General features: G+C 47.7%; 2 protein-coding genes across 3 annotated transcripts; one reads left to right on the top strand and one right to left on the bottom strand.

Annotated features, from left to right (window-relative positions):
- The first annotated feature begins 45251 nt into the window (after window positions 1-45251).
- Window positions 45252-239123, top strand: HIPK2 (homeodomain interacting protein kinase 2). The gene is made up of 15 exons (XM_068973409.1): window positions 45252-45405; window positions 109598-110681; window positions 183362-183485; window positions 183875-183994; window positions 186075-186161; window positions 188109-188293; window positions 194061-194223; window positions 197669-197876; window positions 198953-199074; window positions 208231-208373; window positions 211749-211928; window positions 216044-216325; window positions 231313-231557; window positions 237185-237345; window positions 238653-239123. Exons 1-15 carry the CDS (start codon window positions 45387-45389, stop codon window positions 239121-239123), a joined length of 3594 nt encoding a protein of 1197 aa, XP_068829510.1. The 5' UTR covers window positions 45252-45386.
- Window positions 239124-264538: 25415 nt separating this feature from the next.
- CLEC2L (C-type lectin domain family 2 member L) lies at window positions 264539-280534 on the bottom strand. Of its 2 annotated transcripts, XM_068973342.1 has the most exons (5): window positions 280345-280534; window positions 269744-269818; window positions 267273-267439; window positions 266223-266323; window positions 264539-264650 (listed from the first exon to the last, which is right to left on the bottom strand). In XM_068973342.1, exons 1-5 carry the CDS (start codon window positions 280532-280534, stop codon window positions 264539-264541), a joined length of 645 nt encoding a protein of 214 aa, XP_068829443.1. The 2 variants fall into 2 exon arrangements, with proteins under 2 accessions (XP_068829443.1, XP_068829444.1); XM_068973343.1 differs by lacking the exon at window positions 269744-269818.
- Window positions 280535-288199: the final 7665 nt, after the last annotated feature.

The raw sequence follows: 288199 nt of genomic DNA, 5'->3' as shown, positions 1-288199 counted from the left end.
AGGGGACTCTTTAGTCAAGGCTTTAAACAAATGACACCTGAGCTTAGACTGGACCAACGGAGTCAGCAAGCGGCACACAGCTAAGGCTTACCTGTGGGCATCAGATGCTGGGGGTGAGTGGAGGGGATCAGGTGAGGCAAAGCAGTTGGGCCACACCAGAGTTTATCTTAGGATCAGCGAGAAGCCAAATTGAGCACCAACATTATTATTATTATTTCTAAACGGAAATACTTCTCGGAAGGCAGATCGGGTTACAGCTGAGATGGGAGACCAGTGAAGAGACACTGGTCAGCTAAGTAAGAGAGGATGGTCTGAATGGAGCAGTAGATGTGGAAATGGGGAGGAGGGGGCTGGGTTTTGAGATTACGGGGAGGGCAGAACCAACAGTTCTTGGTCTTTGAGTGTGGTGGTGAAGCGTTGCTGAAGATAACCCTCCAATTTCTGGCTCCACTGATGGAGCCCGTGTGGTCCCATGTAACACGATAAGGACTTGGGGAAGGAATAAGTGGAGGGGATTTATTGCGGCTTCCACGGTGAGCAAGCTGAGCACAAGGTCCCTGGTGGGCAGACAGGTAAGGATGCTCAGGAGGCCCCAGACCCTGGAGAGATCGGGAGAGAAATCTGAAGTAGAGAAGGAGTTTTTGAGAGCCAATTGTATAGAGATGGGGCAAAGCCATAAGGACAAAATTGGCCACAGAGAACAGGTAGAGTGCTGAGAAGTGGGCCATGGGAAGGACACTAACAAGAGCAGCCTTGCCGGGGAAGGGGCAGAGAGAGGCCTGAAAAGAAGCAAAGGTCGGTCGGGAGAGCAAGCAATGGAAGTGCCCGAGGGACACTTTCTCTCTAGTGCTTAAAACATTGCTTTTTGCTTTCAAGTCCTGGATTCAATCAAACCCAACCCCTTCAGCTCTCTAGCTTGGATGTTCTAGGGAGGCTACTTAATATCTTAGATACTTTTTCTCATCTGGAAAGTGGGGATACCCATACATACTGCGCAGGGCTCTCGTGAGGAAGACGAGGTGCCCGTGGAGCACACTCAGCGGAGCCCTGACGCGTGGGAAGCGCTTGTGCACATGGTCTGCGATCGTCCCACCAAAGCCACAGGGGGGCAGTTTTAAGAAGCCGGAAAAGGCCAAGGGTGTGAACGTTACTGAAAAATCAGGTGAGGCGGTTCCTGAAGCATCCTCATTTGGATTCAGCAATTTGATCATTGCTGCCACCCCCAGAATGGCTTTGGTGGAACGGTGGGTATAGAGAAAGAGAGGGAGAGAAAAGGCATTTTGGAAAGGACTGATTCAGACTTCTCCATCCATCTCTCTGGCCCCGTGGCTGATATGTGGGGGAACGCACAGGTCTGGATCAGCTAGCGTAGAATTTCCAGGTGCCTCTCTTTGAGGAACCCACGTGAAACCAGAACGTCTCCTGCGTTAAGACACGGCCGCCATCTGTGTGTCTTTCCCTCCTGAGATAAGGACAGAACTATCTCTTCTCCTCCAGGTTGCTATGGAGACAGGAATGAGTTTGTAAACAGTTTAAAGGTCGGTGTCACATCTTGATTTTGTATTGGTTATGAGGGCAGGGACCATATTTTATGTATCATCATGCTGCCACGCTGCCTGTCACATCGCAGTCTTAAACACTGGCTTGGCTTTAATTAACACCCACAGGCTGATCACTCTGCAGTCTGCTCTCTCCCCCCAGTTCTCATTCCTGAGTTCAGATTAATATATCCAGCTTCCCACTGGACCTCTTCTCAGATCCCCTACAGAGGTTACAGACTCCAAATGTCTAAAAACTAGACCCATCAGGGCAGCCTCCTTCCTCCACTAACCTCTCCCTCATCCCACGTCCCTCACCTCCGTGAATCATACCTCCCTCCCCTCGGCTCCCAAGTCAAGAGTTTGGGCTCAGCCTTGCCTCCTCCTTCTCTCATAGCCTGCCACCTCCGCACCTAGCTCATCACCGAAACCTATTGCTTCTGCCGACCAAGTCTCTCCCATTTCTGGCCACTGCTCCCTTTAGCCATTCATTCTTTCATTCATTCCACTTCATCTCACTTGCTCAATAAATGTATCGGCCTCTACTCCATGTTAGCTACTGTTCTAGGCAACAGGAATCCACTGGGGCAGCAAACGTGTGAAGTTTCTGATCTCAGAGAGCTTGTATCTAGGGTGGTCTAGCTTGTACCTTGGTGGTCTAGTGGTTAAGAATCTGCCTTCCAGTGCAGAGGATGTGGGTTCGATCCCTAGTCAGGGAACTAAGATCCCACATGCATCAGGGCAACTAAACCCACATGGCACGAAGAAGACCCCCAGTACAGTCAATATGAAAAAAGAGAAAGAGAGTGCTTGTATAATACCTAGACCGAGACCCAAATCGCGGCACTGCGGTCCCCGCCTCCTAACAGCCTCCCTGTTTCTCATCCATTCATCAACATTTATTTGCTGGGTTTGTGCTCGGTACCTGGGACAACACTGGCACACTGGCCTGGGAAACACTGAGTGAGGGAAACATGAGATTGGATGGTGGAGAAGGAAAAGTGAGCGTCAGAACACCCAAGACCTGGTTTGTGGTGTGTAAAATGTACTCTTTCCTTCCCAGAGAAAAGGGGAACCACTGAAGAAAGGCCTGTAAGCAGGAGAGTAATGTGATTCCACGTAGGTCAACAGTTTCTCCTCTGGCTTCATTATTAAAACGAGTATGGAGCTCATCAGATTATAGTCTGACCTCTGCATGTCAGCATCGCTCAAGTCCCCAGTCACACAGTGGGGATGCTGAAGCAGTACCACCGTCCAGACCTTGACTGTATCATCACTGGAAGTTGTTGACTGCAAGCTGCTCTTTTTAAAAAATATGTATTTATTTGGCTGAGCCGAGTCTTAGTTGTGGCTTGTGGGATCCAGTTCCCCCACCAGGGATTGAACCGAGTCCCCCTGCATTGGGAGCATAGAGTCTCAGCCACAGGACCACCAGGAAAGTCACAAGCTGCTCTTGATATTGCTAATCACACATCCTGGTGGGTTAGTCACTAAGTCATGTTGAACTCTTGTGACCCCATGGACTGTCACCCACCAGGCTCCTCTGTTCATGGGATTTGTCAGGCAGGAATGGCATGGCCCATCCCATTTCCTTCACATCTCAGCCTGTCAATGTACGTCACCCACGATCTCAGCTTGTTAGAGGTTCATGCTTCCTAAACTGTCATCGAATCTCTCTTGGCACTTCTCATGGCGGAGTGTGGTCATGTGTGGACAATCGAGCATCCTTCTGCTTGCAAATGGAAGGTCAGCAGACAGCTTGACTGCCTTAAAGCAAATCTTGGAGGTTTCTAGCAAGTGAATGTCTGGAACAGCCATTTTTCACCTCTTAGCCACAGAAAGTAAAGCAGGCATGGTGGAAACACACCCAGAAAGTAGAATCCAGCATGTATAGAGTTTGATAGCAGATCTCAATGCTATTCCAGGCAACGAGTTGACACCACCAACTCCCGGCATAGAGGAAAGAGGGCACTACAAACAGGCCCCCAAATGAGGAGTCCCCCAAACAGAAGATAATTAGAAATTTCAGCAGGAGCTGCCTTCAAGGAAATACGCCCATCAGCAGATAGTAGGACCCCCTCAGACCCCAGAACAGCAATATAGAAAGAAGAATTGGTTCCTGGAGGGGAGGAATGGATAGAATAAGTATTGAATGAGGAGATCTCATGGAGAAGGACATGGCAACCCCCTCCAGTACTCTTGCCTGGGAAATTCCATGGATGGAGGAGCCTGGTAGGCTACAGTCCATGGGGACACAAACAGTCGGACTCGACTGAGCGATTTCACTTTCTTTCTTTCTATAGTTCCTTTTGGAGAAGGAAATGGCAACCCACTCCTGTGTTCTTACCTGGAGAATCCCATGGAAGGAGGGGCCTGGTGGGCTACAGTCTCTGGGGTTGCAGAGAGTCAGACACGACTGAGCAACTAACACACACACAGACACAAGGAGATCTCAAGGGCTTGACCTGTGGAAGTCTACTTCTTGCTCACCTCGAGCAATCTGAAAGTGGGCATTTGGTAGCCAGCCTTCCAGGCAGGGACTCTGGAACGCAGGCTCTTCTGATCTTGTGACCCTACCCCACCCCCACCTATTGACCCTCAGATGCTGGATCATCTACACCAGCTGACAGATGGGAAAAAGGAAAAAGATGGGAGGAAGGTCTTCACAGGTCAGACTCCGAAGTGGCACCGACACACCCACCTTTATTTCCTTGGACAGAATCCAGACATGGGCCATACCTGCCTGTGAAAAAGGCTGAGACAAGCAGCGGACCTTGGAAGAGAAAGAAACAAGGCTGGCAGACACACAGCGTTCCTGCCACAGATAGATCCCATCCGGGCATGCTCTCTACCCGACGACCGCTACGTAGGAAACAGGCTGCCAGAACAGGGTGAGAAATGGTAACTGAGGCCCCCCTAAAAGCAAAGGGCCTCCCTGGTGGCTCAGATGGTAAAGAATCTGTCTGGAATGCAGGAAACGTGAGTTCAGTCCCTGGGTTGGGAAGATCCCCTGGAGAAGAGGATGGCAACCTACTCCAGTATCCTTGCCTGGAGAATCCCATGGACAGAGGAGCCTGACAGGCTATAGTGTAGTCCATGGGGTCTCAAGAGTTGGACACAACTTAGAGACTAACACTCACACTCCGAGTCAAAGCTTGTAGTCAGTTCAGGGTTCAGAGAGAAAGTGGTTTGGCCTCCACAGTGATGGAGTGCTGACATCTGACCAAGTTTCTGCACTTCTCTCCAGGAGACTGAGCCTACCACCCAAGCCCCAGCTGCTAGCTAGGTTTCTATGCTAATTCACTGCCGGGAGCCTGCCTGCAGCTCCATGAGGCCACTGATGCCATCCCCCTACATGTGATGCTCATCTAGACCCAACTAGACAAGACTAATCTGCCCAACTCGACCCTCCCAGACTCTAGTGCTGCTTGAGTCAAGCCTCAGTTCTCCACGCCCCAGTGGACGCTGTGAATCAAAACCATTTGGTCTGCCTGAAGAAGTCAACCTTGTACCTTGAACTCTTTGTCCAGTTCCTGCCTGTACTGGTCCCAACTACACTGGTCTGTGTACTGAAGTCCCAGCCAGCCTTGTACCTGTGCCCAGCTGAGTTACGGCAAGCCCTGTGTCATCTTATATCCTCACCCTCCTCTAACAGGCCAAACTCCTTCCTGTGCATTTTCAAGACACTTGGGCTGGACTCCACCTCATCAAGGAAGTCCTCCAGGATCACCCATGATGACGAGTTCCCTGTCCTACCACAGGTGCCCAAGCTTTCTCCACTGAAGTTGCCTGACTAATTGCATGTCTACCCTGTAGATGTAAATGTTTGGGGAACAGAGACCTTTTCTGATTCAACAGTGTATTCTCAGAGGCCAGGAGAAAGCCTGTCTGTCACTCAATAGGTACTCACGGAATGTTTGTCGAATGAATGAATGCACTTCTGCCTGTGTTTCAGGTAGCAACCACCAGATGGCGATAGTGCTCTTTGGGTCATGAAGATAGGCGGTCACGTTCTCTCTGCAGGAACACTGAAATCAACTGAGATTTGCTCCCATAATCCAAGTACTTGATTAATTTTCTACAAAATATATTGCTTGTTGAAAAACAGCCACAAAACCGTTTCTCAAGCTAGACTTTCTAAGAAAGATATAACAAAAGAAAGAAAGAGGTACAGAGAAAGCACCATGGAGTGAGTCCCTTTCCACTCAAGTGAGTACCATTCTCCACTTGATCTAAGTGTGGGACTGTTTATCAAAGAGCGTCCACCTGGACTCCTAAGTACTTCAAGTTTCTGCAGCTGTACCACCGAGACACCCTCGTGGCTGCCTGTACCTGTCCCGGGTTCACTGGCTCTAATTTGACTAGCTTATCTTATCAGGGTTTACCAGTAGACCAGTTTGGCTGGCTCAGAGGGTTCATGAAGAAGGCTAGGAGATAACATGGGAGCAGTCAGGAGTGGCTGGCAGGAGGAGACCTCTGGATACCAGGATGAGCATGAACTTTACCCCACAGGCAAGAGTTACTGGCAGAGATTCCTGTTTTGTGCATGTATGTGAAGGCGGGCATGCACATGTGTGTGCCTGCATGAAAGGGCAGTGGAATGGGGAGAGAGGGACAGGTATCAGATGGTGTTGAGAAGGATGGTGGTGGTGGGCGGATTCAGGAGATGCTCCATAGGTAGAACCCCTGGAGGATTCGATGACGGATTGGGAAGAAGAGAGTAAAGAGAGCCTGGGATGGAACCCCACCATGAGACTAAACTCTGACTTTGTACAACTTAGCATTAAGGCATGCCTTCCCCAGGACACTTCCGCCTGCTGGATAATTTGTCTTGTCTAGCAAGTTCCCGGGTGGCCAGCACCCCTCGACTCAGTTATTCCGTGCTGCCCCCCTCCACAGCAGCCCTGTGGGACACACACCAAGGTCCCCAGCCTGGATGAGAGAGATGGGGTGGTGGTTCTAGAGAGATGAGGAAGATAGAGGGAGAGCCATTTTTGAGTGCAGGAGCATCCCCAGGTGTCCATGTCACTAGCGCAGTGCTTTTCAAACAATATGGGACATCAGATACACGTGGGAGGGATTTTAAAACACAGACTTCTGGGCACCCCCCACCCCACCCCCTTCAGTTTCTGATTCTGTAGGCCTGGGGCCTGAGAATCTGCATGTCTATCAAATTCCCAGGTGACTCTGATGCTGGAGGTCTGGCCTGCCCCTAGAGAACAGAGCTTCCTTCTGGCCCCTGAAAGTGAAAGTCAATCAGTCGTGTCTGACTCTGCCACCCCATGGGCTATACAATCCATGGAATTCTCCAGGCCAGAATACTGAAGGTATTCAGTAGCCTTTCCTTTCTCCAGGAGATCTTCCCAAGCCAGGGGATCGAACCTGGGTCTCCCAAATTGTAGGCAGACGCTTTACCATCTGAGCCACCAGGGAAGTCCTACTCAAACCACCAGAATCTGATCTGGCTGAAAAGACTCTCTCAGAGGGATTTCCTCCACCTACACAGTGGCTTCGAAGACAGCACCTCTGGGTGCTGAAGCTCTGAAGATGCTGCGGGGTTTGAGCAGCAGTGCCTCAGCAATTCTTTGATTTCTGTTTACGAGTTATCCCCTATTTTGTCTCTCACGCCCTCCTCTTTGCCTCAGGAAAGATCTCAGCTTCCCCTCTTCCCCTGACAGTTGTACTCAACTGGCCAGAATTCTCTAGTCCTCCCTAATGATCAACATGAACTATTTCAAACTAGGTTGTTTCACAATAGGCACTTGTCGCTTTGCTTTTCTAGCTCTTGTTCCCAGTATCTATTTGGCATTTCCTGTAGGTGGATCCTGCCTGCTCCGGGCAGGCCAGCTCACCTGCTGAGCAGGTGTGCGCCGCTATCCCCCATTCCAGTCACCACTTCCTGCCACAGCCCTGGTTTCACCTCACTCTTTGGATGACATCTGTCTTCTCTCCCAATAGGACTATTTGAGGTTCTGCAGGAGCTGAGACAAGATGTGTGTCCTTTCTCTCAATATGGTGGCAGGAAGATGAAGGAACAGAAGGTGTGTGGGGGATAGAAGTAAATATGGGTCTGAAATTCCACATAATTACATAATCGAGAGGTATTGCCAAAGTAAATTAATAAGAAAACAGTTGGATGATGTTTACCAACAAAATCAGCTGGGGTGTGTCAGTCGCTGCTTTTGCTTTGTTGAGTGAGCCACGGATTACCCACGTACGTAGGGAAAGAGGTACCCTCTTCATGGAAGTGGCCACATTATTCTGTCTGCTTGGTCAAGCTACCTGGAAGCTAGGAAAATTGCCAGAAGCAGCCTGGGAGCTGCAGGGTAAGCCCTATGCCCATGGATTGCTTCACTGAACATCTTCCCATCTGTCTGTCTCTTTTTCATATCTTCCCTGTCCTCCGATTTGCCCTGCTCCCTACGCCACTTCCACAGCAATAGTACAGCAAGGCCGGTACAGTACAGACCAGCCAGGCTAAGGTCTGCCTCAAATTCACATTCCCTTACATAAAACACTTGGATGGCAACACTGAGATTCAAATTATGCTCACTGTCGATATCATGCAAGCCGTCCTTCTCCCAACAAGTTTTGTAAACTGGCCAAGCCAGTTTGAATTTGAAACAGGACTTGGGCTCCAAGCTGAGGTCAGAGGAGCCAAGCATGGTATCGTCCTTTAGCGAACACTCTGGACCACCCACGAGGTGAGAGACTTAGGGTGAGGGTCTGGGAGAGGAAGAAGGATGAGAAAGGTCCCAAGGAAGGAGCTCACCACTGGGTGACCCAGGACATCAGACCCCAGTCAAGACCACAGGAGGCGGCGTCTATATGAGGACTCCGGGTCAGTCCTCTTTCAGTCACATATCACCATCTTTGGGAAAGTTTGGACAATCACAATCTTTGGAAAACCAGGCAGAGACTCCAGGCACCTCCTCTAGCCTTCCACCTTCAGAGCATCCCTGGAAGCTAGTCTGCGGGGTCTCTGCTTGAATTCCCCTAATTCTGGGGAGCACAGTTCGGTAAAGCTGCCCTTCTCTTGTTATACAGTGTCAGAACTTGCGTCTAATTCCCCACCTGTGCTCAGATTCCTAGGGCCTCCCTGGTGGCTCAGACAGTAAAGAATTTGCCTGCAATACAGGAGACCGGAGTTCAGTCCCTAGGTTGGGACGATCCCCTGGAGAAGGGAAAGGCTACCCACTTCAGTATTCTTGCCTGGAGGATCCCATGGGCCTGGCAGGCTACATACAGTCCATGGGGTTGCAAAGCGTCAGACACGACTGAAACGACTGAGCATGCAGTGACAAGCGCCCTCAGGTTTAGGCAGGGCCAGAGGGTGCCTGCTTGACCAAGCAGTTACACTCCAGCTCGGTCAGGTTCAGTGAACTTTGACAAAGACAAGACTAGAACTCGGGCTGCTCGCCCGCTGACCCGGCAGCACTTTCATCATGTGTTGCACTGAGCAGAGAGCGGTCAGAGTCCAGCTTCCTGAATCTGACATGGACCCACCAGCCAACCTCCCCAGTGAGCCTGCGTGCCAGGGTGAGGACTGAAACCCTGGGCTCCAGGGTTTCCTCTTCATGGAGAACAAGAGTGGTTGCCCAGGTGGTGGCCTGAGCAGATGGAGAAGTAAGCTGAGGGTCGGAGGGAAGCCTGCTCCTCACAGTGCTATGCAGAGAGGTGGACTCAGGCTACTTCGCTCTCTGATGATTTGTCTGTACTGAGGGGATGATACACCCTCACATTTCAGTGTTCCATTCAGGACAGACAAGGGGGACAGTGATGCCAGGGGAGGCACATAAGCCACATGAATAGTCCAATAGAAATACCATCCATGGAGAAGGAAATGGCAACCCACTCCAGTACTCTTGCCTGGAAAATCCCATGGACTGAGAAGCCTGGTAGGCTACAGTCCATGGGGTCGCAAAGAGTTGGACACGACTGAGCGACTTTCCCTTCAATAAAATTGTAATCCTAGATTTCTAAAAAAAAAAAAGAAAAGAAATACCATCCAGGGACTTCCCTGGGGGTTCCAGTGGCTGAGACTCGGCGCTCCCCACGCAGGGGGGCCTGGATTCGGTCCCTGGTCAGGGAACTAGATCCCACCTGCTGCAGCTAAGAGTTTCCATGCCCCAACTCAAGATCCTGCCTGTGGCCACGAAGACTGAAGATCCCGTGTGCAGAACGTATAAACAAGTATTAAACAAATATGTGTCCAACTCTTTGTGACCCCATGGACTGTAGCCTACCAGGCTCCTCTGTCCATGGGATTTTCCAGGCAAGAATACTGGAGTGGGTCACCATTTCCTTCTCCAGGAGATCTTCCCGACCTAGGGATTGAACCTGGGTCTCCTGCATTGTAGGCAGACGCTTTACCATCTGAGCCACCAGAGAAGTCTCATTAAACAAATAAGCAAATATTAAAAAGAAAAAATATTAATAACCATAAATAAATATTAAAAAGAAAGAAAGATGCACCGACAGACAGGCAGTGAAGACTTCGCTCCTGAAGAGTAGAGAGAGTGAGCCTAGGACTTGGAAGCTCCCGTTAGACCCTCCCCTCATGCGTCCCAGCTACTTTGGAGATGGGGTTCCAAAGGTCATAACTCCAATTTACACCTGCTTTTGGCAGAAAAAAGAAGTACATTCTGTGTCTATCATCAATGAGCCTAGCATTTGCTAACATTTAGCACAATTATTCCCTCGGTCAGGAAGATGCTTCTGGAGAAGGAAATGGCAACTCACTCTAGTATTCTTGCCTGGAAAATCCCATGGACAGAGGAGCCTGGTGGGCTACAGTCTATGGGGTCAGAAAAGAGTCAGACATGACTTAGCAACTAAACAACACAGCTATAAGATCTGTAAAAATCCAGAGTTTGAGTTCTAGGGTTCCTGACACAGGTAAGATGGATTTGGCTTCAATTTACACAATTAGAAGGAGTTATGATGGGATTTGGGTACCCAATCCAGGGTCTGAGGACATAGTTCATTAGTCATGGGTGTTATTATTCAAAAGAAGAAGATGCAAAATAGCTAAACATTTGGACAAACCTAAGGAACCCTGACATTCTTTTTTCTCGAACACTTTTTCGGAAGCTATAAACAGCCCGGTGGGTAGTAAGTTTTCCTCAGCCCCTTCACTAGCAGTGTTTTTTCTTGGCAGACAGTCCTGTGGTGGCATGAAATGACTTAGGCAAGAGGGGAAAGATAAGATACCTCCAAGGTGGGCAAAAGGACATCATTGGCCCAATGTTGGGAGACGTCTGAACACCACATCCTGGCCTTCGATTTTACCCAGGAAGCTGATCGAGTGCCACGTTATTCATGCAGGAACATTGAGGATCTCCATTCCTTCTTCCCAAAAAGGAAACAGAAATGTGGAGAAATGTTATATTCTACCTCCGCTCCTCCTTTCCTGCCCCTCCTACTCATTTTGAGACCCGTCTCTGGGAAAAGTGCTGTCTTTCTTAAGACCTAATCCACAAAATGCAAGACAGGGCAAAAGTCATGTTTTGGTAAAGAGAAAGCAAGGGAAATTTTCTTCCTTAGGTTTGTCTGGAGTTCTTAAAAAAATCTAGCTGGAGTATGTATTATTTTGTAATGGAAAAGAAAAACTTCTGGGAAAACTTTTGATTTGGGCTGCATAAGTTCATGGGAGAAGGTGTTAGTTCCGTCTGAGTCTCTCTGAGAAGTTCACCCCAACAATGCGGGGTCAACATCACCTCTGTGTGCTCATCACCTCCGTATTATTTGCTCAGTAGGAATTCAGCCTTGGCCACAGAGTGTAGAACATTTCAACCTACTTATCTTTGCTTTGGAAAGAGGTTCCATCTAACCTTTTATGGTGTAATGGAAAAAGAGAGGTCTTTTAACATTCCTATACACTGCAGCTTTTCAAGAATGATGATCAGAAATACACATAAGATACTGAACTTCCACCTTCCATAAGACTGTCCTATGGCAGGAATTCAGTTGTGCCAAAGCCAGCACTTGAGAGCCTTGATCTGGGGGGCTAGAAGCCCTTGAACCCCAGATTTATGACCATTTCCGTGTCTCAACCACCTTCTGCAGGCACATTCCTTTTAATTTATGAAACACAATTGCTCTAAAGGGTACAGGCCTGGGAATGCAGGATTGAAATATTCCACCTGGCCAGACACTGTTGTATGGAGTAATTTAAGGCTTTGCTCATTTTAAAGGGGATATTTCTCATCCATGATAAGGGAACTTTCCATGCCTTGTGAAGTATTATAAAGCAGTCAATCCTGCTTGAAAAGCTCAGAGAATATCCCTCACCAAAGGTCATTTGCTATTTCCATCTTCAGGGTTAACTACTCCTGAGGTTCTTGTCAGAGTGTAAAGGTCCTTTTCCTTTTTTCTTCCTTCCCTTATTTTTTCTTTTAACGGTTAATTCTTGAGTCTGCAGACCATGTCTAGATCTTTCTTCTAGAAATGAGTGCCACAGAGTCCCTTTTCCAGAGCCCCAGTCATGCCAGGGAATCATTTCTAGTTCAGAATCATCTGAAACAGAGATATTCAATCCTCCAAAGATATCGCTTTCCAAAGGCAAGCAAAACAGCCCACCCATGCCATTCTGTCTGCTTCCAGTGAACTCCCTTGGCTGCCAGATGAACTGTGGGCACAGCTCTCTTTTGCCACATCCAGCTAGAAGAGGCACCGCTGTCACCCACAACATGCCTTTGCTCGTGAGCCTTAGACTCTTGGGTACTATCTGTCCAGCACAGAGGGGGCCCGTTATCCAAGGTGACAAAGAGTGACTTCATGTGCAGAGTATATATAGATTTGTGCCCCTCATAGGTAAGATATAATATCCCCTGTAAAAGGAGATATTGTTGTTCAGTCCCTAAGTTGTGTTCAACTCTTTTTGACTCCATGCACTGCAGCATGCCAGGCTTCCCCGTCCTTCACTATCTCCTGGAGCTTGCTCAAATTCACGTCCATTGAGTCAATGATGCCATTTAACCATCTCATCCTCTGTCACCCCCTTCTCCTCCTGCCCTCAATCTTTTCCAATGAGTAGGCTCCTCGAATCAGGTGGCCAAAGTACTGGAGCTTCAGCATCAGTCCTTCCAATGAATATTCAGGGTTGATAAAAGGAGATATCAAGAAATATCAGTTGTTTAGGCTGAATCAAATCAAAAAAGCAAGTTCTTTCAAATTCTACTTACTTGAATGAGTTAAAGCAGAGTAACCTCAGCCTTCTGATTTTGCTTTTCAGACGTGTGTGTGTGTGTGTGTGTGTGTGTGTGTGTGTGTAGACAGAGCCATAAAGACACATAGACTTTTCTTTCAGCTGACAGTGAAATCGGCATAGGTTTCAAAAACACCTAATTCCTAGGAGAAGGGGACCCAGACTAACTGGCGTAGTTTGGGTATGTGTGGTAATGTTGGTTGTCAGTCTGTTATGATTTGCTTTTAAATATTTATTTGTGAAATATAAATCTTGCTGAGATTGAAATCTGTGAGAGAGACGTGACTCTTGCTTTTGCTGCTGCTTAATGGAACAGTTGAATCTTCTTGGAAAACAGAAAGATGCCTTGTATAAACACATCATCCTAGGGAAGTATGAAATAACAGTTCTAGAAAATGCACTCCTACCCCTTCACATCTACAGATATATCACTCTAGACCATAGTCTATGTGGTCCATCAGCTACAAAAAAAAGTGAGTGACTCTGCAAATGCTGAGAAATTAGAGTCTATGTCATTAAGACGACAAGCATTCAGTTGAAAACCTGAAAAAACCTCATCAGGACATTTCCCGATTCCTTTTCCATTGATCCATCCCCGTGGCTAATACAGTATTTGTTATGCAGAAATGCTCAGTCACTGTTCCGTCTTCCTGGTGGACTGGTCTGATTTCTCTTTTTTTAAATTTTTATTTATTTATCTTTTGGCTGTGCCGGAGCTTCACTGCCGCAAGAGCTTTTCTCCCACTGCAGCAAGTGGGGGCTACTCTCCGATTGCGGCGCTCAGGCTTCTCATTTCAGGGGCTTCTCTTGCTGCAAAGCACAGGCTCCAGGGTGTGTGGGCTTCAATAGCTGCGGGACATGGGCTCCATGGCTGTGGCTGCCAGGCTCTGGAGCATAGGCTCAACAGTTGTGGCAAATGGGCTTAATTGCTCCACAGCTTGTGAGATCTTCCCCAGTCAGGGACTGAACCCATGTCTCCTGAATCGGCAGGCAGATTCTTTACCACTGAGCCACCAGGGAAGCCCTGTGGTCTGATTTTGTTTATCAGTCAGAATGATGCTTTAGCATGTTAATTTTCATTCTATAAAAAAGACTAAGTCTGAGCTTCAAAGGCTGCAGGACATCAAATGTGTACAAGTGCTTTCTTTGAATGGCCACTTTCCCATGAGTGATGAATTTGCATCCTATAGACATGAGCTGTGATAGGCATGGGAGCCCCATGTCTGGAGACTTGTTGGGAGAGTACACCCTTTCCTACCTCTAATGTATGTGGGTAAACTGTTCTCACCTGCAAATGGTCTAGTTCACTTGGTCAGTTAATCCAATCAGCAAGCATTGTTTTCATTGAGACCCAGAACACTGTTTCATCATGCAGCCAAAGGCCCTTCCTGTAGTGGATGGGAAGGGATATGGATGAGGAAAGGATGGTACCAACCAGGAAGGCATCATCCATTCTTTGAACTATGGTTTACTGAGTGTCCACTTTGTACCAGGCACCACTGTACTGGGATCACAAAGACACAGCCTCTGCCCTCAAGAAGCTCATGGAATAGGAGGAGAGACAGGTGTATAAATAGACTCAATGTGGTAAGAACAATGGTTGAGACAAATGAGACTCAGGTTTCCCTGCCTAAGCAGTGCTAACCCCTAAAAGGACATGCATTGAGTGGATGTCAGTGGGGAGGAGGGAGCTCTGGGAAAGGGGTCAGTGGTGCCCTGGAGCTGGTTCGAACCAGTTCGCTAGAACTGATCATTAAATATTTAGGAATCTTGCAAGCTGGTTGTAAAACATGGTCATTATTAACAATTGAATTATATTCATTTACAATTAGATAATATGAAAAGCAAAGATAACAAATACTGAAAATGTATTACTTCCTAATTACTGTATTACATTTTACTATTATCTATGCCTCGAGGGTTTTTAGGGCTAATGTATTAATATGTGTATGATGGAAATACTGTCTAATGGAGGCTACTCTTCCCAGCTCCACATTAGCTCACATCAGGTTAGACCGAAATTGACTGTGATGGCCAGAAAAGACACAAGGGCTACAGATCAGGGGTTATTTCCTCCCCAGAAGGTCATTTAACAGCGGGCAAGGACAAGACCATAAAAAATAAAGGTGGGAGGTGGGCCCTCCAAGCTGAGTGGAGAGCTGGGGAGAGAACCCAGCAGGAGGAAGGTATAGGAGGCCAGACCCCACATGAACTTGCAGCCACCTTGAGGAGCTGCGGCTGGAGACGTCAAGGAAGTTTAAGAGGGGTGATCATCCTCACAGAAGCGGGGAGCATCACCCGCCTGGAGAGTGGCTGAACTAGAGGTCAGGGACACCTGCTGGGCTAGATGGACTCGCTCACCGTGGGGGAGGTGTATTCTGTGAGCCCAGGGTACAGAATTTTCGGTGTCTGGTCCATGCGTACTGGGAAAGAATATCCTGCAGACAACTGGTGGCTTAAAGGAAGCTGCAAAGGCAGCTGGGCTGGGGCCCTGGACTGGACACCGTCGGTGTAGGGATGGCAGTGAAAACGTTAGGGCACGTGAGGCTGCCAAGGAGGGTGTCTAGAGTGGAAAGAATAACAGACGGAGGATGGAGTGAAGGGGAGAAGCAAGGCGCTGAGGGAAAAGGGGTGGACGGAGAGGCCCATTCAGAGACTCACTTTTGAGAACGAAGCAAGAGAGAAAGCCAAGAAGAGGGTTTCAAGAGGAAGGAGAGAGAGAGAAAAAAGGAAGAAGGAGGGAGAGACCTGGAGCGAATGTTTAGTCAAGACAGATCTTTCTTCACTCTAAAATAAATGAAGAGGAGAAAAAAACAAACAAACAAACACGTGACCTATGAAATAATTCTGTAACTTGAATGAAGATAAACACAACACTCAAGAAATGTTAAAATTACATATTGAAAGAAAAAAACTACCATAGAAAATAGAAGTAAATTTAAGTGTCATTTGCTAGAAAGCAAAATAAAAAGTATAGGCTCCATGAAATAAAAGGTAAAAAATGAGATGGGTCAACTTTGCCATATAAGGGAGCTGTCAGAATTAAGAGAATAATGAAAGCAAGCATTTAATGCCAGTGGAATTTTGAAGGAATTTAGCATAAACTGTGGTTAGAACTGACACAAAATAAAAGTCAAGCCATGAAAAGAAAGACTAGCTTGGGGCCTTATTTCCCAATAGAGAAAAGGACAAATAGGTCAAAATTATCTGAAACCAGGTCTGGAATTAGAGGATAAACAACAGAAATCTAGTTTTTAAATAATATTATAAGGATAATATATGATAATATAAGGCTATTAGAAAAGAAAATCTTTTTAAGTTGAAGCAAGACCTACAATCATGGATCAAAGCTCATTATGTGTCAGGCAAAATTAATAAAGAAGAGTCCAAGATTAGACATATTCTTTTGAAACTGTTGAATATTGAGGGGAAACTAAACAATAATATGAAAGGACCAACACAAAGAAAACATCATTTAATTTAAAAATACATGAATGGAAAAATGTATTGGGTCCTTGATTAGAAGGAATCCATATTACAAAGATATTAATTCCCCTCAAACTAACAAAGCTAACCAAAGTTAATGTGATCCTAAGTAAAATACCAGTGGGATTATTTTCCAAGTTTTCTAAAAAGTGCTTCTGAAATTAATTGGAAGTAATTAAAAACACTTGATAGGAAGACGTTGAATACAGGGAAGAAATAGATGAGAGTGAGGAAATAAATGAGAGTCTATAGTTGGGTATAGGCTATTCCTGGGCTTCTCAGGTGATGCTAGTGGTAAAGACCTGGCCTGCTAACACAGGAGATGGAGAGACATGGGTTTGCTCCCTGAGGCACTAAGATCCCCTGGAAGAGGGCATGGCTACCCACTCCAGTATTCTTGCCTGGAGAATCCCATGGGCATAGAAGCCTGGTGGGCTATAGTCCATAGGGTTGCAAAGAGTTGGACACGACTGAAGCGACTTAGCACGTATGCCTTAGACTATTCCTATGGCAGGTTTGTATAAAAAGAAGAAGAAAGGTGTGATTGAGTCCTATGAGAGTTTTTTAAGGTGAAAGAAAAAGTTAAACAGTCGATGGGAAAAGACTGTAAATTTAGGAGAGTGAGAATGCCCATGGGAGAACGCGCCAGAGGAGACAAGGGGAAGTAGGAAAAGGCACAGACATCTCTAACAAGAAGAGAGGATGTTCCTATCCACAAAGTCTGGAATCATGAAGAAACATAAATAAAAATTTAATAATAATAATATACAAATTCATAATAACATAAACAGTAAAATAGTATTATAACAGCTAGTGTATTCAATTGATGCAAACCTAGTAGGTTGAGCATTGCGCTGAAGCTGGAGAAATGATGGTCAACAAGACAGACGTGGTCTAGAGCCTCTTGGAACTTAGAGTCCAGAGGGCAGACAGACAAAACGCAAATAAACAAAATAACTGCAGATTAGGATGAAACGTTTGGAGGAAATGAACATGGCAACAGGAATAATGGTGGAAAGGAGCAATGACAGTGCTTAGGGAGGCCCAGAAGGTCTTCCCTGAAGATACGATATTGAAGCCAAGAGCCCAGAGGTGAGAAGGCACCTGCCGTTCAAGCAGAGAGAAGGGTGGTCCAAACGGGCAGTGGGCGGAGACCCTGGGTGAGGTGAGACAGCGCGGTGAGGCCAGTGTGATCAGGTGACGTGAGGTCTGGGGGAAGGAGGCAGGGAGGCAGTCATGTAAGACCTTGGAGGTGACAGCAGGGGTTTGAATTTTTATCTGAAGTGCAGTTGAGAAGGCACGGGTGAGCTGGTACCACCAGACTGGCGCATTTGTCTCCAGGCAAGAATACTGGAGTGGGTTACCATTTCCTTCTCCAGGGGATCTTCCCCATCCAGGGATGGAACCCATGTCTCCTGCATTGCAGGCATGTTCTTTGCCGCTGAGCCTCCAGGGAAGCCCACAGAGCCCAGTGGTGGATACAAGAAAGGGAGGAGTACAGGGTGATCCACAAGTTTCCGGTGTGAAAACTTGCTCCCCACAGGAAGAGATGTGGCTGGAGGGTGCCCAGAAATGAACAGATAAGACCTGATAATAAGTCAGGCAGGGCAGGCTAAGGCTGGCTGCCAGGGTAACGCAAAGACCTTCTGGGCTCTGAGATTGGATCCGGATGAAAGCGAGGTTGAGAAAGTTGTTCTAGGATGAGTGCGCCATGAATAAAAAGAGTGGAGAGGCAGGCCAGTAAGTAAGGAAAATGAAAGGGAAAGTCACTCGGTCGTGTCCCACTCTTTGCAACCTCGTATCACCTGGAGAAGGAAATGGCAACCCACTCCAATATTCTTACCTGGAGAATCCCATGGACAGAGGAGCCAGGTGGGCTACAGTCCAAGAGTCGGACACAGCTGAGTGACTAACACTTTCACCTTCCCCTCTATACAGCGGAATTCTTCAGGCCAGAAATACTGGAGTGGGTAGCCTCCCTCCTCCAGGGGATCTTCCCAACCCAGGGATCTAATCCAGGTCTCCCAGGTTGCAAGCAGATTCTTTACCAGCTGAGCTACCAGGGAAGTCCACGAATACTGGAGTGGGTAGCCTATCCCTTCTTCAGGGGATCTTTCTGACCCAGGAGTTGAACCAGGGTCTCCTCCATGAGGGCAGATCTTTACCAGCTGAGCTACCACGGAAGCCCACCAGGGCAAAATTTAGGGCAGTGAGGATGTTGAGGAGCGACTGAAAAATTTGGAAGAAATAGTTAGCAGCCCTTGGAGATAAAGAAAAGAGAATCAAAGGTGAAATGAAAGATGAATGATACCAATGTTCCAGAAAAGGACAGGTGGAGAGATGAGGCAATTTCCGATAATGTTTTAAAATGATGACAGGACTCCCAGATGGAAATGTCCATCAGCCAATAAACACAGTTAATGGCATCAGATCTGATGTCTAAACTGGTTGTCAAATGAACTGCATGGTGATTTTCTCTTTCACACGTGGATTCACAATCTTCCAAAAATGTGAAGATAACATTCACTTAACATTCAATCTGCATTTGCTAGTCAAACCATACTCAACATAACTAATCTCTGAAAATTCAGAAGTTTCCTTTAGGTTCTTACCATGCTTCAGGGTCACCATTAAGAACATGAGTTATGGTTGGTTTGAAACTTTGAGACAGAACTAACGTGGTTTGGGAAAACGTCCTCTTTGAACCTTGATAGATGAAATGTACAAAGACACTGATCTCTACCTTAGAGGGCTCCTGTTCTCTCCCTTCTCAAAATTTACACGTTCTTTTTCAGTGTTAGCACAGCTGACTAACCTTTTATTTTCTGTCTTTGCTTTCCCCACCTATCTCAGAAGCCATATGGTAGGCAGCTAATAATGTGGTTTGCAGAACAATATACCTGGCTGCCTCTGTTCATAGCACAGCAAAAACTTGCTCCACCCACTCAGTCTCCCCAATCCCCCCCTGCTGACAAGCCCCTTCTTCCCTCCTAGCTTCCATGTTTTATCTTCCTTCCCTTAAATGCCTTTTTCTCTTCCTGCTTCAACAACTTCTTTCTTTCCCTCTGGCTCACTTGTCGTCTGTCTCAGTTTGCCTGCTCACCCAACTTCTCCCCTACAGAGCTCAGAGATTCAGAACAACACTTGTCTGAGCAGTGACTGTCCTCCCTGACTTCTGTCTGTTAAAAAAGAAAGAACGAAAGAAAGAAAAATCCTTGTCATCCAAGCTTCATGACTGCCTGGATTCCAGATAAACTAAGATTTATTATGTGTATACAATGGTGACCCCAGGCTATGTACCTTGAATGAATATCACGAATCATCAAGGAGAAGAGTCGAAGCAAGCAGTGTCTTTTTTTAATCTGGAAAACATTATTTTTGTAATTATTGAAGAAGATAATAAACAGAATCAAATTAATACTTTGCATGGCCAGAACAGCGGTTGAGGTCAAAAGTCACTGAGAGGGCAGCATGGCTCTCCTTGGGAAGCTGGAATATTGCATCCTCTGTGTCCTGTGTGAGTGGACCCAGGGGACAGCAGAGCGACCCAGGGACACCTGGGAACCTTCATTTGCTAACCCTTGACTTAACACTTCTCTCTTTCCCTCTCTTCCCCTCAAAGCCAAAAAGCAAACAGGAAGGTAAAAGAGTTGGGACATCTGTTTGGGATTGAAAAGGATGGTTGAGTAGAGGGAAAGCTTTCCTTTTTTCTCATCTCATAATGGATCACTTTCCACCCAACCAGCTGAATCACTGCACGATTAGCTTTACTTGTTAAGAGGAACCAAATACTAGGACTTTGGAATGGTCACTCTATCAATTCAGGATTTTAAAAAACCAAACAAGATGATATTATGTAAGAATCAATGTGGGGCAAATGGCTAATACTGTGGCCAAAATCCTTGGTTGACCTCAGAGTAATCAATTCAGGCAAAAATAACCTCGGGGGAGAAGTTTCCTGGGTCAGTCACCTCTAACTATGTTCCTTCAAAGTTGAGAACAAGACTCCGTATTGGCCCTTTACTCACTAAACTGATATTATGTGGCCCCATATACTCATTTTGTTCCAGAGAGATGAGGCTTTTCCTCCAAGCTTATGTTAGGAGTATAGACAGAAACCAAGAAAGAATTCTTTTAAGCAACCACCATGTCTTGGTAGGCCTTCTTTCCGTTTATGTCTGACTCACTAATTACATGCTAATGGGATTTTTCACGTTGAAATGTGTATTAAATGTTGAATCATTGCACTTCCCTGGCAATCCAGTGGTTAAGATTCTCCACTTTCACTGCAGGGGCCCAGGTTGGATCTCTGGTCCTGGAACTAAGATTCCACCTGCTGCATGATACGGATAAAATAATAGTAATGATAATAATCATGTCAAATCTTTCATTGACATTAGGATTGGACTGAGCCTATATCATGAGAACTGGAGAAGGTAATGGCACCCCACTCCAGTACTCTTGCCTGGAAAATCCCATGGATAGCGGAGCCTGGTGGGCTACAGTCCCTGGGGTCGCAAAGAGTCGGACACGACTGAGCGACTTCACTTTCACTTTTCACTTTCATGCATTGGAGAAGGAAATGGCAACCCACTCCAGTATTCTTGCCTGGAGAATCCCAGGGACAGAGGAGTCTGGTGGGCTGCTGTCTATAGGGTCGCACAGGGTCGGATGCGACTGAAGCGACTTAGCAGCCACAGCATATCATGAGAACATATCTTAATATTAATAATTCAGTTAGTTCATTTAAAAATCCTGGATATTATGTCACCATGATGTCCAACAGCAAGTTTAATTGACGTTAACACCAATAGATACAGCCTCTGAAAAGCTAAAACACTTGCATTGCAGCTAGGAGTTGTATATTCTCTATCCCAATAGTCATAGACTCATAGTCAAACACTCATAGACTGTATTTTTAGGACAGTTTTAGAAGTTCAGAAATTTTATAGAAAAAGGAAGCAGAAAATACAGAATTCCCATTATTACCCCTCCCCAGTTTCCTCTGTTATTAACATCTTAACTTAGTTGACTTCCCTCAGTGGCTCAGTGGTAAAGAATCCACCTGCCATTGCAGGAGACATGGGAGACACGGGTTCGATACCCGAGTGGGGAAGATTCCCTGGAGGAGGGCATGGCAACCCTCTCCAGTGTTCTTGCCTGGGATATTGCAGGGACAGAGGAACCTGGCAGGCTATAGTTCACGGAGGTCACAAAAGAGTTGGGCACAACTTAGTGACTAAAGAACAACTACAAACCTTAGGATAGTACATTTGTACAGTTAATAAGCCAGTATTGATATATTATTGACTGAAGTCCACAGTGCACACTAGGGTTCACTCTTGGTGTTATAAGTTCTGTGGTTTTGACAAATGTGCAGTGACATGTATCTACCATTACAGGATCAGAGAGAATGGTTTCACTGCCCCCCAGATCCCCTGAGATCTTCTTTGTTATCCTGCCCTCCCCCCCGGGATCTCTGGAAACCAATGAGCTTTTTAACGTCTCCACAGGCTTGCCTACTCAAGAATGTTGCAGTTAGAATTACATAGCATCAGGCCTTTTCAGACTGGCTTCTTTCATTTGGCACGATGCATTTAAGGTTTTCGCACATCTTTCTGTGGTTTCATAGCTCATTTGTTTTCATCACTGAATGATATTCCATTGTACAGATATACCACAGTTTGTTTATCCATTCTTTTTTTCTATTATTATATACCCCCCATGTACTCTGTATTCTACCTAATTCTATGAGGGCTACCAAGTATTCTGAAATAGCTTTATTTTCAAGGTTACTTCTAATTGTGACATTAAAATATATGTTAGACAAAATAATAGAAAAGTATATTTGAAAGCATTGAAGTATATGGTTTGCACCAGAGAAATGTGTGCTATGAGAGTGAAGTTCTCAAGGAAACATAAGTCTCTTGAAATCAGACACTTTTTTTTTTTGCCTATATGTGTCCAGTGTCCAAAGCATTCATTGGATTTTCAAAAGGATATGTTACACCTCCACCTCATAGTAAGAACCATTACAGAGATGAGGAGGGTGCAAACAATCACTATGGCACAAACAGATGGAGAGGAGTTAGTGATGGGTTAGGGCTTGACCTGAAAACTGAAGGGTGATGGTAAGACCTGTTTTGGTGGAGCAAGCAGTACATTGCAAGAGCACAAGGGGAAAAGCCGGGGGCGGGGGCGTGGGCTGTGCAATGCGGAGGAAGAACAGAACCAGGAAGCGATGAGAGGTAAGGCTGGCTAAGAAAGAGAAATCCTTCAAAGTCCAGCAGTTACTTAATTTGAAATTATTAGCTGCAAAAGGTTGCTACTGCTGTTGCTAAGTTGCCTCAGTCGTATCCAACTCTGTGGGACCCCATAGATGGCAGCCCACCAGGCTCCCCCATCCCTGGGATTCTCCAGGCAAGAACACTGGAGTGGGCTGCCAGTTCCTCTCCAATGCATGAAAGTGAAAAGTGAAAGTGAAGTTGCTCAGTTGTGTCTGACTCTTAGCGACCCCATGGACTGCAGCCCACCAGGCTCCTCCATCCGTGGGATTTTCCAGGCAAGAGTACTGGAGTGGGGTGCCATTGCCTTCTCCGGCAAAATGTCTTATTCACCCCAAATACAGTGCCCCATGCCAACTGTCAGTTTGCACGCACACACACACGCGTGCGTGCACACACACACACACACACACACACATTCGTGAGTGATACCCAGAAGAATATAGCTTCCTGGTTCCCTTTGCCACATCTGTGGGGAGAAATTCCCCTGTAGAAGAGCTCTAGATTAGCAAGTCCATGTGAAACCATGAACCCTGACCTGGAAGAAAGCGTGGAGGCGAAAGGAGGGATGGGTTCCCTTCTGTTAAGCCAGCTTCATCTCCGCTCTTGGCTCTGAAACACTTTGCTCATTTTCCACTCTATAGCATGGATGAGAAAACGCCCTGCAAACCATAGAGCACTTTGTAAATGTTCCTGCTATTATGCTGCCCCAACTCATGTGAAATATGTTTCCTTTTCTTCTCTGCCTTTCTAAATCAAATCCATCCCTAAATGTCTGGCTCAAAATTTAAGCTTTTCTTGACTATTTCAGCAGACTGTGATCTCCCCATCCCCTAAAAGTCAATAGAATTTATAATATGAATCTTTCATTTGGCCAGTATCACATGCTGCCTGGATATTATTTGTTTGTTCATTTCTTCTGGGTTTCTCTTCTGCCTAGCACTACAAGATTGTAAGAGGTGTTCACTGATTGATGCCATGTGCTAAAACAATGTCTGACACATTGTAGATGTTCAACAAATACTTTTAAAATGTACCAGTGACAAATAGGATACATACAGAGATGTTTTATGCTATTTTTCCTCCTCATGAAGTTTTAATTTATGCCATTCAACTGATAGATAACCCCTCAGTTGCATGTGTAGAACTGGTGATCCTAGTTAGCCTTGAATCTGGCAGGCTATAGACAAATAGCCCACATTGCCCTTCTTGGTGTAGGTCAGATGACGTCATATCAAACACACACTGCTCCTCTCTTCCGTTACCATTTCGCCAGTTTCCTACTAATGGCCTCTTTTCTGCACCTCATGCGTGTGTGCTAAGTCGCTCCAGTCGCGTCCGACTCGATGACCCCGTGGACTGTAGCCCGCCAGCCTCCTCTGTCCATGGGACTCTCCAGGCAAGAACACTAGAGGAGGTTGCCTTGCCCTCCTCCAGGGGAGCTACCTGACCCAGGGATTGAAATTGCGTCTCTTATATCTCCTGAACTGGCAGGCAGGTTCTTTACCACTAGCACCACCTGGGAAGCCCCTGTCTGAACCTCAGATAATACCAAGTGGTGCTTATGACTTAAAAAGTGCATTTTTTGAGACATTTCTTTTGGAGGAGAGGAGTGAGAGTAAGCCTTTCTCTCCTCCCTCATTCATCCTTCGCAGCAGACTTGACCTTAGTAGACAAAGGCCTGGCTCAGAGCAAGCTCAGCTCCTATGACTGTCTAAGCAGACAAGGTGCCTGACCCTTCTCACTGTTCCACATCCCAGCTAACCAAATTTGCTTCGTGGAATTCATGAAGCATAACCACCTGCATGGCTATGAATGTTTTAATTCGAATACTGGAGTGAGTTGCTATGCCCTCCTCCAGGGGATCTTCCCAACCCAGGGATCAAACCCGTATCTCTCAAGTCCTTTACATCGGCAGGTGGGTTCTTCACCACTAGTGCCGCCTGGGGAGCCCAAAGTTCTCTAGTAAACTGACCTGAAAGACAGCATCTTCAACCTCTGGGAACTGCAGAGAGAATAAAGACAGGAGAGGTGATAATACAGGCCAGAAGCCAACCACCAAACAGATCATGAGTCAGGCTGCTTGGCTCTTTGCCTGAGAGGGATTGCGTCTTCACCAAATCTTGCAGAGCTGGGGTCCAGGTCTCAGCCTTGTGGTTTTGATAACTCTATTTTTTTGTTTGTTTGTTTGTTTGTTTTCATTTTAGCCAAGAGTCATCAGGATCTGATGAGTTGATTCACTCTAACCAAACCACAGACTGGCTTTGTTTTTTCCCCCACATCACAGCACCAGTGTATGAGAGCGAGAGATCTACAGTCCAAGTATTAGTCCTGTTCCCTTCTGTTGTATGGGCTTCCCAGATAGCTCAGTTGGTAAAGAATCCACCTGCAATTCAGGAGAACTGGGTTCAACCCCTGGGTTGGGAAGATCCCCTGGAGAAGAGAAAGGCCACCCACTCCAGTATTCTGGCCTGGAGAATTCCATGGACTGTATGTGGTCACATGGGGTCACAGAGAGTTGGACATGATTGAGCGGCTTTCACTCTCACTTCTGATATACACAAAACTGATAAATTATATTTCTAAAGGGGAGAGAGCTTGCCAGGCGTGAAGGCAGAGTCTCCAGGGCACTTGCTGTGGGGAACAGCATAACCTGATACACACACAAGTCCTGCTTTGGAAAGTGCTTTCCCAGGGGATAGAATGTTATGGTGTGGAGACACAGAGATGCACTCTTCCGCATCACTTTTTTCTAAATTTCATGAAAACTACCACCCGTTTACATGTCATCATAAAATGCATCTTTGGTTGCTTCCCTGGTGGTCTAGTGGTTGAGAATTCGCCTGCCAGCGCAGGGGACATGGGTTCTATCCTGGGTCCAGGAAGATCCCACATGCCGAGAAACAACTAAGCCCCCATGTCATGAATACTGAGCCCGCACTCTAGAGCCCAGCTTCTGAGCCCATGTGTCGCAAAGACTGAAACCTTCACACCTAGAACCTGTGCTTTGCAACAAGAGAGACCACTGCAACTACAAGCCTTGCAACGAAGAGAAGCCCTGGCTCAATGCAACTAGAGAAAGCGGGTGTGCAGCAACAAAGACCCAGCGCAGCCAAAAACAAATATTTTTTAGAAAAGAAAAGAAAATGCATCTTTGTTTATGTTTAATATCTTTATCCCCCTCACACTTTAAAGGGGCTTCCCTGGTGTCTCAGATGATAAAAAAATTTGCCTGCAAGGCAGGAGACTGGGGTTCCATCCCTGGGTTGGGAAGATTCCCTATAGAAGGGAATGGCAACCCACTCCAGTCTTCTTGCCTGGAGAATTCCATGGACAGAGGAGCCTGGCAGGCTCCAGTCTATGGGGTGCCAAAGAGTCAGACAAGTCTGAGCAACTAACACTTTCACTTTTATTTGCCCCTTTAAAATCGGAGTATATGTGCCTTGCAATGTTGTGTCAGTTTCTGCTGTACAATGAAGCCAACCAGCTATATGCATACATATACCCCATCTCTCTTGAGCCTCCCTCCCACCCCAACCCCACCCCACCCGTCCAGGTCATCACAGAGCGCTAGGCCAAGCTCCCTGCACTGTACGGCAGGTTCCCACTAGCTGCTGTTTCACACACGGTGGTGCGTCCGTGTCAGTCTCGGTCTCCGGATTCATCCTTCCCTCCCTTCCCCCACTGTGTCCGCATGGCCATTCTTGACTGCCGCATCTCTATCCTGCCCTGCAAATAGGTTCATTCTTCTAGTATCTTTAAATCACACTTAAAATTCTTTTAATTCCAAAGTATGCAATCATTGGCTCAGTGGTAAAGAATCTGCCTGCCAATGCAGGAGACACAAGAGACACGGGTACAATTCCTGGCTTGAGGACGATCTCCTGGAGGAGGAAATGGCAACCCATTCCAGTGTTCTTGCCTGAAGAATTCCATGGACAGAGGAGCCTGGCAGGCTACTGTCCACGGTATCAAAAAGAGTCAGACAGAACCAAGAAACTGAGCATGCACACATGCATGCAATCATTGCCAGAAAAGGAAAAAAAAAAGAAAAACACAAAACTCCAAAGATGTGCAAAGAAAGTTAATCGCCTCGCATCTCCATTCCTGACCCTTGTCCTGACCGAAGTGGAAATGACTGGGGTAAGCAGCTTTTTGCACCTTTTGCCAGGATCTCACAAAGACACATGCAGCACACTTAGGAGTTTTCAAATTCTTTTTACAAATGTGGGCTTACCTGAGGCACCTGACTCTGAAATACTAAAGTCATCAATGAATATAATTCAAATCCATTATTTTTTAGTAGCCATGTCATGTCCCCTGCTTTGGGTAGATATGCCTAGGGTCCTTCTTCCGATCAAAGTCTAGTCTTTGACCGTGACAAGAACAATAAAGTATTAAACAGTAAGGTGGCAAACACTCCCAGGCCTACATTGTTACAAATTGATCTTCTCTCTTCTAGAAACTGGATTCCCCAAAGAGGATGCCTTTTTTAAAGAAATGGTAGTTTCAGTTGTATAAGCTGTTTTTCATAAATTGCAGTGAATTTTGCTGACCATTTCTTAATGACACAAAGATAAGGACCTTATTTTTATCAGAAAAATCTGTCTCCTTATTACACGAAAGGGCTGTTAAAACCTATGGGGTGTGAATTCTTGTAAGAGTCTCTGTTACCATGGGAGAAAGTCCCTGATTTAAGCATTTTGCCCTTTTCGTAGTGTCTGAGAATGTTTGAGCTGGTCTAGCCCAGTGGGCACTTAAATAAATATTCGTTGAGTGTTGAATACATGAAGGTCATCTTGTTCAAGTTTCTCATTTCACACATGGGGAAATTGAAGCTCAGAGGGTTAAGTGAGGCACAGCTAGGGTGAAAGGGAGGGAAAAAGTCCAAGCGATCTAAGCTCCAAAGAGATTTAGGAGCTTGGAGTAGGAAGGAGAGGACTTTGGGGGGTTGCCATGAGTCCTTGACACACAAAGGCTGAGAGAAGACTTACAGAGTTTGTGCACTAAGAATACGATTCTTTTTTGATGTTTTCTTGAATGGCAGCAACCAGGGTTTAAATTTAACTTCCTTGTGATGATTTCTTGTGACCTCTATTTCTTTGAACATGACCTGGTGCAGAACCAGACCTTTGGTGGTTCCAGGACTGTGAGGTTTCCTATAATCTGCATTCCTTCTCCTGAACCCTCCCATAGACCTGTTTCCTAGTCCCCCTGTGGTTAGATGAAGCCACAAGACTGAGTTACACCCTTGGAATGAGGACAGAAGAGAGGAACACCACGCCTAGGCCTCACCCATGAAAACCTCCCACTGGGAATCCCCATTCTCTCTTGTTTCTCAGCTGGAAGCCAAGGACCCCAAGGTCCCACACACCAATGGAGGAAGCCTGAGTCCCTGCATCACTGCTCGGAAGGCCACCTGCTAAACACCGACTCTGGACTGTTATGAGAAGTCAACTTCCACTGTGTCAGGCTGATGTAGCTTTTGATCCGTTACATCAGCTGTGTTACATAACTGGGGCCATGGCTTCCACTGTGCCTATTAGGGTTTCTTTTTGTTTGGTTGGTTTATGAATAAGCAGACATAAAATCCAGAACCTGTATCAATCAATGGTGCCATCATGATTACACCCACTAAGTCATACAAAGTTCATGTGGAGACCTAAACCTCCCACCTTAATTACCATGAGACTGAATACATAGGAGCAAGGGAGAAAATGGTCTGACATTAACATTTTTCCTTACTACCACATAACTTAATTTAGTTTGATCCCAGTGCAAACTTGATTTCTTTCCTCCAAGAGTTTAAGGAATCATTTCTCTTTTTGAGCATTGTTTTTTTGCCAATTGCTCTTGCCCAGTCACTCATGCTATATTGGTTATCTTGACAGGAGGGGAGATTTACCAAATAATTGTTTCAGTTTTTCTTGCTTTAAAGGTAGGACAAAAGGTGAATAGAAAACAGTTGTGGAGGAAAAAGAAAAGAGGATGAAAGGAAGCTAGCGGGACTTGAGATGTTCCTGGGCTTCCCGGGTGGCGGGTGTGGTAAAGAACCCACCTGCCAATGCAGGAGATACAAGAGACGCAGGTTTGATCCCTGGGTCAGGTAACTCTCCCAGAGGTGGGCATGGCAACCCACTCCAGTGTTCTTGCCTGGAGAATCCTGTGGACAGAGGAGGCTGGTGGATTACAGTCCATAGGGTCACAAAGAGTTGAACATGACTGAAACAACTTAGCACACACACAGGCACAAGCTGTTCCCATTGTCAAAAAATTATACTGTTTAAAGGTAGTGGTTGAAATAGGGGACATTTGAATATTTCTTTCAAGCATGAAACCCAAAGGATGCTCCTGGCCCTACCTGCACTTTAAACTAGAGCTCCACTGGCCCTATAGCTAAGACAAATTATTTAGAAAGCCTGAGATCCTGATGCAGCCTTTCGGGCTAGAATGATTGCCACATGATCACAGGTACGTGGGATAAAGGGACATTACTGAAGAGAGGTAGGTACACTTGATGACGAGGAAGAAATGATGGAACATATAAACAGATGCCTTGGCATTTCACCCATGGGCCTAACTAGCCGTATTGTCCAGATGACAAAGTCAAAGTTGCTCAGTCACATCCGACTCTTTGCAACCCCATGGACTATACAGTCCATGGGATTCTCCATACTGGAGTGGATAGCCTTTCTCTTCTTCAGGGGATCTTCCCAACCCAGGGATTGAACCCAGGGCTTCCACATTGAGGGCAGATTCTTTACTGGCTGAGCCACCAGGGAAGCCCAAGAACACTGGAGTGGGTAGCCTATCCCTTCTTCAGTGGATCTTCCCAACCCAGGAATTGAACCAGGGTCACCTGCATTGCAGGTGGATTCTTTAGCAACTGAGCTATCAGGGAAGCCCTCAGATGACAAAGCAGCAATTAAAGTTCAGTGGGGGTTGAAGGAAGAATTGACCTAGAACTAGACCTCAAAATACTCTAGAAGAAAATTCTCTTTCAGGATACAATGATCTGAGACCACAGTAAAAAGATCATCAAATCCTAGTCACCAGGTTGGAAATGTTATTAATCAAGAGATATTAAATGTATAGCTATAGCCTCCATGGTGGCTCAGTGGTGAAGAATCAGCCTGCCAAGCAGGAGACGAGGGTTCAATCCCTGGGCCGGGAAGATCCTCTGTAGAAGGAAATGACAACCCACTCCTGTATTCTTGCCTGGGAAATCCCATGAATAGAGGAGCCTGGCAGGCTACAGTCCGTGGGGTCACCAAGAGTCAGACCCGACTTAGTGACTAAACAGCAACAGCAGGGACGGGGGAGCCTGGTGGGCTGTCGTCTCTGGGGTCGCACAGAGTCAGACACGACTGAAGTGACTTAGCAGCAGCAGCAGCAACAGAAAATGTATAGGCATTTTCTGTAACTTCTCCAATTATTACAAAACAGACCAAAAAGTGAACAGGTATATCTTGGGGTGAGGGTGTGTGCTAAACTGGTTGGAATGATACACTATCACACCAAGGATGTGATTCTGCAAATAAGTAGGTGTCAGGCATACAGAACTGGGAGAGGGATTGTGTCTTCTTTTGGTTATAGTTTACAAAGTGGGATTGATCCAAACTCAAAACCTTATAGCTTTTGTTTCCAACGCCCCTTTCCATTTTTTCACTCCCTACCAGCTTGGACTCTTGCTCCAAAATATTTAGTGCTTCTCCCTTGCTGATAGAAAGATAGAGTTGAACATCCTTGCTTGGTACTAAAGGCCGCCCGCAGTATAGTTCCAATCTAACTGTCTACATGCATTTTGCATTCATTCTAGCTGAGCCTCTGTCCTCTGTTGAGCAGGGCAGTCTCCGTTCAATGCGTGACATTCATCCCTCCATTCCCAGCCCTGAGCCTTTCCTCCCTGCCTCCCCTCGTCCCTCCAGTCGGATCCTGTGATGCTCTGGGCACAGCTCAGCATTCTAATGCCTCCCTGTTGGTCTAACTCCCCACTCCCAAGGGCAGTACACAGGATCATGCGCTTGACCTGATGCTCTGCTGACACTGTCCAGAAATTCTCAATAATTTCTGAACGAGAGGCTCACATTTTCAACTTGCACTGGGCTCCACAAATTATGTCACCAGGCCTGTGGGTGGGAACTATTTATGTGGACAACTCCAACACACTGCTTTGTGTTTTTATTTAATTAAAAATGAAGGCAAAGTTTTTAACACACCCAGAGCACTTTCTGTGTACAAAGCAATTTTACACACACCACTGCATCTAAGGACTTCCCTGGTGGGTCAGCGGTAAAGAATCCCCTTGCAATGCAGGAGACTTGGGTTCGATCCCTGGGTCAGGAAGATCCTCTGGAGAAGGAAATGGCAACCCTCTCCAGTATTCTTGCCTGGGGAATCCCATGGACAGAGGAGCCTGGCAGGCTACAGTCCACAGGGTCACAAAGAGTTAGACATGACTGAGCAACTAACACCACACCTAAACCACCAGACAAGCCCATGGAGTGAGGAGCCTGAGTTCCAGCAGGAGCTGTGGGTCTCCAGGCATTTCTGAATCCATTCGGAAGCCTTTCGGCCTTTCCCTTTTAGCCTGTGTTCACATTTCCCAGCACCTCTTGCTCTGTAATTGTTATGAAATCAAAGTTCAGAGTAGCTTATGCTCAGCACTCTGGCCTCCAGTACTCGTTTCCTTTAGCTGGTACAATCAAGTACCACAGACTCAGTGGCTTAAACACCAGAAATGTATTGTCTCACAGTTCTCGAGGCACAAAGTCTGACCTCAGTGTCTACAGGCCATGCTCCCTCTGAAACCTGGAGGGAGATCCACCCTTGCCTCTTCCTAGGATGCTGTGGCAGCCCTTGGCACTCCTTGGTTTGTGGGTACATCCCTCCAATTTGCCATTTTCACAGGGCCTCCTCCCAGTGTCTCTGCCTTCACATGGCCATCTTCTCATAAACAAGAACATCGGCTCTCTTGGAGTAGCTCTCACACTACTCCACCACCACCTCATCTTGATTTAACTAATTACATCTGTAATGGCCCGGTTTCCGAGAAAGGTCCCATTCTGAGGTGTTGAGGGCTAGGACTTCAACAGGTCTTTTTTTGGGCGGGAGACACAATTTAACAGGTAATACTCCTCCCACCCCCACCCCTACCCCATATACTGCTAGTCATTAAGATCTATAGATTCCAACTCTAGAATGTCTCTTTTTCTTAAAAAAAAAAAAAAAAAAGAAAGAAAGAAAATGTATTTGACTGTGCTGGGTCTTAGTTGAGGCTTGTGGGATCTTCAGTTGCAGCCAGTGGAATCTAGCTTCCCGACCAGGGATCAAACCCAGGCCCCTGCATTGGGAGTGCAGGATCTTAGCCATTGGACTACCAGGGAAATCCCTGGAATGTCTCTTGAAGCCAGTCATTTCTGCCGTCACACCACCATGGCCCAGGTCTCACTCATCCTCTGCCTCCTAATCTCCTGGCCTCTGATCTATTCCCACTTTGCAGTCAATAAGGACTTTTAAAACCCTGATCTTGCACCCTCTAACTTTCCGTTATCACTTTCTGTTATCTCTTGATACATCCCAATGTTTTGATGAGGTTTATAAGGCCATGCGTGACTTGGCCCACTGCCCCCTCCCATCTCCCTCCATTCCACCTTCCCCATCACTCTCCCTCTTGCCAGCCTCTTACTCATCCTCTATGCTCCAGGCAGACTGAATTCCCCCAGTCAAGGGCCATGACCTCTCATTCCCTAGACCCCCACACTACCAGGAACTCTGACCCGCTCTCTTTATCCTTCAGTGTTTGGCTTACATATCACTTTCCTGGGATGTCAGGGCAAAATTAGCCCTAAGGGGGGCATCCACAACCCCCTCTTTTTTTGTTATCTATCAAAGAGACTGCAAGAAGACCAAACCAGTCCATCCTAAAGGAAATCAGTCCTGAATATTCATTGGAAGGAGTGATGCTGAAGCTGAAACTCCATTACTTTGGCCACCTCATGTGAAGAACTGACTCATTAGAAAAGACCTTGATGCTGGGAAAGATGGAAGGCAGGAGGAGAAGGGGATGACAGAGGATGAGATGGTTGGATGGCATCACCGATGCAATGGACATGAGTTTGAGTAGGCTCCAGGAGTTGGTGATGGACAGGGAGGCTTGGTGTGCTGCAGTCCACGGAAGTCGTAAACAGTTGGACATGACTGAGTGACTGAACTGAACTGAATCAAAGACAATCCTGAAATGGACAGCCATGTAATTTCTGCCTGCTTCTTCCTTCAACCCCAAAAGGAAGGCAAAGGTTTAAGTCCATCCACACAGCAAAATCCCGAGGTGCTTGGGAGAAGAAAAATCTGAGGGTAAAATGAAAGGAGACTTAATTATTCTTGTCAAGCACTATGAGTTCGAATCCACATTAGTGATTTTCCGGAAATGCAATACGTGTGTGTATATATCTATATATCTATCTATCTATATATATATATATATATAAACTACTTGGAGCCAATGGATTTTCCTTGATTATGGCTTTAAGACGGAATTTCATGGGCCTCAGAATTTCATGAGTTACTCTCCTATGCGTGTGCCCTTTGTCCATCAGAGCATTAATCACATTATACTCTTATGTGTATACTTGTCTCTCTCCCCACTAGACTGCAAATACCCAGCACAGGACCAGGTGCATGGTGGATAAGCTCTCTACAGATTGCCTGAAGAATGAATAAATGACAGAAAAGAAATGAAGTCACGAGAGATGAAGAGATTTGCCCAAGGTTGGACCACAAGTAGGATGTAGAGGCAGACATTGAACTTGGACTAGCCTAAAAGCCACATCCCTGGGCTTCCCCGGTAGCTCAGTGTTAAAGAATCTGCCTAAAATGCAGGAGATGCCCGTTCATTCCCTGGGTTGAGAAGGTCCCCTGGAGGAGGGAATGGCAACCCACTCTAGTATTTTGGCCTGGAGAATCCCATGGCCGGAGGAGCCTGGTGGGCTACAGTCCATGATGGGGTCTCAGAGTCAGACACAACTGAACACGCACACACAAGGCCATGTCCCTAGCCAGGGGGCGATGAGCTCTAGGAGCCCGACGCCTAGGTCTGCCTAGTCACAGTTGCATTGTCAGTATGATCATCCTTCAGTTTCCATGGGAGGGGTGGGATTCAGGATCCTCCATGGATATGAAAGTCTGGGGAGCCTCAAGTGATAGACCGATAGTAGAGTCTTCTCCTTGGAAATTACTCACTGAGGTTGGTCGAATCTGAAGGTGAAGAACCCTGGATATGGAGGGCAACCGTACATATTTGTTGAATGAGAGAGAAATAAAAAGAGGCTAATAAAAGAGAAAGGAAAGGAGAGAGAGAGAGATTGTAAAGATAAAGAAAGAGGATATAAAATGGAGAAGGAGAGGAGAAAGGGAAGTCAGAGAGAAGACAAGAGAAGTCCATGCCTCCTACCTAGACTCAGAGCTAGTATCTTCTGGCCTCTCTCACTCCTCTAGTATTTACGGTTTTCTAGGGTGTGCCAGTGGAGAAGGCAATGGCACCCCACTCCAGTATTCTTGCCTGGAAAATCCCACGGACAGAGGAGCCTGGTAGGCTGCAGTCCATGGGGTCGAGAAGAGTCAGACACGACTGAGCGACTTCACTTTCACTTTTCACTATCGTGCATTGGAGAAGGAAATGGCAACCCACTCCAGTGTTCTTGCCTGGAGAATCCCAGGGACGGGGGAGCCTGGCGGGCTGCTGTCTATGGGGTCGCACAGAGTCGGACACGACTGAAGCGACTTAGCAGTAGGATGTGCCAGACACTGTTCTAGATTTTCACGACACATCAGCAAACAAAAGACACAAAGACTCCAGACTTTGTGGCATTTACATTTTAATAAGGAGAATCATATGATTAAAAATGAACTTAAAAATAAGAAAATAATATATTCAGTTCAGTTCAGTCGCTCAGTCATGTCCGACTGTTTGCAACCCCATGAATCGCAGCACGCCAGGCCTCCCTGTTCAACACCATCTCCCGGAATTCTCTCAGACTCACGTCCATCGAGTCAGTGATGCCATCCAGCCATCTCATCCTCAGTCGTCCCCTTCTCCTCCTGCCCCCAATCCCTCCCAGCATCAGAGTCTTTTCCAATGAGTCAACACTTCGCATGAGGTGGCCAAAGTACTGGAGTTTCAGCTTTAGCATCAGTCCTTCCAAAGAAATCCCAGAGCTGATCTCCTTCAGAATGGACTGGTTGGATCTCCTTGCAGTCCAAGGGACTCTCAAGAGTCTTCTCCAACACCACAGTTCAAAATCATCAATTCTTCAGCGCTCAGCCTTCTTCACAGTCCAACTCTCACTTCCATACATGACCACTGGAAAAACCATAGCCTTGACTAGACGGACCTTAGTCGGCAAAGTAATGTCTCTGTTAGTAAATAATAAATACTATGTAGAAAGATAGCAGAATAGAATAAGGGCAGGGATTCTTATCCTGGAGTTCGGTATCCATGAGGGGTTCGTGGATAGAATTCAGGAGATCTGTGAACTTACATGGGGTAAAGAAATGACTTCTTTATTTTTATGAACCTTAAATTCTCAAATCTGACTAAAGGCAGCTAACCACAGGAGAAACTGCAGAACCTGTGACGTGTTACCAGTGGAAGTCACAGGTATTTTCATATTGTATTGACAGTTGCTATGGGTGTCTGGAATTATTTTTCATATCCATTAAATTTTGTAACTATTGGGCCTGCAGTTAGATTTTGTTATTTAATGTCTTTAATCAATAAAGAAACATACATTTGGTAAGTATCTCAATATGATTAGGTTTTTTTGTAACCTTATGTATCTTTCTAAATGCATCTTAAAGCATTTCTCTAAGAAGCCTGTCCCTAGGCTCCACCAGACTGTCCAGGGAGTTCATGGAAGAAAAAAGGTTAAGAACATAGGGGAGGGGAAATGGGGTGCAGCAGAGGACGACAGGGGTGAGTAGACAGGGCGGGCAGTCAGTCCCACGCCTACAGTCTCACTGCCCACAGGGCGGGCAGTCAGTCCCACGCCTACAGTCTCACTGCCCACAGGGCGGGCAGAGTCAGTCCCACGCCTACAGTCTCACTGCCCACAGGGCGGGCAGAGTCAGTCCCACGCCTACAGTCTCACTGCCCACAGGGTGGGCAGAGTCAGTCTCACGCTTAATGTCCCCTGAGCTGATGTAGTCCATGCTCTCCTGGGCCGTCCCCAGGCACGGCCTTGTCTTTGCGCGAAGTTCAGACTCAGGTGCCCCATGATGTATTCCTGTTATTCACCAATGTGTTTTCCCAATGAAAGAACTCTGACCTCTCCCTGCCGCTCACCACCTTCCCCTCTCAGTGGTTATTTACCACAGGATATAACACCTGGGCTTCCCAGGTGGCCTAGTGGTAAAGAACCTGCCTGCCAAAGCAGGAGGCATAAGAGATGCAGGTTCGATCCCTGGGTCGGGAAGATCCCCTGGAGGAAGACATGGCAACCCACTCCAGTACCCTTGCCTGAGAAATCCCGTGGACAGAGGAGCCTGGTGGACTAGGGCTACAGAGTCAGACAACACTGAAGTGACTTAGCACGCATAACATTCAGGAGTTTAGAATCAACAAAACAGGGTCGAAAGAACACAAGGAAATTCAAGAAGAGTAAAAAGAAATCTTACTTTTTGTTATTGTTCTGCCTTCTATTGAAACATCTAACTCAACCAGACAAATTAATCAGGCAGTATATGTCTCCTCAAGAAAAGATAAGCAAATCGGCAGTTTCTGAGTGTTGATGAAGTGTATCACCTATAGTGAATGCAATGTGAGCTGAAGATACTGCCATGTTTCAAAACAAATTCTTTAAAAATTCAAATTTATCTCACATGTACAGTGAAAGCCCTCAGGCTTTTGTGACAAAAGATCCTTTTTTAAAAACAAAAAATTACACTTTGAGGCTGCTGAAGAGTTTTTAAAAATCTACAAATAGACTAAAAAATAAAACTATCTGGAAATCACAAAATTAAATTTTTCCTTATACAAATGAAGATGCTGTGAGCTATAAGTTGGGGGCTTCCCTGGTGGCTCAGCAGTGAAAAAAAAAAAAAACTCCGCCTGCAATGTAGGAGATAAGAGTTTGATCTCTGGGTCAGGAAGATCCCCTGGAGGAGGAAATGGCAACCCACTCCAGTATTCTCACTGAGGAAATCCCATGGACAGAGGAGTCTGATGGGCTGTAGTCCGTAGGGTCACAAGAGTTAGACACGATTGAATGACTGAGCATACACACACACGAGCTGTAAGTTATGAGAGCCCCGGCTGAAGGAGACTTATGACCTCACTCCTCTGATTTAACAAGAAGCTTGAAAATTAGTGGTTCATGCCTAAGATGTCAAGGCTCTGGGTTGACACCTAACACAGACTTTTCTCATACCAGTGGCTGCCCCAGGCCAGTGGCTGTTGAACTTCCCTTCTGTAACTGTATTCCTTAGGGAGTGAATTTAAAATGCAGATTCCCAGGCACTACCCCAGAGATTCCTGAGTCAGTAGGCTTGGGGTTCCCCCTGAGGAATCTGCATCTTTAGAAAACCCCTCTGGAGTTTTGAAGCAGGTGACCCAAGGACCTCACTTTGAGAAACACCATGTATCACCTCTCCCTGTGTGATCTCCCCATTCCTAGGGATTAGTCACCCATTTTATACTGATGACTCAAAATTCTATCGCCCAGCTCCCTACACCCACTTGGCAACTGAGCATCCCTATCTGCATATTTCATAGGAACCTTAAACTCAGCAGTTCAAAATTGAACTCATTTTTTCCCCACACCTGGCATATATAGAATAAAGCCCAAATTCCTTGACTTGGCATCCAAGACCCTGCCTCTGTCTTCAGCCCATTCCCTGACCACTGCTTGGGCCTTCTTCTCCACGTTTAGCAACATTCTGACTTCTTACAGATCCTGGACACACGTGTCTTTCTATACATTGTCCCCTGGGCAGAATTCATGCTGCTGGACTCAGGCACCAATCTTCCCCTGCCTATAAACACACTCTTTGCTATTTGTCCTTCTGTGCCATCTTTTGACCACATGCATCCTTTAATTGCTGTGCTCACCATCCTATATTACACTCTTTACCTGGCAGTTTTGAACTTGAGCTCCTTGAAAGTGGGGGAGGGGGCTCTGCGCCTTATTCTTTTTTTACTCTCACCTATTGTGCAGAGTCTAACACAGAGTAAGCAATCACCGAACATTTGATGAACTGAATTTCTGGGTGAAAAAGAAAGGAAGGAAGGAAGAGAGAAAGAAAGACAGGAAGAGAGAAGCTTGATTTGGAAAGTTGAAAGGAAATTCTAGAAGTGCTTTGTTATGAAAAGGGAGGGGATTGATTCAAGTAGGATGAAGGGATTAACAGCGTCTAACTAATGTTTGTCTAGAGATCAGCCAGGGGAGGGGTTGAAGAAGGGCACTCGATTGGCATCCAGAAATTCACAGCAGAGTCGGCCCTGCCAGCCCTCGGCCATTACGGTCAGTCTCCCTCCGGGGGTTGCTACCGAGGGGCAGTCTTACTTTCATGCCGGTGGGAGGAGACTTCATGACACAGTTTTTGCACAGCACAAAAATGCTCAATCCCACTGATTAATCACAGAGCTAGCTTTAACTTGGCTTAACAGGACCCTCGGGCTTTTTCAAAGCGCTCTCCTGTGCCCACCCTCTTTTCCACACCCGCTCCTGAGCTGGTGGCTTCTCTCTGTACCCCTGTCTTCCTAGTATGTCGAAGTTCAGCCTGGACTGCATGTCAGGCAAGCCAAGCTGTTATCCATCTCCTCTCATCACAAACGTTTCGCTGCGGGGCTGGATTGCTTTTCTCCTCAGATCTGCCCTAACCTACCATTCCTGAAACCCCCAACACAAACACCCTGTCTTCTGTGTGTCTACATCACACCTTCTTTTACATTCATAGGCTGATTATGGTTTGGGGTGTTTTTTGTTTGTTTTCTTCTCTTTTCTGCTGAATGTTGTTCCCTCTCTCTGCCTTTTCTGAATCCCTGTTCAGGTGTCTGATCATTTTTCTTCTATGAGCAGAAGTGGAAAATGAATGCTGTTTCCCTATTCCCCTGATCTTGTAATTCCTCCAAGGCTGCCATTTCCACAATCAGATTCCCTTCACCCTGCCAAGCCTCGCTCTACCCTTTGCCCTTAAAGCCACAGCTCCTGTTTTTCCTGGTTTGAGGGCAGTGTCCAGCCTTTCACATCCTCTGTGGCATAATACCGTGCCTCGGAAGGTTTTGTTTCAGGAGTGTCTTGTAGTTATTAAACATCAGTTCTGTGCAAAATGTCTCATTTAAGACAATCAAAGGTTTAAAGCAGAAATATGAAGTAATTTCTTTTTTAAAAAGTTATTTATTCAATTTTTGGCTGTGCTGGGTCTTCGCTGCTGCCTGGGGCTCTTCTCTAGTTTCGGTGCTCAGGTCTCTCCCTGCAGTGGCTTCTCTTGTTGAGGAGCGCAGGCGCTAGGGCCCTGGCTTCAGTGGTTGCAGCACATCGGATCAGCAGTCGTGACTCCCGGGCTCTAGAGCAGAGACTCAGCAGTCATGGCACAGGGGCTGAGTTGCTCCTTGGCAATGACATCTCCCCAGATCAGGGATCGGATGCATGGTTCCCTCCATCGGCAGGTAGATTCTTGACCACTGAGTCAGCAGGGAAGCCCAGTAATGTCTTAAGAGTAACTAAAGCAAATTCAGGCTTGTACTGGGACTTGTTAAGAAACATACTCATAAAAAGGAGGAAAGGAGAGAAGAAATCATGTGTGGAAGAGGGAGAAAGACGCAGAGAAAAAGAAGATGAGACAGATACACCGTTAAAGGGGCAGAGGGAAACAAAGAGAGGCGTGATCTGAAAAGTAAAAAGTGAATCACCTCCCTGCCATGCACAGCCACATCCTCAAAGACAAAGCCACAGGCTCCCACCCAGAAATAAGGACCAGGAAGGAAAACGGGGGTAGCACACAGCAAGTCTGAGTGAGGGACAGCCGGCTCAAGCATCGGACGGACGGTGAACACCCTGAGAGGAAGAAGACAGGCACACCTGAATACACACACCTCACAGAGAAATGTCTCCATCTTGTGGCCTCAAGAATAGTGTGATGCCGTGCATTTTCACAACTACAGGCACAAACAAAGAAAAGACCTTTCGTCACCAGTTCTGTGAACAACATGAACTTGAAATGAGGTCCAAGCTCCCCCAGGTTTGCTCTACTAACCCCTGAGAAAGATTGTGCTGTTTTGTAGAAAGGCAGAGAGAACTGCTATAGAGGATTACCATATCATTTCCAGTTCTCTTGCCTTTGCTTATGCTTCTCAAGTGTACCGAAGTTAAATGGTCTTTCGGCAAACCAGAGTTCTCTGTAGTGTAAAATATTGGATTTGTTAAATGAGCTAATATGTGTTAACTTCTTAGGTGGCTCAAATGGTAAAGAATTTGCCTGCAATGCAGGAGACCTGGGTTGGATCCCTAGGTCAGGAAGATCCCCTGGAGAAAGGAATGGTTATCCACTCCAGTATGCTTGCCTGGGAAATCCCATGGATGGAGGAGCCTGGAGGGCTACAGTCCATGGGGTCACAAAGAGTCAGACAGGACTGCGCAGCTAACAAAGGAACACTGTCTAGGAACTCATGTGTTTATTAAATAAGCAAAATCCAATGCCCACAGTCTCTGAACCGATCATGCTAGCTCCTGGCCCTATCTCAGGTCTTAGTGCCCTCTGCTGGTATCTCCCTGACCCTTCACCCCTCCTCCCGTCTCCATCTATCAAACCCTGCACATTCTTTACAGCTGAATTAAGAACCCTACATTTGCCCCATAATTAGTCTCACAAAAGGCACTAATGTCACTCTTGTTGCTCAGTCCTTTGGATGCCCCCCCACCTGCGTCTCGTGTGACCTCCGATTAGCACGGCTGACCTCACCCCCCCTTTGCAGTGGTTTCTGCCCTGGGATGTCGAGGGGCTGTGCATCGAAGCTGTCCTGCTTCTTCCCTGCTCTCTCCTGCTCTTTTCTCTCTTCCCGTCTTTCCAACGCTAGTGCCCTGCGGGCCTCCGTCTCAGACTCTCTCCCTTCCAGCTCTCAGGCTGCCCCTCAGTGGCATTTCACTGTGTGGTTTATATCCCACTCTCACCTGATTGCAATCACTGGAGAGAAGAGAAACAGGTAAGTGGACTCAACCTGCCAGTTCATGAAAACATACCTAAATCCATTCAAAGAACATCTCCCCACCTATGCGATGCCAAGTGTGCTGGCTCAGCTGACCGTCTTCTGCTGAAGTTGTGTATCACGTGGTTCAGCTTTGGCCACAGTGACTGAAGAGGAGGTGGGGGTGGGAGGGGGCCTTGTCTGTTTGGCTCCATCATCTTCTCCTTTTATGGGACTCCAGTTCCAGCCTCATTTCCTCTTTCCTGTGGAAAGGAAGCTGTCTTCAAGATGTTTCTACTGGACACAAGTGATCTTTCTCCACTTTAATTCACCTCCTAGGGGGTGTATATTAGTTTGCTTGGACTGCTACACTGCTGGCAGCTTTAACCATGGAAATTAATTTTCTCACAGTTCTGGAGGCTCTGAGATCAAAGCGTTGACAGGGTTGGGTTCTTCTTAGACCCCTCTCTTTGGCTTGCAGAGGGCCTCCTTTTCCGTGTCTTCACGTGATCTTTCCTCTTTATGTTTCTGTCCTAATTCTCTTTTTAGAAGGACCCCAGTTGTACTGGATTAGGGCCCACCCAAATGACCTTCCTTTAACTCAGTTACCCCTTTAAAGCCCTCCCCCCATCTCCAAATATAGTCACCATCTGAGACACTCGGGTGTTAGGGTTTTAACATATGAATTTTGGGAGGACAGAGGAGACATTCCAGAGAGTGAAACTGCCTAGAGTCACTCATGGCTAGACAGCAGCTAGGACGAAGTTAGAAGCAACTACTAAACATGGGTGAGTGCAAGCTCTGAGCCGAGGGACATGCAAACAAGTGTGTCATGGACCTTGCCCCAGGATGCTGCCAACCCAGTTGTGGGATCAGGGTGCTGATACAGAAAAGAAGAGTCAGCCATGTAGACTGGAGTGTGCAGAGCACAGCAGAGTGTGTATAACAGGCAGGAACTGTGCTTCCTAGAAGAAGAAGAGATAAACATCAGCCGGATTGGTCACAGGGAGGTTTTCATGATAAAAATAACCACCTTTTATGGAACTCTACTATCTGTCAGCCCTTTGTACGCATTTTATCTCTAATCTAATCCCACCCCAGGGGCTGTGGGGAGGACTGTACAAAATAAGTTACACCAAGTTCTTGGTGTTGTGCTTGGCATAAGGGAGCAAATGACAGCTAATTATTCATCAAACAAATATTTGTGCAGTACCTGCCATGTGTCGGGCAATGTGCTCATTGCTGGGGATAGAACGTCAGCCAAGATCGTCTCTGCCCCCATTGAGCTTACAGTTTACGTGCATTATCCAGTATGGCTGCCACTAGCCATATGTTGGCTATTAAAATGAACTAAAATGAAAAATTCAGTTCTTCAGTCACACCAGCCACACTTCATGCACTCCACAGCCAACCAAGGGTTACATTTCCATTCTTGCAGAAAGCTCTATTTGGTAATACTGGAAAGGGATGAGAGATAAAATCTGCATGGTAAAGGTCATGATAAGAGACTTACAGGGAGCATGGAGGAACAATTACTATTCATGTTATAATCAAGATGTGGAAACTGAAGCTCCGAGAGGATAAACTATTTTATCAAATTCACACAGCTACTAAGTGGAAGAGCTGGGATTGGAACCCAGGCCTGTCTTAATCTCATGCTCCCTCAGGCTGTTTTGTGGAGGAAATGAGTCAGGCACAGGTAGAGTCTGTTTAAAGACAGAAGATGGAGAAGCCATCCTTGGTGGGGAAGTAGCAGCTTGGACAAAGGCACAGATGGGCAAGGCTGGCAGAGGACCATGAGGGAACCAGTCCGGCTGGAGAGGCAGTGACTTGCTGAACTCAACTCATGTGCTTAAAAAGGTAAGTCAGAGCCTGCCTGCCTTGATTAAGGGCCAAGAAACAAGGAAATTCAGCTCTGAGCACAGAGGTTGACTCTTTGAAGGATGTTAGCAGGAGCATGGGATGGACAGAGCTGTGTGTTTTGAAGGTGGAAGTGCTTAGGGTAAACTGGGCTGTGACCTGTAGACGACAGGGGGATAGAAGGAAGGGATGAATGATGGTGTGAAGCAAAAAACACCAGAGTGGGAGCCAAGAGCTTAACCCCAATGTTGATTGATTGACTGATTAATTGATTGGTTTTACTCTCTCCCTTTTTTTAAATTTTAATTTTATTGGAGTATAGTTGATTTACAATGTGGTAGTTTCAGGTGTACAGCAAAATAATTTCAGTTATATATTTATATTCATTCTTTTTCAGATTCTTTTCTCATATAGGTTATCACAGAATATTAAGTAGAGTTCCCTGTGTTATACAGTAGGTCCTTGTTGGTTATCTTATGTATAGTTGTGTGTATATGTCCAAAAGTTTGTTTTCAATATCTGTAAGTCTGTTTCTTTTTTTGTAAATAAGTTCATCTATATCATTTAAAAAATTAGATTCTACATATGAGTGACATCATGTGATATTTGTCCTTCTCTCTGACTTACTTCACTCTGTATGATAATGTCTAGATCCATCCACATTGCTGCCACTGGCATTATTTCATTCTTTTTTTTGGCTGAGTAATATTCCATTGTATATATGTGCCACATTTTTATCCATTCTTCTGTTGACGGACATTTAGGTTGATTCAGTGTCTTGGCTATTATGAATAGCGCTGCAATGAACACTGTGGTGCATGTATTTTTTCCGATTATGGTTTATCTCCAGATATACCCCCATGAGTGGGATTGTTGGATCATACGGTAGTTCTAATTTTTAGTTTTAAAAGGAATCTCCATACTGAACCCCAAGATTTAACACTGTGTATCACTGGACAATATACTTCATTTCCCTGGGCCTCATCCTTTCAGTTCTAAAAGGGCATGGCTGGCCCAGATGATTTCTAGAGCCCCTTCAGCAGTGGTAGTCAAGGATTCTGCAAATCAGAATGACATTAGGCTCAGAGAAGCAGTGCAAAGTGTAGCATTAAATATGGGGACAAGGAAGACAGCAGAGTCAAAGGTCATCCGTGGCAAAGAGGGAATGATGTGCTACTAACAAAACAAGGTGAGTGTATAAAAGGGCTTGTCTTTGGAGGTTTTTTGGGGGGGGGTTTGTCACAGGGCATGGAGATGGGGAAGGATAAGTAAGAGGTGGCAGGAAAATAATGGTTTGTTCATTATTTTACATCCCCCAAATACAGACTTTAAACTTTTTTTTTTTGGACCCATGACCCACGGCAGGAAATACAACTTGTATCCTGGTCCAGTACAGTTGTCCAGTATATATAACTGAAACAAAGGGTTTATGAAACAAATAATTATTCTAAGGGCAGTGGCATCTAATACTTTCTATTCTAGTACATTTCATTATTTTAAAAAGTTGGTTGCCGTCCACTGAATGTCTGTTATGATCAATTACTGCGTCACGACCCACAGTTTTAAAAACACTGCCTAAGAGGAAGATCAGGTCTTAAGTTGGGGGCGATGGCAGGCATCCCATCAAAGAACCCAAGACTAGCTGCAGGAGGGGACTGGCAAGCCTGGGGCTGGGGAGTCTGGAGCGCGTCTGCAGCTCTGTGAGGCATGAGCGTTGAGGAAGGCAGAGGCCTGGGAAACAATCGGTGGCAACCACTCGTCTCGGTGATAGGGGCTGGGGATTAACCCTCCAGACCTCGTAGACCTGAGGATGGGGGCGGAAACCAGATTCCCGCAGGAATCCAGCGAACATCCGAAGGCTGCATCTCATAAGCGTGCGCCGAATGGCTCCCGCATCTCTGACCTCATTTGGGTTTCCAAAGCTCCTCCACTCACTAGAGAGTCCGGGCAGGACCGCGTGCGCCCACTCCTCCATTCATTCATTCATTCCAAACCCATCTCGGGGAGCGCCAACCAGGTGCGAGAAAGGGCGAGCCGTCGGCGGCCGAGGCTTCCCTTCCAGTCGGTTCCCCTCCCGCCCAGCTCGCGCGCACACAAAGTTCTGGCTGCCACCCCCGCGGACCGGCTCCCCCTTGCCAATCAGAACCAAAGCGCGTGCACCGCCGCCCGGCGGAGCCGCCTAACCTCCCCGGCTTCCCGGGATCCGCCCCCCACCCACCGCCTCCCCGCACCAGCCCGGCCGCTCCTGCCCTGCGCTCGGCCTTCCCCGCCTCGCATCCGTGCCATCGGCGCTCGATTGCGCGCGGACTCCAGGCTCCGGGCTCGCTCGTCGCTCGCGCTCGGCCGCCGCTCCCGCCCCCGGCCCCCGCCCCCCGCCCCTCCCCCGCCTCCTCCCGCCCCTCCCCCGCCTCCCGTGCAACTTTTGCCGGAGCGCCCCCCTCCCCAACACACACAGCCATGCTGAGCTGAGCCCCGGCCGGGGACTGGCCGCGCGCTGCCCGCCCCGGCTCCCGCCCCACCGCGGACCCGCTCGGGGGCCGCGGCCGCTCGGCCCTCGGCCTCGGCCGCTGCGCCCGCCCGGCCGCCCCCCGGAGCCCCCGGGAGCCCCGCGCAGGGCCCGGGCCGCGGCGGCGGCGGCGGCGGCGGCGCCCGGCCCCCTCCCCCGGCGCCGGCCAAGTGAGGCGGTGATGCGGGCGCTGGCGGCCCCGGCTGCGCCGAGAGCGGAGACACAGGCTCAAGATGGCAGATTCCGACTGAGGCTGGGGGGGCCGAGCTCGCGCGCCGCGATCCCTTCTCCGTTGCCATGAATCGCGGACACCCCGGCCCCGATGGCCCCCGTGTACGAAGGTAAGCGGCGCCCGCCCGCCGACTCCGCCGACCCCCGCCCGCCCGGCCGCCCGGCCCCCGGAGCTTTGTTCTGCCCGCGGCCCCGCGCCGGGCAGCACCCCCCCTACCCCCGGCCCGCAGCCCCCCGGCGCCGGGTCCCCGCGCCCCACCCCCGGGGCTCGAACCGGTCGCCCGCCCCCCTCCCCGCCACCCCCTCGGTCGCCCGGCGATCGGCCGGGATCCGGAATCAAACAGATCTTATTTCCAGGATGGAGAAAGAGGCGGGGGGTGGGGTGGGGGGTGTGCGAGGGTGGGCTACTGGCCGAAGAAAAGAAATTGGGTGGGAGGGGGCGCCAGGAAAAAAGACAGACCCGTGACGGTGCTTTTTATTTATTTGTAAGAAATAAAGGTGATGCGGTGTAGCTTTCCATCTCCACCCCCCCCCCCCACCCTAAAGAAAATTACCTTTAGGGTGATCTGTTTCCACTCTCCCAGCTCCCTTCCCGTTTCCCTCCACTCCCCCCACCCCCCACCCCCCGCAACACACACACACACACACACACACACACTCCTTTATTCTTCGCGAGCCTCAGATTTTGGGGGGCTGTCGGATCGGAATGTGCGGGGCTAGGTAATGAGAGGGGGGCAGAGAGGAAAAGTCCATTTCAGAGCCAGGCAGAACAATGAAATAGGCGAAAATCTCCCCGCATTAGCGTGTGTAAGGGAAAATGTAGTTTGGGTTTGCCAGTCGGGGAGGCGGCCAAGACACTGGTCTCCGCCGGTCTGGGTAAACCTGCGCGGTGCACCTTCACCTGGCGTTGGGTCCTTTTTCTCGTCTGTGTTTAGGAAGAAAGACAAGAACGGAAGGCACAAATACTCCGTTTCCCCTGCAGTCCCTCTTTCGTTTCTCTTCAGTCAGTTCTGTCAGTTTCCAGCCAGAAATCAAACCGGAATCAACTAAGTTTTTACACTTCGATGTGTGTTTTTGTGTGTGTGTGTGTGCTTGTAGTAGGAGGGATTTTGAACCAAAGGGTGTCTGATTTTTTTTTTTCAGTCATTTTCCTCGTGAAAATGTCTTTCTCATGAAATCATTGAAGTAGCAGCCTTTACATACTTTGAGCGTCAGTCCATCTGGCTTTCTTTCGGTTTTGTTCAGATACCCTGTGGATGAAATAGCAAATGAGAGGAGGCAAGGGTTTGTGCAGAATGGAGAGGAGGGGCGAGGTTTTAATCCTCTATAAATCCGGAGAACAGTCATGGCCAGTGAGACAGGGAACGCATTAATAGTTTTATCTCTGTTATAAAGGCAGATTAGAAAAAAGAAAAACTTATCTGAAAAGAAAATCTGTTATTAGTTCCAGAGCTCCAAATGAATTAGGTTTCTGGATGGAATAAAGTTACCAGTCAGGCCCTGGGTAACGAGGCTGTAAATAACCTATGGACTGTAAATATTTTTTTTCAGACTCTCTTAGAAACAAAGGGGCCTGTTTAGAAGGCAACAGAGAGATGTTATTCCAGGGGCTTTCCTCTTTGATTCTGAAGAACACAAGGTCCATTTAACCATTCAACAAAACAAAACAAAATTTCTGATCACTCCACCACACAGAATGGAGCGAGCCCGGTGGCTCTGTGAACATACTAGGAGGACCCAGTTGGGCATTCATTGTTCCTCTGAGTCTCTGGGAGGGGGCTACAGTCAATGCTCCCACTGTCTATGGAGTGTTAAAATGAAACAATTTTCTCTTTATTAAGTACCTCTTTGAGACTCCCTCTGCTGGACACTCCGGGTGAGCATTGGAGAAGGAACTTGGCATTGAATTCAGAACTATAGTAAAACAGGCTGCTTTCCCTTTCTCAAGGGGCTGGGTATGTGGGTTGGGAGGTATTTTGTCAACTTTGTAGAAAGCCGTCCTGGGAACCGTGCTGTTCCCCTCCTGTTCTTCTCATCTAAATCCATACGGAATGTAGGCCATCCCCCTGCGGCTAAGCCTTGGCACTCAGGCTCTTCCTACCCTGCTCTTTTAGCGCATGACACCAGATAAAGACCTGTGGGTGTGTAAGACGTTGTGGTTTAAGCATAATCTCAGATCTCAAAGGTCTCAAGCTCACCTTTTTTATTTGCAAGCCTGCCTTCTGTGTCCCAGCTGACCTATGTGGTCACTTCTGCCACCCCTGGGCCCCTCAGTCTTGTGTGTGTGCTCTCTTGATCATTCCTGTGCATTGTGCCCTTTGATTCTGCGAGAGTTTCTTCGAATCTTTGTAATTCTTCTCTTCCTCCTTACCCATTTTGAACCAGTCCAGCATCACTGCCCGAGCTCAGGCCTGGGTCTTTTTCGAAAGCAACTGTTGGTCATGCTCTAAAGCAGACAGGTGACCCCTCTAATCAGGCATTGCACTGCGGAACCCACATTTACTTCCTGCGATGAGTGCCTCTAAGACTTCAGTGACCTCCTTTTTCCCTCCTTTGGCAACGCCCCCTGCATTTAGGGAACCTGATTTTTTACCACATCCCAGTCGGAGCACATGGACTCCTTGTGTGTATCCCAGAGGAGCAGGGCTTTTCCTGTGGAATTCTCCAAGAGCGATTTCTGATATTTTCACCCTACTGAAAGATTTGAACCCTGGATTCTTCTCAGGAGAAGGATAATGACAGGTGAGGCATTTAAGCCAGAATTCAGGGGTATATTCATTTATTTAAATAGAGTCCAATTGCCCGAGGCTAGGATTTGATGTAAAGGCCTGAGTGTATTAGTGGAGCATCCTGAACTGCCAGGTATTTAGAGAGAAGTGATCTGTTTGAAACAGGGTATGTTTGATAATACAAATCAACGGGTAGGAAAGTGCGATCAGCCTTCCACAGCCTGCTTTTAAGGATAGGTTTCTAAATAGCATAGTAGTTTTCAATGGCTTGGTACTGATCAAGTTAAACTTCTTTAAAAAGGTTTATTTTCTTTAGAAGGTTAAACATTGTCCTTGCAGTTATGTTTACTCCATCAACTTGCTTTGCAAGGCTTTTTCCAACATGTAGTGCAGAGGCCAACTACAAAGGTTTCTAGTGCCACAGGTGCTAAATTAGAGGACCCTAAATTGTATTCTGTTCTCCCTGGGCTGTGCCTTGTCCACTATTGCTGGCTCATACAGTCAGACTTCCCCAAACTGTAGCATCAAAGTCTGTCATCAGATGGGCCTGAAGACACCTACCAAGAAATGGATTCTGAATCATCTTCCATTAAAAGAATTTGATGACACATGTTCAGAAATATCTTTTCCTGTGTTTATGTTTTATATTTTTAAAAATGAGTGAGTATAAATATTGTTTTCCTTCTTACCACATTTGAGAAGTGAATCAAGGCTCATTAATTAATTTTAACCCCTGATCCTGGACAGTGTGGTACAATACTCGAATCAGAGAAACCTGGGCTTGGACCCTAGCTGTATGGCTTTGGGCATGTTACTTAACTTCTCTGAGCTTTTTTTTTTTTTTTTTTTCCTCCTTTTCAAAGCCTTATTTGATTGTTCCAGGGCTCCATTAGAAATAAGTATATGTAAAGCATCGGGCTGTAGTAGGCATTTTCTCAGTACATGTTAAATCCCTCTATCTTTTGAGCTGCTTACAGGCATGATGACTCCAGGGAAAGAATAAGCCACAAATAGTTTAGAAAACCAATAATAGCAACATTTCAATTATTAATCTCCTGCCATTCCTTTTCCAGTTTGGACACCAGCAACAATAAGCCCCCTATGGCCAGGGAAGAAAGAGCCTCTTTTGACCCTCTCTGTGACCTTTCCAGAGTCTTTATTCCCACTGAGCTTCTGCTGGTTTCAGGTAGAGGATCTCTCTTCTCCCATGGCACATTCTCTGCAACTCTAAAAATGAAGCAACAAACCATTCAAACTGAGTTTCAGGGGCTGCAGCTGTGCCTCTGGGGAAATATCCCAAGGTGTGAAAGACAATCTTTGCCCTTTTTCGGGATCCATTGGTAACCCAGACTGCCAGCCAGGAAAGGGAGCGCCCGGAGGTGGCTTACTTACCAATGGCCTCCTCAGGGGAGACATCCACCCGATCACAAGCCAGGGACTAGATCCATGCATCTAACGTGATTTTCCTACAAAGAAAAATTTGGTGCTCTTTGCAAGTTGCAGCTGCTCATATTCTTCATATTTTATTTTTTGTTTCTTTATTTCTTGCTTCCTTGTGTAGAGACCGATCTTGAAGGAACCACCTTTGAGTGGAACAAAGTAGCGACGCTCAAAAGGGTATGATACGTGAACTTTTTTTTATTGTTCTCCGAACATGTCATTTGCCAGTGCTTTCTGGTGGTCTCACGATGACAATTCAAGCTCTTCAGGTTGCTGTCAAAGGCGAGTTTCAGAATAATGCCAGCAGACGTTATATAACATCCGATGAAGCATGAACTTGAAAGGCCCCAAATCGTAATAGTTCCATTTCGTGTGGCAGTACTGCATTGGGAGGGGTGAGGATTGGAGGCAGAGAAAGAAAATGGAAAACCTGGAATATAGGAAGGTCTTTATTTTTCGTCTAAAAGAAGCCAAGATGCCTGAAGTTCATGGTAATAATTGTAGCTTAGTTTCTGGCACACCCTCTCCCTACACTGACCCACTTGTCCTCCTTACAGACCCACAAAGTAGATACCTTCACCCCCACTTTATAGACAGGGCACTTCTTTAGAACATCCATTCCACAGACGTTTGTGTGGGGTCCCTGTCCTTGAGTTCAGGGGGGATGGGAAGTGAAAATCAAAACTAAACAAGAGATGAACTGTGGTCTGACTCAAGATAGAATGCCTTTATGTTTGTGCCTTTAAGAACTTTAACCAGTTCTTAAGTCTTACATGCTCATGTTTCTTTTCTTTTTTTTAATATAAATTTATTTATTTTAATTGGAGGTCATGCTCATGTTTCTTGAGGTATAAAGGGAAGACCTCCATTTCTTTATTTTCTCTAGAAAGATTTTCTTTCTTTGGGATCAAAAAAGTATTTATGAATGCAGAAAATACCTATTACAAATCTCCTTAGAAATTTCCTTGGAAATTAGCATCTCTAATTTGCAGAAGATTCCGTCTCCCTCTTTCATTACTTACATTTTATACCTTTGTAAAGGCACCACGCTTCTGATTTGCACATGCTGCTTGGAGACTTTCTGTTTTTGGCATTTGGCGTCCTCAGCTTTATCACCAGTGGACCTATTCATCTTACATGGCTGTCAGAGAATGAATTCCTGACTTTGCTGCCTGGCTGAGATCCTTGATTCCGGGTAGCTTTGGGATATAGATCAGGTGGTCACTCTGTAGATCCCTCAGGGGAGGAAGTTGTGGAAGAAGATCAAACTCCGCCTCGCGAGAGCACGGAGCTCAGAACAGGAGAGGACCTCGGGAGAAATGAGTTCACCCTGTTGCATTCAGGAAGGTGAATGGTCGTGGCTTGGAATAGTCTGTTCACCCACAACATTTTTTTCCAGGAAAAGGCCACCCTAGGAACTCCCTCAGTGACCAGTTCCAGCATTCTGTGAATCTGATGGTCAAGAAGCTCTGGGGTCGGCCTGAGATCTTGTCTGTTGTCATTCCAACCTTTTCTCTTTCACGTCTCAGTTTCTTTTCCTGAAACCTTTCATATACTTGAAGGCAGTAACTGAGTCACTGTTGCTTTTTCCTCACAGAGCCTGTTTTGGGTCCTCTGCTCTCAAAAAAGAAAAGAGCTCTCATTTCTCCACAAAACCAGAAAAAATGGTGGTGATCAAAGCTGGACAGAGTTCTGTAATAATGGTCCCCTTACTTCAGGGTTCTTGCCTCATGGAGAGCCCCTGGAGGGCAAGAATCAGGTCTGAGTCATCATTGTGTCCCCTGTAGTAGCCACGCAGTTCCTAAACCTAGTAGGTGCTTCATAAATACTTGTTGAACTGATACTTCCTTTTAATATATCTAAGTAATAACTTATGTCATACCGGCCCTGGACTGGCTAGTTAGCTTGCTCTCTCCTCAGTTCTGATCTTTATTTTTCTTGTATGTACTTGTGTCTAACCATCCCTCACCCTAACAAGGCCATCTTCTGTTTGACCCTTTGAATTTCACCCTTCTGTTTGTAGCTCTCTAGAACCTTACTTATCAGATCCTACATACAGAATGCAGCTGACATAAGTCATTAAAAAAAACAAACATAAAGTTGAACTACTCTCGAAGGAAGAGGAGAGAGGGCTCAGAAGAATCTTGACAACTTGATGCAGTATTGGTTCATTCAGGTTTAGAAAGGACACTTGTCAGATTCTTTAGAGGTTCTGAGTCAGTCAAAGCCATACCTGTTTTTCCAGGTTCTCTACAACGAGTCAGTGAGGTGTTCATGACACTGGCTACAAGTCAGACTTGTAGCCCGTATCCCTCCATCTTTGGTCTAGGGCCAATGGAAAAGACAGAAGATGTGATGGGCAACATCACTCAGTTGGCAATTTTCTGATGGGTGACTTTACCATTAGAAAGTAAGCTACTGAAATAGTTGCCAATTTTTAAAAAAGTAGCAGACTTCTAAAACTGCAAAATATTTGTGTGGTTTTCCAGCCACTTATTTCTAAACATAGCATTGAAGAGATTTGTAGTGTTTTTGAAAGTGGTCTGTTTTAGCAATTCTTGCCTAACTTCTTTTACTCTAGTAGGTTCTGATTAATTAAATGCCACTGTGTTTAAGCAGAATTAAGATTGATTGACTCTTGCCTGTGCTAATGCTGTAAACTTCATAAAACCTTGTCACAGAAAGAATGCGGTTTAATATGTGAGTGGACGAGCGATTTTCTCCCCAGGTTGTGCTGTCTGTCCTCAGTGAAAGATCGGTTTGAAACCTGCCATAACATTGGGTTATGGCACTTTGGGTTTATGTAGTTACAGACTGCATCCTGATAGTGCAATAAGTTTTGTTTTCTCCCCTATATTTGTACCATTTTCCTCTATATCAATATTACCCTTTGATTCAACCTATGGAGTTGCATATAACTGGCTGATTTTCCAAGGACTTACATAATAATAGTGATCCATCATGTCAGTTCTATTGAGAACTTCTCGTTTCATAGCATCAAGGAAGCAGATTTAATGATAGATGTGTCTGGAGTCCTTTCAAAAGTCACATGGTAAAGCACTTGGGAAAACTCTGGTTTGTTGGTAGTTGTGGAATTTTGATTTTTTTTTTCCTCTGATGAAGAATGAATAGAGCTCTGACCAAAAAAAAAAAAAAAAAAAGGCAGTGTATAAGTTCTTGAAATTTTGCAGAAATTGTAGAAAGGCAGCAAGTTATACCCTCCAGAGTTCTGTGTCTACTACACACTAGAATCCAGGCTGATAGGAGTTTCTGCAGGAAAGTGAATTTCAAGGAAATTTGTAATGGTGGGTGGGGCTGGTGGAAACATACACTGCTGAAGCAGGTACAGTTTCAGCTCCAGCACACCTGTGATCACCATTACTCATTAACGAGTGTGACCTGCACCGTCAGGAAGAGGTTAATCGATGGTCAGTCGATGGTTGTTATATTCTGTTAAGTGAGACTGGGAATGTCTCTAATGTGTTACAGAAATGTTTCCATTAGAAAATGGTTATAAATAAAGAAACTCTTTGATTTAATTGTTCATGACTTATTCCCCAGAAAAGATTTAAGGTCTCTTAAAGAGTTAAGTTCCTGGAAGAGGGGAAATTAATTCATATAGATCAGTTCTGTGGCTCGACCTTACTTCCAAAGATGTCAGATAAGTGAGGTTGTCCTACCCGGAGCGACAGCAGAAGCCGTCAGATCGCTTATGCTGGCGTAACCAGGTGAACAAGCAGAGGGCCTAATGGAATTCATTTGCAAAGTCATTTTTGCTTGGCTAGAGTGGTAAGCACAAAATAAAACAGCAGACGAGATCGGTAAGTGTTTGGGATCAGTTGTCCAAAGGCTTTTTAAAATGGGTGCTAATTTGAGAGGCATTTTATGGTGCAGAGAAGGGGACTAATATAATTGAAATGATTCTTGAACAAGGTAATTTTTCCCGGCCTGGGCATAACAGGAGTGAGGCAGCCAGAGTGTGAGCCATGTGGTGCAGGGAAAGGTGTGTGCACAGTGGTGATGGACCTGCACTGCTGTCGGGGTCACACAGGAGAACGTGGTAGGGCACCAGGCAGCGTGCCTGACCCGAGGCTTCAGCGAATATTTACTCCTGTCCACGTTCCTCCCCAGCCCATATGGCGGTGGTCTGGGACCAGGGAAGCTTGCTGGTGTTAGCAGTACCATGATATTTACAGTCTGCCCTCTATATCCATAGCTTGCACATCTGTGGAGTCAACCAACCACAGATTGGACATATTTGAGGAAAAAATTGCAGAAAGTTTCGAAAACCAAAGCTTGAGTTTGTTGTGCTCCTGGCCTCTGTCTCCATAACATTTACATTGTATTAGGTGTTGTAAGTATCTAGAGCTGATTTATAGCACACAAGCAGATGAATGTAGGTTATGTACAAATGCTACATATTTTTACGTAAAGGACTGGCGTGTACAAGGAGATTGGGCTCCTGGAACCAACATTCCTCAGATACCACAGGGTGACTTATTCTGTATTTCTAAAGAATCTCTTCTTTTTTAGGCTCTCTCACAGTCTACACTGGCATCACAGTATTTCAGGATCTTACTGGGTTACAGTATAACCCCAGGGAAGGCTTCGCACACTTGTATTCACCTTAGACACTTGAGGAAACTGAGGCCAGAGCAGTGAGAAGAGGCTGCCTCGGCATCGTCTTGAGAGTAGGAGGGGGGCAGAGTGAGGCACCCCTGCACTGTGCTCCCCCAGCCGTGGGCACAGAAACTCCAGGATGTTGGCCACTGAGTGAGCTTTGATGGGCTGCACAGCCCATGGGAGCTCCACCAGGATGGCTCCCACAGGGCTGTCAGAACCACAGACCTTCTCCCCAAGTCCAGAGGGAGGTCCCGGGCTCCAGTCCCCCTGGGTGCCTTGCCTGAGCCTATCCCAGAGGGCTTCTTCCCACTATCCCAGGAAAGCAAGGCCATGTGCCTTCAGCACCAGTGTGTAAAGGGCCTTCTGTCAGGAAGGCATTCCTTCTGTTTCCCTGAGCGAGTTCTCAGCTTGTCACCACGAGCTACTTTTAACAAAAACACATGCACACAAAATCGCAGAAACCAATACAATTGTGACAGGTTTCACAGAACCTCAGAGCACTTTACAGTCATTAAGTGGCTTAAAAAAAAATTGTTGGGGATTCCCTGGCGGTCCAGTGGTTTGGACTGTGGACTTTTGCTGCTGAGGGCCTGGGTCTGATCCCTGGTTGAGGAACTAAGATCCCACAAGCTGCGCCATATGCAGAATTAAATTTTTAAAAAATTAAGTGATTTTAAAAAAGACTGATTTTCTAAGGTAGAGCTTCAAGTCATCCTTTCCCTTTGACCTGACCAAAGCTTGACCCTATCCCTATTGTCAGGCATGCCATTGTAACCCCAGACCGAATCCCGCTGGGGTGGTCTTCCGTCTTGCACTGCTCCGCACCTCCCTTGGAGCTCCTCCATCTTGACGAGTAACCCTGCATAGTGCTTGAACACAGACTTTCACGCGAAGGGCTGGCCTGACGTGACATTGGTGAATCCTGGGACGACGGTGCAGGGCGGCCTGCAGCCCACTAGTTCCTGGGGTGCGTGTCCAGCCTACGACCACCTCCACCTCCCCTTGGACCTTGGGGTGCCTCCTGGCCACCTGCTCAGTCCCCTGCCTGGGGAAGGGACCTGCCCTGGGAAGGTCTGCAAGTAGGCAGGAGACCTTTTGGACAGGGATTACCAGGGACCCAGAGCATGGTCTAGGAGAGCACCCTGTCCTTGGGGAGGGGTGTGGCTGAGACCTGCAAAGTATGGGGTTCAGGGCTGGAGCCCCGGGTGCCCTGTTGTGAGAGCCATGCTGATAAAAGCTTGGGCAACAAAGGCGACCCGGCAGTATTTCCTGTTTATACAAAGTCCTGGCTGCCGATTGCTTCACTGGATGCCCTGCTCCTTTCTTTCCCTCCTCCACCTTTATCTTCTACTTAGGGTTGCTCCATAAAGCAGGGTTGATGAAACTGCCCCATTTCCTGTTCCTGGCTGCGGAAAGTCTGTTCCTCTCACAGTGAAACTCACCAGAGAGCCCAGTGCATCCCGCAGCTCCTGTGTCTTGTCCGTCTCTGCCCCTGACACAGGCAGCCGCTCCTCCTCCTGTCCTCCCGTTTGATGTCACCTCACCTCTCTGCTTCCACCTGCTTATTATTTCCCACTCACCTGCCCACAGCCAGCCGGGCTCCTCCCGTCCCCGACTCACCTGCCCACAGCCAGCCGGGCTCCTCCCGTCCCCGACTCACCTGCCCACAGCCAGCCGGGCTCCTCCCGTCCCTGACTCTGTGTATCTTGGCCGTGTGTCCACCTCGGTACACTCCTGTAAGTGTCAGGGTCCGAGAGCAGGACACTGGGCCTCTCTCTCTGGGAAGCATTTGTGTTGGGGAGCTGTTTGGGAAAAGTGCTCCTCTGGCTTTGGAAACTGTCAGTCACCCGGAGGGCCTGTTAAAACAGATCACCAGGCCCCACCCTCACAGTTTCTGTTTCAGTAGGTCTTGGGTGGGGCTCGGGAATTTGCATTTCTAATTGAGAACCCCGGTTTTAGAGGAATGCACTCAGAATGAGAAATCAGTGCATATTTAGAGTCTGATGGTAGTTGCTTTGATGGAGATTTGCCTTGGGTGGGTGGGAGTCAGAGAGGCCTGACAGGGCCTTACTGCAGCTCTGGCACCCTTCCTAGCTGAGACAGCCTCCAGCCTCCAGCCTGCCTGCCTCAACTCCGGGAGGGATGAGGCGCCATCTTTTCCAGGCCCATCTGTACTCGCAGGGGCTACTTTCTCTTCTCTCCCCAGAGCTGGTCAGTCTGTAGTTCATCCAGTTTAGTGCTGGGAGCCCAGAACTGAATGGGCAGGAATGTCTCCCACTAACAATATATGATTATTATTAATTGACATAACGCTATGATTTTCTCCATTTACAGAAGAGGAAATCGTGGCTTACAGAGACTAACTAACCTGTCCAGGATCTCATAAGGCAGGGCTGGAGCCCTCCTGACACTGGAGTGTGTTCTTGGCTTGACCAGCCAGCCACCCAGCTCCACATGGAGCATTGGGAGGGGTGCAGCATTCAGCGGAGAGGATGCCCAATAGGAAGGATCTGGGATCCTTCTTGGAGAGGGGGCGGCCACGGTGGGGGCTGATGGTGCTAGAGCATTGAAGTCACAAATGCCCGTTCCCCCACCCTACCCCCGCTCTGCGGTCCCGTTTGCCTCCTCTCCATCCATTCGGAAGAAATGAGACGGTGAGTGTCAAGCAGATGAGATGGTGTCAAGGTCTTAGTCCGGTGGCTGGTGCAGAGGAGGGTATAGTTCGGGGCAGCCAAGCCGTGAGCCCATTTGAGCAGCTAAAACAGAGATCTGAGAATAACCTTACTGAGACCTCTAAGAAGAAAAGTTAGGGAAAGATGATGACAGCTAACACTTACAGAGCCCTTGGCAGTCCCAGTCTTGCTCTCAGGCTTCAGTCCTGTTAGATCATTGTCGCCTTGTAGTAATGCAGCAGGGTAGGTTATGTCCCCGCTGTGTTGCACTCCAGAGGCAGTGGAAGGTTCAGCTGCTCCCAGGTGGCTGAGCTGAGGTTACCCCCATCCCCGGCTCCTCCTGCCCCCCACTAGCCTGGACCCAGAGCCCCTGCCCCTGTCCACTAGGCTCTAGCTGCAAAGCAGAACGTCCTTCCAGTCCCTTCCTTGATAAGAGAAATTTGTAAATATGTTTGTTCTGCCCCCGAATATAAATGTTGTTTGTTTCAGTCAGAACCTGAATAAATGTTTTAAAATTTGAAACGCTGATTCCTTTTGGTCTTCTTGAAAGAGAAGGTGTTGGGCGCATAGAACAGTCAGGTCTGAAAGATAAGAGCAGTGGAAGGACCAGCTCTGCCATGTGTTAAGCCAAACCATAAAGCTTCAGATTTGGCACAAAACTTGACAGCCCCATCAGCGGGCAGAATAGGTGCTCCAGATTTAAGGCCCCGTTGTCTGTGAGCATTTAATAGATGACGAAGAAGTTTCCACGAAGCAGTCGGGAAAAGGAAGCCTGATTTAGCAAATGGGGACGGGACCACGTGATAGCAATTTGAAAAGTCTCAACGGATGTTATCACCTCACATCATTATACCAACATAAATTCTGTGTGATTAAAATGTTAAATTCAACAAAAGTCTGTCGAGCGCATTCAGGAAGCCAGCGATTGCTCTAGGTGCTAGGGGTGCAGCAGTGAGTGAAACAGATGAGCGCCCCTACCCTGAAGCAGCCTGCATTTTCATGGAGAAAGGTAAAATATATCAATGGTTTTTTTTTTTTTTTAATCCATTTTTAAAGAAAGCTGGGAGGAAACAGAAGTGGTATTTATTAAACCTCCAGAGGGGTTGACATTTCTAAGTTTAGAATCTGTCAAAGAAATCACAGAGGAAAATATTGCTAGTTTTGTTAGTGTGACATTCCCCAGATGTTAAAGTTGTTTCTGGTTCTTCTATCCTGAATCATTTCTCAGTGTCACTCGGGGTAACATTAAGGGGTGTCTGGGTTTTAGGATCAGTTTTTCAAAGAAGCATTATTAGATCAAGGAGTATGACCATTAATCTGGTTCTAGATACAGATACTGGTTCTAGATACTTCCCTGGTGGCTCAGTGGTAAAGAATTTGCCTGCAGTGCAGGAGACGCAGGTTCGATTCCTGGGTGGGGAATATCCCCCTGGAGGGTGAAATGGCAACCCACTCCAGTATTCTTGCCTGGAAAAGCCCATGGACAGAGAAGCCTGGCAGGCTACAGTCCATGAGGTCACAAAGAGTGGAACACAACTTAGCAACTAAACAAAGATACAGGCCACCAGGTTAACCTAACTTCCTCCTCTAAGTGTTTTTATATTAAACAAATCAAAGCACCTTGATAAAGATTTAAGTTCACCTGCCCACAAATTCAGGAAGGCGCAGAGTTCCTCCTGCTCTTGGGGGACCATAACCATCCCTGAGGGCTTTCCCACACCACCTCTGTGTGTCAGTGACTCCCAAAGTTGTGTCTTTACCTAGACTCCTTTTTTTTTGTGCTCCAAAGTCACAAAGCCCACAATCTACACGACATCTCTATTTGGATGTCTCACAAGCATCTCAGACTTATCGTGTAAAAGAGAAAAATTTCTTGTTCAGCCACCCGAAGTGTGTACTTCTCCCAGAAATCTTTATTTCCATAAACAACATCTTCTTCCACCCAGTAGTTCATATCAGAAACCGGAGAGTCATCCTCAACTTCATTTTACTTTATATTTAATCCATCACTGAATTGTATTGATTTTTGCCTCCCCAGTACAGCCACTCTTGTTTTTCACTGTGGTTACATTCTGTGAAGTCACTGCGGGTGCCACGTTAGGGGACGATGAACCACTGCCCCTAGGATTGGCTTTCTGTGAGTCTCTGGTCATATTTTCATCAGCCGATCACTGCAGAACCTTGTGTTTTATGTGTGTTTTTGTTGAATGACACCTTCTTTAATACACACTGTTGATTGATTAGCGTTGAACTTGCAGCCCACAGCACTGTAACCCATGCTGGAATGAAGCTTAGCGAACACATGTATTTTTCTGTAAGACCCGTCTCAGCCTGCTCACACTTAGAAACACTAGACACCCATTCATCATGATGCTTGGGGGTCATTTAAAAATCCCAAACAAAAAACACCCCCAAATGTGAAAAACGTGGTCCTAAATAGACCATGGAAAGTAAGCTCGCTTATAGTATTGATATAAGAGCTGAAGCAAGAAGTCAGAGCCCGACCTCGTTTGACCTCAGCTGGGAACACAGGCATCAGGCATCACGCAGCCCAGATTTTTCCTGGCAGTGTGTGCGTGCCCGGGGTGACTGTGAAAGCACCTGCCGAGGATTGATTTTGAAGTTACAAATAAATATTAGCGAGATTATGGAATCTGCAAATAGCGACAATCAGTTTTACACAGTGATCTTTGTCTCTCCACTGCCACCCTGCTAGTCCATCGGTCAGCACACTTTCTCGAAAGGGCCACATAGCAGATATTTTAGGCCAAACGGCCTCTGTCACAACTACTCGGCTCTGCCCTGATAGTGAAAGCCATTGTAGACCATACGTAAATGAGCAGGCGGGGTGGTGTTCCAATAAAGCTCTGTTTACCCAAACCGGCTTTGGGCTGAATTCTGCCTTCAGGGTATAGTTTGGACCCCTGTAGCATCAACCAGCTTCCCAGGTGGCTCAGAGGGTAAAGAATCCGCCTGCATAGCAGGAGACATGGGTTCCATCCCTGGGTCAGGAAGATCCCCTGGAGGAGGGCATGGTGACCCACTCCACTAATCTTGCCTGGAGAATCCCATGGACAGAGGAGATGGGTGGGCTACAGTCCTTGGCATCACAGAGTCCAGCACGACTGAAGTGACTGACACACACGCAGCCTCGTCTAATCCAGCTTCACATCTTCTCTGCACTGCCTCTCGAGCTGTCCCGCCCACCCAGCCCCGCCATTCATTCTTGAGCTTCCAGCCAATCTCCACGTTGATTCTCAGTGTAGCTCAGATGTGACCGCTGTCCCGTTTGGGATGGCCAGCGGCTTCCCCTGACACTTGGGGTAAAATCCCAAATCCTGAGTCACATGGCTACCGTAAAGCCCTTGTGGATTTCTGCAGCCTCACTTTAGGTCAGTCTTCCCTTTGCCCCTGGGTGACCATCCTCTGCTCCTTCCTGCTTCAGCACCTTTGCTCACAGTCTAATGTGGAAGGCTCGCCCACTCTCTGCCTGGCCAGCTCCCACTTACTCTGTAGTCACAACCGAAATGTCACTTCCTCCTGTAAAGTAAATGCCCCCTTTCTGATCTCAGGACACCCTGCTCTTTTTCTTCGTGGCGCTTGGCATGTTCAGGCATCCATGTGTCTGGGTGTGTGTGTTTTCCATCTGCCCGCCCCATCAGACCACACAGTCTAGGAAGATAGAGCCTCAGCTGTCGTTTCTGTCTTCTCTGCTCGAGTCGCCTTCACATGCATTGTAGACACTTCCCAAGACTTGTTAAAGCAGCACACATGACTTTTGTTTGTACAGATCTTTGTATGAAGATCTTTCTTTGTATAGAAACCTGCAGAAGTCACCCTTCTAGAGCTTCTAGTGTATCTTCTCAATTTGAGAGTGATGATTAAAGAAAGTCGTTCTGATAGCGAGTCTGTCAGTGGGTGTGAATGTGTCTCTATTGTCAGAGGGTGACTCTGCCATCAGGCACACCTAATCCATGGCTTTCTCCATGGGGCTCAAGTGCTGTGTTCAGTCCTGCTGGTCTCCTTTTTCTCCGAAAGATATTTTGAACTCTGCTGGTAACGTTTTCACACGACGGAAGTGAAAGTGAAATGTGCTTGACAAGGCATTTGTGGTACCCCTTTAGAACACTGACTTTAATTCCTTCTCTAAAAGCATCACCCCACCCCTCTCAGACCTTAAGTGGTGTTAGTTTTTTCCCTGCTGCTGCTGCTAAGTTGCTTCAGTCATGTCCGACTCTGTGCGGCCTTATAGACAGCAGCCCACCAGGCTCCCCTGTCCCTGGGATTCTCCAGGCAAGAACACTGGAGTGGGTTGCCATTTCCTTCTCCAATGCATGAAGTGAAAAGTGAAAGTGAAGTCACTCAGTCGTGTCCAGCTCTTCTCAACCCCATGGACTGCAGGCTCCTCCATCCATGGGATGTTCCAGGCAAGAGTACTGGAGTGGGGTGCCATTGCCTTCTACAGCATTGCTATATAGTCTGGGGAAGAAATCTTTGATTTCTCGGAGAATCGTCTAAGCAGCAAAGTTCCAAATTGAGGAGCATCCCAAGAACTCTGCCTGCTCTCGATGGACAGACCACTTAGCATATTTTAGGAATATCGTACATCGTCTTAGATGGTCTTTCATAGATTAGCAGTGATGAAATTTAAAACCTTATTTAAAGTCTTCAAGAGATGTACTATAGAAACATCACTTAGGCGTCGCAAAAAGTTAGAAAATAAAAAGGCAAGCAAAGGGCTTCCCTGGTGGTCCAGTGGTTAAGACTCCTTGCTGCCCGTGCAGGAAGTGTAGGTTCAAACCCTGCTCAGGGAACTAGAATCCCACATGCCGTGTAGTATGGCCAAGAGATGCAAAAAAGTGAAGGAAGGCAAGCAAACACACCCCGCCCCCTTCTCTTTCCTTTCTCCAGAGATTATCACTGCTCTCCTTGTAGGTCTTTTTCTGTGCAGGTGTATGTACATATATGTATGTACATATACTCTTTTCTTTTCTACCAAAATGCTGCAGTAAAAGAGTTGCTTTTGTAACTGGCTTCTTTTTTTTTCAATGAACAGTTTCCAACCTTTATTTCAGCACATTTTTTTCCTTTTGTTCCTTGTCCATATTCCCAAATGTCCTCTGAAGCCAGTTTGTTGAAATCAGTATCTAATCAAGGACCATGCACTACATCTGGTCGTAACTTTCTTTTCATTTCCCTGCCTGGCACACATTCTCTCTCTCTCTCTCTCTCTAAAGAAATGGGCCAGTTGCCCATAGAAGCTGTGGTCTTCTAGATGAGCAGGGTTTCTTCCTTGGGTGGTGCTGAGTTTGATTCTTCATCTCCTGTATCCTGTATGTAGGGGCTTGATGAATTCAGGTTCATCATTTGGGACTAGAATACCCCAGTGTTGATTCTGGGCACCAGCTTCAGTGTCCAGGGACCCACTCTTAGTGATGCTCAGATTAACCTCTGGATGAGGGTTACGACAGCCTGGACCCTCCCCTGTCCATTCCTGTTTGCACCCGTGAGACCAAAAAGTGCTCTGTGAGGTATAACTTTGGCATATAGACCATTTACTGAGGGGTTTAAACACCAAATAATAATTCTTGGCCTGCTGAACTCATACATTTCATCAAGTTTTGTAAAATGGTGTTTTCCTAATTCTTTTCATATCCTATGTAAAGTAAAGCTTTTCTTCTTGCATTGGGGCCATCTGGTTACCCTGAACCCTAGTTCCTACTAGGAAGAGAGGGTCTTTGCTAATACTCACCCTTTCATCAGGCTTCCCAGGTGGTGTCAGTGGTAAAGAACCCACCTGCCAATGCAGGAGACATACGAGAGGGCATGGCAGCCCAGTATTCCTGCCTGGAGAATCCCATGGACAGAGGAGCCTGGCGGGCTGTGGTCCACAGGGTCGCAAAGATTCGCAAACGATCGAAGTGACTGAGCGCACACATGCAGGCACCCTTTAATCCTTCATTGTCATTCATAATAGCCATTTAAAGGAGCGAGAAATGAGGGGTTTTTCTGCCTTTTTCAATCATGTAGTCACGGATTTTTATTGATTTGTCATGTTTTAATCATTAGTCTTGTTACAATTCTAGGCAGTGAGACCCCTTCAGCTAGCTCACGTGACCTCTTAACAGGCCCTCTGCAGTCTTGAAAAGCTTTCCTGCTCAGTGGCACAGATGCCCCAGACTCGTCTTGGACTTTGCAGTGGCCTTGGACAGTGGTGGTAGACACCCCAGGTTGGACGTTAGGAGTGACTATTGCTACAGAGATGACTTTTTTCTAGAGAATTTAAGTGGACAGAACTGGAAAGTACATGTTGTTAAAAATTAAGAGTTTAGATACATAATTAGTTTAGTTTTAATTACCCTGTGCTTTGACTTACTTTCCTCAATGTTATCATTGTAACTCCTTTCTCTTCTCTAAGAAAATCTTTATTCTAGAAAATCTGTATTTCTTCTTCTAAAACATAAGAATTAAGTTTCAGAATACTAATATTTATATTATTACAAATGCTAAAACTACGAAAGAAAGTTCAATACATCTTTGTATTTTTGTCTTTCCCTTAGCATGCATCCATCTATGGATATACAGTTGACCCTTGAACAACACAGGGGTTGGGGCACCAAGCCCCACCCCTACCTCCCTCAAAGTCAGGATTTCGTGTATAACTTTTGTCTTCCTCAGAACTTACTACTGATAGCCGGCTGTTGACTGGAAGCCTTACCACCAACTTTAACAGTGGATTAACTCACATTTTGTATATTGCCTGTGTATGTTAGTCACTCAGTCGTTTCTGACTCTTTACGACCCCGTGGACTGTAGCCTGCCACGCTCATCTGCCCATGGAATTCTCCAGGCAAGAATACAGGAGTGGGTTGCCATGCCTTCTTCATGTTACATGTATACCTATATATATTTTATGCATTCATGACATAATCTAACTTTTTCTTGATTTTTGTTTTGATATTTCTAGGGCTACACAGTTCATCTGTAAGGTTTTTCAAATTGTTGCAAATCTACAAAAAAAAAAATGTCAACATGTTTACTGAAAAATAGCAGTGTATAAGTGGACCCATGCAGGTCAAACCTGTGTTGTTCCAGGGTCAATTGTGTAATTAAAACTGTGTTCTGAAATCTCTAAAAGTAAATTTTTTGTCAAGGTGACTGTGTCACAGTTTAGCATATAATTAGGTTGGTAGCTTTCAGCTTTGAAATTTTAATTAAGAAATTTTATAATTTAACTTTTTTGAAAGAGGTAATGCATTTTCTTTGAGCTCTTTGGGGGCTCAAAGAAAACACATTACATCTCTCAAAAAAGTTAAATTATAAAATTTTTTAATTAAAATTTCAAAGCTGAAAGCTACCAACCTAATTATATACTAAACATCACTGACTCGATGGACGTGAGTCTGAGTGAACTCTGGGAGTTGGTGATGGACAGGGAGGCCTGGTGTGCTGCGATTCGTGGGATCGCAAAGAGTCAGTCACGACTGAGTGACTGAACTGAATGCGTTTTCGTGACCAAAAGGTCAAAAGTATACCAATATTAAATGTAGATGACAGGTCTATGGGAATTTAATAAGTTATTCTTTCTACATTTTTTGTTTGAAAATTAAAATAATTATATTTAAACTATATAGAAAGAATCAACTATATATGCACAATGAAGTTTTTACTTTGTTCTCTCAGGATAGCCATTTTTATTAGTGTCTTGCTTGACCCTTTGAGTCTTTTGTTTGGCAAATTCAAATTGTGTGAGAGTGTGAGTGTTTGTGTACAGGCTTATTTATACAAAAGATAACGTATATATTGTTCTACATCTTAACTTTTCTCTTAAGAATATCTTCTGGAACTCTCTCTATATTAGTATGTAGAGATTATCCTCAGTCATTTTTATGGCTACAAAGTACCTATTTTGTTGACATATCAGGTTAATGGAATATTAACATAATCTTGAATTGTATCCAGTCCTCTGCTGTTAGCAAACCATCTGTAGTGTGTCATCTTATAAACATGTCGTTGCATACTCATGCAGGTGCGTCTGTAGGACAGAATCCTGTAAGTGGGATTGTATGGTCAGAGGGTAAGTGCATCTGTAACTTTTAAAAGACATTGACAAATTCCTTCAGTTAGGATTTGTATCGTGTTTCACTAGAACAAGCCATAAATGAATGTGCCTGATTCCCCAGAATGTTGCCCTTAGACTCTGTTGTCACACTTTTGGATTTTTGCTTGTGGGTGAGAAATGGTATTTCAATGTAGTTTTTAAATTTGTATTTCTTTTATTATAAGTGAGGTTCCCATTTGTTTAAATGCCATTTGGTATCTATTTTTATACCAATTGTTTTCCTACTGTTGTTGATCTTTTTCTCCTTTATTTCTAAGAGCTCTTTACATATTGTTTGTGATACGAGTTGCAGATTTTTTTTTAGGTTGGTCATGTATGTTTTGATTCACTGATGGTGGTGTTTTTTGCCCTTTAAAAATCTTTTTAATTTTATGTAATCACTTTTACCTTTTTGTTTATAGCCTCTGCATTTTGAGTCAGAGTTAAAAAGACATTACCTATTTCAGGTTTTAAGTTCCCTCTGGTACTTCTGTGATTGTGTTTTTCCATTTATATCTTTGTTTGTTTGGTGTTTATACAGGCTAAGCTCTGAGACTTGGTGCCAGCCTTATAGTTTTCCAATATACAGTTGTCCAAACATCATTTATTTAAAAGTTTATATTTTTTCCACAGTATCATAATGTCTACTTTATCGTATAGTTAATTCCTGTAGTGTAGGCTCAGGGATCTGTTTCCAGACTTTCTTTTTTTCTGTTGGTCTGTCTGTTGCTAATCATTGAGATACATATTCTCTTTTAATATATAAAAGGACTAGTTCTCCCTCATTGCTGTTTTCAGAGTTTTCCTGGCTGTTCCCCTTGTTTGTTTTTCCATATGAACTTTGGAATCAACATGTCTTGATTTTAGAAGAAATGTGTTGGTATTTCCATTGGGATCACATTAAATTTATAACTTGCTCAGAGGGAATTAACATCTTTACGAGACGTTGAGTCTTATCTGAGTTCATGTGTGCTTTCCATGTGTTCTCTTTTGTGTACTTTAGTAATGTTCAAAGTTTACTTTAGGCTCACTTAGTTTACATCTTAACTTTATGCTTGTAAGTAGTCTTTCATTGTATTCTAATTGGTTGCTATTTGTATGTTGAAGACTGTTGATTTCCATCTGTATTTTTAGCAGCTTAACTGAGCTGTAGTTCACCATTTAAAGCGTGCAGTTCAGTGGATTTTAAGATACATGCAGAATTTTGCAGTCATTAGCCCTATGTAATTTTATGTTTCCTTCACCCCCAAATAAACTCTGTGCCCCTAGTAGTTTTTCCCTGGTCCGATTCCCCCCCTCATTCCCTGGAGACCACTAATCTGCCTGCTGTTACACAGTTTCATATAAATGAAGTCATGCAACACATGATCTTTTTTGTACCTGGTTTCTTTCATTTAGTGTGATGTTTTCAAGTTCTTCCCATGTTGTACCTCCTGTCTTTTTTTTATTTTAATCATAGCCATCCTTATGGGTGTGAAGCAGTGTCTCATTGTGGCTTTGATTTGCGAATTTCTGTGTGTATTTAGTTTCTTTTTGTCACTCACTCTAGTGAGACTTCATGAGGACAGGAGTGGGCTTTCAGTTCTAAATCCCCAATGCCTAAATAGTCCCCAGCAGCCTGGCAAATATTTGGTGTTACTAGATGATTCCTGAATGAATGATTGGATCTATTTTATTTCTAGACCACCTCTACTTTTAAAAATTACTGTGTGGTTTAGCAAACATAAATTAATTATTTTACCCTAGGCAGAATGTAATTAGAGGATGGATTTTTTTTTTTTCCCTAGGAAGGAAAGTCGTGTGTTATATCCAACAGCCCTGTAAAAACAATTTTGTGTGATATATGGCTTGTGATGGCTAATGCTACATTAGCATGAATGACTGAGAGTTGCTGAAACTTATGTCTAGGAGACTCATTATCTTTGCAGGAGGATGATTTTATGCCCTAGATGCTATTGTTGGAGACGTCTTTGTAAGATACATAAGATAAACATGAGAAATTAGGTAAAGGTGTTCTGGTCCTGGGAAGGGAATTTTGAATGAGACAGATCAGCTCAGGAACATTTCAGAAGTTGTACGTTTACTAGGGGCTGTGTTCCAGAATTTCTTTTAGAAAGTGGTTGTGTGGATACACAATAGAAAAAAGTGGTACATTTAAGATCGAGGTCTCAAGCCAGCCTGAAAGAACATTGAAGAGCACATGGCTGATGAATGAGTGTGGGTAGGGGGCACGGTGCATGGGAAATCTCTGTGCTTTCTGCCCAGTTTTGCTGTGAACCTAGAAGTGCTGTAAAAAAAAAAAAAATCAAAGTATAATAAAAATTTTGAAAAAATAGCATAACTTAAAAATATATTTTATAGGAAAAGAGAAATAATTTAATGTCAGAAAAATAAGACTGAATACAAATTACTTCTCTTCAATATCAGCATATGAAGAAAGATACTTTATAAAAATAGGTAAGATTGTGTGTGTGTGTGTGTGTGTGTTTACAGGAGACTTTTGATCATTGTCCAAGGGTTTCGAGATTGGCAATACTGGGTTTTTATTTTGCCTCAATTTTGTTCAAAAGATGTGACTTTCTACAAGGTTACCCTTATGTTATTAGGCATTTATGGGTTGAGGGTGGGAGAAAGAGACAGATTGATTAATTCACCGATTCCTTCATTTAGATAGATTTCCTTAAAGCACCTGAGAAACGGGAGCAGTAGGATAGAATGTGGTCCTGAAGCATCTGAATCGGCTACAAGAAAACATTCATCTGAAAGGCACTAATTGAGAATTGAACGGTGCGAGACAGAAGCAGTATCTGAGGGGCAGGTGGGTCAGATGGAGAAGGCGATGGCACCCCACTCCAGTACTCTTGCCTGGAACATCCCATGGAGGGAGGAGCCTGGTAGGCTGTAGTCCATAGGGTTGCGAAGAGTCAGACACGACTGAGCGACTTCACTTTCACTTTTCACTTTCATGCATTGGAGAAGGAAATGGCAACCCACTCCAGTGTTCTTGCCTGGAGAATCCCAGAGACGAGGAGCCTGGTGGGCTGCCGGCTATGGGGTCACACAGAGTCGGACATGACTGAAGTGACTTAGCAGCAGCAGGTGGGTCAGAACAGTAGCTGTGGACCCACCTGGAGCCAGTGAGCTGAGGAGCCACAGGGGGCACATTTAATCAGACCCTCAGGAAGAACGTTTTCATGCTGAACTCTCTACACGTGGACAGCCCTCCTACTGGAGGTGTTGGAAACGAGCACCTTCTGGTGGGACCGCTGGAGAAGTTGAGCTTGGTGACTTTCAGAATTCCTCCTGAGAAAGAAGGTACCAGTCCTGGTGTGTCTGATGAGTGAGGGTCCAGCTCTGCTCATGACCTCCACTCAGAGGTGCTGATACATTGGTTCTCTTCTCCACCAGTGCCAATGAAGCTTCAGCTGGGCTTTTCCTTGACCCCCAAACTAGGTGACGGCATGGAGTAGCCTCCCATTCCTGCTCCTTCTGTTATTGAGAGAGACTTGGATAAAGTCACTGTCGCTCTTCACATGGTTCTGAAATGAAAGGACAGGGTGCCCAGTGTGCTGTGTCCTCTCCCCAGCCCTGCAGTTCAGGCCTGACCCGCACCTTCCGCCCACTTTTTAAGGATGTAGATGCAGGAATCACCTGGATACAGCCCTGGGCCGGAGCAGGGAGCCGGCTCCTAGCAGTCCCCGCTGCCCTCCACACTGCTGCAAAGCCAGGTTGAGCAGCCCGGCTGCTGCCCTCCTGCTCCTCGGTTATTCAGTGCAACCTTTAGTCTAGGAAAGGTGCCAGTCTTCGCTTCCAAGAATCATATCTCCCTAAATGGGGCAATCTGCTTCAAATGCCTTCTCGCCTGGCGCCTTCCCCGTCCCATGATTGGCACAATTAAAGCAATGGTTTTACCTTTTTAACTGCATGTGTGTATGCATGCGTGTGTTTTCATGCCTCTCTGTGCGTGCATGGCCATAGGACCAGCACACGGTGCTTCCACCCTCAAAGTGTCATTTTCAGAAGTGTGAAGTCAGAGATTAACATCTACTTCTGTGTTTCTCTTACTGGGCTCAACCTAAAACAATGTTTCAAGCAGTCTGGCTATTATGATACACTAGGTTTTTTGCACGCATGCTGGACTGAGAGATACCTGTCTCTGGGTGGTCCCAAGTTGGGATTTTGCTCCATCGCTCATGACACTGCGTATCTTTCTCCAGTTATCTCTCCCTTTTCGCTTCCTGCACTCACCATTCTCCATCTGAGAGAGAGAGAGTTGGGGCTGGCCTCAGCAGGATGTGGAGAAGCCTCCCGTGGTTGCTCATCCTCTCTGATTTCAGTTCAGCCGATAAGCCAGCCCCTTCAGCTGAGCTCCTTTGGACTCTGAGTTTTCATTACCTGCCCCTCGTCTTAAATCAGAGGCTTCTCTTCAGGGCGTGCAGGTGACAGCTTGCTGCCCCCTCCTATGATCAGATAGCCGGTTACTGCAAGCACTTTACTCTCTGCAGTCAACCTTGCAGCAGCAGTGGGGGCCCACTGGGTGTAGAGCCTTGCATTAAGTGGTTCAGCCGGAAACAGAAGACGCCTAAAGACACCAAAGAACCTTGGGGCAGACGGCCACCCACGCTCTCCCAGCTTAGAGGACACGGAACTGGCGTTGACTTCCTGGCCTCAGGGACAAACCTGTACTCACTTCTGCCTTGTCTGTCACCTGGGTCCCCTTGCAATTAAATCACATGTGCAGACATTCAGGCCATAGCAGTGGTGTTGGGCTGACATTGTAACTTAAGGAATTTTCGACCTGACAAGTAGAGCCCCTCACCTTTCAGCCAAGCAGGTGTGGCCAGTACCCCACATGCTGGGCAGAGTTTTATGGTTGTTTCATTTCTACTGTGAGGAAGTACAGACTAGTGAGAAGTAGGGTTTGCTTTACAGAAGATGACTTTGGAGAATCATTCCCTCCTAAGCAAAAGCCTAAAGGCATGAGAGGCTATTGGGTGTCGTGGTCCTGACCCCAGGGAGTTAGCTTTGGGTGCCTTCAGGAAGATGTTCGGCTTCCTAGTGGTCTGGAAGGAAGATGGCTGTGGCTCAGTGCAGAAGGGAGAGGGTGAGTGTGGAAGTGAGACAGTCACAGGGCAGGGAGGTCTGGCGGTGGGGTTCCTGGGTGGCACAGGAGCCTGACTTCATTTTGCTGTGCACAAGTCCACGTGGCAGCGGGAAGAGCGCTGTGATGCGCTGTCTCTCAGGCGTCTCCAGGACAACAGTACAGTGTCATGGGGACAACAGTACAGTGTCATGGGGACCACAAGAGGTGCAAAGACTCAGAGTGGGAGCGACTGACCCCTGAGGTCAGAGGACGGGGGCGGTGGAGAGGAAGGAGACATAGCCCCCGTCTGGCCGAAAGGAAGACAGATCACTGTGTAGGAAGGAGCGGAGGTGTGGGTGGAGTGGAGTACATTGAAAAGATTATGCTTGTTTCTGAGCTTGCGTGTTGGTGTGGAAAAGATACAAAGACAGCGTTGTCAATGACCTGAAGAGCAGTGCATTTAAACCTGGGGGACAGTCGTACCTGGTCCAGAGAATGCAGAGTGTGCTGCCTGGTGGAGTACGAAGCTCCCCGGCCTCCCGGATCCCTGTCCTCTGCATTCTTTCGTAGAAGGGCAAGAGCTGTTCATCTGTTAGTGAGCGGCAGGGTAGAGGGGAATTTGGTGCTTGTGTAGAGTTTCTGAAAGCGTTAATCAGACGACCCTGGAGGCCTCCCGATGTTCCAGGGGGAATCTGGAGAGCCACATTTGGAGCAGTGTTCTCAGAGGAGAGTGCAGTTCTTAGGGTATCTGCCTCCTCCAGCTCTTCGTCATTTCTCACTTATCTCTGTGTCTCCTAACGGATGCGTTTAGTGTCCGGCACTTAATGATGATAAAAATTATTGTGTGTGGTTGGCCCAGCAGAAAAGCACGTGTGTTCATCCATCTGCTGGTCCAGCCATCCGTCTGTGGTTCCATCCATCCACGTAAACGCGCACCAAACAAGGAGCCTTCCTCATGACCCTCAGCCGTTCTCCTCTGCCTTCTTACAGGTGGAACCAGGTACATGCCCTGCCCAGATCAGGGGCTCCCAGGCTCAGGAAGCTGTCAGCTTAGACTCATCAGGATTGGACTCTGAGTCCTCAGGGGAAGGTGGGAGGTGGTGATGGAAGTGAGGGAGGGTGATGTGAGAACCAGATTCAGGCTCTGCCAGAAGGAAAGTAGAGATGGCTATAAGGAAGGCACCTTAAAGTGTCTGCTGCAATGTGTTAGTTTCTTTAATGTTTTGTTCTGATTGTGTCTTTTTGTTTTTTAACTGAAGCAGTTTTTAAATTTGGCTGTTTTTTATGATAATTAGTTCAATTGGATTCTATTCAATTAATTATTTATACCTCACGTTCTTCTACAAATTATGACCGGCTTTATAGTATAAACACATAGACTATAATAAGCCATACAATACAAAAAGGAGTTTAAGAGCAGAACTGGAAGAAACACAAATTGATATAGAAGTTCAAAGCCAGGAGGAAAAAGGAATCTCAGATATGCCTACAGTGAGACCCCTGCGTTGGCTTCAGCTGGGCCTCACATCGTCTCTGAGCTTCAGAGGATCAAAGAGCAGTAGTTACTTCAGTAATTCTTGCTGCCAGAGAAGGAAGACGTCCCACATCCTCAAGAGAAGCAAAGAGTTTTTTTGTTCTTTGAAACTCAATTTTGCGTGTGGACTTTTATCTAGGAAGAACTGAGTGGTATCACGACTGGGGTGTTCAGCATCCCCACGGCAAACGAACAGCTGGGCTCTTATAGCGGTTTCTCACATCAGCCCTCATCGCAAGCGCCAGGCATTTCATCAGAACGCAGCTCAGTCAGTGGAATTCAGGCCGCCTGCTGGTGTGGTGTGATGCGATGCCCAAAATACCAGTGGAAATGCTGGTCTCTGTGTCCATCAGTCTTTACTGCCATCATTGCCTTTAACAGAGATGTGTGTGTGTGTGTGTGTGAGAGAGAGAGAGTAGGTATGTGTGTATATGTGTGAAAAGTGAAGTGAAGGTCGCTCAGTCGTGTCCAACTCTTTGCAACCCCACGGACCATACAGTCCATGGAATTCTCCAGGCCAGGATACTGGAGTGGGTAGCCGTTTCTTTCTCCAGGGGATCTTCCCAACCCAGGGATCGAACATGGGTCTCTCCCACATTGCCGGAGGATTCTTTACCACCTGAGGCACCAGGGAAGCCCATATATGTGTGTTAACATATGTTAATATGAGATACTGTGTGTGTATACATACGTTAACATGAGATACTGTTTGTGTGTATACATATGTTAACATGAGATACTGTATGTGTGTACATATGTTAACATGAGATACTGTGTGTATACATATGTTAACATGAGATACTGTGTGTATACATATGTTAACATGAGATACTGTGTGTATACATATGTTAACATGAGATACTGTGTGTATACATATGTTAACATGAGATACTGTGTATGTATACATATGTTAATATGAGATGCTGTGTGTGTGTATACATATGTTAATACGAGATACTCTGTGTGTGTGTGTGTGTACACATACATGTATATATTATGGGGCTTCCCCAGTGGCTCAGCAGTAAAGAATCCACCTGCAGTGCAGGAGCCACAGGAGATGTGGGTTTGATCCCTGGGTCAGGAAGATCCCCTGGAGGAGGGCATGGAGAATCCCATGGACAGAGGAGCCTGGTGGGCTACAGTCCATAGGGTTGCAAAGAGTTGGACATGACTGAAGCAACTTAGCATTCATGCATGTGTGTGTGTATATATATATAGAGAGAGAGTTCACACACACACACACATATACACACACATATGAAGAGATGGTTTGAGGTTATATTCCATTGCCTACCATGTTGTTTTCTAGCTCACTGAGGCTTTGGAAATCGACCTGGTAAAGTTGACATCTTCTGTAGAAATTAAGGACTCTATTTGAAACACTCACAGAGGAGAGTTCTATTTTTGTAAATAGGATAATTGGGTGGAAAACTGTGCTAATATCTATCTTTATTTAACCACTCCCAAGGACGAAGCCTAACAGTTAAAACCATGAGGTTATAACCAAGAAACCACCATTCACCCAAGGACAGTGTCATCTGTATGATGTGGGGACCTCAAAAAGAGTGGGGACCTCAAAAGCCGGACCATCCAGTGCCATCCCGTCATCTCAAGTGTGTGAATGCAGGGTGGGAATGAACAGGGAGAGCAGGGCAGGACCTGCAGAGGAGGGACAAGTGGGCAGAGATGCCACCCCTAACCGCCAGGAATGTTCTGCAGTGAGTAAGAGTTTATTGGGGAGGAATGGTTGGGGAGGGGCTTCCGAGGTGGCCCTAGTGATCAAGAACCCACCTGCCAACGCAGGAGACCTTAGAGTTGAGGATTCAATCCCTGGGTCGGGAAGATGCCCTGGAGGAGGGCATGGCAGCTCACTCCAGTATTCTTAGCTGGAGAATCCCATGGACAGAGGAGCCTAGCGGGCTACAGTCCATGGGGTCGCAAAGAGTCAGACACTACCGAAGCAACTTAGCACACTCTCACAGGGTTTGGGGAAGTGTCAAACGAGGCAGTGATTGTGTCCTGACAGAGGTGATGTTTATTCTACATGACGTCCCATGGCCTTTTCACCCTTGTGTGCAGATGTGAGCAGTGATGGGTGGCAGCATGGCACGGGTTGTTATCTAGTGTGTTCAATACCGCAGAAGAGAGTGGGGGTGGGATACAGAGGGAACGGTCATTTATAGAGCTCAGGCCTATCACGAAATGGTTAGGGGTGTGGCTTTGCCATCAGAGGGACCTAGCTCTCAGCTCTAAGCCTAAGTGTGCGCGTTCAAAAATGGGCATAATGGTGGCACCCTACCCCATGAATACATCATCAGTGCTCAGTAAACATCATTATAAGATAGATGACCATTAGCAGGTCTTTCTCAACATAATGTGAGTTGAGTCTCATGTTCCCCATATTGTGTGTGCTAAGTTGCTTCAGTCGTGTGCAATTCTTTGTGATCCTGCAGACCATAGCCCACCAAGCTCCTCTGTCCGGATTCTCCAGTCAAGAATACTGGAATGGGTTGCCATTGCCCTCCTCCAGGGGATCTTCCAAATCCAGAAATCGAACCTGTGTCTCTTTCATCTCCTGCATTGGCAGGCAGGCTCTTTACCACTAGTGCCACCTGGGAAGCCCGCTCCCCATTTTACAGATAGGTAAACCAAGGCTTGAGAGGGTTAATCACTTTGTCCAAGATCTTTCATCAGTGTTGAAGCTGGGAGTCAACCCAGGTTTTCTAGCACTGAAGCCTATTGTTTTTCTCTGCTCCATGCTGCCTGGATTTATAGATAACTCTCTTGTATCTTGCAACTCAGATGTGTAGGCTGTGAACCAAAGCACCTTTCTGGGTCCCCAGGCTGGTGGATGACTTTCTGTCCTTGATGACCGCAGTTGATAAGCCTGGACAGTGACCTGTGCTGACTGGAAAGCAGCACTGTGATGAGGAGTCTGGGTGAGGAGAGATTTTTTTTCCCATCTGTTTGTCGTGTTACCTGGTGATCATACCTATACAGTGAGATGGTTTGATTGGATGAATGTGGAGGAACTTCCCAGCACTGATTTGGGGACCGTGACAACTATGACAGTTTTCCTTTGGCACTTCTGCCAAAGTCCAGGTTTTGGTTTTTGGTTTTGGACCTTATTAAATCTAGTATCGTGAGCTTGAATTGCCCGGATGGATAATGGAAACAGCATTATGTGGAGTAAGCTTCCACCTGGGTCACCACCTGCTCCCACAAACCTCAGTAGCTTCTTACGAATCTTCTCGTATTAATAGGAGAATGGAAAACAGATGGTGTGCCAGGAGGGGTGCTTTTTCTTGGAGGCTTGAGGGCCCATTGTGGGTTGAATTGTGTCCCCCTCCAGATTCCAGCAGTGAAGTCTGAGTCCCCAGAACATGACTTCATTTGGATATAGGATTACAGCAGATGTAATTAGTTAAGATGAGTTCGTACTGAAATGGGGGGACCCTAATCCTGTATGACTGGTGGTGGTGGTTGTTTAGTCGCTAGGTCATGTCCAACTCTTTGCAACCCCATGGACTCTAGCCCATCAGACTCCTCTCTCCATGGGGATTCTCCAGGCAATAATACTAGAGTGGGTTGCCATGCCCTCCTCCATGGGATCTTCCCAGACCAGGGATTGAACCCAGGTCTCCTTCATTGGCAAGCAGATTCTTTACCGCTAAGCCGCTAGGGAAGCCCCTAATATGACTGGTATCCTTGTTCAAAGGGGGAAGTGTGGACACAGGCATGCACCTTGATTGAACATATGTGAACAGAAAGGCAGACGAAATCACTGAAAGACTTCAGGTGATGCATTTTCAATCCAGGGAGCATGAAAGGTTTCCAGAAGCCAGCAGAAGCTCGGAGAGGGGCGTGGAACACATCGTTCCTCAGAGCCTCAGAAGGAGGTCAGAGCCTCAGAAGGAGCCAGCCTGCTGACCCCTGGACCTTGAACCTGTCCTCTAGATGATCAGTCAGTTTCTGCTGTTGTAAGTCCCCCAGTTTCTGGCCGTGGGTCCCGGTAGCTCTGGCAAGCTCCAACAGAGCCTGTGGAGAAACAGCAATGTGTAAACCCGGGAGAGGGCTGAGAGCCAGTCACACGCTCGGGCTACTGTTTGCTCTGGCGCAGGAGCTGGATGCAGGGCTGAGGGCTCAGGACATAGAAAGAGGAGAAGCACCGGCAATCAGACTGCCTTCTGGACACAAGTGCTTGCTGTGTAAGGGCCACTTCTCTGAGGTGGCCTTTTGCCTTGCTGGAAATTTTTTAAGGAAAGCAATTTGTCCGTTAGGGTTGGAAATATATTTTCTTCAGGACATGGTGGTGGTTTAGTCACTAAGTCGTGTCCGACTCTTGGGACCCCATAGACTGTAGCCTCCCAGGCTCCTCTACCCGTGGGATTCTCCAGGCAAGAATACTAGAGTGGTTGCCATTTCCTTCTCCAGGGGATCTTCCCTACCCAGGGATGAAACCCAGGTCTCCTCAATTGCAGGCAGATTCTTTACCCACTGAACTACAAGGGTAGCCCTTCAAGACTTAAAGTGATGTTTAAAAAAAAACATGGCCCCCTCTAAGTTTAAATTTCTCTGTGCAGAAATGCTTTGTCCAATATCTCTTTCTTACTGATTATAGTGTTCCAGATCCACGCCCTCCAGCCTGTTAGCCAAAGCTGCCTGTATAGCTGTGTGGTACTTGAAATATGCCCAGTGTGGCTGAGGAACTAGATGTTTAAAATTTCAGTTTCTACCTGTGGCTAATGGCACCATGTTAGGCATTGTGGATCCAAAACATAAGAGTAATAGTGGGAAAGGACCCAGAGGAGAAGACTGAAGTGTTGAGTCTTTACTGAGGTTTCAGGGGAGGGTTGGATTAAATGGTCACCCTGGGTTTGCCAGTCCCCCCGTGTGTGGCCCTGTCCTCACCTACTGGGGCTCTGAAAGTGTGAAAGTGTTAGCCTCTCAGTCATATCCGACTCCTTGCTACCCCGTGGACTGTCGCTTCTGTCCATGGGATTCTCCAATCAAGAATACCAGAGGTGGGTTGCTATCCCCTTCTCCAGGGGATTTTCCCAACCCAGAGATTGAACCCGAGTCTCCCGAATTGCAGGCAGATTCTTTACCATCTGAGCCACCAGGGAAGCCAGTGGGGCTCTGGTGGGAGTCAAAGAGAGGTAAACACAAGCAGACGTCTCTAGATGCTTTGCTAAAAAGATGCTTGATACAGGGCTTCTTCTCGGAGTCCAGATCATCTTAGACGGTGCCAACTCGGTAGAGAGATGGGGCAGCTGAACGAGTGGGAGCGGAGCGGGTAGGGAAGCTGGGTCTGTGGGTCCAGAGACCTCGAAGTCTCTCTTCAGGTTGTGTGTACTTGCCCCGACCTGCCCGGAGGGACGCAGAGACCGAGCATTAGGACGTTGATGATGTCTAGGTTAGAACACCTTCTCTGAAGGCAGGAGGGTCATGCCTGGAGTGTTTTGCACTGGATTTGCTGTTTGCAGATGCCCAGTAAAAGTTCCCAGAGCTCAGCACCCCCACCCACCCCACTGCATTGACGGCTGCTGGGTGGAACATGTGGCCGGGGTATACTAGTTTGGAGAGACTGCACATGGGAGGTTTCAGACCCTAAAATGGAACCACAGACAGGCGCTCTCAGATGCAGTTTTGTATGGAACAAAAACGGTTCCCCTTGACCGTGCAACCAGCCCTGGACAAATGACTGTTGTTATTGTCTCGCCACTGGCTCTGGCTCAGGGCCCCATACCATTTAAAAATTGCTCCTTTTTCCAACTCTAACTTAGCTATGATTTTGATTTCACAGAGAAGCAAACGGTTCACCAAGTCTTGTGATTTTTCTAAACCCCAAATCAAAGGAGGGGTGTCACGCGGAGACGCTTTATGTGAGGATGCTGTCTGTCTCTGCCCTGCCCTGCTCCGCTCCAGCAGACTGGACTTAAGTGTGTGTGGGCCGGGGTGGGGGGTGTCCCAGAAGGAAGGGGCCAATTCTCCTGACCAAGCTGGGGGGGCGAATTCTCCTGACCAAGCTGGGAGCTGAAATTGTCTAGGCCTTAGAGGGCTGCTGCTGCTGCTGCTGCTAAGTTGCTTCAGCCGTGTCCGACTCTGTGACCCCATAGATGACAGCCCACCAGGCTCCTCTGTCCACAGGATTCTCCAGGCAAGAATACTGGAGTGGGTTGCCATTTCCTCCTCCGGCCTTAGAGGGCAGGGGTTTTCATTTGAGAGAGGTTAGGGAGAGAAACAGGGTTGAAGGAAAACTGCTTGTCAGCACTCAGTAGCTTGTTCTCATGCCTGGGGGCTTCGAGACCTCAGTAAGTAAGGATCCTTCATCGTGGCTCACACTCATACAGACAACGTGATGGTGTCTTAGCCCACCGAAGCAGGGTCTCCCTCTTCTCCAAGAACTCATGAACTCACTGCAGACAATATTAAACAAACAGCAAGAGACCAAGGGATGTGAGGTAAGGTGTCACAAGCACCGTCAGAGTGACACCAAGAAAAAACTCTGAGGTCCCAGACAGCCGGGGATGTTTGATTTGATCTGGTCTTTGAAGGATGGGCTTAATTCGGATGGACGTCCCGGGAGCCCGAGGGTCCTCCAGGTGACGGTCCCCGAGTCTCAGCTGGCGACAGTGGGTGACTAACTTGGTCTGACCAGTGCAAGTTACAAATCACGGGGTTTTCCGTTTGAATGCAGTGATTTGACTGTAGTACTGTCAGCAGATGGAGAGTTCAGAGGGACTACGCTGAAATAATTAGTAATTTGCAGGTGCAGCCAGTGGCCCCGGCGTCTCCGTGTGCCGTTCCGTTCCAGCAGCATCCACGCTCCCGGCCCCGTCTGCTCTGCTCTTCCTGGCTCTGTCTTTTATTTAATAACCTCTCTGTGACCTATTCACCTGAGGTCACCCACTTCCTGTTCTTCTCTTTTCCTTGGCCGCCACTTGCTGTGTAGGATTTTACTGGTTGTTGGGTGGCAGTGACCTCTTGAGTCAGTGAACATGTATTGAGTCTGGGACGGGGCTTGCGGGGAGCCTGCGCAGGAGGAGGGTGCGTGCTGGGGCCCAGTGAATGGGGGTTAAGAGTCGTGGATTCCAGGCGCCGCCCCAGGGACGTGTGGAAGGCAAGCCTGGAGAATGGTGATGATGGCATAGTCATGGGAGAAAGGGAAGACAGGAGGAGGAGGCTTGTGGGATCGAGGTTATGAGATTGAGACTTTTTGAAAACCTTATTGATTTATTTTTGGCCCTGCTTGGTCTTTGTTGCTGCACACGCTTTCTCTAGTTGCATGGAGCGGGTCTACTCTCTAACGGTATTGTGCCGGCTTCTCGCTGCGATGGCTTCTCTTGCTGCGGAGCAGAAGTTCTAGGGCAAGGGCTCAGGAGTTGTGGCACACGGGCTTAGTTGCTCTGAGGCGTGTAGGATCTTCCCTGACCAGAGATTGAACCCTTGTCCCCTGCATTGGCAGGTGGATTCTTAACCACTGGACCGCCGGGAAAGTTCCTGATCTGTGACATTTTAAGTCTGAGACAGAACATCTCTGTGGAGCCAGTGAGCAGGTATTAAAGTATTCAAGACCCCATGGCTGTAGCGGGAATGCCTTCGATTTCAGCCTCCTGGTGACCCAGGCGGTAAAGAATATGCCTGCAATGCAGGAGACCTGGGTTTAATTCCTGGGTCGGGAAGATCCCGAGGAGAAGGGAATGGCAACCCACTCCAGTATCCTTGCCTGGAGAATTCTGTGGACAGAGAGGAGCCTGGCTGACTGCAGTCCATGGGGTCACAGAAGAGTTGGACACAGTTGAGCGAGTAGCACTTTCACTTTTCTTTCCCTGCCCTTCTCAAGTGGTTCCTGGAAGAGTCACTTCAGATTACGGGGGAGGATGTTCCTTAAGTCCCCCAGGGCTTTATCCTCATACCCAAATGCTAACTCCTGAACTCCCCGCTCCTGCTAAGTAGTTCAAAAGCTCTGAGGGATCCTTGGAACAGTCGCACCCTGGTGGGACTTTTCAGAGCCCTCCCAGGGTCGGGAGAGAAATTGCAGGGTAACTGCAAAATAGCGTGAGCTCTAACCGGCTTGAGTGATCTCCTGGCTGGATTGCGGGGGTCAGCCAGCACGTTTGAAGGTTGCTGAATACCTGTTGACCTGCGTGCCCCAACTGGGTGAACTCCGTCTGCCTTTTCATTCCTGACTAATTGCAGCAAACAATACACCCGCTCCTCTTCTGTAGAAGGAGAGGGGTGAACGTTCCCACCAGCCTTGCCGCCTTGGTGGGGCAGGTCAGTTGACTGCCTTGAAGCTCTACTTATTCATCTGGAAAATGAAGGGACTTGGCAAGATGCCCTGCAATGTGACTTCCAACACTAGCATTTTTATGTCGGGCAGTGATCCTTTGTCTGGGGCATGCTATTTTTTTCCATAGGAGCCATTCTGCTGTTGCCAGGTAGCTTGTCATCTTGGCAAGAAGCAGCACGATGAGGTGACCAGAATATAACCTTTGGAGTCAGTGGTCAAAACCGTCACCCCAACCCACGGCCAGCGGGGTACCTCTTGCCAGTTTAGCTGTTCCCCGACAGCCCTCAAGTCTCCTCACCTGCAGAAAGGGAATGATGGCACACACAGTAGCTTCACTGGGTGTTAATATGTATCAAGCACCTACTCTTGTGGCTCTTTTTCAAGCAGTTTTATTGAGATACAATTCATATAACAGAAGATTTATCCTTTTTGAGTACAGCTTAAGTTTTAGTACATTCACAGAGTTGTGCATCGGTTACTACACATCTGACTCCAGAATATTTTTCTCACTCCTGCAAAGAAATCCCAGACCTGTTAGCAGTCACTCCCCGTCCTCCCCTCCCCCTCGTCCTTAGAACTTCTCATCTGCTTTCTATCTCAGTGGGTTTGCCTGGCCTGGACATTTCATATAAATGGAATTCTAGAACATGTGGGCTGTTGCGTCTGGCCTCTTGCGGAGTGTAACGTTTTCGCATTTCGTTCGCGTTGTAGTGTGTATCAGCGCTTCAGTCCTTTTCATCGCCAGGCAATGTTCATCGTATGGTTGCAGCATATATACAGCCCCTGGTGGGCACTGGGTTGTTTCCACTTCCTGGCTGTTATGAGTAATGCTGTGAACACTGGTGTACGGGTTTTCGTGTGGACGTGTTTCCTCCCTTCTCTTGGTGTCTCGTGATTTTGATTTGCATTTCTCTATTGACTAGTGTTGATGAGCATTGTTCGTGAGCTTATTAGCCATTTGTGCATCTCCTTTGGAAAAATGTCTACTCAGATTCTTTGGTCATTAAAAAAATTGGGTTGTCTTTTTTTTATTGTTGAGTTGTAAGACTTCTTAATTTATTCTAGATACTGTGCCTGCCTTTAAAATCGACGTGCAGTCGATGTTAATTGTTCCTACCAGGTTCCTCAGAAATCTGTAACCTTTTAGGTGACATCTAGAACGAACTGCTCAGACATTGAATGCCCAGTATCCTGAGTCTTTTTTTATATATATATTTATTTATTGGGTCTTAGTTGCATCATACGGGATCTTCATTGTGCATACGAGACCTTTAGGTTTCAATGTATGGGTTCAGTTGCTCTGCAGCATGTGGGATCTAGTTCCCCGACCAAGGATCGAACTCATATCCCCTGCATTGGAAGGCAGACTCCTAACCACTGGACCGTCAGGGCAGTCCCTGAGGTTTTCTTTTCTCTTTTGGTCTTCAATGCTGGGCAAAGCTTTCTCTCATTGCGGTGAGTGGGGATTACTCTTCCTTGTGGTGAACAGTCTTCTCATTCTGGTGGCTTCTCCTGTTGTGGAGCACAGGCTCCGTAGTTTGTAGCACATGGGCTTTAGTTGCCCATGGCATGTGAAATCTTCCTGGACCAGGGATTGAATCCTATCCCCTGCATTGGCAGGCAGATTCTCATCCACTGTACCACTGCAGAAATCCAATATCCTGAGTCTTAAATGCTTCTGTCTCTTGTAAAGCTCTTAGCACAGAGCCCTCAGCCTTTTTGATCCTAGAGCCCAAATTTGGAACCTAGAACATCAGGGGTAGTGATTGAGGGGCTAGAAAGGAGCTCTGGTGGGACCTGTGGAGCAGTGGCTATTTCTAAGTCTTATTTCTTTTTCTGGATGGAGAATGTAGCAGGGGGTGATTGTACAGCTTTCTTAGCTGTGGCTGCTCTAGGGTATCCTTCATCCTGTGCTGTGGGCACCTGGGTGTTGGGGCTGAAGATCACGTGGAGGTGCATCTGAGAACATCATCTTCTTTCCATAGTGCCACTGCCACGGTGAGTCACGTCTTTCCCAAGAGCTATTTGGCAGTTTCAAGTCATATATAGAAATATCCCAAGGGACGTCACGGGTCTGTTTTAAAGAGAAGGGAGCTTTATGGGAAACCCTTGAACCTACTGAGAGGACCTGGAAATGATTCTGTGTCCTGAGACCCATACTCAGCATCTGAGACATGTCCTGTCCCTCCTGCCTCTGTGTCTTTGCAGCCCTTGTCCTCTCTCTCCGTTCCCCCCGCCTGGCGTGGATAACTACCCCCTTTCTGCCGATTCAAATCAGATCACCCCTCAAGGCCCAGCAAGGTCTCCCGCCCCTCCCAGAAGCCTCTTGGGGCCTCTAAAGTTAGGGTTCCCTTCTCCCCACACACCAGGGGAAGGGAGCCTCCCAGAGAAGCAGAGGTCTTTGGCAGTCCAGCCTGGACCAACCCCTTGGGAGCAAGCACCACCAGTTTTTGAAACTGCCAAGTCATACATCTGCCCTGAAGACATGGCCTTACCTGGGATGTGGATTTCAAGGGTTTTGGACAGATATCATTGATTCCTCCCCTTAAGTCAGTTAGGACAGTTTCCGATCACTTTAATGCCCAGGAAATTCCCTCTAGAGGACAAAGCCAGTCCAGGTGCGTTTGGATGATGGCTCCTTACTTTTAAAGGGCAGGAGCTCCCTCCAGATATGCAAGTCCACTCTCAGGCAGCTTGTCTCTGTCTCCTTCCTGCTTCCCTGCACATGTGGACCTGCCACCACCTGGCTGCCACCTTCTTGATTTCTCAGAAAAGCCCACCCTACCCTCAGAAAGTGTGTCATCTCCTTGGAAGGGTGAGATAAGTCAGAAACTTGCCCATTGTTAGAGCCAACACATTCCTTGGAGATTATCCAGTCTAATATTTTCCAGTCTACCATGTTGACCGAAAACCATTAAATGCTTTATGCTTTATTTATCAAAGGAATGCTTTATATTCCTTTGATAAATAACTCTGGGCTATGGGGCATGTTTGTGTGGCCCTCTTGGAGATTTGCAGTGTGCACTGGTGTGTTGAAGGCTCTGAGAAGTCCTGCAACAAAAACAACAGCTTAATGTGATTTAACCCAGCCTTCCTTAAACCATTTTGATCTCAGGTTTTGTTCTTCTTTTTTCCATAACAGATATTTATAGCTCCCAGGTCACTAGGCACATTTTGGGACCCGTTACCTCGTTCACTGACGAGGAAACCTGTGTTCAGAAATACTAAGTGACATGCTCAGCGTGAACACAAAGCCAGACTTGAAACCAAAATTTCCAACTCTCAATCCATAGTTCTTTTTACAAATAATAACCATATCATGCTTGAAAGAAAGTGTATGATGTTTAAAACGTTGTCGTTCACATTATTAATGAAAAACACACAGACTTTAGCATAATAGTGACCTGTGTGTGAACCCTGGTCCTGTCATTTTACTAGACTGTGACCTTCAGCAGTTAAGCCTTTTGGTCTCTCTGTGTCTCTTTCTTCTTTTGTAAGGAGAGGGTGACAGTTAACAGCCTCACAGGGTTGGTGTGAGGAGGAGGTGAGATGGTACATGTACAGCTCAAGTTTGTGTTCATATCTTTGATTCCTCAGACTTTTCTCTTTAGACCAGGTGCTGGCCCCCCCTTCTCTATGATTTTAAAAGGCTTAAGCATATTACAGACACCGAGAAATCAATAACAGTGATCATAGTGGATGATGCTGATTTACAGGATGAAGTCACGTGGGATAGCAGCAATTACCTATGGAAATGCAGAGCTGCATTGAGCTGCTAAATATTCATGGAATTAAGGGGGCACCGATGGAAGGATGGGCTTGAACATGTAGATTGCGAGGGGCCCGGTGGTCAGCCTCTGTTCAAGGTAGGAGCCCTTCAGATCTCAAGCCCCCCGCCTTCCCTTTCTCCATCCCCGCAACAAGGAAATGTGGTGGAGGTTCCTTATAAAACACATAGCAGTTTGCCTGGGTAATACAATTTATTTTAAAACATTTGGCAACAAAGTTTGTCCCGGGCGGGAGACGTAAACCTGCACGTGACAGGTTGAGGTTGCGGAAGAATGGGGCACTGCAGGGCGCAGAGTTCAGGATGGCGGAAGGGGCTCCCAGGGCTGTGATAGGGCCCAGGTTTCCCCAGGGCGGAAATCATCCTCACCTCCCCAGCCCATCACCCCAACCACAAAACTTGCCCATGTGACTTTTGCAGAGGAATTTAGTATCTGTGGTTTTCGGTCAAGATGGGAGATTGGAAAAGATTAGATCGAATAATCTCCAAGGAAACTTTTAGCTCTAACAGTGGACAACTTTCTGATTTATTTCACCCTTCCAAGTAGATGACACACTTTCTGAGAGTAGAGTGGGCTTTCCTGCGAAATCAAGAAGGTGGCAGCCAGGTAGCGGCAGGTCCGCATGTGCAGAGAAGCGGGAAGGAGACAGAAACAAGCTGTGTGAGGGTGGACTTGCGTATCTGTCTAACGGGAAGCTCAGACATTTGTTTGCCACCAGCATGGAGGGACCACAAAGGAGCCTGATACCGGGTCGCCAATTGCATCGATGAGGGCAGCTTTCCTGGGATCAGTCCCAGCCCTCGGCCTGGAGTGTATTAGGACTAACAGGCGACAGGCCCCGAAGGCCCTCTCTCTTTGACACCGCCCTCACATCCCCACCCCCTGCCACCGTCAGATGGCTCCCTGGATCCCCCGTGGTCCTCGCCTCATTCTCTCTGCCAGTTTCTTGGCAGGTGGTTTTGGGAGCAGTCTGCGGTCGGTAGTAAATCACCCTCCCCGGGCTTTGCCGTGGCGAGGGGGCCAGTGGAGAGGGTGCTGGCTTGTGTCGTTCTACAGCTGCCCTGGGCACACAGAGCCCTTTGCCTGACACCAGTGCACAACGTGCCAGCCTGGCCTGCCCTGCCAGGTGCTGGGACGGTGCGGGGCTGGGCGTGCGGCTGGCACCCAGCACATCACAGCTTCCCTAATTTATTTACCTCAAGTCAAACAAACCCCAGCTCCCCGGCTTTGAATGGTGACTGTGCAGTTTCACAGAATGACAGAAGGGCAGCCGTGTCTATGGAACTGCCTCCTGTGGGCTTTACCCAAGACCGCTGTCTGTCATGGCCCCTGGGGACTTCAGAGGCCACTCTGGAAAAGAGCGTGGCAGCTCCTTGAAAGGTTAAACCCGGAGTTACCACACGACTCAGCAGGTCCGCTCCAGAGTCTCTACCCAGGAGACCTGCAAACGTCTGTCCACACGGACTCCTGAACACGAGTTCTCGGCAGCGTTGTCCAGAAATATGGCCAGGAACTAGAAACGACCCAGATGTCCATCAGCTGACGAATGCGTCAGTGAATGTGCTGTATCCAGTCCGTGGCACATTTGGTAGCAAAAAGGAATGAAATGCTGATACGTGCTACGACATGGACGAACTTTTAAAAATGAGGTTAAGTGGAAGAAACCAGACACAAAAGGCCACATTATCTGATGTAATTTTTATGAATTGTCCAGAATAGGTAAATCCATGGAGACAGAAAGCAGATTAGCTGTTGCCAGGGGCTGGGGGAGAGGGAACAGGACTGCTAATGGGTGTGGCATTTCTGTTGAGGGGAGTCAGAATATTTGGAATTATTTAATACATGGTGACGATGATCGCCCAACTCTGAATAGACTACCAGCCACTGAACTGTGTTTTAAAAGAAAGACTTTTATGGTACGTGATTGTAGATCAATAAAGCTTTACTTAGAAAATTGCTCTGAACTTGCTGTTGCAGTACAGTCCTCTGTGGACATAGATGTATAGGCTAGGAAACAAATGAAAAGAAGGGAGACGAGAAGCACTGGGTGGCGGGTTCGGGTGAGACATGCTTGAGGGGACATTGAGTGTCCTCTGAAATCCATGACATCTGTTCAAATTTGGGGGATACCCTGAGCTTCCTAGTTTCAACCCCCCATCTGCAAATAAGTTCCAGTTGGACCCAGAGTTCAGATGAGAGTTCACCTTCATCCACTGAAAACACATTTTATTTGGAAACAATTTTAAACTTAACAAAAGTAAGAATAATGCGAAGAATAGCCCCCTTCCTTCACCAAGTTCACTGGTCATCATTTGGCACCATTTGCTCTTATCGTTTGCATTCATTCACACGCTCCCTCTTTCTCACTTCTACTCTGTTGTCACACGTGTGTGTGTGCATACATATTTATATATATGTAAATGCTACTTGCCCTGAATGATTTGAGGGTGAGTTATAAATATCATGGCCCCTGATTTCTGCACCATCTAATACAGTAGCCACTAGCCACAGATGGCTATTTAAATTAAAAGTAAATAAAATGTGGGACTGCCCTGGTGGCTCAGTGATTAAGAATCCACCTTGCAATGCACAGGACTCGGGTTCCGTCCCTGGTTGGGGAAATAAGATCCCACATGCCACAACTAAGACCTGACACAGCCAAATAAATAAGTATTTTTAAAATATTTTTTAAGAAAGTAAAATGTGAAAAAGTTCCTAGGTCACACCAGCCGCACTTTCAAGTGTTCATTCGGTAGCCACGTTGTGGTTGGTGGTGACTGTGTGGGTCAGAGAGGTTTCAGGCGGTTCCAGCTCTGCGCAGTGCTCCAGTGGACGGCCCCGCCTCCCCCACTGCCTCGTGTGTGTCCTGGGTCCTGAGGACAGGGTGCCGTGCAGTTCCCAACTCAGGAGAACTTAGCCGGGATTCAGAGCTCCTGTCTCAGCCACAGTTCGTAGTCCAGTTTCGTCAGTAGATCCAGTGATGTTCTCATTCCTTTTGGAATGAGGTCTGCAGTCTTGCCTGTGGCCCAGATCGGCCTGGTCTGTGCTCTGGGGAAGCGTGTGAACCACATAGAGACAGTTCAGCTTTCTGTTGGGGGTTCCTTCCCTGTGGCTCTACTTTTCACCAACTTGAATCCTTTCTCTAAGTCATGTGCTGGGGCCAGCTTGCATTTCCTTAGCTCAAAAGTGACATTGCAGGAAACTTCCCTGGCAGTCCAGTGGTTAAGACTTCACCTTCTCATGCAGGGGTTGCCAGTTCGATCCCTTGCCAGGGAGTTAGGATCCCACGTGCCTTGGGGCCAGACAACCAAAACATAAAACAGAAGCAACATTGTAACAAATTCAGTGAAGACTTTAAAAATGGCCCGTATTAAAAATCACTTGACATCTCTGTCATGGGCTGGAGAACCCCCTTCCCTGTTCTACACTGATGTGGGGTGTCTGAGCAGGTGAAGAAGCTCTGCTCTGAAAGTGGCAGGAAAGATTTCCTGTGGGAAGAAGACAACTGACATCCCAGCAGCTGCGTGCTTTTGCTTTACTCTGACAACTTTCCACACTTCAGCCTGCAGTCAAAAGAAAGCCTCGTCTTGTTGCCCGTTGGTTTTTTGTTTTTGTGGCTGTGTCGTGATTCCGGGGCTCTACATCGCTTCGCAGGGCGGCTGGGGCTCCAGGGAGCCTCCTGCCGGAACCCATCCTGGAGTAGAGGCCAGGGGAGTCCCTGCCTGGGGTTGCCCTGCCCACTTGCCCAGGTGCTTCCAACCCTGGCCCATCTTCAGGCTACTTCACCCCCATCCAGGGAAAAGTGGACTCTGGTGATCTTTCAACCATACTTTGGATGAGATGTGGGGAAAACAAGCAAATTACAGAGCTGTTTCCACTGGTGTCGGCTCACCCTCCAAGGGGTTCCTGGTGACTTCATGGAATTTTACGGCAGGAGTAAGAATAGAAAACAGATTCCTGGGTTGCTGACTTCACTTCCACAGGACACCATCCCCATGACTCTTTCCGTGTGGAGAGCGTGAAAGCTGGGAAACAAGAAATCTGCAGGCTTATGCCGTCGCCTTTCTTATATTTCCATTCTGCCCTTTAGAACGTTCGCTCATACCTTCTCCCACCTTGTATTTTGATTCAGCATTTCTTAGAAAAATGTTCAGAAAGAAGATAAGAATCACTGAAGAACTCAGTGGGGATCTTATATGAGCCATATAGCTTGAGCCAAGAAAGAAAGGAGAAATGGAGTCATGCAGAGAAAGTGGAAATGGAGCTGATAGCTTCATTTTCCAACTGAAAAAAGAATGCAAAGGGCTTGGCTGGCAGGGTCAAGACCTTGAGGCGGGGCAACAGGCGCAGTGGAGTTTCTGCCCTTCCTCGCCTTCTTGAAAATTGACACGGGAAGGACTTGCAGTACCAGGTCCCCTCCCCATTTGGAGGAGTAAGCTGAGTGCATTTGATGCTGGTGAAAGAATCAGAGCACTGGCAGGCACTTCCTCCAGCCGTCAGAGAAGAACGTAAGTTCGGATGCTCTGCATTCATATCTTCTGTATGACAAGAGGTAGCCTAGGGACTTCCCTGGTGGTCCAGAGGTTACGACTCTGTGCGTCCAACACAGGGATTGCAAGTTCAGTCCCTGGTCAGGGACGATCCCACATGCCTTGTGGGGCAGCAAAAAAATTTTTTTAAAGAAGTACCTAATTGGCCAAATTGTTCTGAGTGATCCGTGTGTTTCTGTAAGGGTTTCTGTGTGTCATCCCTCAGGGTTATAGGTCTAAGTTTAAGGGCTAAGGTTCTGTATTCTCTGAGAGCGTCCCAGCTTCCGCCGAGGCCAGCATCACAGGACAGGGACGCATAGGCCCAGCCTGAGCACTGCTTCGTTTCAGGCCTTGGAGATAACATGCACTGAGTATTGGGCAGGCTCGGGACTGGGCAGGAGGGGGCGGGGTTCTTTGCCAACGAGTACCCCCTGCTGTCTGCTGTCTGGGTTTCCTCAGGGAAACACTGCAGCCACCCTATCCCTGGTGTGTCCGAGCTCTTTCTGGCAGCAGAGTCCCCATTCCCTGGGAGCCCCTGTGTTCCCAGGGCCCACTGCCTAGCCGGCCTGGCCATGCCCACCAGGCCATGCCTCCCGTGGCCACGCCAAGAAAGGGACCAGCCTTTCCCTTGGCTTTCACCGTGACACAACATCATTGTGGACGCCTCTCCTGGCTTCTGCCTTCCCCGCCGGTTGCCAAGGTCTTTAACTGCCCCTTGGTCTCTTGTCTGTGACCTTGCTTTAGTTCCAAACGATGCCACGGTTCCTCCAGGATCTTACCTCCCAGAGGAGCCTCCAAGGTGAGCAGATTGCCTCCAGACTTCTGCCGCAAGTCCAGTTTTCTATCCCACAGCCCTGCTAGTCCTTTCCTCCCCACCTCTCTCCACAAGCACCTCTGCAACCCCTCACCCTCTCCTGGATACAGGCGAAGTCTGGCACGAAGGCCCTCCACATCTAACTCACTCCAGTCTCTCCAGGTTAATTTGCACTCTCCCTGCAGGAGCCCTCCCTGCAGTCAGACCCTTCTTCCTTGTGTTCCCGCTAGATGGCTTCTGCCCTGCTTTTGTCTTAAGTGATCTTATTTTTACATTGTACCTGCAGAAACTACCCCAGGTCCTGTGGGCTTATAACACACCAGCTCTCATCTTAGTCCCTAAGCCCAGTGTGTGTCCCCTGGCCTCTGTGTTCCATTGGCCCCCTTCTTCGTCTTGGGGTGTTCTCCTGTGCCTCCACCCTCCCTGTGACCCCTCTAGCAGTCGGTCAGTAACGGTTATGCCTGCCTTCTGTAGTCAGTTATCTTGTCTCATTATCACTCATCTCGTCAGTCTCTTGAAAAAACAGTCGTGTTGTTCTGCATGCTGCCTGTAGCCTTGCTTCAGCACTCCAGGCGGTGCCTGGACACAGCAGGCGCTTAGTCGCTATTTCTGGATGCCCACCGCGGCCTCTAGAATCCTCAGCTTGGCAGATCTGGAAATCTGACTTTGTAAACTCATCAAGCATTCTGAGGTTCAGCAGGACCGATTACTGCTAACCAATCTTAGAGAAGACTGATTCATCTGAATCATTTTAAGAGAGACCTACTCCTTGGCATGCATCTACAGGGGCATTCCCTGAGTCACAAGGTCCTTTCCGGAGTTCCAGTTGGAAATCAGAGACTACTTACCGGGCACAGGATTTGAGCAGTAGGCATTCTGTGCTTTTCGAGATCCCTATAAATTATGAAAACATTCTCTGCTCCAGGGATATTTCTCTCTCAAGAACCAGTATCCGGCATCTAGATGCAAATGCCTTCTTTCCCCCCCTCCCCCAAACAATGAAAAATCTCAGACTCTTATTTATAGACTTCCCTGGGACAATGTGGCTTATTGTCACATCAGCCCTCTTTATTTTGGGATGTTTTGCACATTATAATTCTATAGGTATTCTGGTTACTTATATTTTAGGCGTATCATTTTTGAGTCACAAATAAGATGACATCTTACCTCCTGGTGTGTAATTGTTGGGGGTTCTTTTAGGATATGCAGATCTCTGTTTATGAAATAGTGCAGCGTAACCCGCCTCCTAGGGGAGTCACAGATGCTGTGGCCCACGTCTAGGCGTCTCAGTCCCAAATCCCATACAAGTCAGGAATCCAGAATAGTGTTTTGGGCATTAATGAATCAGTGGTACCCTGAACATGTGAGCAGTGCTATTTTTAAACCCACTGCTGACCTCAGTGATATAGAGGGTACAGACTGTGCCTTGCCAGGCTTGCGAGCTCACCGTGAGTAATACCCATGGTTATTAGGATGTCAGAACTTGAATATTCTTTACCAAGAACAGAACCATTGCATCGTACAGCTGGGGGCAGGTTGTGAAAAGTCCATTTTCCCCAGAGAACGCAATAGCATAAGCTGGTTCTCCCACAAGGACGAGGAAGCCTGAATTCTGCAGTGCCAGACTCCTGCTTGGATTTGGAGAACAGCTTCCTGTTTTTGTCACCAGGAAGTTATTTGCCTCAGAGTTTCCAAACGAGAGGCATTTGTGATGGGTGATCCTCTACCTCCTGCTTGCTCAGGAAAGTACCAGGTGGGGATGAGTGGGTGCACACCTGAAGTCACTGATCGCTGTGAGGGTCAGAGCTGTCCCATCATTGGACACATTGATCTCAGGAAGCATTTTCTTTCCTTTTTTTTAAACTAATTTTTATTTTCACTTGTAAATTCTTGGTGTTTTTTTTTTTAATTGGAGGAAAATTGCTTTGCAGTATGATGTTGGTTTCTGCTGTACAACAATGCGAGTCAGTCGTAATTACATGTATATTCCCTCCCTGGGGAGCCTCCCTCTCCTCCCTGCCTCCCACCCCTCTAGATCATCCCAGAACACCAGGCGGGGCTGCCTGTGTTATACGGGTTCTCACTGACTATCTGTTTTACACGTGAAAGTGTATACATATCAACGCTCCTTTCTCCATTCGTCCCACTCTCTCCTTCCTCCTTTCAGGAAGCATTTTCACAAAGCACAGAAGCGATGCTAAACTATGAAAGCTAAGGATTGAACGATTTAGAATTTTTTAAGCTGTCTCTAGAAATGTGCGCTCTGACATTGATGGGTGAGGATGCTGAGCATCCAAACGTAATTACATTCAACCTCGTTAATCCAGACTCGTTAGGGAGCACAGCATTAAGGAAAAGCACAGTGCTAGTTAGGACAGACTAAGTTTTACCACGGCAGCAGACACCTTCCAGCGTCTCAGGGTCTTAAAATGACAAAGGTTTGCTCCATCATCTTGCTGCGGGTCCCCCTTGGGTCAGCTGGGATCTCAGCCTCTTCTCGTCCTCATTTACTTCCTACTCCCACCCCTGAATCATCACTGGTTCCCTTAGCAAGGGATAGAGGGATCAAATAGGCCAGTGGCACACTGGCTGTGAAAAGCTTCTGCCCAGAAGGGGCACTTCTCACCTGGCCACTTTCTACTAGCCAAGTTTAATCATATGGCCAAGACTAATTGTAAGTTACTTGGCTTTAGCTGCTGCTGCTACTGCTGCTAAGTCACTTCAGTCGTGTCCGACTCTGTGCAACCCCATAGATGGCAGCCCACCAGGCTCCCCGGTCCCTGGGATTCTCCCGGCAAGAACACTGGAGTGGGTTGCCATTTCCTTCTCCAATGCATGAAAGTGAAAAGTGAAAGGGAAGTCGCTCAGTCGTGTCCGACTCTTCGCGACCCCATGGACCGCAGCCTACCAGGCTCCTCTGTCCATGGGATTTTCCAGGCAAGAGTACTGGAGTGGGGTGCCATCGCCTTCTCCTGGCTTTAGCTACTTGAGGTATAACAGGATTTTCAAAGTGAAGACCTCAGGACAGTTTATTGGGATAGAGAAGAAAATATTGGGGCTTCCCAGGTGGCGCTGGTGGTAAAGAACCCGCTTGCCAGTGCAGGAGACATAAGGGACACAGATTTGATCCCCAGGTCAGGAAGATCCCCTGGAGGAGGGCATGGGAGCCCACTCCAGTATTCCTGCCTGGAGAATCCCATGGACAGAGGAGCCTGGTGGGCTACAGTTCATGGGGTCGCAAAGAGTTGGACACAACTGAAGTGACTTAGCGTGCCCGCACAGAAGAAAGCATTAGACTATGTATATTCTATTTCATCCTTTTAAATATTCTGCTTTTGTGTTTTTAATAAACAATAGTAAAATAGAAATACATGATTTATTAAAAATATAAATATCACCTGTTAGGAGTGTTCAGTTTTTTTTTTTTAACGGATTGTCAATCAGAAATGCTCAGGTCATAGTTTATATGGTGGATACAAATGTGCAATGAGTATGTTGTACATAGAAACTGAGTTCCATGTATGACCTGGAGTAGTGCTTTATTAAAAAATTTTTTTTCAAAATGAAGTAGAGTTGGTTTACAGTGTTTCAGGTATACAGCAAAGTGGTTCAGTTATACATATATATTCTTTCTCAGATTCTTTTCCATTATAGGTTATTATAAGATATTGAATATAGTTCCCTGTGCTATACAGTAGGTTCTTGTTGATTATTTTATATATAGTAGTGTGTGGGAATAGTGCCTTTCATTCAAATGTTGCATGGAAAAGAAATGCAATACATTTTTAAGGTTCAGTTCAGTTCAGTCGCTCAGTCGTGTCCGACTCTTTGCGACCCCACGAATCGCAGCACTCCAAGCCTCCCTGTCCATCACCAACTCCTGGAGTTCACTCAGATTCGCGTTCATCGAGTCAGTGATGCCATCCAGCCATCTCATCCTCTGTCATCCCCTTCTCCTCCTGCCCTCAATCCCTCCCAGCATCAGGGTCTTTTCCAGTGAGTCAACTCTTCACATGAGGTGGCCAAAGTAGTGGAGTTTCAGCTTTAGCATCATTCCTTCCAAAGAAATCCCAGGGCTGATCTCCTTCAGAATGGACTGGTTGGATCTCCTTGCAGTCCAAGGGACTCTCAAGAGTCTTCTCCAACACCACAGTTCAAAAGCATCAATTCTTCGGCGCTCAGCCTTCTTCACAGTCCAACTCTCACATCTATACATGACTACTGGAAAAACCATAGCCTTGACTAGACAGACCTTAGTCGGCAAAGTAATATCTCTGCTTTTGAATATGCTGTCTAGGTTGGTCATAACTTTCCTTCCAAGGAGTAAGCGTCTTTTAATTTCATGGCTCCAATCACCATCTGCAGTGATTTTGGAGCCCAAAAAAATAAAGTCTGACCCTGTTTCCACTGTTTCCCCATCTATTTCCCATGGAGTGATGGGACCGGATGCTATGATCTTCGTTTTCTGAATGTTGAGCTTTAAGCCAACTTTTTCACTCTCCTCTTTCACTTTCATCAAGAGGCTTTTTAGTTCCTCTTCACTTAAGTAAAACTATGTCCTTCCCAGGTGGCGCTAGTGACAAAGAACCCACGTGCCAGTGCAGGAGATGTAACAGATACAGGTTCGATCCCTGGGTCATGAAGAAGCTCTGGAGGAGGGCATGGCAACCCACTCCAGGATTCTTGCCTGGAGAATCCTATGGACAGAGGAGCCTGGCGGGCTACAGTCCATAGGGTCACAGAGTCAGGCATGACTGAAGTGACTTAGGATGCATTGCACAGGTAAAAATATAGAGTTTTTATCTGAATCTTTTGAATCCACCCAGTTTCCTCTGTGTCTTCCTCAGAATCCTTGGAAGTTGCTTTTTTCCTAACCAGACCTCCCTTTCCATGGGGAACAGCATTTGAGACAAGTGACAAATGAGCTCTTGTCCCATTTCATGTTTGCCTTGTCCAGTCATTCAGAAATAGCGTACTGAGTCCTTATCCAGCCAGGCCTGGTGCTGAGGGGCCCCTGGTACCATGGAGCTCCGTCCATCACAGCCAGCCATGCATTATCCGGGCTGCATGTTCCTGGGCCTCAGCGGACCAGCTGACCTCTCTCTTCTCCTCTGTCACCAACACAGAGCTCCCCCTGGGCCAGACTGTGCTGTGAGAGCATGACCCTGATGCCTCCCCTTCACACCAGGACCATAAGCGGCTCCCATTTCAGAGATGAGAAAACTGAGGCTCAGAGAGGCTTCATCACTTGCTGAGACCTTGCAGCCAGCAAGCAGCAGAGCCCGCATCAGACACAGTGGCCAGGAACTCAGAGATGACCTGAAATGAGCCTTCAGAACACAAATCTTGTTGAGTTGGGACCAGCTATGTCACTAGCTGCCATCCTCTGTGCCCCAGAGCAGGACACATGAGAGCTTTTTGACGTCTTCTTCGCTGTGCTCTGGGAGGGACAGAGCAAGACCTGGTATCACCGGAGTGGGCACCTCCCCTCAGGCCGTGTGCCAATGGCCAGCACTGTGGGGTTGCTGGGTCATAGCAACACCAGGACTGGTTTGATGGCAGTGACTCACAGCATAAAAATGTCCTTGCAGCAGCCCAAAGAACCGCTGCCATCTACACAGTGTAGAACAGGCTATTGGTTGCCTGGCCAAGGGATCCCTGTACCAGCTGATTTTTATATCTGCATCATCTGGCCACAAATATTGTAAATAATATTGTGCTGCATTTTTATTATGCTTTATAGTTAGTTGACAAAGCACATCTCAGTGTTGCTTTCTTATCCACCTGTGCTCACAATACCATTTCACTGCAGTCTGTTTTCTCACTTTTTCCCTATCTTTCATTTCTTTTTCCTTTTCCTCTTCCCCAACCTTTCTCCCTTCCAGCATCCCAGCCTGCTTTCCCCGACATTCCTCTGGTTTTTATTCCCTTTGCACTGTCAGGAAATGCTTCTTCTATCTTTCCCAAATTGATCGCTAGTTGAGTTTCATCAGATGTCACTTTTAAAGGCAACTAAGAGTAATGAAAAAATTCTCTAAGGAGCAAGGGAGCTGTAACATAGAGTTACTGTTGTAAACAGCGGTCACCATTTAAATCAAGTGAGAAGGATTATATTACTGGGCTTTTAAAAGGAGGAAGGAAGGAATTTGGTCTCTGAAGAGAACCCAGGGGAAAGAGTTCTATGCACTTGGCCTTATGGGCATGGCTGGGACTGGATGTGGTGGTTGATGGTGGTAGTCGCTAAGTCACGTCCAACTCTTGCAACCCCATGGACTGCCACCTGCCAGGCTCCTCTGTCCATGGGATTTTCCAAGCAAGAATACTAAAGTGGGTTACCATTTCCTTCACCAGGATCTTCCCGACCCAGGGATCAAACCCTGGTCTCTTGCACTTCAGGTGGATTCTTTACACACTGGGCTACCAGGGGGTCTGAATGACATCTTCACAAAGTTTTCTTTGCAGGTGGATAGCAGTCTTATGAGGGAAGTGTTCAAAGAAATGCAGAAACTCGAGTACAAGAGGCAGTGAGCAACAGGTGTTGCACTGAACACGGGATGTCCTGGTTTCTCTGAATGACAGCAAGAAGCTGAGGTTTCTTGAACTGGCAGGTGTGAGGAAGTGCGGCGGGGACTCCTTAACTGTCACTTAGCTGGTGAGGACAGACTGAATTTTTCTCTGCCTTCCGGAGAAGTAATGTGGTTGTAAAGTCACACGTTCAACACGAAGAACAAGTGTATTTGTACAGAGGGGGTGTTTAGTACCACCCCCCGGCCTAGGACCTCAGTTCCAAAACTGAGATGAGAGTTTAGACTGAGGATGCTTCTACTGTCTTTCAACCAGGAGGTGGCAAAGACAGGCTCTCAGGGCAAACTGCCATTCGGCCAGCGTGACTCTGCAACTGTTGCAAGTACTTTATCACAGCTTGAGCACAAACATGTTTTTTTCAATGAAATGCATCTTGAATTATATTCCAGAGGGTATACATTTCTGAGGACTGCTACAACAAAGTGCCACAAACTGGGTGACCTAAATCAACAGATACTTATTCTCTTAGTTTTGGAGCCTGCAGGTTGGAAGCCAAAATGTCAGCAGGACCAGGCTTCCGCCGAGAATCTGGGCAGAAGCCTTCCTTGCCTCTTCCCAGCTTCCAGTGCACCCCCCAGCCAGCCTCAGCATCCCTTGGCTGGCAGCTGCATCCATCCAGGCTCTGCCTCTGTCTTCATAGGGCATTCTGTGTGTGTGTGTGTGTGTGTGTGTGTCTTTTCTCCTTTTTGTATAAGGACACCAGTCATATTGGATGAGAACTCACCTTAACACCTTAACTTGATTGTACCTGCAAAGAGCCTGTTTCTAGATAAGGTCATGTTCACAGGTACTGGGGATTAGAACTCCAACATATCTTCTGAGGGGACACTTACAAATATAATATACCTAGAGTAACAGAATAGTGTAGAATAATGTGTGTGTGTGCACATACTCAGTCATGTCTGACCCTTTGCGATCCCATGGACTATAGCCCACCAGTCTCCTCTGTCCATGGAATTTCCCAAGGCAAGAATACTGGAGTGGGCTGCCATTTTCTTCTCCAAATATAGAGTAACAGATTTACTCTATATTTGTTGGGTACAAAAGAGTTGGCAGCAGTGCTGTAATAAGAACAGCAAAATGAAAAAGAGTAAAGTAGATTTTCAGTTTTGATCCTGAGTGCGCCAAACATTTCTGAAGTGGAAGCTGGGTTCACAAGACAAGTTTGTTGTGGGCTGGTCATGGGATAGGTAAGGTTAAGTAAAATGCATAATTGGGTAAGAGGTGTTTAAGAATAACTACTCTTTTTGGCCTGAAAGAGGGAAAAAAATCAAAAGCCTACTAGATTTTTAGTCTTGATTTGGTCTTGCTAAACCATTTCTGAAGGAAAAGCAAATTGAATTGAAGGCTTCCCTGAGCATCCCAGACATAGGGGTGGCCCTGAAGAACAGAAGTGCCTCATCCTCACCTAGCCTGCAACTGATTTATCTCTTGAGTGTACTCAGGTCTCCTTCAGAAATGTATGCGCACCCAGAACCAGAGCTAGAGGGACTGCCCTGGTGGTCCAGTGGCTAACACTCCACACTCCCAGTGCAGCGGGCCCAGGTTCAATCCCTGGTTGTGGAACTACATCCCACATCACAGCTAAGAGTTCTCATGCCGCAGCTAAAGGTCCTGCATGCCACAATGAAAACTGAAGATGCTCTGAGCCAGCTAGCCAAATAAATAAATAAAAATAAATGCTTTTTTTTTTTTTAAAGAAACTAGAAACTTAGTTTACTCTCCCATTTTGGTGTTATTAATATGTGATGTTCAGTTCTCTTTTATACCAGAATGACTGCCATTATTCCTTGATATACATTGCAGAGATATTCCTGCATGACTTTTTTGGGAAGCACTGCATAAGTCACCTAAACTTATGCAGAATTTAATTTAAAGTAATCACTTAGCTTTTGCTTGTATAATATTTAACTAAGTGACATCTCCTCCAGGGTCCTTTGAGGCAAGACATAGGGAAGTCACAGCGTGGACTGTCTTGTCTCCAAGGAGGGAGAAACAAAGAGAGTTCTTAGAAAATAATGACAATATGTCCTGAGAAAGTTATGCTGTAGCAAAATGCTTTTGGTTTCCTTAAACCTACCATTAAGTGTTGAATTGTCTCCCTACCTGTAAAAACTCATGTGTTTAATTCCTAACCCCAGGACCTCAGAAGGTGACTTCAGTTAAGGGAGGGTCTTCACAGAGGCGGTCAAGTTACAGATTGTTGAACCTGGGCCCTCGGCAATGAGAACACCGAGTCCTAACCACTGGATCTCCAGGGAGTTCCCTTGAAAACAGTTTTTGAGTTTTGAGTGTATATATATGTATGTGTGTGTGTATAAAACTTGTTTTCCTCTCGTTGATTCTCCAGTTTCCTAAAACAAGCATGCATGTTTTATCATATCTTTCTTTCCTTCACCAGAATCCTCTTGGATTGGCAATTTTCAGATTGCTTTTGAACTCTTGGTAACATGGCCTCTAGCTAATCAATCTGTAGGCTGCGTGTACCTACCCACGGCCGTGAAAGGCTGGTACATCCACAGTGACTTATGGCCTAGTCCCAGGCAATGAGGCAGAGACATAGAAAGGGGAATTTGGGAGGCAGAAAGAGAAAGTCAGTCGGAACATGGAGAAGGGCTGATTTGGATGAATAATGAGCCAGTAGGTAGATAGGTATGTGGAGAATTTGTAAATGGTAGGAAGAGGATATTTTGTCAACTGAAGAAACACAGCTTATGGTAGAATTTGCAGATTCAAAGCAGATGACGTAAAGGATTTTGAAAGTCGAAGAGAATCCCATTTCTTGGGAAAGAAAGGAGCATAACATGGTGCTTTTGGTTCTTTTCCCAGGGGAGCACCCCTTCTTTCTCTCCTCCTGACCCTGTGGGGGAAAAAAAATGGGTTGGTGGCTTATTCTCAGCCAGGCCCTGTAGCCCTTTTTCTGTTCCCTTAATTGTTTTTTTTTTTTTTTTTTTCCGTCCTTTTATCCTTGACATCTCCATGTGGCTCATAGTGTTTGACAACGTCTGTGCCCCCAAGGATTACTTTATTTGCCATCTGCCCTACTTTACACCATTTCTCCTGGGGAGCAGCTTTTCCCACATGGATTCCATGTTCATAGAGGTGTTGGGGACAGCCCTCAGGTCAGCGACCCCTTGCCCATTCTCCTCTCCTCCTTTTTCTCCTGGTACCTATAGAATGTCTCCACTCTGTCATTACTAATCCTACAGTGAAATCTCTCCCAAAGCAATATCTCCCTACTGGACTCTGCTCTCATCTTTGGCAACACCAGTTCCAGTCATAGAACATGAACCTTTGATTTCAGTCTTTTTCCCTTTCCATATTTTTGTCACTCTGACCTGCTCATCTTTGTTGGGCCACATTTGGGGCTCCACCCCTTTGCCCTTGGGCTTGTGCATGGACTGGTTCAGGGTCACCTTGCCCTCTTCCCCCTCTGATTCATGCTGTACAGGCTGAGCCCATCTTATTGATTTCCATTCTCTTTCCAAATGGTTTATCTTCATTTGAGATTCAACTCAGCAAATGGGAAGTAGATGCTTGATCGTCAGTGACCAGCAGCTCCAGACACTGTGACTTTGGTAAATTCAGCACTTCCTTGTCTCAGAGTTTCAGTATGAAGGGTTGAACGCTGTATATTTCAACTTGGATCTCCTCTCAGTGTTTGTCATTCACCTTGTTTGAAAACGCATTTCATTATCCCATCCCGTAAGAGAAACAACACTTTCAGACCACCTCCCGTCTTCAGTGTCACCATCCGTGGAACCCCACTCCTTTCGGCCCCCAGACATTACTATTTGATTGCTCCCTTGCCTCTGCCCTTTCGCCCCGCCCGTCAGTGTGTCTTGCCTCTCTTCTCTGCACAGTCTTAGGTTTCTGCTGCTTCCTTTCTGTTCTTTCAGGCAGTTCTTTAGTCCAGGTCCTCCCTGCTGGGAAAGCCCAGGTCAGCTCACCCAAGACCAGTGTTCTGTCCACTATGCCACTATGCATCAGAGAAGTGAATTTACCTCTTTCAGGAGGTAAATTTATGTGAATAGTTTTGAATGGTTGTATTTCTCCAGTGTCATCCTAGCCAGAGGACAGAGAAATGCCAGTGACTTGGGAGCACTGTTGTGGAGTGCATTGATTTCCCAGGTGGTGTGCAGTCAGCCTACCCCCTACTTTAGATCAGTCTGCTCTCACACGTCAGGTTTCATTTTTTTCTTGGCTGTTATGGTACTTCTCCCCTTAGTTGATGCTTTGACTCCAAGACCCTAAAGCATGAAGAAGAAAGGGTTAACAGCACGGATTTGTGAGTCAGGCAGACCCAGCCCTGCTGGTAGTGGTAGAGTGAGCTTGGACAAGCTAAATCATCTCCCTAAACTCAACTTGGACTACTGTGGTGGCTCAAATGGCAAAGAATCTGCCTGTAATGCAGGAGGCCTGGGTTCAATCCCTGGGTCAGAAAGATCCCCTGGAGAAGGGAATGGTAACCCACTCCAGTATTCTTGCCTGAAGAATCCCCATGGACAGGGGAGCCTGGTGGGCTACATACCATGGGGTCACAAAGAGTCAGACGTGACCGAGCAACTCACACACTTTCACACTCGGCTTACCTGTCTTTAAAATGGGAAATGCAGGAGAAGGAAATGGCAACCCACTCCAGTACTCTTGCCTGGAAAAGTCCATGGATAGAGGAGCCTGGCAGGCTGCAGTCCATGGGGTCACATGACTGAGCATGTATGTATGAGGGTGGAGGGAAATGGGTTGGTAGCAACAAACTGGTAGAACTAAAAAATAAAAATAAAAAATAAAATGGGAAATGCACTTGACCTTACAGTTAGTTGTGAGGTGTGCACACCTAGAGTCTGACGCAGAGCAAACCCAGTCACAACAGCTGCTCTCCACCTTGTTAATTGCATGTTAGATGACAGTAAAGTGAGTATCTAGTGGTAGGGCTTCACACCAGCTTCTTCAGTATTCAAAAATTACTTCTAGAAGGTTGAAGTTATCAGAAGAGGACAATTCTGGATAAGTAGACTGTTGGGGCACCAGTGTAGACTAGTAGTTATGTTGGGAATGAGCGTTTGTTAATGTATGACTACTAGTAAAAACTCCCAAGTTGCTGTTTCCAAGCAAAGCCTCATCTTCCTGAGGGCAGGGGCCGTAGTGCTGGCTGCAAGCTCCCAATGCCCAGTCAGCAGGAGCTGGAACACTGCCCTTCAAAAGACAGAACATCTTTCTAACTGCAGCTCAACTCTTACTTTGCCTCCCCTGTAAACCTTTGCCTAACTGTAGCCTATGGTGATTCCCGCCTCTGAACTCCTGTTGCGTTTATTTTGGCAAGTTGTTTATGTTGCTCAGAATTGCCAGATGTCCTTTTTACTTTGCATTGACCTTGGCAACCCCATGGGATTTTAAGCTCCTTTAGCACAGAGCCAGTGTCTTAGATATCTTAGGCTTCCTTTTGTACCCAATTCTAGCCTTTTTATAGAGAGAACCCTGAATGGAATCAGTAGTATTGTGATTGTGCTTATTGATAAAGAATTCTGTAGAGCTTGTGGTTGATTCTAAACTGAGTTCTGGTGGGACAGACTATACATTTAACGTTAAACAACTAGCAGATAATTAGACTTTGATGGAAAACGATATACAAGTTTCACGGACAAATTTAGTATACACTGTTTTGGAAACGTATCATTTAGAAATGGGCTAACCTGAAATTATCTTGTACTTGTGAAATAGGAACTTGACAAGCAGGATTACTGTCATTAAAATTTTATGAATATTGTTATATATGTCAATGAAAAAGTTTTTTCTGTTATCTTTCAACCCCCAGAGGCATCAAATTATGGTAATCAAGGATTATACTGATAACTCTTTTCTAAGTGTTTCTAAATGTCCATTCAGATGCATTTTTCTAACATTCATATATTTTTTATATTTTTTGAAATATTCTGTGACTTTATTATGTCTTATGTGCATAATATGATTCGTAAGGGAGATATAGCAGTCAGCTAGGTGTGGGAATTAATCCATCCTTTGAGTTCTGGATTCCAAAAAAAAGAAGAAAAAGTCTGTAGCTTCTATCAAATGCTATTTGGTAGAAGTGTGTGTCCGAAGGACTATAAAAGTGGTGAAGCTGGCACCTTTTAAACTAAGGTGATCTCTTTTTTTCCCTAAGTTTTTGTTTTCGTTGTTGTTGTTACGTCATGTGGCTTGCAGGGTCTACCTTTGCCCCTTGGAATGAAAGTGTGGACTCTTAACCACTGGACCGCCAGGAAATCCCCAAACTAAGATGTTTGTGATTCCATTCTCTTTAATAATGTAACTGGATTCTGGTGGTGATCTGCAACACCAAAATTAAACTTTACATCCTGATAAAAATGGTGCCACTATTTGGCTTGTAATTCCTTCCCTTGAGCTTTGAGAGATTCCAGTGCAATTGAATTCAGTTTAATTTTTTTTTTTTAAATCATAATCGAGCCCTCACTCATCCCTGTAGTTTCACCAGAGTCTGATCTTCCAGTAGATAATTCTGGGGTGGTGAAATGAAAAGGAAATGTACTCAGATGTGAAGCAACTCTTCAGTTCATCTAATTGTGAAATATAAAATTATGAAGAAACTAAGCAAATAAGTGGGAAAAAATGAACTAAATAAGCCAATCCTTTGACAAATGACCTTTTAAAAATGCTTGTGACTTAAGAGCTCAGAAAGATCATGAAAACTTTTTAAACTAACCTTTTTTTTTTTAAGGTGGAAAAAAATTATTCTTAACCCTAGAAAAATAAATTTCTCATTGAACTATTAAGACAAAGAAGGCACATAGAATTACCCAGGTTTGAACTTCTGGGGCCAGGGTCTGTTTTTTCCACTTTATTACAGGTACCTAAACCCATCACTTCACTGCCTAGTTTTCAAACTAGGACCTTTGTAAGAATGAAAGTAGGGTGGGTGCCCTCATTAATTGAATTGTTGTGACGGGTAATTCCAGATTGTCCCAAAGTCAGACGTTTGTTTACTCTGTTCATGAAACATCTGGCCTGGAGCCTGGTACAGACTAGGTGCTCAAGATTTTAACTTCTGGAGAATCACGAGACTCCTAAGTAATAGGGTTTGAAATGAAGTGTGATCACATCTATGGACATAAATGGCCTCCAACTTCCCTGGTGGCTTAGGTGGTAAAGATCCACTTGCAATGTGGGAAACCTGGGTTCGATCCCTGGCACAGTGTAAAGAACCTGCCAATTCAGGAAACACAAGAGACGGGTTCAATCCTTGGGTCAGGAAGATCCCCTAGAGTAGGAAATGGCAACACACTCCAGTATCCTTGCCTGGAAAATTCCACGGAGGAACCTGGTGGTTTCTATTCCATGGGATTGCCAAGAGTTGGACATGACTGAGCGACTGAGCACACACTTTTAAAAATAGTATTTTGAGGTACAGACTTATATGCATGCTTTTTTAAAAACATTTTATTTATTTATTTGACTGTGCTGTGTCTTAGTTACAGCATGTGAAATCTAGTTTCCCAACCAGAGAACGAACCTGGGCCCCCTGCATTGGAAACAGAGTTTAGCTACTGGACCACAAGGGAAGTTCCACATGATTTTTTAAAAATGCAAACTGAGGATGTGAATAATGTGACCAAAAGAGAGCTGAGGGCTTTTCTTTGCCTTTAACACACAGGCTGTCAGAAATGCGCCCTAAGTATCAGGAGCCTGGATTTGTTTGGGGTGTGTGAGAGAGAGGTCTTTTGTCTTTGTTGGTAAGAAGAAATACCTTCTTACAAATCATGGCCTTTAATTCTGCTGACTGTAGGGTGTATCTTAATGCCCATTTTATTGGGGCTGTATTTCATTTGCCCTATGCAAGGAAGAATATATTACATACATACAGTTGTATTAGTTGACTTAAACTTTAATAAATTTAAGTGCCTCTTACTGATCACTTTTATAACACCCACATAAACTTGTATCGGTAACATTAAAAAGCACACAAGGCCCTGATGAATATCTAATAGTCAGTGTTGATGATTCTGACCTCGTTATGAGACAGATGGTAACAGGGCTATGCCTTTTAGAAGCCAGAGTTCTAAATTATGGTGCCTGGCTGTGCGTTCATTTGAGTGACAGTGCGACCATCGTGTCAGGAGTTACCTTGGGAGGCTGCTCAGGCTTTCGTGAATTGGGCTGGCTCTCGTGGCCCCTCTAGGGAGCAGGTGTTGAGTTTTGCAGATTTATCCTACAGTGATTTCCCAGGTCCCTCCTCATGAGCTCAGAACCCCCCTCACACCCGAGTCTCCCACGAAAGGAGGAGAAAAATTCTTTCTCTTCCAAGAGCCGAATAGGAACGACAGAGATGACTTTAAAAGCAATTGAGATTGTTCGTAAGATCAAACCGAAAATGTCCATTAAACCCCCTGCCTTTTCTGAAAAGAAAATCGACCAATAAGGAGGGTGGCAGGCCTTCCAGAGTACAATACAAGAGTTCAACACAGAGAGAAATGAAAGGAAACAGGACTTGCCTGTGGTACAGTGGGTCAGAATGCTCCTGCCAACCAGAGGGACGTGGGTTCGATCCCTGGTCCAGGAAGAGCCCACAACTTTGTTGCGTCCCTCAGAGCAGCTAAGCCCATTCCCTGCAGCTCCTGAAGCCCGCATGCCCTAGAGCCCGTGCTCCTCAGCAAGAGAAGCTTCCGCAGTGAGAAGCCCGGGCCCCTCGAGTAGAGAGCAGGCCCTCCTCACCGCAACTAGAGAAAGCCTGTGCAGAGCACCAAAGACCCAGGGCAGCCAAAAAGAAAAAGAGAAAGGAAAGAGATGAGAGGAAATAGCTCTTCCTAGACTGGGAACCATAAACACTGTTGCCTTCTTCCTCCCCAGCCTTGGGGAGTTGAATAAATCGAATGCAAAAGGTGTGGATTGGGCTTTCCGGGACTCCATTCATCAGGAGGTTTTGTTCCAGAAAAATACTCTCAAAAAGAAGTGTTTGGATAAGTTTGTTTATTCCTGTAGGATTAAGAGTAAGTTACACAGCTACCAGCAGTCTTTTATCTCTTATAGGCTGGAGATTTAAAAATAAATTATTGTTGTTATTATTATTGGAGACTTTCTTTCGCTATATTTTCTTTGAGCAGTTTGCTTCACAGAGCAAAATGACCTCTGCTAAAGAATAAGGGTAATAAGACTGTATTGGCAAACCTCCAGGTCCAAGATAAGTAAGCTTGGGGATGTAATGTACAATCTGATGACTGTAGTTAACAAGCTGTATTGTATCCTTGAAAGTTGCTAAGAGAGTAAATCTTAAATGTTCTCACCACACACACACAAAAGGTAAGGTGTGAGGTGATGGAGGTGGTAGCTAACCTTATGATTATCATTTTGTAGTATCAACGCATACCAAATCATCATGTTGTACACATCAAACTTCCACAATTTCGTATGTCAGTTACATCTCGTAAAGCCAGGGGGTTGGGAAATAAGACTGTATCAGGACCTGTGACTGTTTCTTAGAACAGTGGCTGCTGATCTTATGAAGGGGCAGCAGTGGCTATACCAGGCCAGGCTGGTGTGGCAAAGGGCATCTCTAGCCATGCAGATCTCCTCTCTGATCCTGGGACTCTGTCACCAGAGATAGTGAATGACAGTTTCCACAATTTTATGACCCTTGGCTGTCATCCCAGTAGCAAACAAGTCATAAGCCATTCTCTTCCCCTTTGTAAAATTCCACTTCTATACCCTGGCCTTTCCACCAAGATTTTTTGAAACAGTGAAAACAGAGAATAGAATTGCATCTCCTTTATGTAACTTGAGCGTGCTTTTTCTGCCACCTCTAACCTCTTCACTGCACAGCCCGTCCCCCTCCCCCCACAGTTCCTTGGCCTTAGTCCTCCTGCCTCGAAATACCAAGGATGAAGAAGTTAGGGACAAGCTTCATACCAGAGAATAAAGGAAATGCTTACTGCTTTGCCTTTTCAGGGATAAAGTTACCAAAAGCCAAGGAATTGGTTGTTTATATATTGTATAAAATATCTGGAACAGTTGTTCATTCGCTCAGTCATGTCTGACTCTTTGCGATCCCATGGGCTGCAGCATGTCAGGTTTCCCTGTCCTTCACCTTCCCTGTCGTTCACCATCTCCCACAGTTTGCTCAAACTCGTGTCCATTGAGTCAGTGATGCCATCAACATCTCATCCTCTGTCCTCCCCTTCTCCTCCTGCCTTCAGTCTTTCCCAGCGTCAAGATCTTTTCCAATGAGTTGGCTCTTTGCATCAGGTGGCCAAAGTTGCAGTTCAGCTTCAGTTTGCATCAGGTGGCCAAAATTGGAGTTCAGCTTCAACATGAATCCTTCCAATGAATATTCAGGGTTGATTTCCTTTAGGATTGACTGGTTTGATCTAGAACAGTATGGTTATTTAATACTGGTGTATATAGAATAGTCATTTTCTGTGCTATTATAGAATTGAGGGGAAATTGACAAAAAATGGGCTCAGTGTGAATTCTGAATGAGCAAGCCGGAATAATCTTGTCAGGCAGAAGGCTGTCTACAGAAGTGTAGTCATGTCACACAAGTAGATACTGGAGTTCAGGAACCAAACAAGACAGGAAGCCTCTGTCAGATCTGTGAGGTCAGGGTCAAGGTGGGGTTCAGAGCAGCTGTTGGGTGTTGGGCTGAGGTTGACCCTGGAAGTCAGAGCACATCGAGGATGAAGTATAGATAGAACATGATTGCTGACACCAGAACAGGAGCTACCTAGGCTCTGCCCTGGTTTGGGTGGAAAAATATAAGCAGGTTTTTCTTTATTCTCCAGAGAGAGGCCAGGTTCCATAGGTACTTGTGACTGGTGATTACTCTATGGCTAGAGAACTAAGCTCTCCTGGAGGCCTGGTCAGATAGAGTGCTTCATTCCATCAACCGAGTGCCTCCTATATATAACAATCGTGGCTTAATGCTGGGAGAAAAAAGAAGTGTGGGGTGTAAACTGTAGCACGTGCCCTCTGAATGTAGCCTGTTTATGGAAACATGACTTAAACATGGGAAAAGTTACATAGCACAAAAGCTAAGTCATTCAACTCAAAACAAGATATTCTGCAAGGTAGAAATGAATTTGTGAGCAAATGGGCAGTGCATGTGGTAAGTTGGCTTAGAAACGGAGAATTGGGAATATCACTGTGCATTGGCGGTACCTGGGGAGAAGAGGCATATGAATTGTTTTATCTTTGAATAACTTGAGAGAAGCGGTGAAGGCATGCCAGATGGGGGTCGGGGGCACTGCATAAGAGCATGGTGGTGGGAAACGAAAGAGACAGTCTAGCAACAGGGAGTAGAACAGTTTAATTAAAACTGAGGGTTCAGGAAGGTTAATAGTTGGAGGTGAAGCCAGCAAAGCAGTTCAAATCAAAATGTGAAGGTGCTAAGAGTCCTCAAATTTATCTTCTAGACACTAAGGAATCATTGAAAGTTTTGGGGCAGAGGCGTGACATGCTTAGAAATGTTCTAGGAAGATAATCTGGTGGCTGAATATGGGCAGATTGGGGGAAGAAAGAGCGCTCAGGTAGGCCAGATGTCTGTGCTTGCTTTTCTCTACTGGAGAGTGATAAATGTTTTCACTGTGGAAGAGGCAGCAAGAACAGAAACAAAGAGGTGGTTACAAGAGACATTTTGGAGGATGGAGAAATAAGAGTCCACACCTTCTTGTCCATGGAGGCAAAGAAGAATCATCAAAGACAAATCCACAGTTTTGGAACCAAGTGACTAAAAGAATATTTTATGAACAGACATGGGGATGTGATCACGGAGGTGAAATGGCTAGATTTTTAGGAAAAGACAGGGAGTTCATCTTTGGAACATCATCTATGATATTGTAGCAGGAGGCAGAAATAACCTTCCTGGAAGGCACAGCAGAGCAGTTGGCCTGTGATGAACGTGTGGGGGTCGCGAGAGCTGAACTCCAGAGAGAGCAAAGTCCAAACATTGGCAATGCCCGAATTTTAAAGGAGGAAGAGGAAGCGGCCAGCACAGTGTGCAGTCAGATGCAGGATGGGGAGTTTACAGATTCACAGGGCACACAGATAAGAGCATCAAGAAGGAAGTCGTGGTCGGCAGTATCAGATCGGTCAGTTGCCAAGAGGGCAAAGAGAGTAGTGGCTGAAAAAAGGCCACTTATTGGGCAATTAGGAAGTTGTTTACCTTTAAGAGGGCATTCCTGTCCAGTGTGTATGTGTGCATGGGTGGAGCGCGATTAAGGAGTGAGCCTTGAAGACAAGGGAGCATCAACCACTTGCTTACAGGTGAGAAGAAGGGAAGGATCAAAAGGGAAGGATTCAGCTGGTACTCCCCCTCCAAGCTGAGAGTGTCCGTGTGCACAGTGTGAAAGCAGAAGAAGAAGACTGTCATTGATTCTTTTGGCAAAACTGTATTAAGTACCTGCTAAGAACTTGGATCCGGTTAACATAGAGAAATTGAAAACCGAAAGAGAACAGATCATGGAGGGAGTTCAAAAGGAAATGGGAGAGGCTGAATCCTGAGAATTGGGGGAACTTTTAGCGTCAGAACAGGGAGACCCTTCTTTCCTGAACCGGAGAGATGGAAGAGAGGATGGAGGATGGGGACAAATTCAGGGATGTTTTGAAATGAAGAGAATAGAGGTGGAAAGCAAGGCTGCTGGCCTCAGGCTGCTGGACAATGTGGAAAGTGTGTTGTTGCTGAGAGAAAAGGTAGATGAGGTCAAAGGGAAAATGTTAAATAACCACCCACAGGCAATGCTAGGGGGTCAGAAAGACACACACGCTAGGATCATTAAACACCAATGGTGCTTGAGAGAAGCCCCACTCTCTGTGTGCTTTTATAGGAAATGTTTCTTAACTACACTTTAGAAGATGGGCAGTGTTTATTTCTGCTTTTACCTGCAAGGATTTACCCTTCCACATCGCCTCGTTACTTTTCCTTAATTCATTGTCTATGAATTTTTGTTTGTGTCCAGCATCACCATGGTTACAAATTGCACAGCTATTCCATAGTTGTGGTCTTCTAGATTACTGAGGCCTCTTAAATTGTGGGTGAGGTTTTGATATGAAATAATAGTACTTTCTAGATAAATTGATTGATACATGACTTTAGCAGGAAAAGTGAGTGAATAGAGCCCATGAATTATGCTACCCTTTACCCTAGCCAACTCCACCCCCCCCCCAAAAAAAATGTTGACAAAATGATTTCAGACTATCTCAGTGAAAATGTCAGACCAACTGCTGGTCAGTTCAGCCCTACAGAATGGTTTAAGGTGAGTAAGACACCAGGGGGTAATTATGGTTCATCTGGAAGCTAGCAGATCATGAGTGGCCCTGTGATTGGACCTGTGTGGGAAGCTTTTTCCTCAAATGAGCAAGCCTGACACTTGCAGGGCCTGTGTATGGGCAGGGAGTACCCAACCATGTGAGACAGCTAAGTATACAGTAGGTAACCGGGCCACCTAAGGCAGCCTTCAGGTTTAACTGGGTTGCCACCCGATGAGAACTGAGGAAGAATTTGTTTCTATTGCAGACAATGCTTATTAGGAAAAAAAACCAACATAACAAGCTAAGTTCTGGAATTCTAATTCCATCTCCGAGACTTGGCCGTACTCCCACCCTTCGAGTCTTCTACCGGAACTCCCCGGGCCCACAGGCTTAGTGGCCAGATTGTGCTTCTGGGTGGAACAGAGTCGATTTTCCAACCTTTTTTATAAATTTATTAATTTTTTGGCTGCGCTGGGTCTTCATCGCTGCATGCGGGCTTTCTGAAGTTGCGACAAGCGAGGGCTCCTCTCTAGTTGCGGTGCGCGGGCTTCTCGTTGCGGCGGCGTCTCTGGATGTGGAGCACGGGCTCTAGGATGTGCAGGCTTCAGTAGCTGTGACGCGCGGGGTTAGTCGCTCCACGGCATGTGGGATCTTCCCCGACCAGGGATCGATCCGGCGTCCCCCTGTCGTGCAAGGCAGATTCTTCACCCCCCGGACCACCAGGGAAGCCCCTTTGCCCTTGTTTTGAAGTGGAAAGACAGAATTCTTGAGGACCCACACCGCCGATCAGAACCCAAGGGGCCATGTCACGTTCATTCACGCGAGGGCGACTAACATCTCTCTCTCTGCCCCCGCAGGTATGGCCTCACATGTGCAAGTTTTCTCCCCTCACACCCTTCAATCAAGTGCCTTCTGTAGCGTGAAGAAACTGAAAGTAGAGCCGAGTTCCAACTGGGACATGACCGGGTACGGCTCCCACAGCAAAGTGTACGGCCCGAGCAAGAACGCGCCACCGTCCCAGCCAGCCGCCGCGACCGTCAGCGCCTCCCTGCCCATCCCCAACCCCAGCCTCCCGTACGAGCAGACCATCATCTTCCCAGGAAGCACCGGGCACATCGTCGTGACCTCAGCCAGCAGCACTTCCGTCTCCGGGCCCGTCCTCGGCGGACCGCACAACCTCATGCGTCGCAGCACTGTGAGCCTTCTTGACACCTACCAAAAATGCGGACTCAAGCGGAAGAGTGAGGAGATCGAGAACACGAGCAGCGTGCAGATCATCGAAGAGCATCCACCCATGATTCAGAACAATGCGAGCGGGGCCACCGTAGCCACTGCCACCACCTCGACTGCCACCTCCAAAAACAGCGGCTCCAACAGCGAGGGGGATTACCAGCTGGTCCAGCATGAGGTGCTGTGCTCCATGACCAACACGTACGAGGTCTTAGAGTTCCTGGGCCGAGGGACGTTCGGGCAAGTGGTCAAGTGCTGGAAACGGGGCACCAATGAGATTGTGGCCATCAAGATCCTGAAGAACCACCCGTCGTACGCCCGCCAAGGTCAGATTGAGGTGAGCATCCTGGCCCGCCTGAGCACGGAGAGCGCTGATGACTACAACTTCGTCCGCGCCTACGAGTGCTTCCAGCACAAGAATCACACGTGCTTGGTGTTCGAGATGCTGGAGCAGAACCTCTATGACTTTCTGAAGCAGAACAAGTTCAGCCCGTTGCCCCTCAAGTACATTCGCCCGGTCCTCCAGCAGGTCGCCACCGCCCTGATGAAACTGAAAAGTCTAGGTCTTATCCATGCCGACCTCAAACCGGAGAACATCATGTTGGTAGATCCATCCAGACAGCCATACAGGGTGAAGGTCATTGACTTCGGTTCTGCCAGTCACGTGTCCAAGGCTGTGTGCTCCACCTACCTACAGTCTAGATATTACAGGTAAGGCCGTGTGCCCTGAGAGAAGAGATGCTGAGTGTCCAGCAGCACTCACAGAGTGTGTGCCGTGTCAGTCTCTGCCGGGGAGATAAAATTGCTGCTCTCAGTGGTCATGATTTAGTCGGGAAATTACGACATGTGCACTTGGAAACGATGATTAGAAGTCACGTGAAAACAGAGCCAAGTAAGATTCTTGGCGTAGATGTTCAAAGTTGGGAGGAATTCCTGGCAGGGTGGGGCTGGGGCTAAGAGCAAAGGCATGGCAGGGGAGTCAGGTCGTCATGGACGGATAGAATCCAGATGCAGATGAAGGAGAGAGAGGGACACACATGATGAAGTCGCTCCAGCAAAATGCCCAGAAAGACTCACAGCAGACTGGAGGACTGCCCACCTGGCCAGAACAGAGGATCCGTGGTGGGTGGAAGAGCTGACCACAAGGATAAGCTGGCACCGGGATGCTGGGGTCTTAGTGACCAGACGAAGGGGTTGCAGTTGCGTCTGTAAACGTGGAGTAAGCACCAACGCATTTGCACAACAGAGGGTTATGGGATGAAAGTGATGCTCTGAGAAGGTGGTCCGATGTCCCTGTAGGAGGAGGAGGCCAGGGGGAGGGTCTGTAGCCTGGGGACCAGGCCGCCTGCTCTGGTGATGGGAGAACTCCAGGCTTGGGGTCAGGAAGATGAAGGATTGTAACACCCTTGGTTGGAAAATGTGAAACTTCCATTCCTTCACTCAACAAAGATTCATTTCACTTCTGTCATGAGCTAGGCGCAGCGCTGGGGATGGGAACACACCCAGGCCAGCAGGGGCAAGGCCGTCACCATCCTGAAGTCTGTAGTATACAGCTTCCCACCCTTGGCACCATGTCAAAGTCACCAGTGGGTGGATGGAGCTTTAAAAGAAAACACCCGATTTAGGTCCCAGTCCCCACAAGCTGAACAGACGGCTCTAGGGGAGGTGTCCCGCATGGGTGATTGTCAGGGCTCTCCTGGGGCTCTCAGCACACAGCTGGGGTTGAGAGCCACCATTCAGGAGGGACCCAGATGAGAGCCCTGGCTCAGGTCAGGGAGGCCTCGTTGCTCTGCTCACTAAAGTGTGTGGCTGGGCTGGTTGCCTTGTTCCTGACCCGTAAACTGGGTGGGTCTGGGCACCAGCCATGTGGGGCTGGTAGATGATGGAGCCAGGACATGGCTTGGGTGCTCGGCTCTGAGTCCAGCATGTGGTGGGCGGTCAGGGCTTGGATAGGAACAGGAACAAGTGAGTCTGTTCTGGGAGGTGGCAGTGGGCGGCGCTTGAGGGAATGTTTGAACGGTCCAAGACTCGTGGAGGTTGGCAAGAAACGAAACTAAAACCCAGGAGAGGATGGGGGCTGATGACACATTTAGGAGGTTGACACGTGGGTGGTGAAACCTGAATCCCTCGACTTCATCGTGCCCAGGCCCTGTGGGCCCGGCCCCAAAGGGTGCACATGCTTTCCACTCACCCCTCCATCCCGGCCACGGAGGAGATGAGTGTGTCCGAGCCACGTGGGCACAGCCAGCCCATCAACCCATTCTGAGGCCGTCCTGGCGCCTCCCCACCTTGTCTGCCCACCCCTCCACCTGGCCAGATCTGCACAGGTGCCCTCACCCCAGGGTCTCCTGACCCAGCCTGGCCTTCACCCTTGGGTCTCCATCCATGACCTCACGCCCCCTCCCCTGGATGGTCTGTGGCCACGAGACAGGCATCCCCATGGTCCCCCACCTCTCTCATCTCAGTCCTGACTCAAACAGGATTGCAAGCCATTCCACCTGTTCCATCCACCACCATCCCCCCATCCCTTCTTGAGCATCCAGGAAGGAGCCTCATGTCCATGTTCCCTGGGTTTCTGGAGGGGTGGATCTGTATTGCTCAGCCGGTTCCTCTCCACTCACCTGCTTCTTAAGACTCTGTGGTCAGCTGTTGGACCCTCAGCCCTGGAGCCAGGCAAAGAAGGAGGCTGTGAGCCTGGTGCCGTGGCCGCCACGGAAGGGAGCCTGGGCTTGCAGACCCCAGGGGAGGGCGTGAGGAGGTGGTTGGGCAGGGCTGGGATGGCAGGCATTCTCTTGAAAGTGCCCTTCTCTCAGTGTGCGGTCTGGGTGGCATCATGTAGGCTCACCCACCCGTCTGAGGGATAGTCAGCGCTGTGGCCAGCTCCCCGCTGGCACTTGGGGGTGCCAGACCAGCATGCCAGAGGCCACTTCTTCCTGGGTCTTGGCCTGAATTTAGGGTGAACTGCAGCAGGGTCAAGATGCTCAGGCTTTTATTATTTTGATAACTTGATGCCATTTAGTGAAGAATACTGGCTTCATTCATGTTTACTAAAAATCGAGCACAGCAATCCTCAATGCTTAGTCCTCAGTCGTGTCCAACTCTTTGCAACACCATGGACTGTAGCCCACCAGACTCTTCTGTCCGTGGGGTTTTTCAGGGAAGAATACCAGAATGGATTGCCATTACCTTCTCCAGGGGATCTTCCCGACACAGCTGCTCCCCTGGTGACTCAGTGGTGAAGAATCCACCTGCCAGTGCAGGAGATGCAGGAGAATTGCAGGAGAATTGGGGTCGATCCCTGGGTTGGGAAAATGGACAGGGGAGTCTGCTGGGCTACGTACAGTCCATGGGGTTGCCAAGACTTAGATATGAATTAGTGACTAAACAACAACATTCTTAACGTAGATCTTAGTAACCTCAGCATACCTTTTTTCTTTCCTTATTAAATGGAGAACTTTCACCTTTTCACTTAAAAGAAGCTCTTTACAACTTCTCTTTGGTATCTCTGAATTCCCAGCATCACTACTTTTGCACTTTGGGGCTGTTACTAAGTAAAATAAGGTCTACTTGAACATAGGCACTGCCATATCACGGTCAGTCTGATCGTCGAGTTGGCTACCAGGAGATTCTACTGGAGGCTCACAGGCAGAACATGCTGAGCGAAGGGAAGATTCCCGTCCTGGCTGGGATAGAATGAAACTTGATGAGATATTATCACGCTCCTCATAATAGCAAGCAATTTAAAACTTAAGAATTGTTCATTTCTGGAATTTTTCACGTAATGTTTTTGGATTGAGCTTGACTATGATTAAGGGGGAGGGATTACTGCATTTGATTCTATATCAATACCAGTTATTTTTCTTTTTTTTTTTTTGGAGCAAGCAATAAGTTGATGCTTGGATATTTCCACTGTCAGTGTGACCAGCAGACTGAAAACAAGACTAAATATTAAGCTGTACCCAGGAAAAACAAAAAGACATTCCATTCAGGCAGGAGATAGTGATTAAATGTGTGAATTTTTGTTTGTTTCTTCTCCAAGCTGTTCAAAATACTCTTGTCTAGATTTCATTTGAAATACTTGAGACTGTTACCAGGACCAAAGAAGTAGGAGGGGTATGCATGAAAACTTAGGACATAAAAAATGGCCAGTAATCTCCTTCAGAATAATCCAGCCTTTTTTGCCTGGTTCAAAAGGTTTCAGACACTATCTTCAAATTGGGGGCGGAGATATATTTTAATTCAGTTCAACTCATCACATGTTCATTGGGTGTCCTGTGGTGGATGTACTGAAGGGTGGGAGAGATAAGACACAAGATTTCCAATCTGGAGGAGTTTATGGTTTCTCTGAGGAGATTAAAAGACACAAGCAGATTGCCTGGAGTGTAATTCTGATACTTTGATATTGCAAATGTTTGATCACTCAGCAGATACTCATTGAGACTCTAGGGAACCCGTGATGAGAAAAACCAGTAAAAGAGATTCAAAGTCAATGAAAGATTTTGCAAGATGGGTTAATAGGGAAGATTTAGAGAGCACAGCTGTATATTGAAGGACGGTTGAGGTCTGTCTTAAAGGAAATGTGAGATGGGGGTGGGGGGCAGCCTGAGAGGCACAGAGACTGGAATAAATAAGGGAATATGGTGGGGGTGGGGAAAACGACATGAGATCTGCAAGTAGTTGGAGGCCTGGGTTGGAAAGGAAGGGTTAGGTGAGAGAGGCCAGACAGTGGAGAATTTTGATTGAGGCTTCAGGGGCTTGGATTTAACAAAGGAATAATTCAGTGACATTAAGAATATTAGTGAAGTTTATCAATTGAAATGGCAGGAAAACGTTTGGGAGAATGCAGAGGCTAGGAGACAACAGTAGTTATTCATGAATAAAGGGAAGAGGCTAGAGATTATAATGGGGATTCCCCCACCCCCAGCAGTATAAACGTGAACATGTGTTTTTTGGCTGCTCTGGGTCTTCTTTGCAGTGCAGGGCTTCCTTTGTTCTTGAGCACGTGGGATCTTAGTTCCTCTTGTTGTTCAGTCACTAAGTCATGTCTGACTCTTTGCAACCCTATGGACTGCAGCATATCAGGCTCCTCTGTCCACTGTCTCCTGAAGTTTGCTCAAACTCATGTCCATTGAGTCAGTGATGCTATCCAACCATTTCATCCTCTGCCACCCCCTTCTCCTTTTGCTTTCAACCTTTCCCAACGTCAGAGACTTTTCCAGTGAGTCAGCTCTTCACATGAGGTGGCCGAAATATTGGAGCTTCAGTATCAGTCCTTCCGATGAATATTCAGGGTTGAATTCCTTTAGGATTGACTGGTTTGATCTCCTTGCTGTCCAAGGGACTCTCAAGAGTGTTCTCCAGCACCACAATTCAAAGGTATCAATTCTTCGGCATTCAAACTTCTTTATGGTCCAACTCTCACATCTGTACATGACTACAGGAAGAACCGTAGCTCTGACTATACAGACCTATATCGGCAAAGTGGTATCTCTGCTTTCCAGTACACTGTCTAGGTTTGTCATGGCTTTTCTTCCAAGGAGCAAATATCTTTTAGTTTCATGACTGCAGTCACCATCTGCAGTGATTCTGAAGCCTAAGAAAATAAAGTCTGTCACTACTTCCACTTACAAGGGAACAAACCTGCATCCCCTGCATTGGAAAGCAGATTCTTAACCACTGGACACCCAGGGAACTTCCTGTGAACATTTTTAATGCTTTTAGATTCTGGTATTGTGATTGCAGAGTTGGCTAAAGGGAATAGGTTGGTTGGTTGGTTTTGCTGTCTTTTGTTCATGGACTCTGCTTTCCCTAAGGCACAGTTGTGAGGCTCTGGCCTCCAGAACCTGGTTTCAAGTCCCACCAGTGCTATCAAGTAACAGGCTCTGGGAGGAGAGTTGAGAGATCTTAGCTCCAGTCCTGGCCCTGTGCGTCCCCAGCTGACTCTGTTCCCCTGAGTCGGTGTATTGATAGAATATCCACTGTGAGCCATCCCCACTCCCGCATCTGGATCCCATTATGACCAGGGCCTGTGCTTCGTCCATGGCCAGGGGACAGTTTCCTCTCCTGTGGGCTGACCTTGATCTCATTAGCTCACACTGGGGACCCGCCATCACCTCCTCCTCATCAACAGGGAACACAGCATCTTCCAAAACGCCTTAAGTCACTTCAAAAAAGGGGCATAACTTAATAAAGCCATAAAGAGTTTCCAAAACTGCAAAGCTTGTGCAGATTAAAAAGTGTAAAAGATTCCTGAGTAGAAGTTAGGTTTGATTGAAAAGAAGAGCTCTGAAAGCAGCTGCAGGCGTTAGCCTTTTCAGTTAATTTGTCTTTCGTTACTAGTAGATGCAACAGGAAAGGGTGCTAGTTTACCCTTGAGAATATTGAGTGAAATCTTCAACCCACTGGCAGTCTCATTCACTCAGACGAAGGAGGTGGTTTATAAATATGTGAAAGCTTTTAGAGTTGCAATCTCTTTTCTGAGAAGTAATCAATAAGTTATCTGGGCTGTTAGGTTATCTTTAGTTTTCCCTTGCTTTTCTCTCGGACCTTGAGTTGTGTGGTGAAATAATTTGAAATTGGATTTTGCTTTAGTATGAAGTAAAGTGAGAACCCCCCGGTTTTTTTTTGAGTGTATCTCTACCCCAGTGTTCTAGTCCTTCTTACACACACACACACACATACACACACACACACACATGTGCACAGTCACGCAGATAAACCCAGATGCCACAATATAAGCCCACACATGACTTACGCACACCTGGGTGTGCTTGTGAACATCTTGGTGATAGAAGCTAGCCGTCAACTTTAGCAAAGATGCTGATGTACACGGATGCCCACCACATGGAGAAGGACACATACACACAACTTTACAGACACTGAAAAACCACATACATTCACAGATCACGTGAGCCAACCAGAGTGATGCTGGAGGCCAAGGGCCCAGGTACAAAAGCAGTGTTGATGCCCCGGAAACTTGACCCAATCGTCTGCCTTGCTGCAGAACTACCATCCATGTGTCCGGAAACCTGAGGATGGTAGGGCTGGAACCACTCTTGAGCTCAGGGTATGAACCATTCATTTTCAAAGTGTGATAGAAGGACCCTTCTTTCGCAGTACCAACCAGGTGCCTTTTAAAAATGGAGATTCCTGGGTTGCAAAACAGGCTTTCTGGGTATGGGGCCGGATGATTTAAACAAGCTCTGCGGCTCATTCTTTTTTTTTAAGCCACTTTATTGAGGTATGACTGACATACAAAAAGCCTTACATGTTTAATATGTATAACTTGATGAGTTTAGAGGTAAAACTATCACCATAGTTAGTGCGCTAAACAGATCTATCACCTCCAGGAGTTTCCTCCTGCTTTATTTCTTTATTTATGTTTTAAAAATTATTATTTTGTCCTTTGAGAACTGTTGCTCAAGTTGGCTTGAATCCCAGAGTCCATCATCCCACAGAGGGCGTTACTACTTGCCCCGTCAAAATGGGAGCGATGGGGCCACTGTTGACAGCCTGGCATGGAACTGTTGACCTTTCACCTCAGTGGCTGACAGCCCCTCCTCGAGGCCCAGTTGTTAGATTCCTTGTGGTCAGACCCTTTCTGCTTCAATGGTGGTGACTGAAGATCCAAAAATAGTTGGCGCATGGGACAGGAGGGGTTTATGGGGGTTGGTAAACTGACGAGTGGGTGGTTGGGAGGAGGTGGTGATGGGGGTGGGTGGGCGTGGGGAAGCATTAGTGCCTGGCGGAGACATTAATACACACGGCTCTCTGCATAAATCTGCAATCAGTGTAGCATTTACGGCTAGGTAGTTACCGAACTGTCCCCGTAGCCACAGCTGGGTTTGAAGCCGTAGTCCTCATTTCTGGATCCAACAAGTAATTTTTTGAATTCCGAAGATGTACCAGACGCTGTGCTTTGTGCTGAGGTTTCAAGAGGCGAGTAGGAGTGCCCTCAGCCATGCGGCTCTACCCCCCAAGCCTGTCACGGAGTGAGCTGTCCCCTGGGGAGGCAGCGGTGGTGCGTTGGGCTCCACTGTCCTGGTCCGCCCCAGCGCAGATGTCTTGTTAAATCCAGAAGGCAGAGCGCATTGCCTTTGAATGGCTCTGACGGTCTCCCTGGGTGTCACTCAAGTCTTCTGAGTCCTGGGTGCCCTCCCCAGTGAATGCCACCCCGCGCCCCCCCCCCCCCAACCTGTCCTTGGTCCCTCCCAGCAGCGGATCTCTGCCTCACAGCTGGGACAGACCTGGCCATCCTCCTACACCCCCTCACCAGGCTTCCAGAGGAGGAAGAGGGGACGCCCAGCCTCAGCCTCTGTGGGGCAGCTCCAGTGTGAACTTCCCTTCCTCCCTTGGTTCCATCAGCTGCTGGCTCACAGGGCCTTAAAGCCAGATGGAGGAGCTGGGCTCTTGGTGTTGAGTGTTGGGCCCTGGCCCTCATTCCTGGGTAGAGATGGAGATGGTGACATTGCAGAAGCAATTGTCATGGGTTAGGTCCCCAAAGCAGAGCCCAAGGCAGGGCTAGGGTGCTGCATGTCTGTGTGAGAGAAGACCTCAAGAAGCTGGGGGCAGGGGGTGATACCGCAAGGATTTAGGGGCCTGCTATAAGCCTCAGGGATCTTCCCCAAGCAAGGGGAGGCTGGGGCTCTGGGGCTCCCGACCCTGAGACCAAGGACCCTCAGGGGCGTTGCCTGTCCTGTGCCTTTGTGTGGGCCGAGCCTGTTCGAGGTCTGGGTGGGCTTGAGCAGACGCAAGGGAGCCCGTGAGGCAGAACAGACCACATGACTGTGGCCAAGATCAGCGGGAAACGTGACACGGGCCCCAGGAGCCACCAGAGTGCGAGCTCCAGCCCCTGCCCAGGGATTCGCTTTGTCCTCCTCGCCAACTACAAGTGTGGCATTTTTAAATAGAAAGGGAATATAGGCGAAATGCCTTTGTAGACAAATTTAAGTATTAGAGGCTAAGAATCAGGAACTGAACTCCAAGTTTTGGTTTTGGAAGAGTTGGAGAATCTGACTTAAAAGCTCAAAAAAAAAAAAAAAAAGAATCTTGCCTCCACCCCACTCCCTTTTGGTCTGCCCAGCCTGCTGGCTAGACATGCAAGATGGGCCAGGCTCTGAGAGCAAGAATACCTGCGCAGGGGGAGGTGCCTGAAGCATGCATCTGTCGGAAGCAGTGGGGTGAGGGGGAGGCGGGTTCTTTCCATTAGTGCTCAGTACCTGTTGTAGGTGCTGGTCCCCGAGGCAGCTGTGTCAGATGGGCTGGTGACCAGCTGGCCAAATGAATGGACGAAGGAATGAATAGATGGATGGACGGATGGTTTCAGTGGCCTCGTATGTTTATAGCTCAACTCATACTGTTACACAGCAGAAACCCCCACATGCCCAGCTTCTTGTAGTCTCTTCCTACAAGTTCTTTCACCATTGCCCTAAACCTTGGGCTCATGGCATCCAGCATCCCCGAAACCTGGATCATATGGGTCCGCTTAATCAGCCTTTTGGGGAGCAGACACATCTCACCAAAAATGTTCATTCCGTCTTGCCTTTCCACCTGTGAGAGTTTAATTTGAAACCCGAGGACAGCTGACTTGCCTTTTAACAGATTAGTTCCCTGAAATCAGCCAGCATCTGTCATGCCCCATTACGCCTTTACAGAAAATTAGAAATGACTTCCCAGCACAAAGAAGGGGCCGGGCGCAGCAGGACCTGACAGGGAGCCTTGCGCGTGTGGAGACAGTGCCGTCCTCCAGGCCACTGACCCCTTCTCTGCTTCCTGTTTCGTGAGATGTTCCAAACATGCTCGTCGCGGGCCCTGTAACTTTGTCTTCTTCCTTAGGAGCTGAGTGTACAGAGCTCTCCCACAGAGGATAAGGTAAATCACCCACCACTCGGTGTGTGCCCGGCACGTGGCAAGCACTCAGCCCACTAGCTGCTCTTACTACTTTTCCTGCTGCTGCTGTTAGCATCATTGTCATCATTCTTACCATCCTCACTCGGTTGGCAGAGACCTGGATGTGAATTCCAGATCTGCTGCTTTATAGCTGTGTGACTCCAGGTGAGTTCCCAAACCTCTCTGAGGCTCCCTGTTCTTTCTCTTACAAGAGAGATGTAACAGCGGTTCTTGAGGTTTTTCTAGGGACCAACCAAACCAGATGGCTGGTGTGTGGCTCACCCATGTGCACCTTGCCTCCAGCATTCATAACCATTGTGCTCCCCGCTGGGCCCCCTTGCTGGTTTATGTGCCTGTGGCTTAGCATCTGTTTTCTTTGACCTGGTATCATTGTTAGCTGTCAACACCCCCAAACTCCTTGGGGTCACGCGTCACTTCTTTTTCATCTCTTGTACACGTGGAGGTCCAGCACCTCTTTCATATTCAGCAGGCGCTAAAAGAGTGTGTTTGGTGGGCTTCCTTTGGTGTCAGGAAGAGACAGTGTCCAGTGCAGCAGTGAAGGGGTCGGTGTTTGAGAAGAGGAGCGACATCTCTTCCTGAGTCAGGAGAGAGACACGGGCGCAGCATTCTCAACTTGAGAGCACGGGCCCGGCACCCTCCTGCCGCTGCTCGCATTTGCTGCTCGCGAACAGCTGCTGCTGTTCAGATCTTCTGCTTGACTGGGGCACGTGAGCCTCAGGGTGGTGGGGAGCCGTGTAGCAAAACCTCAGGGTGGTGGGGAGCCGGGCACACAAGCCTCAGGAAGTTACAGTGCGTCTGCCACCTGCTGTGCTTCCTGCGTCCACTCTCCATCTCCGCCAACATCAGAAAGATCCAGGGCCAAGACTAGAGTGATAGGCAAGACTCTGCTCAGGGACTCCCTGAAGGGGTTTGTGTGTGTGTGTGTGAATGTTGTATGTTTATGGCGTGAGTGTTTGGATGTGTGAATGTGTGTTGGTGTATATATGTAATGTGTATGTTTTCGATGTGTGAATGTGCGTTGATGTGTGTTATATATGTGATGTGTGGTTGGTGTGTTGTATATGTGATATGTGTTGTTACGTGGGAGGTGCGTTGGTGCGTGTGTGTTGGTATATGCTGTATATGTCTGTGTTGTATATACGAAGTGTGTATTGCGTGTGGCATATGTGTTACTGTGTATTGTATATGTGATGGGTGTTGGTAGGTGGGGACGTGTGAGTGTTGGTGTGTGTATGTGTTGGTGTGTGTTGTATGTGTCTGTGTGTTGTATATGTGGGGGGTGTATTGTGTATGGCATGTGTGTTAGTGTGTATTATATATGTGGTAAGTGTTGGCAGGTGGGGGGGTGTGGCTGTGGTTGGTGTGTGTGTGTTAGGTTGTGCGGCTCAGTGGCAGGAAGTAGGCTGGTCTCCTTGTTTGCTATTCCTTCAGATCTGGCTTCGTGCGGCTGCAGAAATGTACCCTCCAGTCACAACTTAATTTATGTCATTATTAACCATAAAAATCAGTCTTTTGGCCAGAACATGAGGGAGAGACCGTGGGCAGTGTTTATTTACCATCCACTGACCTCCAGTAAAGGATTTCCAGTCTTCTTCTCTTTGTAAATTAGAACTTACATTGGCAAATAAAAATGCACTAAGTGTGAACCCTCAGAATAGAAACAGCTCTGGCACCGAGAGTCAGATGTCGTCATTGTAAAAGGTCAGTATTCACGGCAGGGAGACCTTTGGGAGGTGGCACGGCTCTGTGTCCCGACTGTCGAGGTGGTGACGGGTTAAAACTCATGAACGTTTAGAATCTATTTACCCCGAAAGATCTCCAAGGAAACTGTTAGCTCTATTAAACCCTTAAACTTTATCTCGTGTCGCTTCCCTTCCTGTTTTTGTTGTGTTGTGTTGTGTTTGGGTAAAAGAGATATCTTTGTCCATCCTGTGACAGGATGGGCAGTAGGGCAACAGTCATTACTGGAAACAGCCGGCCCAGGGAACCATGAAAACAGCTCTGGGGAGTAAACAGCTGCTGATGACGGAAGCGTTTCTGTCCCAGAGCTCCTTGACATGTGCTGCCCCATGTGCCGTTCATGGACTTGTCCTCTAAAAGTGAGGGACAGTGACCGCTAGAAGCAGAGGCGGGAGGGACTGTTACCTCTGAAGTCTCAAAGTGCAGAAAGAAGACGAAGACGACCCTGTGGAATCTGGCCATCCGGCCTTACTGTGCCTGCAGGGCCCTGCCCTCGGCTCTTACCTCATTGTGGCCTTGGCCAGCAAACCCGGGAGTGCAGCAACGTCGTTTTCAATGAAGTAGCTTTCCTAAAAACCAAGCTTTTCCCAATGGCAGGCCTCCCATCTGTGGGGACATTGGGTTTGCACCGAGGAGTGGCTGGTTTTGTAGGAAGGGTCTTTTATCCCCTCAAAGAGAGGGCACCTGTGCGCCATCTTGGAAGCAGTGGGTTCTGCTGGGTGTGTTCTGAGTGACGGGCCTCGGAGAGGGGCCCCCTGTCCCCAGCAGTGATCCCGGGCCTGATGAAGCCAGTTCCCAGCAGCATGACCTGGGCCTCGCACCCCAGTGACTGGGCCATGGCCCAAGGCCACACGCTGGGCCCAGAGCCACGGGCCCTTCCGTTCCCGCCCCCCTGACAGGAACTTTTCACTCGTTTCCTTGGGAGAAACAGGAGCGTCCGCAGCATGTAAATGTCGTTTCACTGCGCCCTCTGCAGCTCTGAGGGGCCGGCTGAAGACGTTTTCTGTGACTTTCCTGCAGTGGGAGGTCCGTCTGTTTGCAGATCTGAGCTCATGGCCACCCCTGCCGTTTCCCAGGCCTCTCTCATCCTCTCTGTCTGTGCCAGTTCCAGGGAGCACAGGGCATCCTTGCTTGCCCTTCCATGTGTCCTTTTCTTCTCAGAAGATGCCCCCCTGGCTCCTTCCTTGATTCCATGTCCCTTCCTCTGTTTCATGCTGCACTCCTATGTCCTGGTTCAGAATCCCGAGTCCTGTTCCAAGGCCCCAGCTTCTCCCTTGCCCCCTACCCGCACCCTCAGCACCTGTGTGAGCCCACCGCACTCCCTCAGCCTAGCGTCCCTCCCCACCTTCCCCAGCCCCCAGACCCTGAAACCTAGCCCTGTCCCGCTCCTCTTGTGGAAGCCAAGTACCAGACGAACCATAACCAGAAATAATCTCTTCCTCTGGAAGCATTCGGATATTGATTGACCTGGCATGTTATTCACTCGTCCATTTGACCTCTAAGGAAATTATACACTTCCTGGGACCAGGGTCTGGCTCTTAGACCCCATGATAGAACCAGGGCTGATGTTAACAACCCATGTTCCAGGGAGCTGGCATGACCAGCCACCACTGGCGCACCTAGGGAGGTGAGATGGAGACAGAGACCCGGGTCTCAGTGCCCCGCCTACCGTGTGACTCCTGGTGGGTCTCCTAACCTCCCTGACACGCCATCTCCTTAGTTGGACCAGGTGACGTAGCACACCTGGGCCGTGGGCACCTGGAAGGTCTATGTGAGTTCATCCCTCTGTGCTTAGCCTCACGCAGCCCTGCGAGCCTCGGGCATAGTGGAGACCATCACTGTGTTACTATTTCTAACCATGCCCGGCCTTTCCTTTCTATCCCTGGCTTTTCCTTTTTCTTCTTTTCTTCTACCTGTGTTCACAAGGTACTCCCACACTAATCCAGGTGTATCAGCAGCGATGGGACATCTCAGGCACCGCCACATGTAAACTCTGGAGACACGATTAAGCAAGACCTCGGCTCTCAGAGTGTTACCAGTTAATTGCTTTGCTGCCCCTGCAAGAAATGTACTCATGTTACTTCTCAGTTTGGGGCCATGTGGACCCAAATGAGGTTTCTGCTGGTGCGGACAGAAATAGTAAGATCGAAGACAGATTTTTTTTTTCCTGAAAATGAGCCATTAGCATTTTCCCCAACTTCTCCCAGTTGGTATTGTGTCATGGTTCGTATAGAAAGACCCATATCTTCATCTCGTTGCTTTACTTGACAAGCTCTGTTCAGCAAGGGATGTCAAACATCTGTGTGTGTGAGGCTGCAGACCGGTTGTGGACACACCCCCCACCTCCCACCCCCACTCCCCATCTTTGGGGGATGAGCCACAGCTTCTCTGGAAAGAGCATCTCTTAGGAACACACCCATGTGGATGGAAGTCTCAGGAACATGAAGCCATCAAAGAAATCAGCAGAAGTGCTGAGTCTCCAGACCCTGTCTGGGTGGGAGTTAACAGCCTGTATTTGCCTGGGCCTTTGCTTATGATGATGGCTTGCATTTTCTGCGCCCCAGGGACATGGCTTTAGGTGACCATTGTCACCATCTCACTGTGTGGTCAGTGCCTTGTTAGGGGTCACCCACGTGTGGGTGACTAGCCCCACGGGTGCAGCCTGCATGTCCCACTCTGTCCAGGCGATTCCTGCCCTGGTTGAGGTGGGCACCACCCCCCCACCCTGCCCCAACCAGCCAAGGAACCTAGAACAACCTCGGATGCAGAGGCACAGACCGGGTCTGCACGCAGGCCCAGGAATGTATTTGACATGAGCCACCTCCTGTCCCGGCTCCAGTCCTACCCACTCTTCTCTGGAGGGACCCCGGAGCCACGATTGGTTTTCCCGCCACATTGGGAGGCACCTGCCTAGTTCGGCACCCGACACTCGGATTTGCATACTACTTGCTTTCGTTTGTTGCTCCTCCCTGTCCTGGTGTTAGTGAAACGGGGCATCCTTGACACACAGGACAGGAAGACATCCGCGCCTGCTCGGAAATGAATGAGTCTGGGTGGGAGTGCACGGTGCAGGTGCGCAGCTGCAGTGCACGGGAGTGTCCTTTGGGGGTGTGCCACACGCCCGCGCCCCGCCCCCTCTGAGGATCGAGGTCAGTCTTGGCCCTGAGAGTTTACACTGAAAAATGTAAACAGGCCTGAGCTGTGGTGAAGGGTCCCTCCGCACAAAAATCTAACTTCTTGCTGTGGAAGGAAGGCACCCACAGAGGGACCTTGTACATATTCATGGGATCCTTCCTTCCATCTAGCCATCGAGACTCACCACACTTAAATACTTTCATTATTGCCTGCACAGCATGAGAATTGCTGGATTTGTTTTGCCACAGAAATTGAACATTTCTAAAGAAACATGACAACCTCGCCTTTCTTAGCAGGTGGTGGGGGGGTGCTCTTCTGCAGGGGATTTGTTCCCTGCCGCCCCTGGGAAATGAGATCGTCCCAGGTGCTGGCCAGGGAGGTGGAAGAGCCCAGTTCTTCATCTGGATCTCACGGTGCTTGCTGCCCAAGCTGCCCTGCAGTAACAGAGCAGAGCACCCCACCTCCCACCCCCAAGTCCTTAAGGATGGAAGCCAGGGCTTATTATGTTTCTTATTTATTATACCTCCCCCCCTTCTTCAAGGTCTTAGACTTCATTTCTCTATTCATTTGTCTTTAGTCACTTTGCTCTCCGGTGCTTCTCTCCCTGTCTGCTGTAAATTCTTGTTGCATTTAAAAATCTGTATTTTTGCCTCCTTGCATTTGAGGTAACTTTTGGACTTATGTTTGTTTTGTAGTTGTGTCCTAGCTATTAGTCCTGGGCAACTAGCTAGATTGTTAATGTCCTGAGGGTTCTGGTGATAAACATATTCTTCCATACTTATGGGAGGGGGTTGAGGATTAGAGATTTCACAAGAACTGTTAAAGGAAAGCTGTTACATAAATTCCCTAAGCCTTTCATAGCCACAAAGGTCAGCATTAATAATCGTTTCAGGGCTTTTTTTCCCCCATAAATTAGATATGTTTAAAAGAACTATTTCAGGAGGCTTCATACATTGCTGGTGGTCAAATAAAATGGCACGGCCACTTATAGAAAGATTTGGCGGTTCCTCAAAATTGTAGCGTAGAATTATTCCAGAGGAACTGAAAGCAGATACTCAGACAAATGCTCATATGTTCACAGCAGCATTATTCACAATAGCCTGCAGGTGGAAACAGCCCCAATGTCCAGTAGGGGATGAATGTTTAAACAGATTGTGGTGTATCCCCACAACAGAATATTATTAACAGTCAGCTATAGAGAGGAAAGAGGGACACACACACACACACACACACACACACACACACGCAGCATGGGTGTACATCCGAAACCCTGTGCTGAGTGAAACGAGCCAGACATAAACGGTCGAGTGTTGTGATTCTCTTTATATGAACAGAGTGTGCTAAGTTACTTCAATCATGTTTGACTCTTTGCAACCCCATGAGGCTTTGTAGCCCACCAGGCTCCTCTGTCCATGGGATTCTCCAGGCAAGAATCCTGGAGTGGGCTGCCATGCCATCCTCCAGGGGATCTTCCTGACCCAGGGATTGGACTCACGTCTCTGGTGTCTCCTGCATTGGCGGGCAGGTTCTTTACCACTAATGCCACCTGGGAAGCCCAGCAACAGGGCAGATACACCCATAAAGACGGGATGCAGATTAATGGTTGATGGCGTAGGGAGTGGGGAGGAATGGTGAAACTGCTGAATGAGGAAGAGGTTTTTCTTGGGAGTGATGGCAAAGCGTCGGACACGACTGAGCGACTGAACTGAACTGTACTGAGGAGCAGTGAATATACTACAACTTCAGCTGTAGTTGTTGAATATACTATTCAAACAACACCGTGAATATACTAAATACCACAGAATGGTAAATTTTATGTGTACTTCACCTCAATAAATTACTTTTTAAAAAGAAAGGAACTTTTTCAGGCTAAAAAGTTGGAATGGGATGAGATATTACCAGGACCCGGAATTGTTAAAAAAAAATGCCTGCTTGAATGTGAGTAGCTTTGAGAACTGTATTTGTGTGGTAACTATGAGAGCTGATTTTAAAATCCTTACAAAAGCAGATTTTTTAGGTTCATTTATACTTTTCTGGTGCTGGGCCAAAACACTGAAGTTGGTTTGTTTTTTTTTTTTCTTTGACTTGGCAAGAGAAGGAACAGCTTTTATTTACTTATTTATTTTTCATTATTTATTTGGCTGAGCCATGATTTAGTTGCAGCATGCAGGATCTTTAGTTGTGACATGTAGGGTCTAGTTCCCTGACCAGGAATCAAACCTGGGCACCCTGCACTGGGAGTGTGGAGTCTTAGCCCCTGAACCACCAAGGAAGTCCCAGCAACAGCTTTATCTTTACTCTCTTTGAGGGCTCTGGACACCCAGGGTATAAAAGTGAAAGTCGGTGCTGCTCTGAGGAGACTGATCTTACCTGCAGGGCAGGTGCAGCGTGAGCTATGAGCCGGGGGTCCTAGAGCCGGGCTGCCTGCCTTCCTTGCTCTCTCCTGCTCGCTCGCTCGCTCTCTCTCTCTCTCTCTCTCTCTCTCTCTCTCTCTCTCGCTCTCTCTCTCTCTCGCTTGCTCTATCTTATGAGGGAGACTAATCTTGGTCTTAAAAAAAAAAGACCTTTTTTTAATAACACTTATAGTATTCCTAAAGTATATGGTATTGCTGATTTTTAGAGCTGGCAAACCTGAAAGAAAATTCTAGTTCTGCAGCTTCCGGACTGTGTCCTTGAGTAGGTTATTTAACCTTAATCCCTACATCAGGGACAACAACACTGTCTTAGAAAAGCGTGAGGATTAAATGAATCCATGCATGCAGGGCCTGGCCTGTGGATATGCGCAGAAACGTCAACTTCTTTGAAGAGGAAACCACTGAGAGTGTGTCCCCTGAGAAATGAGTACTCCAGGGAAACACAGGTCCCTTCCTTTCGTGCTTGCCTCCCATCTGGCCCTTTCCGCCCTTCCTTACATCTCTGCCTCTTCTGTGTCACACCCTTTCTTGGCCCTGCCCTTTAGAGGAAGTGCAGAGTACCTGAGTTTTATTTGTTTTCACATCAGTTGTCTTCCCTAGTAAAAACTTTGCGTTTCACCCTCCCCCACCCCAGACTGCCACGGAGATAGTTAAATTTTATTCTCACTAGCCTTTAGATGAAAGACAAATTTGCATCTAACCACGTTTATGTAACATGTGTTAAATATATACTTATTTTAATATGTAAATGTTAAATGTAAACACATACATATGTTAACATGTATAGTTAACAAATCCTTTCAACCTGAGACCAAAGTGAAAACTTTCAGCAAAACATTAATTGGCACCGTGAGCAGGATTTGTGAGACATAATGCCACTGTTTAAGAAAAAAAGAGATTAAAGTTGATGAAGGTTTTATTCCCAGATGGGAAGATTCACCTTATTGCTGTTAGCTAGTAAATAGGACATATTCTTTGGATTATGTGAGAATTGGAACCTTAAAGTGAGCCAAACCTTTAGAAGGCTCAGCTGATAGCTGATAGCTCAGCTGGTAAAGAATCCGCCTGCAATGCAGGAGACCCCCTGGTTCAATTCCTGGGTCAGGAAGATCTGCTGGAGAAGGTGACCCACTCCAGTATTCTTGGGCTTCCCTATGGCTCAGCTGGTAAAGAATCCACCTGCAATGCAGGGAACCTGGGTTCAATCCCTGGGTTGGGAAAGATCCCCTGGAGAAGGGAAAGGCTGCCTACTCCAGTATTCTGGCCTGGAGAATTCCATGGACTATGTAGTCCATGGGGTGGCAAAGAGTTGGACACAACTGAGCGACTTTCACATGTATATTTATGTATTTGCTTTTACCACCCCGGCCCTACCATCCACAAAACCGACCTAAGTTCCACAAACATTCTCTTACACCAAGAGTCCTTGCCTTGGTGTCTGCTGCCCTGCAATACGCTTCTCCCTCCTGCCTGGTTCTCCCACGTATATAATGGGTCTGCTCTTCTCTAAGTCTACGGCTTTTCTTTCCCCCTTCGTTCAGGAAGCAGTTATTGGATACCTGTCATAAGCCAGGCAGTGTGCCATGATGAATCCAGAAGTAGACCCCTCTCTCAGGAAGAATCCAGTAAGGAAAATTAGAAATCACTATGATTAAAGTTAAGCTGTCTTAAATGGCAGAAGATTTCACTAAACTCTGTTTTTATAGCTGTTTTACTCCCCAGTCATGCTGCCCCATCATTTGGGGTAATTTGTCCAAGCCATCTTTTTTGGGAAATATTAGTGACTAGTTTTATAACGCTTCCTTCCCTAGAGTTTTCTCCTTTTATTTTTTTTTAATGTGGCCCATTTTTAAAGTATTTATTAAATTTGTTACAATATTACTTCTGCTTTAGGTTTTGGTTTTTTGGCAGTGAGGCACATACAGGATCTTAGCTCCCCGATCAGGGATCCTGGGGATTGAACCCACACCCACTGTGTTGGAAGGCAAAGTCTTAACCCCCAGACCACCAGGGAAGTCCCAACAGTTTTCTCATGAGTGTACACTCTTTCTCCTCTCAGAAGTTTGTATTGGTTGTAACAAATCGTCTGTCCCCTAAGTCATTCGGTACAACAGCTCTGGTTTGTTGCAGTTCTGTGCTCTTCTCCGGCCTCTCAGAAAACTCTAACATCCTCAAACTCAGATAGATCCATTTCTACGTCGTGAGTACGGAGGTTTTCCTCCCGGTAGCAGTGATGTCAGGTAACTGGGCTGATAGATCCATTTCTACGTCGTGAGTACGGAGGTTTTCCTCCCGGTAGCAGTGATGTCAGGTAACTGGGCTGACACTATCAGCTCCGTTTCATGGTTGGGGTGGCCCCAGGAGGCGGTGTGGTGCGACGCCGCCGCCCCCCAAGGCCACCCAGCTGGCCAGTGATGAAGGGTGGCTTTGGGCCTCTCGATGGCTGTTCAGGCATGTTTAGGCCTCCCCCTTCGCTCTGGAACCGCCGCTGTGATGGGCACTCTGATGACAAGGGACCGCTGTTCCCAGAGAACCAGCTGCCAGCAGCCTCCCCCTCTATCGCCGGCGGGCCAGTGGGAGGCAGTGTGAATATTAATAAACCACGGGTCACTTTTATTGCGTTTTCATTGGGTTTTCGTGGAGACAGTGTTGGTGAGTGAAGCCCAGGCATTCTGTTTTCATGACAAATGGCGAAGACGCAGCCAGAGGAGGGCATGTTTAGGACCAGCTAGCCAGGAGCAGCTGGCTCCTAACGTGGGGCGACGCTGGGGGTTTTTACGTTATGACTGTCATCCGAGGCAAGGCAGATAAGCAGCGTCGTGCAGCAGTGTTTCAGGGAGTTTCTGGTGGGGCTGCGGCAGCATCTCGCCCCACACGCGATGCCCCGTCGCTCGCCCACGGGTGGCTTGGGAAGCTCGCCCTGCCCCGCGCTCACTGCGCGCCCCCAGCCCTCAGCCCCCGCCTTCTTGTTGCTCCTCAGCGGCGTCCTTCCACCAACCAAAGCAGACACCGCCTCCCAGCCCTCGCGCTCCACCATCTGTCCCCATTCTTGCGTGACCGCAGACAGCACTGAAGTGCACACAGGTGATCGGGCCAGCAGGTGGCCGTCAGCTTGCCCCGACCCCTAGAACCCTCGCCTGGGGCCCTTTGAGACCCAGGTAGACCAGAGCGGAGTTCCCACGTGTCTCCAGAGACCAGAGGTGGTCCTACCTGGAAGAACGTGCCTTTGGTCCCGCCCTGGGGGAAGATGGCCCAGGGAGCTCTGAGCCAAGTGTGGCTGGGGTGTCACGGTCAGTGCACGTCCTGTCTGCGGTGGAGATGGGCCTGTGCCTCCCTGGGCCGGGGGACAGAACCTCACTCTTGCTCGTCTCTGTTGTCTGGTGGCACCCTGATGGTGCGCGTGTCTGGGCAGGACTGACCCTGTAAGAGCTGTGGCAGCGCGAATTTTGCTGAATACATCTCTCTCGTGAGCCAGGAAAATGAAATGAATTTCGGCTAAGTCGAAATTAAATCGTCTTATTTCAGAAAGGTCCAAAGAGAAGCTTGAGAAACCCAAAGTGCTGAGGAAAATACAGGACACCTAGACTTAATCATTCTTGATTACTTATTGAATAGGAAAAAAAGTATGTTCCTGCTTTTTCAATTCCAGATTTTTCTCCTCATTTTAGAATGAATTATTTTAAGGAAAGCTTGCACTTTTTATGCACATAAAAGTGGCTTGAGGTTGGATTATTTTCTTGGATTATCATTCCTTTCATGTATTTGATTTGCAGCAAGTATTCATTAAGTGCTTACTGCATGCCCCATACAGTATTTTATTTCTCCGATGAATGTGGATTTTTGTGAGTTGCACAGTATGGGAGACTGAAGAATATCTTGTGTGTATAAGTTTTTCCAGGTGACTGAAACTTACCGATTTCAATACATACTTGAAAATGTTTTCATTTTTCTGGACAGAAATCTAACAGGAAGACATCAAAGCACCCACTGCCTTCTTATATGGAGTAGAAGACAAAGGCTCTGACGTTTAATAAACACCTGCTAAAGGCCAGGGACTACCATCATTATCCCCATTTAATAGATGAGAAAACTGAGTTTCAGGGAACTGATCGTCACATGTCACAAGGTTCATAACTACTGCTGGTGGAATTGGGCCCAGAGTGTCGGACTCCCAGACACAGGTTTCTCCTACCAAAGCGTGCTCTCTCCCCAGCTGAGCCTTGTCTTAATCCCTCAGGGATATCATTATGATGTGATGAAATGTGCTCAACTACAGACATGCACTTACGTATTCTACGTAGATGTTGCATTCTCTCTGTTCCAGAGTTAAAGGCTCCCGTTATCTATATTCATTGAGTTCTTAAAGTAATAACTAGAGCTGCCATTTATTAAATGCCTATTATGTGCTGGGAACTTTACATACATTATCTCTTTTCTCCACGACTCTTGCAGCTGAGTATTATCCCTGTTTCATAGAAGAGGAAATGGGCTCAGAGAGGTTAAGAACCCCCTACTTTGGGATCGTACAACCACTCAGTGATAGAGCTGGGTCCTGCCTCCAGAGCATCCACGTTTTCTCATGGTGACTGTCCCCTGGTCCTCCCAGTGTTCAGCCATCTCTGCTCACTGCTATCAGTATGCTGACCCCTCCCGCCTGCCACAGTTCAGTTCAGTCGCTCAGTCGTGTCCAACTCTTTGCGACCCCATGAATCGCAGCATGCCAGGCCTCCCTGTCCATCACCAACTCCTGGAGTTCACTCAAACTCACGTCCATCGAGTCAGTGAGGCCATCCAGCCATCTCATCCTGGGTCGTCCCCTTCTCCTCCTGCCCCCAATCCCTCCCAGCATCACAGTCTTTTCCAATGAGTCAGCTCTTCACATGAGGTGGCCAAAGTACTAGAGTTTCAGTTTTAGCATCATTCCTTCCAGAGAAATCCCAGGGCTGATCTCCTTCAGAATGGACTGGTTGGATCTCCTTGCAGTCCAAGGGACTCTCAAGAGTCTTCTCCAAAACCACAGTTCAAAAGCATCAATTCTTCAGCGCTCAGCTGTCTTCACAGTCCAACTCTCACATCCATACATGACCGCTGGAAAAACCATAGCCTTTACCAATGGACCTTTGTTGGGAAAGTAATGTCTCTGCTTTTGAATATGCTATCTAGGTTGGTCATAACTTTCCTTCCAAGGAGTAAGTATCTTTTAATTTTATGGCTGCAGTCACCATCTGCAGTGATTTTGGAGCCCCAAAAAATAAAGCCTGACACTGTTTCCACTGTTTCCTCATCTATTTCCCATGAAGTGATGGGACCGGATGCCATGATCTTCGTTTTCTGAATGTTGAGCTTTAAGCCAACTTTTTCACTCTGCTCTTTCACTTTCATCAAGAAGCTTTTTAGTTCCTCTTCACTTTCTGCCATAAGGGTGGTGTCATCTACATATCTGAGTTTATTGATATTTCTCTCAGCAGTCTTGATTCCAGCTTGTGCTTCATGCAGCCCAGCGTTTCTCATGATGTACTCTGCATAGAAGTTAAATAAGCAGGGTGACAATATACAGCCTTGACGTACTCCTTTTCCTATTTGGAACCAGTCTGTTGTTCCATGTCCAGTTCTGACTGTTGCTTCCTGACCTGCATATAGGTTTCTCAAGAGGCAGGTCAGGTGGTCTGGTATTCTCATCTCTTTCAGAATTTTCCACAGTTTATTGTGATCCACACAGTCAAAGGCTTTGGCATAGTCAATAAAGCAGAAATAGATGTTTTTCTGGAACTCTCTTGCTTTCTCCGCCTGCCACAGTGACGTTCTAATCTGTTCGTGACCGCAGAGTCAAGTAACCAAACTTGTTAAAAGTAATACAAAAATATTGGCACAGGAGCCAGAGGACCTGGATTCTGGCCTCAAGCCCAGATGTGTGACCTTGAGCAAGTCATTAACCTCCTGAAGTCTCAGAGCTGGATGCTTCTCGTTTCTGCCTCGCAGCTGAGCCTTGATCACACATGTGGGGAAACTCTGTGTGTTCCCTCCACATAGTGTGTGTAGACTAAGTTATGTTTGGTACAGATGCATGCAACTTTTTTTTTTTGATGCACATTGACATTCTTGTGATTCATATATTGAAAAATGTTGCTTGACTACCATAGCTTTTTGGCATTTGGTATTTTCCCAGTTGGAAGATAATAGAAGTATAGTTGCTATCATGTGGCTCTTACTGCCCCGCCCCCGTTTTACAGAAGAGGACAGAGTTTTCCTCAATGTTCAGGACATTCCCGCTGATGCCGTGGCCAGTGCTCACTAAACACAGGCAGGGGTCCCTTAGTTGATGTGGTCCCTGGGCCTTTAACCCACCAACGTCTGCCTTGCGGTGCTCCAGACCCGCTGAGCGCAGCTCCCCCCAAGCACGTGCCCTGCTGTCCCTTGGACATCTGTCATCTCTGCTGCTCCTTGTCCTCGGGTCCCTGCCATCAGACCCCTGTGCCCTGGGCCCCTTTTGTCTCTGACCCCGTCAGGGAAGCTCTGTGTCTCTCAGGATTGCTGGCTCATTTCTCCCGACCCTTTCCTCCTCTCTTTCTGATTTTGAGTTAGGTATCTGTCGACCCCAATTAGTCTCTCGCAACACTCAAGCCATAATGTGAGAGTTGTGAGCCAGTTGAGTGGAGGTCAGGCGTCACCCTCCAGCCAGTGGAAGTGGGGGACAAGCAGGGATGTGCGACTTTGCATGGGGACAGCTCCACTCTGGGCTCATTAGAAGAAAGAGAGTGAAAGAGTTAGTCACTCAGTTGTGTCCAATCCTTTGTGACCCCCTGGACTGTTGCCTGCCAGGGTCCTCCATCCATGAGATTTTCCAGTCAAGAATAACTGGAGTGGGTTGCCATTTCCTTCTCCAGGGCATCTTCCCCACTCAGGGATGGAGCCCAGGTCTCCTGCATTGCAGGCAGACTAGCAGAAAGAATCCTGGACAACTTCAACAGTCTAGCGAATACATATAAATGATATTGTATGAAAATAACTTGGGGCTGTTTCACAGGAAATATTTATTTTCGTTCCAAATGAGATAGCAAGATGATTCTTTCTCATAGGAAAAGATGTGACATGAGTAACTCCAAGGTCATGGCACTTGTATTGGCTAAACCTTAATCATGAGAACTTCAGGGGTCTGCTTTGTGGGTGAACTTCATTGTGGTGATTGGATTAGGTGGCTTCCTTAACACCAGCGAAGTGGGGCCACCTCTCTCTGCCTGTGCCCGAGTTGGTCTGTGTTCCCCTAGAGGGAGCAGGCCTCCCTGACAGAAATGCACCATTTCCCCAGTTCCTGGGAGAAGACCAGAGGGTCCAAGGCTGCGTTTACCCTCCTCCCCTGGCAGATTTGGCGTTCAGCAGGCGCCTCCTGGCTGTCACAGGGCTGTTGCTCTTCCGTCACTATGCCTGACTCCTGTGACCCCGTGGACTGCAGCACACCAGGCTCCTCTGTCTTCCACTGTCTCCTGGAGTTTGCACAAATTCATGTCCATTGAGTCAGTGATGCCATCCAACCATCTCATCCTCTGTCTTCCCCTTCTCCTCCTGCCTTCAGTCTCTCCCAGCATCAGGGTCTTTTCCAGTGAGTTGGCTCTTCACATCAGTCTTTGCAATGAATATTCAGGGTTGATTTCTTTTAGGATGGACTGGTTGGATCTCCTTGCAGTCCAAGGGACTCTCAAGAGTCTTCTCCATCACCACAATTCAAAAGCATCAGTTGTTTGGCGCTCAGCCTTCTTTATGGTCCAAGGGGTAACAGGACTATTCTTTAGCTATTGTGCTGGGTCACCAACTGGCAATTATGTTTTCAGGTTGAGAATTTCTCTTCATATGCCTTATGAATATTGGAGTTTGACTTGCAATGGTATCTGAAAACATGAACTCTTGAACTAGAAGTAGGCCTTGGGGGTAGAGGTGGGAAGATAAAAAAGAAGAATAAATCAAACTAGAAGTATAAGTATATTTTAATACACAAAAGCTCCAGAAAGTTCCCCAGAGTCTTGTCAGTTAATGGACCTTTTCACCAACCTTTTTTTTTTTTTCCAAGTTCTATCCTGGTAACATTAAATATACACATAAGCAGAATGCCCTTTGTAGTGAACAGTCATATTTTTAAGTTGGTTGTCCAGGCGTGGGTCAAGTGGGAAGTGGGAAGAAGTGATTGTACGTGGGCGAATAGGGATCATCGGAGACACGGGTGCTGGACAAATATTACCTCATACCACATTATTCAGGGAAGCATTTGATGCTAAAACTGTGTGTCGGAGTTGAAAATAAGTTAGAAGACCAGCCCTCTGAGATGTGTACCTGTAGCTAGGAGCAGACGCCCCCTCCGAGCACAGCCTCCGGGAGAGGACCAGACGGCAACCGACAGTTCTCACCTCCTGGCTCTTGACACTGCCCCAGACTCTAGAGGTGAGAGACGAAGAAGCCAGTTCTCCCAGACCTTCCTGGCTTTTCCAGATTCAGGCTGCCCTCAACTGCGTCTGACATGAAGAGGTCAGGTTGTCTCTGGTGGCTCAGACAGTAACAGAGTCCGCCTGCAGTGCAGGAGACCCAGGTTGGGAAGATCCCCTGGAGGAGGGCATGGCAATCCACTCCAGTATTCTTGCCTGGAGAATTCCGTGGACAGGGAAGCCTGGTGGGCTACAGTCCATGGAGTCGCAAAGAGTCGAACACGACTGAGCTACTAAATGACAACAGTCCAGTGAGCAGCATTGGCCACAGGGCAGCTGGAGAGGAGGAATGTGGAGAAGTTGGAGGAACCTGCAGAGCCAGGAAAGAATCTGGTGGATGAGAGTCCTCCATGCCAGAGCCCCACGGTCAAGGAGGAGCAGGACCTCAGCAGGCTGGGGCAGTGAGCAGGACAAAATGTGTGTGCATGGCTGTGAGTATGGGTGTGTACATGCGGTGGCCACTGGACTTGTCCCTCCAGACCCAGTGGGACATCTGTGTCTGTCAGCCTTGGCAGCAACTTACAGCGGGCTGGGATGACAGGAACCTGTGTTGCTGGAGAACAAAGGCAGACTCACCCCCAGATGTGCTCAAACTCAGCTCTGCAGCATGTGGCTAGGAAGGGCCCTTTGTCCTCTCTGTAGGAAATTTTGTTTCATCTCATATCTAGATTGTTCTCTCCGCCATCCAGCCATCCACCAGCCCCCAAACTGCCTCACAACATTATCGAATACAAACCTGGTCTGTTTTGGCCAGAATGTCATTTATGTTGGAGCAGCAGGGGCTGATCATTAGACCTGCTGTGTGTTGCTTCATGTTTGCAAGTTGAGGAATCCAGGGAACTAATATTTCCTCCCCAGTGCTGGCCTGCGGGTCCTGGCAAGGGTGCCTGGTGGTGGACTGGACACACAGATGGGGGGATTGAGACAAAGTTGGGGGCATAACACCCATAATAGCCTTTGTTCAAATTAAAGCTGAAATTCTTAAATAACATCAGATGTTCTGTGTTCAGCACGTTTATCCATTTTCTTTACCAGTGTGCTCTGTATCCCAAGCACCTGACAATGCTTGGCACATTTTAAGAATCCAGTGAATATTTGCTGAATGTTCCAAATAAACTTTTTAAAGTGGTAGGCATTTAGAATTTTGAAGAATACATAAAGTTCCATCACTGATCACTTACCTTTAACAGCTTAGTTAAATCCTGGATGAGTGCGTATATCTCTATAGATACCCCCTCCTTCTTCTGTGGAATGGCCCCAGGGCTGTGGATGGTCTGGCTTCAGAAACTCTCTCGGGTAGCATCCCTCTCTCCCCTCATTTGCACAGAGCCCTGTTTCACCTCGTGATGAATAGCCATGCCCTAGTAAAGGAATCATTTCATAGACCAAGTGACCGGAGTTTACCCTCCTGCCAGAGAGAAGGGAAGAATTTTTATCTTTATATATTTATTGATTTTTTTTTTTATTTTAAACTCCCACCCCAGCAGTTTAGAATTATTACCTGAATTTTATAAGAGCCAAAGTTTGGTTATAATTATTTCTTTTGCAGAGGCTCTAACTTAGAGTCTGTTGTAAACGTGTCTCAATGGAGTTGTTTGTTTGGATGTTGGAAGAACATATATATTTTACTAGTGAACATTATTTTTTAAAGTGTTAACATTTTTGAATAGAGTTAAGTTTGAGTTTCTTTACAGTTTTTCATGATATTCACCAGGTTGCCATGACCCAACTTGGCCACCTGAACAGCCCAGCCCCCGGGGGTCCAGAGAAGATCTACCCTTATTCTATAAAGTTTCCCAACCACTAACCTTGGCATTAATTCAGAAACAAGAATATTTCCTACTAACGTCTTGAAATGATATTTTATTAGTGACATGAATTGTTGAAAATATTTAAAACATTTTTTAAAATCTTTCCATATTTAACTTGTTTAAAAGTAATCATTGTACATCCATGTTAGTAACAGCATAGTTCAGAATAGTCAGACGATGAAAGGGACGCAAGTGTACATAGATGGATAAAGAGTCCAGCAAAATGTGATGTGTGTGTATAGGATGGAATATCATTCAGCCTTAAAAAGGAAAGACATTTTGACACATGCTGCAACATGCATGAATTTTGAAGACATCAAGTGTAATAAACCAGTCACAAAAGGACAGATCTTGTAGGATTCCTCTCATATGAGGTACTTAGGGCAGTCAAATTCATAGAGACAGAAAGAGTGGTTGTTGCCGGGAGGGGTGGGGAGGGAAGAGGGGAGATGGGGTATTGTCATTTAATGTGTACAGACTTTCAGTTTTACAAGATGGAAAGAATTCTGGAAATGGAAGGTGACCACACAGCAGTGTGAGTGTACTTAATGTCACTTACCCACACGCTAGCCTTCCTTCAGATCTCAGTTGGTGAAGAATCTGCCTGTAATGCAGGAGACCCAAGTTCGATTCCTGGGTTGGAATATCCCCTGGAGAAGGAAATGGCAATCCACCCCAGTATTCTTGCCTGGAAAATCCCGTGGACAGAGGAGCCTGGTGAGCTGCAGTCCATGGGGTCACAAGAGTCCGATACGACATAGGAACTAAACCACCACCACCGCCCGTATGCTAAAAAATATATATATATATGTTTGTGTTTATAGGTATATGTCTGTGGATAGACAAACAGATAAATATCCTTTCTCCAATTCTGAGCCTGTTAAATTTTCACAGCCATTGTGTAAAGCATCTGCAGCCTTAAAAATCACAGGTGGAAAAAAAAAAATCTCTGTGTGTGTGTATTGTGAGCAGCCCAATGGAAGCCCACATAAGAAGAAACTGAGGCCTCCAGCCAACAGCCAGAAAGTAACAGAGGCTTCCTGCCAATAGCTGTGTAGGTGAGCTTAGAAGCAGATCATGTTAATTACAGCCTCACGAGAGACCCTGAACCAAACCACTCAGCTAAGCCGCTACTGTATCTCCCACCTACAAAAACTATGAGATAATGACGGTTATTTTAAGCCACTGAGTTTCATGGTAATTTGTCAGCCTTGCAACAGATAGCTAATATGGTGTCTTACAGTATTTTTATCTTGGTACACATAACCTACGTGTGTATGAAACACACAAGCTTGATGTGGTCATAGTGGTCGTAGTCCAGACTCTTGAGTTTGAAAGCCAACCCCCTGCAATGGGTAGTACTCAGTAACACACGAAGAGCAAGGTTTTGCTCAGTAATTACTAAGTGGCCTTATGGGACGGTGTGTCAGTGGTGAATGTGCCTCTTCTCTAAGCGGGGAGGTGTGTCCTCCGTCCACCACGCAGAAAGTCTCATCCTGCTGCTGTGTCACTCCCCAGAGGCCTGCCTCTCCTCCTGCCTGCTCCGCATCTGCTGCCCTGCAGATATAATAGTCCAGAGGAGTCCAAGGAGGGAGTTTGCAAAGCACACAGCTTAGAGTAGAGAGCTGGGGCCGGCCGTCAGACTCCTGACTGGAGCCGTCTGGCACACTTCTGCCCCCTCCATCGGAAGGAGGAACAGATTCCTAGTGAATACTTCAGGAAGGATTGCTGTTGACCCTGATCCTAAGTTTTACCATTAGGTACATTCGAATCAGCAGTAGACACACGGGGAGCACCCGCCGTGTACAAGCCAGGGTGCCTGTTGTATGGAGAGCAGAGGAGCAGAGCCTTGTTCCTGCTCTTAAGGGGTGTTCATGCCTCTGGGGGCCCAGGTTGAGTACATTCGTTACTGCCCTGACCCCCGAAAGGACCCTGAGGAGTTTGAGTGATGAGGGAGAGCTTCCCATCAGAGGTGGTATCCAAGCTGGGCCCCGGGAAACGGAGAACTGCGTTCTCCTTCCTTGGTTCTCAGGACGCTTCGTCCTGACCCTTTACTGCACGTCTGTGCTGACAGATCCGGCCACCACTGCTCACGTCTGAGCTTCTTGAGGCAGCTCATCTAGAGGTGGGTGTTATTTAGCGTCTGTATGTGTCTCTCACCGTGCTTGACTCACTGGATGCCTCAGCGGATCTCTATGATTGAATGAACAGATGAAAAAGTGAGTGAATGTACATAGTGAATGATTGATGAGACTGCAAGGTAACCGGGGCTGAGTTGTAAGGGCCTGGGATGCCATGAATATTGAGCTAATAATTGGCACCCAGGGGTGTTTTCCTTCTCACGTGGAAGCAGTGTAGCCTACAGTCAGTGACACCAAGGAAAGGTGGAAGCTGGGGGCCACGTGGGTGTGTTCCTGTGAGCCCCGGCATCACCCAAGGTCTGTCCCCAAAGAGGCACAAGCCGTGTGCCAGCAGTAGAGGTGGCATATTAGGAGAAGGAACCAGAGCTGAGGGATGCAGTTGTGATTCCTGGGCTAGAAAAATCAGAGCCGTCGTGGGCTGGGGCAACTCCCAGTCCAGGGGGAGGCACTCCTGAACGCCGGTGGCTCCACGGAGATGTATGGTGAGATTCCGGCCCGGAGAACTGGAGGCCCTCTGCTCCCAGGACCCCGTGGATGCTGCAGCGGACTGGGCTTGGCCAGTGCAGGTCCAGGCTGCATTCTGGACTTTGCTCAAAGAGAACCTCTTGTCCCTGGAATAACAGAACATGTCACATGAGAATCTTTGAATGTGCCTCCGGGTGGTAGCTGCGGCAACCTTAATTTCTGTGGAGTGAACAGAGCTTAATTTGGATTCACAGAAAATGTGACCTTTTTCCTGCGTGGCATTTAGTGATCATTGGAGATCATTTTTCATAGTCACCTCTTTGATTGTCCAGGTTGAGGGGAGGAGGAGATGGGAAAGTGGGTGGAGCTTTGGGGTTCAGTGTGTAAGACAGCAGGTAGTCCGGAAATTGGCTCTGGAAGTAGATTTGTGCAACATGGAAGGACCCTAAAAGCAGGATTTCTTCCTCTGTTCTCACCTCCATCCTGTCCGCCGTCCTCATGTGGGGTGGCAGTGGGCTTCCATTATCAAGACGCACCAAGAACAAGAGGGATTAAAAGCCAACACCAGAGAAAAGGTCACATTGGTTTCATGATGAGGCAGGAAAGAAAGTGACCCAATTAAGACTTCAGAGGCCTGCCTTTAATGGCCTCTCCTGTACGTTTTTATCTGGAGAGGCGTGTTACCAGCTCCCCCAAAGTGCAAAGTCTACCCGAAATAGAGATTGAAGAGTGGCTTTGTCATATAATGAGTCAACATCAGCCGGGCGGAAGGATGAATATAGCATCACAATATTCTCCACGGGCAGGCACCCCGGCCCCGGGGGGTGCTGTGGTCTAACCAGAGGCCCTGTGGTCTGTCAGGGGTCCTCATGACGGACAGGAGACACAGTCCACGGAAACGCAAAGGACACGCAGCGCCACCCTCGGGCTGTCCTCCGAGCTTTATCAGCTGCTGTGTCCTGAACCGGGAGGGCTTTTCCCTTCTGTCCTAGTTGGAAAGTTCTGGAAGCACATTTAAACACACACATGCCCACAGGCGTGAGCAAGAGTCTGTCTTCTAAAGACTCTTGCGCCATCTGAACATCAAGTTAAAAAATGACCTGCCACTTTGGAGACATTCTTCAAGCCAGTTTTGGATACCATCCCTGGTAATTCTGTTCCTGGAGACATTCGGTACCATGTCTGTCACGGTCTGTACTTTTCAAAACATCCCTTGCCCCCGACAAAGCCTTCATAAAGCAGCATACCTCAGACACCCAAGACATCCCCCATGGGGCAGGATTTTAAGTCAGCAACATAAACTTACTATTGGGTGAAAGTGAGTTGCTCAGTCGTGTCTGACTCTCTGTGACCCCATGGACTGTAGCTGGCCAGACTCCTCTGTCCGTGAAATTCTCCAGGCAAGAACACTGGGGTGGGTTGCCATTCCCTTCTCCAAGGAGATCGTCCCAACCCAGGGATCAAACCCAGGTCTGCCACATTGCAGGCCGATTCTTTACCATCTGAGCCAGCAGAGAAGCGCTTACTACTGGGTACTTGAGCCTGAGGCTGCCCGCTCTGGCGCTCTTGTTCCAAAGCCGCATGCCCGCTGGAGCTGTTGGGGCACCAGTTAAACGGGGGTGATAATCAGGTTCCCAGTGGGGAGGAGGCTTAGTAGAGCCAGGTCCTTGGGAAGCAGGCTGGATCCGACACAACCAGTCCTGGGGCAGAGGGGCCCTTCCCTGGGACCTGCATCCCAGCTTGGTTTGAAAACCACTTAGATGTGGGCTAAATTCTGCTTGAAGAGTCTTGGGTGGGGGGAGGGGCATTTTTCAGAGATCAATTTGCTTTAGCAAATTCTCTGTTCGCCTTTGCTTGCCAGCCTTCCTAGACCCCATCCACACTCTCCCTCAGCTTCATCTGTAGAAAGCTTTGCACCCCAGGGTTCTGGCTTTGGGTACCGAGAGAGACTAATGTCCGTGTCAAAGTGATTCCTGATAGAAGGCATCCTAGGTGTTAAATATTTATTTTAAGCGGAATGTTCTACTTCTGAGAGGTTAAAGAACAAATGTAATTTCATGCAGAGGCTTTTACTAGTCAGGGTGTGAGTGTCTTTTGGCATTTTTTTATTTGGCTCTGCAGCAGCCAACTAACAAAATGCGTTCCTGAGATGAGCTGACAATAGTGCAGAAATGAAGAAATAAACAAAAAGCCATGTTAATTTCAAGCTTCAGTAGGAATACAAAAAGAAATATTAACATTTGCTGAATGACAAATAATGAAACGGCTAGGAATTTTTAATGCTTCTAGCAAGGTTTTTGTAAGCTTTCATGGAATTTTCTCCCAGTCAAGTGTAGCACATTTATAACTGGCAAGCGCCCCATGAAGGTGTCTTGATAGGAGGTTTAATTTCAGGATGGTCCCTCCAAGCATATGGGTTTCTAATACGATTCCATAGCCCCATTTCCACTGCTCTAATCTGTTTGGAGTGGCCACATCTCCTTAGCGTAATCTTCACAAGTGCTTGTCCACAAAGTAAGAGTCACTTTGCCTGGCTAGAAGGATGGTGACAGAGCTGTTGTGTTGTTATTTTGTTGTTTGGGGTATGTGTAAAAAAAATACGTATGTTAGCCTCCAGCTCCTACTTAATACCGGGTTTCTTTTATGGTCATGTTCTTTAGAAGTTGGCCCTCTCACTTTAACGTTGAATTTATTGAGAATTATTAAAGTTCTAAACACTTATAATTTTTAAATTTTATTTTATTAAAATTCTTTCCATCTTTATTGAGATACAATTGACATATAACATTGCATACGTGTAGGTGTACAATGGGTTCAATACACCTTTCTTTTTTTTTTAGTTTTTGTTGGAGTGTAGTTGATATACAGTGTTGTGTTCATTTCAGGTGTACAGCAAAGTGAGTCAGTTATATGTATACATATATCCATTCTTTTTTAGACTCTGTTCCCATGTAGGTCATTTCAGAGTATCCAGTAGGGTTCCCAATATCATACAGTAGGTTCTTATTCAAAGTTCTAAAATTTGTATGCATGTGTCAGGTAGACATAAGGCACTATTAACTTAAACTTTCTTTAATTCACTTTAGTCATAGTTTTTTCTTTTTTTTCTTTAATATTTATTTGGCTGTGCCAGGTCTTAGTTGCCGTATGCAGGATCTAACCCAGGCCCCCTGTATTGAGAGTAGAGTCTTAGCCACTGTACCACCAGGGAAGTCCCTGGTGACTGTGTTTTGAGCACCCACCGTGTGCAAGGAACTGGGTGAGTGGTCTTCTCCTAAGGGGCCTCTCCTGCCAGGTGTAGATACAGAAGCATGAGGTGTTTGGTTGTAGAGAGAAGGTGCCCTGGCAGGTCAGAGGCAGGGGAGCTTCATCCAGCTCCTCCGGGCTGTTGAAATCATCCTCACCTGTCTGTCACCCCTACACACCCAGGACCGGCCTTTCACTCCGTGTACCCAGCGCTGAGCACACAGCGGGTGGCCCACAAGTGTCTGCTGAAGGGGGCTGTTGGGAGGAGCAGATGCGTATTATGGTGGAGGGGCCTGTGAGGTGGGCAGAAGAGAGCGTGGGACGCTGACAGTCCAGCAGTGAGTGTGAGGAGGCCGGCCTCTTGGCTGGAAGGCCCAAGGGGGACGGTCAAGGGCTCTGCATGGTGGGGCCCAGCCTCGGGATGTCTGCTAAAGGGTCAGCAAGCCATGCCCCACGGGCCAGCCCCGTCCCCTCATCGCCAGGAGACTGTGGCTGCCCCTGTGCCCACTGGGCCGAGGTGAGTAGTTGCAACAACGTGGCCTGAAAACTGAAATTGGTTTTTACATGTCCCTTCACTGGTGGCTCTGATGGTAAAGTGTCTGCCTGCAATGCGGGAGACCCGGGTTTGATCCCTGGGTCGGGAAGATGCTCTGGAGAAGGAAATGGCGACCCACTCCAGTACTCTTGCCTGGAAAATCCCAGGGACGGAGGAGCGTGGTGGGCTACAGTCCATGGGGTCCCAAAGAGTTGGACGCGACTGACCGACTTCACTTCACTCACTCACAGAAGGAGCGTGCCGGCCTCTCCTCGGGCACAGGAACAAGGATGAGTACAGCCAGGGACCTCAGGACCATGTTGCAGAGGGACAGCCTGCACTTGGTCCTCCTGTGCAGGGGACTGCCCTGACGGGAGGAGTGTTTGAAGACCGTTGCTGTGGCAGTGATTTGCACCAGGGAAGGAGCTGCGTGTAGGAAAAGCACCAAGATCCGCAGTCATTCACCTGCTGAGGCGTCGTGGAGGGAAGTGCGTGGTTTTGAGTCTCAGATGAGAGTTGGCTTGGCACACTTTGTCCCGGATCTAGAAACCCTTGCCCTCTCTTAGTCCTTACCACTCGCTGGGGGTCCACCTCAAAGCTCCTTCCAAAAAAACTCAAGTCAGTCCCACTTAGCCGACTGTGCCCTGACTTGTGGTGCTGTTTGTGGGACACGGGTGTCCTGTCTCTAAGCCTGTGAATATACCCTGAGGCCAGGGGCTTCAGCCAGCCACACCTCTCTCAGTGGTTAGTTGGTATTTTTAACATCACTAGTCACTTCGAAATGTTTGGTGACGAGACAGTCACCAAGCAGGACGTGTTGTTAGAGAAAACATACCCCTATCTCGTTCCATATTTTAGTCAGAAAACATCAGGCATTGTTTTCTGACTAAACATTGTAAGAACAAGCATCTGTCTGTCTGACGAAGCAACGTCCATCAGATAGAGCGGTTAAACCCACGTCAGTCATTTTGGTACAATAAAATAAAATTAGACACAGCGCAGACACAAAAAGATGAGAGCGTTTATCCCAACGTTAATTTAAAGACTGATAGAGGCAGGTGCTAAGGTGTCTGGACTCCTCGGACAGTTCAGTTCGATGGTTCTTACAGAGAAGAGCCTGGGTGAATGGAGGGGAGGTAATGGCTGGGGGCTGGAGCCCCAACGTCACATCCAGCACCCCCTTCTCGTCTTGAGGATATGAGAAGCAAAAACGTCAGATGCATGAATCCAGTTTTACTTGGTAATATTCATTAGTGACCTAAATCAGCGGAGAACCTTCTACTTAATGGAGTAATTAATTCGCTCCGGTAATTGATGTTGGAAACAGAAGATGAATTGATTAGCATGATTGCTGTGTTCCTTTTTCTTCCTTTTGTGGAAAGGAGCCGCTGTGGGGTCCATGCCAGGTTTGACATCAGGGGCCAGGCTGGATCAATTGGCCTGAGATTCGTTTCTGCTCTTCTCACAGCTTGTCTGGTGCCCCGCTCTGTGCTCCTATTCCTACATCATCCACAAGCCAAGGGCCTGTCTCCCCACCTTTCCCTCCAACGCTTTACCTGCGCAAGCTCCGCCCACACCTCGCCCCCCAACCCGCCATGGATTCAGGCTGTCTTGGTCCTTGTGGATCCCTGCTTTAAGTCACCATTTTACCTAACCAATACCAAGCAGTTTCTCGTGTGATGTTTCTTGCTGCTTTATATGTGGGATAAGGGGAAAGGATTAAAAGATTAAAGACAGACATCTCCCTCACATTGCATAGTGTGAAATCCGACCTCTCTGCTCTGGTAAGCCGCCTTCAGCACATCTCAGAGGGACGGAGGAGAGAGTGTCAGGCAAGACACCGTATGCGCTGTGAAGGCCACACAAGTTGTAATTACCGGCACCATAATTATTTTGGCGTATGTGTAGCTTCTCTGCTGCACCATAATTATTTTGGGGTATGTATAGCTTCTGTACTGTGTTTATACTGAAGATCCCCAAACCGAAAGTCAACAGGTTTTTGCACACTACTCTTTGTAAACGGGCTTTACCCTCGCCAGACAACGTGCTGCAAATAGATGGTTTTAAAAGCAGACTTCCTCCGGGTACCTGCTGCCCTTGCAGGTCGAAGGACAGCGAAGTCCCACTTGAAAGAGTGAGAGGAAACTCAAATGCAGGCACCTGGGCCCCGCCCTGCCTGAATCTTCCTGCCCTCCCCCCCTCCCCACCTGCCCAGAGTCAAACACAGATGGCCCCACAGACTTCAGTCCCCAGGGGCTCCCCAATCTCATCTTCCTCCATTTAGTCTTACAAAAAGAAGCAGGCGAAGCTGGACTGCCGCTCGGAGAGGGGGAACTTGGCAGTGTGCTCAGAAGCACTGGTGACTGGCCGACTCTTCCTCTGTGAGGGGGAGAGCAGAGCTGACAGAATATGAATGAGAACCAGAGTACATCACTGTCAAGGTCAGGCGCCCGCCACCGCTCTCTTCATTTGCTGCCAGCCAGCATGCTCCTTCTGTTTCTTCCCAGCTGACACTCTTTCAGGCTCCACGTTCTCAGCCCATCCCTGGGCCCCAGAGTAGGTGGGGGTGACTCTGTAGGTCTCTAATAATCAGTTCCTGGCCGTCCTCTCCCTTGATACCTCCCTTTCTGATCCCCCCTCCAGTTTTTTTTCTTTTTTTTTTTTTCATTAAAATGTTCCAACCACTGCTTTTCTAATCACCCCTGTTCTAACCACTGGGACTTTCTGTTCTAGACAGATTTATGGCTGTTAAAATATTTGTCTTAATTGTTGCAGGTGGTAATTTTGCCTTCTTGGCTTTGTTCCAACTTGCATTATTTTTTTTTTGCAAGAAGGATACTGAATGCATTATGAAATATTAAATCATACTGTGACTGAGAATGGTAAAATTTAAATTCTTTAAATATGGGAGTTAAAGATGGGATAGTCATGTAGAAGACAACCCACCCCGACTAAATAAATCATGATTCTGGTTTAATGACCTTAATTGACCCCAGAATTAATAAAAATGTTACTTTTAATTATTTTTTTTAAAGTTCTTATGCTCTAGAGACAGGACTTGAACTGACCTTTCTACAGTCAGTTTATGATTAGTTGATATGACATAGTTAGAACTGTCCCAGTTTTTCTTATAAGTTTGACTAGTCTTCCATATCAAAGATATTGTATAATCTCACACCGACTTAAATGTAACATCTTTTCAAATCACTAAGTCAATAGCTAATCAATTCTGTTAGCATTCCAAGTATTATGCGAAGTAGGATGTAAATTCCATGAGGGCAGCAGTGTTTGCTGGGCATGTGTTCACTTTATTCACTGTACTATCTCTAGGATCTAAAACAATGCCGAGCATGTGTTGCAGTCACTAGATAAACTGAATGAATGAATGAATAAGTGAGCTATAGACAAATTATAAGAATTAACAAAAATCTTTTTACAAAAATGCAGAACAGTATATCATAAATAATGTTAAATCACAAATGTGTCATTTTCGACTAAGACTGTAAATACCAACATACCATGATTGCTTATACTTCACAGATAGTGTGGTTTTTACAAATTGAAAGTTTGTGACAACCCTGCCTTGTCAAATGATGGCTAGTATTTTTCAGCAACAACAACATACTTTTAAATTAAGGTATGTGCCCTTTTTTAGACACTTAATAGACCACAGTATAATATAAAAATAACTTTTATATACACTGGAAAACCAAAAACTCATGTGACTCACTTTATTTTGGTGTTCTAGAACCAAACCTCCGAGGTCTGTCTGTAGTGAACAAATGGGAAGAATTAAAACAGGCTGCACTGCCCATCTCAGCTGTAGCACTCAATGCCCAGACTCTGGTAATGCCCATTTCTAATAGCTGCACTGTAGTCCCTGCATTAGAACTTCACTCAGAATTGAAAGCAGTGTAAGGGAGTCCAGTCTGTTTGGGTGCACAGATCATAGAAATAGTTCTTAATCGACTTTGATTTTCTGATCTGTATTCAGCAGTCTTTATAGAGACTGGCATAAAGCTGGGTACACAGCAATCACAATATTAGAGAATGTCACGTTCACAGTTCTTTTGAAGTCTATAAATACAAAGGTAATCAGTGTGGTTTTCTATAAACCTGTCTTTGGTATAATTACTATTTCTTTTAATTATTCCACCTTTACTCTTGTAATCTTCTGTTGTGTTTGACATGCCAACTTCACGTCACCAAATTCCAGTTGTAATACTGTGTTTTCAAGTATTATAAAAAATATCTTAATGTTCTTTCTGTTGCAAATTATTCCTTTGGGTTCACTATTTCAAATTGTGGGTTTTAAGAGTGTTACTTTTCAAGTTGTAATTAAAACTAGAAGATGTAAAAAAAAAAAAACTTAAGATGTTTAAACTTGGTTGAAAACAATCCAGTTTGAGTATCAGGATAAGAGGTGCGACCCCACCCCCACTGCACTCCCTTCACTGCCGATTACGGGAATGATCAGTAATTAAGTCAGGTCACTCCTTCCATGTAAGAGTCTAAAATCTTACTGATGGTACAGGCCCTGGGAGGACCCTTTAACTCTGTCACCCCTCCATCAGCTGTGCGAGATGGAAGAACAGCTTGTCCACTGATGGAAGAACAGCTTCCTGTGTGACTTCTGAATCTTCTCAGGCTGGACTCTCCAACCTGTAATGAGATGAAAATGTTTAGCCTCTACTCTTAAGTTCTCACCTGCCCAGCGTCCGAAAGCAATTTAAGAACAATTCACACCAAATCTTTGAGTAGAGCTAGGAAAGAACCGGGGCTTCCCAGGTGGTACAGCGGTAAAGACTCTGCCTGCCAGTGCTGAAGACACAGGAGACATGAATTTGAGCCCTGAGTCAAGAAGGTCTCCTGGAGAAGGAGGTGGCAACGCACTCCAGTATCCTTGCCTGGAAAATTCCGTGGACAGAGGAGCCTAGCGGGCTACAGTCAGTGGGGTCGCAAAGAGGTCACAAAGAGACATGACTGAGGGGCTGAACACAAAGCACAGTAAAGAACTGCATTTACCTGTTAGTGGTGCCACACTTTGCTCTTAGAACCTCCATAAATATAAGATTAAAATGATGGGCCTGACAGGAAGTAAGTAAAGCTTAATTATCCCAGTTTAAGATTCAGCCATGGGTATGCCTGTGCCTGGCTGCTGAGTTGACCTCATTGCCATATGACTGCCATCAATAGCTCTTTATATTTAACCCATTTCCTCTAAAAGCCACACTAACACATTTCTAATGTGTGTAGACTATTTTTTCCCATCACAGTTGATGTAGTCGCACAATCATTATTGAAGTCTTTTGTGAGATATAATCTTTCTGATTATCCTAGGATTTTCTGCTTCATTGCTTAAGGTTTTTGGTGACTGTGGTAGTACTGTTGCTCGTGGAACAATTTGGTGAGACCCAGGAATTTCCCACTGTGTTTATGTGGTTTCAGGGTCATCTTTCCATTCGCCAGATGGAATCTCTGTAAGAACAGTACTCATCAGATAATTTATAAGAAACGTTTACAGCTGTGTTTTCTCTTTAACAAATGAGTCTTGGAAAACTGGATTTAAGAAGTTTTTAAGATGTTTCTCTCAGTCTGCAAGAGACAAACTGTTTATTAGCGTTGCCGGCGTGCTAGGTCGTTTCAGTTGTGTCTGACCCTGTGCCACCCTGTGAACTGTAGCCCACCAGGCTCCTCTGTCCATGGGATTCTCCAGGCAAGAACACTGGAATAGGTTGCCAGGGGATTGTCCCACCCCAGGGATTGAACCTGCGTCTCTTAATGTCTCCTGCATTGGCAGGCAGGTTCTTTACCACTAGCACCACCTGGGAAGCCCTTATTCATGTGACCTCTGTTTTCATTCATGTAGCTATCTCCCCTGCCAGATCACCAGCTCCTCAAAGTGAGAGATCACCATTGCTGTTTATGGTTCATCCTTTTCAACGACTTAAGAGCAAGCTGAGTACACAGTGACCCACTGGCCTAGGGGACAGATTGTGACCTCCTTAGTAGGAGGAGAGATTCTTCAAGAAAGGTCACTCCCTACCCAGAATAAGAAACCCTCCACTTTTGAATGTAATTGTTATCTAAAGGGATTAATTATCCCCAAGGAAGGAATGTTAAGGCCATGTTCTTGGTCTTGTTTTTGATAAGAAAATTGAATTGAACCTTCTGTAAATTCTACACCTCACATTAGAAAGCAAAGGTTAAGTTGATCCTGCCACTTAAATTCTTCTGTGGTTAATTATTTGCAAAATATCTTGAAAGTTAAAAGGCATATAGACAAAAATCAATCAACGTAAGTAGTTACATTTAGAGGAATAAAAGACAGTCATCAGTTGCTTTTTACTTCTCCATTAACCACTTGAATTCAGAGCTGGATTCTGTATCAGCTAAATAGAACAGCTAATATCCAATCAAATGTGTAATTTTAGCATTAGCCAGACAATCCCAGAAAATCTGAATAACATTTGTAATTTTAGTCACAAAAATAATTGCATTAAATTCTAATAGAATTGATTTCATTTGTTAATTTCTTCTAAGTCAGTCTAAAAGAAATCAGCTTGACAAAGCAGGTGAGTGATGTCTCACCAGACACCCAGTTAAAAGTAAATCATGTCTGGTTCCCACAACAGGTAGCATTAATCAGACTTACTTGGTTAATAGTAAGTCATCTGACTATTGTTGCATGAGATATTGTTGATTTTAATAGACTCAAATACGATATAATTTTAATTTATTTAATCATAAATGCTCTCTTCCCTCTTACCTAAAAGATAACCCAGGTGAAATAGAAGGTATTCACTGCTTATTACATATAAAACCAGACTGTTCTGTGTGTAAAGGAAATTAACCACTCTGTTTTTGTGTATTGTACAAACATACAAACTTTCTCCAGGGACTATGGCTTTTTTGGTAAGAGCTTCCCCGTTGTTATTGGTTTTCTTATAATAAAAACCAACAAGTCAATGCCATTTCTGAAACGGCAGTCACTCTTTTAGGATCCTGCAGCAGTGACTTACTGCAAGAGGTAGATCAAAATCATAAAATTGAATTTGAAACTCTGTGTTTGTCCAATGCTACTAAAGATCAACTTAGCCAATGATACCAGCAGCCATAAATATTTTTAAATCCTTTCACCTGATCATCTCATTCCTTAAAACTATGACTAACTGATTTTTAAAAGTGAAAGTGAAGTCGTTTAGTCATGTCTGACTCTTTGCGACCCCCTGGACCGTAGCCTACCAGGCTTCTCCATCCATAGGATTTTTCAGGCAAGAATACCAGAGTGGGTTGCCATTTCCTTCTCCAGGGATCTTCCTGACCCAGGGATCGAACCCGTGTCTCCCGCATTGCAGACAGACGCTTTACCCTCTGAGCCACCAGCATATATGTAATTATCCAACTATTGTTGGACAGTTGGATATTAGAATTGAATGTCAGAGACAACAGGACCGAGAAATGAGCAATGAAGGATAAAAGCTTGAAAGTGGAGTATTTATTAATAGTCAGGTGGAGTCTGTATTATAAGTATAAAGATCAAAAGTATACAAGAGGGGTTGCAGACAAAAGAATGCAAAATTGTATGTGGACTGTGATTAAAATGATATGAAAAATTTTAAGTGAATAGCTTTTGTGTTAGATTAGTAATCTAGATTTCTTTAATGTTCATTTTTTAAAATATTGTTACAAAGTTGTTGAATACATTGCTTAGCATATTTTTGTCCTATAGCACTTCAAGGAGGAATTGAAAGGATCAGCCAAAATGACTGCAGGTTATACCATCAACCATAAGGTATCTCTTGGTGCCATTTAGCAAATGACTGTATCCATTGGTGGCATCCTCAAAGAACGCCTGCACTTCCTAAGCGTCCTCACCAACTCCCAGAGAGCCGTTTACATGGTGGAACAATTTCTTCTGGAGTGTCTTATCTGTCTAGTTAAAACCTCAAGGAGGAAGATGATATTTGCCAGTCCATAAAATGACATTTGGCCACCTGACCTTTGACTTTTAAGAAGTGCCAGAGGGTCTTTAGTGGTTCGAGTGAGCCTTGGATTTCTGCGTTATCGTAGTGACATAGTGACAGGCCCTCACAAGAGCATGCCTTGGCCAGCGCCCCTTCTCGAGTCTCAGAAGGCTGAACTTGTGGTCGCTGGGTTGTGGGTTAAAGACAGCTGGGCCTTCCCACCGCTTTAAAACTCTGATTTACCTAACACACATATTGACCTTCTTAATGAAAAGAAGGAAGGCCCAAAGAGTGAAATACTTGCTCTTCACCTGTACCAATAAATTATTTTGAAAAATTGCAGTTTCCAGAGATGTACTCACCATGTCATCTCTGTCTTTTTTCTAGGTGTATTTTTTTCATATTCTTCTTTTTTAAAATTTGATTGGAGTATAGTTGCTTTACAATGTTGTGTTAGTTTCTGTTGTACAGCAAAGTGAATCAGCTGTAAGTATACACATATCCCCTTTTTTTGGATTTCCTTCCCATTTAGGTCACCACAGAGCATTGAATAGAGTTCCCCGTGCTATACAATAGGTTCTCCTTAGTTACCTATTTTATACAGTGTCAGTAGTGTATATAAGTCAATCCCAGTCTCCCAATTCCCCCTTGATATCCATATGTGTGTTACTACGTCTGCGTCTCTGTTTCTGCCTTTCAAGACAGGTTCATCATAGTTTTGCTTCTGCAATGTTGCTGGCCCTCGTAGAAACTGACTTCTGGCTACTAATGGTCACTGCCCATCAGCAGAGAATATTAAGTAACTGCCATATTGAAACCACCCTCTAGGCATCACCATGGTTTTGTTTTTGTTTTAAAAAGTTCCACTTCCTGACTTAACTGATTTTAAAGAGCTCACAGTCTAGTTGGACACAGAAAAACTGAAGAACATTCCCAAAGTTCAAGATGAACTGGTCACTCCATAAGTATTTGCACTGAACCCCCAGTTCTGGGTGATCCTCAAATGAGTAGCAGGCTTAGATTAGCTGAGGCCTGGGTGTCCCAGCTGGAGTGACTATGCGTGTAAGAGAAAGTCGAGTACCAGGTACCAGTTTTAAAAAGGGATGAATTTGGTAAGGTAGTGAGAATAAAGAGCAGTTGTCAATTTCTGGAAAGTGGGTAATGGAATAAAAATTATGACTAGGGGACGGATTGATTGATGAATATGGCCAAGGGGCTGAAGACAGGAGTCCACCCAGGAGAGCTGGGTCAGTGCCTGTATCACTGGGGCATCTGCTGAGAAAATGGGGAAGACAAAAGTCAGATCTTTACAGAAAAGGAATCTTCTGGGTTTCATAAAGTACTGAATGCGAGATAAGAAGAAGGAAGGGTAACCAAGGGAAAGGAATTCTAAGCATTTGGAAACTGTTGTTGTGCGGGTGTTGATGACAGGCTGGGGACAGAGTACCTATAATAAGACGGAAGAGGGATTCCAAGCTGCCTGTTGGGTGTGTTGTCCCTCTCCAGTATCAGTAGTATAGAATTCGGGAGCAGTTAGGGCCAGAGATTAGACTTGTCCGTTTTGTGTTCTTCAGATGAGTGCACATGCAGAAGGAGGACCCAGGTGAAAGTCAAGGGGAGGGGCTTCCCTGGTGGCTCAGTGGTATTGAATCCCCCTACCGATGCAGGAGCCACGGGTTCGATCCCTGGTCCGAGAAGATCCCACATGCCGTGAGGTCACCCAGCCTGTGTGCCATAACTGCTGACACCCGTGCTCTACAAAAGAAGTCACCAGACAATGAGCAACCTGCGCTTCACAGCTCGAGAAAGGCTGTGTGTAGCAACGAAGGCCCAGGACAACCAAAAATAAACAAAACTATTGAAAAAAGGAAAGTCAAGGGCAGGATTAAGTCAGTGGTGGAGAGGGGAAAAGAGCCAGCGGAGAAATAGGGCCACAGTGTGATCTCAGACCCACCTCACGGCCGCCACAGAGGCCATCCAAGGGGACACTCTGCGTCCTCCACAGAGAATGTTCTAACACAGCAGTGCGGACAGAAGCCACGTGGTGAGATGAGGGAGAGCGTTTTCAGGGGGATGAGCTTATTGGAGTAGTTGAGAAAGGAGGATGAGAACAAAGCAGATGCCAAGGTGAAAGGGAAGATGAACACAGAATGACCCTGGTGAGGGTTTTATTCAGTCAGAAGCCTGGGTGTAGAGGCGTGGCGGGTAGAGGGTGGTGGCAGTGAAGCGAGGGGTCAGGTATGAGGACAGAGGGTCCCCGCAGGAGCCACCGCTCTGTGGCACGCCCAGGCACCCCTTCAGCCTGTTGGTGACAGTTGCTGGGCCACACACTCTCAGAACACAGGTGAGCTTGAAGGAACTCTGGAGACAGAGTTGAGGAGGTCTCTGGGCTAGTTGCTTCTTATCATTACTGTCTCTAGTTTCCAGGTTGGAATGTGGAAAGTGCTGGTCTGTCAAGGTTAAACTGTACCCCAGAGTCTAACTGAATTTAGCTTTTACATCTTTTCTGTGTGTCGTTTTTTTTCAAATGTCTCAAGAGCCCAGTTTTACCTGAAGTTATTATTTAAATTTCGTTTGGTCCCTAATGCATATAAACAGCATTGTACGTGCTAAGTTGCTTCAGTCCTGTCTGACTCTTTGTGACCTGTGGACTGTAGCCCGCCAGGCTCCTCTGTCCATGGGATTCTCCAGGCACGAATACTGGAGTGGGTTGCCGTGCCCTCCTCCAGAGGATCTTCCTGGCCCAGGGATCGAACCTACGTCTCTTAAGTCTCTGCATTGGCAAGCGGGTTCTTTACCACTAGCACCCTCTGGGACGCGCTCATTTATACCACAGAAACCCACAAATATTATGGATGACCTGCTCCACCCCCACCCAGCGTCAGTGGGCCAGCACACCACCAGGATTGTCCAGAATAAAGAGTGTCTGTTGGAAGCTGTGAGCTTCTGGAATGTGAGACAGCAGATTGAAGAATGGAACATCCGTGTTTACGTTCTTTGGACTTTTCACATTTTCTTTCCCTCCATTATGTGCAGCTCCCATTGTTGGTGCTCAAAGCACTTCCTATCTCCTGCCAAGATCTGAGGCCTGGGAGTTTCTCTGTTACTGGATCTGCCAGGGAAACTCAGATACCTTCTGTTTCTTGGAATAATTCTTTCCTTGTTCAGTATCTCGACTGGCTAGCCCTGAGCAAGAGGCAGCCCTACTCTGTTCTCAGCACCAGCCGAAAGAACTGTGAGTCACAGATGAGTTCAGCCATCGAAACAGGATTTGGAAACACGTGGGCTACGGAGAACACGTGGTTACAGGCATAAGAGCGAAGCCCTCCCTGCAGGCCATATGGCCCACAGCAGATCTCAGATCAGCCTCCGTGCCCATGGTTCGTGGGCAGAGAGTAAACAGTGATTTTCATTCTATTGTTTCTCTCTCACACTTCTTTTTACAGAGAGGATTTGAAGAAAGCCTGAGTCAGGTATAAGGGAAAAGCAAATATCCTGTGGTAGACAAGACAGCAGTCAGCTGTGGTCACGCAAATACTATGAGTTTGTTCTGAAGTTCTTAGTCAAGAAATTGATTGTTTTTACTTTTCTCATGTGTCTACTATATCCCACTTGAAACCCCAAAGGCTTTTCTGTTTTCCCTAGTGCTGCTTTCTCCCCATTCCCCAGGAGAGAGACAGTAGCACCCAGGAATAGGTAGGCTGTACCTGGGGGAATAGTCCGTCTAGTCAAAGCTATGGTTTTTCCAGTAGTCATGTGTGGATGTGAGACCTGGACTATAAAAAAAGCTGAATGCCAAAGAATTGGTGCTTGAGAATTGTGGTGTTGGAGAAGACTCTTGAGAGTCCCTTGGACTGCGAGGAGATCCAACCAGTCCATCCTAAAGAAGATCAACCCTGAATATTCATTGACAGGACTGATGCTGAAGCTGAAACTCCAATACTTTGGCAACCTGATGTGAAGACCCTGTTGCTGGGAAAGATTGAAGGCAGGAGAAGAAGGGGATGGTAGAGGATGAGACGGTTGGATGGCTTCATTGACTTACTGGACATGAGTTTGATTAAGCTCCAGGAGTTGGTGATAGACAGGGAAGCCTGGCGTGCTGCAGTCCATGGAGTCGCAAAGAGTCAGACGTGACTGAGCAACTGAACTGAACTGAACTGACCTGGGGGAAGAGCCCTTCCAGGAAAGTTCACATTGCCAGCCAGTGAACAGTCTGTATTTGATAAAAAGTTTTCTTGCCAAATAAACCTATCCAAAGGTGATTTTTGAGCCATAGAGCAAGCTAGTCTGAACCTCAATATCCAGTTGTTTTTAACATGCAATAATGTGTTGTGAAGCTGTAAAGAGGTCTGTTTTAGAAGTGACTAAACCTAGTGGCACCAGTGGGAAAGAACCCGCCTGCCAATGCAGGAGATTTAAGGGACGTGCGTTTGATCCCTGGGTTGGGAAGATCCCCTGGAGAAGTATTCTAGTATTCTTGTCTGGAGAATCCCATGGACAGAGGAGTCTGGCGGGTTATGGTCCATGGGGTCACAAAGAGTTGGACATGACTGAAGCAGCTTAGCAGGAAACCCAGTGAAGATGAGCTCTGTCCTCGTATGGAGATTAGAGTGTGAAGAAGGGTCCGAGAGACATGAATAAAGGCGTAAAGGTGAGACAGGAAGAAAGGGCAGGAAAGAGAATGCAGCTGTAGCACCACCAGATCCCAGGCTAGGGACACATCCTTAGCACGGTTTAGGCCAAGGGCAGGGAGTAAAGAGGAAACGGGTCCTACTGCAGAAGCTGTAGGATGACAGGAGGTGGTGACTTGATGGTGGTATTAACCACAGGCCTGTCCCAGGACCCCAGGAGGCCAGGGAGCAACCTCACTCTAGCCTTACCAAAGCCCCAGCCTGGGGTTGGAGCTCTGCAGAGCCCACAAGGCTGGGGCTTCTGTAAGCCCCTGGCTCCTTCTGGCAGCAGAAAAATAGGGGCCCTGTTGGTTTTGGTTAGCCACATGCTGTCTGAGAAATGGCCTCACTGAGAAATACATCTGCTGGTCAGCATTCGCCTTCTGCAGTCAGAGCTTCAGGGAAATGAAGCCCTCCTGCCCTAGACTGTATGTAAAGAGCCAGCTCCATATCTGTGAAATCTAGAAAAATGGTACTAATGAGCCTATTTGCAGGGCAGGAATAGAGACGCAGTTATAGATACGCAGATGTACAGAATGGACTTGTAGACGCAGGGGGAAGGAGATGGGGTATGAGCTGAGAGAGCAGCGTTGACATATACACACTGCCATGTGTAAAATAGGGAGCTAGAGGGGGGCTGCCGCATAGCATAGGGAGCGCAGCTCGGTGCTCTGTGACGACCCGGAGGGGTGGGATTGGCCGGGGGATGTATGTATTCTTAGGGCTTCCCTGGTGGCTCAGCTGGTAAGGAATCCTCCTGCAATGTGAGAGACCTGGGTTCGATCCCTGGGTTGGGAAGATCCTCTGGAGGAGGACATGGCAACCCACGCTAGTACTCTTGCCTGGAGAATCCCCGTGGACAGAGGAGCCTCGCAGGCTACATACAGCCCATGGGTTGCAAAGGGTTGGACACGACTGAGCAGCTCAGCACAGCACGCAGCACACCTGGCTGATTGACGGTTTCTGCAGCAGAGACCAGCACACCATTGTAAAGCAATTATACTCCAATTTTAAAAAGTAAACAAAAAAAGACAATCTGGGGGAAAAGAGTCAGCTTCTCCGCTGGATACCTGGGGTGCTGCCTAGAAAGATGACAGCAACTCAGGTCATTTTCTGTCTCCTGTGGTTCAGGAGGAGAACCTTCCTTAAGAAAGACTGGCAATGCCTGACCTTCTGATACAAAATCATTAAGTATTTTAGCAACTTGCCAAGGTTCTGCCTGAAGAGGACTGCAGTAGCAGCTGGACTAGGGGGCACTTGGGATTGGGGATATACAGACCAAGGTCTTAGCTGCCTTTGAAGCATCTCCCAACTTTGAGGTAGCCATCAGAACTCCAGTTCCCCCCCACCTCTTTACCCAAGATGAATTCTCTTATTAATAAATCAAATCTATGCTTCCAAAGGCTCTCCCCATCAAAACTTCTAGTGTTTGGTTGGCACTGAGATAGTGTCTATGAAGAAAATTTTGGTTTTGCCTCCCCATTTCTCATGGAAATTATTCCATGAAAATAACTCAGTGGGGTTGAAAATTCTTGGCTCATTGTCCCTTAATAGCTTGGTCATATCTATAACATACATTGAATAATTGAGTGAGAGAATTAAGCTTTGACTAATAGTCTTTCACGTGCATTGACACTCCATTGATCTTTACCCCAATATATAAGGTGACCAGGTAGGAATTATTCTTACCATCTTAGAGTTGAGAAAACTTAGGCTCATAACAATTAAGAGACTTAACCAGGAACAGGTGTAGAACCCAGGTCTCCTGATCCCTGATCAAGAACTTTTAAAGGGAATCTGGAAGAATGGTGGCCAGGTGCATGGTGTGAGGCAAAATAAGACAAGTTGTGTTTCAGTAAGCACCTAATATATAAGACTAGGGGCAGAGGCATGGGTGTCCAGGAAAAGAAGATGTCATGGTTTTTCATCAAGAAGCTTAAAGCTTAATTGGAAGGATCAAACTGCTACACCTAGAAAGAATTAGCCTTAGTGAAGGTGAGTGAAGGGAAAGAAGAGAGTTCTGGAATGCACCAATAAAGTCTCTGGGGGAAGAACTAAAACTGAATGTTGGGCAGATACAGGACTGCATAACCAGAGACCGAGAGACTGGGAGCGGAAGTGGGGAGTTCATGTTTAATGGGGGCAGAGTTTCAGTTTAGGAAGGTGCAAGATTCAGGAGACAGATCATAGTGAGACTTGCACAACAGTGTGAGCATACTTAGTGCTACTGCACTGTACAGTTAAAATAGTACCTTTCATATTATGTGACTTTACCACAATAGAAAAAAAAACTTCCTTTTTTTTTAAAGAGCTAGCAAGCAGGGCCTTCTGGCCAGGGGTCGTTTGGTGGAGGCAGAATGTGCAGGAACTGTCCAATCTAGAGATGAGGAGCTAAAGGTGAGGTCCACAAGCTCCACAGAGGTCAGGCTGAAGAATTGGACTAGTAAAGTGAAGAACTGAGTAGATGAGGTCTTAATGGAACACTGGGGTCATCCCGAGTCTGTAAACAGCAGGATCGTGACCTGCAAAGGCAAAAGCAAACGGTATCTAACAGAGAAGTCTCCAGGCTGGTGTGATGCCTCCTGTGAGAGGCGGTGAGCAAGGGGGCACAGAGAGTAGTCTGGGGCTCCTGGTGGGGAAGAGCCTGGGTGAGGCTAATAAAGAGTGCCGAGCTGGACTCTGAAGATGTTTACGATTTGAATAGGAGATGGAGAAGGCGCTTCAGGTGAAGATGACACGTAGAAAAGTAAGGAGTAAAAAGGGAAGATACTGGCTTGAAAGAAGTTATTAAACAGAAACAGGATGGGATAAAAAGATGGGAACGGCTGCTCAGGGGCTGGGAGGCAATTAGAACTTGGATTGCATGGGGTAGCAAATTGGAGGAAGGAAGTTGGTATGATGAAAGCTGTTCTGGGAAAACAAGCCTGGCAGCGTCTTAGACAGGATTGGAAGGGAGAAGGATTAGAGGCAGAGAAACCAGCCAGGAGACTGTCAGAAATCTGGGTTAAGACCCTGGGAGTCATGGCACCAAGAGGGAAAAGGTGACTGCGAAACAGAGAAAGCAGAAGCTTGGGATTTCAGGGAAGATGCCATGGGCAGGGATGACTTGAGGGCCCTAATTCTGAAGATGAACAATAATGGTTCCACTGGGATACAATGGGGTGATATGGGAAAGGAACCCCATTTAGAAAGGGGAAGGCGATAGTTCCATTTGGGGCGCCCAAGTAAAGATACTTCCATCTTTGAGACTATGGGCCTAGAGGTGGAGGGGTTGGGACCGATGTCTGGTGGCCGACGCTGGACAGTGAACCACAGTGAACAAGTGCCACTGGGGGCATGGGGGTCCAGAGTAAGGAAGAGGAGGCAGAAAGGAAAGACAAGAGTGACAGGAGAAACCAGTGGAGAGCCAGTGAAACAGTTACACATCTGAATGGATTTTGAAAGTGGTCCAGTGGTTAAGAATCTGCCTTCCAGTTTGCGAGACATGGGTTCGATTCCTGCTTGGGGAACTAAGGTCCCACATGCCTCAGGGCAAAATAAGCTACAACTACTGAATCTGCTCGCTAAGTCCGACCACCACAATAAAGACGCAGTGCAGCTCCCCCCAAAAAAGAATGAGTTGAAGATTATCTGCTATCAAAGAGAGGGGAGGATCTTCCCTTGTGGCGCAGTGGATAAGAATCCACCTGCCAGTGCAGGGGACAGAGGTTCGGTCCCTGGTCCGGGAAGACCCCACATGCTGCAGAGCAGCTAAGCCTATGTGCCACAACGACAGAGCCTGCACTCTAGAGCCAAAAGAGCAACTACTGGAGCCCGTAGAGCCTGTGCTCCACAGCAAGAGGAGCCCCCGCAATGGGAAGCCCACACACCGCAACGAAGAGTAGCCCCCTGCTCACCACAACTAGAGAAATAGCCCTCGAAAAGCAGCAAAGACCCACTGTGGCCAAAAACTAAGTTAATAAAATTTTAGAGAGAAAGAGTAGGGAGGCTAAGGATGGGAACTGAGAACGCCAGTGGGTCTGCACAGAAGGAGGTTGTGTTGCTACAAGAGCAGTTTTCCTAGTGGTGGGGGGCTCCCGCGGGGGGCTTCCCACCCACCTGAAGTGATGTGCTGGGCTCTGGACTCCCTCCTGCTGGCCTTCTCAGCTCTGACTGGTTCTCCAGGGGCCTGGCAGGAGAGTGCTCTTTCTTTCAGATCATAGTCACAAGTAATTAATAGTTATGTTTCTAAGCTACAGATCTAATCACACATCTCAAGTTGGACGGGTGAGTTACGTGGGCAGTAGTGGAAGGTCTGAGGGGAAGGGGAGCCCACCAATCAGAGGGGGCATAGGGCGGCCAACATCACTTTAAAAGGAAGAAGGAGGGACTTCCCTGGTGGTCCGGTGGTAAAGAATCCGCCTTCCAGTGTAGAGGATGCAGTTTCGATCCCTAGTCGGGGAACTAGGATCCCACACGCTGCAGGGCAGCTGAGCCTGTGCAGAGCAAGAGAAGACCGCAGGCTGCAAGAAAAGACCCTGCAAGCCGCAAGGGAGACCCAGCACAGCCAAAAATAAAAATTAAAAAAAAAAAAAGACGAAGGAGAGAAGGGAAAGGAGAAAAGAAAGAAGTGAGCACATCCGAACCCAAAGCAAAGGCCTTGCAGCGGGGAATGAGCAGCGGCTACAGAGGGAGGCAGGCGGTACTGCCGGCCCCCGCTTCCTGCATCTCCAGGAACCCAGGACCGGCCACCGCAGCTAACAGCTTAACTCATGATACACCTTCCCGATCGATGTCTGCTCACCTGTCACCACTTGCTGCATCTGCTCTTGCTTCGTTTGTCTTCTCGGTACTTCTGCCCACTGTTTCCCTGGTCTGCGTTTATTGCGACGGTGCTCCCTTGACTAAGCATGGGTACTGGCAACTGACGTTGACTCTGCACCTTGTTGGCACCTGGAGTTCAGCCACTGGGTCACAGACCGCAGCTCCGGCTGAGGACCCTCATCCTCAGGGATGCTTTCTGATCCTCGTGCATTCCTCCATGGTCATAACAGCCCTTCACGCTAGTGCGTGGTCTTCCATTGCTCTGCGTCCCCTCTGCCTGTGTAATTGCATGTGATCAGAAGGAAGGCAGAATTGAATCCTAGAGCCATGGTGTTGGCAAGGACTTGAGAAATCACCCCATCCAGCCTCCCACTCACGAGGAATCCCTGCAACAGCTTTTGTTTAACTTATTAAATAAATAGCTTTTCTCTCAATTTAAGCTGTTCCCAAAATAAATATTGGGTGGGCGATCCAAGGAGAGGTTTGAGAGTTGATATTACCAAGAATATCAAGACGAGCTCACTTTTTGAAAAATCAGAACTTGGCTGATTGTTAAGAATCCTCATCGTGCTTGGCCACCACGCCCTCCATGGAGACTGCACTGATGCTATCATGGGGGGAACCAGGGGATCAGATGACAGGTCAGCGAAACCCTGTCCACAACAGGGCCACTCCTTCCTAAATGTGCGCGGGGCGGCAGCTCCTAAGATGTGTTTCGAGTGACGTTTACCTTGAAGGGCCACACTCAGGCAGCAGCCACTTCTCTGCGTGTCCCATACCATTAAGGCCATTTGAACATGGTTCTGTCGGGTCTCTGCGCCATCAGGACGCTGTTTTGCTTCTCTGTCATCCAACACACTAGGCTGCACGTACACAAAACTGTTTCATGTTACTAAGGACCAAGTTTTTAGGGCCAGGTGAGTGTGGTTTGCTTCCCCCACACACACACACACAACATCTGGGAAGGAAGAAACATTGAACAAGTGGAAAAGCTTTGCTAACGTGACAGAAAACTTGGCATCATCTGTCATGTCCTGGGCTGTGCCTCCTGAGGCCGTGTGGCTCACTTCCTTTCTCACTTCTCACTCTCAGTGGCATCGCCACAGGACACGAAGGCCTCCTTCCAAGGCCCGTGTGTCAGGCCTTTACAGTATATGGCCCCGGTGTTGCTGTTTGGTTGCTCAGGCTTGTCCAACTCTTTGTGACCCCATGGACTGCAGCACACCAGGCTTCCCTGTCCTTCACTGTCTCCCAGAGTTTGCTCAAACTCATCATACCCACTGAGTCGGTCATGCCATCCAACCATCTCATCCTCTGTCACTCTTTTCCTCCTGCCCTCGATCTTTCCCAGCATCAAGGTCTTTTGCAATGAGTTGGTTCTTTGCATCAGGTGGCCAAGGTAGTGGAGCTTCAATTTCAGCATCAGTCCTTCCAGTGACTCTTCAGGGTTGATTTCCTTTAGGTTGACTGATTTGATCCCCTTAATGTCTAAGGGACTCTCCAGCACCAGAATTTGAAAGCATCTTCAGCGCTCAGCCTTCTTTATGGTGTGGGAGGTGTGGTTTGTCCCATGAAGTCTTCACGATATTTAATAATCCCCAGTGCCATCTTCTCCAGTTACTCATGGTTAGAGACAAACACCCTTGTGTCTGTACTTTCTGAGTAAAGGAATCAAAGAACAGCCCATTATCTGACCTCAGGACCAGCGCCCCGGAAATGCAGGGGTAGTGTTTGCTGCCCTGGTGTCATAGGTCCCAGTGTCCCTTCCTTGTTCCCCTGGACACTCCTTGTGTTCTCCTGCCTCTGCGCCTTCTCTTACAGTTTTCCCATCTGCAGGCTCTCTCCCCTCTTGGGACCCTCTAAAGTCAGCTGAAAGTCTACCACTTCTAGTGTGTTAGTCGCTCAGTCGTGTCTGATTCTTTGTGACCCCCTGGACTACAGCCCGCCAGGCTCCTCTGCCCGACTCTGTGTGGCCCCATAGATGGCAGCCCACCAGGCTCCACCATCCCCGGGATTCTCCAGGCAGGAACACTGGAGTGGGTTGCCATTTCCTTCTCCAATGCATGAAAGTGAAAAGTGAAAGTGAAGTCGCACAGTCGTGTCCGACCCTCAGCGACCCCATGGACTGCAGCCTACCAGGCTCCTCCGTCCATGGGCTTTTCCAGGCAAGAGTACTGGAGTGGGGTGCCATCCTTCTCCGCCAGGAGGGCAGAGACCCCCATTTTTGTTCATTGCCAAATACTCAGCACCAGGACAGAATTGATGCTTGATAAGTATTGTTGAATGAAAGACAGCGATTACTGTCTGTAAACTTAGTGGCCATCTGAGGTATATCCCTTCTGTCCATGTTCATCCTTCTGTCCACGTCCACCGGCTGCTAAGCTTCTCGAGGACAGAAGCCATGACTTTGTATCACCCTCTAGCAGAGTCTGGACACACGAGGAGCTCCATAAATACTGGTGATCACGTTTACGACACGGTCAGTCAGTAATGTTCCCCCAAGCTCGGGGTGGGCTGGGGGTGGGGAGGCAGGCAGATTCTCGTGCTCCTGTAAAAACCACCTTGAGCAGCTTTTTAAGGAAGCCCAAGGGCCCCTGACCTCCCACTCAGCACTTGACTGTTTAGAAAGGATAGTCTTAAGAGCATGACATTGTTAATACTGCATTCCTCGTCTATAAGTTTTCAAAGGACTGTATAGAAATTGTTCAGGAATCAAGTTATCCAGGGACTGGTTAGTTAATTCCCGAGTAAGTCACTCTGAAAACTGATTTTAATCCTATTTCAAATGGAGAGTTGGGAGAGGGCCAAAAAAGGGTATATTATTGTATCTTGTAGGAGAGACGAATCCAGCGGATATTCACTGAGTTATGGCGCCAGAGCCTTCCTTTCTTCTGGTATTGTGAATTATTGTGCTCGTCGAAAGCCAGGTCAGCAAAGTGAGACTCGGGCATCCCACTTCCTCTCAGCTGAGGTCTTCTGTAATGGAGACCTTCATAAACAAACACTGCAGACGCTTCACGTGGGATCCTTCTAAAGTTCATGCTGTTTAATGTAAAGTGTAATCATTATTGTACATTCCTTCTAAGTTCTAAAGTGTCCCTGGCTTCTGGGGTAGCTGGTGATGAAACGTTTTTTGTTTAATAAAAGATACCTAGGTTTCTCCCACTCAAAAAAGTCTTCAGTATATAAGCTAAAAGCAGTCATTTTGCTTAGCTCCTCCATTCGTCCTTTCTCTTGCCTCTTTCCTGTGGGTGGCGAGCTCACACGCCTGTAGGGCCAGGCGGGTAAAGTCAGCGAGCTGCGAGAGCACAGCGGGAGACACACCTGTACACCATGTAAGGGGGCAGAGCTCCTCAGCCCAGGCTAGTTGCTGCCAAGCACAGACCTGTAGCCCTGAGTTGCCAGAGCCTCAGAATTTCAAGAGAAGCCAGAAATCCAGATTTTTAAGAAATACCACTTGATTTCTAAATGTGAACAACTAATTCAAAAAGACTTTTTAACTCTTTGCAGGCCAAACCATTGGTGTGTCTGTGTCACGCGCTTCCTGCAGGGTAGCGGCTTGCCACCTTCGTTCTGTCTTTCAGGCATTCCTGCCTCTGGGCACTTAAAAGTCCCCTTGGTCATCGGTTTCACTGTGCCACCTACTTTTTTAAGAGGGTGCTCACTGACACCCAGACTGTGTATGCCCACAGGGCAGGGACCAGGAGGAACATCTGGTACAGCGATGGGCACCAGGCAAAGGCCCAGCTAAGGCTCGTCTCGAGAACAAGTCTCAAGCTTCTTCTGCATGATCCCTCCTCTCTTAGAAGTCTGGTCACACGTGGGTTTTAGTTACCCATCATTACATAACGTATGACCTCAAAATTCATTGACTTAAAACAATAATATACATGTCTTGTCTCACAGTATCTGCAGGCCAGGAATTTGAGAGCAACCTGGCTGGACAGTTCTGCTCTAATTCTCTCATAGGGTTGCAGTCAGGTTCTCTAGGGGGAGCCGCAGTCATCCGAGGACTTGGCCTGGGCTAGAGGGTCTTCCTTGGTGGCTCTTTGTCCTGGCTGGTGTCAAGCTGGTGCAGGCGGTTGGCAGGAGGCCTCAGTTTCTTGCTGTGTGGGCCTCTGCATAGAACTGCTTGAGCATCCTCACAGCATGGCCACCGGCTTCTCACAGAGTGATCCATCCAAGAGAGAGCAGGGTAGCAGCTGCAACGCCTTTTATAAGCTAGTCTCAACAGTCACGTTATTTCTGCAGTATCCTGTTGGATTCAGTGTGGGAGGGGATTCACTGTTGAATATGACAAGGTGAGCGTCTAGGAGCCATCTTGGAGGCTCCTAGATGCTGTGTGTCACGGCTGTGCTCACAGTGGTCACTAAATCCTTTTATTTTGGTTGCACTGGGTCTTCATTGCTGCTCGCTGGCTTTCTCTAAGTGTAGCAAATGGGGGCTGCTCTTTGTTGTCTCATTGCAGTGACTTCTCTTGTGAAGCCTGGGCTCCAATAATTGCAGCATGTGGGCTTAGCTGTTCCACAGCATGTGAAATCGTCCCAGATCGGGGTCAAACTGGTGTCTCCGGCATTAGCAGGCAGATTCTTATCCAGTGTACCATTAGGGAAGTTCAGTAGTCACTAAATCCTTTTTAAACAGATGATCACTGAGAGTAGTTTTAAAAAAACCTAAAGGAATAACATTTATGCCCTAGTGATTTATCCCTAATATTCATCTCATTTACTATTGTGTTCTTGAGATGAACCTTGGGAATTAAATACCCTATTTTCATATCCTGTCTTAAAACTGTCATCTCCAAATGTGTCAAAAAGCACTTTTCAAAAGTAGATTTAAAAATTCTACCTGTATCACCTCTCACAGTGATAGACTCAGGTATACTGTTTGCTTTTCAGGGAAGGGCTTTCAATTACTGCTTCCCTCTGTCTGCTTCGCGGGGTTTCCCTGTTCTCATATTCTCTGGATTGTCTGAGATGACACTTCTCTAGTGAGCCTAATAATGTCTTTTAAAGATTTGAAAGGAAAATCCCCAAGAAGTAGTGTCCTGAGCCAAGGATGGTACCCACTTTGGTTTATTAATATCATTTATGAAGACTAATAGCCCCCAGAGACTTCCTGGGGCCCTCTGAATTGGTAGGAGAGGGGTGCCAGTTTTCAGAGAGTCAGAAGTTCATGGCACTGTATCTATTTCGGGTATCCCCTGTGCCAGTCCCCACCCCAGCTCCAGCAGCAGGACCGAGTGGAAGCTGCTGCCTGCTTCCAAACATAGACACATAAAACACACACACACACCACATACATCCCTCAGGCTGCACCTCGCAGACATACAGACACAACACACACACACACACACACACACACACATACACACACCCGCCCTCAGGCTGCACCCTGCTTTTGTCTCCTTTAAGACCACTCTAAATACTCATTTTAACCACATTTCGCCTCATTTTAACCACATTTCGCCTCAATAAAAATGTTCAGGGGAAGGAAACGTGCCCCACCGTGATTTCCCCTAGGAAAATCCCTGCTGGTAGCTAGCTAGTGCTTATTTGTTCAATAAACAAAACCTTAGTCTGGGAATTGAAGGTCAACACCAGGCAAATCCACACTGGTGTGCCTTGCGCAGTGCTCTGGGGCCAGCGCGTCTGCGTGCGCACCCGGGTCTGGGGTGGGGGGCGCCGGGGGAGGGGCGGGGCCCGCCTCGCCCCGCCCACTCCACCTTAGCCCTGGTCACCGAGAAGGGCATAGGTAGATGGAAATGAAATGCATAATTCATAAGGCCCGTAGTGGCGTGCGATCTGTGGAAGGGGAGTGGTAATTACAGAACTGAGCAAGGCAGGCGTGTAAGTAACCTTTCTAGGTTAGAGGCTGCTGTGACAGATGGCCCGCATTGTTCTATTCCTGACCTTTTCCTGAACTTCCCTTTAGAAGAACAGAGGAAATACACTTCTGCCTTTTCTCATATTGTTTGCGAATAATACCTTCAGATGCCAGCTTTGAGCGTGTTTGTGTGCTTGGGTTTGGGGGTTTTGCTTTCCTTGTCCCCTCCCCCACTCTGGCCCCAGGCTTTGCTGCTTCCCATAGTAAAAATCTAGTCCCTAATTACTTCATCCTAGTATTAATGGTAAATACAGAGGCTGCACAAATATTTGTCCATATTGAACACAGTTAGTACTGGAGAAGGAAATGGCAACCCACTCCATTGTGTTGCCTGGAGAATCCCAGGGATGGGGGAGCCTGGTGGGCTGCCATCTGTGGGGTCGCACAGAGTCGGACACGACTGAAGCGACTTAGCAGCAGCAGCAGCAGTACTGGGAAAGAAAAATAACCACATAGCATCGTTTTCCCACCTCTGCCCCCTGCCTTTCCCTCCCAAAGCTGGCTCCCCCAGGCAAGCAGGACAGGCCTGAGAACCATCCTAAGGATAATGCAGATGGGTCGGTGACAAAGGTGTGGGATGTGACCTCTCAGTAGGGATGATGGAACCGATGACAGACCTTCAGCCCCACCTTGCAAAATGGAGTCATTTTCACCAGCTGTTAAGGTGCACCTAGGAGTGAAACTCACATTTAAACTGCTGATGCAATTGCAGAGAAAATAAAAATCATAACCAGGCTAGGGAACATGTGCCGTATTTCTTTTATCAGCCTTACCTCTACGCAACCCCAAGTCCTCAGTGTTGTACATGCCACACTTCCTCCAGCGGTATTGATTTCCTGGTCTGAACTGTGAGTCCCCAGTGATGGCCCTGTGATCATCTGAAGCCTATCAGCCTCTGTAAAGTCAGGGGACCCCAGAAGAGAGAGGGAGGAAGACATCTGTTTGATTTTTCACACAAGTTAGCATCGTTAAAGAGTCAGGCAGAATTGTTCCACTTAGCCACCAAGTTGAATCTAGAGTTGAATCTTTGGGGGTATTTGGGGTTGTTTTGTTTCTTGAAAAACAAACCCCTTTTGAGCCTGAATGAAAAGGAACTAGACAGTTGCGTCAGAAGCTTTCAACGAGGAGTCAGAATTTGATTGGTTAATGCTGATTGAACACCTGTTGTGTGCAGAGCACCACCAGGCTGCTCTCTGGCGGCTTAGCACTTCCTTAGGAAGCAAACATAGGCTCTGTCTTCTCAAGGAACTTTTGATCTCATGGGGAAAGCCAGGACAAGCCTAAATGTACACATACAAAGACCTGCTTACATAACTGACACCCTACAGAGGCAAGGGTGACAAGCTCGGTTACTTTAAATGATTTTTCAAAACTTCGTACCAATGATGACTACCATTCTTTCAAACATTCATTTAATTGCTTGTTGTTTCTTTTTTTTTTTTTCAGTTGTATCTTTTAAAATCTCCCTAGCTGCCTCCTCTCTTCCCATTTCCATTTGTTATTTCTTTCCTCAATTCTAGATAAATAGTTTCTTCTCTTTACCTACCTTTCCTCCATGTCTTTGATACAAACTTCCTAGGTCAAGCCTCTCCCATTAAAAATAAAGGATTTCTCCATGGAAGTCCCCATTATCAGAGAAGTACTAGACAGGGCTTACGTGTTCTCTATCCTTTCTCTTGCCTGACACATAAACACATGCATGTGCGTACTCAATCATGTCCAACTGTTTGTGACCCTATGGCCTATAACCCGCCAGGCTCCTCTGTCCATGGGATTCTCCAGGCAAGCATACACGAGTGGATTGGCATTTCCTCCTCCAGGGGATCTTCCTGACCCAGCAATCGAACCCACATCTCCTGCATTGCAGGCAGATTCTTTGCTGCCTGAGCCATCACGGAAGCCACACGCACATCTATGATGCATAAACAACAAATAGTAAGAAGTCCCTGTGTCTGCTGCTTCCTTAGAAAATGGCTTTCGTCAGCAAGCATCTGTGTGTTGAACATTGAGTGCATCCTGCAGGATTTGTGGTAGGAAGAGGAGGCTGAGACCTCTGCCTCTCCCAACCCCTGAGTGTGGCACGTGACCACCCGTATATGTGGAGGACTCACCCGCACAGCACTTGTGCCAGGTGTGCAGGGATGAATAACAGATGCCCACTGCCTCCAGATGCTATCGGTCCAGCCGAGAAGCCGCTGGTAGACTTTTCTCGTTTTAAGAAACAGTTATCAGGGCAGGGATGAATGAAAGACTGGAATTGGCAGATGTGTTGTGGGGACGCAGACTCAGAGAGAGCCTTGGTCAGGACAGAATTCTAGAGGAGGCAGGATTCGAGTTGGAAGCTTGACGGCCAGAGGAGGTCTTTCCATAGAGGCAAACTGGGGGTGCAGTCCGGGGTGGGGGGCAAGGGCTGTTGGAACGGATGCTAGGCGTGCTGCTAGGGCCTCGTCCTGACCACCCTGACGAGTCTGGGTGGTTCTGCGCTGTCACCCCTTGTGCCCCCACCAGGTAGATTCCCCCCCCCGCCCCTCAAGTCCATCTTCCTTTCCTTTTCCTCCACCTCCTGAGCCTCAGCCGACTGACGTGCAATGCCCTATTTCTACACTTGGGTTAGTCTACTCAGCTGGAGTGGGGTTCAGTGCTCCAAGGAACAAGATGAACATTTTAATCTCTTTTGCTGAAGGCTGCTCCATTCCAAAGGCAAGATCCGAAAGTCCCAGCTCTTGGGTTACAAAGAGGCCCCATTGTTTGGATGAGAAAAACAAGTTTCTGGACAGATGAGCAGTGGCGTTCTCATCTGGGGGGACAGCCTGCTCCCCTTCCACCGGCAGAAACGTCTTCCCGGCTCTCGTCTGCAGTGTGCTGTAGGTCTGTCATGGTGACGTCCCTGGCTGTCCCCAGTGGCCTCCATCCCTCGGTCCTGCAGCAGTCGAAGAATGGGGGCCCTTTCAGAACATGCATCAGCCCCTGCACTCCGGCAGCCCCTCATGTCAGCTGCCAAAAGCCAGCTTTGTTTTTCCTCCGTGACCCAAGCGAGCACAAGAAAGCAAACTGGAGTTTTGTTTTGTTTCCAGTTCCTCTAGGAAAAGTTGAATATTAGGTTTTCCCTAAATCAGCCGCCTTTGGCTAGAGACCTGGGATTTATGCCCACTCTCTTGTCCTAACTCCCATTGGAACAAACAACCAGCCACCATGGGGCCCGCATCTTTGCTCTGACCAGGGCAGGTCCAAACAGACCATGGTTTAAGTCCCCTCTGCCACATGTCCTGCAGTAGAATTGAGTGAAGAATGGTACCTCCATTCTCCTCCGCCCATCTGGTCTCCTGGCAGAGCCAGCCTCATCCACCTAGCTCTTCTTCCTCCACGCACCTGTCCACGTTCAGACAGGATACTTCCCACACTCTGTGGACCAGAACCTGCTCCATCGGCCGGGGTGGCCACTGGCTTTAGTTGAAAATTTGCTTAGGTAGCATATCAGCTGGCTTTGTCCCTTCTTTCTCTGTAATTCTCTACCGACAGTGCAGTAGCAGGAGGGAGGCCTTGTCTGAGGATGGAAATATCCCCGTGGCTACGGGGAAAGTCACCCTCCAGCGTGTGTTCAACATCTTTACTCAGCGGGCTCCTCTCCATATCTCAGGTTTCGGCTCCGACTCTCTCGATTGGTACGTCTCCAATCGGTGACACTGAATGCATCTCCCTTTCAAAGAAGGAACAGGTTTATCACCAGGCCCTGTATTCCTCACCCCCATCCATCAGCCATAAAGACCACCTTCTGATTTAGCCCTGCGAGTCACAGAGTCAGCTGGCGCCATAAGAAGGGAAATAACCTGAGATGAGCCTTGACTTTGCTACCGTTCACTTGCCAAGAGCTGGGCATCAGGGGACCCCACGCAGTACAGCATACTGGCTCTCCAGCCTCGTGCTGGTTCAGTCCAGACCTGAGAAACATTTCTGAGAACTCACTACGGGTCAGTGGAAGCTAAGTGTTAACCAGTGGAAAGTTTTCCACTGAAATCAATAATTTCTTATAAGTAATAGTACCTTCTTAGTGTGCTTTCATTTGGGATAGAGGCTGTTGTTCTGTCACTAAATCGTGTCCAAGTCTTTGCAACCCCATGGACTGCAGCATGCCAGGCTCCCCACAGGCTCCCCTGTCCTTCACTATCTCCCAAAGTTTGCTCAAATTAATGTCCATTGAGTCGGTGAGGCTATCTAACCATCTCATCCTCTGCTGCCCCCTTCTCCTTTTGCCTTCAGTCTTTCCCAGCATCAGGGTCTTTTCCAATGAATCAGTCTTCACATCAAGTGGCCAAAGTATTGGAGCTTCAGCATCAATCCTTCCAGTGAATATTCATGGTTGATTCCCTTTAGGATTGACTGGTTTGATCTCCTTGCTGTCCAGAGGACTCTCAAGAGTCTTCTCCGGCACCCTGGTTTGAAGGCATCAATGGCTGAGCCTTGAGTTAACTACTCAAAGGTGTAAAGGAGACCCCTCCTTTCTTCCCGGCCTGACATCCCACTTCTACCCCACTAGGGGTGACACATAACCACTCTGAATAAAGTGGAGGGGCTGCATCTGCCATGGGTCTGGAACTGAAATCCCAAATTCCCTCCCAGCGCAGAGTAGTGGCCTCAGGAAGCGAAGGGTGCCAGCCTGTGATAGTGCCACGTGGGTGAGGCCTACCTGCTATCAGCAGACTTCCCAGGGAAGCTCGAAACGCATTTCCAACCCTCAGTTTCAGTCAGCAGACTAGCAACAAAGCAGAAGAAACAGTCAACCAGCAGAACTAAAAAGAACATCCGAGGTTTTGTCTTCTTTCTCCCCCATAGCCAGCTGCCCCGGGCTTTGCGCTGCACGCCTGCCCTCTGGTCTGGTCCTCCTGTTGAGGACCTGATTCCTGGAGATGTGGGGGCCACACTGTAAGATGAACACACTCCTGTACCGGCCCCGTGTCACCACCGCATGCAGAGAGGGGACAGTGTCTGCGTGCAGGGGAGGGGCTTGGTGCTGCCCACCGCGTCTCTCCACCCAGCTGTGAGTGACACTGGGCGTTGCTTTCTGATAAGTCATGGAGCCATTATGTTTTTGCTCTATGCATTTCTTTTTACATGTGTTGTTATTCACAATCAATCAAAGATTTTTTTAACTTTATAAAAGAACCTGGAGCCATACATGTGTAAAAAGAATCTCTAGGTGTAGTTCAGTTCAGTTCAGTCACTCAGTCGTGTCTGACTCTGCCACCCCATGGACTGCAGCACGCCAGGCTTCCCTGTCCATCACCAACTCCCAGAGTTTCCTCAAACTCCCCTTGAGTCAGTGATGCCATCCAAATATCTCATTTTCTGTCTCCCCCTTCTCAATCTTTCCCAGCATCAGGGTCTTTTCCAGTGAGTCAGTTCTTTGCATCAGGTGGCCAAAGTACTAGAGCATCAGCATCAGTCCTTTCAATGAATACTCAGGACTGATTTCCTTTACAATTGACTGGTTTTGATCTCCTTGCAGTCCAAGGGACTCTAAGAGTTTTCTCCAACACCACAGTTCAAAAGCATCCATTCTTTGGTGCTCAGCCTTCTTTATGGTCCAACTCTCACATCCATACATGACTACTGGAAAAACCATAGCTTTGACTAGACAGACCTTTGTCAGCAAAGTACTGTCTCTGCTTTTTAATATGTTGTCTAGGCTTGTCATAGCTTTTCTTCCAAGGAGCAAGCATCTTTTAATTTCATGGCTGCAGTCACCGTCTGCAGTGATTTTGGAGCCCAAGAAAATAGTCTGTCATTGTTTCCATTGTTTCCCCATCTATTTGGCGTGAAGTGATGGGACTGGATGTAGATGTACCGAAATCTGAGATTCCATTTCCCTGGCCAACAGGTGCTTCCACAGACATTTACTGAGCACATAGTTTCACCAAAAGTATGAGCATAAAATCTGGTAATATTATAGTCCCATGGGGTGTTGGAAGGCAAGAGCAGGCTTTCTCCAGCATCCCCTGACTTCATGATAACAAGCCCCAGAGACCCAGGAGATACAGATCACAGGGTGTGGGGTGGGCTGAGTAGACTCAGTGTGTGGTACATGTCAAGAGGATAAGGAATTCCAGGACAGGGCCCATGTTTTCGAAATGACCCATTATGAGATCTAAGTCATTCTTCCCAGGAACATTTCTTAAAGCGATTTACGAAGAATTAGAGGCTAACGTCAGAATATCCTCTAGATATCTGGGAACTGGTTTCCTAATTATACCAATATTGTTAGAAGCCTTTGGAGATTATAGTTATTGAGTTCTAGATCCAAGCTTTTCTTCTGGTAGATAAGCAAGAAGGTTGGATTTTAGTGCTGAACTCTGCAGAGTTGAAGTACAGCTGGGAACCAAGGGTCAGCACAGAGGTGGGGAATGGGAGGGTGGAGGTGTGTGTGTGTGTATGTGTGCGCGCATATATTTAGTGTTCACCAGGCAAGTCTTCCTCAGAGTCAAAATGTTCATTGCCGATACAAATCCAAAAAAACTTCCGCTCTGATTCTAACATTGTCCTGAAATGGTTAGTTGACTCAAGGAAATGCACTTCCTTCGGGAGACTGTCCAAGTATGGCGTGAGAATGACGTCACCGGCACAGTCAAACCCTGATTATATATAATCAACTTTCCAGGTGGTTGTGATGCTTTGTTCTGATGTCTTGAGCATTTCTGTTTGTGAGAACTGGAGATGCTCAATTACAGCAGCATCACCAGTGAGGCTCTTGACTCCTCATAGCATACACACAGTTTTATGGCTGTCAGCAGTGGCCCCGAGAAAGAACTTCTAGAACCCCTCTGAAACAATTTCATTGCATATGTAACATCAAGCTGGGACCACCACAGGCACCAGTTGGGTGTGTTCCCTGGCTCCTCCTCTGGAGTCAGAGCCTTGTCACTGTCAGAGGACAGCGTCCTCCTCGTCGTACTACAAGGCAGATTTTCTTAGAGAAAATCTCTCCTGTGGAGGGTGTGTGGTGCTCTCAGGATGCACAGCGTTTGGTTAGACCAGTCTCCTTATCACCTTGGCTCAGGGAAGGCCCACACAGTGAGCAGGCTCCTGGTCAACCTCACCCTGTGGTTTGTTCCTGGAGCTCTGTCTCTGAGCCACTTTGTCTTTCACCCATTTGTCAAGCGCCTCAAAGACAGAGCTGCTTCTTTACTATCTCCAGTTTGCCAAGGAAGCTCTATCTTTTTCAAAATCAAACCCCAGGTTGACCTTGGATTAGCCAGGCCTCAGTTGCTGTCTCCACTTGGACCTTTCTGGGTCCCCCTGACATGGTACAAATCCATCTTCTAGAAATACTGCCCTGAGGCACTCTCCACTGTTCACCTTTCAGGTTGTCTTCTGTGAAAATCCTTTGGGCTTTGGGGTCCAATTTCCCTAAAATAGCCTCAGAGTCCTCAGATTTCTGCCACTCCTAGGGTCCTGTGTGGCCTTGATGTAATCCTTTGCCTCCCAGTCCAGGCCACCAACTCAAATAGTGCCTCTGAGCGGGTGTCAGCCTTTCCAAGTCTCCTTACTTTTGCGGCAGAAACATAAGATTTAACAACCCATCTGAAATACAATTTTACATTTTGATTGCTTCTGCCCCAACCATACTGAGGTTACTTTCAATCTGCATATATTTGTGGGAACAGGCTTTTTCACTGCAGTTCAATTCAAGAACACCTTATAATATCAGTGATTATAAAATACCATGGACTAACAGAGTGTCTTGCTTCCAGAGAGTTCAAACTGCTTTATAATTCTACCAAACGTAATTTATCTTCATAAGCTGCTGCTGAGACAAGGAAAAAAGCAAGATTAATAATCACATTTTATAGATGGTGAAATAAAAACCCGGAGAAATTGAGTAACATTTTTCCAGAAATGCACAGTCCTTCCTGTGCTCTCTGATTAGTGTTGCAGATTTATTGCCCAAGTTGGGAGTGGCCGCGAACCTTGCACTTGTGTTATTAGTGTGGATGATGGAGACATGAACTTGGCCGGGGAGGTTGGGTGAGGAAGGGCTTGTACTGTGAAAGGTGATGCAGGGTTAGGGTCATGCTCTCCAGTAGGAAGAAGTCGGGAGTTGTGGATGGGAAGTTTTCTTTCTAAAGCTAAATGACAGGGACTTCATTGTTGGTTATATTAACCTTTGCCCCTTTTTTGTAAAGATAAATGAAAAAACTCTTTAATGGTTATGCTTTAATATATTTAAATAGTTTTCCTAACATTTCAATTTATAAGGAAGAAAATGGACCTTTAAGATGAAGAAAGGGGGACTTCCCTGGTGGTCCATTGGTTGAGAACCCGCCTGCCGATGCAGAGGACATGTGTTTGATCCCTGGCCTGGGAGGATTCCACGTGCCATGGGGCAGCTGAGCCCTCGTGCCACAACTCCTGGGCCCACGCTCTAGAGCCTGCGAGCCACAGCTGCTGAAGCCCGGGTGCCTGGTGTGCTCTGCAGTGGGGGAGGCCACTGCAATAAGAAGCCCTCACACCGCAACTAGAGAGTAGCCCCTGCCCGCTGCAACGAGAGAGAAGTGTGTGCAGCAGTGAAGACCAAGTGCAACCAAAAAAGAAACAGCATTAATAAAACTTCTTTAAATGAGGGAAAGGGATGCTCTTTATCTAATTGCCGTCACATGGCCTTAGACACATTGTACATAATCCGTAAGTGATGTACTATCTGCTGACTGCTTTCTCTGGGCCAGGCCCTGTGCTAGGTGCTCCTGTGATGCTGTTTCATTTTATCCTCCTGCCAACGTCAGGAAATCGATATACAGCCACGACCTGATGGCACTGGTCCTGAGTGTTCCCACTCAACTCAGGTGGTGTGCACGCCTCTGTTGGAGGTCATTCCCCCATAGGGTCACAACATCTGCACGTGATCTGGGAATGCCTCACCAGATACATGTACTGTCAGGAGAGCCACCGGAGTGAAATATCAAAGCTTAATCACTGCTGTGTCGAAAATGACAGTTGTCCGTTCTCTTTCTATAGAAAGATAGAATTTTCTATGTCTTGCTATGGAAATGTTGGAAAGGAACAATCTTTCTTAGGTGCAAATTTTGTCTGACACTTCGTGTGTGTTTCAAGTATTTCTGATGTCCCAAAATAGCAGTGAGGAGCCTCTGTAAGAGGATTCCGTGGGCTGGTAAGGGAAGGTTGAGTCCCTGACACAGCCTAGGCGGTTCTGAGCCCAGAGGGGAAAGGCCATGTCCCAAGCTGGCAGTCCTACCCACTAGGGACCCAAACTGAGAGACCAGAAACAGCCCCCATGCAAGAAACCAGGATGTGATTTTTTTCTCTTTTTTTTTAAAGCATGTAAACTTTGAAATAGAAAGGCCAAGTAGTCTGCCTTTTGTCATAGGCAGTGTTGCCAAGGAGATGGCGCCAGCTTCAGGGAAAACTGGTGCCTGCTGAGGGTGTGGGTTTGAAACAGAAAGGTTTATTCCTTCTCCAGAGGTGTGGTGAGCACCTGGGTGCTCCAGGTGTCTGTGCTAGGTGCCAGAGGTGCAGCCAGAGGCCAGGGATGGACGTGTACTCACCCCACCCTGTGCCTGGAGGCCACCTCGCCCGATCACCTCTCCCGAGAAGGCCCCCAGGCTTTGCCTCACCTGCGTGTGCTGGGCGCTCATTATATGTTGGCCACAGGCCCATTGTTGCCTCCGACTAGACAGTGAACTCCTCGAGGAACCGCAGGGTCTGGTTTCTGATCATCAGCACCCAGCACAGTGCCTGGCACATAGAAGATGCTTAAGAAAATGGCAGTTGAATTATTCCCCGCTAAGTGACTAAATAAGGGGTGCTAAACTCTGTCTTAGGATAACCCCTGCTAATAATGGTTTCTCCACTGAAGAATAAATACACCTTAGCAACCATCGAATGTGCTTCCGGTGCACTGAACAGAAAGAAACCGATTTTAGACTTGACTTTGAACATCGAGGAGCTTGGAGCCTTACAGACCAGTGGAGCAGGGACCAGGCATCTGCCCGATCATAGCAGAGGGGTCTTTGGTTCCCCAGGGATTAATGAGGGGCCAGATAAAAGAAGTGCCTTTCTGAACTGAGGGCTCGTGTTGAGCAGATTTTTATGGAGCATCTGCTGTGTACCAGACTGAGGCTCAAAATGTAGGAACACAGGCCCTACCCTTGGGATAGTGGAGGGCGAACACCCAGACATGTATATACAACAGTTTTTGTTGTTGTTCAGTCGCTCGGTCGTGTCTGACTCTTTGCGACCCCATGAACTGCAGCACACAGGCTTCCCTGTCCTTCACTATCTCCCAGAGTTTGCTCAAACTCATGTCCATTGAGTTGGTGATGCCATCCAACCGTCTCATCTTCTGTTGTCCCCTTCTGTCTTCAGTCTTTCCCAGCATCAGGGTCTCTTCCAATAAGTTAGTTCTTCGCATCAGGTTGGTCAAAGGATTGGAGCTTCAGCTTCAGCATCAGTCCTTCGGGTGGTCAGTTAATATTTATTGGACCGATCCGGTGGTTCATGTCTGAATGTTCACCATGCAGTCCACCAGCACCGAGAGCAAGGTGTGTTTGAGTGAGGAAGGGGCAGGGGAGGACAGGCTTTCTCAGAAATGTGACCAACGTGTCATGTGTGCAGACAAGAGGACACGGCCTTTGAATGGGGGAGAGTTTCAGAGTAAACTGGAAAAGGTTGAAACCAAAGGCAGGAGACCAGTAGGGGTTTACAAGAGAGAGCTGGACCACAGAGGGCTCCAGCAAGCCCACAGTGTGGAGCTGAGTGGAGGATGGCTTCTAGAGGAAGTGGGAAGAGATGGGCTGTATCAGCCCTGCCCATTCACATGCACAGAAGTCCGCTTTTCCCCGGGTGAAAGGCTCACGCCTGGGCTCCCGTCCCTTCATGAAGATTCGCCCCTTCTACCCTCCTTTGTTTGCAAGCCTTAGAACTTTCCATCTGAGTCACATATTTTAGCACTTTTCTTATATTTAATAAAGGTTTATTCAATCTACAAATCCTTACTGATTGGCTCCTAAATGCCAGACCCTGTGCTGCCCTCGTGGACGTAGCAGAGGAGACAGACGGTGAGGAGGTTATTGGGAAAGTGCTGTAAAGTGACATTTATGGCACCGGAGATGGAGACTGACTGGGGTCGAGGGACGCCTGTCGGCAGCAGTGACAATTAAGCAGAGGTTTGAAGAATGAGCGAGAAGGAAGCCGCCACCTGAGAACCAGCGGAGAAGGCATTTGACGCCAAAGCAACAGTTCCTCGGGAAGGCTCAGGAAACTGGTTAGGCTGGGGCTCACTGAGCTGGGAGAGTGGATGGGTGACAGTGCCAGGTGGGCGGGGCCCAGCCGGGGGAGGGACTGAGATTTCCTTCTCAGGGAGGCAGGGAGCCTGGGAAGGACTTCGAGCTGAGGGCCTGTGACCTGTTGAGCTGGTAGAGAGTGGACTGGAGGAAGCAATGATGGAGTGGAAAGACAGGAAGGCCCAGGTGAGGTGGTCAGGGCCAGGGCGGTGGCAGCAGAAGCCGAGAATCCGGGGCCAGTTGAGCTGCTTCGGAGCTGCCGTTACTGAATGGCAAGGACGCAGAGGGAGAGAGAGGAATCCGAGATCAATCCCAGGTTTCCAGCATGAGTAATGGGGCTGGGTGGGGAGGTGGGGGTGCGAGAGAAATTCCATTTAGTGAAACAGAGGACAGAGGGAGGAATTATTTGGGGTGGGAGGGTGCAGAGGAGCAGAGTTCCCTTTTAAAGACAAGTTGAGGTGATTGAGAGATATTCCAACGGAGATGTCAGGCCATCAGAAACATAAAGCTGGAGCCAAGAAAAGTCCAAGATGGAGACAGACTTTTGGAAATACACAAAATGGGATTTAAACCGCTAAGAATGGCCACAGTGACCGTCACAGTTTCCCAGCGTGCAGAGACGAGCACCACAAAACACATGACTCAGAATAACAGAGCCTTGTTCTCTCACAGTTCTGGAAGCTAGACGACCAAAATCAAGGTGTCAGCAGGGCCGTGCTCCCTCTGAAGCCTCCAGGGAGGGGCCTTCTTGCCCCTTCTAGCTTCTGCAGGCTCCTTGGCTTGTGACAGCATCACTCCAGTCTCTGCCTCCATCTTCATATGGCTGTCTTCCCTCTGTGTCTGTGTCCAAATCTCCCCCTTCTTCCGAGGACACTGGTCATGCTGGATTGGATGAAGGATGCACCCTGCTCCAGGACGAGGTCATCGTAACTGATGACATCTGTAGTCACCCCATTACCAAAGAAGGGCCCACATTGAGCTACCGAAGATTAGGACTTCAGCATGACTTTGGGACACAGTTCAACCCCATAAGAATTACCTAGAAAAACAACGAAATGAGAGAAGAGAAGGGGGGTCCTGGGGCTTTGCCATGGGCAGCACTTGGACAGAGGAGGACAAGCCGTGAGCCGCAGAGCAGAGCAAACGCAGGAGCACGTAGTGTCGTGCGAACCAAGATTGCCTGTTTCAAGACTGGGTGGAACGACCAGCCGTGTGGAAGAAACACGGCTCTCAGGCTCCAGAGCTGAGAACCTGACCAGTGGGCGCAACGTGGCCCCTGCTGGCCTCGGCGAGCTCCACGCTTGAATGGAGCGGAGGGGCAAGTCCAGTGAAAGGAGGGAGGGAAGATGCGAGAGACGGAGCACTGGAAGCTGCCAGAGATGGCTCTTCAGAGACTTGGCTTTGGACGGAGAACAGAGAACTAGGGCAGCAGCTGCAGGGGCTGAAGGGATTGGGAGAGGTTTGGTTTTGGCGTGTTTTGTTCTTGCGTTCTGTTTTACAGTTGTTAGACAGGAGACACGAGCAAGAGTGTGCGCTTGGATTAGGTCTGTGTGTGCGTGTGTGTGTGTGTGTGTGTGCGCATGTGTGTGCGTGTGTATGTGTGTGTGTGTGTGTGTGTGTGTATGTTTTTGTGCTCAACTTCAGTTGTCCCCTGTGCTTCGGTGTCGCCTCCCCAGCAGCCCGTGGGGGACAGGGCTGCACCTTCTGTTTCTTTTGTCTCCCAGCTGCCCTGCCTGATCCCCACACATTTGCTCACTAGATCACAGCAAAAGAAATCCTCTGCCGTACATATCGCGACGCCAGGAATTGCAGTCATTCCGTTTTCTGATGGACTAAACAATTTTTTTAAATATTTACTTACGATTTATCTGGCTGTACCTGATCTTAGTTGAGGCATGAGAACTCTTAGTTGCAGCATATGGGATATTATTTCCTCAACCAGGGATCGAACCTGAGCCCCCTGTATAAGGACCTCGGTGTCTTAACCACTGGGCCACCAGGGAAGTCCCCAACTAAATGGTTTTCACAGGTCCCATTCCTGTAGCGTGAGTCTGCTGTTTCTTGCCCAAGAACATCACTGGCATGCCCTTTGCATGACAGTCTTACCTGTTGGATTCTGCTGGGCAGATCATCAGGGAACAGAATCTGGGAAATGGGTTTCCAGGGGTTCCCAGTGGTCTGCTTTAAGGGCATGAAAAAGTGAAAGTGAAAGTTAGTCGCAAGAGTGTCCCACTCTTTGCGATCCCATGGACTGTAGCCCACCAGGCTCCTCTGTCCTTAGAATTCTCCAGGCAAGAGTACTGGGGCATGAGGGCCAGTTAATTAACCTGATAGGAAGGACAGCCTCATGGTCAAGTCCAGAGATGGCCACACGGAACCAGAGCAGCCTGTTCCTAAGACCCGACCTGGAGACTGGAGTGTCCAGGCTACAACGGGCAAAGGAACAGGTCAAAAGAATGGGAGACAGAGGTGCTGAGATGCCTGATTCTGAGCCCGCAGCAGCTGCCACAAGAGGGGCTTCTCAGGACCAGAGCAGGTACCTCCCCAAGGAGAGGCCGGAGTCTCCACGTGAGAGGAGGCAGGTAGACACGTCTGACTCTCGAACAGAGAGGACAGAAAGCAAAGCAGGTTCTGCCACATGTGTAACAAGAGCATGTTATTTTCACTATCATGTTCTTTTGAGACACTCCCTTCTTTTCAAAAAGATGTGTTGTTTTTTTTTTAAATAAACCGAAACCACCACGGAAGAGATGGCATTGCTGGAAGCAACCTGCGGTAGTCTCTTCAGTTCCACATAATGATCTGTGGCTCGGGAAGCCATGGTGTGTGGGGGCACCGCTGGACACAGTGATCTAGGCCATGACCCGGGACAGTCCAGCACTGATGCCTCCCCAGCCTCCCCAGGGCATCCGTGCTGGAGGGCAAGAGCCATCCCCCACGTCCACATGAACTGTCAGCAACTAGGCTGGGAGGAGACAAAGACCAAGGACAGAGCTAAGTGTCAGGCACAACACTGGAGCTGAAGACACCCAGTAGTGAGGGGGCAGGGACATCTCGCTCCCCGGCCCTCCGGAGCAGTCCCCTCCTTCCAAGCCCACGGAGACCCAACCTTGGCCTCGCCGCCCAGACCACAGTCTCAGCTCTCGAGAAGCACCAACAGTAGTGCTGCCTCTCCAGCTCCAAGGAAGGGAAGAGACTCCTTTTTACAGCTGAAAAATCAAAAGACTTGATAGCAAGACCTTTTGATTCTTATTTGTTTTTTCAGAACCATTATGTAGAGAAAGAAAGTAAAAAAAAAAAAAAAACCAGCAATGAGAGCCAGTTTAAAGGAGCAGGCAGGGAGATGCTTTGTGCAGGGGAAATTCAGCTCAAAGCTCCAACAAGTGGAGGTGCTCCTGGCACCCCCTCCCTCCCTCCTCTCCTGCTGGCTGGGCAAAGATAACCCCGATAGAGAAAAGTCTCCCAGCTCCCGGGCTCCCTCTCCAGGCTGCTAAAAAGGTGGAGTTGCATCTTCCTGGATCATGCCATCAAGGGGACCGTTGATAGAGAAAACAGAAGTTGGACCCGTGCATCAGCAGAATGCCTTGAGCCACGTTTAAAAAAAAAAATCATAAACTGAGTTCATATCTCATGCTCCGAGCATGGTTTTCTCCAAAATGTGAACCTAGCAATCATGACCAATTCCTAGAAAAGCAGAGCTACTCTTGTGGTCTTTGGTTTTGATTACCAAGTACATGTGAAATTTTCTCTTTGAGTTTAGGTGATTTCCTTCAGAAGTTCCAGCAGGTAACCAGGTTTATCATGTGAAGGAATATATTTTCTGAAGTTAGGAAAGGGTTTATAATGGAATTCTGATTTACACCTGAACTACAGATCATGAACCAGGTACTATAATTGTCATAGGAGAGAATTCTTTAGAAGGTAATGAAAAAAAAAACTAGTGTTTCCTTGGAAAAGTATGATACAAACTCCTAAAAAGGGGTTGTTGGCATAAACAGATACTGGATTTAATCCCATTCTGCGGGGAGGCAACTTGTTTTATATATGACTGAAAATAGAATACCTGTACTTCAGAAATCCTTTGTAAAAACTGAGCATCCTTGGGACTTCCCTGGTGACCCAGTGGTTAAGACTTGGAGCTTCCACTGAATGTTCAGGGAGCAGGTTTGATCCCTGGTCAGGGAACTAAGTGGAGAAGGCCATGGCAACCCACTCCAGTACTCTTGCCTGGAAAATCTCATGGATGGAGGAGACTGGTAGGCTGCAGTCCATGGGGTTGCTAAGAGTTGGACACAGCTGAGCGTCTTCACTTTCCCTTTTCACTTTCATGCATTGGAGAAGGAAATGGCAACCCACTCCAGTGTTCTTGCCTGGAGAATCCCAGGGACGGTGGAGCCTGGTGGGCTGCCGTCTATGGGGTCGCACAGAGTGAGACACGACTGAAGTGACTTAGCAGCTTAGCAGCAGGAAACTAAGATCCTGCACGCCACTCAGCAAAATTTAAAAAAACCTGGGCATTCTCTAAAGGTTGATTTCCTGGGTTTTCAGCTACAAAAGATAATTCCTGAGTATCTCAAAGGCGTTGATTAGCTCATCTGGCTGGAGCGTGATGGTGGTGAAGCAGTAGCTGTGGTTCCCTCTGGGTCTGCTCTACAACCTCAGACCTGCCGTGCATCTCAGCCAGTCACCTAGCCAGGCACCCTACTGATGGGAGGACCAAGCCAAAGGATGCAAGGATCATTGCAACCCAGCTCAAGAACAACAGGACCTTGCGGGGGTCAGTAACAGTAGCTTGGGTTCAAAAGACTGGATTTTTTTTTTTTTTTTTTTTAGAATTCGTATAGAAATAGCTTCCTGCTTTTCCAAATTGCTAATGACTGTTTTTTTCCATTCTTCCTTTTCAGGGCCCCTGAGATCATCCTGGGCTTACCATTTTGTGAGGCAATTGATATGTGGTCTTTGGGCTGCGTCATTGCAGAGCTGTTCCTGGGCTGGCCACTGTATCCAGGAGCTTCAGAGTATGATCAGGTGGGCCCAGACAGCACAGGTGTTCTCAGCCAGCTCTCTTCATTTGTCTGGATGGGCACCCCATCCATAACCTGACATGGGGTGGGGCTCTGAGGTGTGATACTGTCTCCCAAACCTTCCTTCCCTTCAGTCACTTTTTTTTTTTTTAATTTAGCCACAACCTTTATTGAAGCATCTTACCTGTGTTATCCCTTCAAGTACCAGTATCCAAGTTTACAATTGAGGATCGCCTGGCTTTTCTTTCTTTGTGCTTCCTTTTCCCTTTTCCTTTGATTACTTCATTCTGTCCCTATAAAATTGTCGTTTTTCTCTGAGACACTAGAGCTGTTAGTATACCACATGTATGGTGACAGGAAAAGCCCTGACCTCATTCCCATCTTTCCTTGCAGATCCGGTATATTTCACAAACACAGGGTTTGCCAGCAGAATATTTATTAAGCGCGGGGACAAAGACAACTAGGTTTTTCAACCGGGACACAGACTCGCCGTATCCTCTGTGGAGGCTGAAGGTAGGAAGAGCGCCCGCCTCATTCCTCACCAACACCCAGCTTATGGGGAAGAAGGTCCCCACGAAAAGTGCCCCCATTCGCCAGGAGCCTTTAACCGAGGCACATGGGTCCTGGCTCTGACTCTGATTTGGCCGTGGCGGGGTCGCGACTGTGGATAATACATGGTGGATGGATTTTTGAATGTTCAGAAAGCACCGCTTTGCTTGACCTACTGCCTTTGCACCTCAAGCTCTGATTGCTAAACTCCCTCAATTTCATCCAGTAAACCTGGACGACCTGCCTGGTTGGCTGCTGGATAGAGAAATGAAAGAAGTGAACAGTCCCCCACCCTTAAGGAGCTCCCAGTGCAGAGGGAAACTGAACCTGTGTGATAGCCCTGCCCCCTCCCCATGGCCAGCACCGTTTCCGGCAGGAACAGAGTGTGGGAGCCTGGAGGAGGGAGCCTTGATTCCTGCTATGGCAGAGGATCGAGGAGGAGCGTTTAAGCCAGGCCCTGAAGGATGCAGAGAGCCTTGCAGGCAGCTACACAGTATCTGAAGGCTCCGGGAGGGGTCTGCTGGCCCCACCGGCAGGTGGTGTAGCGAGCGCCTCACTGCACACCGTAAACTCGGGCGGCTTGACTTTAACGGAAACATACTTTGTTTTCACTTTGATCTGTGCCTAGTAATTAAAATTAATGTTGTTGTTTTTTTTTTTTCCTGGGAAGGAGAAAATAATATACCTCTTAAGTGTGTTTTGTGTTCATTTTAGGTGTTGTGTTTTTTTTTGCAAGAGTGTAGGTGGGTATTTTTTTAACAGAAACCACAGCCAAACTGTAATACATTTAGAGATAATGCGTGGTCAGTGATGGCAAAAGATTTAGAAAAGAGATCTGGCAGCTGAGCAGGCCTCTGAGGCTCCTGATGGGAGGCTGGCGTTTGGCAGCTGTTGAGGGTGAGCGGCTCAAGGTCAGGTCCAGTGAAAAAGAGTCCTGGCAGGAGGAGGCTGAGGCTGGCCATTACTGTGTCTTAGTTAGGAGATTCAGGCCTTCTTGGCCAGCTGTTCCCTCATCGAAGCCTGGATCTTAGCAGCTCCAGGTGTGCTGTCCTTGAGTGAGTCTTGGAGGATCAATTACCTGATCCATGAATAAGTCCAAAACCCCATAGTCATTGGAAACAGCAGCTTCCTAGACTGAGGCCAGTTCAGGAACTGGACGTGTGTCCCCTGGACCCAAGCAGAGGGGACTATCGAACAGACTCCAGAGCCAGCAGTCACGTGACCTTGGCAAGCTCCTCAAGCTTTCTGCCCTTCTTTGCCCCTCTGGAAGATGAGCTGGTAATCGGCCTCCCTAAATTGGTTGTGAAGGGCATTACTTGAGTTCACGTGCTTTGGAACAGTACCTGGGGACTTCCCTTGCAGTCCAATGGTTGAGAATCTGCCTGCCAATGCTGGAGACTTGGGTTTGATCCCTGTTCCAGGAAGGCTGCACATGCAGAGGGGCAGCTAAGCCTGTGCCGCCCAACTACTGAAGCCCACGTGCCCTATAGCCCATGCTCCACAATAAGAAAAGCCACCACAATGAGAAACCCCCTGTGGCCACAATTGGAGAAAGTCTGCATGCAGCAAGGACCCAATACAGCCAAAAATAAATACATAGTTAAATAGATGAATAATTTTTAAAAAGTAGTGTCTGACACATAGGGAGAGCTCTATGTATAAGAGTTTGATAAATTAAAATTTTACAATGTGTGGACCAAAGGCTTCTGCTTTTCCACATATGAAACCTAACCACATCCCTTAAACTTAGGGGAGAACATGGTTCTTGGGGTTGTGGCATATATTGCCTTCTGGGGATCCTCCAGATCTGACTCAGAGCTGGCCCCCCAACAGTGTTCATGGGAAGGGAGGAAGGCGGAGGGATGACCTAAGTGTGGAGCAGGAGGAGAGGAAGGCATTCTGGGCAGGTCACTTTAAGAATCCTGTCTCCTCTCTCAAAGGTGGGAAAAGATCCTCAGGGGGAGAAGCAGAGGTTGGCGGGTTTGAGTCACAATGACTAGGAAATAATTCATATGACCAATGGCCCGGTGCCTCTCTTGACCAGACACCAGATGACCATGAAGCAGAGACGGGGATTAAGTCGAAAGAAGCAAGGAAGTACATTTTCAACTGTTTAGATGACATGGCCCAGGTAAGCTCCATGGGTGAGTATACAACGTTAGCCCTTTCAGAGCCAAGCACAACAACACTTCTGCAGGAGTAATTAACAGAGGATGGAGGGTAGAAATCCACTTGACTCCAATGCGGTGGCTGACTTTGACCTTAAACAATGATATGTTGGCCTTAGGAAGTATACCAGTGGGGGTGTGGAACATTTTTAAGACCTTACACCAGCTCTTTAAACAGCTTCAGTTTACTGGCTCTCAATTGTAAAATAGCACTGGCCAATCTGACTGATGTCTTCATGAGAAGAATTCAAGCCCATTAGTTCATTTGAGTACCATGATGAGTTCTCTAGTGCCACTTTAACAAGGGGCCATAAACTGGTGACTTAAGACAACAGCGTTTATTCTCTTGCAATGCTGGAGGCTGGAAGTTTGAGATCACAGTACCAGCAGGCCATGTCCCCTCTACCAGCTCTAGGAAGAAACTGGCCCAGGCTGTTCTAGTTTCTGGTGGCCCCCTTGACTTGTATCTGCATCCCCCAATCTCTGTCTCATTCATGTGGCCTTCTTTTCTCTGTGTTCTCTGTGTTCCCTCTTTTCTCTGGGTCCAAAATCTCCCTTCTTTCTCTTACAAAGACACCAGTCATTGGCTGTATGGCCCACCCTACTTCACTGTGACTTTAACTTGGGTACATCTGCTGAGACTCTGTTTCCAAATTAGGTCCCATTCCTGGGTACCAGGGACCAGGACATCCATCTTTTGTGAGCACACAACGCAATGCAGTCAGTCTCTCTCAGGTCATCTTTGTGTCCAGAGAGAATTCTAGAACACCAGCTATTTTTAGAATAAAACCTAGTCTAAAATCAGGGCAACCCAAAGTGAGTTTTTCTTCAAAGCAATGAGAAACACAGCTCCAGACCAATGAACACTTAACACACTTCTTACTGAAGATAAGTGTAACCAAAACTCATGACTCCAAGTAAAGTATACTTGTCAATTGATTAGAAGCTTTGATTTTCTGAGAAAACTGAAATTGCTTTCCAGTACATGTCTTGGGGCTGGGGGGCAGAAAGCACCACAAAACAAGCTTTTAAAGGTCATGCTAGTATAGGTTTCCCAGGCAGTACAGTGGTAAAGAATCTGCCTGCTGATGCAGGAGACACAAGTTCGATTCCTAGGTCAGGAAGAGCCCCTGGAGAAGGAAATGGAAACCTGCTCCAGTATTCTTGCTGGGAAATCCCACGGACAGAGGAGCCTGGTGGGCTACAGTCCACAGGGTCAGAGAGAGTCGGACACAACTGAGCACACTCACACGCCGTATAGGCTTGCTCTTGGAAGAAAAATCTTGTGTTCAGATATCCTGCCTGCCTTCGCCAGAGGTGGTCCCAGTGAACCCAGGGATTCAAATAACTCAGACCCTGGCTCAGGAGCTGCTAGGTGTGGGAAGCAGACCCCAATACCTCTGTTGGAAGGTTAAAGAAATAAACCTTTTTGCATCTTATTTTTTACTGCTTGGTTGTAATTATTGTTTTTTAACCATGGGGAAATATGTGTAGCCTAAAATGGTACAACTCTAAGTGTGCCATTCAGTACGTTCACATTGTCTCAAGCGCAGTCTCCAGAATTCTTTTCATCATATGGTTCTTTTCAGTGAGGCATGATGCAAGGTGCATTTCAGCCTAACTGATGAAAGCAGGAGCCAGCTGCGCCCGCACATTCATATCTGTGCAGGTGCCCACAGGGGCCTCCCTCTTCCCTGAGCAGCCTCCCCCGGCCTCTCCTGCAGAGAGAACAGCCGTGACCTGCGGGCAGTGATGACCCGTGGCAGCGCCCCCAACGGGGCAGACACAGCCTTCTGGGGGCTGGGAAGGGGTGACCAAGAGATTAGGTTGGAGCTGCAGAGCACAGAACGGAGGGATGGGGCGAGGGAGGCCCAGCGGAATCTCGGTGACTTGTCCCCACTTGCTTGCAGGTGAACATGACGACAGATCTGGAAGGGAGCGACATGTTGGTGGAGAAGGCCGACCGGCGAGAGTTCATCGACCTGCTGAAGAAGATGCTGACCATAGACGCCGATAAGAGAATCACTCCAATCGAGACCCTGAACCACCCCTTCGTCACCATGACACACTTACTCGACTTTCCCCACAGCACACAGTAGGTGTCCTGGTCGTTGCTTCATCCCAGGGGTCGGCAGGCTTTTTCTTTAAAGCCCCCGGTAGTGCATATTTCAGGCTTTGTAGGACTTCCCTGGTGGGTCCAGTGTTCAAGACTCTGAACTCCTTTCAATGCAAGGAGTGCCGGTTTGATCCCTGGTTGGGGAACCAAGATCCCACATGCCTCGAGGCCCAAAAAAAAAAAAAAAAAAATCAGGCTTTGTAGCCGTATGGTCTCTGTCACAACAACTCAGCTCTGCCATTAGAGTTGAAAGCAGCTGTAGACATTACAGAAACCGACAAGGGAAGCTGTGTTCCACTAAAACAGTATTTATAAAAATAGTCAGCAGCCACACTGGGACCCTGGGCTGAAGTTTTCTTAACACCAAAAAGGGAACAGTGGGGCATGAGAGGGCATGAGGCCGGGTGGACCAGACCTGGGGTGTCTGCACGAAGGGAGGTGCTCAGAATGGCAGCTTCTGTGATGCAGAGCCATGTGCAAGCCAGAGGTCATGCGTGGACTTGGTCCCGTGTGGATTGGGATCTGTTGGTTTGTTCATTCATTCATTCATTCACTGGGCTGGGCCAGGGGCTGGAGGCAGTGGGGAGCAGAGCAGATGGGCACCCTGCCCACTGGAGTTTAGAGTCTATAGGAGAGAAAGTGGAAAGTGAAAGTGAAAGCTGCTTAGTCGTGTCTGACTCTGCAACTGTAATAGTCCATGGAATTCGCCAGGCCAGAATACTAGAGTGGATACCCATTCCCTTCTCCAGGGGACCTTCCCAGCCCAGGGATCAAACCCAGGTCTCCCGCATTACAGGTGGATTCTTTACCAGCTGAGCCACTAGGGGAGCCCAAGCATACTGGAGTGGGTAGCCTATCCCTTCTCCAGGTGATCTTCCCAACCCAGGAATCAAACTGGGGTTTCCCACATTGCCCGCAGGTTTTTTACCAGCTGAGCACCAGGGAAGCCCCTACAGGAGAGAGGAAGGCACTGAACCAAAGATCCCCAAATAACCAGGCTGTTCTCAGGGGATACGAAGGGCGAGCAGAGCATGCAACAAGAGGACCTTGCTGGAGGCAGGGCGTGGATGACCCACGGATGTGACCGCCCAAGGAGAGGGAGCCGCTTGGTGGAAAGGCCAGTGAGAGTGGAAGGGGCCTTGCCAGGTGGAGACCCCAGCACGGGCAAGATCAAGCACCCGGGGACAGGGAGAGATGAGACCTCAGGATAAGCCAGTGGCAGGGCTTCCGTGTTATTGATTTCGCTCTTTCTCCTAAGAGTAATGGGAAGTCATTAAAGGATTGATGGCCGGGGAATGGCTGATTGGAGTTGTGTTAAACAAAGATCGGTCTGCTGTCGCTCAATCAAGTCAAATAAGCTTGGAAAAAATGCCCATCAGATCTAGCAACTTGGAGGTTGCTGGTAACTTATGGAGAGCTGTTTCTGTGGATGGTAGAAGCAGAAACCAGTTTAGCAGGTTGAAAGATTGAGAGGTGAAGAAATAGATGGTACCCTTTCAGGAAGGAAGGCTGTGAAAGGGGAGGGACAAAATAGAGGGGTGACTCAGGAAGGCCCAAGGAGGGGGTTTCTTTTCATATGAAAGAGACTTGAGCATCTTAAGAGGCTGATGGGAAGTGCCTGGTAGTAAGTAAGAGATTACATGGCTATGCAAGTCTTAGCTAAAAGAAAAAGGAAGTGAAGCTGGGAGGGGTCCATAGAGACTGAGTGGTCTGATCAGCTCAGAGAACACTTAGTACAGTAATAGTTGAACTAGCCAGAGGGGTGGAAAGTGTGCCTAGGAGGTGGGATGCTTGAATCTGTGGTTGTGGAAATGGCACGATTTCAGGCTTGACAGTCCAGGGAATGGGGTGGCTGGAATTAACAGGTCCCTGGAGATAAGAAGGAACTAAGGAGCCAGGGAGTCTGACCAGGAATCAGGGTGACCTCCAAAGGGCTTCCTGGTGGCTCAGACAGTAAAGAATCTGCCCGCAATGCAGGCAACTCGGGTTCAGTCCCTGGGTCAGGAAGATCCCCAGGAGAAGGGAATGACAACCCACTCCCAGTGTTCTTGCCTAGAGAATTCTGTGGACAGAGAAGCCTGGTGGGCTACAGTCTATGGGGTCATAAAGAGTCAGACACAACTGAGCAACTAACACTTGCACTTTTTCACTTTTCGAAGTCTCCCAGGTGGGCAGGACTGAGCTAGTGGCCCGGCCTTCGTGCTTGAGGGGGAGAGAAGAGAAGGGAGGATTAGTTTGAGGAGGTGCCATACACAAAGCACCACTGAGTGGCTGAGTGCTACAAACAGCAGACACTCATTTTCTGATTCTAGAAGCCCACGAGCTAGGTGTCCGGCAGAGCTGGCTTTTCTGTGGCCTCTCTCCACGGCTTACGCATGGCCGTCTTCTGCCCGAGTCTTCCTGTGGTCTTCCTCTACGCTCTCTGTGTCCCGATTTCCTCCTCCTCCTAAGGAATTGGGTCAGGGCCTGCCCTAATGACCTCATTCCACCTCTTTAAAGATCCTATCTCCAAATTCAGTCCCATTCTTAAGTACTAAGGGGTTAGAACTTTAATATGTGAATCTGAGGGGCACATTTCAGCCTATAAACAGAGTCAAGAGAGAGATCACGTCAACCTCTGAGGCACTTAGGACATGAAAGAATAAACAGCCCTCTCCCTGGGTGTCTGCAGGGAGAAGCAGGGTGCTCAAGAAAGCAGCAGATTTCAGGTGGCATCAGGAGAGAGAGGGATACATGGAAAGAGCCCAGCTGAGACAGCCACGGGTCTCCCATGAGCCCCGCTATAGCCAGAATCAGATCAGGTCAAGTCTCAAGGCTGGATTTGACCCTCAGCAGCATACGAGAAATGAGGGTGTGGCACCCATCACTAGTGGTGCTTCCTCTCTTTTCAGTCTGTTCCTTACTAGCTGTTGTTGAGCAAGTCAGATTGTATTGCAACAACCAGATAGTGCCTCTACTTTAGAAGCATGCTTGCAACAACCAGCCTCGAGTACAGAGAAGGAACTGGGACCCATCCCTTGCAAACTCTCATTACGGGATTTGTCCTGTTTCTGGGTATGGGAGGGGTAAGTCAAGGGGTGCCAGTCTGAACCACAGAAGGCAGACTTGGTGATTTACTGCATAGGGCCCCCATAAAATCAGTCTTCGTGTCATCAGGAGTGAAGTGGGATGGCTGAGAAACAGCTGTGGATAGGAGATGGAGGGGTGCTCGTTAGCGGGTTCCTGGTAGCCAGGTGCACTGTGAGACACTCGTGCATGCCCAGCTGTGTCCAACTGTTTTGCGACCCAATGGACTGCTACCCACCAGGCTCCTCTGTCCAAGAAGTTTCCCAGGCGAGAATACTGGAGTGGGCTGCCACTTCCTTCTGCACAGGACCCAGGGATCGAACCCACACCTACTGCATCTCCTGCAGCAGCGGGTGGATTCTTTACCACTGAGCCACCTGGAAAGCCACCGGCACTGTCAGTGAGGCAGTCACATGCATAAAGTTTGAGTCTTGGCTGAATGACCTCAGGGTGTGGTCTTTTGGTTCTGCATGGAAGCAAATCAGGCTGTTTCACTGTGGGTGAAGACCCAGCACGGAAACCATGGGCATCAGCTGGCTCCTAACTCAGGACCTGGTGTGGAACTAGGGGAAGCACTGACAGCTTAGATTTCAGAAAATAGGCCTCAGAAGGAAAGAAGGGTTTTGGAGCACAAAGTAGGCCTGATCCCCAAGTAACCCTAGAATCTGCTGGGCAGACCATGAAGAAGTCTGGGGCCAGAAGAAACCTCCAGCCCACCCCTGCAGCTGGGCCAGGGCTGCCCCAACATCTAGATTATCAGATGAAAGAGACTCCACTCGTTTCTCCATGCCAAGATTCTGGTGCTCGAATTCCTTAAAAACCATTCTCAACATTAACCCAGTGTGAAAGTACTTTCCTCTGAAACTAAAAACTCAGATCGTTTCAGTTAGAGAATTCTGAGTCTGAAAGCTTTGTGTTGAATTGTCGAAAAACCACTGATGCATTAAATACAGTCCAGAAGAACACAAAATCCATTGTTTTATTCTTTCAGCCTCCATGTGAAAGCACTTAACAGTAGGTTTGGTACTGAGTCGATGCTCAAAACGTGTTGGCGTTGCTAGCATTAGTGTTTTTAGCTCTTAGTCACCGGAGACCTTCTCTCTAGGTCATCAGGCAGTCACTGTGTACTTAGTGTGCATTGAGTGGCCAGTGTCAGTCATGATTAACTCAAAAAGAATGTGTAGGTCAGTTCAGAAAATCTTTCATGGAGAGGATGTTTTGGGATAGCCCGCAAGCACCTGCTTGGCCCAGAATCTAGCTTACCCATAGTACAGTATGCAGCTGTCATCTTAAAATGGTTGGATTTTATTGTTACTACACTACTTATAATTAAAATAAGTATTTTAAATGGAAATTTAAATGGGATCTTGCTATCCTAAATATTAGCATTTGAGGAAAAAGTGAGTTTAATTAGAAGGCGGCCCAGAAGTGAATGGCGTGGCACGTGTGCTCAGTTGGGTCTGACTCTTTCAGACGCCATGGACTGTAGTCCACCAGGCTCCTCTGTCCATGGAATGTTCCAGGCAAGAATGCTGGAATGGTTGCCATTTCCTACTCCCGGGTGTCTTCCCGACCCAGGGATCAAACCCGCGTCGCCGGCACTGGCAGGCAGATTCTTTACCTCGACGCCACCTGGGAGGCGGAGACGTGAATGAGAAACAATGTACAAACAATTGAAGATCCCGTGGTGGGTTTTCAAACACTTGGTCAAGGCCACTTATTATGGCTTTCTTTGCCCTTGATGCTGGTGTCCACAACACTTTTATACTTGAATTTCATAATTAAGAGTTTTGTTTTGATTCAAAAATGCAATGGAAGAAGAAAAAGAGAGAGAATTTTATGGAACTGGGTAAGAATCAGAAAAAAAGAAACGAAGAATGAAGGAAGTTAAAGAGAATGTATGTGTCTATGTGAAGACCACCATTAAGCAGCTCTTGATCTTGGCAAATTACCTATCCCTTCGCTTTATCCTTACTCGCAAAATAGGGGCAACTGTTGTCTGTCTTCCCCTCGTGGTTGTTGTAGGACTGAGGGAAAGAGGGCTTGCGAACAGACACGCTGTCGGTAAGCTTCACCGCTGTTATTAGTTGTTAAAATCATTATTCTCCATCCATGCACAATCCAGGGAGGAGCAAGAGTGCGAATAGGTCCTGACACCAGGTTGGCTATTCTTTGGCTGGCCCCTAGATGGCGCTGGTGCCCTGGGTTAGCTGGAAAGGGTGTGGGCAAGGAAGATGGCGGCAGGTCATCCATTGCTGACCAGTCCCAATCAGAGAACTTACATGTTTATTTATGGGCCAGAAACCACTTTGAAAGCCAAGAATGAGCTGTGGAAATTGGGAGGCAGATCAGCAGCAGGAGGAAATGCAGTGAGAGCCAAGAGGTCTGTTGTGTTGGTGGAGAACTGTTACCCACCCAGGATGAGGAGGCGGCAGTGAGAAGGTTCGGGGTGGGAGGGGGCGGCGGGGGGGTGGGGGTGGAATTCCTGTAAATATCACCAACTCTTGCAAATGCAGACACTGCCTGAAAAATCCAGGAACCTGAGACCCAAAGTGAAGTGTCTCAGTGCTTTCATTTATTAGATTAACTCTCTTCTCTTTTTCTCTCTCCATTTTCTCTCCTGTAATTCCATGTTACTCTTTTTCCCTGACACCTTTGTCTCTGCCTTTTGCATGAACAGCGTCAAATCATGTTTCCAGAACATGGAGATTTGCAAGCGTCGGGTAAACATGTATGACACGGTGAACCAGAGCAAAACCCCTTTCATCACGCATGTGGCCCCCAGCACATCCACCAACCTGACCATGACCTTCAACAACCAGCTGAACACTGTCCACAACCAGGTGAGGAGGGGCCAGAGGGGAAGGCAGACACGGGGCTGATGCAGCAAAGGTCAGGGATTCTGTTTTCCCACCAAGCTGAGTCAGGAGACAGAACTCCATATCGCATACAACAGACAAAATCCCTCTACTGTCACATTCAACTCTGCAAGAAGGTGTTTGTCTTCATCGTTATTTCCTTTGAGATCCTCAGGCATTCTTTGTATTAACTCCTAGCCGCTTGAAAGGTCCCAGAAATGACTCACTAAGAGAGTTATTTCTGAGATGGTACCTCCTACTGCTTTCTTGTCCTGCTGTGAGAATAAGGTAAAGGAGATGCTGGGATCCTCTCGTGTCTGACATCCGCCTGATGGAGAATTCTAGAACTGGAAGGGATGGATGCTAGCGGTCATCCAGCTCAGGCCCCCACTCCTTGTGTCCACACTGCTGGGTCCACATGATCTCCTTTCAACACAGACAAAACCTGCCCTTTGCCAAGTCATGACACCAGAATCCCAGCAGTGAGAACCAAAAGAGGACCCACAGCTTTCAAACCTCTTGCAGAAAATTTGCGGAATCTAGCACCTAATATACTGCTGGAAATATGGATGACACCCAGGAAATGTGTACTGTATGAAGAGTCTCCAAGGCCTCGCTCAGGCAGCCTCTGGTATCTAAGAGACTTTAACTTTTATTCCTACCTACCAGTTTCCCCAAAGAAAGTGTCCCTAGATTTTCTTCAGTATCAGTCTTTAATGATGACAACACACCTGTGTACGCACACACACACACCACACCCCTCGATAGCAGAAGAGCATATATGTTCCAGTGTGAGTACTCTGCCTGGCCATCCACTCTTTTGACAGGTCCCCTTCTCTCATGAAGAGTCACTGACCCTGCTTCCCAGGCCATTCCCGGCACGTTTGGTTGCTAAGGCCCAGCGTTCCTTCCCAGCCTGTTCCTCTCCCACTCTGCCTACCCTCTAGGAGAGGCCTCCTAGAATCTGCTGCCCCCCGGAGGCCACTGGTGTCCTTTCCGTTCTCAGCCGAAAGAGTTCATTTCTCTAAGGCCTGGAGTCCCGTGTGATAAACATTCCCACCCAGCGCCTAGCTCAGTCCTCAGGCTAAGGCAGCCACCGCCAGTCAGGTGAACTCCTGGACAGAATAACCACTGTGATTCTGCTCTTCGTCATCAGAGTCCCAGCAGAGTGAGCAGGCCATCTGGCTAGTGCCCTGAGCAGGGAGGGTAGAAAATACATTGAGATGGGAAGTTGGGCCTAACTGTGATTGGAAGGAGGGCCAGCCTAAGATGTGTACACAGTGTTCGTTAGGCAGCAACCGGAGACTTGTGAGCAGAGGTGGTATCACACAAAAGTAGTCATTTGGAAAGAATGTTCTAGCCTCTGTGCCCAAGAAGAATTAGAAAAGAAGTGGAGGCCAGAACATCACTAGTCAAGGCCTTACAGGTCCCAGGCTCCAGAACAGAAGGCCTTAGCAAAGGAAGTAGTGATTAAAAAGAGGGAGAGTGTTCTGGGGACATTTGGAAGGAAGGAGCAGCAAGACCAGTGGCTGGCCAGAAGGGGGAGCCACTGAGCACCTGTGTGGGAACCTGAAGGAGACTGCTGCTAGTGCCCCAAGGAGGGAAGCCAGGAGGCAGGAAGATGAGGGAGTGTGTGGACTCTGGTGTGTAGAGGGCAAGCGGCTAGTGGTGTCTGAGGGGAGCCTCCGGGAGAGGTGAGGCTGCAGAGAGAACAGAAAGGAAACACAAGTCATGCCGTTGGTAACAACACAAAATGCTGGCCCCATGCAAATGACTATGTATAAAATAGATGAACAGCAAGGACCTACCGTGCCGCACAGGGAGCTGTATTTAGTACCATTTAGTAACCTATGATGGAAGGGAATAGGAAAATCATAGTTATTCCTTTCACTAGAGTCTCCTTTTGTTAGAATATATATACATAACACAACATTATAAATCAACTACACTTCAATAAAAAATAGTGACAAGAGATGCTGGCCTACATGTGCCACACATGCATTCCCAGTTACACTGCCTGGAGGCTGACTGTGTGATGCTGCGCAAACAGACAGTTGTTGTTACAATAATATCTTAAAATCTAAACATGGGCAGTACCTAATTTGGTGATTACTTTCAAACAAATTCTATGCTTTGCACTGAAATTCAGCATAAAATGTAAGTATAAAAGACATGTAAAATGAGACTTTATCCTTTTCATCAAATCTGACATATATGCCTACCTTTCCTAAGGTCCTAATTTTGTATGTTTCCCAGTAGCCTTGTGGCTCTTGCCCTTTTTACTTTCTTAGTCCTTGTAGCCTCTAGTAGCAAAATCTCTCATAAACAAGGTTGAAATTGAAGCCATGGGTTACTCCACCTATCTTACTAAAGGATCAGCATGAAGACTAAGATGGGGTGAAACTGGAGAATTCCCAATGTAGAATTCCTTTTCCTTCCATGGCCTTGCTTCACATGGAAGTTCAGCCTCAAATGCTCTCTCTTTCTGAAAAAGAAAGGAGAGAGGACATAACTTCAGTGTCTGTCTAACCCATCTCCATTTAACTTAACCCATCTCAAGTTCTCTTGACGCCCTGGCATCTTCTCCTTGCCCTTTAACCTTAGTTTCTGAATGCCAGCACGAGAATGCACCGAATTCCAACAAGCAGCCCCAGCCTCAGCACGTCCCCCTCCATCTCCATTTCTGTAGTGTTATTTCTTCGCAGTAACTGTGCTCTGTGAACATCTAAGGGCATCTGTGAAAGTGCTACCCTTAGACCTGAGCAGAAGGGCTTGCTGCCCAGGCCCTCCCCAAGTGCGTGTGTTTCCTTCCGTGTCAAGCTCCGGGAATCTGAGACCTGGGGCCTTGAGGAGCCACTTCCTAGTTTCATCCTCCCCAGTAAAGACCAAGTCCAAATACCTGCACCCAAAGGCCTTCCGGTTGTGGGACAGAGCTGGGGCCTGGAGAGAAGGCAGGCAGGCACTTGGCTCCATATTCCAGGGCCCAAGCCAAGGAATCCAGATTCAGACTCAAACCAAAGCCTTCCAGGTAGTTATGAAAGTGTTTATGTCTGAGTGGGAGGACAGATCATAATTCTTTCTAGCCAGTCCTTAACTTTGCAGTATAGACTTGACATGCAGGCATCCCGTGTGCACTTGCAGGCCCTGCAAGTATTAGGAACAGGCCCTGAAAATATTAAGAACAGGCCCGAATCTAAGCATCAAAGGTGATTCTGTGTCCTGGGCTGCAGGTGCCTGCTTTCCCCTAAGTCTTTCCAACTGTATTTCCACTCCCGTTTTCGCTTTTGTTTTTTTTTGGCTCGTGGTTTTCATTCATTCGTTTGCTCTTCTTTGAGTTCATTTATTTGATTTAGATCCGTGTCTCCCAGCATGCCATCTCCCTCATGTTTTATTTGTGTTTATTTTTGTCTAATCCCCACCATTCCTTTAGGCTCCCACCTCCACCAGTGCCACTCTTTCCCTAGCCAATCCCGAGGCCTCCATACTAAACTACCAATCTGCACTCTGCCAGCCCTCAGCGGCATCCATGGCTGCGGTGGCCCAGCGGAGCATGCCCCTGCAGACGGGAGCCGCCCAGATCTGCGCCCGGCCCGACCCCTTCCAGCAAGCGCTCATCGTGTGTCCACCTGGCTTCCAAGGTAAGGCAGAGTGGACCCAGCCTCACACCTGCTTCCACCAGGACCGCCTCTGCGGTGCTGGCCTCATGCATTTCTGTCCTGCTAAAGCCCTCTTTGTTTCTTTCCGCGAGAGCCCTGGCATCACTGAACTTGAGGGCCCCCATCCTGTGGCAGCCAACCTAGAAACAATGGACGTAGGCTTCTGCATCAAGTCCGTTCCTTGTTATTCGCACCACCTGCCAGCGGTTTTGTCCTGGCTCAGCCACCATCTGTAAATCAGCACATTGTGCGCGCTCCCATTGTTATGCTGATGTCAGCCCTCGCGTTGCCTCCTGTGGAATAGCCTCTGTGTGCATTATCTATAGCACACTGCCAACCTCTGACAGCGCACTAGTCCCCGTTCTTGTGAAGGGTATAAACCTCCCTGAAAAGTACTTCCTGGCCAGTGCCCCCCACCTCTGGCCAGGCACCCCGGCACTCTTCTCCTGAAAATTCTAAGCAAGAGTTGACCGGGTACGTCGTTAGAGTTTACCTTGAAAACTCGAGAATTTGGTTCCGAAAACCCCCTGGTGTGAGTCTGTGTGGTTCAGTTTCAGTAAGTTCTGTTCCAGCAGCCTTACCCTCTCTCCCTGGCTTTGACCCAGTCAGATGTATCTTCATGACAAAGGCAGCTGTTTTCCTGCTGTAATTTGTCAGCATAACTGTTCCACTTTTGGCTTTAAAGACTCCTTAATTTGACTGAGTCTTTGAAAACATTCAAAAAGGTCATTTTGGTTTTTTTTTTTTTCCTAAGTTAGAGGGAATTCCCTGGAGTTTCAGTGGGTAGGACTCCACACCTCCACTGATGAAGGCCTGGGTTCTATCCCTGGTCAGCAAACTAAGATCCCAACAAGCCATGTGGCATGGCCAAAGGAAAAAACACAAACTTTTTTTAAAGTTAAAAACTGAGGCAGGGAAGACTTCCAAGGGACCAGGCAGTGTCTGGTGGGGACTAGTGCAAAGGGAGGCTGAGGGCTGACAGCGGGCTAGGAAGGTCTCCTCATCCAGCGCTTCCCAGTTACTCAGCCCTCCTCCCCGTCACCCCTCGTCTGCTCTAGGATTGCAGGCCTCTCCCTCTAAACACGCTGGCTACTCTGTGCGAATGGAAAATGCCGTTCCCATCGTCACTCAAGCCCCAGGAGCCCAGCCTCTTCAGATCCAGCCAGGTCTGCTTGCCCAGGTAATTCTTTCTTTATTATCACTGCTGTTATCATGATCCATGTTAATGTTGTTCACAAAAGAGACACATCTCTGATAATTCCCTCCCTGGCAGTGAGTTAGATGCCTCAAGTCATTAGAATACATCAGTAATATTCCGAATGATCCCCAGGTGAATTACCCTCCTAACTATCTAGCTTACAGTTCCAAGAAGAAATTTAGACACAGGGGGAGTCTGGGGAAACTTATTATTATTATTGTCTCTTTGTAATGCAGATTAATATGAGAGACCTAGGTTTTAATCCTAACTCTACTAATAACTCTCTGTGACCCAAGGCAAGTCAGTTAGCATTTCCTTATTATAAATTGAAACTATTTTTTGAAAGCAGATTTGGAGATTCTCTGTTTCCTAGTTGAAAACCAGGATCACAGATGCTTTGGGCTGGAACCTTCCTTATTTGTTCACATAGGTACTCTGGTAGATTCCTCAAATGAGATCACAGAGGTGAAACTGGTTGAAAATTTGTGACATGTTGTAAAAATTTTAGGCTACAAAGTGGTGTAATGATAATAAATAATCGATCCTTAATGTCGCTTGAACATTAATAACAAATACACTTTCGTTGTGCTGAGCACGTCATGGTTGTTATGGATTTAATCCCCACAGTATGGTATTTGTCTCCTTCTGCCAAACAAGCCACAGGCACTGGCTGAAAGTCACACAGCAGTTGGGTGACAGACCCACCACACAAGCCCGGGAAGGCTGACCCCAGCACATGTATTTTAACCCATCATTTGCTGTTTCTTCATCATGGTTTCTGAGGTTGGGGGTCAAGGATGGATTGACTGAAATGTTGTTAGTTTAAAGCACGTTTGTTTTTTAAATGAAGTTGGTTCCCAAAGACACTTTATTTATAGTGTCTTTTCTTGAACAGAAGTTTGGGGGTTAATTTTAATGTAGTCAAATTGCATAGGTCTATTTTAGTCTCATGGGGTTCCCTGGTGACTCAAGGGTACGGAATCCATTTGCAATGCAGGAGACAGGTTTGATCTCTGGGTCGGGAAGATCCCCTGGAGAAAGAAATGTCAACCCACTCCACGACAGAGGGGCCTGGCGGGCTACAGTCCATGGAGTCACAAAAGAGTCAGATACAACCGAGCAACTAAACAACAATTTTGGACTCACTCTGTTCTAGTCTACTGGCCTGTCTAACATCCTACTGTCTTTACTATTGGTTTTATAACTTTAATGTATGTCTTGATATCTGGTGGAAAAGCCCTGATCCTATCACGTTCTTCAAAATTTCCCCGTCTGTTCTTGTCCCTTTGCTTTTCTATGTGAATTTTATCCTCACCTTTACGTAAGAATTTTCGTTCCAAAATGAACAAGACAAAAACCCAGAACCCTGATTTGTGCATATTGGACCTGCACTGGATTTATATTCACTTTGAGGAAAATCGACATCTTTGTAATATTGTCATTTCACCCTTGAACATGGTAAATAATTGTATATGTTACCTTTTATTCCTTTCACTAGTTTTCCTTTGTTAGAATCATTCCTAAATATTTTACAGTTCTGTTACTAATAACTTTATTGACTATATTTTCTTATTTGTCTTTGGTTAATAGGATTATAGCTGGTTGTGCTCCACTGAGTTTGTTATCCAGCAGTCCTTCCAGACTGTGATTAGTTCTGATCGTTTCTGTGAATTCCCTTGGATTTTCTGTGTAGACTATTTTTTCATTTACAAGTGATACAATTTTGTTTCTTCCTTTCCAGTCTATATAATTTTTATTTATTGTTCTCGTGACACTGTGCCAACAGTACCTCCAAAACAATGTTTAATAAGAGCATTGATGTTGAGCATCCTTAACTTGAACTTTAAAGGAAATTCTTGCTGTTTGCCTCTAGAGATTTTGTTTAAAGAGCGGTTCAGTTCAGTTCAGTCGCTCAGTTGTGTCCAACTCTTTGCAACCCCATGAATCACAGCACACCAGGCCTCCCTGTCCATCACCAACTCCCGGAGTTCACTCAAACTCATGTCCATTGAGTCAGTGATGCCATCCAGCCATCTCATCCTCTGTCGTCCCCTTCTCCTCCTGCCCCCAGTCCCTCCCAACATCAGAGTCTTTTCCAATGAGTCAACTCTTTGCATGAGGTGACCAAAGTATTGGAGTTTCAGCTTCAGGATGTCTTTCCAATGAACACCCAGGACTGATCTCCTTTAGGATGGACTGGTTGGATCTCCTTGCAGTCCAAGGGACTCTCAAGAGTCTTCTCCAACACCACAGTTCAAAAGCATCAATTCTTTGGTGCTCAGCTTTCTTCACAGTCAACTCTCACATCCATACATGACCACTGGAAAAACCATAGGCTTGACTAGATGGACCTTTGTTGGCAAAGTAATGTCTCTGTTTTTCAATATACTATCTAGATTGGTCATAACTTTCCTTCCAAGGAGTAAGCGTCTTTTAATTTCATGCCTGCAATCACCATCTGCAGTGATTTTGGAGCCCCAAAAAATAAAGTCTGACACTGTTTCCACTGTTTCCCCATCTATTTCCCATGAAGTGATGGGACCAGATGCCATGATCTTTGTTTTCTGAATGTTGAGCTTTAAGCCAACTTTTTCACTCTCCTCTTTCACTTTCATCAAGAGGCTTTTTAGTTCCTCTTTACTTTCTGCCATAAGGGCGGTGTCATCTGCATATCTGAGGTGATTGATATTTCTCCCGGCAATCTTGATTCCAGCTTAGGGACACTTTATCAAGTTTGCTAATTTTTTTAATGAATTAATGTTTAACTACATCAAATGTTCTTTCTCCACCTATTGAAATATTCCTGTGTTTTTGTTCCTTCAACTGTTGATGTAGCAAGTTATTTAATAGATTTTGTAACGTTAAATCATCTTTGTATCAATATTTTCAAGGTGAACTTTATTTGATCATGTGGTACTTGATGTGTTTGTATGCTTTTCAATTCTGGATTGTTTGTGAATACTGCAGTTAATATTTTTGCATCTATGTTTGTACGTGGGGAAGTAGCATGGATTTCTTTTTCTTATAGAATCTTTATCTGTTTTGGTCATGGAGACTACACCCAGGCTCATAAGATACGGTGGATATTATCACTTCTTCTGTTTTCAAGAACAGCTTGTTTCAGATTGACACTAGCCTTTCTTCATCTCTTTGTTCTTACGTCCAGACTGAGACTGCAGATGCCCAGTCTCACCAGTTTCTGGTGGCACACAAAATTCTGTCCTGCTGAAGGTTTAAACAGACAACCTTCAGTATATAAAGCACACCTGTACTCCTTCCCCTGTCTCTCTGTTCCTCATAGCTCCCTTTTGTTTGCACAGTTTGGTAGTACGGAGTTCAGAAAAAGCCCTGGTAGAGCAAGAGAACTGCCACTCACTCCAGGGCACGGCAGCCTGTTCACACTTCATCTGCCTGGGAGCCAACATTCAGGCCAGTTTCCCAGTGCTGCTCCTCTGTGAGCCAAAACCTGCAGAGCTCACATGTGCTCCTAAAGGGGACTTGGAGATCCTGTTTTGGTGTTTGCATACTTAACCCTAGTAAGCCAAGAGCCACCTCTGAAAGAGATGATACGTAGCATCGCCTACTAGCTAAAGTGGATGTTCCTCGTCGTTCAGTTCGGTGGAAACCGACAGGCCCAGCACTTCCGGATTTGTCTTAGTCCTTCAGTCATAGCAGGGAAGGGCTTTACCAACTGCCTACTTGAAAAGGAGTCCTTAGAGCACTATAAATCTCCAGGTGGATTTAACCTACAGCTCTAAGTGGGGAAGTGAACCAAAATTACATGTACAAGGATTTTAATTGCTACAGTGTTTATAACAGGGAAGTGCTGGAAGCAATTTGAATGTTCATCAGTAGAAAATTTGTTTAAATTGATAAGGGCATAAAATGGAACACCATCTAGCCATTGGAAAAGGACATGGTAGATCAAAGTGTCTTGACATGCAGCGTTGTCTAAGAGATATTAACTTAAAAATTAAAAAAAAAAAAGAACAAAACCAAGAACTGTCCTGTCCTATCCAGTGTCATTGTGTGTCTTTTTTGTTTATTGATTGCTTTTGATTTTTCTTGTTTGTCACCCAATCCATGCCAATATGTTAGCCTGTTAAGGTGGAGCTTTCTCCTAGATATATTTTAATGATCCCTTCAAAGGAAAAAAAATTAGCAACTTGCAAAACTAGGCAGATTCTTTACCCTCTGAGCCACCAGGGAAGCTCTAAAAAACTAGTATGGCAGCTGTGTTTTTTTAAAAAAGCAATAATTAAACATTAACACTGATGCCTTCATTTTTCATGGAATTAGGTTAGGTATCAGGCAGAGGCACTCCAAATATTATTACTTTAAATATATCCCCAAATTTCAGTATATTTCTTTTTATTTAAATGTTTAAACCTTTTCAAGGAATTTGTGCATGTTTAGAAATGGTCTTTTGAATCCGTCCCTCATGTTAGCTTTGTTTGCTCTGCCATTTTCCAACCCCTCCTCGCCAGTAGCATCATATGTCCCTAAAATGGGAGACAGTCTCTCTGGTGTACCCCGAAGATGTGTCTCTAGAAATAATCACACTCTCTCATTTCAGTAACACGAGGGTGATCATATGGATCGCTTTACCAGTAATGGTTTTTTGGTATCGCCTAAAAGGAGCTTTCACCTCTGTCCGCCCAGCCCCCAGCCAAGAACTGGCATCTTGACCACCATCAGAAATTGTGAATGAGGGACTTCCCTGCTGGTCCAGTGGCTGAGACGCCACGCTCCCAATGCAGGGGGCTCAAGTCCAATCCCCGGCCAGGGAACTAGACCCCACATGCCATGATTAACGTCATACGCCACAACTAAAGATGCTGCCTGCCACAACAGAGGCTGAAGATCCCACATGCTGCAGCTAAGACCCAGCACAGCCAAATAAATAAAATAAATTTTTAAAATTTTAAAAAAGAAACTGTGTATGAGCCAGTAAAGGTAGAGGGATGGGAAGTACACGCCTTGATTGAGATGGTATCTCACTTTTCAAATGGCAGGATCCCGAACCCCCTTGGACCATCCGGAGCCCCCAGGATATGGAGATTTCCGTTTGCCAGATCCTTGTAGACTCCGCCCTGCTGTGAAGAAGTTGTGTGCATTCTTCTAGCCAGTTAACTCCTATCACCTGAACCCCTTTAAATGTTTTCCTGAGGATAAACCATTGTCTTGGATTCTTTACCCTTTCCAAAACACAAAACTTCAACGCTTCTCAGAACCTTCTCTAGTCATTTTCAGCAACCAGTCTTTCCAACCATTCTGTCTTGCTGTCTGTGGCAGTCTTGCTGGGTGCCTGATATTGCTAATAAATAAGGAAGACTTTTTCATACGACTCTTAGGCACCTGATCCTGAGTTGGGCCATCATTTTTGTGTATCACCTCCATAGAAAGTGTAGCATATTGGCTGAGAGCATGGGCTCTGGAATTCCACTGCCCATGTTCAGATAGCAGCCTCACCACTCACTGGCTGTTTGACTTCAGAGAAGTTATTTTTGAATTTAAATTTAATTCTTTTTCAAAGTAATACATGTGTCTAATTGTTACAGTTAAATGCCACCACAAACGTCTAAGAAAATAGTAGTCTCATGCCTATCCCATCCCCAATTTCTGTTCCCCCAAAACTATCATTTTTTAATTAATCTACTTTAAATGGAGGCTAATTACTTTACAATATTGTGGTGGTTTAACTGTTTCATTTAGTTATTTAAATCCATGTTTCTAAATAGCATTCTTTAACTGTTTCTTACTGAATTTTCCACTTTAAGTATCAATCAACCATGGAAGAATGCTTAGCCCTCTAACCCTCCATCCCCAGAACACACAAGCCTACTCGCATGCACACTCTCTTCCTCTCTCTCTCACTTTTCCTTTCTCCCTTTTCCTCCCTTGTAAGTTTTTATTCAACCACTTTATATTATCTACATAATTATTATCATCAATAGTGTATTATATTATTCTCAACTGAGCCTCATAACATACTATGATTCTGCTTCCTTTCCTGTATAGGTTGTTTTTCCTAGAATTAGTATTGTCTCATCTTTTCATTGGGTCAGTTTCCTCTGTATGTATTATTAGGCAGCCCCAACGTCTTCCAGAGCTCTAAAAGGCTTGTGTGTTTAATATATTGGTGTCTTTGAGCATATTGAGAAGTTAAGTGGCTGTTGTTTTTCCTCTCTTTCTGAAAGCTTTCTAAGACTTTCCTTGTCCATGGTGGACATAGTGTCCATGAGATTCATGGCTCCATGCTTTCTCATGAGTCTTTTAGAATACACTGTCCGGTACATCCTATTTGCCCTTTTTATCTGGAGAACTTTCTTCTATTTTTGCCCTTGTTAACTTCTTCCCCTACATTTTCTCTGTTCCTTCTTTGTGGAATTCCTGCTAGTTGAGCGCTGGTACTTCTGAACTGATCTAATGATTTTCATATCTCCCACCCTCACCCCCATCCACCTTTTCCCTGTATGTATTCTATCTATGCTACTTTCTAAAATTTTCCCATCTGTATGGAATTGTTCATTTCTGTTGTCATTGTTCCCATTTCCAAGAGTTTTCTTGTTCTCAGAATATAGATATATATCTTTTATATCTTGTTTCATGGATACATATACACATTTAGTCTCTCTCAGGACACTAATTACATATATTTTTAGATTTTCTTCTGATTCCTATACTGTTGTTGTTCCTCAGAGTTTCATTTTTTGTTTTAGTCTCCTTCATGATAGGAACTTCCTTTAAAGTCTGGTGGTCGTTGGCTCTTCATTCATATCTAAGACTGAAGGACTGAAAACTAACTGGAAAGCTTCAGGGGCAGCGGGGTGGGCTTCTCTGTTGGATAAGGAGTGAGCTCAGCATTGTCATTGGCAGGGCCCCTCTCGTCGAAAGTATCTGTAGTTTTCTCTTGGAATGGTCAGTTTCCCTGGAGAGAATCCAGCAGCTTCCTGCTTGAAGATTGGGGGTGGGGGTGGGAGGTAATAATCCTTCATACCAGGAATCTGAGGGTGACAGAATCCCAGGGTGTAATATTCCGACTTTACCTTCCGTTCCTTCAGTCTGCTAACTTAGTAATAACTCTTCTGTTTTCCAGCTTCTGAAATTCTGTTCACTGTTATTGTCCCTCCCTGTTCCCTGTGTCCTTATGGATCTATATGTATTTTTTCATTCCTTCACTGTCATTTTAGTTGGGCTTAAAAGAGGGAGAGCTGTAAATGTATGTTTAATTTACTATGTGTCCAGGCAAGCTATGTGTATCAGTTTATTCACCTGAGAAGTGGGAGGGGAGAATAGTCCCTACTCACAAGACGGGTGTTAAGATAAAGTCAGAGAATCCATTTATGGTCTTAGCTCTATGCCTGGCACACAATGTACATCCAGAAATATTGGCTCTAATCTTACAGATTATACAGTAGTAATAAATTATAGAAATATCTGATGCAAAGTGTTGTCTCAAATGAGTTGAACATATCCATCAGTGATAGAGGTCCAGAAATATCTTTTTGCCCCATCTCTTTGAGGTAAAATGCTAAGATTCATTTTAGAGAAACAGGGAAGAAATAAGTCCTTAGCTTGATATCAAGATTCATTATTTCAAAATGACATTAGTCAAAACACAGGCTTTTCATGGAATCTGAAATAAGTTCCAGACAAAATCAGTAGAATTCTTATTGCCAATGAGACTATTGTTCATTTAAGCTTTTGAGCTCATAATTATTTTAATCAATTAAATTATTTTTCTGCTTACTGTGTTTGAATTCAGTAAACCTGAAATACAGTTAAGTATAGCTAATTGCCTTTGAATTGCTTCTTTCATTTTATCAGCAAACATTTCTTAAGCACTTATTGTATAATCTGTGGTCCCTGAGCTTTTTGACTATATTTTAAAAGATCGGTAAGCAAACAGGCAATATCTAAAAGGCATAAGAGATCTCACTGAGTCTCACGTGCAACAGTGTAACAGGATAGACCAGGTGAACTATGCACTCACATCTAAGAGGAAGCCGTAGCATTTTAGTACACATCACTGTTTATGAAGTTTTGACTCAAATTTATAATCCATTTCTAGAAGTGCTTGTTTGTTGATGGGAGCCAAAACACACATATTGAACATATGCAGAGTTTGTGGAGCACTACATTATATTAATTAGCCAGTGTTAGTCATCTCCAGCCTGACGGAAAGAGAGAGAAAGAGCTAAGATCCCAAGTCCTTAACTCCTTGACCTTCCTAAGAGGTATTTTACCTTAGCAGCATTCCTTCAAGTGTCCAACTTTGGACAGCTGTGTTCAGGGTGAATCATTTAATAACCAAAGGCAAGCAGAATAGTGATTGAAGATACAGAGGGCTCAAAACACAACACACACACACACGTGTACGCACGCACACCTGTAAGTCTATTCAAGGAGGAATCGGGAAAGTTCATTTTCGACTTCTTAAGAAATAGCTTGGTGTTTATAAAAGATCAAACTGTGACTTCCTCACTGTTTCATTTTCTCCTTGAGGAGTCAAGGTATTCTCAGTTAAGCTCAAGATCCCAGCTAAGAATTTTACTTCATGCCTATTTGCCCTTGGATATAGGCAGGTGTCAGATACTTGGTGATCTCAGGATTATGATCAGGATACCAGATACTTGGTGATCTCAGGATTATGTTAACTTAGATTCAGAAGATAACACAAGTTGCACCTCTACATTCTAACTGCTAAACAAAAGGTAAAATATTAAATAAAGGATGCTAGGCGGAAAACTTCTTGAGGGCAAGGAGTTACCCTTGTATGATCCAATTCAACTCCTTCAATCTCTTGTGCACAGTTGTGTCACAAAACAAATCAGTAAGTGAACTTTTGGGAATTTTAAACGTTGTTCATTAGAGCAGATTTATAAATAAATCATTCTTCAGTGTGAATGAATCGCTTCCATATAGTTCTTTGCCCATATATCTACCTATTATCTTCTATTGACTTCACATGTGTTCATTTTATCTGCCCTGGTGTCTGAGTTCAGAGAGTAGGTCTCCACTGTCACACCTATCAAGGGGTCTAGCACAACCTTGAGCACAGAATAAGCATTTGACTCATGCCAACTGATTTATGATTGTCAGACATAGTGATAGCAGGTGACCTCTGTCCTACAGCAGGCCTGGCCAAGTGGGACCCAGCAGATTCTGCTTCCCCCGGCGTGGCAACAGCTGACCGGCGTGGCCACGCACACTTCGGTGCAGCACGCAACTGTGATTCCTGAGACCATGGCCGGCACCCAGCAGCTGGCCGACTGGAGGTGAGCAAGGCGCAGGCAGGGCTGGGATGGGAGGCACGTCGACCCAGAGGGCGGCCAGGCTGGCCAGAACCAGAATCCCCTGCTTTGTAGAGGGCTTTTTAAATTAACAAGAATAGCATGTGGCCTACCTGGGTTCAATCCCTTGTTTGGGAAGATCCCCTGGAGGAGGGCATGGGAACCCATTCCAGTATTCTTGCCTGGAGAATCCCATGGACAGAAGAACTAGGCGGGCTACAGTTCATGGAGTCACAAAGAGTCAGACATGACTGAGCAACTAAGCGCATGAGCGCACCATGTGGCCTAAGACTGCAGTGTAATGAGAGGTTATTTTTAAATAAATGTATAATGGAGAAGGAAATGGCAACCCACTCCAGTACTCTTGCCTAGAGAATTCCATGGACAGGGGAGCCTGGTGGGCTGCTGTCCATGGGGTCACGCAGAGTCAGGTACGACTGAAGAGACTTAGCATGCATGCATGCATTGGAGAAGGGAATGGCAACCCACTCCAGTCTTCTTGCCTGGAGAATCCCTGGGACAGAGGAGCCTGGTGGGCTGCCATTTATGGGTCTACACAATCGGACATGACTGCAGCGACTTAGCAGCAGCAGCAGCATACTAGGACACCAGAAAACCAGCTTGGTTACTTTAGGATCTGTTATCATTTTGAACTCCAAACTCAGTTCCATTATTTGATTCACCAGACTTGGCTTGGGATGATTTTTGGTTGTTTCTCCGAATTCACTTCCATTCCCAGAAAACAAAGATCTGTTGTCCATGAAAGGATGCAGAAGAGATCCAGGGGCTCCTTAGCAATTCTAGGAAGTGTTCTCAAGGTGTTTTCACACACGAGCATGCTGGAGTCACATCAGACCTCCTGGGGGAAGACTTGACAGAAGGGGGTTTATTTGGACTGGTAAACTCTGCTCTGTTTGCTGAGTGTGTCTCTTCAGTTGATGCTCATATCTTTGAGATCAAAGTACACTTTCCACAGAGCCCAGAGACATCCAGCTGACAGCCACAAGCACACCACAACCCCTGCACCTGTTTCCAGAACCTTCCACCCCATCCTACTCTCCATCTTCATCACTGACGCGTGACTCTGTTGTTCTTATGGCCACTTTCCATTCTTCCTTATACCATGCCACCTATGCCATCCCAACACCACCCTCAGTGCCCACCTTCACCAGTGCAGAGCCAAATGGCAGTCCCCCAAGTTGGCCCCAACTTCTCATGGCCCTCTGGGCTGTCTCTCTTTCAGCCGAAGCATCAGGGTAGGTCACACCCTTCACCCTCTGACAGTCCCCAAACCAGCCACGGAACCTCCCGACAGTTCTTTTTCTGTCCCATAAATCTGCTGTGAGTGAAAAGCTCTGATGAAAGGCAGAGAGACAGGGCCCCAGTCTAGCCTCAAGTGCAGCGTCCTCTGTCCTGCCATTTAGTTTTCTACTTACTAATTTACTAATTCTAATTTAGTAGAAAGAAGAGAGGAACGGAGGCCATTTATCACAGTCCCGTTCACTTTCCACTGACACCACCCCCCCACATCCACCGCCTCTCACTGGAAGCACTTTCAAGCCAGGTAAACTGGGCTCATTTCTGGCCCTGCGCGACCTGGGAAAGTTACTAAACCTCAGTTCTTCAGTTAAGTAGGGACAGTAATGCCTATTCATCCAATTGTTGGGAGGTTTAAATTTAAGATAAAAGACAAAGCACTTAACTGGTTTTAACATGTACCATCCAGCACCAGCCTTCCCTGGTGGCTCAGTGGGTAAAGGATCCGCCTGCAATGCAAGAGACCTGGGGTTGATCCGTGATTCTCAAAGATCCCCCTGGAGGAAGGAATGGCAGCCCACTCCAGTATTCTTGCCTGGAGAATCCCACAGAGGAGCCTGGCAGGCTACAGTCCATGGGGTCGCAGAGTTGGACACGACTGAGTGAATAACATTTCACTTCATACCAGCGCCTGATCCATGACAGGCAGCAATAAATCTGTTATCTGCCCTTCCTCCGTTCACAGCATGAATGCTCAGCAAGACCACCTTCCCTCTCCAGCTCATTAGCAGCAGCAACCAAGTGGAAAGCTGTTTGACCAGTTGTTTTTTTTCCTTACCCCTTTTTCTCCCAGAAGACCACACATATGCTGTACTTCCATTTCCCTTTGTCTTTCAGCATTTACAGCTTATTTAATTTCAGAGATACTGACATTCTTAACTCATTCATGCACATGTTATCTCTCATCCCTCCTCATCTCTTACCTGGTTACCACAGGAGAGACCTAAAGCCAACACAGTTTCTTTTCAGTCTCTTCTCCATTTCATATGTAACCCAAAGAACATCTGGAATCATGGCTAGTGCTAGACCTGTGTCAAAGGGAAAAATGTCTTGTCTGTAGAAGAAACAGCAACAAAGTAAAGGAGTTATAACATCAGTTTTTAAAGTTCACTTAAATGTCCAAAAGGCTATCAGGATCTCTACAAAAGTGTCTCCCTACTTCTCTTTGTGTTCAATTTTTTCCCTAAATTTCATAGGATTTTAAAAATTCATATGAACTCTCCTATAGCCATGTATTAAATGGGTTTTATGGGCTACTCTCTAAATTCATCATCACTCTTAATATTTCTGTGGGAATAAGCCTAACAGCAGATCTCACATACAACAACCCAGATCTCACATAACCCATTTTCAGGATTATGACTGCCAATATTTCTATCAACATGTGTCTGTTACTAATTTTCACTTAGTACCAAACTCTATACATGTCTAGTCAACCTTCAGTTAATCTAATTGTTCATTCAAAAAGCATGTAACTCACTGATCAGCTGCTACATTCCTGAACATTGTGCTAACTGCTGAAAGAATTCTAAAGAATATTAACACTTCCTAATGCCAGAAAGACATACCTCCCAGTCTTCAAAGTTTGTTTTTCACATAAACTACAATATTCTTATTTACAAAATGGTATTACTAAGATATCCTGCTTACCTCACAGAGTGGAACAACCCATTGAAGGCGCTTTGTAAATTATAAAATACACAGCCCAGTTAGCTGTTTAGGGTCTTGAAGAGCAGAAGGGAATATTTATTTCCTCTCCCCAGAACTTAAGCTGAGTCCGCCTATTTGGCATTCTCCCCACTTGAAATATGCCCTTTCTCACTCACCAACAAATTGTGTCCACGCCACTTAAACATTCCTACACCAGAGACACTCAATGAAGTCACCTGGGAAGGCTCATCTCATCAACAACTATCCCCTCTGTGTGAGAACTACCTTTTGATTTTAATTTGACTTTTAATGGCGGGGAGGGAACTTTATCTTCTAAAGGAGCTCTGTTTCTATTAAACCATCAAAGAATCTGTTTTCCCATTTCCCTTTCAGGAACACACATGCTCATGGCAGCCATTACAATCCCATCATGCAGCAGCCTGCGTTGTTGACTGGTCATGTGACCCTTCCAGCAGCTCAACCCTTAAATGTGGGTGTGGCCCACGTGATGCGGCAGCAACCTACCAGCACCACCTCCTCCCGGAAGAATAAGCAACACCAGTCCTCTGCGAGGTAGGTGTGTAAGAAGTGTTACAGAAAGAAAACTTCAAGGAGATTGGAAGTTAAAGATCTGGATCCCTGGAATGGGATTTTGAAGGAGGCACTCATCCTGAGGTCTCTGTGAGTGCTGGCTCTACCAGCACCCTAAGGGTGGGGCCCTCAGACCACAGCGTTCAGTGTCCCCGTCTTGAGTGATTCTGTCCCCTTCCACTTATCTAGAAAACACTGACTGCCCTCTGAAGATGCATTTTTGAAACTATAACTTTTTTTTAGAAGTAGTAGAGAAATGTGCTTTATTTGAGTCTAATGTCAGAAATTTAACTCATTCAGCTATTTGCTAAAATATAATGGCACCCCACTCCACTACTGTTGCCTGGAGAATCCCATGAGCGGAGGAGCCTGGAAGGCTGCAGTCCATGGGGTCGCCGACGGTCGGACATGACTGAGCAACTTCACTTTCACTTTTCACTTTCATGCATGGGATAAGGAAATGGCAACCCACTCCAGTGTTCTTGCCTGGAGAATCCCATGGACGGGGGAGCCTGGTGGTCTGCCATCTATGGGATCGCGCAGGGTCGAACATGACTGAAGCGACTTAGCAGCAGCAGCAAGCAGTAACATTGGTTAATCATAGACACTACCAGAAGAACAATGATCTTTCCCATTTCCTCTAAATCCAGTTTCATCTCCATGAACTCTTCAAAAAAATTAAGATTGACCAAAGGCCATGTGCTTTTGTTCATTTTATATGGTATTTTGGAAAAGGTAAAACTATAGAGTGTGTAGATTGAAGATTGCTGGGAAAGATTGAAGGCCGGAGGAGAAAAGGACAGAGGTTGAGATGGCTGGATGACATCACCAACTCAATGGACATGAATTTGAACAAGCTCTGGGAGATAGTGAAGGACAGGGAAACCTGGTGTGCTGCAGTCCATGGGTCGCAAAGAGTCAGATACAACTGAACAACGACAAAGCTATAGAGACATAGATCAGATCAGGAGCTGCTAAGGACTAGAGGGAACTTTTCAAGGTGATGACAAATTTCTGTATCTGCATTGTGATGGGAATTACATGACTGTACATTTGTTAAAACTCATCAAACAATTCAAAGGGGTGTCTTACACTATATGTAAATGATACCTCAATATACCTTACTTAAAAAAATAGAGATTTCCTAACAAAAAAATTGAGATCAAAATTGTATGGCTGTAAAATTGTTCCTACATCTCTCTCCAGTGGCTTGGAGGTCCCTAATTGTTTATTTGGAGTAGGTTAATCAAGAGAAGTCAAGTAATACATGAAATGTCTAGTGAATTTTGTTTTTATACTTCCTTGGACAGCAAGATGCCAGAGATTAGATCTGCCTCTTTTCATTCGTTTTCATGTGAAAACTAATCCAAGAGCTGACTTCCTGAAGTTGTCATCCTTCCTGAACAAGATTCTTATTTGGTTGTTTCTGACAACTTAGGGAAATTCATGTCGGATCAGTGGCAGGCTTCCAGAATGCTTTTGTTTGACAGCTCTGTGATAGAACACCCATGTCTGTGTTAGACTGGGTGGCACCAGAGGCCCCTGGCTCAGTCCTCATGGGCTGTCCTGCTCAGTCTGGTGTGTGGTCACCAGAACCGTGGTCTGGCTTGAGCTTGGCCTCTGTATGCTCACTTTGGCCAGGTAGGGGCAAGAAGAACCCTTAGCCTCTGACCTGTTGGTAAGTCCCTCTTTGTTGCCTTCTTACCACACAGCTAGCTTTAGAAGGCTCACTGCCAGCGCATTTCAAGATCAGTGGGACTATAGTGAAAATTATGGGTTTGCCTATTTTAAAGACCAATGCCTTAGGCAAAACAATTGGAGAAACCAGAAGGCTCTCCCCTTTAGCAGACGGTACGATCAGGCCTAGTTTTCTTTAAAAATGCCAAGTAGACATATTTTAACTGCTCGAGTAGTGAAAACTTAATCTCAAAATTGTACCATGTTAGTAATAACAAATACAGAGTTCTCTGGTAAGTACAAATAATAGAACAATCTTATCAGTGAAACTTCCTTCTTATTAGGAGCCCCCCAAAAGGAACAAGCAACATATCTGATACCAACTAAACAGAAAATTAAATAGACCCACCTTTATGGAGTTATTTTCATCTAATTACCTTCCCTTTAGCTAGAAGGTGCTAGAATCTCTAAGGACATATCACAATCTTAAGTTTCATTATAGGCTGGCTTTGGTCTCATTGTATAGATACAACCAAGGTCAGCAACAGTTGATGGGGAGGGGAAGGGTAAGGTCTTTTTTCTCTAAAGTTACCAGAAACTACATTGGCGTTTTTGATAAGTAATTTCTAGTTGATCAAAATCAAGAGTTACAGGTCCCTTAAGCATACATTTTCCTTTTGCATTTTTCCTGGTTTTTCATTGCAATTGAAACAGACTGGTAAGCTTCCTGTGAGGCTCATGTGTCAAAATCCAGGATTTTCTTTGGGTTTTTTTTTGGTTGCACTGCGAGGCATGTGGAATCTTAGTTCCACAACCATGGATTGAACCCATGTCCCCTGCATTAGAAGGCAGAGTCTTAACTACAAGACCGCCCATTAAGTCCCCAGAAAAATTAATTTTTGAAAAATTATAACCCCACAGATACTTTTATGGTCATGTCCTTTTCCCAGAGGAGGAAGGAGGCAAAGCTACACTTTAACCTTAGATCTTTTAGCTCCAGGAAGTTTTAGGAAATGAGTGTTGTCACTGAATCAGTGATAAACCAGCCATGAGCAAGGAAACGAAAGCTTTATGTGCAAATATCTTTTCTTCCACCTCCCTCCAAAATAAGACCTCACTCAGTACACTGGGGAGGATGACAAGATTGAACTTAGGAAGTTGGGCTTTGACCCTGAAGGCAGGGGGCTGTGTTGGGGCAGACACCCCTGAAATCAGCCCCCACCACAAGACTGGCCCAGTCCCTGGGCATGGTCCTCTGTCCTCTCCTGAGAGCCCTGGCTACCCAGTTTGTCCCTCAGCAGGTAGAGCCCAGAGAAGCCAGGATGCTGCCCTGTCTGTGAAGCAATTGAAAGAAAGAGTCCCACAGGCCACCGCCTCTGCAGTCTGGTTAAGCCCGAGTGCACTGGTCCTCTATCCGATTTATGGAGGGCAACACGGGGCTTCCCTGGTGGCTCACAGGTTAAAGCGTCTGCCTGCAGTGTGGGAGACCTGGGTTCGATCCCTGGGTCGGGAAGACCCCCTGGAGAAGGAAATGGCAACCCACTCCAGTATTCTTGCCTGGAGAATCCCATGGACGGAGGAGCCTGGTGGGCTACAGTCCACAGGGTCGCAAAGAGTCGGACATGACTGAGCGGCTTTACTTTCACTTTCTACAATGAATGGTGTCGGATTCGTGATCTCCAAAGAAGATACAACTTCAGGACCAGGGACCAGGCTTGAGCACTCAAGAGCTTTTGTATAGCAGAGTTTTATTAAAGTATAAAAAAGGGACAGAGAAAGCTTCTGACACAGACATCAGAAGTGGGAGGAGGAGTGCCCCCCCCATGCTAGTTTTAGCAAGCTGTTTTATGTCTGTTAGAAAGCTATTAATCATATAGAGACACCTCAAGGCTGAGGGAGTTTCACCAGGCCCCTCTCCCACAATATGCATTTTTGAGACAGGATGGCACGAAGTATGTCATCCCCAGCCATAAAACAATTGATATGAATACTGGTTTGTTGAGCTGTTATCAGCCAAAAGTTAGTCTTAGGTGGAACCATTTTGAAGAAAGGCAAATTCCAAAGCAAACACATAGTTTCATTAACATAGCTTAAGAAAAACATTTCCATAAGAAAAACGTGTTGGTTAGCTCAAGGTTTGAGAAAAGTTAAGTTCAGGTGGAACTAGGTGTTGTCATGGCAACACAGAATTTTTAAGAGAAAAAATTCTGACACTTGTAGTTTGTTTCCTCCTCTGCTTAAGGGAGAGAGAAAAAAATGTCTGACACTTGCAGCCTATTTCCCCTGTTTGGAGACCCGTGGCCTTCCTGCCTGTGACCCTCTCAATTTGGCCATGCTGGTGTTTCTAGACATTTGGGCTTCTTGCAAGAACCTGGCAGCTCTGACTTTCTCCCTGAGTGTGTGTGGCTTTATCGTTCCAGAAACGTCTCCACCTGTGAGGTGTCCTCCTCTCAGGCCGTCAGCTCGCCGCAGCGGTCCAAGCGCGTCAAGGAGAACACGCCTCCGCGCTGCGCCCTGGTGCACAGCAGCCCCGCCTGCAGCTCATCCGTCACGTGCGGCTGGGGTGACGGGGCCTCCAGCACCACCAGGGAGCGGCAGCGGCAGACGATCGTCATCCCCGACACCCCTAGCCCCACGGTCAGCGTCATCACCATCAGCAGCGACACGGACGAGGAGGAGGAGCAGAAGCGCGCCCCCACCAGGTGAGCCGTGACGCCTTCAGACAGCAGGAAGGAGCGGAGTGGGGGTGCGCGGGGCATGGCCGGCTCACCCAGAGACAGTTGGGGGTGGGCCTGGACCACTTCCCCGTCATCCAAAGTGGTGACTCATCCTTCTCTCCTGGCCCCTGAATCCTGGCCTTGGCATGTCCTGGAGCCCTAAAGTGAGTTCAGAGGATGGTCCAATAGATCTGGGCTTCTCGGGTGGCTCAGATGGTAAGGAAGCCACCTGCAAAGCAGGAGACCTCCGTTCAATCCCTGGGTGGGGAAGATCCCTGGAGAAGGGAATGGCAACCCACTCCAGTATTCTTGCCTAGAGAATCCCCACGGACAGGGGCGCCTCACAGGCTACAGTCCATGGGGTTGCAAAGAGTTGGACATAACTGAATGACTAACACTTCGCTTTCTACTTTTCAAACAGATTTCTATAATTATTGAAAGCCAAAAATAATTTCGAGTCAATTTGGTCTTAAAAAATAGTTATAGGCCCTCTACATTTGGGGGATGTGAGTCCATGTAAGTCAGGCACACAGTGCCATTATATTTCAGCCCTCATAAGCTAAAAATCTCTGCCTCAGGCTATTGAATGTATTCCCAGTTGGTCAGGCTGTTTCTCAAACATTGCCTTGGCTCGCTCAGAATTTGAGGTAATTGTCCAACTAATCAGAAATTTCCCTGTGTCTGATTAACCCAGTCTTTCAAACTGCCAGGTGGCCTTTTACCCAGAGAACATTACTGTTTATTCCAAAGTAGTAAGAGCTCATTTCACTCGCTGTATGCTTCTGGGGGAGAGGGAAGAAATATTTATTATATTTGCAAGACTGTTAAGCCTGGTGTTAGAGCCTCTTTCCTATACTTGCCAGCCAGACTGAAACAGAGTTTGGTGTGAGTTTGGGCTGTCTGGTGGTCCCCTGGAACTTTTCCCTCCAAAGAGTCGGTCCTCTGGTCGTTAGCATCCCCGAGCCTCGGGACCTTGTAGATCTGAAATCTCACAATCCCAACCTGCTGGCTCTTCCCACTGGGACCCAGGACCCGGGAAGGGAGGCCTGCCAGTCAGAGCACATCCTGTGACCCAGTGTGAAGATAACATTCACATTTGGGCCCAAATTATTAATTCCTAATTGGATACAATGTCACTGATTATAATCACAAATCCTTTTGATTAGATAATAAATTCTTACCTTTGAAATCATTACACGATGTACAGATAGACTGATTAAAACATTGTCACTACAGCTATTCCTTCCTGCATGGGGTATTCCCTTCCCACCTTTATAATGAGCTCAGCATCTTGTCTTTTCACGAGAAGGCTTGTGTAGCGCTCATTCCAGTGTCCTCTTTAATGGCCCAGCCTAGTTCAGTGTGTCTCAGAGAAGTGTGTGATGGAGCATTTCTGTCCTAGCATTGGGTCAGGTGCCAGAGGGGCCAAGGAACTGAGGGCTGGGGCATAGTGCTTCACTCCCAGCCTGCCTGTTCCAGAACTGGCCTCAGTTTCCTTTGGAGACTCAGTTTCCTTTGTTTCCTTAGGAGAGCCAGTCCCAAGCTGAGTCCATGCCCTGTGCCTCCCAGTCCCTTCCCAAAGGGAAAGCCTCCTCCCAGCCGCAGCCCGGGCCCTGGCCTGGAGCAGCGTGTTCACACATCTGTGGCATCAGGCATAAGAAGGACAGGCAACCTCACAGGCCCTTTGCCACAACTGGAAAAAAGCAATTTTAAAATCTGACAGTTGACTAGACTGGAATATTATTTTAACATTTGAATTGACACAGAATCTCAACATATGTGCTCAGGAGAGAACCGAATAGTGGTTCTGAAGGGAAGAAAGATGAGAAAACCATTTCTCCACCCATCAGGCTGCTGCCAAGGTTGAGGGCACAGAGCCAGCCGGAAGTACAGGCTGCCTCTGCAGCAGCCCCAGGGCCCAGAAAGAACAGAGCTGAAGCATGTGGCAGCATGGGAGGATCTTGGTGTCATTGAATCACGACTTAGGGGAGGGCAGGGGAGAGGCCGATGGGCAGGTGCATGTGTGAATGACAGCCAGAGACAGTGAGTGACAGTGGGCTGCTGAATACCGGAGATTCATAACATGGAGGACGCGGGGGCCGGCCTGCCTGCCTGCCCAGGGTAACAAGAGGCACCAGAGACATTCCATCAAACATGGGAGGCTGCCATTTGAGGCCAGAGCGAAACCGAGAAAGGCGTCAGCTGTCCACAGGTGTGATGGGAAACTCACAGAATGAGTAAACAGTGTTTTCCAGAGAGATCAAATAACTGTTGCCGTGAAGAAATGTTTGAGGACCCAGAAAGGCAGGAGAGGGTATTGGAACCTGAGGAGGATAAAACAGAAACCAGTAGCTATTTTATTTATAGAGAAACCATCGTGTAATGTGACCACATTAATGTGACTGCATTTTGTAATGAGGAAAAAGATAGGGGGAAATATGAGTACTCATTCTTAGAAGTCAGACTATCGTAAAATTTAACTGGGTAAATATTTATTGGCCCCACTGGTAAGATATTATGCTCGGAACCGCAGGTGCTGCATAAATAAGGTAGACAGTCTCTGTCCTCAGGAGGTTTGCAGGGTAATAAGCAAGATAAGACACGTACAAATCTTCATAACACAAAACAGGTTACCAGGCCTCTAAAAACTAGCAGAGGACTGTAGGGATTCAAAGGGGGAAGAGCTTGAGGAAATAGGGGAGAGGGGGCTTTTCAAGGTCAGTGGCCCTGATATGCTTAGACAATGGGTAGAGGTGAGGCTGCAAATTCCAGTGACAGAAGTGGTGGGCAGAGCCTCACAGGTGGGCAGAGGGGGATCAAGAACAGGTGGGGTTCGCTGATAAGAGAAAGTGGGAGGTCAGGACAAAAGGGATTTCAGAATGGAAAGGAGGATTTGGGGGGAATCTCCCCTTAGGTTGGCGTGGCTAGCTTTCCGAGGAGATGAGGAGCTCCCAGGAAAGCATCAGTTCTGGGAAAACAAGAACGGGACATGCCCCCAGTGCAGTCCACTGGGGAGCCGCCTGGTCACCCTCGGACTGGAAGCTTCTCTACCCGTCAGGGCTCCAATGTGAACCGTGGATGCATCCCTCCTTGACCCTGACCATCCTCATTCCCAAACCTAATTTCTCCCAGCTGTGAGCAACTTGATTCTGCTCTTCTGTGTTCTGACCTCATTTCCTGTTTGTGGCTCAGCCCCAGTACTGGCCCTGTAACCCTGCCTGAAATGCCGATGGCTTCCCCTCAGCCTCATGACAGCCTCTAGAGAGTTGAGGGAGGGGGTTGGGGGTTCCTGTGATGCTCACGGGGATGGTGAGCATGGGATCACGTGGCAGCATCTTTTAGAGCCGACCTAAGACAAGTAATCCTTGGTGGCTCAGTGGTAAAGAATCCACCTGCCAATGCAGGAGACGAGGGAGATGCAGGTTCGATCCCTGGCCCGGGAAGATCCCCTAGAGGAGGAAATGGCAACCCACTCCAGTGTTCTTGCCTGGGAAATGCTATGGACAGATGAGCCTGGTAGGCTACAGTCCATGGGGTCGCAAAGAGTCAGACATAAAAGTTAGCCACTGAGCACATAAGCACAAGCGTGTCAATAAATCTCCAGGACCAGGTGACATTGTCTAGAATTCTCAGGGGAATGCCAAGGCAAAATTATCATTCCCAGCCCCCAGCATGTGGCACTGTTAGCTGCCAGAGCAAACGGACACTCAACAACTCCTGCTTGTAAGAAGGACTCCAGAGTGTGAGGGGCAGGCTGGGGGTGAGTGAACCAGACAGGAAGGGGGTTGTAACAGACATTCCCCAGGAGTTTTCACCTGCACTGTCCCTGCATCATTTGATGAGCTGACACAAGGCTGGTAGTTGTAGTCCCATTTAATAGATGAGGAAACTGAGGTCTGAGAAAAGTAAGTCACCCAGACTGGCAAAGGTTCCAAGTAGCAGAATTGGGATTCAGGCTCTGTGACAGTGAGGAAATGGCAATCTTAATTACTGGCAAAAATAATTTATTTCTCCTTAGTCATTAATTCAACACCTTATAAATTATGTCCTCGGCCTCCTCTGACCGTAACCATGCCCACACCCATGGTCTCACCTGCTGTGTGCAGGGCACCAGGCCAGGGCAGTGGGGAGTCCAGGGCATGTTCACTGAGCCCTGACTCAGGCCGGGCATTGGTTGAGTGCAGCTGCTCTAGCAGCAGGCCAGGCAGAATTCATCTGTTCTCATTTCTTCAAGAAGGTTTGAAAAAGCGAGGAGGCCAGGCAAGACCCAGTGTCCTCCTCTTTTTCCATGTTGGATGAGGGGGCTCTGTGGTCATGGCTAGAGTTGTTTGTGTAAGGATAGAAAACATATATTTTTTGGATTCCCCAGGATTAGGTAGTAGAACCAGTCTTACTTTAAATGCACATAAATGATTTTGATGAGGGGAGCAGCTGACTCTCTGCATATGCTGAATAAGCCATCTTTTCTCCCTTGAAATTTCCCTGGAGAAGGCTTATGGGTGCCCGTTTTATTATTCAGACCTTTCTGCCAACCTTGCCTTGTGCTGAAGCTGTCTTTCAGGGGCCATGAGGCTACATCATACAGGCTTCCAGAGTGTGTGACCAGAGTGGCTCATTTCAGCTGATCCATTAGAAATCATTTTGCCCAGTCTCCATTATTCATTCATTTATCTGCTCATTCAATTATCTATTTCTGGTAGACGGGGTTCATTTACCGAGGTCATCAGGGCACCACTGTATCCTGCATCACTTTGTAAGTGATGCTCAGAGTGTTACAGCTAATCCGACCAAAATGTGAACTTCTCTAGGAGACTGATTCATCATTATCCCTAAGGATTTTAGACAGGGGTCATTCTGAAACTGTTTATCCCCCAAAAGTGTGACACCATCCCCCCACAATGTTCTTTTTGACACTAAATTGAAAATCCAGATAAGTTACTACAGAAAAGTCACAGTCAGGAAGCTGATGTGCTGCTGCCCAAAAGACGGCCTGAGGAATTAACATCCACTTAACAGGGCAAAGCGCACACACCCACTCAGGCCAACTTCGTGCTGTGCTGGTGGCGTCAGAACCAGGCTTGAGGAAAGAAGCAAAGGAACCCAGCACGCAGTGTCATTTGGAGGGCTTGTTACTTTGCGGTGTTAAGTTAAATCTGATGAACCAGTTTCCATCACCTGACTCTTCCTGGGAGATGTGTTTTGAGGAGAGTGCCCCATGGCTTCCTCTTTCCTGGGCTTCATTGAGAACATCCCAGTGGTTAAGGGCTGCACTTTATGAAAAGACTGCATTTTGAAGAGAAGACACTGCACCCAACTGTCTCCAGTCGCCAGTCCTCCACTTCCCCGTGTTACAAAGCCGTTACTGACGTGTAGTGACAACCTGCTGTCCTGCCTGCCTTCCACAGGGCAGAGGGAGGAGCGCAGGAGCAGCTTGGAAAGCACAGGCAGAGCCGTGCCCAGGGGACAGGCCCAGCATGATCAGGAGAGGCCTGCAGGCATGCAGAAGGCGGGGGCAGAGTAAACACCGGTTACTCCGCGTGATGCCTAAGGACCAGGCCACCCCTGGCTCCTTCCAGACCCCATTTCAGATTTCTCCAGAAGGTAGTCAAGTTGAAAGTGATCATAACAGTGACATGTGTATATTGCATATCTTGGGGCTTCCCAGGTGGCGGTAATGGTAAAGAATCCACCTGTTGGTGCAGGAGACATAAGAGATGTGGGTTTTGATCCCTGGGTCAGAAAGATCGATCCCCTGGAGAAGGAAATGGCAACCCACTCCAATATTCTTGCCTGGAGAATCCCATAGACAGAGGAGCCTGGCAAGGTACAGTCCATATTGAGAAACATACATATGTATATATATGGATATGGATATGGATAATGTAGCTCAAATGGAATATATGCACCAAATTTAAAATGTAGAGGTTTTCTTTCTTTTTTTGGTCCTCAGTCAGTTCACTCAGTCGTGTCCGACTCTTTGCGACCCCATGGACTGCAGCACGCCAGGCCTCCCTTGTCTATCACCACCTCCCAGAGCTTACTCAGACTTATGTCCATCAAGTCAGTGATGCCATCCAACCGTCTCATCCTCTGCCGTCCCCTTCTCCTCCTGCCTTCAATCTTTCCCAGCATCAGGGTCTTTTCCAGTGAGTCAGTTCTTCACATCAGGTGGCCAAACTATTGGAGTTTCAGCTTCAGCACCAACCCTTCCAATGAATATTCAGGACTGATTTCCTTTAGGATGGACTGGTTGGATCTCCTTCCTGTCCAAAGGACTCTCAAGAGTCCTCTCCAACACCACAGTTCAAAAGCATCAGTTCTTTGGTGCTCAGCTTTCTTTAAATTGGAGGCCACGTGATACATCGGAAGGAGCATGCTGGCCTGGGGGCATTGGCACCCCAGCCCCTCCAGTCACGTGCAGAGCTAGTTAAAGGCTGTTGGCCATTTCTCTCTGGTTGGGTGGAGAGGAAGTGGGAGCAGCACCCCCATGCAGGTGGCTGGACCAGCAGCTGTCATCTCCATCACTGGGCAGCTGTCCTTGGGAACAGTCCCACGCCCCATGCCTCTGTCGCCGACTTGGCCCCTGGTGGAACCCAAAGGAGGACCCTCAGTTGCCTTACATTCTCAGTGCTCATGGAGAGGAGGAGCTGTGTAGCTGGTGATAAAGAGGGAGTGCCGGCTCTGGACAACGCAACAGAAAAAAAAAAAAAACAGTAACAGAATTTAGAAGTGGGCTAAGGATTTGGACAGAGTTTACTTAAAAGAAGATGTACCAGCAGCCATATGAAAAGTGCTCAGCCTCCCTCATAATCAGGGAAATGCAAAGCAAAACCATGGTGTGATATCACCTCACACATGGCAGGATGGCTGTTACCAAAAAGACAAAAGCTGATAAGTGTGGATGGAGAAAGTGGAGACGTTGGAAGTCTTGTACACTGCTGGTGGGAATATAAGTTGGTGTAGCTACTATGGAAAACAGTGTGGAGGTTCCTCAAAAAAATTAAAAACAGGGACTTCTCAGGTAGCCCAGTGGTTAAGACTCCATGCTTCCAATGCAGGAGGTGCAGGCTCGATCCCCGGTCCGAGAACTAAGATCCCACATTCTGTGGGGCACAGCCAAAAAGTGAAAAGTAGAACTGTCATGTGATCTAGCAGTCCCACTTCTGAGTGTTTATCCAAAAGAATTAAAATCAGAACCTCAAAGAGATACCTACACTCCCATGTTGACTGCAGCATCAGTCACAGTAGCCAAGAAGTAGAAGCAACCTAAGTGTCCATCAGATGAATGGATAAAAAAAATGTGACCTGTGCATACAGTGGGATGCTATTCAGCCTTAAAAAGAAGGAAAATGTGCATTATGCGACCTCATACGTGAGCTATCTAAAATAGTCTAATTCACAGAATCAAAGAATTAAATCTCGGTTGTCAGGGGTTGTGAGTAGGGGGACATGGGCAGTCGCTAATCAACAGGCATAAATCTCAGTTACAATGAATAAGCTTCAGAGATCTGCTATACAGCGTCACTGATTGTATACTTAAAATTTTAAGAAAGTGGATCTCATGTTGCATATTCTTACCACAATAAAATAAAAAGTTTTAAATAAACTAAGACCACACTCAGTCACAAAAAGAAAAAGGAGCAGAAGAATGCTAGCGCTTGGTTCCAGCCCAGCTCTGTCCCCAACCAGCTATGTGACCTTGAACATCCAAGTGACCTAAAGCACCCAACATTTTCCTGTTCTGAAAATGAAAGTTATCATTTTCTCCACCTCATAGTCTGGCTGTGAGGATTCAAGGGGATAAAACATGTAAAGGACTTTGAACAGTAGTTGTGCATTCAGTAAACATTATCTATATTCAGTAATCAATGTCATAATAATAGAAGAGCACTTTTCACCTACAGTGTTGATTATGGCATGGAAAGTTCATTGGTGGAGATGAGTTTTGACTCTGGTCTTGCAGGATGGAATTAACCGGCAGATGGAAATCAGAAGCATATTCCAGGTAGGGTCTTACAGAGAAGGGGTCGCAGAATTGTGTCTGATTCTCCAGCCATGTTTTCTCCATTGGGGCTGATTTCTTTGCTTCTTAGCTCCTTGTTTCTTTTCATCACTTGAAAATGATGAAAATCATCTATTGCCATGACAACACAATGCAGTCGTGAACTCCAGCAGCTTTGTTCCTTATTCAGAAGTGACGTTCTGTCGAGGGCATTTAAGCAAGGATTTCTCATTCTGCTCTTGTCACTGTCTGTCTCACTTCCATTAACCAATTCATAATGGGATTGATAAGCTATCAATAATAATTAGACACTGTCGTGGGGTGAATCCCAGCAGAATCGACATAGAGGAGCTAAAAGAATCTGAAGTCATCGTGTCAAATGCGTGCTCATTTTTAAATTGACTCATTTAACAGCTTCCCTTTTGTTCTTTAATCTGCATAGTACATCAAGTAGAGCACAGAGATTCTAACAATAGAAGAGATTAGAAACAGAGCTATCAAATTAATTCACCTCTTCCAAACCTGTCACATGTAAACCCAAAAATGTAGGTATATCAGCATCAGACTGTGTTGTACCTGTCTGCTCATCAGGCATGGGGACTTCCAGCTCCGAAAAAATAGGGAGGAATCGCTGAAGAGCTCAGAGAGGTTTTATCCCACACTCCTGATAGATATCAAGAAAATGACACGCAGAATTCCTCTACCCCTTTGGTGGAAAGACTCACTACCTGTTAGGTTTCCATTAGAAGACGACTTTCAGTTCTGAGGGGTCATTTAGATCAGCTGTCAGCTTTATAAGACTCTTGCCAGAAAGCCATCCTCTGGTAACAGGAAGCTCACTGGTTCACGAATTGGCCCACTGTATGTTCGGATAATTCCAGTTGTCAGAAAATTCTTACTCGTATTGAGCTGAAGCTTCTCTGCAATTTCTAAACTTGAGTAAAGAATTCCAAGTACGTCCACCTTGAATTTGGTTATAGCTTGGCCAAAATTAGTGGGGTGGGGTATGTGTGTTTCATTTGCCCATTTTCTATTTGTGTGTTAGTCCCTCAGTCGTGTCTGACTCTTTGTGACCTCATGAACTGTAGCCTTCCAGGCTCCTCTGTCCATGGAATTCTCCAGGCAAGAATACTGGAGTGGGTGGCCATTTCCTGCTCCAGTGGATCTTCCTGACCCAGGGATCAAACCCATGTCTCCTGCATTGGAGGCAGATTCTTTACCGTCTGAGCCACCGGGGAAGCCCTATTTAATAGACTACTCAGAACCTAAGGAGGATATGTAGTCAGCAGGGATTGTCTTGGTCTGGGTCTCCGTGAAAAATACACTTACTAAAAGGATTTATTTTCTCTCCAAATTAGAGTAAAACAAATCCTCTTTTAAATGTCTTTAATAATAAATATTTAGGGGACCACAAATGGCTCCTTTAAGGCCACTCTCCCTAACAATTTCTTAGCAGGTTAGAGCTGGAGGGACATCCAGGGTCACCCCAGTATATCCAGGCCACTGCCCAAGGTCACACCAATAACATGGACAGCCACACCAGGCCTAGAGCGCCAGCTCTGAGGACACATTTGGCAACAGCCAGCCTCTGTCCTTCACGTGGGGTCCACCACCCAGAGTCTGTGCACCTGCAGCAGAACGTTTCTGCGTTTAGGGAGGTGACCAGATGAGTCACTGTGTGCGTGTCATTTAATCAGGCGGAACTGGCTGTGACCGAAGTGGAAAGTGAAGGGCGGGGCAGGCTAGCCGCATGCTCACAGTCTCCCAGCGCTGACCCTGGTCCTGGGAGCATTTTGTGATGGTGCCAGGAGTCAGGGGGGTTAGAGCTGGGGGCGTTTCCTCTAAAAACATCTTATTACACTACAGACTGCTCCCAGGCCCGCCCCACCCCCCACAGAGAGCAGCTGTGGCTTCTTCCACCAGTTTTGTTTGTTTTTTTTTAAAGGCAGCTCCCCTTCCTCCCAGTGTGTTGTGGGTTAGTCACTCAGTCGTGTCCAACTCTTTGCCACCCCCTGGACTGTAGCCCATCAGGCTCTTCTGTCCATGGATTTTTCCAGGCAAGAATACTGGAGTGGGTTGTCATTGCCTCCTCCAGAGGATCTTTCCAACCCAGAGATCGAACCCGAGTCTCCGGTTTCTCCTGCATTGCAGGCGGATTCTTTACTGCTGAGCCATCAGGAAAGCCCCAGTGCTCCTTCCCATTCCCACAGCTTTCCAGAACTCTTGTTGCTCTCAGATTTCATGTCCCTACTTTGGAGGCTTGGGGATCTTTCCCTGGTGCCCCACTTTCTAGTTCTTCTGCCACATCTGAGTCGTTCATCCCCACCTACCTTGTAAGTCCCATTTGCTTTCTTGTCCCTGAATAAGCACATGGACATTAAAACTTGAGATATAATTTGCGTACCATAGAGTTCACCCATTTAAAGTGTACAATTAAGTGGTTTGGGGCCTATTACATATTTTTTTTCAGTTGTGCCACTCAGGTTCAGTTCAGTCGCTCAGTCATGGCCAACTCTTTGCAACCCCATGAACTGCAGCACGCCAGGCCTCCCTGTCCATCACCAACTCCCAGAGTTTACCCAAACTCATGTCCATTGAGTCGGTGATGCCATCCAGCCATCTCGTCCTCTGTCGTCCCCTTCTCGTCCTGCCCTCAATCTTCCGCAGCATCAGGGTCTTTTCAAATGAGTCAGCTCTTCGCACCAGGTGCCCAAAGGATTGGCATTTCAGCTTCAATATCAGTCCTTCCAGTGAACACCAGGACTGATCTCCTTTAGGATGGACTGGTTGGATCTCCTTGCAGTCCAAGGGACTCTCAAGAGTCTTCTCCAACACCACAGTTCAAAAGCATCAATTCTTTGGCACTTAGCTTTCCTTATAGTCCAACTCTCACATCCATACGTGACTATTGGAAAAACCATAGCCTTGACTAGACGGACTTTTGTTGACAAAGTATATCCCTGCTTTTTAATATGCTATCTAGGTTGGTCATAACTTTCCTTCCAAGGGGTAAGCGTCTTTTCATATCATGGTTGCAATCACCATCTGCAGTGATTTTGGAGCCCCCCAAAATAAAGTCTGACACTGTTTCCCCATCTATTTGCCATGAAGTGATGGGACCAGATGCTATGATCTTAGTTTTCTGAATGTTGAGCCTCAAGCCAACTTTTTCACTCTCGTCTTTAACCTTCATCAAGAAGTTCCTCTTCACTTTCTGCCATAAGGGTGGTGTCATCTGCATATCTGCGGTTATTGATATTTCTCCCAGCGATCTTGATTCCAGCTTGTGCTTCATCCAGCCTAGTGTTTCTCATGATGTACTCTGCATAAGTTAAATAAGCCGAGTGACAATATACAGCCTTGACATACTCCTTTTCCTATTTGGAACCATTCGGTTTTTCCATGTCCAGTTCTAACTGTTGCTTCCTGACCTGCATACAGGTTTCTCAAGAGGCAGGTCAGTTGGTCTGGTATTCCCATCTCTCTATATATAAATAATAAAGTTTGCCACTTTAACCATTTTTAAGTGTACAGTTCAGTGACACTAAATACATTCACTGTGTACAGCCATCACCACTATTTCCAAAACTTTTCCATCACCTCAAGCAGAAACTTTGTACCATTAAGCAGCAACTCCTCAAACTCCTCTCCCCACCCCCCAGCCCCTGGTACCCAACCTCTAATTTACATTCTGTCTCTATGAATTTGCCTATTCTAGGAATCTCGTATAAGTGGAATCACACAATATCTGTCCTTTTGTGTCTGGCTTATTTCACTTAGCGTAACATTTTCAAGATTCATCCATATTGTAGCATGTATCAGAACTTTATTCGTTTTTAATGGCTGAATACTATTCTGTGATCAGCTCATGGGCACTGAGGCTATTTCCACCTTTTGGCTATGGTGATTGCTACAGCAGTGAACGTTAGCATACAAGTGTCTGTTTTGGCTTTCAACTCCGTTTTGTACTTACCTAGACCAGAATCACTGGGTCATACAGTGACTGTTTACGTCAAACTGTGTTTGAGCAACAAGCATGTGGGCCTTTTGCATTTCAGCTGTTATAAGTAGAAAGTGTAGTTCTTTATCCCCTGCAGGAGGAAATGGCAGCCCACTCCAATATTCTTGACAGGATAATCCCATGGACAGAGGAGCCTGGTGGGTTACAGTCCATTGGGGTCGGAGAGTTGGACATGACTGAGCACGCGTGCATGTAGTTTCTCTTAATTAAGATACAGCCATTTTATCAGTTAGAATGAAGAACTATAAGTATATGCAATCAGTTCATTCCTTGCCTTCTTCTGAGTTCTTAATTATCATCTGCACAGCTCACTTGACAGTTCATCATGGAAGCCTTTATGACATCCTTTCTCTTTAACTGATTATTTTAAAACTTTTAGCGTGTAACATGTCATGTTTTTATACAATCCTTCACTGAGATTTTAATCATCTCCTAGGGTGGAGACACATATTATATTTCTTTATACAGAAATTCCCTGTAGCACCTAGCATAGATCGCCAAGGATTCTAACTGATGAGTTTTAACTTCTTTCCTATCAGTCTTCTGGTTTATTCCTAGACTGGAAACTTTTCCAGAAAGTCTGTTACCTTCATAGTACTCATTTTGCCTAGAGATATTTTTTTGCCTGCAAACCTGTTTTCACATGTTAAATGAGGTAACACTAATAATAGAAGCTAGTTTTCTTAGAATACTTACTCTGTGTTGTGTACCGTTCAAAATACTTTCTGTGTATTTTCTCATTTGAGTCTCAAAACAAGCCTGTGATGTAGGTACTATTATTATCTACATCTTACTGGTAAGGAGATTGAATCGCTTGGAGGTTGAACAGTCACCCAAGGCCACCAACACTTGCTGAAGTTAATCTGTCTGCTGGGCCTGTGTCCTCACCCACAGACGCAGAGAGGGACCCTTCCATCCTGATCCAGGGGGGGACAGAAGGTACAGCCCCAGGAGGAATTATCCAGCCCAGATGTGCGCAGTGCAGGCTTCAGGGAGCAAGGCATCAGGCCTCCTGGGGCTCCAGTTTCTCGTATCTCCACTGCCCTCAGGGGTGGGGCAGAGATCAATCTTGGAATCTGGCTGTCACTGGCTGTGTGACCTTGGGCAAGACACCTGGGTTGGGAGGTGGCAGTATTGTGGCTCCATTAGGCGCTCTATAAATACCAGCTTCTTAGCCAAGTGGTTGGACACTGACCATCTTACTTAGGCAGTCGATATTTCTTAAAAATAGATGATCAATATACAAAAATAGATGTGATCCATTTTCACACCTTTCACAATAAGCAAGCAGTTCCGTATCTGTCATCCCACCAGCCTCTCACTGAGCTGGGAGGCAGACAGAATTGGTTCCCAAAGTGACAAACATAAATATCTCAGGAAGAAAAGAAATGTGCTGGCCCAGAGCCAGGCAAAGTGTGTTCCTCCCCCAGCAGTGTATGAAGTCTCGGTTCTAGAACGAAGACCAGGGGTTCAGAGCAGCACTCTCACAGGCATCTTTTACCGCCACCCCACCCTCAGCCCGGCAGTGGAGAAGCTGTAGGAGGGTCAGGACTTCCCTGAGATGGGGACCTGGGGGCCTTGGGTGGCCTGCACGGCAAAGCCATCACCCCTCCCGTTCTCAGAGCGGAGAGGTGGCTGAGGCTGTGGGGTCCAGCTCCGATTCCTCAGCTGTGTGTGGGATTAGCGGGGTCAGCACCTCACTTTCCCATCCCTCTCACTGCATCCCAGCCTCTCTTGGATGTCTTATCCTCTCTTGCCTAAATCGGTGGGGTCTCCCAGGCCCCACGCCTAATAAAGCTCATGCTCTTCCTTCCCAGAGGTGTTTTTCTTCCACACCACAGCCTCAGGCTGCCGGGGTCTGGCTGGGTGCTCTGTGTGCTTTTCTGTCCCTCCCTGGTGGCTCAGAGGGCGCTGTGTGAATTGGAATATCTCCTGCCTTATCAGTAAACAAGAGTGTCACAGCCATCAGCGATTTCGGGCCTCCAAATGTAATGTCAAATGGAGTATTTCCCTCCATAGTAAACAGGGATGTCACAACCTAGCTATTTTTCCTTAATTAACAATAATCTTTTGATGTTCAGACTACTTGCCCCTTGCTACAAACTTCTGCATAACCTGATTCCTCCCCCTACCTCCTCGGAACAGTTATCTCAGGATCACTTGAGATGCTGTCTCTCGGCCTCCCAAGTCCTAGGTCGTTGTTGTATAGTCGCTCATTTGTGTCTGACTCTTTGCAACCCCATGGACTGCAGCACGCCAGGCTTCCCTGTCCTTCACTATCTCCCAGAGTTTGCTCAAACTCATGTCCATTGAGTCAGTGATGCGAGCCAACCATCTCATCTCTACCATCCCCTTCTCCTCTTGCCCTTAATCTTTCCCAGCATCAGGGTCTTTTCCAGTGAGTCGGCTCTTCACATCAGGGGGCCAAAGGATTGGAGCTTCAGCTTCAGCATCAGTCCTTCCAGTAAATATTCAGGGTTGATTTCCTTTAGGATTGACTGGTTTGATCTCCAAGTGGTCCAAAGGACTAGGAATTCCCACCACACAAAGGATAACTCAGTTTCTAGGTTGTGCCTGTTTTTTGAGTGGACAGCTGCCCCAGAGCTCTGGGCTACCAGTGCTTCCCCCGCAGGTCTGCTGAGCCCTGCTGCATGGGGGAGAGCCCAGGCCTGCCCAGAAGGTTCTCTCACTCCATTTCCAGAAGCTTCTGTGGGCCCCACTCCAGCCCCTTCTCTTGTCCTCATGTCATCCCCACCCCCACCCCCGCCAGTGAGACTGGTGACGCCTGGGTTTCCCCATCAGGGTTCTCGAGAACAGAAGTCACATTCCTACCCTCTCTCCTGCTCTGCCTCTCTGCCCCTGCCCGCAGCAAGTGCGGCTCTGCCCGGCCAGTCAGGTGTCTCACCGCACAGCCTCTCACAGTCCTGGTTTCTCCCTTTGCGTTTCCAGCACTGTCTCCAAGCAGAGAAAAAACGTCATCAGCTGTGTCACGGTCCACGACTCTCCCTACTCCGACTCCTCCAGCAACACCAGCCCCTACTCCGTGCAGCACCGCGCCGGGCACACCGCCACCACCTTTGACACCAAGGGGAGCCTGGAGCCGCACTGCACGGGGAACCCCCGGACCATCATCGTGCCCCCCCTGAAAACCCAGGCCAGCGAGGTGCTGGTGGAGTGTGACAGCCTGGGGCCAGGTAATTCGGGGGCGGAGCTGCCAGGAGCATCTCTCTGGAGGCTGGTTTTCTGCTTCCTGTGGCTCGAAATCTTGTTACAGGAGCACTTAATAAGCCCTGGGTCTGGGGAGTGGGTGGTTAGTAGATCTTCACCAAGGATCCTGTTTGAGAAGATTCCTTGTTGTCAGCCCAGGCGGCCAGAGATGACCTCATATCTGTCACAAAAAGTCCTCCCTGTGATGATGGCTGCCTCATTTCTAAACTGTATCTCATGGATGGATGGATGGGTGGGTGGGGAGTTTGCAAAGAGTTTGTCACCTGAGTGGGAATAAGCCTGGTCAGCCCTCAGTGTTTCCTACTGAGGGTGGCTTTCTTTGCTCTCAAGGGACCGTTCTCAGGAACCAAATGTTCTGGAATTATTCCATTTGGGCACCCCTTAGGTTTCTCACACCTGGTGGCAGTGTAAACATTCAGGAGAGTAAGAAGGGAGACTTTCTTTTGTAAGAGGGGTGAATGCGAGAGAGAAGGCGGGTAAGGGAACCAGTGGGTCCTAGGGCCAGTGCACCCATTTAGGAAAAGACACATCTGAAAGTTAAGAATCTGGGCATTGACTCCTCAAGCCTCTCCTTACCTCACACCCTTAAGTCCTCAGGTCACCTGCATATAGCCCATTTATAAAGATTACAGCCTTAAATGCACACATCTTGGTGTGAGGGGCTCTCCTGCTTAATTAACAGTGAAGGTGTCAAGACTATGTTGTTGAAAACCTTAAGACCAGCAAGAAGAGAATGACATATTCTTTTTCATCTGTAATCCAAAATCAAAACAGCTCTGAAAACCAGATTTTAAGTTCACAGCAAACTCAACTGGTAAAACCAGACCTGAACTAACCAGAGGCTGGTTGCAAGTCCCTTTGTCATGTTCCTATTTGTGTCATAGTCATATCTGTGCCGCTTAGTGAAATATCCCCATATTTTATAGCAGAAATATTTACTTTTTTTTATTATGTGGTTAGTATCCAAGGCTCCTTTGGGGGTAACCTAAAATGTTGAATATGTATCAGATTCCCTTATAAAATCTGAAAGTCTTGATTTCAAGTGTCTGACCTCAGGGATTTCTGATCAGAGATTGTCAATCTACAGAATGAGATGATGAGTGTTGTAAATTGAGGATGCCCGTGTTCCAGGACCTCTCAGAGAAACTCCGTAGCAGTAATGGCCCCTTTACAATTCAGGACAGTGGTCTGTAAGAGCTGGCTCAGAAAAGACCTTACCCAGGTCCTCTGGGAATTCATAAAGGCAGGGGATGGGGGTGGAGGCGGGGTGGTGAGTAACTGATGCTGAAATTCCCTTGGCCTTTTAAACACAGCGGAGGATGCATGAGAGAGTGGTGACATCATCACAGGTTAGGCATCTTCCAGCTCAGAGTTTTGTCGGTCTTGGTGCTGGCAAAATTGGGAGTTCTGAAACTTTAAGATGAGGTGGTCCAACCCCTAGTTGAGACAGGTGAGGAAACCGAAGGCCAGCTTTGCCCCACCTAACACAGCGGTTTTCTGTCAGGACCCAGAACAACAGCGAGGTGGATGGAGGCGGCTTTGAGGAGCCCACTGGTCGACCCCTTTCACATTCCGTTGCCCGTTTCCACCATCAGCTGTCATGCTGTGGGCCGCCCATGGCAGTTTTGAGGACACACCCCACTACATTTCCACAAAGACTGTTAGAGCTGAAGGGATGAGAATCTCTCAGGGATACTTTGGACCAAAAAAAAAAAAAGGAAGTTATTCTCAGAATTCTCAGAAAGGCTGCTGGTTCTAAAGCACCTCATGCTGCTATCTCTGGGGAAGCCCGTGGAGTGATTTCCTGATGTAAAGAGAGATGTATGTTCCCCTGTGAGGACCTGCCTTCCTAGTGACAGCAGGAGGCAGGAAGGAGCGTCATTCTGGTCCCTGTTGGCCCACCAGCCTGTGTTGTCTCTCAACACTGACACCCACCATTAGCGCCACAACCCTCCTAGCTCAGCTCAGAAGAATCAGGAGAGCAGCCTTCCTCGGCCTCCTGGGGCCCATTTGGCCCCTTTATGGCCAAAGTGTGAACTGCAACCTTTGCGGGGATCCTGGGGTTCCCTGAGCCCTCTCAGATCAAGACAGAGGCCGTGCAGCCAATAGTCCATTTTCTTTCATTCTTGCTTTGGTCCTTTTTCTCTCTCTGTGAGTCCCAGTTCAGAAAGGATCCCTGAGAATGTCTCACATAGCCTCCTCAGGTCTCTTGGGGTAGTTAAGGTTCTTCTGGAAAGCAAGAGAACGAACTCTGCCAATGCAGGACTGAGGGCAAGGTCAACCACTAAGTCCTGGATGGGACAGAACTCCTTGATCTGAGCCACTGGAGGCCCAACACCTGCTTTCTGGGCACTGCATCACCCTGACCCAGTGACCCCTAGGCTCCCAGTTTCCCTGTCCCTGGAGACAGGACTTGATGGTCCCAAGTTGGGGCAGACATCTGTTCCTTGAGCATCAGCCTTAGCCAAGGAACAGGGATCAATAATAAAGACAGCAACCATAGCTAACACCATTAAGAGCCTAACACGTGCCAGATACTAAGCATTCTGCGTCCTTTAACTCAGGTAATCCTCACAACGACCCTAACGTAGTTTCCATTACTTTCCCAGTTTTCCACATAGGAAAATAGATGCACAGAGAGGTTAACTCCACCACGGCCATGCGGCTGGCCCTCCAGGGTTCACCCGGGATCTGAAGCACTCTGTTCACAGGGGCTGCCCGTGAACCCAGGCCTGTTCCCAAGCAGCAGATCTTTGAGAGCAGCTAGGAGAGATGGAGGGCAAGAGAAGGGGACAACAGAGAATGAGATGGTTGGATGGCATCTCTGACTCAATGGACACGAGTTTGAGCAAACTCCAGGAGATGGTGAAGGACAGGGGAGCCTGGCGTGCTGCAGTCCACGGGGTCACAAAGAGTCGGACACGACTTAGGGACTGAACAAGGCTTAGGTCGAGAGCTCTATACCTCCTTCCAGCTCCAAAATATGCCCCAAGAGCTTGACCTTCAGCACTTGCCTTCTCCTCTCCGAGGTCACTTCATTTCTCTCCACAGGAGGAAATTCCTAGTTTAGTCTCTTGGTTCCTTTCAAGACCCTCTTCCCTGATTCTGGGGTCCCCTGCCCTGGCAACTTGACAAGCTCTGACGCAGCCCCCCACCCACCCCTGTCCCTGTGATGATGGTGGCCTGGCCCTGTCACATCCACTTCATCTGAAGCTGTCTAACCTCTTCACTTACAGGCTCAAGCTGTGGGTCCCTTGCACTTACGAGTTTCTCCCTCAGATATAATTACCACAAAGTGCCCAGAGCGTTGACACAGGAGCAGAGAGGTGCCGGCCCCAGCTGGGCCCAGGCAGCCTGCACAGCTGGTGATCCGCAGGTCAGGGTGGAGCTGAACACCAGCACAGTAGCCCCATGGCTGAGTGATGGAGACTGAAGTTGTCCTGATAGCCAACATCTGCAGCTTTCCATCCTTCACCCTACAGTGGGTCCCCTGAACACCTCCCTCCACCCCCACCCCCAGGTTTTGGGGGCCCTTTGAGAGTCTGACCAAGTTTGGTCTGAGCACAGACCCTGATTCCATGATGCAGGTCAGCTGTGTCCACCAGGGCCAGGCTGGCTCCTGCTCTCCTGGAAGCTTGTGAAGAATACAAATTCCTGAGCATCTCACGCTTCAGTGGGTAGGATGGGAGGGCCACTGGGCACCAATACACAGTTGAATCTGGGGACTCTGCTAGGACCCGCCCCTTCCCAGCGAGGTAGCTCTCCTTCTACGGGGGCAGGGGGATGGGGGGAGTGGCTGTCGCCTCCAGGTAGGAGGCTCCTGTCACCCTCAGTGCTCCCCAGTCTCCTGCTCCCAGGTTCCCGATTTCCCTTCACTTTCCAGCTTTGTCTCCATCAACAGTTAATCAGCATTCTCTCTTGCTGGCCCCAGCCTCAGGCATCTCCTCATCATGACTCTGATCTCATCACCCTGGGATTTGTAATAGAATTGATTCAACCCAGTTATGTCAAGTGTGCTTCATTAATTGTTAGCATCCCTACCCCCTAGAACAGCCAGAGTGCAGAGTATGCTCAGTCACTCCGTTGTATCTGGTTCTTTGCGATCCTGTGGATTGCAGCAAGCCAGGCTTCCCTGTCCATGGGATTCTCCAGGCAAGAATGGGTTGCCATGCCCTCCTCCAAGGGATCTTCCAGACCCAAGAATCGAACCCGCATCTTCACATCTCCTGCATTCACATGCGGATTCTTTACCACTAGCTCCACCTGGCAGTGACCAGATGTGCTCTTTTTACACTCACAGTCCCGGGGTGCCTGATTGAGACCGTATTAGGCTTTTGTGTTTCCCAAAGATGCTCATCCCCAATAAATCTTCCAAATTCTCACAACTGACAGCACGAGAAATAGCCCTGCCTTCTGAGGTCCTGGGTTCGTCTTGCCGCTTCTCCTATTACTGGGGTCTTCTCTTAAAGTCCCTACTCTGGGAGGCTCTTCAAACGTGGATGGTTTTAGAGTTGGGGAGTCTGCAGAGGACACTGCATTTTTGGCAAGTGTCCGAACTCCCTGTGCCGAAGGCCTCTTGGCATTCACTGTAGATCACTTCCTCTTCATCTAGACAAAGCTTCAGGACAGGAATACCTGATGTCAGGAGAGACACTGAGAGGTAGGCAAGCAGTCACTCTCCATTCCGTATGTCCTGTGCCCGTGCATGTGGTTCTCTGACTTTGCCCCCTGGAGACACAAGTCCCACTCTGCTGGGAATTTCACAGGTCACTTGGCACCAATAATGACTGAAATGGTTTCTTTAATATAAACCGCCTCCCTCTCTTCATTTTATTCTGGCTGTTCCCCCCACCTCTGGATATATTGTTGTTGTTCAGTTGCTAAGTTGTGCCCGACTTTTCATGACCCCACGGACTGCAGCACTCCAGGCTTCCTTGTCCTTCACTATCTCCTGAAGTTCGCTCAAGCTCATGCCCATTGAGTCAGTGATACCATCCAACCATCTCATCCTCTGTTGCCCCCTTCTCCTTTTTCCTTCAATGCTTCCTGCATCAGAGTCTTTTTCAGTGAGTCGGCTCCTCACATAAGGTGACCAAAGTATTGGAGCTTCAGCATCAGTCCTTCCAATGAGTATTCAGGGTTGATTTCCTTTAAGATTGACTAGCTTGGTCTCCTTGCTGTCTGAGAGACCACAGTCCCTTTTTTGAGACTCAGTTTTCTGTACCCTGCTACATCTGTCACTGCGTCTTTGCATCTTGGCAGGTGGCCCCCCACTGCACCCCTGGCTGGAACACAAGGAACCTCAGAGAGCGCTCCTTTCGCCTCTTAGACAACCCTTAAGGCTTTTCAGTGTCACCAGATAGTAATTCTAAAGTCCATCAGGGTTTGCTCACAACCAGTGGAACAAGCTGCAACCCAGGTGTCAGTCCAGAGTCAACATCATCACTGAGTCTGGGGGCGATGTGGCTGATGGGGGATCGTCCAGTCTCAGGACTGTGTCCTCGAAAGACTACTGTTGTCCTCCTAGGGCAGGGTCTTCTGGGCAGCCAAGGACCTGTGACTGACCTGTGCCCTTTTCCTCCTCCCGACACAGTCAACACCAGTCACCACTCGTCCTCCTTCAAGTCCAAGTCCTCCAGCAACGTGACCTCCACCAGCGGTCACTCTTCAGGGAGCTCATCTGGAGCGATTGCCTACCGGCAACAGCGGCCAGGACCACACTTCCAGCAGCAACAGCCTCTCAATCTCAGCCAGGTAAGCACACATGCCACCCCCTCCCGCCCCCCACCCCTCCTCCCACCAGCTCACCAGGTGCCCTGGGGTAGCAGGAAGTGCCCCGGTGAGCTCTGGTCATCTCCCTCTGCTGCGGGTCACCTTGGAGAAGGTGGATCCTCAATACATGGAGAGCCAGTCCAATGCGAAATGACTTGTCTGATGTTCCAAAGCACTTAGTGATGCCGTGCCTGCTTAAAAATAGTCTGGCCCACATATTGCCATTTCAGCCCAGCAAAGGGTAAAACACTGGGTCCAAGCCCACTTCAGGCCAGAACCCCAGAGACAGACCTAGAGTCCAACCAGGCCAAGCCTCCTGAGTCATTACAGCGGAGGAGGCCTCACACAGGGACCCCAAACCCAGGAAAACGAGCCGGCAGACTTAGGAGACAGTGGTTGATGCTCAGGGGAGTATCAACCAGGCGGTGTCTCCACGTCCAGCACTCGGCCTGTGTGTCTAGGATCACTCACGTCTGAATTGCAAAGTGGACTCCAGCCCTGCTTCCTTAGTAGCTGGGAGGGAAGATAAGACCACGTGTGTGTTGTGACTTAGAGTCTCCGGCTGAGAGGGTGGCTTCATTTGTATGTGACTTCAGAAGACGGCGAAGTTTCTGAGAGCCTGTTTGGGGAGCAGGACTTAATGGTGAGGCAGGAAAGTGGTCCGCACTCAGAGACGATCCCGTGTGACACTTCACAGCTGCAGGATGTCCTCGGGAGACATGCTGTCTCCTGTTGCCTCTGCAGCTGGCTCTGTTGGTGTGTCACCCGGCCCAGGAAACAGCGGGGCACCGCCTTGCTTCTCGGACAGGTTGATTGATATTTTTCCCAGCACGTGAACGAGGCGTCTTCTGTGATCCCTGCCGCGCCGCCCTCCCCGCCCTCCCCACGCTCCTCCTGACTCTCCTGCCCACCCTCCTCCCGACTCTCCTGCCCACCCTCCTCCTGACTCTCCTGCCCACCCTCCTCCTGACTCTCCTGCCCACCCTCCTCCTGACTCTCCTGCCCACCCTCCTCCTGACTCTCCTGCCCATCCCTCACTTCCGCCTCCTCCCCAGCCCTCACTTCCGCCTTCTCCCCAGCCCTCACTTCCGCCTCCTCCCCAGCCCTCACTTCCGCCTCCTCCCCAGCCCTCACTTCCGCCTTCTCCCCCACCCTCACTTCCGCTTTCTCCCCAGTCCTCACTTCCCCCTCCTCTTCCTCTCTGCCCGCTTCCCCCCATGCTCTTCTGCGCTTGCGTGTGTCCAGTCCCCCCCGCCCCCCTCAACGCGGTCCTCCTGGTCCTTCTCCAGGCTCAACAGCACATTGCCGCAGACCGCGCCGGGAGCCACCGACGGCAGCAGGCCTACATCACTCCCACGATGGCCCAGGCTCCATACTCCTTCCCGCACAACAGTCCCAGCCACGGCACTGTGCACCCCCACCTGGCCGCCGCCGCTGCCGCCGCCCACCTCCCCGCCCAGCCCCACCTCTACACCTACACGGCGCCCGCAGCCCTGGGCTCCACAGGCACCGTGGCCCACCTGGTGGCCTCCCAAGGCTCGGCGCGTCACACCGTGCAGCACACTGCCTATCCGGCCAGCATCGTCCACCAGGTCCCGGTGAGCATGGGCCCCCGGGTCCTGCCCTCGCCCACCATCCACCCGAGTCAGTATCCAGCCCAGTTTGCCCACCAGACCTACATCAGCGCCTCTCCGGCCTCCACAGTCTACACTGGATACCCACTGAGCCCGGCCAAGGTCAACCAGTACCCTTACATATAAACACTGGAAGGGGAGGGGACGGGAGGGAGGCTGGCCAGAGGGAGAGGAGGAGGGACGGAGAGGGGAGCTGGGGCTTCTGTACTGAAGATGCCGCACAGAAACAATGCAAACGGGCAGGGGTGGGGGGCTGGGACGGGACACAGATGAAACTTGAACTAGGAAGTAGGAGGACTGAGAGCGGAGGAGAGAACATTTTGAAAAGGAAGGGATTTAAGGAGGGGGGAAAATCTATGCTTTCTATTTTAAAAAAGAAAAAGGAAAAAAAATAAAAATAAAACGTCAGTAACAAAACAAAAACCACAGCTCACGAACCCGTTCTGCACCAAACTGGAAAGAAGGAGAAGAAGAGCCACGGAAGATTCCAGAAGTAGGGGGAGGGGGGCCTCCGTTTTTGAAGAACTTTATGAACTTTTCAAAGATTATTTTCATATGGCAGCAAGTGACGTTTAAGAATTTGCTGTCAGGGACACCTGATAAGGAAATCCAATAGATTTTTAATGATTGAACGTAAGGGTTAGGGATTTTTCCAGAACTCTATAATGGGTTGGGAGCCGTCTGGAAAGGACAGGCCGTGGCCTGAGGAGGCTGGTGTCTGGGGGTTGGGTCAGGGTTGGCGGAGCCTGGTTCTGGCCCACTTGCCTGGACCAATGGAGAGGGCAGGCGGGCAGCTGGGCTGAAGGAGGACCCCGGGAGAGGGTGTGTTTTCTCTTTCTGAGCACTCTGGATAAATCCCTAAGCAATGATATTCCTCAAATGTCATTAATGATGTGTGTTGCAAACTCTCGCTTTTTTTTTTTTTTTTTTTGGTCTTTTCTGAAGACGCCTCTTCTCTTTGAGTGCATCCCGCGTCTCAAAGCGGAGGGCTTGCGGCGTGGCCAGCACCCTGGTAAATGTAGCAGTGTGCAGCTGTGTGCTGCTTTGTGTTCACCCCATCGATACCAACAGACTATCCTCACTGTAATTGCACAAGAAAGGCGATCTCACGCAGGCACGTCCCCCGCGCGGTGATCCCGGTGCGCCCTCCCGCCCCCGGCACCGCCTCCGGCCCTCGCAGACTTGGTTTTTACATCCTTTCCTCCTAGTGCCTTAGCGACCGGGGACGCGGTTGAGGGTTTACTTCCACGGTACTCCAAGAAGCCGGCTGAGGCACGTCTCAACCTCTCAGCCCTTCTTCTGTGCTGTTGCAACATTTTACTCTGGTCTTTTCCTTTTTTTTTTTTTTTTTTTTAATAAGCTGTTGTCTTTCCCCGGGCTGTTTGCTAGCAGAGGAGTGTCGGGGAACTGGCAGGGGCTAGGAGAGCCGGTGGGTCAGGAGAGGGCTGTGGGAGGTGGGTGGTGGTTGGTGAGGCTGACGCTGGAGATGGCTTGGCGTGGCTTTTTCCTGGTGGACAAAGCAAGAGAGACGGACTCCCCACCCTGCACCCTCACCCAGTTCTGCCCCCAGCGGGCTAGCTCTGCCGTCTGCAGACCGCAGATCCCATCTCCGTTTCAAGAATGCTGGCCTTGCTTCTGACGCAAGGAGCAAAGGAGAGGAGCGGCCTACGGCCTCCAGGCCCGGCACCGGCTTCCGGCTGGTCACCCGCTGTCTGCAGGCGGACCTGGTGGCCCGCCCCGTGGTCTGACCCGCCCCACACTCCATTCCGCCAGCCCTGCCCATCCGGCCTCTGCTTCCACCCTCCCACCCCACCAGGCTGTGTTTTGCTCTCAACCATTTCGCCTGATCCCTTTCTCTGTAGACAACCGCCAACCGTCATTTGCTGCTAAATCTTTCCTCGCGTCACCCAGGCTTACCCCAGGCATGCCTTCGTTTCTGGTCTTTGAGGGTTCGGGTGGGCAGAAGGCTGGAGGGACATTCACGAAGGTAAACCGGTGATCTTGGACCGCCCTTGGGAAAACACACCCAAAGACAGTCAAGTTTCCAAGGAAGTTTGCCGTTTGCCCTCTGTGCATCATTGATAACGTTCTGGAAATTTCCTCAGGCTTTGAACACTGGTGGGGGTGGGGGTGGAGAGGTCTCTCTATCCATAGCAAATTACTGTTACACATGAAAACATTGGGAGGTGCTGTCTGGTCCCAGACGGGAATTTTAACTGTGGTCCTTATTGTTTGATGCTTGATGCGGAGCCTGACCCCAAAGCCAAGTTTCCAAGGTGCAGAGAGATCGCTCCCGGGTTCGAACAGCATTCTGCACCCACCCTCCCTCACTTTCCTTCCCCATCCTGCGGTCTCCCTTAACGATCTACTGTGAAAGGTGTTTTTAATCTTGATATCCGACCTAATTCAGTAACGAAGCCCAGCCCTTACCTTAGCTCTTAGCTGTGAAATGTGAAATAACTCTGGAAAATATCCCCTCTCCATGCATCAATTCTACTTATCCTACAAAGAAATCGGTCCCCAGGTTGGAACCAGCTTAGTCCTGGCCTCAGCCTGGAAGGAAGGAAGGACCCCGTGTCCGCCAAGGAGCCGCCTGCGGCAGGACACGATGGTGTCTTCATGGCGCCACAGTGAATGCATCTTTTATCTGGATGTGGGGAAGTGCCGCCATTCTGAGACAACCAGAAAGTGGTCCGTGGGGGTGGGGGCAGGGAATGTGCCAGAGGACATGTGCGCCCGAGCACTGACGGAGCCACGCCAGCCTGCAGACGGGTCTCTGTTCCGGACTCGCGGCATCCAGAGGGCAGCAGTGCCCCGTCCGACCCTCCCCGTGCCCAGTCGCACAAGTCATGGCTGCAAAGGAGCCAGCGTTTTTGCCTTATTGGGTAGCGTACTGGACCCCTGGTACTGTTCTCTTCCAGCGCTTTCTAGATCTGATCTTTTAACAGGAAAAGACAACGTAGCCTTCCACTTTAATGAAAATTATTTTGTCTACTTAAGTTGGAAGTTACTCTTTCACCTGACATTTTCTTTCCTTTCCTTCCTGATCAGGAAATGAAAGTTTCATGCTGCTCATAAAGATAATATTATTGTACTAATTATTTTGGTTATTAACCTTTGTAATTATTATCCTAATCATCATTTTGATATTTTAGTTGGGGTTTTAAAGTGCACATTTATTCCAAGTATCTTTGTGTTTTCTCTTTAATATTTAAATTTATTTTATTATATCTGTGAGTATCTGAGTAGACAGGAGGGACATCCACATGTCCAGTTTTGTCAGACCAAAAAGAAAAGAAAAGAAGGAAGGATTCAGGAATCAGGAAAAAGCTGTCAAGAATGATCCACCAGAGAACAAAAGCCTGAAGAAGAATCAAAGCCTTTATCTCTCTGTAAGCCAACTTGGGCTTTGGACAGCATGGTTCGTGGTCACCATCAAGACTAGATTTTTCTAGACTCTCAGTGGCCTGGGAAGAGATCTGAGGAGTCATCTTGGAGGCTGAACCCTCAGCATGGTCCTCTCTGACCTTCCCTGTTCTTCTGAAATCTGCTGAATAGACCCTGGGCCTGCCTCACATCTTATACTGACCTGTCAAGGAAAAAAAAAAAGAAGCCCTCTGCCCAGAGCTGACCCAGCCCCTTCCCTAAAAGTCCTCCCATTTCCCATCAGCCCACCAGAAGTGTGGCTTATACCCTTCAGTGTGTAGATAATGTTGCCTCCTAGAAGCCACGGAAGGTAATGAGCTGATGGAAGGTGCTTAGGCAGGTGGTACCTTCCCCTGGGAGATTTCAGCCTCCCTGCCCCTCACAAACCACACTGCCCACTTCTTCAGTCCCTGCCCTCACCCAGTACATCTCAGCACACAATTCTAGGGACAAACTGTGGAGCCAAAAAGGTAATAATAATCAAAGAGGGATAGGAGGCCAGAGGAGCACTGGCCGTGTCCAGCAGATCCTTGGACAGTGCGGGCTGCTGCCCCCTGAACTCGGCCAGTGGAGGGGCGCAGTGGGGCCTTACAGCGATGCCCACTGGGCTCTGACTGTGCCCTTCAGGCCACCATGCTGGGTGCCATGGGCTTTCTAAATCAGCTTGAGGTGCCCACATGCCACCCACCAAACCCAGAAACTACCAGGCCCCAGGTGGGTGAAGGAAGGCCTGGAATGATGGGCTTCACTGAGGCTAATGAAGGGAGACGCCAGGCCATGCCCAGCCCCCCACCACTCAGCGAACATTAGTATCCTCCCCATATCCCCACCTGCCTTTTTCTTCCAACCCAAGCACAAAACTGCGGGTCTGAAGCCCTCGGAGAAGGCCCTAGTGGGAGAGATGAGCCCCTCTGTGGGTTCCTTAGCAGCTGCTTGAACTCCCACCCCACCCTCCAACCCTGAGTCGCCCTGGCAGGTAGGCTGAATAAAGGCTGCCCATCCCAGGACGCAGCTCCCAAGTGGAGAGATGCCAACCTAGTCTTCATGTAGACCACAAATAACCTAGAACATCATCTGCTCTGGAATTGGCTCCATCCTCCTTTACTGAAGCAACATGGTTATAGCTCAGAGGAGCAGGCTAAAAAAGACAGGTCAAGGGGAGCCTGGGAACCGGAGCGCTGGGAACCGCAGGTTGGATTTGCTTCTGCTCGTGCGGTCTCGCGGGTGCCTCGGGTGTTTGCGCCGCCATCTCTGTGCATAGTGCCTCCTTTCACGATGTTTTGGCTGTTTCCAAGGGAAGGGTGAGCAGGCCGATGGGTGGGAGAGTCTGAGGCTTGGTGCCAATTAATACTGTGACGTGGAGCATGTGGTTGGTCGAATTCAGAGGGAAAGGAAGGGTTGGTTGTCTCCTGGACTGTCTTTACATTCTGGCCTTACTGGTGGTGAGTGGCTGGCGGGCTGCAGGAGCCTGAAGACTCAACCCGCCCAGACACCAGATTGTGGGATGTAAGGAAGGCAAGGAAAGATCAGCCCAGCTGCTAACAGGTGGATTTCCCTCAACCGGATCTCTGGAATTGCAGACACTCATTTTTGAACAAGCTTGTGGTGGAGGATTTGGGTTGTGCGAGTGTGTGTGAGTGAGTGGAGCAGACTTTCTTGGAAACTGGAGGAAGGAGATGAGGAGGCTTAAGGAACTATTGCTTATGGGCTGTGGTTGATGAAACGTGGTGGGTTGACGGGCCAGCCCCAGCTTTCATCCTGGGTTCTCTGGTGCTGGGGGCAGGGTGGGATGTGGGGCTCTCCATGGCCTGTTAAGTAGCTGCGGGGACAGAGCAGAAGAGAAAAACGAGGTGCCCTCCAGCAGCAGAGAGGCCAGGGCTCCTTCTGCGGGTCGCAGACCTTGCCCGGCGCTGCTCAACACCAGCCCAAGTGATTCTGCCATGAAATATTCCAGCCCTGGGGACCCTACTTGCTTCTTGCCCCTTCTCTGTGTTTTCTTTCTGGTGTGTCTTAGAGATTTCAAATGGGGAAGCCTCAGAATTGAGCCAGCTAGAGCTGTCCTAACCAAATTGGAAAGGAAGGTGAAAGTGTTCCTTTCTTTAGCCAAAGACCCTCTCCTCAAAGACACCCCCAGATGTGGACAGAATGGCATTCCTCCCTCCTTCCTCTCCCGGCAATAATAACTCTGTCAGTGATGCAATCCCGTTTATGTCCTTCTCTTGCCTGACTTGTGTGGGGTTTTTTGTTTTTGCCTTTATTTTAAAACTGTGCTCATCTTGTAAGTGGAATGGAGGTTTGTAACCCCCAAATGCTGCTGCTGTCAGGAAACTGGAGTACTGCATGGATCTGTGGGCGGAACTCACCTCGAGTTACCTCGGGTATCCGCCGGAGCAGACCGGCCAGGAGGTGCGGCTCTGTCTGGGTCAGGTGCACGCAAGGACCGGGCTCAGGGCGTCAGTACTTTCCTGCTTCGATGCCTTAGGACTCTCACTTCCAAGTTCCACAGACGGGACTCAGTGGAGAGTTGGAGATGGCGAACTGATATTTAAAGTCAGTAGAAACCCCTTGAAGGCTTTTGGCACCCTCACTCACTTGAGTGACCCAACCTAGGAGAGGTTTTTCCCATCCTCTGGCAGCTCCCAGAACTCCAAGAGAGCCAGCTCTGAGCCAGTTCTTCATTTGAGACTCAGTGAGAATCTGCAGAGAAGTGACCCTTCTGCAGGGCATGCTTGCTCAGGGTACCTCTGCCAGAAGGGAGCTTCCTGACGCCCCAGCTTGAGTCCCAGGAGCCTCTGCGAGCCCCTAATTGCACTCTCATTGCATTAGAATTTCACATTGACTGTCTCTTTGTTAGAACTTGCCATGTCCCTCGAGTAGGAGCCAACATTTGTTGAATGCTTTCAATACACCAGGCTCATCCCAAGCCCTTGGTGAGCACAGCCTCCCGGTACCCTCAGGCTCACCCCTATTCACAACACCCCTCTCCTCCATTTACAGAGGAGGAAATTGGTGAGACAGTCGACTCTCTGAGAAAGTAGGCTGTGTTAAGGAAAGGAAATACAAGGATTTGGGGGTGGCCCCAAATCCCCGAGCTTCTAGTGAAATCTTGTGTTCTTGAGACCTTTACTAACTGAATCTGGTTCCCTTGTTAAATAACCATCCGTGAGTGGCCTCGCATTTCTGGTGAGCCATCTGATGATGCCCCCATTGACTGCACGCCAGGCATCGTGCTGGAAGTCGCCCCTGTCTATCCCGTTTTGTTTCGCCTTCATGACAGCCCTATGAAATCAGCAGCACTAGTGCTTTACAGATGGGGCAGACAGCTTGGTGAACTGGTAACCAGCCCAGGCTCACACAGGCCAGCAGGGAAGGCCGGCCGTGACCTGGGTCTGCCCAGCTCACAGACGCCAGCCTCAGCTGTCTCCTGGCTGTGTGTGCGAAGAAGGGCCTCACAGGAGCGTTGCCCCGCACCACCCCTGCCCTGTGCGCGGAGCTCAGCAGAAGGTCTGTATGTAGAGGGAGTCCTGAATCTGATCCAGGCAGCAAGGACAGAATTAGTTTGACTTTTAGAGAAAATCTTCGGGAAGTCTCTTTGGATTAATCATAGTAGAGTTCATTTTCAATTCCTTTTCAGTGTACCAACTAGCTTTAGTAGTGCTGCTGCTACAACAGACTCTTACAAGAGTGAAGAAAAAAAAAAAAAGTGTTCTTTTCTTCTTTTAAAAAAATATTTTTTTCTTGCTTATAGTTAATTCTAGAAAGGCAATACTAAAAGTATATATTTTCTTCAAAATACTATTTTTTACTGCACTGATAAATATCATAACGACTCTGGTCTCTGTAATCGGTCCACTCTTCAGCTCTGGGTAGAACCAAAGGCAGGATTCACACCAAATTTGTAAATATCATGTGTGAGTCTGGTGTCCAGGAACTGTTTTTTCTTTGTGTTTAAAAATTAAAAAAAAAAAAAAAGGAAAAAAGAGAGAGACGAGATCAAGATGATGTTTAGAAAGAGGAACAAAATTAAGTTTTCTTTCAAGATAGTTTTCTTTCTCAAAGAAATGGGAAGCAACAGTTGTGCAAACTGAAGAAAAATTAGCCAACTTTCAGGATACAAGGAAGGAGACCCTCAGGCTGAGGTGGGAGATTAACAGTAACATAGAAACATGTTTTCTTTGGTTGAAAGGTGGCAAGAATTTAGCAATGCTTTAGAACTAGATTTTTAATTTTGTGGGAAACCATTACCATTTGTTACAAAATATCTCTGCAGTTGTTTGGAATGGGGTTTTCAGTTTCTTTTTTTTTCCTTTAAAAATTTCCTTATTGACTGGCTCCAGGCATGTTTGCCTCAATTCTTAGGTAGTTTACACAAGTTCTAGAGTCTTCTAGAGCTTTAATTCCATTGGAAGCAAACCCAGCTAATCAGAATTTGAGATCCTGGTTGGTTTGAATAGGTATTCTGGAATTCTTGACAGAACACCTGAAGACTTCTTTTTTTTTTTTTTTTTAAAGAAGGTTTTAGATACATTATCTTACACAAACTGTGACCTGATGGCAATAATTACCTCAAATGTGGGCATTCATCCTGGTTTTAGCCTTTTTTGAAATCATGTAGCCAGCTTGCTCTTGGAATTTAAAAGACTATACATATAAACTGTGTGGGCTGAAAATAACAATTACTGCACACCCTGGTCATTGTTGCTTAAGTGAACTCTGAAAATAGGTAATCTTTACAACAGAAGTTAAACCAAGGGAGAGAATATTCTTTGTGTTTTGTAATCAAATGTGAGTTTCAGATGCATGTTTAAGTATATATGTTTTTAGCTACTGTAAAATGCTGTTAGCCTTCTAAGATATCAAGAGAGTCACGTTTTAAATGCATAAACTATAAACAATTGACTGTGGATAACTAAACATATTTCTGGCCACGTTTTATAGTTAAAGTATTTTATAGTTTACATTTAAACTGGTACTTTTTAAAGAAAATTTCTGTTTATAACTGACATCTTCAGACCCCAGCAATGGCCTCTTCAGTTGGAGGCCACGTTCCCCCAAGGCAGGTGTGTTCTGCCCCTACTGTAGCCCACCATGAGCATTTCCATCTGTATTGCTGGTTTCCATGGGAACTCGAGAGAATGTAAAGGGATTTCCAGGTTGAGCAGGAAGGGGTGAGTCCACAGCCTGGGCCAGGTGCAAAGATCTGCCACGTGATATGCACACTGGTGGTCAAGGCCTTCTCTTTGACATCTTGAAAGAGGCAGAGAGAATAGACATCTAGTTCATTGATTTTGTCTTGATTTGAATGTTTAATTTATTAATCGACCCACTGACTTCCAGACACCAGGCAGTAGAAGACACTGGGATTCAGGTGGCTCCGAAGGTACAGCTGCTATTTCTGGGGCCCCAGCAATACTCTGATTGGTGTTTTGCAGGGGAGAATTATACACCCCCATGCCTATATTTACTGGTTGGGTTTTCCGTATATCTGCTGTCATTTATTCCTTTTGTCCTTTAAAACAAAGTAAGTGTAAAAGGATATGTTTACTTTTTACTCTTTATCAAACTTCTATTTGAAGCCTAGGTCATTAGGAGGTGGGATCTAGATTTTTTGTTTTTTTAACAGCTCATAGTTTTATTCAGTAAACAGAGGGTAGGTAGTACATCCTCCAGGCATGAGGGCGGGCCAACCCCAAAGAAGAGGCCTAGACTTTTTTTTCCTAGAGATTGTAAGGGCAGCTGAGCAGGAGGAAGGGACTGGAGACTGAAGGACAGCTAGGGGGGCAGATGATGAGATCCATCCAAGTAGAGGTCACAACTGAGAGGCCCCGTCGCCATGCAGAAGCAGCCTGGAGGGCACCAGTTGCCCTAAGTGTTTCGGTTCCTTCTTTTGTGCCACAGCCTTAGCACAGAGGACCTGCTGTGATCTGAAGGGCATTCCTTTAGCAAATAACACCTTAAAAACTGCAAAACACCTGGGACCAGGGAACTGGTGGTGGTTCTTAATGCACTTGCTTTTTCCTTGTGAACTCTGTTGATAGCACGTTCTTATCACAGTATTCGGTTGGAAATGTCACTGTAAAATAGTTTTTGTCTTGGCCCTCCTAATTCAACTATCACTTTTCCTCTGTTTGGTTTTCTCCCGTGATTTAAATAACGAAATATATTTTATGTCATTGTCTTTGGGGCTTAATCATATTTTTAAAAAACAGAGGAATAGAAACTAGCTTTTTCTTTTAAGTAAATATGCTGTATCTGAAAAAAGGGCTCTGCCTTCTCTCTCGTTTCCTTTCAGCCAGCCTCCACGCCAACCTCCCAGCACCCTTGCCCCCTTCTTGTGTTGGGGCACTGCTCCCCGCACCGCCCCCACACGTGGCCACCTTGGTCTCCACCCTGCTGTCCCACAGCCCCATCCATGCCTAGGCACCCAGGACGCCCAGGAGGCTCTCAAGAGCCAGGAAGAAGGACCCACTTAGCCTTGCCAATGGTGGTCTTGCCTCCCTGTTAGCTATTCGCCTGCTTGGTTGAAGGGGCAGTGGATTTATTTTTATTATTATTATTTTAATAGTTTGGCTCAGGTTATAAGGAAGAACTTGGGAAATGGAAAGTGACTTGACCATGCCCATCCTTTGTAGCTTTCTGTGACTTCTGAATGGACCCTAAAGCGTGCCCCACCCCAGTTCCCTCTCCTCCCTTGCGGCAGATACTCCTGTAGACGTCCCCACGGCACGCAGTTTCTCCCTGCCGTCTCATCCTTCCCGTCACTTCCCACCCTTTCACCGTTGCATTACTGCTCCTTTAAAGCTTTCTCCCATGGCTTTTCCAGGGCACAATCATTTCCGGCCCCCAAAGCACCTCCTCATCCTCTTTGTGTGCGTTTCTTTAACCAAATGAAGTAGACCTGGAAGTCACACTTTGGGGCGGTAGGATTTCTAGTCTAGGAGAATCACTGTATAGATAATAGATGTTGATATATATGTGTGTGTATATATATATCAAACCAAATTTCGGATAGGAGAAGTATAGCTTTATGGATGAGGAAGGAGAGGAGCTTTTGGAAGCTGGTTGGTATATCAGAGGAGCCGGGGATGACCCAGGCTGCACCGTCGCACATGGACTGGAAAAGCAGGATGCAGGGGACCCAGGCACCACCTCGGGCTGCAGTGGAGGCAGGTGGCCCCGAAGGGTACTGCTGCTCTCTCTGGGTCCCCAGTAACAGGGCAGAGATGAGTGTGGGGTGGGGGGTGGGGGGGCGGTACAACACATCAGAATGACTGGAATTTTCCATCCCGTTTTGCTTTGACCACATGTATTGAGCTGCAGCCTCTGATATTATATCCCGTTTCCAAAAATGGTATCCATTAGGATGGAAAGAGAAGGCATCTGTAGAAATGTTTACCTTTCAACAGCCCGCACATCAGGACACTCTGGATAGAGACTCACTCCCCAGAAAGAGAGCAGGGAAGAGGAGATCCGGTGAGGCTCGGTCGCCGGTCCAAGGAACGTGGCTCCTCCCCAGGGCCATCTCGCCCAGATCTTTCTCTGCCAGGTCATCTCAGCTCAATTACCCTATGGAAGCCCTGGTCTGTTGTGTTCCTTCACTATACGGTTTCTGTAATAAAAAAAGAAAAGTGTTAATCCATGTTAATCTTTGTGAAAATTATTGCGTGCAACAGTATTTTCTCGTGTACCTCTTTTTCCTATGTGAATTGTCCCTCTTTTCTTTTTTTATTTATAAATGTCTACTTTTTTTAAAAAAAGACAAACCAATGTGTTGTAGGCCTATATGTAACCTATTCCTTAGTCTCATATTATAGGTATGTTATAAGAATGGATATTTTACTTGGCTTTAGAATGTTTTACAAGAAAAATAATTCTTAACTGATCAAGTCCTTGCTACTAAAATGCTTGTGTTTTTCATCATGACGTCGTGTGCTTCTAAATTAATGATCATTTTCGTTGTAGAAAAATGGAGTGAATTTATATTAGTCTTGGAAACTAATAATAGCATTGTAAATTTATGAGATGATTTTAACAGAAAAAAATTATAGAAGAATATAGTTATTTTAATTGTAATATTACTAACTGTAGGGTGAGAAAGGGGGGGGTCCCGTTGTGGTGAACTATGTTATAGCTTGTTACTCACAGTTTCTTTTTGATCATTTTTTCGGTCTCTGAGGTGAAACGAGTTATTAATTAAAATTTGTAAACTCACATATGCATATTGTATATGTGTAGAAATGTAATCACACTTTGTCTTGGAATTACATTAAACTGTTTGGAATCACTGTACACTCGCCCTGGCACGTTTATTTATTCTAGAACCAGATCAGTTCTGAGACTGCAGAGGTTGTTAATACGAGTCACAGCTTAAGTTATTTAGCCCTCTGGAAAATATTTAATACCTTTGAACACGTTCATAACCCACCACTGCATTTGAAATCTGCTGGTGGGACTGTATGTGCCTGAAGAGGGGAAGTCTTGAGGTCCTGTCACTACCTGCTCCTGGGCAGCTGGACAGGGGGTCGCCTCACTGCCCCTGACTCACCTTGCTGTTTCCCAGCTCCATCCCAAAGGCCTAAGGCGTTGTTGTCATCTGCTGTCCCAAGCACTCCCCAAAGTCATCCCAGATCTGGGTGAGGGGTCACCATCCTGTGCATCCAGGTCCACCATCTCACCAGACTTCAGTGCCAGGCAGCCCCCCACTCACCAGCACCAGAGCCCCGCCAGCACTGCCCACCAGCGCTCTACCACCGTGAGAAACTCCACATCCCTCTGACTGGGCCTCCTCACCCTTCCAGCAATCTTTATGTATATATATATATACACACACATAATGTGTATATATACACATAATGTATACATATATACACACACACATACATAACCACCATAAAGTGGTTAAAATATACATAACTTAAAAGTTACCATCTTAACCACTTTAAAATGTACTGTTAATGGCATTAATTACATTCACAATGTTGTGCACACCTCACCACTAGCTATTTCTAGAACTTTCATCGTCCCAAACCACCTCCTACTTTCTGTCCCTAAATTTGCCTTTTCTAGGCTCAACAACAGCAAAGACACTTCATGTAAGTGGAACAGTGCAATATTTGCCCTTTTGTGTCTGGCTGCTTTTACTCAACAGTGTTTTCAAGGTTTGTCTACTTATGTTATAGCACGCATCCGAATTTCGTTCCCTTCAAAGACTGATACCACTCCACTGTTTGTGTGCACCACATTTGGTCTATCCGTTCATCTGTTAATGGACAAGTGAGTGACCACTCACCTTCTGGCTTCTGTGAACCATGCTGCTGGAAAAACGGGGGTGTAAGCACCTGAGTCCCTGCTTTCACTTCTTTGGGATAAATACCTGAATGTGGAATTGCTGGGTTATATGGTGATTCTTCACTTTTTGAGGAATTGCCAAAATTTTCCACAGCAGCTCTACCATATTACACCCCCGGCAACTCCCGTTTCCTCACCCAGCACTCATCCTGTCCTACGTGGCCAGGGTTCTTGGACCTCAGGTCTGCCAGGCTCCTGGGCCTCCATTTTCTGTGTCTCCTGGTTTCATAAGGTCCCCAACCAGCCTAAGCTCTCCCCACCCACCTCCTCTTTTTTTTGGCCGTACCACCTGGCTTGAGTGGTATTAGTTCCCTGACCAGGGGTTGAGCCCACACCTTCAGCAGTGGAAGCATGGAGTCCTAACCAATGGGCCACCGGGGAATTCCTTCTTCCCAGGTGGTGCTAGTGGTAAAGAACCTGCCAATCCAGGAGACACAAGAGATGCAGCTTTGATCCCTGTGTTGGGATGATTCCCTGGAGGAGGGCATGGCAACCCACTCTAGTATTCTTGCCTGGAGAATCCCATGGACAGAGGAGCCTGGCTCGCTACAGTCCATAGTGTTGCAGAGTCGGACACGATTGAAGCAACTTGGCATGCACGCCCTTTTCGCTGGTACCCTGAGCTTCCTGCTACACCTACTTGCTGTGAATTCAACCATCCATGGCTCTGCTTCTCCACCCTGGCTCCCAGAACCGTGGGGACCTCGGGCCAGCATCTATGCTCGTCATCGGCTCCATGTGTGGCTGCTTGGAAACTTGCCATTCTCTCCAGCTGCAATCCCTGCTCTCCAGAGTCACCTAGAGAAGTCCAGGCCCTCACAGGGCTCTCTCAATCCCACCCCCTTCCGAAGCCTGTGCCTCACAAGCCTTTCTCCCTTCAGCCTCAGAGGAAGAAGGGCCTGCACCCAGAGTCCCTTCCTCTCTTCAGAGCTCGCTCTTGTCAAGCATCTGCCCTTTACCCAGGATTCTCCTGCTTGTCTCACACCGGGTGCCCTTCGAGAACCAGCCTGAGTCATCCCTCTGGTGGGCTTGTCCTCAGGCTCCTGATAAGGCGGGTGTCCCTCACCACAACCTCTTGTGCATAATTCTTAGTAAGCCACACTGTCAACCTTTCTTTCCTGATTTTCCTTCCCCATGGACCACAGATGCCTTGCAGGTAAGGATTTTTCTCTCATCTCTTATTTCCATGGCGTCTGTTACCCTGCTAGGCAGAGTAGGAGGTCAAGAAATATTTGGATAAATGAACATACTACATCAGGCTGCATTCAGTGCCCAATCAACCCACCTTCCCGCCAGCCAAATTCCATGTGTCCCAGAATTCAGGACAAATAAATCCTAAGTGCAACTCAACCAAAACTCAAGTTCCGTAAAAATCCACGCAAAAAATTTTGACAGAACTTCAGAACTCGTCCAACAAACTTCTTCAAGTGAGAAATGCACTCCAGGGATCACAGCCCGTGGAAATGGAGGGAGAGGCAGAGCCTATGTTCCAAGTGAGATAAGAGCGTGTCAATGGGAGATACAGGGCAGCTGTGTTTAAGATCTCACCATTAGTGTCTCTGGAAAGTTATTTAAATCTAAAGTGAAAAGACAGAACAAATACTGTATATTAATACATACATATAGAATCTACAAAAAATTGTTCCGATGAACCTATTTGCAGGGCAGGAATAGAGACACAGAGGTAGAGAACAGATTTGTGGACACAGTGAGAAGGGGGTGGTGGGACAAATTGGGGGAGCTGCATTGATACTCGGAGAAGGCAATGGCACCCCACTCCAGTACTCTTGCCTAGAAAATGCCATGGGCGGAGAAGCCTGGTAGGCTGCAGTCCATGGGGTTGCTAAGAGTCGGACACGACTGAGTGACTTCACTTTTAATTTTCACTTCATGCATTGGAGAGAGAAATGGCAACCCACTCCAGTGCTCTTGCCTGGAGAATCCCAGGGACAGGGGAGCCTGGTGGGCTGCCGTCTATGGGGTAGCACAGAGTCGTACACGACTGAAGTGACTTAGCAGCAGCAGCAGCATTGACACTGTCGTGTGTAAAATAGATGGCTAGTGGGAAGCTGCTGTAGAGCACAGGGAACTCAGTGCTCTGTGATGACCTAGAGGGGGCAGGATGGGGGAATGGGTGGGAGGGAGGTTCAAGAGGCAGGGGATATATGTATACACACTCCCAGGTGGCTCAGTGGGTAAAGAACCTGCCTGCCAATGCAGAAGAGGTAAGAGATGCGGGTTCGATCCTTGGGTCAGGAAGACTCCTGGAGTGGGGCTTGGCAACCCACTCCAGTATTCTTACCTGGAGAATCTCCATGGACAATGGAGCCTGGTGGACTATGGCCCGAAGGGTCACAAAGAGTCGAACATGGCTGAGGCTACTGAGCTCACACGCATGGCTGATTCACATTGTAGTACAGCAGGAAAATAAATAAAATTTGTAAAATAATAATAAGTGAAAAGACAAAGCTACTGCTGTTGATATGTTCCTTCAAGAAAAAAAAAAAATGCTTTCCTTGAACTGATGATGAACAGAAAGTGGAATTCTAAAGGCCAGTAATAAATACTATTTCCCAGCAGAGCCAAGGAGACCCTAGAGAAGGGCCAAGCCAACAGGTAGGTGGCGCTCTCACCCAGCAGGCAGCTCAGGATTCTGCTCCCTGGCGCTTTGCTTTTGCGCGGCGGTGCTCCCACCTCACCAAGCCCCCCTTCCTTTGGGGGCGTATCGCTGGGTCCTGGAGGTCCTGCCCGGGAGGCTGTTCCAAACAGCCATGTGCACTACGTTTTCGGTAAGAGTCTGATTTACATGTTTCCTAACTGTTCCCTGGGAATAGCTAAGCTTAAGCAAATAACCCCTCCAGTATTCTTGCCTGGAAAATCTCCACGGACAGAGGAGCCTGATGTGCTATACAGTCCATGAGGTTGCAAAGAGTCAGACACGACTGAGCAACTAAGCACACACACACACAAGCAAATATCAAGTAAGTGTAAAAGCAGAGGATACACCAAGAGCAGAGTGTAAAGGTAACACTGATGGGGCGGGTGTCTTCATGACCTCTCCACTGTGTTCAGTCCCTCCTTTCTGCCCTGGGACCCGCCTTCCCCCACCTGGCACGACATAGGCCCAACTTGATCCGTGCAAACATCCTCCAACAGATCTTCCTTAGAAGAGCTACTTTCCTTACACTGCCTGGTGCTGCTTGAGGTCGGAAACCATTCCCTCCCACCACCAACCCCTCCCCCAACACCGTATTCAGCAACAACCCTAGTCCTCACTCTACAGGGAAGAAACAGCCAGAAGTCAGATAGTCCTCCAGTCTTGTGAGCCTGAAACCGTGTACGATGATTAATCAAGTCCATTCCACCTGCCTCCGCTGATCCAGAGCACTTTCACAATCTCGTGTCCTCCAAGCAGCTCGTAATCTGAACAGTAAGATCTTTGCCTGAGTTGTTTTCTAAGAATTTGGAGTTACAGCTGCATCTAGTTCAACTGAGCAGGGTAAAATGGACAGCCAGCGACCCTCCAGCTGGACCCCTGCAGAGGCTGGTAGCTTAGTTACATCTGCACAGACAATGATTCCAAACCTTTTTCCAATCACTGTGCATCAGCAAGACAATGTTGGTTTGGTAAGACAACCATCTAATTCCCATTCGTGAGTGCTGCCTTCAACGCCCCCATCTGTAGACCTAGTCCCCTCTACTGACACACTCTGCATTTGACAGCACATATAAAACAACACTGGAGTGCAGGTGCCCTTCTCCAGAAACCGCTTAATATCTGCTTCTATGTCTTTTTGTATTCTGTTTGGATGTCTTATTGCTCTGGCTCTCAGACTGTTTATCTGCTGCAGACTGAGTTCCAGAAAAACATCTACTTTATTGACTACACCAAAGCCTTTGACTGTGTGGCTCACAACAAACTGTTGGAAATTATTCAAGAGATGAGAAATACCAGACCACACCTGCCTGCTGAGAAGTCTGTATGCAGGTCAAGAAGCAACGGTTAGAATCTGACATGGAACAAGGTACTAGTTCCAAATTGGGAAAGGAGTACATCAAGGCTGTATATTGTCACCCTACTTATTTAATTTATATGCAGAGTATATCATGCGAAATGCCAGACTGGATGAAGCACAAACTGGAGTCATAATCACAAGGAGAAATATCAATAACCTCAGACATGCAGATGACACCACCCTTATGGGAGAAAGCAAAGAGGAACTAAAGAGCCTCTTGATGAAAGAGAAATAGGAGAGTAGAAAAGCTGGCTTAAAACTCAACATTCAAAAAACTAACATCATGGCATCCAGTCCCATCACTTGATGGCAAATAGATGAGGAAAAATGGAAACAGTGACAGACTTCATTTTCTTGGGCTCCAAAATCACTGCAGATGGTGACTGCAGCCATGAAATTAAAAGCTGCTTGCTCCTTGGAAGAATAGCTATGACCAACCTAGACAGCATATTAAAAAACAGAGGCATTGCTGACAAAGTTCTGTCTAGTCAAAGTTTTGGTTTCTCCAGTGGTCATGTATGGATGAGAAAGTTGGACCATAAAGAAAGTTGAGCACCAAAGAATGAATGCTTTTGAACTGTGGTGTTGGAGAAGACTCTAGAGAGTCCCTTGGACTGCAAGGAGTTCAAACAATTCAATCCTAAAGGAAATCAGTCCTGAATATTCATTGGAAAGACTGATGCTGAAGTTGAAGCTCTAATACTTCAGCCAACTGATGCAAAGGACTGACTCACTGGGAAAAACCCTGATGCTGGAAAAGATTGAAGGCAGGAGGAGAAGGGGACGACAGAAGATGAGATGGTTGGATGGCATCACTGACTCCATGGACATGAGTTTGAGCAGCTCTGGGAGATGGTGATGGACAGGGAAGCCTGGTGTGCTGTCATCCGTGGGATTGCAAAGAGTTGGACACAACTGAATGACTGAACTGAACTGAAGCCCATGGACCATACTGCTTATAAGAGAACAAATTACCCACTGATAGATAAAAAGCCAGAACCAGAAGGGGAAAAGTGGGTGCTTGAAAGAAGCCCTTCTAAAGGAAAAATGATTGCCCCAGGTCTTAAGATAGCACTGGCCAATGAGGCAATAAGAGTGAAGGCATTATCCGTAGCAGAGTGATTCAGGGCATGGCTTTGGAGTCAGCCATATTGGGTCCAGTTCCAAGCTCTGTTGTTTATGATGGTAAAAGCCGGGAGATCACTTCACCTCTCAAGCCTCAGATTTCTTTTCTGTGAAACAGGGATAATGCCAACGGTGGCAAAGACTAATTGGATATTCTCAAAGCCATTTCTTCTTCTTGCTGAGCACACAGCCAGCTTATATTTCCTAGGTTTCCTGGCACATATATATGGCCAGCCCAGGACTTCCCTTGTGGTCCAGTAGCTAGATTCCAAGTTCCCAATGTAGTGGTCCTGGGTACAGTCCCTGGTCAGGGAACTAGATCCCAGATGCTGCAACTAAAATTTCACACACCAGAACTAAAAGTTCCCGAGTGCTGCAAGACCAAAAATCCCAAGTGCCACAACTAAGATCCAGCACAAATAAATATATATTTTTTAATAGCCCTAAAAAAAACTCTCCTACTTTTATCCACACTCTCCTCAATTTCTGGCGAAATGTGGAAGAGCTAATGAAAGACTGTGAAGGCTTGGAGAATTGTGGGACCGCTGAATGACTTCATGGCCTCCTAATAAAACCACATCTGTACAAAGCCACAAAGAGTAAGAAAATGCCTTTTTATAATATTTAAGCCACTGAAATTTTTGGGTTGTGTGTTATAGCGATTGCAGTTTTGATCCCTAGGTTAGGAATATCCCCTGGAGAAGGAAATGGCAAACCATTCCAGTACTCTTGCCTGGGAAACGCCATGGACAGAGGAACTTGGTGGGCTACAGTCCATGGGGTCGCAAAGAGTCGGACACAACTTAACCACTAAACGACAACAATAAATTATAGCAATTAGCCTATCCTGACTAATATAGACATTGGTTCCTGAAAGTGAGGTACTACTGTAGCAAACAGGTAAAATAAAATCCAAGGCACTGGCTTAGCAGCAGGACAGAGAAATGAAGAAGCTGATTTCAGGCGTTGGAATCATGGTGACCCACGCTTTGTTTTAATAAAACATTGGATGCACATGCAATTAAAAAGCCTGATCAGTCTGCTGAAAATATAGAACTAACGAGTCAGTCTGGTAAGATAACAGGATAAAAGGTATGACAAACCCAAACAGCCTTAATTGGAGTCCGGGAAGGAGAGAAAAGAGTCAGGCAGGAGAAATATTTAGAGACAAAGGTGATGAATCTTCCAAAGTTTATGAAAACCTCAACTTTGAGAATCAGGAATCTCGTGCAGGGCTTCCCTGGTAGCTCAGTGGTAAAGAATCTGCCTGCTCATGCAGGGGACACGGGCTCGATCCCCGGGAAGATCCCACATTTCGAGGAACAACTAAACCCATGCGCCACAACTATTGAGCCTGTGCTCTAGAGCCTGGGAACCACAACTTCTGAGCCCATGCGCTGCAACTATTGAAGCCTGAGTACCCTAGAGCTCATGTTCCACCAGGAGAAAAGCCACCACGATGAGAAGCCTAGGCACCGCAACTGGAGAGTAGTCCGTGCAGCAACAAAAACCCAGCTCAGCCAAAACTAAGTACGTAAATAAATTTATTTTTAAAAAAGAGTTTCATGCATACAACAGGCATACAGCTGAAAGATATTTCTCAGCCTCCCACAGCCTTCCTGGTCAATGAACTGTGGATGGAATGTGTGCCACCTCCAGCCCTCTGTCTAGTCTAGGGTGAGATACGCTATGATCACAACAAACCCCAAATCTCAGAGGCTTTCTCACTTACACATCTGCTGCAGATTCAGACACCCTCCAGGGAACCCATCCTCCACATACTGACTTAGCATTTCAGAATGCTTCAGTCTTAGGAAGCCTCCAAACAGAAAAATTATGACTGGCAGTGGAGGAGGGGGCAGTATAGAATATGGAGGAGTGTGCGCTGGTTCTTAAATGTTTCCACCAGGAAATGACATGTCACCTTTCCATGGTTAAAGCTCTGGTGTCACCTGACACCCACCTTCAAACAGACCCGGAAATACAGTCCTTCTACATACCCACAAGGAAAGGAAAGGAAAAATTGGTACCTGGTAGCCTCATCTACCGCATCCCCTAAAACACGTCCTGTGTGAGCCTCTGTGTTCAAAGGCCCTGGATCCAGCAACGCTTTTCCATGTGGTTGACCTGCATTAGTCTGCGGTGTGAGCTACAAAGGGATCTGTACTCGGGTAAGCCTCTGAAATGCAGGTATTACAGAAGCTAGCATATTCCAATCCCCTACTCAGTTTACATCATAGTGAAAAAGATAATAACTTTTTATTAAGCACTTGCTATGTGTGTGAAGTGCTTCGCACCATGCCTGGCCTTATTATAAGCTCTTAATTCACATTCATTGTTATTATTCCAATTTTGTCTTAAATGTGTATGTCTCTGTTCAGATGGATTCTGTGCTCTAAAAGACGCTAATCAACATTGCAGGGTGGCTGAGCATCATATCTTTTTCTCTAAAACATCTGCAAGTTTTCACACTTTCTGTGGGCAGCTGGACTGGCACTGCAGATTTCCGAGATCAGAGACGGCATGGTATAGAGGGAAGGAGCCTGTGAACTAGGAGTCAAGATCAGTTCAACACACATTTATTGAGCTCCTTTAGTATGCACCAGGCTCTAGAGAAACAAAGGAGCATAAGAGTGGATCCCCGCCCTCTAGGGGCTTACACTTCTGCGTGGATGGTGAATAAGTGAACAAATAAAGCATGATACGTGCAACAATAAGAGAATCAACAAGGAAGAGAGGAGCCATAAGACCTGAGGTCTAGCTCTGCCACTAGATGCATGACCTTGGACATGTTATTTAACCCTCTCTGGGCCTCATGGATAGTGAGAACACAGTCGATCACTTTTTATCCCTGAAATTCTAACATCTACCGTTCTCATAATCCTGTGAGGCAGGCCAGGCAGGCACAATTTCTACTTTATTAGAAGTAAAGCCTGGGGTCTGGGAGGTTGGGCACAGCAGTCTGAGCTGCACACCTGCTCATTGGTAGAGATAGTCCAGACTAGACTCCAGCAGGTCTTCAGAGCCAAGAGGAAGCATGTCCCCTCCAGGCTGAGAATGTATCTCTGATGGGTATGACAGGAAGTTTTCTGGATGCTCCCCCCACCCCGTGTGAATCTCATACTTGCTCCCAGTGTGAAGTTCTTTACCCCCTCCTGGTGTAAGTACACAGCTGACAGTGGACATTTCTGAAAACCAAGTGGTGTTTCACACACAGAACAGCGACATTACCATAATTATCCTGGAGATCACAGGAATCTTCAGCAGCCAACCCCAGTCACTGCTGGAAGCCCTCCCTGGGCCCAGTCTCTTGGTCCTCTGTGTATGATGCAAAGAACATCTTAAGAGGTGGAGGGATTTCTCCCTCTCGGCTCACGTGCTCCAGGACACCCCCACTCAGGCCGTCCAGTATGTCGTGCTTAGGCAATGTGAGTGAACTCACTTAACTGAAGCAAAACAAATTAAAGATCTCATCTTGGCCGGACCTCTAAAATCATGCCACGCCCACCAAAGCCTAAAAGACAAGTCTCTGACAGACAGCCGGTTTGCCCCCATGGCAAAGGGTGAAGAGATGACACTCGCCAGGAATCTTATTGTCACCAACAACAATTTTTTTGAGCATATGTTATGTGTGCTACAAAGAGCCAGCAACACACAATCCCTGCTATTCAGAAGCTTATAATCAGACGACAAGAGCGGTCAGATGAGTGAAGAGATGCGTCACAGATGAGAAGTTCCACACACTCGGCCGTGTGAGAGGCTCAGTCCTCGGTGCTGGAGGTGTTGGGGGAGGGCGTGGTCACCGAGGGCTGCTGCCGACCCGGAAGCAGTCCCAGGGAGCGTGAGCTGGACCTTGAAGCGAGAGAAGGGCAGTAGTCAGTATTTGCGTCACTCATGCTCTATAGGAAATTGCACCTGAAAACCATATGAAGGCGATAAAAGTGCACAGGAAAAAACAATCGCCGAGGGGCACACCACGTCCTCTCCCAAGGTGGCTCCTTCTCTCCCCCACGCCCTAGGCTTGTGATGTAGATAGAGCAAGCCCCTTAACCGCCCTGAACCTGTTTCTTCATCTGTTAAGGCTGTAGGAGAATTAAGCAAACACCAGTGAACCCGCCAGCACAGCAACGAACCTTACCCCCCAGTGTGTCCTAATAAAATCCCTCCTCGCGCCATCTAAACAGCCAACGTCTGAGGGTGGCCTGGGAGGCGAGCTCCAGCCTTCCCGCCCCCTCCAGGGGTTACTCAGAGAACAGCGCTGAGGTGTGGCTTCAAATCCACCCCGGCTCCCAGCTAAGCACACTCTCAACTGCAGGCGAGTTGCCTCAGAGGGGAAAATCTTCCAAAGGGGCTGAGGACTGGGGCTGGAGGGTGGTCCTTTGGGGCTGAAGGGTGCTCCTTTGCACCTTGCCCCTACCCTTCTCCCTAGCGTGAAGTGAAGTGAAGTGAAAGTCACTCAGGCGTGTCTGACTCTTTGCGACCCCATGGACTACTCTGCAGTCCATGGAATTCTCCAGGCCAGAATACTGGAATGGGTGGGTAGCCTTACCTTTCTCCAGGGGATATTCCCAACCCAGGGATCGAACCCAGGTCTCCCGCATTGCAGGCGGATTCTTTACCAGCTGAGCCTAACTGCCCCCATCCCAACCCCGCACCCCACCCCACCCCACCCTACCCCAGCCCCCCACCCAGGGAGACAGCTCTGAGCTCCAGGCTTAGAAACCCGCAGAGGATCTGGACTCCATGCTGCCGCCTGTGGCCTCAGGAGGAACCGCACGCCCACCCAGCCTGGCTCTCTGTCCACCAGGGAGGCGTGGGTGCCTGGCTGGGCTTGTTGGTATTTTGTTTTGCTTTTGGCCGCGCAGGGCAGCGTGCAAGATCTTCCTCGTCCAGGGATCGGATGGATCGCGCCCCCTACAGTAGAAGGCGGAATCTTAACCGCTGAACCTCCAGGGAAGTCCCTGACTGATTTATAACCTTTGAAAGGATTTTCAACCTTTCTCAAGTTTGGCGTGCGGTCATTTGTTTTGCTCTTGTGTTTCCTTCCTGGGTAGGAATAGATAAGAAAGCTCTGAAAACATCCATGACCTTGGGTCAGAGTTCCTTTTGTTGTTACTCAGTTGCTCAGTCCTGTTTGACTCTTTACGACCCCCATGGACTGCAGCTCATCAGGCTTCCCTGTCCACTACCTCCCTGAGTCTGCCGAAACTTATGTCCACTGAGTCAGTGATGCCTTCAAACCATCTCATCCTCTGTTGCCCCCATGTGTTCTTGTCCTCAATCTTTTCTGCAAGAGGGCCTTTTCCAGTGAGTCAGCTCTTCAAATCAGGTGGCCAAGGTTTTGGAGCTTGAGCATCAGTCCTTCCAATGAATAGTCAGGGTTGATTTCCTTTAGGATTGACTGGTTTGATCTCTTGTAGCTTTAGAGTTCCTTTAGCTTTGCTGAACTGATTTAGAATTGTTGAGCTGCCCCAGGACAAACCCAAGGTTAGGCAGCTCCCCTGCCAGTGTGCCCTGAGGCAACAGGCTGTGGAGCACTGAATGAAAGATAAGATCCCAAGGGCCGTGTTCCTATTCCCTGCCCTCCCACAGTGCTTCCTCCCCGCCCCCTCGTGGCTCCCTTCTTCCCACTTGAACCCACGAAACAGAATGAGAGCACAGCTCCGCTCCTCATGCCTTGGGGCCCTGCCCAGGTACTGTTGGGTCATCTGTGGCAGCATAACCCGCCTCAGATCCCTTTTAAGAGAATTAAATGAGGTAAGACTAGCATCACCGACTCAATGGACCTGAGTTTGAGCAAACTCTGGGAGATAGTGGAGGAAAGAGGAGCCTAGGGTGCTGCAGTCTGTGGAGTCGCAAAGAGTCAGACACGAAAACAGCAAAGGCTTTGATGGGAAGACCATCTTTGATGGGAAGATACTGGTGAGAACCCCAGGCCTGTGTATGATTGAGAACAGGTGTGAGTGTGAGACACCGCCCCCCGCCCCGACTCACCCTTCAGCCCCCGCCCAATCCAAGCAGCAGCAGCAGCAGCTGACCGCTTCCTCAGTCCTCAGCCCCTCAAAACACTTCCCCACAGGGGCTGGAAGGCGGTGGGCTTCAGCCAACCCCCCACAGGCCACCACCACCACACTGCATTTCTTTACCCTCTCCATTACACAGTCAGATTCTACACTGGCTTCCCCATGAAGATATGAAACCACAAAATACCCATATTTTACTAAATATCTGGAAAGCTTTCAGAAGAATCAACAAAACTGAAGCTGACAGTTTTGTCTGAAAACTGACAGTAAAAGGAGTGACCGGAGCAGAGCAGGATGTGTTTCCCTCCAAGCTGTTTTCTCAGAAAATGGGCCAGGACCCAGATTCACAGACGCAACTCCTGCCTGTATCTCCCCCGGCCATGGGCTGGGGAGGCCCAGGCCCCCCCACCGCTTGCTCTGGGCTCCAGGTGCGCGTTGGAGAAGGCGGCACTGGCAGCCGCTGCTGGCCCAGGGGAACCGCCAGCCTCTGCCCCATCCCCGCTTCCTTCCCCGCAGACCAAGGGGGCACAGGAAGGGGCCCTCGGACTTGCACAAACTCTTAACCAGCCCAACATGCACAGCATCTCCTCTCATCCTCCCGCCTTCTTCACTCTGTCCTCTCCTAAGGCAGAATAAGCCATCCCTCGGCCATGTTCCAGAATGTTCTGGTGCTTCCCAAGCTGGTCCCTCTGCTCCCTGTGTGCTCACTTGGGGGATAAAGCTGTTGATCCCCCTGCCTGGTGTGGTGTCTGGCACATGATAGGTGTGAATAAATGTTTGTCATGTCGAGTCGAATGGTAATGATGACGCCAGATGGAGCACACCCCTCAGACATCTAAGAATAACACAGTGGCCTGGCAACGTTAAACGGTGCCCTGAGGCCACAGAGCATGTTTTTGGCCTTGGTTCCTGTCGCTGGCCACACCAGTGCCTCTTGGTGGTCCCTCCCTAGATGGTCCTCCCGAGCCATGGCCCCTCCCCCAAGCCACGACCATGGAACAAACGGCAGCCGACTTCCCTGGATGCCAGTCATCTCTTTATTCCACCGGTGACCAACAGAGCAGCACCACAGACGCAGCAGGGGCCTGCCTGCGACCCCGGGCAAGGCCAGAGGGGTGGATGCAGGGGCCAGGTGAGGGGGCTGCCCTTCCTGCCTCCCCAGGAGCCAGGAGAGAGATGCCTGGGGAGGGGGTCCGTGTGTGCAGACAGTATGGCAGTCTGTCAGCCCCTAGCCTTCCTCAGAGCACCAGGGCCTCCAGAGGAAGAAATGCTCCAGGGTAGGGCCAGGGAGAGACCTGTTGGGCTGACTAAGGGTAGACTGTGAACTTGAGCGGGCGCTGTGTGCACACGTGTGCATAAGCAAGTGCGTCAGTGTGCGTGTGTGTCTGGGGACAGGTGCCTACAGTACTACTGAGCTCATGGGAGTTGACTGCTGAGCCACAGGACCTGCCTGGGGCCAAGGAGACCAGGGATCAGGACTCGAGGGCTGGGGAAGAGCACCCAGGGGCAGAGAGCATCCTTCTCGGTGCTTTGCCTTGGAGCAGAGCCCCAGGCCAGCAGGTCTTGGAGCCTGGTTGCAGGGTGGCCTCTGGCATGACCCACCTCACGTGTAGGCCATCTTGCTGCACACCCAGGGCCGGGTCATCAGGCAGTCTGTCGACACCAGCCTGGTGGGCTCCACGAAGACGCACTCCCCCGGGCCCGCGATGGGAAACCTGTGGCCGGGAGAGACGAGACCAGGCACTCACCTCTGGCAGATGCCACCCATCACTGGGCAGCCCCGGAGGCCCTGTGACTCGTCCTTCCCTCTGGAGCTGCCCTGCTCTGGGACAGTCCCCCCCACAGACCTTGCTAGTGTGGCTCCCACCAACTCGCAACTCTGCACCACAGCTCCAGTCGCCCTGGTGACGCCCACAGATGTGTCCTGGACGCACCCTACACTCCCCGTCCGGCTTCCCCATCCTGCCAGCTCAGCTCACTCATCCCAGGAGACTGGGGCCCTGTCTAGGATGAGCCTCCCCTAAGCCCCCCTCCCCACGGTACCCTGCCTGCACCTCTTACAGCTATTAATAGCACAGGGGGTTCTCCCTGCCTAAAATCAACCCTTTTGAAGTCAACATTTCTTCTTAAGCTCATTTGGTCACCCTGACCTGAGCCCCCCACCACCAAGGCCAGAACGGGGATCTCAGAGGGCATCAGAAGGACCCCAAGAGGGAGTGGGGAGGCCAGAACCACGTCAGAGTGGTCAGAGAAGCGTGGCCCCAAGGCCCGCTGGTTGCTGGGTGGTCAACATCCTGGGGCCCCAGCCTCCAGGGCTCCCCAGGTTCTGGGAGCAAGAAGCTTCCAGAAGGGGAGAGGCAGGGGCAGCAGCAAGACAAGAGTTTCTCAGCAGCTCTGAGGACATATCGGGGATGAGGTCAGGACAAGGAAAGAAGAGAATAAAGGAAGGGGCAGTGGGGACAAAGAGAGGCACCAGATGCAGAGTGCAGGACACAGGGAGACGCGGGGACAGGGAAGTCTTCGCGGCCCGAGGGTCACGTCAGGTCAGCAGCTGTGCCCCTCCACCCCCACCAAGCTCCTCGGGCCTAGCCCTCCAGCCTTAGGGTCTAGATCAGAGGCTGAGGTTCTTACGCCCCTGTGTGTGCTGCCCTGTGTCTCCCTAAGCCTAAAGTGCCCCCCCTGCCCCGCTGCCACCATCACCCCACCCACCCGCCACACAAATCAGACACTCACTGCCATACTACGTGGGCCACACAAATAATACCACCCGGCACACGCCACCAACACCCTCAAGGTGTTTTCTCTAAGAGGACCCTCCTGGGACCCATAGTTCAGATCCCCTTTCTCCACAGTAAAACTGTTCAGGTGGCATGTGACTGCCCAGCAGAGAGGTCCCAGCTCCTCCCCTCACTCACTATCAGGTGGGGCCATGTGGCTAAGTTCTGCCCAATGCAGAGGGCTGTCCTGGGATATCCTCCCCTTTCTCTGAGCCACACTGAGCCATGCAGTGGGATGAGGGAATCACAAGATGGAAAGGGCCTGGGCCCCTTCCAGCAGCAGGAAGCTCTGATGCCTACGTGGGACAGGGCCACCAAACCAGGCTGGACTTTACTGGGGAGTGAGTAGTAAAGCCATTCCCATGCCCAGGTCTCTGTCCCTCACCCCTGACCCTACAGATGAGTGGCTCTAGCTAACACAAAACCAAGTTCTCCCTCAGGAGGTTTGTCTGGGAGGCTAGGTTTTCCCCAGTTTACGGTCGGTGGCCAGGAGATGAAGCCTCAGCTCACGTGTCCGGGTCAAATGGGTCCCCGTTGACCCAGTGGAATTCGTCCCCCACTCTGCGCAGGCCGATCCAGGGCTCCCTCCGTGTGAACTTGAACATGAATTCCTGCACCAAGGAAAGAGGGAAACCTCAGAGTCAGGTGCAGCCTCCTGACTGCTCACACATCCGCAGATGAACCTCAGCTTGGAAGACTGGCTCTCAAGATGTGTGGACACCATGAGGGTGACACCTCACTGCACCCCAAGAGTGAGGAGCTGGGTTTACAGATGCACTGCAATGGCCTTCAAGGGACCTGGACTCTGGGGACGTGCCAATGGGGCAGGAACCCTGAAATAGGGTTTGTCTCCTAGCTCGGGGACCCAGCATGCCAACATTCCTGATTTTCAGGAAGCCTGGGATTGCTTGATGGATTATCTGGGACTGGCTGTCCTGGGCCTTTCTCTGCAGAAAGAGGCTATTAGACTGTGTATCAGAGACAAACAGAAGTGATTTTAGACTTTGAATTACACGAACTGTTGCCTACAAAATCCAAAAATGGCCAAGAGACCTGTTCATTGTGTTACATTCGTATTTCTAGTGATGTAACTGTTTGGGGTGTTAGGTGGGACCTCAGACCCTGACATGGACTAGTTGAAGATGCCAATTTGATATACTGGAGTGGGTTGCCATGCCCTCCTCCAGGGGATCTTTCCAACCCAGGGATTGAGCCCAGGTCTCCCGCATAGCAGGCGGGTTCTTTGCTGTCTGAGCCACCAGGGAAGCCCTCACATTTCACAAGTGCCTGTATAATTTGTAAAGCTTACACTTGACTCTGTTGAGCTCAGCAAACCAGCCTTGGAATGGACGCAGCTGGCCTTGACAAGAGCAGTGAGAACAAGAGCCCCTCGTGGAGCTGCTCAGATTCCACTTGCGGAGCCCACGTGCACATCCCACCCGTCTGGAAACAGGTCACAGGGGGCACCAGGTCCTTGGGCGTGGCTCTCCCGGATGGCCCCGCCCCTTTTCCCCCGATACGCCCAGGCCCCGCCCCGACACGCCCCCGCCCCGCACGCACCAGCTCTTTCTGACTCTGGATCACAGCAAGCGCCGCTTCGTGGCTGTGGCAGTACTGCCGGCCCGTGTTCCAGTCTCTCGGTTCCTCCGAGAAGAAGTAGCATTTCCTTCCGTACAGCAGCCAGTCCTCCGGGCAGGGCGCTTCGCACTTGATGCAGCCCTTGGAGGCTGCAGGGAAAAGGAGGGACTCAGTAGCTGCCAGCACGGAGGGTCTCTGCCCGGCCCCTAAGAATCCCACTGTCTTTGGGACCGCCTGTCTTTGGTGACCATCAGTCATTCATCTCAGGGGAGGCCCTGTCACAGCGCCTGGCAGGTCGGAGGCTGGGGACTACATGAACTAGGAAGAGAAATTTGGCAGGGACACCCCTGTAAGGGGAAGATTTACAGCAGGTTAACCCCCAGGTTATGTTCTCCTCTCTCTCTGAGCTCCCGGAGGCCGTGGAACCCTAGAAACTCAGACTTGAACCTGGTGACCATGCATCCTCTCTCTTCAGCCAGGGTGGGAACCATGCCAGGCTCCATGGGCTCCATAACCCCCCACCCCAACCTGCAGCCCTCCAAACCCCACTCTGACCCCCACTCCCACCCGCTCTCATTGGCCACACCCTCATCGGCTACGCTGCTGACGTGCTGGAAATTCCTTTTCAATGCTGAGTCCCAACCTGCCTTCCCGTTGTGACCTAGCTCAGCGGACCCAGGATCTGCCTCTGGAGTGACCCGGACAGACCTGCTCTGCCTTCTCCTTGAGGTAGGACCCACATCCCCCTCTTCCAGAACCGAACAGACACCGTCTCTTCCACAGTCCCTTGGAGGGGATGCTCTTAGACCTTCTCCATCCTGCCCACCTCACTGTGATGCGCCCACGTCCCCCCTAAAATGCTGCCACCAGCACAGGCTGCCACACAGCTGTGCTCTGCCACCCGGCAGCGATCGCCATACCCCTTCCGGCTGCCCTGGATATTCCAGCCTGCAGACTCTCCAATGAGAAGAATCTGTGTGTATGTGCATAGGTGCACTTTTCTGGGAAGGAAGCCCGGAGCTTCCATGCGATTCTCTAAGGGCCTCCTTGCCAAAAGGAATTCAGCCATACTCTTCAACTATTTTCCTATGATCTCCTTCCAAGCCAGGGCCCCTGCCTAGAACACGTGTAAATCACGTTTAAATCTAAATGCAGGGTCTTGTGTTTATTTCTTACACAGTCGCTTCATTCACGTTGGCTCATTTGCGTTTTTAACGATGAATTTTAATCTTGATTTCTTTTTCACCTGGCCTGTGGAACATCCCTTTTTGGGTTGTATTGCCTACAAATTCCATAAGCATATTTTTTCGTTTGTTCTCATACAAGAAGGTTGATTAAAATGTAGACCAGGACAGAGTCAAGAACAGGCCCATGGTACTCAAGTGCCTAAGGGAGCTACCCCCACGCCAACACCAATTAATTAATTAATTGGCACTCGGGCATTCCTGCTCAGTGAGCTGCAGGCCCGCTTAGAAGTATAGGCCACGCATTTCCATGAGGATGTCCGATGACTGTTGTGCTTTCCTCCAATCATAATATGCTCTGTTTACACATTGCCCTGCCCTCCCAACACAGCAGTAGAACAGTTTAATTTGTAGCAACTAGTCTAGGTAGAGCCAAGCTGGTGGTCACCACCTTCTTTTCTAAGCACCCACACCGCCCTGCTTAGCCTGCATGCCCTGAAGTGCGGGTTGGATATAACTGATATTATCCATTTTGAGGTCTTAGGATGCTTCTCAAAGATTAAAGACAGAGGTCCTGAAATCACTTTGGCTTGAACCCATTACAAGCAGCAAAGCCCTAGGTCATATAGCCTGGCCTGCCTTAGTTGTAGCAGTTTCCTCTTTTTTATTCCTCCATCAACCCTTTCAGTCCTGCCTGCCACTGTGTTTCCCTGGACTCTCCTCCTCAGAATGCCCTGTTCTGTGTTCCTCCTGGTCTCCAGGAAACTATTCATTCTTCAGGGATTACCATATGGGAGACCCCCAGGCAATACCCTATCACTGGACAAGGGAGTTGATGTCATACTACACTTTAAAATATATATATCTCCAGCACTTAGCCCAGGGCCTAACACACAGCCGGGATAAATAAATGTTTGTTGAGTGAGTGAATGAGATCTTTAAGGCCCTTAACCCCAACCTGTCTCTTTCATGAAGCACTGCTCGCCTAATGCACACCAAGTTTGTTCAGCGTTCTTGAAGCATTTTTGTAATGGTACCTAAGTAACATCTCCACTTTCGCTGCATGGCTTAGTTAAGGGGATGGATATAATCGATGTGTGAACATATTGTTTTAGGCTAAAATGTCATCTAGAGCCAACACTCTATTTCCTATTTACTTTGACCCCCACAAAGTTGACGATATGTCGGGAACCTTTCTTGACCTAATTTGACATGCTTTTGAAAGGTGTATAGGAAATGAATTGCAAATGCTCTGACATCCATGCTCACCCAAGATGCTCATCACCACCAGGATGGCGAACAGAAGCACTGCGATGGCCCCCAGCAGGAGACGCGTGGTGGTGTCTGAGGAGAGAGAAAGGGATTGATTATGGCCCATCCCCACCGCCCATTCCCACTGCCAACCCCAAGTCCTGATACTGAGAAACTGGGGCTGAGCCCAGCACTCTGTGTTTGAACAAGCTCTCCAGGGCAGTGGCCCCCAGCCTTCTTGGCATCAGGGACCGGTTTCATGGAAGACAATTTTTCCATGGACCAGGGACGAGGGGGAGGGATGATTTGGGGATGATTCAAGTGCATTACATGTATTGTGCACTTTTCTTCTAATTGAATGCCAATGCTGATCTGATAGGAGGTACCAGTCCACAGGCTGGAGGTTGGAGACCTCTGGTCCAGGCCATCCTGAAGCTAAAGTCTGAAATGCCATTCTCAAGCACAGGTTTGTCGGATTCGGTGATACTTCTGCTTAAAAACCCTCCCGCAGGGCTACGCACTTGAACTCTTTCCGTGGCTGTTAGCACTTTCCAGTCTCTCCCCTCCTGCTGATTCTCTACCTCATCGCCAGTTTCAGCCAGACTGACTCTTTGAAATACCCGGTTCACCCTCTTAGCCCTGTGGCTGGACCTTTGCTCCCGAAGTGCTCCTCTTCCACTGCTGTCTCCTGAAATTCTGCCCCACACCCTCCATCCTCTTCAGGAAGTCTTTCCTGATCCTCCGGCTTCTCCTTTTAAATTTTTATTTATTTATTGTTCTCACCCCAAATTTTAACTTGATTTTTTAAATGCTCATAGCAGGTTTATTCACAATGGCACCAAAATGGAAACAAGCTAAATGTCCATCAAAGGGAGACTGGATAAAATGTTGGGCATTCATTCAGTGGAATCCTGCGCAGCAATTCTTTAACTCTCTATTTTATATTGGAGTGTAATTGATTAACAATGATATGTTCATTTCAGGTATACAACAAAGTGATTCATTATGTATATATATCTGTCCTTTTTCAAATTCTTTTCCCACTTAGGTTGTTACATAATATTCAACAGAGTTCCCTGTGCAATACAATAGGTCTTGTTGGTTATTTTAAGTATAGCAGTGTGTACATGTCAATCCCGAACTCCCTTACCTTCCCTCCCCTCAGTCCTTCCCACTGATCACATAAGTTCCTTCTCTAAATCAATGAGTCTGTTTCTATTTTGTAAATAAATTCATTTGTATCCTTTTGGTTAGATTCCACATATAAACGATATCATACAATATTTGTACTTCTCTGTCTGACTTTACTTCACTCGGTATGGCAATCTCTAGATCCATCCATGTGGCTGCAAATGGTGTTTAATTTGATATTTAATGAAAGAACCCTTATAGACTGTAGACATAGGGTTTTTGAAAGTTTTATTAATTGTGATACAATACACGTAACATAAAAGTTGCCTTTTTAACTATGCTCAAGGGTGCAATGCATGGTGTTAATTACATTCACAAAGTTGTGCACTCATCCCCATGCTCTGCTTGTAACACTTTTTCATCATTTCAAACAGAAACTCTGTACTGATCAAGCATTAACGCCTCATTCCCAACCCCCTCCAGCCCCTGCTAATCTCTCATTCACTTTCTGACTCTATATATTCACCTATCCTAAGTACCGCATGTAAATGGAATCATATCTGTCTTTTGGGGTCTGACTTCTTTTGCTTAACATATTGTTTTCAGTGTTCATCCATATTGTAGCATGTATCAAAATTTCATTCCTTTTTGTGGCTGAATAATATTGCATTGTATGATTACATACATTTTGTTTATCCATCCATCCGTTGACAGACAGTTGGACTGTTTCCATCTTTTAGTTCTTATGAATCATCCTGCTGTGAGCATTGACCAACAAAGATCTGTTTGAGTCCCTGTTTCCAACTCTTTGGGGTATATACCTAGGAGTAGAATTTCTGGATCATATGGTAGTTCCACATTTAACTTTTTGAGGACACACCAAACTGTTTTCCACAGCTGCAACACCATTTTGCGTTCTACCAGAGATGCCGACACCAATTTCTCCATCTCCTCACCAACACTTGTTAGCTTCCACTTTTGTTTGTTAGTAGATGTGAAAAGTGAAAGTCACTCAGTCGTGTCGGACTCTGTGCAACCTTATGGACTGTAGTCTGCCAGCCTCCTCTGTCCATAGAATTCTCCAGGCCAGAATACTGGAGAGGGTGGCTGGTGCCTTCTCCAGGGGATCTTCCCAACTCAGTGATCAAACCCAGGTCTCCCACATTGCAGGCTCATCTTTACCAGCGGAGCCACCAGTAGATGAGAACCCCCTTTTGTTTTTAAGTCCTTTAAAAATGTTTTATGTTATATATGTGCATAGATGAAAGAACCACCTCCACAGCCCACCACTGGGCTGTCCACCTGTATGAACTAAGTACCAAAGTCAAGAGGAAGTACCTGTTAATAGAAACATCTATAGCAATTCAGCATTCCTGTGACATCCAAGTTCCTGTTACTGTTTCTAGCAATTCATCTGTATGGTACTTCACAACAGATTGGGAAAAGAAACCTGGTCCTTTATCAAGGATCTGCAAAGCAACAGATCCAAAGTAAGAAATTCTACCAGGCTTCACTACACAACCAAAGAACATCGCCCCTTCCCGGAGACAACTACTTCCAGTTCCTTCAGCGAATTCTTTCAGTATTTACCTTCAAATCTCTAAAAGTTTTGTGTCAAGAAGTCAATACTGCTCAACTTTTCTAATTAAGACATTACTTATTGACATTCCACAATAATGAGGAAGGTTTAATTCTCTGCATTATTGTCCCACCCTGACCACTCACATACTACTTACCCTCTCAACATCATAGTTTGGGTTGGACTGGTAATTTGGTGAGGTCTTTTTTTTTTTTTTGGCCATGCCACACAGCTTGTGGGATCTTAGCTCTCCTGACCAGGGATAAAACCTGCGCCCCCTGCAGTGGAAGCGAGGAATCTTAACCACTGGACCACCAGGGAATTCTCAGTGTTCTTTTCTTATGACAATGTAAATGCTGCTGCCAGCAAGCCATGCAGTGTATTACGATAGTTTTCTACACAATTTCTTGTTTCCCTGTAAGTAATCATTTTCCTTTGCCTACACTTCTGTGTGCTCATCCTGATTTCAACTCCAAAGCTCCTTTAAGCTGATGAGGCAAACTCCGGAATTCTACTCCACTTCTGTCTTAGTCTTCACAGGCTAACAAAATCCCCAGACTAGATGGCTGAAGCAACAGACATGTCTCTCCCCCAGTTCTGGAGGCTGGCGAGTGCAGGATCAAGGTGACCAGCAGATCCGTTCTTGGTCAGGGCTCCCATGGTGGGGTTAATACCCTTACAAAAAGAGGGCAAGGCACCAGAGCCGAGCATGGAAGCCCTCATATCCACTTTGCCTTTTGCTCTATTTCCTGTAGATTTATTTAAACTTTATCTTCTCACTCTCTACTGAATCTTTTATTTTTACGATTATTTTTAACTTGCAAGGTTTTGGGGGATTTGTTGCTGCTGTTCCCTGAATACTCCCTCTTAAAACATCCTGTTCTTACTTTAATGATGCGAAATTTTCTCTTCTCTCTCTGAATAATACTGACAGTTTTTTAGTTGATATTTTTTGGGGGAAGCAGGAGGGCTGGGGGAGAGGTGGGCAGAAAGTTTAGTCTATATAATCACTGTTTTTTCCACACTGCCTCCCCCCTGCCCCGCCGTTCATGTGTTTTAATCTCTAGCTTCCATGTCAGAGACTTTCCTCATACATCTCAAGATCCTTGGTTATGTGTTCATGATTAAGGCAGGAGGAATAAGGCTTTATTGGTGCCTCTGAGACCATGAGAGGAGCTTATTAGCTGCGGAGGTCATGGCAGAGTGACCTGGCTGGGTCAGTCCTCAAGGCTCTCTCTTTAACACTTGATTTTATTTATTTTTTTTTTTTTTAGTATTTATTTATTTGACTGTGCCGGGTCCTAGTTGTGGTCTATGGGATCTTAGTTCCCTGACCAGGAATTGAACCTGGGGCCCCTGCCTCGGGAGCACCGGGTCTTAGCCACTGGACACCAGGGAAGTCCAGCTCTCTGTTTGTGGACCTCCTTGGGTTTCTCCTTTTGGGTCAGCATCCCTGGGGGCTGCCCCTCTGTTTTCACTCCTGGAGGATGTAGTCTTGGCTGCAAGAAGAGGCGAGGAGGCCATCCTCAGCCCTCAATCCGTAGATGCTGCCTTGTTGGCTCTCAAATGTTCTGGTGTCTGGATGCCCTCTCTCCCCAGGGCAGAGGGCTGGGGAGAGGCTCACAGAGTGGGAAGAGGATTGGGGACCTGAAGTCTTCCTAACAAGGGTTCACCCAGCCCTCCTGACATCAGCTCCCTCTTCACTCACTGCTGTGCTGACCAGTGTGGGGTCCTGCGTGCTCCTCTGCTTCCTGAACTTTCTAAGACCAGGGGAGACAGTGTCAGTTATGGATCACTGACCATCATTGATAATCCTCATTGATCCCTAGCTCCCAACTGTGTTGCTCTTGTTTTCTCACCTGTTATTATTCTTGTGGTCTTTTTAAAAAATCCCTTTTTTGGATTTTTAAGGGAAAGAAAAATGCATGTCTTCAGTCTGCCATCTTTACTTGAAAGTCCCTTTATTGGGACTTCCCTGGTGGTCCCGTGGTTAAGACTTCTCTTCCACTGTGGGGGACATGGGTTCGATCCCTGGTCAGGGACCTAAGATCCTACATGCTGCAGTGACCCCCTCCCAAATAAAAGGGAAAAAACCCTTTTACTATTGTGTGAGTTTCAGAAGGGAAAGAAAAATGCACGTGTTTAGTCTGCCACCTTTACTTGCAAGTCCAACAGACATTTGGGAGTCCTTCCTATGGGCATGGTTTGTACTGACAACCGAGCAGGATCCAGAGGCGGGTGGCTCCAGGCCCGTTAAGAGCAGAGGGCTGAACCCCCTCTGTGTCAGCTCTGCCGTCCCCAGGGGCTGCGTGTTGTAAGGCTGATGCCCTTGAGCTGCATGGTGGCGCCAGTGGCAAGCACGCTGTGTGAATCCTTCTTTTCCTTCCGTAAACACTCTCAGTTCGCATCGTAAACCACTTCACCTGGGTTCACATCCCAGCTCTGCCACTTTCTTGTGGCAAAGTTACTTAGTTTCTATTTCATTTTCCTCGTCTTTAAGACAAAGTCATCATAGTATCTGCTTCTTAGAATTTTATGAGAATTCAACAAATAGTGCTTAGAGCAGTGCCTGGCACAGTAAGCTCTCTTTCAGTGTCAACAACTACCATCATGATGGTTATTGGCCCACAGGCTCCTTTTCGGCAGTTGTTCAGTTCCCCAGTCGTGTCTGACTCTTTGCAACCCCATGGACTGTAGCACACCAGGCTTCCCTGTCCCTCACCATCTCCCGGAGCTTGCCCAAGTTCATGTCCATTGAGTTGGTCCTTTGGGGTAAGGGTTGTGCTTTCCTCACCTTTGGGTTCCCTCTAACAGGGCACAGTTATCACCTGGCATGTTACAGAGCCCCCACTGGGGCTGGAAACACACAGGGAATCTAGTTGCCTTGAATGACAAAGCCCTTGACCATGTGGATATACATCTGCTCTCAGGGAAAGGGGAGTCTGTGCCCGCATCTCCAACATCACCAGAATGGAGGACTCTGCTCCTCTTTAACGGGATAACTGCCCTGGACACTGTGCTGTGGACAGAGCTACCGGCTCTGACTCTTCATTCAATCCCGAGGGTGGCCTTGGAGCTGGACAACTCCAGACAATGTGGTATTAGTTTCCTGGGGCAACATAACAAAGCATCACAAACTTAGGTGGCTTAAAACACCAGAAATGGGTTGTCTCATAGCTCTGGGGCCTGCTGCTGCTGCTGCTAAGTCGCTTCAGTCGTGTCCGACTCTGTGCGACCCCATAGACAGCAGCCCACCAGGCTCCCCCGTCCCTGGGATTCTCCAGGCAAGAACACTGCAGTGGGTTGCCATTTCCTTCTCCAATGCATGAAAGTGAAGTCGCTCAGTCGTGTCCGACAGCTCTGAGGCCTAGAAGTCCACAATCAAGGTGTCAGCAAGCCATGCTCCCTCTGAGACCTGTAGGCAAATTCTTCCTGGCATTGTCCTCATTTCTCCTGGTTTACTGGTGATCTCCGGCCCTCCTGGGCTTGCAGTTGCCTACTCCAGCCTCTGCCTTCATTGTTGCATCCTTCTCCCTGTGTGTCTGTCTTCATGTGACCGTCTCTTAGAAGGACACCAGTCACATTGGGTTAGAAGCCCACTCTACTCCGGTGTGCCCTCATCTGAACTAATTACACCCGCAGTGACCATATTTCCAAATAAGGTCACAATCTGAGGAACTGTGGAGTTAAGATTTCAACACATCTTTTAGGGGGATACAATTCAAACCAGAACAAATGTCGAACTCAGCAAACCTTCCTTGTATGCACTGGCCTTTATTAAATGGAGTTTGAGGCTGCAGTTTACTTATGTTATAAATGCGTATGATTTAGCCTAATGTTAGAAAGAACAACTGAAAAAAATTTGGCTTCCAAGCCCAGACAAATCCCCTGACAACGCTCATATCACAGTGCAAAAAAGACTCATAGCTGATGTCCCTAAGTTGACAGTCAAAAACTCTCAAATGTAGAGTTTGGTAATTTTAAAATTTTTAAGAGGCTTTGCTAAATGCATGTGTGTGGTTTTGAGCAGGAAGTTGTGGGTTTATGCCTAATCAGGAAACTTTCAACATTAAAAATTCAGAATTGGTGAGCACTGAAAAATCTATAGCCTGAGATTTGCAGAATCATCTGTGGCCCCCCTCCTGTACCCCCCAGGCTGCTTTTCATCACCCCCGCATTCCCAGTGCCATAAATATTCCCATCTCCAATCACCTCCAGTCTTTCCAGCACCCAGATGGCAGCTCTGGATCACTTTTGCAACCTGTCCCCCAAGGCTGAGGGTGGAAGGAAAGGTTAATAGCCACAGAGAGAGGACTCAATTGGAAGAATTCCTGTTTGGCTTACTATTTATAAAGCTAACTGTGCATCAAAGGAAAGTCTTAAAGACCTGGGCTCTAATCTCGGCTTTAGATTTAAGATGTTTTCCACGTCACTTAACCTGTGAAGAGGAAAAAATATCTGCTGGAGGTGGCAGGGTCGTCTGAGGAGCACACAGAGGAGAACTGCGTGCGTCACAAGCACAACTTGATTCTCTCCAATTAGCCTCACCAAGCCCTGTGCCCTTGGTCAGGTCAGGACAGGGTAAGAGCTCTCACGTCAGAGGGCCTCGTGGCAAACCCAACGGGGTTTCACGTGTGACAGAGCAACGTGTGTCCTTGGGCAGGACACTGAGCCTCTCTGAGTCTCTGTTTCCACGACACTGACCCAGCCCGTGGAAGGGCAGATGTGAGGGTTAAATGTGACAGTTATAGGAAAGCCCCAGCACGGGGCTGGCATGTAGTAGGGGTTTGATAAATATTCAGCACGTGGCAATAAAGGAGCACAGGTCCCCTGAGGGTTCAGCTTGGTCAAATCAAGAAGTCTCAAGACAAGGACTTCCCTGGCTGTCCAGCAGTTAGGACTCTGCACTTCCAGCACAAGGAGGGAGGGTTCAATAGCTGGTCAGGGAATTAAGACCCCACATACCCCGCAGCTCAGCCGGAAGAAGAAGTCTCAAAACAGATGCTTGGCTAAGCAAGGGCTGCAAAATAAATCTCTTGGTCTGCAGACGTGGCAGACCACTCATTCCATCACAAGGGTTTCATCATGGGCTCATTAAGTGGGCCCCAGTTTGATCCTTGGGTCAGGAGAATCCCCTAGAGAAAAGCATGGCAATCCACTTCAGTATTCTTGGACTTCCCTGGTGGCTCAGATGGTATAGAATCCACCTGCAATGTGGGAGACTTGGGTTCAATCCCTGGGTCGGGAAGATCCCCTGGAGGAGAGCATGGCAACCCACACCAGTATTCTTGCCTGGAGAATCCCATGGACAGAGGAGCTAGGCGGGCTACAGTCCATGGAGTCGCAAAGTGTCAGACACGACTGAATGACTTAGCATGCACACAGTTCAGGGTGGGCTGCGGACTCACACTAGGCAGACCAGCAGTCAAAGGATTTCAGTTGAGCAGACAGTCACACACTTTGCCTGGGTTCCCTCACCGGGCTCTAGGGACTGGGGAAAGGGGTCACCTGCACACACCCTCCACCCCAGTACCTCTGTCTGTGTAGGCCTGAGAGGCAGAAATCCTTCTCTAGCTTAGCAGGTGGGAAAACTGAAACTCGGGTGAGTTTGAAAACCTGCCAGTGCACTGGCAGTGAAAGGATCTGGCTCAGGCTTGGCCAGAATTCATTCTCTCTGCCCCTCGACAGGCTGCCTCGGCCCCTGCCCCACGATCTCTTCAGGCACAGGGATGTACCCTGTGCCGAGAGGTGCGCCAGGACACTGGGCCCTCCAGTAGTGTGTGTGGGAAGTGAGGAAGAGTGAATGAGTTGGCGGGGGGGAGGGGCGGGGGCGGTGGTGGCCAGCACAGGGCAGGACCTTGGAGAGCACCATCCTGGTTTGAGAGCTCCCCTCTTTCCGTGGGAAGCTCCCCTCTTTCCATGGGAGATGCGGTGCCCAGGGAACACCCAGGAGACTGGCAGAGGGGGAGGCCCCTGGCAAGGACACAGACTCCACGTGCTAAGACAATGGGAAAGGCTCATAGGCCCCAGAGGCTGAGCCACCAAGGTCCACAGGCATCAGAGTGGGCCTGCTTCTGATGGACCATGTGAACAAGGGCAAGGGACCAGAGGTGCCCTGAGACCCAGAGTCAGGCCAGGTAGGGAGCCATGCCCAGACAGGTGAGATGAGGCTGGGCCACAGGTAAACACAGACCACAGGGTGGCCTGGAAGACCCAGTGTCCTGAGAGACCCCCTGGACCACTTCCTGCTGGGCGTGCAGCCTCTTCTGCAGCCTAACTTGCAGGTGGTTGGCCCAGCCACCCCTGCGAGTAGGAAGCAGACGGGGCCAAGGTCAGGATGAGGAGTAAGACAGGAGGCAGCAAGCGGAGGTGTTGAAAGAGGCCACACCACCTCTGAAATGGCCCTAAGCCCTGGGGGTTAGAGCTAGGTTGGGGCAGATCCTGGAGAAATGCTTACGAGTGAATGAGTGGAGAATACAGGTAAGAGGCGTGAGCAACTTCAAGAAATAACTTAGGCAGGCAGGAAGGAGGGTGTCACATGCAAATCTAACAATGTGCCCGGAGACACGTCAAAGAGAGGGGTCTGTCCACCTTTATCCTGCTCAGCTCTTCTCAGCCTGAAGCCCCTCTGCAAAAGTTCTTCTCCAAGTTCCAACATCTTTGCCTCCTTTGTCCCAAATCACCACCCAGGTGTCCAGCTTCCCCCAAGTCTGTACTTCTCACCACCACCACCACCACCACCACCCCCCCACCCCCGCCCTCAGGCCATCCATGTCTCCTGGTCCACCCACCTTTGGGCCAAATGCAGACACGGCTGCTCCATCTCTCCCTCCTCGGCTGGCACTGGCTATGTCCCTCCTCTGACCACAGCTCCACCTTCCTCGCTGACCTGGCCTTGGTCTGACCCCTCTGGGCCACCACCACTTTTCCAGGGGCAAACTCGCTTGGAAAATGAAACCCGCTTCATTTTCATTCTATGCTTTAAATCTCTCAGTAGTTGTCTCAGACAAGGTCCAAACTCTGGCGAGGCCTGGGTCGCCGTTCACAATGTGGGTCCTCCAGACTCCTCTCTTCTCACCCCTCCCCGACCCTGTACTCTGAAGGTCAGTTCCCCACAAGGAACAGGCTAGCTCTCACTATATGACCCCTGAGCATGTCACTCCTTCTCTTTCCATATGTCTATGAGGTCACCTACTCCAGGAAGTCCTCCTATCCTGATATTCCTTCCCTAATGGCTGGGTAATCCAGCTTAGAGCTTCCCTTAGCTGATGCTGTCCCGGTCCTCAGACTTGAGACTCTGGGTGTCAAGAGTACTAAGAAACTTCCAGAGGACCAGCCCTCTGGCCACACCTCCGACACCACACACCACCAGTGGCCACACAAGCGGACTGGGAGAACTCACGAACTTAAACTCTCTTTTCCACTTTGGTTACCGTCCCCCTTGGCCAGTCAGGGATCACCTCCTGAGCCCCTCTGACTGAAAGAGGTGGGTGGGACCCCTGTAGGTTCTCCAGGCCTTCACCCCCCACCTCCCAGCCAACCCCTTCTCACAGGGCATTAACACCGCGACTGGGGTCTACAGCTTTTGAGCTTTGCCCAGGGCGTTTTCACTGCTGGAGAGTCAAGCCACTCTCTCAGTATGCCTCCCAGGTAAGGGCGGGACAGTAACCGGCCCCTTCACCCATGAGGAAATTGAAGCTCAGCGCATGAAACCTACTCCCAAGGTCAGAGTGTGAGTTAGCTGCAGAGATAGGTGGTCCCCAGTTACCTCCTCCCCACTGCCCCACAGTGTGGCATCCGATGTCCTGACATCCATCCTCGGGAGTCCAGAGTCGCCCTCCCCGCCCTCCCCATGGGAGATCGGCCAAGGTGACTCTATCCCGCCTCTCGCGTCCCGCTCACCGCTTACCCTCCAAGGCCGCTTTCCAGCTGGTGCTGCCCTCGTAGCCCGACCCCGATCGCCGCAGCAGCCCCTCTGGACCGCGGCCCTCCGCCTCGGCGGGCGAGCGCGGCCTGGGGGCGGCAGGGGCTGGCGCGGGGCGAACGGCGGGAGGCGGCGGCGGCCGGGTGCGCGCGGGGGGCTCCCGGGCCGGCTCCATGCCCCGCGCTCCGCCGCGCCGCGCCCGCGCTCCTGTGCCGGGGTGCGGGGCCCAGCCCCACGCGCACTCGGCGCTCCGGGCGCCCTGCGGACCCCCCAGGCCGGCCTCAGTGGGCGAGGGCCGCGGCTCGTGCAGGCCGGGGCTGAGCCCGGCTCCCGGCTCCGGACCCGCTGCAGCCGGTGGCCGCCGCCGCCGCCTCCTGGGTCCCCGCGCGCCTGCCCGGCGGAGCCGCAACCTCAGCGCAGAGCCGAGGCGCGGGGGAGGAGCGCGGGGAGGCGCGGGGGCCGGGGCAGGGCGGGGGCCGGGAGCGAGGGAGGAGGCGCCGCGAGCGCGGACGGCCCCACCGCCCCGGGCCGCCGGCCTCCCGCCCCCTCGGCAGGAGTCCAGATGCTGCGGAGCGGGGATCGCGGCGCCAGGAGCCCGGCGTCCTGGCTCCCAGTCCACCCGCCAGTTTCTATTAAAACGGGAATCAAGTTCCCGCGGACGACGCAGCGAGGCTCAAAGAAGATGAGGGGCTTTCCTCCGGGCCACCCTGGAGCCAGAGCAGTGGGGTGAGGGCTGGGACATGGCCCAGACTCTTGGCAGATGAGAGAAACGACGGAATCGGTGAGCACGAGAGAGCCAAGGGCCGAGGGGACGCGTGGAACAGCATTTCCGATTCACTTAAAGTTGACTGAGCCTCTAAAACATGCCAGGAGTTTTTTTTTACAAACCTTAACTGACAACATCCTCAGTTTAGATTGAGAACGGGGAGTGAGAGAGGTCAAGAGCATTGCTGAAGCGGCACGGTGCAGGCACGTGTTAGGCCACTGTTCTACTCTGGGGCCAGGGCTTCCTGGATGGTCTTCACTCGGGCCGGCTCTTTCCGTGGTTGACCCCAGGTCACCTCAGGCTTCACGCGGAGGCTGGCGTGTCCTTCTCCAGGCCCATCCCACATCTGTTTCCTGTCTCAGTCTGTGATCCCTCCTGCTTTCTCCCCCACCACCCCAGTAAGGTACCAACAACTCCTATGAATTCTCCCTTTCAGTGGCTCCATCTGTCCATCCTTCTCTCTTCCTGCAGCCACTCGCCAAACACAAGTCCATTTCACCTCTTGTCTAATTGCAACCCCAGCCTCCTAATGGTCTCCCTCAACGTTGCACAAGCCATCATCACTTCCTAATTCCAGAACATGTTCACCATCCTAGAAAGAAGCCTGGTACTCGTCAAGCAGTCACTCCTCATCCCCCTCTCCCTCAGCCCCTGGCAACCGCTAGCTGCTTTCTGTCTCTGTGAGATTGCCTGTTCTGGATATTTTGTATCAGTGGAATCATACCCTATGTGGCCTTTGGTGCCTAGCTTCTTTTTACTTAGCACGTTTTTGAGCAGCATCCCAGTTGCAGCATGTGTCAGTCCTTCATTCCTTTTCACCTCCTTCTGTTTTGAGAGCTGCTGTCTTTTCAAGGTTGATTCAGAATCCCCAAAGCTTACAGGGACATCCTGGCTGACACCTGTCCTCTGAGCTGAGCAGGCTCTGCTTCCTGGCTTTCATGAGATGTGGAGTCTTTGCTAGCCCTGGGGTGCTGGGGCCAGAGCTGCCCCTCCAGGCCACGGGGCCATGTGGCCCCTCCAGAGGCTCTCATGGAGCTGTGGTGGCCCTGCTGCCCTGAAGGAGCCTCCAGACTTCTCTGCCTTTCCTGGGCAGGGCCCACCCTCCTTACTCCACCACTTCTCCAAGGACACTCTCCAGGACACCCCATCATCTCATCAGTGACCTTAGGTTCTTAGTATAAATCAGCTTCATTTTCAAGCTGCTTTGCTCTCTGCCCCACCAAAATTCTTAAGGCAAGGACGTATAAAGCCTAGTGAATTGCTTTCGATCAGGCTCAGTGGGTAAAGAATCTGCCTGCAATGCAGGAGACACAGGAGACGAGGGTTTGATTGCTGGGTTGGGAAGATCCCCTAGAGGAGTCATGGCAACCCACTCCAGTATTGTTGCTTGGAGAATCCCATGGACAGAGGAGTCTGGCGGACTATAGTCCATAGGGTCACAAAGAGTCGGACATGACTGGAGCAACTGAACAGGCACAGGAAATGCATAAACAGTCAAACAAAAATTTCACTAGAATAGGATCTTCCCTGGTGGCCCAGAGGTTAAGAATCTGCCTTCCAATTCAGGGAACATGAGTTTCATCCCTGGTCCGGGAACTGAGATCTCACATGGCACAGGGAAATTAAGTCCGTGTGTGCAAATAGAGGAACCTGCGGGGGCGCTGGCCCAGGAATGAAGACTCTTATGAGAACACACAGGAAAGAGTTAGTGGGTATTTATCTCTGTGCAGTAGAACTAGGGGGTGTGAAAGGAAGAATATTTTTTTGTTTTCCATTCTTGCGCATTTTCATTAAATATCAACTGACCACAGGCTCCATATTTAAGCTGCATTCAGAGCACCTATGTCAGAACTTTTATCTCACAGAAACCAGGAAAGATCACTGGGAGTAAGGACTCTGAGGTCTGGCTGAGATTTTGACTGAGGGGCAATAGACCTGGGATAGCAAGGCCAGGGGGCCTGGGCCAGGAGCTGGGCAAGGCAGGGCCACCAGTCATGTTTTCTGTGTCAGGGGTGGAGGCCCGGGAGACCTTCAGAAGGAAGGGGAGCTTGAGACTCAGCTCTGAGAGCTCACGGCTGGGGACCACCTTCCTTTTTCAGAAACAGAGAGAGTTGGCATGTGGGTGGGCCTGATTTGGAGTCCAGAGCATCTTTGAAAGGAGCTCAGAGCAGTTACAAGTCCACTTAGATCCCTGTTTGGCACCCAGGCTCCAAAGACACCCCAGAAGTGATAACTTTTCGCTAGAGTTTGGTATACTTCATGTGCTTCTAAGCACCTTTTAATATATGTAAAATAAGTATTTATGATTATTTTTTACAAAAATGAAGCTTATACATCCTGCAACTTGCTTCTTGTGTCACTTCCTATAGCTCTATAGCATTTTTTTTAACATATAGAATTCCACAGTATGGAGATACCATAATTATTATTACTTCATTATTCTCCTATGGATGGTCATTTAAATTATTTGTAATTTTTTAAATAGTACGAGCAGTGCTGCGATAAATATTCTAGCACATTTACTTCTGTGCCCTGTACAAGTGTTTCTGTGGAGGAAATTTCTTGAAGGGGAATTACTGGGTCAAAAGTTCTCTGAAATGGTTCAACTCAAAACACTGTGTGAGTAAACATTCTGCAGAGCTGAGAGTTATAAAATAATGCACAAGATTAATTATTCAGAATGAGAGTTGAAGTGTGCCCAAGGGTATGCTTCATGCCTTTGCAGTGCCTGGTCAGAAATATTCCACTTTCCTCCTGAGGACAGGAAATCAGCAAAGCAGCATTCCTGAGCTGGGTCTGCCTGACCCCACTGACGGGAACGTGTGAAGGGTTTTGATGGCAGCATCAGAATCATTCATGGACTGAACACATCAGTTGATCACAGGAGGGAAGGGACCACAGGTGAGCGTAAGCCCTCAGCCTCCTACTGCTGTTCTGAAGAGAGAACAGCGCCCCCAAGAGGCGTTTAGGTGTCAGCACCTGTCCTCACACAACGGGGCTGTATCTCCCCTTGCTTAAGTTTCTCACTTTCGCTAAACCCACCCAGTAAATACTCGCAGTCTAGACCTCTTAAAGAAAAGTAATACCATACAACCCAAGAAGACTCTGGGCAAGTTGTAGTGAGTCTAAGTCTTAGTGTTCTCCTTTGTGTGACCAAAGTCCCATGATATATAGTGATGAGTAGTTTTTCAAAAGTGTAGAACAGTTATCCAGTGAGTGGGCCTCACTTAGCCAGCATCCACCTCTCACCGCGATTTTGCTGTTCTCCCTGCATTACTGACGGTTTCCCAGGTGGCGCTAGTGGTAAAGAACCTGTCTGCCAATACAGGAGACAGAACAGATGAAGGTGCCATCCCTGGGTTGGAAAGATACCCTGGAGGATCCCTGAGTCAGGAAGATCCCCTGGAGGAGAAATGGCAACCCACTCCAGTATTCTTCCCTGGAGAATCCCACGGACAGAGGAGCCTGGCGGGCTACAGTCCATAAGGTCGCAAAGAGTCAGACGCGACTGAAGCGACTTAGCACACAGGCACGCATGCAGTACATTACTGAACATTAAGGGATGCTCCAGAAATGATACAAACTGGCACAATGGTTTGAAAAAAGGTCACAATGTAAAAAAGAAACTAGTAACAAATAGATAACAAGTAGTTAACTTGCAGTATGAGAATAAGCACAGGAACACTCTGGATTGAGATTTTTTAAACTATATTTGCTTTATAATATTGTGTTAGTTTCAGGTGTACAGCAAAGTGGGTCAGCTGTATTTTTCATATTTACATTATAGGTTATTACAAGATATTGAATATTGTTCCCAGTGTTACATAGTAAACCATTCTTGCTTATCTATTTTATATATAGCAGGGTGTACCTGATAATTCCATATTCCTAATTTATCCTTCCCCTGCCTTCCCCTTTGGTAACCATAAGTTTGTTTTTTATGTTTGTGAGTCTGTTTCTATTTTGTAAATAGATTCATTTGTATTCTTGTTTTTAGATTTCACATGTAAGTGATATATGATATTTGTCTTTTTCTGTCTGATTTATTTCATTGAGTATAATAATTTCTGGGTTCATCCATGTTGCTGAAAATGGTGTTATTTCACTCTTTTAACAGCTGGGTAATATTCCATTATGTATATATACACCAAAACTCCTTTCAGATTGAGCTTTTCTTTTTTTTAAGGAGCAATTCAGGAGTCAAGGAAACCTTAAAAACCATGTCCCAGGGTTTTGTAACTTCTGCACTGTTGACATTTTGGTCTGGATGATTCTTTGTTACAGGAGTAGGTGGGTGGAGGGGGGCTGTCTCGTGCAATGTAGCATGCGTAATGACAGCATGAAATGAAAGTGAAATTTAATCACTCAGTCATGCCTGACTCTTTGCAACCCCATGGACGGTAGCCCACCAGGCTCCTCTGTTCACAGAATTCACCGGGCAAGAATACTGGACTGGATTGCCATTTCCTTCTCCAGAGGATCTTCCCAACCCAGGGACTGAACCCGGGTTAGGTTCAGTGTCTCCTGCATTGCAGGCAGATTCTTTACCATTTGAGCTACAGGGAAGCCCTGACACCATTCAGTTCAGTTCAGTTCAGTTCAGTGGCTCAGTCATGTCCGACTCTTTGCGACCCCATGAACTGCGGCACACCAGGCCTCCCTGTCCATCACCAACTCCTGGAGTCCACTCAAACCCATATCCATCAAGTCGATGATGCCATCCAACCATCTCATCCTCTGTGGTCCCCTTCTCCTCCTGCCCTCAATCTTTCCCAGCATCAGGGTCTTTTCCAATGAGTCACCTCTTCACATCAGGTGGCCAAAGTATTCGGAGTTTCAGCTTCAACATCAGTCCTTCCAATGAACACCCAGGACTGATCTCCTTTAGGATGGACTGGTTGGATTTCCTTGCAGTCCTATCCAGTAGATGTCACTAGCACACACACACACACACACACACAGTTGTGACAGTCATTAAATTCTCTAGAGCCAGTCCCATGTTTGAACAGTTGAAGATTTAAGAAGCCCCTGAGAAACAGGTCTCTTGAAGACAAAGCAGCTGCTGCGGACTCTTTCCCCAACCATGTGAACTGTTTTGGACTCTCGGCAGTTACTATGAGATGTTTTCCCTCACCCAGACCAGAAGCCCGAATTTGGCAACCGTGGAGCACAGTGAATAGCCAACAGGGAAGGGGAGTGCCCTCTGGGGGCTGGAAGCCAAACAAGAAACCCATAACTCGGTTTCTGGAGCAACCGCTGTGGTGGCAGGGAACCCTTCTAGAGAACTGAAAGTTCCGGGGCAGCCCTGCCCAAAGAGAGGTGGAGCAAAAAAGCCCGGGTGAAAGGCGGGGGTTGGAGACTGGAGACTTGCAGGCATCTTCCTGGGCTTCCGGAGTGGATGCTGTAGTGGGGGGAGGGGTAGGCAATAAACCTTACCCGGGTGGGGTAGTTTGCTATGAGGAGACTTCAGGAGAGAGGGTAATGACTGTTGGCAGGTAGGGGGCGCTGTTTTAGGTGGGGTGATCAGGGCCCAACATCTCTCTGAGTAACTATCAACTATCAAAAAGAGGAACCTGGCATCTTATTGAGTGCTGAATTCCCTGAACTTACACAGCGTCTAGAACACAAGCCATCTTGGCAGAAGCTTCCTGTGATTCGGCACAGACTAGTTTCGGCCCTAGTTGGGCTGTTAATTTACCACTGGGCTTGGGCAAATCACCTCCCTGCAGTAAAGCTCCGTTCCCCATCGCCCTAGGGAGTTGTTTTAGGAAAATGGGAATTGAAACATACACAAAATATATAGTACTGCAAATTAATATAAAGGGTGAAGATTTGAAAGTGGCCACTTCAAATATGCCCAGACAGCGTCCTTGTGGCTCAGTGGTAAAGAATCCACCTGCAATGCCGCAAACAGGTTCGATCCCTGAGCGGGGAAGACTCCCTGGAGGAGGAAATGGCAACCCATCCCAGTACTCTTGCCTGGGAAATCCCATGGACAGAAGAGCTTGGTGGGCATGTGTCCATGGGGGCCACAAAGAGTCAGACACAACTGAGCACCCTCAGACCAATTCCACAAGCTTCCGAAAACACTGCAGAGCTTTCATTATTGTTGCTGTTGTTTGTTTTGGCGAAGTCGCTTCAGTGGTGTCCGACCCTTTGCAACCGTATAGACCGTAGCCCACCAGGCTCCCCTGTCCATGGGATTCTCTAGGCAAGAATACTGGAATGGGTTGCCAAGCCCTCCTTCAGGGGATCTTCCCGACCCAGGAATCGAACCTGCATTTCTTACGTCTCCTGCGTCGGCAAGAAGGTTCTTTACCGCTAGCGCCACCTGGGAAGCCCGCTGTTGTTGTTGTTATTATTTAAAGTGTGCAGTTGCGAGCCACCCTGGTTTTTCTAGGAACCTGCCCCGTGTCTGACCTTGCTGCGGTGCGCGGGCGCCACCTTGGCCGTGGCCTTGAGCCTGTGCCTTGGAAGCCGGTGCTCAGCCGTGAGTGTTCTCTCCCCGTCTCGCAGGGCTCACGTCCTTGCCCTGAGATGATGCTTCACCTGAAAACAGCCTTTGGGGGGAAAAACTGGTCCCCAGCGGGTAACGCAAGTAGCCACTTCGCGTGTGAGCACAGCTCCGGAGCCGCGGGAAGCTGGGCTGGCGCTTAAGCGCGCTCCTGGGGAAGGACATCACCCGCTCCCGGGGAGTCTGAGGGAGGAATTGCCCCCCGGAGCCACGCCCCCGGAGTCCCCGGGCGAATCTGAAAGCCACCACCTTCCGCCTGCACCGTCTTCCGTCTCGATTCCCTGCAGGGACCCCGCCTCGGCCGAGAGGCAGGCAGGCGGTGAGCGGCGCTGTTTCCAGCGATGTTTCCCTTTCCCTTAACGCAGGGTCGCCATCTAGCGATATCTGAGGGTATACTACCACGTTCTAACTTCGGGTGGCCGAAGTAAACCTGTGTAACGTTCCGATGAGTGCGGGAAAGTTCTGTGGAGGGGACTGGACCCCGTTCCAGAAGGCCTTGTTGGGGGCGGATGAGGGATGGCGCTTCCCTGCCCGACCACAACACGCGGCCTGGGGCCATC

This window comes from Capricornis sumatraensis, chromosome 5 (genome assembly GCF_032405125.1).
Source record: "Capricornis sumatraensis isolate serow.1 chromosome 5, serow.2, whole genome shotgun sequence".
In the NCBI taxonomy this organism is placed as follows: domain Eukaryota; kingdom Metazoa; phylum Chordata; class Mammalia; order Artiodactyla; family Bovidae; genus Capricornis; species Capricornis sumatraensis.
This window is presented reverse-complemented; position numbering and strand designations above follow the sequence as displayed.

Excerpts from the sequence above, each read along its gene's own strand:
- HIPK2 (XM_068973409.1), top strand. Across the intron at positions 186,162-188,108 it reads GTTTAGATGACATGGCCCAG|GTGAACATGACGACAGATCT; the intron begins GTAAGCTCCATG and ends ACTTGCTTGCAG. Across the intron at positions 208,374-211,748 it reads CAGCAGCTGGCCGACTGGAG|GAACACACATGCTCATGGCA; the intron begins GTGAGCAAGGCG and ends TTTCCCTTTCAG.
- CLEC2L (XM_068973342.1), bottom strand. The coding sequence starts at position 280,534 with ATGGAGCCGGCCCGGGAGCCCCCCGCGCGCACCCGGCCGCCGCCGCCT. Across the intron at positions 267,440-269,743 it reads GGTGGTGATGAGCATCTTGG|CCTCCAAGGGCTGCATCAAG; the intron begins GTGAGCATGGAT and ends TTTTCCCTGCAG. Across the intron at positions 264,651-266,222 it reads GACCCATTTGACCCGGACAC|GTTTCCCATCGCGGGCCCGG; the intron begins GTGAGCTGAGGC and ends TCCCGGCCACAG.